The 283,024-nt window shown below is 41.6% G+C and overlaps 2 protein-coding genes across 2 annotated transcripts; one reads left to right on the forward strand and one right to left on the reverse strand.

Annotated features, from left to right (window-relative positions):
- Window positions 1-17,545: 17,545 nt before the first annotated feature.
- On the reverse strand, window positions 17,546-198,426 carry LOC130682145 (transcription initiation factor TFIID subunit 1-like). Its single transcript, XM_057496300.1, is given in 47 exon segments — window positions 17,546-17,854; window positions 99,708-99,972; window positions 102,600-102,777; window positions 103,400-103,556; window positions 103,808-103,906; window positions 104,684-104,809; window positions 107,876-107,992; window positions 108,333-108,400; window positions 124,576-124,660; window positions 124,743-124,835; window positions 125,451-125,573; window positions 126,660-126,727; window positions 130,276-130,453; window positions 130,751-130,849; window positions 137,464-137,572; window positions 140,169-140,380; window positions 141,721-141,883; window positions 142,352-142,565; window positions 156,408-156,585; window positions 157,214-157,393; window positions 157,670-157,795; window positions 157,984-158,133; window positions 168,383-168,463; window positions 169,511-169,543; window positions 169,545-169,642; window positions 170,030-170,099; window positions 170,101-170,172; window positions 170,338-170,353; window positions 170,355-170,395; window positions 170,397-170,537; window positions 172,072-172,176; window positions 172,404-172,480; window positions 172,483-172,576; window positions 173,056-173,262; window positions 173,349-173,392; window positions 173,395-173,452; window positions 173,548-173,675; window positions 174,022-174,198; window positions 175,458-175,502; window positions 175,505-175,664; window positions 176,003-176,221; window positions 176,610-176,825; window positions 177,229-177,470; window positions 186,590-186,709; window positions 196,463-196,579; window positions 196,726-196,840; window positions 198,292-198,426. Coding segments are annotated over 46 exon segments (5,736 nt in total). The 5' UTR covers window positions 198,412-198,426; the 3' UTR covers window positions 17,546-17,854; window positions 99,708-99,755.
- On the forward strand, window positions 80,407-85,856 carry LOC118926208 (carbonic anhydrase 5B, mitochondrial). Its single transcript, XM_057496250.1, is given in 5 exon segments — window positions 80,407-80,554; window positions 82,035-82,153; window positions 83,181-83,276; window positions 83,783-83,845; window positions 85,668-85,856. Coding segments are annotated over 5 exon segments (609 nt in total). The 3' UTR covers window positions 85,851-85,856.
- Window positions 198,427-283,024: the final 84,598 nt, after the last annotated feature.

The following is a 283,024-nucleotide window of genomic DNA, read 5'->3' on the forward strand; positions in this document are numbered from 1 at the left end:
CAGCTGCCGTAAGAATCCAGGGAGGTGGGTAGCACTCCCTTGTCACCCCAGACTCCTGCATGGCTCCGTGGCATCCGGGCCAACCCAACCATTCCCAGCATTTCAGACTTTTCAAGAGGCCGAGGCTCCCACCTGAGCGAGAGCCTAGCTACTGCCCCCTGAATGAAGATCATCTAGCAGACCCGATAGCCTGTCCCCACCCTGTCACGTGACAGCCCTGTTGGGCCTGTCAACACCAGCTGACACGTGAGCCCAGCCGACCCTCGACCACTGACACTCCGTGGAGATGGATGCATTTTTACTTGGGGGAGGAAGGGGGTGAGGATGGTGTGCATCTGCACCCCCACGGACCACAGGCCAGACCTAATGAGCTCTTGGGGCAGGAAGTGAGCAATACAGCTGGAGGTGTGTGTGCACTTCAAAGACGGGATGGTGGCGCCATAGAACTCCGACCTCCTCAGCTCGGTGGGCATTTAGGTAGCAGACCCAGAACACAATACCCAACTCATACAGAGAACGCTTGCGGTCTTCTCTCGCTAGGGTTTGAATAACTCACATGTGCAAGTGAAGGCCAGTTAATGCCCCATGATGACAAGCATACTGTGACTTTAGGAGCTGGCCCAGGCACACTCCAAGCTGAGCACAATGCCCTTGCCCTGCCCTGCCGGTCAGTTTTTGGCTCCACGGATGGATGCCAGCCTCCAGAGGGTCCTGTCTTGTTGCTGGAACACACAGAGCAGAAGCCTGTGCACGGCAGCCCCCCAGGCCCGGCCAGCTTCCCCTCCCTTCCCATGCCTGCGGGAAAGCGGACGCGGGAAGAGGCCTCATCTCCTGCCCTCTCCCCCACCGATTCATAAAATAGGTCAGTGTCGAGTTACAAGTGTACAAAGTCACCTGACCCAATGAGAGGAAAGTCCTCTATGAACACAAAGCCAGGTTTGATGTTTTAAAAACAGTAAAAAGATTCATTACTTAAAAAAAAAACCATCTTTCTCCTAGTCTCTTGTGGGAGAAAAATTACAAACATGGCAGAAATTATTAGTGACATTCTACCTATGAAATTCATCTTCAGGACTGAAAATCTTTCCCCATTCGTTTCTGTCATTGTCAGACCAATGTCAGACCAAACACGACCCTGGAGCCTTTCACGTCAGCTCGGCAAGGACCAGCCAAACTGTGGGGGGCCGAAGGCCACTGGCCCGGTGGCTGCTGTGAGTGGGGTGTCGCTCTCGGCAACCCGGCCATGGGGTCGGCTCAATGGCCTCTCCGATACCACTGGGTTTCGGGAATGCGTCCCCTGGTGAGAGGGCACCGTTATTCGTTTCTCCTGCCGCCTGCATGGGTGAACACACACTGAGAGATGCAATGCTCTTCTTGCAGCCAGAGGAGCAGGAATGTTTCACTCTGGCTGCAGAACAATCCTGCGGGGGACCCACGGGATGGACCTTTTCCACCCAGAGTTCTAAGTGCCTTTAGTGAAGCTAAAGGAGGCAGAGTCCTCAGAACCTGCCTGTGTCTTCCTAAAACTGTTTTAAAATATGAATCACACAAAGCTCTCTATGTCTGATGGCCATTTTAGGATTTTAAAATGGTTTTAACATAAAAATACTTTTTTATTTTTAATAATTATTTTTTATTGAAGGGAAGTTGACGCACAGTATTACATTACATTAGTTTCAAGTGTACAACACAGTGATAAAACATTTATATACATAATTCTAGGTTCCAGCTATCACCCTACCAGGCTGTTACAATATCTTGACTATATTCCTTATGCTATACATTACATCCCGGTTACTAATTTATTTTACCATTGGAAGTCTGTCCTTTTTTTTTTTTTTTTTTTTTGTGAGGGCATCTCTCATATTTATTGATCAAATGGTTGTTAACGACAATAAAATTCTGTATAGGGGAGTCAATGCTCAATGCACAATCATTATTCCACCCCAAGCCTAATTTTTGTCAGTCTCCAATCTTCTGAGGCATAACAAACAAGTTTTTACATGTAGAACAAATTCTTACATAATGAATAAGTTACATAGTGAACAGTACAAGGGCAGTCATCACAGAAACTTTCGGTTTTGCTCATGCATTATGAACTCTAAACAGTTCAAATATGAATACTCATTTGGTTTTTATACTTGATTTATATGTGGATACCACATTTCTCTCTTTATTATTATTATTTTTAATAAAATGCTGAAGTGGTAGGTAGATACAAGATAAAGGTAGAAAACATAGTTTAGTGTTGTAAGAGAGCAAATGTAGATGATCAGGTGTGTGCCTGTAGACTATGTGTTAATCCAAGCTAGACAAGGGCAATAAAACATCCACATATGCAGAAGATTTCTCTCAGAACAGGGGGGGTGAGGTTCTAAGCCTCACCTCTGTTGATCCCCAATTTCTCACCTGATGACCCCCCTGCGACTGTGCCTGTCTTAGGTTGTTCCTCCCTTGAGGAATCTTACCCGTCTCTGGCTAACCAGTCATCTTCCGGGGCCATACAGGGAAATGTAAAGTTGGTAAGTGAGAGAGAAGCCATATTGTTTGAAAAGGTTAGCTTTTTACTTCTTTGCATATTTATGCCCTGTGGCTTCTATGCCCAGCATTTGTCTTGAGGTATCTTTACCACTTGGAAGAATTATGATACTCGGTAAATTTGATATGAGGCACGAATTCTATTTAAGGGTTGTAATTAGGAAGGAAGAAGAAAAACTATAGAAGTAGCAGGCGGAAGAAAACATGGGAAGATTGATTATTTCTTTGACATATCTTCTTGTAGAGTAACTTCACCATGTATAGGTTTTAAGCTACTACTTAAATTGTGCACACACATTAACATAATAGGAGTATAGTTACATAACCAAAGCATATCTGTAATTACCAGCCATCTCCAGTGAAACCAAGAAAACCAGTTAGGCACCTTAGCCATTTGTGAAAACTTATCTATGATATGGTGGATATTGTCCAACTGAACTTGAACAGTCTGAGAGAAATCAGACAAATTAAAACAACCCATTCCTGGGGACTGTTCACATCCCTTATGTTCTTTTAACAGTAAATAGTCTGTAGTTGTAAGATTTTGGAGCGCTACAATTTGCACTTCTCCTAATTCTTGGTTGAGTTCCAACAGTATAGATCCAGTCAAATTTGTTGTTTTACTGTATGCACAGGCCAGCTTAGATATCTCCTTCCTCATTCCCATGGCAAGTCCAGAAGCTGGTGGGATGAGTGCATCTACAGCTGTAGCAGTGCGTGGATCTTTGTTGGGAATTTTTGATGAAAATCTTCTGGCATGAGTCTTCCAGAGAGTGCTGATGTTGGAAGTTCTCTTTCATATCGTATCTTAGTTCATTTTCGGGGTAGACAAATTAGGCTCTGATCTTCTGTATAGACGCAAACACACCCTTTGCCCACACTTTTATATGCCCTTTATACCCTTGTGTAGAACACGTTGGAGGTTACCACACAGGAACTGCCCTTTTTTTTTTTTTGCTTTGTTTTTGTTATCACTAATCTACACTTACATGACGAATATTATGTTTACTAGGCTCTCCCCTATACCAGGTCTCCCCTATAAACCCCTTTACAGTCACTGTCCATCAGCATAGCAAAATGTTGTAGAATCACTACTTGCCTTCTCTGTGTTGTACAGCCCTCCCTTTTCTCCTACCCCCCCATGCATGTTAATCTTAATACCCCCTTACTTCTCCCCCCCTTATCCCTCCCTACCCACCCATCCTCCAAAGTCCCTTTCCCTTTGGTACCTGTTACTCCATTCTTGAGTTCTGTGATTCTGCTGCTGTTTTGTTCCTTCAGTTTTTCCTTTGTTCTTATATTCCACAGATAAGTGAAATCATTTGGTATTTCTCTTTCTCCGCTTGGCTTGTTTCACTGAGCATAATACCCTCCAGCTCCATCCATGTTGCTGCAAATGATTGGATTTGCCCTTTTCTTATGGCCGAGTAGTATTCCATTCTGTATATGTACCACATCTACTTATCCATTCATTTATTGATGGACATTTAGGTAGCTTCCAAATCTTGGCTATTGTAAATAGTGCTGCAATAAACATAGGGGTGCATCTGTCTTTCTCATACTTGATTGCTGCATTCTTAGGGTAAATTCCTAGGAGTGCAATTCCTGGGTCAAATGGTAAGTCTGTTTTGAGCATTTTGATGTACCTCCAAACTGCTTTCCACAATGGTTGAACTAACTTACATTCCCACCAGCAGTGTAGGAGGGTTCCCCTTTCTCCACAGCCTCGCCAACATTTGTTGTTGTTTGTCTTTTGGATGGCAGCCATCCTTACTTGTGTGAGGTGATACCTCATTGTAGTTTTAATTTGCATTTCTCTGATAATTAGCGATGTGGAGCATCTTTTCATGTGTCTGTTGGCCATCTGTATTTCTTTTTTGGAGAACTGTCTGTTCAGTTCCTCTGCCCATTTTTTAATTGGGTTATTTGTTTTTTGTTTGTTGAGGCGTGTGAGCTCTTTATATATTCTTTACGTCAAGCCTTTATTGGATCTGTCATTTTCAAATATATTCTCCCATATTGTAGGGTTCCTTTTTGTTCTATTGATGGTGTCTTTTGCTGTACAGAAGCTTTTCAGCTTAATATAGCCCCACTTGTTCATTTTTGCTGTTGTTTTCCTTGCCCGGGGAGATATGTTCAAAAAGAGGTCACTCATGTTTATGTCTAAGAGGTTTTTGCCTATGTTTTCTTCCAAGAGTTTAATGGTTTCATGGCTTACATTCAGGTCTTTGATCCATTTTGAGTTTACTTTTGTATATGGGGTTAGACAATGGTCCAGTTTCATTCTCCTACATGTAGCTGTCCAATTTTGCCAGCACCATCTGTTGAAGAGACTGTCATTTCACCATTGTATGTCCATGGCTCCTTTATCAAATATTAATTGACCATATATGTCTGGGTTAATGTCTGGATTCTCTAGTCTGTTCCATTGGTCTGTGGCTCTGCTCTTGTGCCAGTACCAAATTGTCTTGATTACTATGGCTTTATAGTAGAGCTTGAAGTTGGGGAGTGAGATCCCCCCTAGTTTATTCTTCTTTCTCAGGATTGCTTTGGCTATTCGGGGTCTTTGGTGTTTCCATATGAATTTTTGAATTATTTGTTCCAGTTCATTGAAGAATGTTGCTGGTAGTTTCATAGGGATTGCATCAAATCTGTATATTGCTTTGGGCAGGATGGCCATTTTGACGATATTAATTCTTCCTAGCCACGAGCATGGGATGAGTTTCCATCCGTTAGTGTCCCCTTTAATTTCTCTTAAGAGTGACTTGCAGTTTTCAGAGTATAAGTCTTTCACTTCTTTGGTTAGGTTTATTCCTAGGTATTTTATATTTTTGATGCAATTGTGAATGGAGTTGTTTTCCTGATTTCTCTCTCTGTTGGTTCATTGTTAGTATAAAGGAAAGCCACAGATTTCTGTGTGTTGATTTTGTATCCTGCAACTTTGCTGTATTCCGATATCATTTCTAGTAGTTTTGGGGTGGAGTCTTTAGGGTTTTTTATGTACAGTATCATGTCATCTGCAAATAGTGACAATTAATTTCTTCTTTACCAATCTAGATTCTTTGTATTTCTCTGTTTTGTCTGATTGCCGTGGCTGGGACCTCCAGTACTATGTTGAATAACAGTGGAGAGAGTGGGCATCCCTGTCTTGTTCCCGATCTCAGAGGAAATGCTTTCAGCTTCTCGCTGTTCAATATAATGTTGGCTGTGGGTTTATCATAGATGGCCTTTGTTATGTTGAAGTACTTGCCCTCTATTCCCATTTTGCTGAGAGTTTTTAACATGAATGGATGTTGAACTTTGTCAAATGCTTTTTCAGCATCTATGGAGATGATCATGTGGTTTTTGTCTTTCTTTTTGTTGATGTGGTGGATGATGTAGTTGAACTTTCGAATGTTGTACCAGCCTTGCATCCCTGGGATGAATCCCACTTGGTCATGGTGTATGTTCCTTTTGATATATTTTTGAATTCGGTTTGCTAATATTTTGTTGAGTATTTTTGCATCAACGTTCATCAGTGATATTGATCTGTAGTTTTCTTTTTTGGTGGGATCTTTGCCTGGTTTTGGTATTAGGGTGATATTAGCTTCATAGAATGAATTTGGGAGTATCCCCTCCTCCTCTATTTTTTGGAAAACTTTAAGGAGAATGGGTATTATGTCTTCCCTGTATGTCTGATAAAATTCCGAGGTAAATCCATCTGGCCCGGGGGTTTTGTTCTTTGGTAGTTTTCTGATTACCGCTTCAATTTCGTTGCTGGTAATTGGTCTGTTTATATTTTCTGTATCTTTCTGGGTCAATCTTGGAAGGTTGTATTGTTCTAGGAAGTTGTCCATTTCTCCTATGTTTCCCAGCTTCTTAGCATATAAGTTTCATAGTATTCTCTAATAATTCTTTGTATTTCTGTGGGGACTGTCGTGATTTTTCCTTTCTATTTTCTGATACTGCTTGTTTGTGTTGACTCTCTTTTCTTCTTAATAAGTCTGGCTAGAGGCTTATCTATTTTGTTTATTTTCTCGAAGAACCAGCTCTTGGTTTCACTGATTTTTGCTATTGTTTTATTCTTCTCAATTTTATTTATTTCTTCTCTGATCTTTATTATGACCCTCCTTCTGCTGACCTTAGGCCTCATCTGTTCCTCTTTTTCCAATTTCGATAATTGTGATATTAGACCATTCATTTGGGATTGCTCTTCCTTTTTTAAATATGCTTGGATTGCTATATACTTTCCTCTTAAGACTGCTTTTGGTGTGTCCCACAGAAGTTGGGGCTTAGTGTTGTTGTTGTCATTTGTTTCCATATATTGCTGGATCTCCATTTTGATTTGGTTATTGATCCATTGATTATTTAGGAGCATGTTGTTAACCCACCACGTGTTTGTGAGCCTCTTTGCTTTCTTTGTACAGTTTATTGCTAGTTTTATGCCTTTGTGGTCTGAAAAGTTCGTTGGTAGGATTTCAGTCTTTTGGAATTTTCTGAGGCTCTTTTTGTGGCCTAGTATGTGGTCTATTCTGGAGAATGTTCCATGTGCACTTGAGAAGAATGTATATCCCGCTGCTTTTGGATGTAGAGTTCTATAGATGTCTATTAGGTCCATCTGCTCTACTGTGTTGTTCAGTGCTTCCGTGTCCTTACTTATTTTCTGCCCAGTGGATCTATCCTTTGGGGTGAGTGGTGTGTTGAAGTCTCCTAGAATGAATGCATTGCAGTCTATATCCCCCTTTAGTTCTGTTCGTATTTGTTTCACATATGCTGGTGCTCCTGTGTTGGGTGCATATATATTTAGAATGGTTATATCCTCTTGTTGGACTGAGCCCTTTATCATTATGTAGTGTCCTTCTTTATCTCTTGTTACTTTCTTTGTTTTGAAGTCTATTTTGTCAGATATTAGTACTGCAACCCCTGCTTTCTTCTCACTGTTGTTTGCTTGAAATATGTTTTTCCATCCCTTGACTTTTAGTCTGTACATGTCTTTGGGTTTGAGGTGAATTTCTTGTAAGCAGCATATAGATGGGTCTTGCTTTTTTATCCATTCTGTTACTCTATGTCTTTTGATTGGTGCCTTCAACCCATTAACATTTAGGGTGACTATTGAAAGATATGTACTTATTGCCATTGCAGGCTTTAAATTCGTGGTTACCAAAGGTTCAAGGTTAGCCTCTTTAGTATCTTACTGCCTAACTTAGCTCGCTTATTGAGCTGTTATATACACTGTCTGGAGATTCTTTTCTTCTCTCCCTTCTTGTTCCTCCTCCTCGATTCTTCATATGTTGGGTGTTTTGTGCTGTGCTCCTTCTAGGAGTGCTCCCATCTAGAGCAGTCCCTGTAAGATGTTCTGTAGAGGTGGTTTGTGGAAAGCAAATTCCCTCAGCTTTTGTTTGTCTGGGAATTGTTTAATCCCACCGTCACATTTGAATGATAGTCGTGCTGGATTCAGTATCATTCGTTCAAGGCCCTTCTGTTTCATTGTATTAAATATATCATGCCCTTCACTTCTGGCCTGTAGGGTTTCTGTCGAGAAGTCTGATGTTAGCCTGTTGGGTTTTCCTTTATGGGTGATCCTTTTCTCTCTAGCTGCCTTTAAAACTCTTTCCTTGTCCTTGATCGTTGCCATTTTAATTATTATGTGTCTTGGTGTTGCCCTTCTTGGATCCTTTCTGTTGGGGGTTCTGTGTATTTCCGTGGTCTGTTCGATTATTCCCCCCCCCCAAAGTTTGGGGAAGTTTTCAGCAATTATTTCTTCTAAGATACTTTCCATCTCTTTTCCTCTCTCTTCTTCTTCTGGGACCCCTATAATATGGATATTGCTCCTTTTGGATTGGTCACACAGGTCTCTTAATATTGTTTCATTCCTGGAGATCCTTTTGTCTCTCTCTATGTCAGCTTCTATGCGTTCCTGTTCTCTGGTTTCAATTCCATCAATGGCCTCTTGCATTCTATCCATTCTGCTTATAAACCCTTCCAGAGTTTGTTTCATTTCTGCGATCTCCTTTCTGGCATCTGTGATCTCTTTCCGGACTTCATCCCATTTTTCTTGCGTATTTCTCTGCATCTCTGTCAGCATGTTTATGATTCTTATTTTGAATTCTTTGTCAGGAAGACTGGTTAGGTCTGTCTCCTTCTCTGGTGTTGTCTCTGTGATCTTTGTCTGCCTGTAGCTTTGCCTTTTCATGGTGATAGGAATAGTCTGCAGAGCTGGGACGAGTGACGGCTGGAAGGACTTCCTTTCTTGTTGGTTTGTGGCCCTCCTCTCCTGGGAGAACAGCGGCCTCTAGTGGCTTGTGCTGCGCAGCTGCGCACAGACAGGGCTTCTGCTTCCTGCCCGGCTGCTATGGAGTTAATCTCCGCTGTTGCTGTGGGCGTGGCCTGGCTCGGGCAGCTACTCCAAAATGGTGGAGTCATGTTGGAGCAGGAGCTGCTGGGAGGCTATTTATCTCCGTAAGGGGCCTCCCTGCTCCCTGCAGCCCAGGGGTTAGGGTGCCCAGAGGTCCCGGATTCCCTACCTCTGGATTAAGTGACCCGCCCTGCCCCTTTAAGACTTCCAAAAAGCACCCGCCAAAACAAAACAATGACCAGAAGTAGAAATTTTTTTTAATTAAAAAAAAATAATAATAAAAAAATGGCTGCTCGTTCATCTTTATTCTCCAGCACCAGCCTCAGGCCTCTGCTCACCGGTCCTGCTGCCCTCTTTCCCTAGTATTGGGGTCCCTGTCCCTTTAAGACTTCCAAGAAGCGCTCGCCAAAACAAAACAGCCAAAAGCAAAAAAAAAAAAAAAAATTGTCGCATACTTTTCTTATGTCCTCTGGCGCCCAGCCTCCAGTGCCCGCTCACTGTTCTTGCTGCCCTGTTTCCCTAGCATCCAGGGCCCCCTGGGCACGTACTATGTCTGTGCTCTGGCCCGGATGGCTGGGGCTGGGTGTTCGGCAGTCCTGGGCTCCGTCTCCCTCCCGCTCTGCCTGCTCTTCTCCCACCGGTAGCTGGGGGGAGGGGCGCTCGGCTCCCGCCGGGCTGGAGCTTGTATCTTACCCCCTTTGCAAGGCGCTGGGTTCTCTCAGGTGCGGATGTGGTCTGGATATTGTCCCGTGTCCTCTGGTCTTTATTCTAGGAAGGGTTGTCTTTGTTATATTTTCATAGATATATCTTGTTTGGGGAGGAGATTTCTGCTGCTCTACTCACGCTGCCATCTTCCGCCCCTCACTCCGATTCAATTGCTTTTTGTGTCTGTTATTGGTTCCTCCTCAATTCTGATAAAGGACGGACATCCGAAATATATAAAGAGCTCACACACCTCAACAAACAAAAAGCGAATAATCCAATTAAAAAGTGGGCAGAGAAGCTGAACCATTCTCTGAAGAAGAAACTCAGATGGCCAGTAGACACATGAAAAGATGCTCCACATTGCTAGTCATCAGAGAAACACAAATTAAAACCACAATGTGATACCATCTCACACCAGTAAGGATTGCCACCATCCAAAAGACAAACAACAACAAATGTTGGTGATGTTGTGGAGAAAGGGGAACCCTCCTACACTGCTCGTATGTATGTAAATTACTTCAACCATTCTGGAAAGCAGTATGGAGGTTCCTCAAAATGCTCATAATAGAAATACCATTTGAACCAGGATTCTCACTTCTAGGAATTTACCCTAAGAATGCAGTAGCCCAGTTTGAAAAAGACAGATGCACCCCTTTGTTTATTGGAGCATTATTTACAATAGCCAAGAAACAGAAGCAACCTTAGTGTCCATCAGTAGATAAATGGATAAAGAAGATGTGGTACATATACACAATGTAATATTATTCAGCCATAAGAAGAAGACAAATCCTACCACTTGCAACAACATGGATGGAGCTAGAGAGTATTATGCTTGGTGAAATAAGCCAGGTGGAGAAAGGTGATTATCACATGATTTCACGCATATGTGGAGTATAGGAACAAAGAAAAACTGAAGGAACAAAACAGCAGCAGAATCACAGAACCCAAGAATGGACTAACAGTTACCAAAGGGAAAGGGATAGGGCTGGATGGTTGTGAAGGGAGGGATAAGGGGAGAAAGTGGCATTACAAGTAGCACACCTAATGTAAGGGGTGGGCACAGGGAAGGCATTATAGCACAGAGAAGACAAGTAGTGACTCTACAACATCTTACTACACTGTTGGACAGTGACAGTAATGGGGTTTGTGCGGGGGACTTGATGGAGTAATCTAGTAACCACAGTGTTGCTCATATAAGTGTATATTAATGATACCAAAATTAAAAAAAGAGCAGAATGCTATGATTAAAAAGTAAGGACAGGGTGTCACGTAATAAGATGGAAGTCAGAATCTTGCTAAAGAGGTGGCAGTTGGGCCCCAGACCTAAAGATATTCGGAGCCAGCCTGAGCCAGTGAGGGGAACTGACTTCTGAGAAGGAGGAGCCAGGGCGGAGGGGCTAAGGTCAGAACAACGCACTTCCCACATTGCAGGGCTGAATGACGCACCCCACCGGGCTGGAGGCAGAGGGCGGCACAAGTGCACAGCCAAAGCTGGGGTTGGTCCTGGGAATGAAAGCTCACAGCGAGCACATCCTCCCTCTGGCTTCCACAGGGGTAGTGCTGCTCATCAGCCAGAGGTCAGCGATGCCCGCATGTTCAGTACACATGGTGTGGGGGGTCACGGGGAGAACAGTATAGCCCAGAGAAGGCACATCGTGTATCTGAGGCATCTTGCATGCATAATACTGTGCATAGACCACACATTAATGTACTCCCAGTGGGATCTGGGGCAGCATCCTACCACCAAACACTCGAATGTGTCTGCATTCAAAAACATGAAGGACAATAAATAAAGAGCATTAAGTAAAATGCAAAAAGATCACAAAAAGCATCATGTCTTTTCAGGTCAGAAATTGCCATCACATGGATTTGAGAGGTTTTCAAATTTGAGAGTTGTAGACGAGGGACTGTGGATATGCACTGCTCCAGTCCTGGTGCTCTCTGCCATGGTGTGGAGCAACTGATCATTGAATATACAATGACTACTTGAACATCTTTTCTCTTTCTTCCCAGGGCTTCTCTGGATAGCAGCAAACATACTGGTCATCAGTAGACAGAACCATTAACCCCAAGTATTTTCTCCACCACCTTCATTATGCACTTCAGGATGCAATTCTCTCTTTCATCACTACTAAGAGAGCTCAACTACACTTTACACAAATCACTCAATTTTGCACCTGCTTATTTCTTTCCCTTTCAACTTCTTCTCTGGCTTCTTTAGGAGTGGTCGGAGAGAGGAAGAGGTGTAAAAGGATAGGGCCATATCACAGGAAAGTCAAGAAGGAACAGTGTGTCAAGAGCAGAGCAGGGTGCCCCACACAGTAAAATGAGTCCAGAGATTTAGGAGGGGAAGTACCAAGAAGCTGTAACCTTGGCAACCAGAAATTCACTAGTGACTGCCCAGGGAGCAGCTTCCTCAGAGTCAGAGGAATGGAAGCCAGATGCAAAGCTGGAAAATGAGGAGAAGGTGGTGAAGCCATGACAGTGAATACAGACCTCACTTATACAGATTCTAATTAGCTAAGATCAATGACCTTTGAAGCTCTTCAGGAGAGCCTATAAATTCTTTTTACTAATTCTATGTACTTCTTTATTCTTCCATTAAAACCTGCTTACCTCAAGTACTGACAACAAAATACAGTCAAAGGTGGTTCTTATTAAATTGTTTATCTTTTTGTTTGTTTTCATTAAATTGCTGGCATTGTAACAGTTTGTCTTCTAATATTTTATATCATGAATATACAATCTTTCAGCTATATTATGGGTTAATGAACTCCTGTGAGCTGGCCTGAAGGCTGTCTTACCATGTATGATGTGTTTCGATGGGGAACATTTTTCCTGAATTCCAAAGAAATCACTGGCAAACTAAAAGCTTGAACCATAGGAAAAAATGGCCATTACTTTAGGTAAAAAATGAATGCATAGCATCAGTTTCATCTGGTCCAACCTCATAAGTTTTCAAATGCAACCTTGGTACAAACTGAATGTTGCCACAATCCTTCCAAGCTCACTAAATATGGTGAGCTATGAACTAATGGTTTAGGATGGCAGATGGAGTCCAGGAGCAATTAAGACCTGAGTCTTAATTGAACTTTTGCTAAATTTGGCACATGAGGGCCACTGGTTCGCTGTAGCAAGGCACATGACCACAGTACCTTCTAGGTTTGCCTGCCCATGGTGGCCAGTGCTCACCTTTGTTCTTTGTCATGCTGGGGGGGCTCTTGCTCCTCACTTTCCAATGGTCTTGGCTATGACCTAGCCCTGTTGTTCAGGGAACTTAATGTCAGGTTAGGTCAAAAAGAAATCAGACACTTGAAAAAAACTAGGATCACTCTTTCTCTGTCTGATTCGAAGTGTCCCCCTTCATCCAACACTCCACACCCATATTATTGTCATATAGTCACTAATTTTCAAAAATGACAAGAGACAGCAAGGAGTAACTTTGGAAAAATTATGCCTAGGTACACGGCTCTCATTTCTTTACTGGCCAAACTGTCTGTGACTGCCCAGTACCACCAACTATTGTACCCCCAGTACCCTACTGTGTCCTCATTAAAAGGAGTCTAATGCTCTACTTTATGAATTAGCTCTGACCCTGTACCCATAACTGATATAAAATGCTTTTTCAAACAATATTGTGAAAATAAAGAGCGAAATGACTCAATGAAGAACCAGAAAATTTTCATTCATTCATTCAAACCAAAATTCCCTCGAAGGGAATGATATTCTTAGTGACCATCTGAATCTTGTCATAAAAATAATGAATACGCCCTTTCTAGGACATTCTTTCTCTGTTTCTATTTCATGAACCTAGCATGATAGCTTACATAGAGTGGACGTTAAATCAATTCTTGAAGCAGATAGGAAGAAAGGAAGGACAGATCTAGGAAGGGTAGTAGGGATGAAGGGGGAAAAAACTGCTGTGCGTTTGCTTATGTAATTGAGGTAACTAGGCATGTGATTGTTAGGAAGGAAAACATTGTTTATGAAATGAAATATTATGTTAAGGGGCTCTGTGAATTTAAAATAACTGGGGATTTGACCTCTGAAGGATTATTTTACTCTTTTTGGTTCTTAGTTTGTGTCCCTCCTATTTATTCCTTATGCAGGAATGGTAAATGTGCACCTTTCGCTTGGTGACATTCACATCTGGAATCTGATCATGGATCATTCTAAATGCAAGAACGCACTGCATTCTTTAATATAGTGATGTTTTTTATCTGCTGGTTCTTGTGGAAAGCGTGGAAGTTGAAACTACACCAAACAACCCAAAGGGTCCCTGCATTTACATTTCCTCTGTGAAACAAGTCCAGATATCACCATCCCAGCTCATTTCTTCTGTCGTGACTGGGTTTTCAGATGCTTCTGTCTTTCCAGTTGCATTGTAGTTTTGCTAAGGACTAGGAGGTGGGAATGACGTCTATATTTCCACTGGCTTTACACCATTTTATTTCCAGTACATATCACCTCACAATGTGTTCCCTTGCAGCACATTATGGGATCATCAAATTAAAAGTGAAAGTCGTGGTTGATGATCAACTCTTCTCTAAGTACCCAGAGTGTTTGTCAAAGGCAGTAGGCAGGAGACATAAGCACCATTTTGCTGTTAGAGTGAATGTCAAGTTTACGGCACATCTCTGCTAGTGTAGACAACTTCCCCAACAAGGATATTCAGTGAAGCAGATTTTTACAAGTGGAATAAATGCCCTCAGCATCTGAATAAACAGACAGTGAAGAAAATGATCTGATGATCAAATTGGTTCACCCCCTGCCTTCAAAATAAGCCAACCTAGGAACAGTGTTTCTCAGCCTTCTTTACCCCAGTACTGAGACTTCTCAGACATGTTTTCCTAATAGCTCACCCAGGAGATTTTAATGTCATGGATATGCTTTCTATCTGCTCAGGTCCTATATAAACCATTTGGGTGGACTATAAGCCATGGTAATACCCTGGCTTTTTCTTCCTACCAAGAACAATGTTCATCCTCTTACGCGTGTGTGCCTTGGATCATGCTTGCTCACACTCAGACATGGCTTCACCGTGCCTACGTGCAAAGCTATTCCAGAGGACACAACTCAGGAGAATGTAAGATAGGAAGTGGTTCTTTAGTAAACCATACGTTGACAACTGAGAAGGCAAATGTCATTCCTCTCCTGCAAATAAAGAAGTCCTAGTAATACTAATAAAGCATCTGGTTCCAAAGTCAAAATGATATCCAAGCAAAAAAAATCTCATACTCACAAAATCAAAGTCCTCCGTGTAAGGGGAAAGATGCAGGCTTTGCTCTCAGAAGGGATAAGACTAGGCATTTGCAACAGCTTCCATGTCATTTGCTTGATTATAGCCCATGTTTATTGAGCACTTATGTAAACTTTCAGCTCTGTGAAGTCAGGGATTGTGTTCAAGTCTGCTCATCAGTGTAGTAAAGGAAAGAAAGAAGGAAGGGAGAAAAGAAGGGAAGAAACTACTCTAAGTGACCTGAACACTGCCTCTAAGAATATTATATGTAGTGTGAAGATACAGACATGTAAACAAATGAAATAGTATAATCACCATCAATGCTAAAAGATGCACAGATAAGGTGAGGTTACAAAGCTGTAGTTGCTTCTATCTGGTTAGAGGTGGGACGCAAGTGAAGTGGGTTCAGAAAATATGTATGGAGACAAGGCTGTCTAAGGACTTCTGTGGGCCCTAGGGTGCCTTGCCTTTGTGGTCTCCTGCCTCCAGAGAAACACACTGAGATGCAATGACAGTGCAATGAGAAATGACATCAGTGTCTGGGCAGTCTAAGAGCACATAGCTGGGAGGTCCATCAAGGACCTCCAGGAGGGCAAGGTGCTTAAGGGAGAGAAACCTTAAGGACAAGCTAGAAGAGTGGCTGAGAGGTTGGGAGCAGTGTGCCAGGTAGAAGGCACAGCGTGTTCAAAGGCCTGGAAGTGAGAGATCTATCATGACTGGCAAACAAGGAGAGAAGGGGAGAACAGCTGAGAGAGGAAGTGACGATCATACTACAGTGAACCCTGTATTAAGGAGTCTGGATTCATCCTAAAAGTAACAGGAAACCATTTAAAAGCTTCTATGTTAGGAACTAACAGGATCAGGTTTGCATTTTGGATGTTTATTCAGGCTGTGTTGCAGCCAATGGGCTAGAGAGGGTGTGGGGAACATTCTGGGGTCCACTGAGCTCCCTCTTCAGGGCCCATGTACCCAACCCCAGCTGCTGGGAATACCGACTTTTGAAGGCTCACAGCTGAGTCCTTCAGTGGGCATTGCCCCCAGCCACAGGGCACTGCCTTTCCTGAGAGCAAAGCCTTCTGCAGAGAGCACCCATGGCCATGACCGACTAATGTGGGGGTACAAAGGCCCAGCTACTTTACTTCAGTCAGGGACAGGCCCAGCTCCTAAGCTCCCTGTAGGATCAGCGAGGCCCTCTGGTCATCCATGTTGCTGCTGACTTCTCCCTCCATCTACACTCTTAGTTTCCTGTTGCTGCATATTATCACACACTTCATGGCTTAACACACACACACACACACACACACACTTACCATGTCTCACAATGTCCATGGGCTAGGAGTCTGGGCACAGCCTCACTTGGTCCTCTGCTCAGGCTGCAGTCAAAGTGTTGGCCAGACTGCATTCTCATCTGGAGACTTGACTGGGCAAAAATCTGATTCCAAGCTCACTCCAATTGTCAACAGAATTCATTTCCTTGTGGTTGTAGGACCGAGGAGCCCGATTTCTTGCTCACCGTTGGTGGGAGGCTGTGTTCAATGGTGAGAACCCACCAGTAATTCCTAGAGGCTGTTCATGGTTTCTTTCTTGTGGGCTTTCCCAGCACAGAGCATCTCTGCAAGTCTGCTGGCAGGAGAGACTCAGACATACCATAAAGTAATTACAGGTGTGACATTTCTCCCCTTTGCATATTCTGTTCATTAGAAGAAGTCACAGGTCCCATCCTCACTCAGTGGAGAGGGGATTACACAAAGACAGGAACATCAGGCGATGGCAGACACCTGAGTGTCTGTCTAACTCAGTTGCCTTCCTCACTGCTTAGAGGTGTATCTCCTGAGAGCCCGCCCCCCCCAGTAAGCCTTCTGCATGCCACATGCCACTACCCATCTTACAGTCTGTGTCCAGGGAGAACGCTGGCAGCAGGGAAATGAGTTAGAGACTGTTGCTACAACATCAACTCTGAGTGACAGCCCTGGGAGATGGGGCAGCAAACTTTCTTTTTATTAATAAATGTATAATAATTAATGCTAGAATTTAGAATGACACATGGTCTATCTGGAAGTAAAACCTAGTCTGAACACTACAAGGTATCTTGAAGCAAGGATACACACACACAAAAATCATTCATTTCTAGAGCTATCGAGCCGAATAAACATAACTAGGAAAAATTAGGTTTACTGTGTTCCACAGCGTGAAAACAAATCTCAGACCACAATCAGTCACATAATCAAAAAAAGATGATTACCACTTTATTAGGTTAGCAGAGGCCGTACTTTTGCAGATTGCAGAAATAGTCAACAAACAGCTGCTCTAGAAAAGAAAGATGGATAAGATACAATAACTGTTGGTAACAACAGGATCAAATTCCACCTTGTGCATCAACATGCCCATTTTCATCCATCCCACTTACAATGATTACTTTTCATTCTTGCTTACTTAGTCATGTACAGAGTGATATAAATGATATTGAAAAGGATTCATTTTCAGTAATTTCTACAACATATTAGAGGTATTTTCCACTAGAAAAATGTTTTTCCTTAGGTCTTCCAAGTATGAAACATATAATATATAATTTATATTATATATATTATCCAGGCCTCCTTATCTCTGGAAATGCTTAAATACTAATGCAACTTTAAATCAATAACTATAAATACCACAGGACTACATTTACACACTCTGTGTTGTCAGAGAAATATTTTAGACTACTTTGAGTGGCTTATGGTTCCAAGGGTCTTCACGGGTGTAAAGGATTGCCTTTAATTGTCATACCCATAAAAATTTCTTAAGAAAGAAGAATGATGAAAAATATATAATCTGCCCTTTATAACATGTGATGTTCAGCAGTTGCAAAGAACAAGTGTTGAGTGTCTTGGGGAAGCAGAACAGCAGCCCTTCAGAGAGGGGTGAGCCACTCATCCTCTGTCATGAAGGCATCATTCCTGTGGCCTCCCTTCATGTCCAGGGAATCGCAAGGCATGTCATTTTCAATTGTGATCATGTTTCCACACTTATTCACTTCAGTTGGTCCTTTGTTCTTCCTAAATGCACACAGAAAGAATTATTGGGATCTAGTGGAGAAAGCATGATCTTGGGTACAAACACGGAGAGCAGAAAAGGGGACAGGAATCTTCCAATGGTAAAATAATTGATGATGATGTGTGTTTTCAAATACATGTCAAAGATCATAAAGAGCTTATGAGTTGAAAAGATGCTCTCGAGATAAGAAATCTGCATGGATGATATATACATATTTATCAGAACAAGTGATCTTATTTGTAATACTAAAATAAATACATATGAATATGTATATGAATGAATATACATGTATATTGATATGAATATGTTTGTCTACACACACATATATTCACACACAAACTGTATGAAAGAATATAAGGAAAATAAATGTAAATTGGCAAATTAAAAAGTTTAGCTCTATTACTTTAAAATGGTAAGAAATTTCTCTCATAGGGTTTGACAACTAGTAGTCTGCCAATTTTTTAAAAATTTGAGAATCAGACTGAAATAAGATATCAAGAAGCAAAGTCTCATCACTTTGCAGAAAGAAGTGACCATTCTAAATTGCAGATATCACTGCTGGGCTCTACTCATTACAAATTAGTGTGTTCATTTATAAGTCAGGTTTTTGGGACTCAGAAAACATCTTACTAATTACAACTCACAGCTATAATTCCAGGTCATTCCAAAAACTCTATATGACAGGATAAATTTTTGTGTTTCTCATTATCAGGCCCTTTGTCAGACCCAAGTGGTAAGCAGAACCTTAATATTTCCTTGGGGTGAGGAAATCTGTAACCTTGAATTCAAAGGTTCTGCCTGCCTTGTGAAAGACCAAGACACTGAGCCAATCATTCCTGACATCACAGAGGGAGGGGGACAAAAGACAGTTGGGTGCCTCTAGGCAACCGGAGGAAGAGTTTCCCTGAGGCTTATCACAAGTTAGATGTTGGGGCACCATGGAAGCAGGATGGTTGGCACTGAGGCTCCCAGACTTGCCCAAGATTCTCTTGTGCCAGGACTCTGTAGAAACTGCAATGAGGCAGGCCTGAACAGATCATGTGCTGAATGGTGGGCATTGGAGTGGTGAACAGGATGGCCCCCCAGTGCTGTGGACGTCCCTTAGAACCTTGCTGAGTCTCTGGCAGGTAAGGAGGCAGGGAAGAGGCCCAGTGATGCCCAAGGTAGTTTCCTACTGGTCCCACATGAGAGTCCATCTAAATGTGCCTTAAAGAATACAGTGGAGAAGGCAGGGAAAGGAGAGAGCTCTTGTCTGCACAAAATGACAACTAACATGGAGGGAGTAACAGAAACAGAAAATCACCATTCCAGCAATAATTGATTTTGATGAGGGTCCTCAATGGATACGAAACCACTGAGTGAGGGAACAGCACAGTCCCATGATCTCAGTGTAGCTCCCCCACAAGCAAAGCAATGTACTAATTTTAAAACTACATTTGTATTTTGTCAAGGGAGAATTTGGTGAACATCACCAACAATTAGAAAAACTGTCAAGTGCCTCTGGATGTGATACACTGATATTGTGTGTGGGGGGTATTTAATTCATTTATTTATAAAATGCTGTGATCCTGCCCTGTCACATTTTTACCTGAATCTCTCAGGAGCAACTAATGAGAAAAATCCAAATTTAAAGACATTTTGTAAAATAGTTGATCAGGACTCAGCACAGGGTAGACGACACTCAACTAATGTGCATAGCTGGATGGACAGACACATGGGTGACTGACTAGCTGGTTGACAGAAAGATGTACATATGGATGGACAGATCAATGAATGCACATAAGCGGCTGCCTGGCTGGATGATAAATTTGTGGACTAGTGGACAGATGGTAGTTAGGTGACTGGACAAACAATTGGGTGGATGGACTGATGCTGTAGGCAAAGTTCCTCAGATAGTAGTCCAAGGTAGACCTTGAATGAGACCCACCACAAGAAAAGGAAGGAAAGATATATATATATATATATACATACACACACACACGATACTTCTTCTCTCCTATAATGTTATTTATTCAAATGGATGGAAGGGAGTACTCGTTTTCCTACCTTAGGAATTAGGAGTTAGTATAGATTTTGCCAGGCTTCACTGACAGGTGATTAGATAATTTCTAATGGTTAGAGTTCCTAAAGAAAGGCCAAGAAGTGTTACAATACTGGAGACCCCACTGTCATCACTTGAAAGTATTTTGCCATTGTATATGCCAGTCTCAAATGTCACAGTGTGTCACTACAGACCCAATGCTGGGTTGGAAGTTGGGGAAGATAGTCCCAGAGACCTAGGGAAAGATAGGCTTCTGTGTTTTTCCAACCTCAGGGTGAAGACACTGCACTGGCCATTCCAAGCACTGGCCATCAGCCAGCAGCACAGGTTGGGGTGGGCACTGGAGTCTCACGGGGTGAGGATTAGAGTACTTTGGCCCCTCCTCCTGGGGACAGGGCTAGCGTTCCTTTCCATGTCCTCCAGAAAGCAAAAGCAGTTGACAGTCTATAACCAGCAGTCACATCACTTCCATTCTTAGTAGCCAACATTCATTCAATAACTGTGTTTTGAGTGCCTACAATAGTTTAGAAGAGATAGTTCTTGTCCTAAAGTGAAAAGAAATGGTTCAATAAAAGGGAAAAACTCCAAATTCCCCTCATCCTTCCTCCCCTATTTATATAGATTATAAAAGGGGAGAGATGTTTCAGTGGGGATAAAGCCCTAGTAACAAATGTATATTTATTATTATCATCAAAAAGTGTCTAGCTCATGCAATTTCCCCCCAGTCATGCTTCACTGGGCTTGGAGTGGATAAGAATTCTCCTTAACAGTAAGAAGATTTTATAAACAGTCAAATCTTACCCTGAAATTAGTGTATATGAGTATGAAACCCATATTAGAAAAATCTCAGTGAATGAAGCATTCTGAAGGGGGCACTGAAACAGTGGTCTTCTGAGTAATGATAGCCAGTGCGTATTTGCCAGTGTCTGCAGTTAAACAAAAACGTTTTTACAGAGTTAGTCAGAAGAAAAGCTGCAGAGTGCTGGCCACATACAGATCACCCCAAGGGATCCTGCCTGCCCCGCGCCCACCACAAAGGAAAAGCAACCCGTTGGGCAGCACAAGGGATGGTGGAAGAACTAAACGGGAAGGTGCCCATGGCTGAGGACAGGTCTCTCTTCTCTAGGAGGGTTCCTCAACCAACAAGATTCTGAACAAGACGGCTTGGAAACTTAGCAAACCGAATGGTGTCAGTGGCAAATCAGGGGCATAGTGTTCTTTTGTGACCTTGCATCCAGTCGTTCACAGTAGTGGCATTGCTGGGCTCCCCAAACTGCAGCGTCAGGAACTCGCTGGCCGATGGACACGATATGCAGATCACAGGTTACCTGATGGAAGTACAGCACTTTGGCACATTTCTCAGTGTGTCATAAACTGCAATCAACTGAGTCACTGCCTGCACATGGCTATCACTAAGAATAATAAAACCTAACTATCTTTCTGGATCATTCTGACTTGATATTCTGCTCCAAACAGACATTAATTTCCCTGAAAAATAAAAATGAGTATTAATGACTTCTGCTGTTTCTGCGACGTCAGGTGATTCGCTTCAGGTAAACAATTTTTAAAAGTGGCTGGAGTGTTGAGGGTGGATATCTCTCATCAATCCAGAGAAAAGAATGGCAGAAGAAGGAAGAAAAGGGGTAGCAGGAGGCCCTCGGAGTGAGAGGCTGTGGGGGACAAAGGTCTGCGCAAGAAAAGGTAGTGGCGGCTGAAAGCAGAAAGAGCATTGCTCTCTCCCTTCTAACTAGATAGGGCTGAAGAGCCAAGGCCCAAGAATAAACCAAACAGCAACAGAGGACAGGCAAATGTGATTTTAAAACAGGACAGAATCAATTATCGGGGATTGGCTCTGTCCTCCTCCTCAGTACGGACTCCTGGGGAAAACGTCAACATTGCTGGAATGATCTCAGGGACAGTGGCAGCACACTGAGACAGGTGGGCTTTGGAATCAAGACTATCTGGTTTTAAACACTGGGATCACTACCTTCTGATCATGAGATTACAGGCACATCACTTTTTATCTGCTATGTAGCAGCAATAATAATCAGTATGTATTACATGGCAGAAATCAGATGAAGTGCTTTGTATAGATCATCTCATTTAATTGCCACTGCAGTATTATGTATATTATATTATTATCCCTGCTTTTCAAATGAAGGAGCTGAGATATAAATTATATAGAGCAACTTGTCTTTCAGAATGGAACGAGAATAATGGAAAGGAGTGGACCTAGAACTCTATTTAATCACCCCAGGCTTCATTCAAAACATGTGTTTGATTCCTATTGAGCATGTACATTAAAGAACAGCAAAGAAAAACAGCTTTTGGAGTAACATTTCTGATGTCATTTACCGTGCTATTTTGAGACAATTCATTTAATTAAGATTTTATAAGAATGCAAAGTTTCAGGGGGAGGGGCGGAAGATGGCGGCGTGAGTAGAGCAGTGGAAATCTCCTCCCAAAACAACATATATCTATGAAAATATAACAAAGACAACCCTTCCTAGAATAAAGAACAGAGGACACAGGACAATATCCAGACCACATCCGCACCTGAGAGAACCCAGCGCCTCGCGAAGGGGGTAAGATACAAGCCCCGGCCCCGCGGGAGCCGAGCGCCCCTCCCCCCAGCTCCCGGCGGGAGAAGAGCAGGCACAGCGGGAGGGAGACGGAGCCCAGGGCTGCCGAACACCCAGCCCCCGCCATCCGGGCCAGAGTGCAGGGCCCTCGATACTGGGAAAACAGGGCAGCAAGGACAGTGAGCAGGCACTGGAGGCTGGGCGACAGAGGACATAAGAAAAGCGCGCGACCATTTTTTTTTTTTTTTGCTTTTTTGCTGCTTTGTTTTGGCGAGTGCTTTTTGGAAGTCTTAAAGGGACAGGGACCCCAATAATAGGGAAACAGGGCAGCAAGACCGGTGAGCAGAGACCTGAGGCTGGTGCTGGAGAATAAAGACGAACGAGCAGCCATTTTTTTTTTATTATTTATTTTTTTTAATTAAAAAAAATTTCTACTTCTCGTCATTGTTTTGTTTTGGCGGATGCTTTTTGGAATTCTTAAAGGGGCAGGCGGGTCAATTAATCCAGAGGTAGGGAATCGGGATCTCTGGGCACCCTAACCCCTGGGCTGCAGGGAGCAGGGAGGCCCCTTACGGAGATAAATAGCCTCCCAGCAGCTCCTGCTCCAACGCGACTCCACCATTTTGGAGCAGCTGCCCGAGCCAGGCCACGCCCACAGCAACAGCGGAGATTAACTCCATAGCAGCCGGGCAGGAAGCAGAAACCCTGTCTGCCCGCAGCTGCGCAGCACAAGCCACTAGAGGCCGCTGTTCTCCCAGGAGAGGAGGGCCACAAACCAACAAGAAGGGAAGTCCTTCCAGCCGTCACTCGTCCCAGCTCTGCAAACTATTCCTATCACCATGAAAAGGCAAAGCTACAGGCAGACAAAGATCACAGAGACAACACCAGAGAAGGAGACAGACCTAACCAGTCTTCCTGACAAAGAATTCAAAATAAGAATCATAAACATGCTGACAGAGATGCAGAGAAATACGCAAGAGAAATGGGATGAAGTCAGGAAGGAGATCACAGATGCCAGAAAGGAGATCACAGAAATGAAACAAACTCTGGAAGGGTTTATAAGCAGAATGGATAGAATGCAAGAGGCCATTGATGGAATTGAAACCAGAGAACAGGAACGCATAGAAGCTGACATAGAGAGAGAGAAAAGGATCTCCAGGAATGAAACAATATTAAGAGAACTGTGTGACCAATCCAAAAGGAACAATATCCGTATTATAGGGGTCCCAGAAGAAGAAGAGAGAGGAAAAGAGATGGAAGTATCTTAGAAGAAATAATTGCTGAAAACTTCCCCACACTGGGGGAGGAAGTAATCGAACAGACCATGGAAATACACAGAACCCCCAACAGAAAGGATCCAAGAAGGGCAACACCAAGACACATAATAATTAAAATGGCAAAGATCAAGGACAAGGAAAGAGTGTTAAAGGCAGCTAGAGAGAAAAAGGTCACCTATAAAGGGAAACCCATCAGGCTAACGTCAGATTTCTCAACAGAAACCCTACAGGCCAGAAGTGAATGGCATGATATATTTAATACAATGAAACAGAAGGGCCTTGAACCAAGGATACTGTATCCAGCACGACTATCATTCAAATATGAGGGTGGGATTAAACAATTCCCAGACAAACAAAAGCTGAGGGAATTTGCTTTCCACAAACCACCTCTACAGAACATCTTACAGGGACTGCTCTAGATGGGAGCACTCCTAGAAAGAGCACAGCACAAAACACCCAACATATGAAGAATCGAGGAGGAGGAACAAGAAGGGAGAGAAGAAAAGAATCACCAGACAGTGTATATAACAGCTCAATAAGCGAGCTAAGTTAGGCAGTAAGATACTAAAGAGGCTAACCTTGAACCTTTGGTAACCACGAATTTAAAGCCTGCAATGGCAATAAGTACATATCTTTCAATAGTCACCCTAAATGTTAATGGGTTGAAGGCACCAATCAAAAGACACAGAGTAACAGAATGGATAAAAAAGCAAGACCCATCTATATGCTGCTTACAAGAAACTCACCTCAAACCCAAAGACATGTACAGACTAAAAGTCAAGGGATGGAAAAACATATTTCAAGCAAACAACAGTGAGAAGAAAGCAGGGGTTGCAGTACTAATATCTGACAAAATAGACTTCAAAACAAAGAAAGTAACAAGAGATAAAGAAGGACACTACATAATGATAAAGGGCTCAGTCAAACAAGAGGCTATAACCATTCTAAATATATATGCACCCAACACAGGAGCACCAGCATATGTGAAACAAATACTAACAGAACTAAAGGGGGATATAGACTGCAATGCATTCATTCTAGGAGACTTCAACACACCACTCACCCCAAAGGATAGATCCACCGGGCAGAAAATAAGTAAGGACACGGAAGCACTGAACAACACAGTAGAGCAGATGGACCTAATAGACATCTATAGAACTCTACATCCAAAAGCAGCGGGATATACATTCTTCTCAAGTGCACATGGAACATTCTCCAGAATAGACCACATACTAGGCCACAAAAAGAGCCTCAGAAAATTCCAAAAGATTGAAATCCTACCAACCAACTTTTCAGACCACAAAGGCATAAAACTAGAAATAAACTGTACAAAGAAAGCAAAGAGGCTCACAAACACATGGAGGCTTAACAACACGCTCCTAAATAATCAATGGATCAATGACCAAATCAAAATGGAGATCCAGCAATATATGGAAACAAATGACAACAACAACACTAAGCCCCAACTTCTGTGGGACACAGCAAAAAAAGCAGTCTTAAGAGGAAAGTATATAGCAATCCAAGCATATTTTAAAAAGGAAGAGCAATCCCAAATGAATGGTCTAATGTCACAATTATCGAAATTGGAAAAAGAAGAACAGATGAGGCCTAAGGTCAGCAGAAGGAGGGACATAATAAAGATCAGAGAAGAAATAAATAAAATTGAGAAGAATAAAACAATAGCAAAAATCAATGAAACCAAGAGCTGGTTCTTTGAGAAAATAAACAAAATAGATAAGCCTCTAGCCAGACTTATTAAGAAGAAAAGAGAGTCAACACAAATCAACAGTATCAGAAACGAGAAAGGAAAAATCACGACGGACCCCACGGAAATGCAAAGAATTATTGGAGAATACTATGAAAACCTATATGATAACAAGCTGGGAAACCTAGGAGAAATGGACAACTTCCTAGAAAAATATAACCTTCCAAGACTGACCCAGGAAGAAACAGAAAATCTTAACAGACCAATTGCCAGCAACGAAATTGAAGCGGTAATCAAAAAACTACCAAAGAACAAAACCCCCGGGCCAGATGGATTTACCTCGGAATTTTATCAGACGTACAGGGAAGACATAATATCCATTCTCCTTAAAGTTTTCCAAAAAATAGAGGAGGAGGGGATACTCCCAAACTCATTCTATGAAGCTAACATCACCCTAATACCAAAACCAGGCAAAGACCCCACCAAAAAAGAAAACTACAGACCAATATCCCTGATGAACGTAGATGCAAAAATACTCAACAAAATATTAGCAAACCAAATTCAAAAATACATCAAAAGGATCATACAGCATAACCAAGTGGGATTCATCCCAGGGATGCAAGGATGGTACAACATTCGAAAGCCCATCAACATCATCCACCACATCAACAAAAAGAAAGACAGAAACCACATGATCATTTCTATAGATGCTGAAAAAGCATTTGACAGTGTTCAACATCCATAAATGATAAAACTCTCAGCAAAATGGGAATAGAGGGCAAGTACCTCAACATAATAAAGGCCATCTGTGATAAACACACAGCCAACATTATATTGAACAGTGAGAAACTGAAAGCATTTCCTCTGAGATCGGGAACTAGACAGGGATGCCCACTCTCTCCACTGTTATTTAACATAGTACTGGAGGTCCTAGCCACGGCAATCAGACAAAATAAAGAAATACAAGGAATCCAGATTGGTAAAGAAGAAGTTAAACTGTCACTATTTGCAGATGACATGATACTGTACATAAAAAACCCTAAAGACTCCACAACAAAACAACTAGAACTGATATCGGAATACAGCAAAGTTGCAGGATACAAAATCAACACACAGAAATCTGTGGCTTTCCTGTATATGAACAATGAACCAACAGAAAGAGAAATCAGGAAAACAACTCCATTCACAATTGCATCAAAAAAATAAAATACCTAGGAATAAACCTAACCAAAGAAGTGAAAGACTTATACTCTGAAAACTACAAGTCACTCTTAAGAGAAATTAAAGGGGACACTAACAGATGGAAACTCATCCCATGCTCGTGGCTAGGAAGAATTAATAGCGTCAAAATGGCCATCCTGCCCAAAGCAATATACAGATTTGATGCAATCCCTATGAAACTACCAGCAACATTCTTCAATGAACTGGAACAAATAATTCAAAAATTCATATGGAAACGCCAAAGACCCCGAATAGCCAAAGCAATCCTGAGAAAGAAGAATAAAGTAGGGAGGATCTCACTCCCCAACTTCAAGCTCTACTATAAAGCCATAGTAATCAAGACAATTTGGTACTGGCACGAGAGCAGAGCCACAGACCAATGGAACAGACTAGAGAATCCAGACATTAACCCAGACATATATGGTCAATTAATATTTGATAAAGGAGCCATGGGCATACAATGGCGAAATGACAGTCTCTTCAACAGATGGTGCTGGCAAAACTGGACAGCTACATGTAGGAGAACGAAACTGGACCATTGTCTAACCCCATATACAAAAGTAAACTCAAAATGGATCAAAGACCTGAATGTAAGTCATGAAACCATTAAACTCTTGGAAGAAAACATAGGCAAAAACCTCTTAGACATAAACATGAGTGACCTCTTCTTGAACATATCTCCCTGGGCAAGGAAAACAACAGCAAAAATGAGTAAGTGGGACTATATTAAGCTGAAAAGCTTCTGTACAGCAAAAGACACCATCAATAGAACAAGAAGGATCCCTACAGTATGGGAGAATATATTTGAAAATGACACATCCGATAAAGGCTTGACGTCCAGAATATATAAGGAGCTCACACGCCTCAACAAACAAAAAACAAATAACCCAATTAAAAAATGGGCAGAGGAACTAAACAGACAGTTCTCCAAAAAAGAAATACAGATGGCCAACAGACATATGAAAAGATGCTCCACATCGCTAATTATCAGAGAAATGCAAATTAAAACTACAATGAGGTATCACCTCACACCAGTAAGGATGGCTGCCATCCAAAAGACAAACAACAACAAATGTTGGCGAGGCTGTGGAGAAAGGGGAACCCTCCTACACTGCTGGTGGGAATGTAAGTTAGTTCAACCATTGTGGAAAGCAGTTTGGAGGTACATCAAAATGCTCAAAACAGACTTACCATTTGACCCAGGAATTGCACTCCTAGGAATTTACCCTAAGAATGCAGCAATCAAGTTTGAGAAAGACAGATGCACCCCTATGTTTATTGCAGCACTATTTACAATAGCCAAGAATTGGAAGCAACCTGAATGTCCATCAATAGATGAATGGATAAAGAAGATGTGGTACATATACACAGTGGAATACTACTCAGCCATAAGAAAAGGGCAAATCCAATCATTTGCAGCAACATGGATGGAGCTGGAGGGTATTATGCTCAGTGAAACAAGCCAAGCGGAGAAAGAGAAATACCAAATGATTTCACTTATCTGTGGAATATAAGAACAAAGGAAAAACTGAAGGAACAAAACAGCACCAGAATCACAGAACTCAAGAATGGACTAACAGGTACCAAAGGGAAAGGGACTGGGGAGGATGGGTGGGTAGGGAGGGATAAGGGGGGGAGAAGTAGGGGGGTGTTAAGATTAACATGCATGGGGGGGTAGGAGAAAAGGGAGGGCTGTACAACACAGAGAAGGCAAGTAGTGATTCTACAACATTTTGCTATGCTGATGGACAGTGACTGTAAAGGGGTTTATAGGGGAGACCTGGTATAGGGGAGAGCCTAGTAAACATAATATTCGTCATGTAAGTGTAGATTAGTGATAGCAAAAAAAAAAAAAAAAAAAGGGCAGTTCCTGTGTGGTAACCTCCAACGAGTTCTACACAAGGGTAAAAAGGGCATATAAAAGGGTAGGCAAAGGGTCTGTTTGTGTTTATACAGAGGATCAAAGCCTAATTGGGCTACCCCGAAAATGAACTAAGATACGATATGAAAAAGAACTTCCAACATCTGCACTCTCTGGAAGACTCATGCCAGAAGATGATCATCAAAAAACCCCAACAAAGATCCACGCACTGCTACAGCTGTAGATGCACTCATCCCACCAGTTCCTGGACTTGCCATGGGAAAGAGGAAGGAGATATCTAACCTGGCCTGTGCATACAGTAAAACAACAAAATTGGACTGGATCTATACTGTTGGAACTCAACCAAGAATTTGGAGAAGTGCAAATTGTAGCGCTCCAAACTCTTACAACTACAGACTATTTACTGTTAAAAGAACATATGGCACGTGAACAGTCCCAGGAATGGGTTGTTTTAATGTGTCTGATTTCTGTCAGACTGTTCAAGTTCAGTTGGACAATATCCACCATATCATAGATAAGTTTTCACAAATGCCTAAGGTGCCTTAATGGTTTTCCTGGTTTCACTGGAGATGGCTGGTAATTACAGATATGCTTTGGTTATGTAACTATACTCCTATTATGTTAATGTGTGTGCGCAATTTAAGTAGAGGCTTCAAACGTATATATGCTGAAGTTACTCTACAAGAAGATATGTCAAAGAAATAATCAATCTTCCCATGTTTTCTTCCGTCTGCTACTTCTATAGCTTTTCTTCTTCCTTCCTAATTACAACCCTTAAATAGAATTCGTGCCTCATATCAAATTTACCGAGTATCATAATTCTTCCAAGTGGTAAAGATACCTCAAGACAAATGCTGGGCATAGAAGCCACAGGGCATAAATATGCAAAGAAGTAAAAAGCTAACCTTTTCAAACAATAAGGCTTCTCTCTCACTTACCAACTTTACATTTCCCTGTATGGCCCCGGAAGATGACTGGTTAGCCAGAGACGGGTAAGATTCCTCAAGGGAGGAACAACCTAAGACAGGCACAGTCGCAGGGGGGCCATCAGGTGAGAAATTGGGGATCAACAGAGGTGAGGCTTAGAACCTCACCCCCCCTGTTCTGAGGGAAATCTTCTGCATACGTGGATGTTTTATTGCCCTTGTCTAGCTTGGATTAACACATAGTCTGCAGGCACACACCTGATCATCTACATTTGCTCTCTTACAACACTAAACTATGTTTTCTACCTTTATCTTGTATCTGCCTACCACTTCAGCATTTTATTAAAAATAATAATAATAAAGAGAGAAATGTGGTATCCACATATAAATCAAGTATAAAAACCAAATGAGTATTCATATTTGAACTGACTGTTTAGAGTTCATAATGCATGAGCAAAACCGAAAGTTTCTGTGATGACTGCCCTTGTACTGTTCACTATGTAACTTATTCATTATGTAAGAATTTGTTCTCCATGTAAGAACTTGTTTGTTATGCCTCAGAAGATTGGAGACTGACGAAAATTGGGCTTGGGGTGGACTAATGATTGTGCATTGAGCATTGACTCCCCTACACAGAATTTTATTGTCGTTAACAACCATTTGATCAATAAATATGAGAGATGCCCTCACAAAAAAAAAAAAAAAGAAAGAAAGGACAGACTTCCAATGGTAAAATAAATAAGTAACCGGGATGTAATGTATAGCATAAGGAATATAGTCAAGATATTGTAACAGCCTGATAGGGTGATAGCTGGAACCTAGAATTATGTATATAAATGTTTTACCACTGTGTTGTGCACTTGAAACTAATGTAATGTAATACTGTGCGTCAACTACCCTTCAATAAAAAATAATTATTAAAAAAAAAAAAAAGAATGCAAAGTTTCAGTATATGAAAATATTGGCTGAGCCCCATCCCCTTGTATGAAAAGCAAGATCTGTAGAAATCTAGTGCATTTCTACTTACTACTGACCTTTTAGGAATAGAATATAACCAGGGTTCTGTGTCCTGAGTCCCTGACCTGTCTTTGATTACTACAAGATCACAATCTCCTTGCAGGGAGGACCAATCATGTTATCCCCGTATGTGTCCTCCATGGTACACACTACAACTCCTACCACAGAGTGGATGGTCAATAAAGGAATAAGATATTTTTACCTCTCGGAGTCTTGGCTTCTGGGAAGATGGATTTAGGTCATTGTTAAGGTTCCTTCCTAAGACCCTGATAATATAACAGTCTCTTTATATGCAGTATTCATAAATCAATTCTATGTACATGCAGGTCTGAAATGGTGCTGTGTCTGTGACTCCTTTTATAGCACAAAGTGCCACGTGACACAGAATTAGCACTTTGTAACTCCTTTCTAAAGGTAGTGCTAGTAGCTCGTATTGATAAAGCACTTTCCAGTGTAGAAAGCACTTGTGTATATTCTCTCCTTTGTCTTCTCATCATCATAACTATATAAGAAAATATAATCTTCATTTGCCACACACGACCTGCTCAAGATCCCTCAGCTGATAAATGCCAGGGCCTGGAACTAGACCCCAAAACCAAGAGTATTAATTCTACTAAAACACACATCACGTCAAAAACATCACCGTCGTGACCATCACGACCGCTATCGTGCACCATCACCAGCATCATCAAGCTGACCAAAGGGCTAGAACATCCACTTCCAGGCTGGGGCTGGACACAGACCTGACACAGACATCGCCGCGAACGATACACAGCTCACCATGGTGGCCTTCCCATCCACTCAGCACCCTAACTGTTGCTCAAAAGTTCAAAAAAACAGCACTTTCCCAACTTTTTCCCTTCAGCAAATCTCTCATTTCCCCAAACTGCTATTCTCAACTAGATGGTGATAGAGAAGCAATCGTCTCAAATTATTACACAAGGAGGGGGCAGTTATAAAGGTGTATTGAAGCTGGCCGGCACTAGCTTTCAAGTGACCGTTCAGTACTCAGAAATTTCATACTTGAGAGGAAATTGGCAAATGCTACAATTGGGGTATATACATTTTTTATTTTTTAGACAGCTGGTTAACCTGTTCACCACTATTATAGTAAACAGTAGACCTAGTAAGATAATATACCTTAAAAAATGGGTGCTTGTTAACTAATAAAATCCCAAGCAATGAGACACTGAACTGGAAAATTTTCTACAGTATGATAGCAACATCTGGATGGAAAAGAGACCCTTTCTCAGCATCCATTAATCACAGAAATGACTTAAGCTGATCTTGGATCTTATTATTATTATTATAATTACTGTTTCTTTAGTGCATATTATATTCCAGGTACTTTATACACATTTATCTCATTCAATCTTCATGGAAGCCCTGTGAGATATTATCTCCCTATTACAGATGGAGAAACAGAACCATGAAAATTAGACGACTCAATGAAGGTCATTGAGCTAAAGGGGTTATAGGTGGTCTTTGAGTTCACCTAGTTTGGGATCCAATGACTTCATGCTTGAACCTAGTGACTCTGAATAATCAATGCAATGCTGCTCTTGACACAGCTAACAGAACTGTTAAAGCTTTAAGAAATCTCCTCAATAGTAGGTTTAACTATGGATATGTCTTAGATGACATTGGCACTCTTCACCATAGAAGCAGAATGCTTACTTAGATGACCCCATGTTCCCTCCTGGTCTTCTAAGTTTAAGATTTCATATCACACAACACTATGTCCATTATTATCTAATGTATGGATCAGACTGCTGAACAAATCTTTGTCTTCCTCAAGACTAAGGCCTTTAGAGGCAACACCTCTCTCTCCCATGATTAGAAAAGCCTTTGCCACAGTGATCAGGCTACCTCCAGTTCAAACTGCACCCTCTCCTCCCCTTTGAATATTTTGCCCAAGAGAAACCCAACACAGGCTGTATCAAAGTTAAAACACAACAAATCAATTTGTCTTCAGAAGGTTGTCATAACTGTCCTGATTATATTTGCTAATTATTGATGCTCTTACGGTTTACACAAAAGATTTGTCCATCTGTCTTCCTAGTGTGAACATGAAATGAATGTGTGAAAGCAAGATTGTGACAATAGCCTTATTTCTCCCAGGCAACAGAGATGCCACACAACCAGTTATTATATTACTGTAGAATCTCCTCAGCAGGAGGAAGATAGCTGATCCCAGCACAGGCTTGCTCAAAGACCAGAAAGTGGCAGGATAATAAAATAACAGTAACAGCTAACACTTACTGAGTGCTCACTGTGGACCAGGCCCACTCTGAGTACTCCATGAATTACCTCTTTTTATCCCACCACGTTCATTATTTCCAGTATACCGAGTTGTCACTCCAGCAAAGTTATCTATGCCCAGACAGCAAAGACTTAACCAACTTGCCTCTAGAACCACAAACCATATTTTCCTGAGCTTGGCTTCCTGACTCATGACATGTGCTTCCTGATGTGCACACAGTTGATGGGTTATATACAAGAGCAGAATCTAGGAGAAAAAGACATTGAATCTAAGCAGTCTATCTTGAGAGTCCACTCTCCTAACTCCTACTCCATCTATATCATACTAGTGAGAAAACTGGGAAGCACGGAGATGAAGTGTATTTATAAAGGTTACCATCATTAGAAGCCACAGAGTCAGAGCACTTTTGGAGTGATACAAAACTAAAAAGTCTAAGGAGGTGAAAGACCTGCACTCTGAAAACTATAAGACACTCATGAGAGAAATTAAGGAAGACACAGAAATGGAAATCTAAAGAACAACCTTAAAAATTTTAAATGTGGGGATTCAAATATTACAGGAGAATATTTTTTAATATTCAAAAAACAAAACAAATTATAAACTGGTATGAACACTCTTTACATTAAATGTCATGCCAAGATGAAGAAAATCAAGCAAGTATGACTTGAACTTGATCTTAACCTTAGTGTTTAATTTATAAGCAAATAAATAATATGTACCCATAGCATTTCACTTATCATCTGTGACAAAAATTACAAAGCCCCCATATTTTAAATGATTACCTTCTGCTAGTAACTAGGATGAAGCATAGGGAAAGCAGTAAACCTCAGGAGAAACATTGAGTTGAACACACACTTCACCAAACACGTCCGCCATGTCCTGTGTGAGCACCAACCCTTTGGAAAACCAGTGCAGGTGCCCTGGTTTCTCACTCACCAGAATTCCTCTTCTTCACTGTCAGAAGTGAAAGTTTACGATGCAATGAAGTATCTAGGGAAGAGCTGACTCACTCCACTTCCCTCTGGATCAGAGGTACTGGTAAACCAAATTGTGTCCTCCTTTCATCACGCTGAGAAATCCTGTCTCCTCTCCTGCCCCCACCTTAGTGTCTCCCCACCTGCTCTGTAATTCGCTCTTGAAGTAACATTGGTAACTCAGGTGGCAAGTGAACAAGAGCCTAAGAATCTGGGCAGATGAACTGGAAAAGTGGGAATCTATATAGAAGCAGTTACACTGGAAGCTCTCACACTAAGTGAAGTAGAATAAACTGGATAGTCATTAACATGCATCCCCTTCAGAGATTCTAGTTTAGAGGGCCTGTGGGAGGGCAAAGGAATCTACACTGTAAACAAGTGTTTCAGGTGATTCTGGTGCAGGGAGTGGATCTGAAGTCCACTTTGAGGAACACAGTTCTACGTAGTGTCATAGACACTAGAGAGACAAGCATCCATCAAAGCACGGGAAGTATAAACAGAGCAAAAGTATGTGGCACAAGATGGTGGCTGCAGGCACGGGACCAAGAGGCAGGCCAAGGAAGGAGGCATGGAAGGAATGTGGGACTGCCGGCATTTGGAGGTAGATGACTGCGGAAGATTCACTCTGCCTGCCCAGCAAGTCTGCTTAGCTCTGCAGCTTATGAGGTCCTAACAAAGATGTTGAAATCAACTCTGGATATGAAACATTCATATGGTGTAGAATAGAGAGAAAGAAAGTAGTGGAAGGAGCTAGCTAAAGGACATTGGACTCTAAAAAGTCTCAAAAAAACAAGAACATAAGTGATATTTTGAAAAATCAGTTTTTTCAAAGTTTCAGATTTAGGGCATTATCTTCAAATTTCAGGCAAAATTCTCTCCTTATTTTTCTGAATTATGAACAAATAAGATGATGCTCTTTAAATTACTCCCTTTCAATATCTTACCTTCTACGTTGTCAGATTCCTGATAAAACCAGTAGCGTGAATGCAACAATGACGATGCAGAATATCACCCCAAATACAGTAATCCAGATGGGCACAGATGGGTCAGTGGGTGGTACAAGAGTGGAAGGAGTTTTTGAAAACTCCAGAGTCTGGTCATTCAAAAAGAAGACACTGTTGATCCAGTTCCTATTCATTCTGAAATACAGTGATTAAAAACAAAACAAGACAGAAAAAAAAAAAAAGAAACAGAAGGTACAGACCTCTCTCTCCATAATTCCCCCTATCTCTGTAAACAGAGCGTCCCCATAGCAAGAGACTTTAGGCTGACTAGACAGTTCGGGAAGGGCAATTGTGCTGTGGTATTCTTTGCATAAGCTGCAGTGCCGGCTGCCGGAGAGATGCTTGTCTATGCATTACTGCCCCCCATTGGCGCTGATGTCCCAGAAGTAACCAGAAGTCCTGAGCTTCAGGCTCTTTCCACCAGGTTTTATTTCCTGAGCAGTAGCACCTACATTAAAATGACAGAACTCTGTGTGCGGTGGCTTGCATAAATACCGATGGCCCGAAAAGTGTATAAAAAGTGAGTGATAAACATGAGAAGAAAAGAAAAACAGAAACGAAAACATGAAGCCAGGAGCAGCTGCAAGTTCATCAATGTGATCTCTCTTTTTTTCTTTTTTCCATTAATTCAAGAAATATTTGCTGAAAACTTACCAAGTAAGATACTGTGTTAGGTGCTGCAGATAACAGTGAATTGAAAATACCAAGGAGCTTTACAGTCTGGAAGGATGGCAGATCAGCCCCTCCACAGCCAGAGTGTGGTGCAAAATGTTCGGTGTGAATGATGCAAATATGGGCACAGTGGGAGAGCAGCCAAGGGGGAAGGACATCATAGCATGAAGTCAGGGCTGCTGAATGAGAAGGCAACTTTTCAGCTGTGTTTTTAGGGGCAAGTAGGGGTTCTTTAGACCAAAATGTGTAGTGAGCACAGGAACAGAGACATGGTATTGTTAATTGTTCAGTAAACTGCAAGTAGTTCCATATGATTAAAGGAAATGGTGTTTTAGGAGTCTGAAAGTCTAGAAAAAATACAAAGGTAAATGTATGACTTCTCCTGGGGAAAACCTGCGTTTGGGTGATGGTGGCAACTGGGGAGGGATTGGTGGCAGAGACTTATTTGACTGAAACCAAATAAGTGAATTTCTAACCAGAATTTACAAACTAGGTGAGGTGATTTCGTGCAGATATTATATGGCCTTTACTGAATTCCCACTGGACTGGCTGACTTCATCTACCTCCAGAGCAGCACTGGAAAATAGAAATATCATATGAGCCTCATACGTGACTTAAACATTTCTAGGAGCTGCGTTTTTTAAAAAAAGAACAAAGAAAGAGTTGAAATTGATTTAAACAATATTTCTGCCCAATATATCTGAGAAAATATAATTTTAACATGTTATCAATATTGAGCTGGTTCACAGTTTATTTTGTACTAAGTTTTTGAAACTCAGTGTGTACTTTACACTTAGAGCATATCTAATCTTGGACGAGCTATATTTGAAGTGCTTGCTAACCACATGTGGCTGGTGACTACTGGGTTGGATAGCCCAGGTCATGAACCTGACAGTAATGGCTTGAGAATCTCTGCAGACCAGCATCAAGCTATCAAGAAAGACTTCCTTGAGCAAATAAAAATCTGTGCTGAGGCATGATTATTCATGAATGTGAAGGACAGTTGCAGACAGATCATCTACAGTAGGGGATAATTTCAACATACCTTTAATCAATAATGGAATATTTTCTTTTTTTTTTTTAAATAATTATTTTTTATTGAAGGGTAGTTGACACACAGTATTACATTACATGAGTTTCAAGTGTACAACACAGTGGTAGAACATTTATATACATAATTCTAGGTTCCAGCTATCACCCTACCAGGCTGTTACAATATCTTGACTATATTCCTTATGCTATACATTACATCCCGGTTACTTATTTATTTTACCATTGGAAGTCTGTCCTTTTTTTTTTTTTTTTTTTTTTTGTGAGGGCATCTCTCATATTTATTGATCAAATGGTTGTTAACGACAATAAAATTCTGTATAGGGGAGTCAATGCTCAATGCACAATCATTAATCCACCCCAAGCCTAATTTTCGTCAGTCTCCAATCTTCTGAGGCATAACAAACAAGTTCTTACATGTAGAACAAATTCTTACATAGTGAATAAGTTACATAGTGAACAGTACAAGGGCAGTCATCACAGAAACTTTTGGTTTTGCTCATGCATTATGAACTCTAAACAGTCAGTTCAAATATGAATACTCATTTGGTTTTTATACTTGATTTATATGTGGATACCACATTTCTCTCTTTATTATTATTATTTTTAATAAAATGCTGAAGTGGTAGGTAGATACAAGATAAAGGTAGAAAACATAGTTTAGTGTTGTAAGGGGGCAAATGTAGATGATCAGGTGTGTGCCTGTAGACTATGTGTTAATCCAAGCTAGACAAGGGCAATAAAACATCCACGTATGCAGAAGATTTCTCTCAGAACGGGGGGGTGAGGTTCTAAGCCTCACCTCTGTTGATCCCCAATTTCTCACCTGATGGCCCCCCTGCGACTGTGCCTGTCTTAGGTTGTTCCTCCCTTGAGGTATCTTACCCGTCTCTGGCTAACCAGTCATCTTCCGGGGCCATACAGGGAAATGTGAAGTTGGTAAGTGAGAGAGAAGCCTTATTGTTTGAAAAAGTTAGCTTTTTACTTCTTTGCATATTTATGCCCTGTGGCTTCTATGCCCAGCATTTGTCTTGAGGTATCTTTAACACTTGGAAGAATTATGATACTCGGTAAATTTGATATGAGGCACGAATTCTATTTAAGGGTTGTAATTAGGAAGGAAGAAGAAAAGCTATAGAAGTAGCAGGCGGAAGAAAACATGGGAAGATTGATTATTTCTTTGACATATCTTCTTGTAGAGTAACTTCAGCATGTATAGGTTTTAAGCTACTACTTATATTGCGCACACACATTAACATAATAGGAGTACAGTTACATAACCAAAGCATATCTGTAATTACCAGCCATCTGCAGTGAAACCAAGAAAACCAGTTAGGCACCTTAGGCATTTGTGAAAACTTATCTATGATATGGTGGATATTGTCCAACTGAACTTGAACAGTCTGAGAGAAATCAGACAAATTAAAACAACCCATTCCTGGGGACTGTTCACATGCCATATGTTCTTTTAACAGTAAATAGTTTGTAGTTGTAAGACTTTTGAGCGCTACAATTTGCACTTCTCCAAATTCTTGGTTGAGTTCCAACAGTATAGATCCAGTCCAATTTTGTTGTTTTACTGTATGCACAGGCCAGCTTAGATATCTCCTTCCTCTTTCCCATGGCAAGTCCAGGAACTGGTGGGATGAGTGCATCTACAGCTGTAGCAGTGCGTGGATCTTTGTTGGGGCTTTTTGATGATCATCTTCTGGCATGAGTCTTCCCGAGAGTGCTGATGTTGGAAGTTCTCTTTCATATCGTATCTTAGTTCATTTTCGGGGTAGCCCAATTAGGCTTTGATCCTCTGTATAAACACAAACAGACCCTTTGCCTACCCTTTTATATGCCCTTTTTACCCTTGTGTAGAACTCGTTGGAGGTTACCACACAGGAACTGCCCTTTTTTTTTTTTTTTTTTTGCTATCACTAATCTACACTTACATGACGAATATTATGTTTACTAGGCTCTCCCCTATACCAGCTCTCCCCTATAAACCCCTTTACAGTCACTGTCCATCAGCATAGCAAAATGTTGTAGAATCACTACTTGCCTTCTCTGTGTTGTACAGCCCTCCCTTTTCTCCTACCCCCCCATGCATGTTAATCTTAACACCCCCCTACTTCTCCCCTCCTTATCCCTCCCTACCCACCCATCCTCCCCAGTCCCTTTCCCTTTGGTACCTGTTAGTCCATTCTTGAGTTCTGTGATTCTGGTGCTGTTTTGTTCCTTCAGTTTTTCCTTTGTTCTTATATTCCACAGATAAGTGAAATCATTTGGTATTTCTCTTTCTCCGCTTGGCTTGTTTCACTGAGCATAATACCCTCCAGCTCCATCCATGTTGCTGCAAATGATTGGATTTGCCCTTTTCTTATGGCTGAGTAGTATTCCATTGTGTATATGTACCACATCTTCTTTATCCATTCATCTATTGATGGACATTTAGGTTGCTTACAATTCTTGGCTATTGTAAATAGTGCTGCAATAAACATAGGGGTGCATCTGTCTTTCTCAAACTTGATTGCTGCGTTCTTAGGGTAAATTCCTAGGAGTGCAATTCCTGGGTCAAATGGTAAGTCTGTTTTGAGCATTTTGATGTACCTCCAAACTGCTTTCCACAATGGTTGAACTAACTTACATTCCCACCAGCAGTGTAGGAGGGTTCCCCTTTCTCCACAGCCTCACCAACATTTGTTGTTGTTTGTCTTTTGGATGGCAGCCATCCTTACTTGTGTGAGGTGATACCTCATTGTAGTTTTAATTTGCATTTCTCTGATAATTAGCGATGTGGAGCATCTTTTCATGTGTCTGTTGGCCATCTGTATTTCTTTTTTGGAGAACTGTCTGTTCAGTTCCTCTGCCCATTTTTTAATTGGGTTATTTGTTTTTTGTTTGTTGAGGCGTGTGTGCTCTTTATATATTCTGGACGTCAAGCCTTTATCGGATGTGTCATTTTCAAATATATTCTCCCATACTGTAGGGATCCTTCTTGTTCTATTGATGGTGTCTTTTGCTGTACAGAAGCTTTTCAGCTTAATATATTCCCACTTACTCATTTTTGCTGTTGTTTTCCTTGCCCAGGGAGATATGTTCAAGAAGAGGTCACTCATGTTTATGTCTAAGAGGTTTTTGCCTATGTTTTCTTCCAAGAGTTTAATGGTTTCATGGCTTACATTCAGGTCTTTGATCCATTTTGAGTTTACTTTTGTATATGGGGTTAGACAATGGTCCAGTTTCATTCTCCTACATGTAGCTGTCCAGTTTTGCCAGCACCACCTGTTGAAGAGACTGTCATTTCGCCATTGTATGTCCATGGCTCCTTTATCATATATTAATTGACCATATATGTCTGGGTTAATGTCTGGATTCTCTAGTCTGTTCCATTGGTCTGTGGCTCTGCTCTTGTGCCAGTACCAAATTGTCTTGATTACTATGGCTTTATAGTAGAGCTTGAAGTTGGGGAGTGAGATCCCCCCTAGTTTATTCTTCTTTCTCAGGATTGCTTTGGCTATTCGGGGTCTTTGGTGTTTCCATATGAATTTTTGAATTATTTGTTCCAGTTCATTGAAGAATGTTGCTGGTAGTTTCATAGGGATTGCATCAAATCTGTATATTGCTTTGGGCAGGATGGCCATTTTGACGATATTAATTCTTCCTAGCCACGAGCATGGGATGAGTTTCCATCTGTTAGTGTCCCCTTTAATTTCTCTTAAGAGTGACTTGTAGTTTTCAGAGTATAAGTCTTTCACTTCTTTGGTTAGGTTTATTCCTAGGTATTTTATTTTTTTTGATGCAATTGTGAATGGAGTTGTTTTCCTGATTTCTCTTTCTGTTGGTTCATTGTTCGTATACAGGAAAGCCACAGATTTCTGTGTGTTGATTTTGTATCCTGCAACTTTGCTGTATTCCGATATCAGTTCTAGTTGTTTTGTTGTGGAGTCTTCAGGGTTTTTTTATGTACAGTATCATGTCATCTGCAAATAGTGACAGTTTAACTTCTTCTTTACCAATCTGGATTCCTTGTATTTCTTTATTTTGTCTGATTGCCGTGGCTAGGACCTCCAGTACTATGTTAAATAACAGTGGAGAGAGTGGGCATCCCTGTCTAGTTCCCGATCTCAGAGGAAATGCTTTCAGCTCCTCGCTGTTCAATATAATGTTGGCTGTGGGTTTATCATAGATGGCCTTTATTATGTTGAGGTACTTGCCCTCTATTCCCATTTTGCTGAGAGTTTTATCATGAATGGATGTTGAACACTGTCAAATGCTTTTTCAGCATCTATAGAGATGATCATGTGGTTTTTGTCTTTCTTTTTGTTGATGTGGTGGATGATGTTCGTGGGCTTTCGAATGTTGTACCATCCTTGCATCCCTGGGATGAATCCCACTTGGTTATGCTGTATGATCCTTTTGATGTATTTTTGAATTCGGTTTGCTAATATTTTGTTGAGTATTTTTGCATCTACGTTCATCAGGGATATTGGTCTGTAGTTTTCTTTTTTGGTGGGGTCTTTGCCTGGTTTTGGTATTAGGGTGATGTTAGTTTCATAGAATGAGTTTGGGAGTATCCCCTCCTCCTCTATTTTTTGGAAAACTTTAAGGAGAATGGGTATTATGTCTTCCCTGTACGTCTGATAAAATTCCGAGGTAAATCCATCTGGCCCGGGGGTTTTGTTCTTTGGTAGTTTTTTGATTACCTCTTCAATTTCGTTGCTGGTAATTGGTCTGTTAAGATTTTCTGTTTCTTCCTGGGTCAATCTTGGAAGGTTATATTTTTCTAGGAAGTTGTCCATTTCTCCTAGGTTTCCCAGCTTGTTAGCATATAGGTTTTCATAGTATTCTCCAATAATTCTTTGCATTTCCGTGGGGTCCGTCGTGATTTTCCTTTCTCGTTTCTGATACTGTTGATTTGTGTTGACTCTCTTTTCTTCTTAATAAGTCTGGCTAGAGGCTTATCTATTTTGTTTATTTTCTCGAAGAACCAGCTCTTGGTTTCATTGATTTTTGCTATTGTTTTATTCTTCTCAATTTTATTTATTTCTTCTCTGATCTTTATTATGTCCCTCCTTCTGCTGACCTTAGGCCTCATCTGTTCTTCTTTTTCCAATTTCGATAATTGTGACATTAGACCATTCATTTGGGATTGCTCTTCCTTTTTTAAATATGCTTGGATTGCTATATACTTTCCTCTTAAGACTGCTTTTTTTGCTGTGTCCCACAGAAGTTGGGGCTTAGTGTTGTTGTTGTCATTTGTTTCCATATATTGCTGGATCTCCATTTTGATTTGGTCATTGATCCATTGATTATTTAGGAGCGTGTTGTTAAGCCTCCATGTGTTTGTGAGCCTCTTTGCTTTCTTTGTACAGTTTATTTCTAGTTTTATGCTTTTGTGGTCTGAAAAGTTGGTTGGTAGGATTTCAATCTTTTGGAATTTTCTGAGGCTCTTTTTGTGGCCTAGTATGTGGTCTATTCTGGAGAATGTTCCATGTGCACTTGAGAAGAATGTATATCCCGCTGCTTTTGGATGTAGAGTTCTATAGATGTCTATTAGGTCCATCTGCTCTACTGTGTTGTTCAGTGCTTCCGTGTCCTTACTTATTTTCTGCCCAGTGGATCTATCCTTTGGGGTGAGTGGTGTGTTGAAGTCTCCTAGAATGAATGCATTGCAGTCTATATCCCCCTTTAGTTCTGTTAGTATTTGTTTCACATATGCTGGTGCTCCTGTGTTGGGTGCATATAGATTCAGAATGGTTATATCCTCTTGTTGGACTGAGCCCTTTATCATTATGTAGTGTCCTTCTTTATCTCTTGTTACTTTCTTTGTTTTGAAGTCTATTTTGTCAGATATTAGTACTGCAACCCCTGCTTTCTTCTCACTGTTGTTTGCTTGAAATATGTTTTTCCATCCCTTGACTTTTAGTCTGTACATGTCTTTGGGTTTGAGGTGAGTTTCTTTTAAGCAGCATATAGATGGGTCTTGCTTTTTTATCCATTCTGTTACTCTGTGTCTTTTGATTGGTGCATTCAACCCATTAACATTTAGGGTGACTATTGAAAGATATGTACTTATTGCCATTGCAGGCTTTAAATTCGTGGTTACCAAAGGTTCAAGGTTAGCCTCTTTCGTATCTTACTGCCTAACTTAGCTCGCTTATTGAGCTGTTATATACACTGTCTGGAGATTCTTTTCTTCTCTCCCTTCTTGTTCCTCCTCCTCAATTCTTCATATGTTGGGTGTTTTGTGCTGTGCTCTTTCTAGGAGTGCTCCCATCTAGAGCAGTCCCTGTAAGATGTTCTGTAGAGGTGGTTTGTGGAAAGCAAATTCCCTCAGCTTTTGTTTGTCTGGGAATTATTTAATCCCACCGTCATATTTGAATGATAGTCGTGCTGGATACAGTATCCTTGGTTCAAGGCCCTTCTGTTTCATTGTATTAAATATATCATGCCATTCACTTCTGGCCTGTAGGGTTTCTGTTGAGAAATCTGACGTTAGCCTGATGGGTTTCCCTTTATAGGTGACCTTTTTCTCTCTAGCTGCCTTTAACACTCTTTCCTTGTCCTTGATCTTTGCCATTTTAATTATTATGTGTCTTGGTGTTGCCCTTCTTGGATCCTTTCTGTTGGGGGTTCTGTGTATTTCCGTGGTCTGTTCGATTACTTCCTCCCCCAGTGTGGGGAAGTTTTCAGCAATTATGTCTTCTAAGATACTTTCCATCTCTTTTCCTCTCTCTTCTACTTCTGGGACCCCTATAATACGGATATTGTTCCTTTTGGATTGGTCACACAGTTCTCTTAATATTGTTTCATTCCTGGAGATCCTTTTGTCTCTCTCTATGTCAGCTTCTATGCGTTCCTGTTCTCTGGTTTCAATTCCATCAATGGCCTCTTGCATTCTATCCATTCTGCTTATAAACCCTTCCAGAGTTTGTTTCATTTCTGCGATCTCCTTTCTGGCATCTGTGATCTCCCTCCGGACTTCATCCCATTTCTCTTGCGTATTTCTCTGCATCTCTGTCAGCATGTTTATGATTCTTATTTTGAATTCTTTTTCAGGAAGACTGGTTAGGTCTGTCTCCTTCTCTGGTGTTGTCTCTGTGATCTTTGTCTGCCTGTAGCTTTGCCTTTTCATGGTGATAGGAATAGTCTGCAGAACTGGGACGAGTGACGGCTGGCAGGACTTCCCTTCTTGTTGGTTTATGGCCCTCCTCTCCTGGGAGAACAGCGACCTCTAGTGGCTTGTGCTGCGCAGCTGCGCGCAGACAGGGCTTCTGCTTCCTGCCCGGCTGCTATGGAGTTAATCTCCGCTGTTGCTGTGGGCGTGGCCTGGCTCGGGCAGCTACTCCAAAATGGTGGAGTCGCGTTGGAGCAGGAGCTGCTGGGAGGCTATTTATCTCCGTAAGGGGCCTCCCTGCTCCCTGCAGCCCAGGGGTTAGGGTGCCCAGAGATCCCAGATTCCCTTCCTGTGGATTAAGTGGCCCGCCCTGCCCCTTTAAGACTTCCAAAAAGCACCCGCCAAAACAAAACAACGACCACAAAAAAAAACAAGAAAAAAAATTTTTTTTATTAAAAAAAAAAAAAATTTTTAATAAAAAAAAAAAGGTGGTCGTTCGTTTTTCTTTATTCTGCGGTGCCAGCCTCAGGCCTCTGCTCACCGGTCTTTCTGCCCTGTTTCCCTAGTATTGGGGTCCCTATCCCTTTAAAACTCCCAAAAAGCGCTCACCAAAACAAAACAGCAAAAAAGCAAAAAAAAAATATGGTCACGCGCTTTTCTTATATCCTCCGGCGCCAGGCCACCGGTGCCTGCTCACTGTTCTTGCTGCCCTGTTTTCCTAGTATCGAGGGCCCTGCACTCTGGCCCGGATGGCTGGGGCTGGGTGCTCGGCAGTCCTGGGCTCCGTCTCCCTCCCGCTCTGCCTGCTCTTCTCCCGCCGGGAGCTGGGGGGAGGGGCGCTCGGCTCCCGCGGGGCCGGGGCTTGTATCTTACCCCCTTCGCGAGGCACTGGGTTCTCTCAGGTGCGGATGTGGTCTGGATATTGTCCTGTGTCCTCTGGTCTTTATTCTAGGAAGGGTTGTCTTTGTTATATTTTCATAGATATATGTTGTTTTGGGAGGAGATTTCCGCTGCTCTACTCACGCCGCCATCTTCCGCCCCTCTCCTCCAGACCGGAATATTTTCTTTTCTCATACCTAATATTGATAATCTGGGAACACAAACCCTTCTGCAAAACAGTAAACCAGTACTGAAGTACAACCCAGAGTAGAAGGAGAAGTTCCTCTGTTCTCTGTCTACCTACCCGGTTGGTTAATGCTTTCCTGTTCTATCACCTCTCAGGATGACTAGAAATTGTGGCTCAGTACATACTAAACCCACCACTGAAATCTCCAGTAAGTGTCAATCACCAAGGATGTCTTCCAACCAAATTGGCCTTGAATAAGGCCAGGCCCTCATGACAGAGCTAAAACAGACATCTTCAGACTGGTCAGTCAGTCTTTCACCTAATCCCACTGGTGGGGACACTTTGGTAGAGAAGGGGAAAAAAACCACTGGATGTAGTAACAGTAAGCCTGAGGTCCTCAGTTTTTATTTTTCTAGCATGGTGACCTCAGCAAATCAGTTAAATCTCCCTGAGCCTTGATTTCCTCATTTATAAATCAGGGATGATAGCAACTACTCAAAAATGACTGGTGTTGATATTAAATGCCTCAGATGCATAAGAACATGACTTGTGAACCAGAAAGTGTTATACAAATACTAGGTAGAATTAGTATTTTTGCCCAACCACATAGATTCTTCAGCCTTGAAATTCCTATAACCTGCTTTCTAGGGACCATCTCTTTTCTTCTTGCTCTATCCTTCCCCTATTGTTTCCTGTATTTTCTTACTATCCTGCTGAGCCCTGTCCATTCCCTGACAAACCCTCGTTCTACTGGCCATCCTCACTCCCCAAATAGCTTCTCCTGCTGGGAACTCCAAAACAGACACTTTCCTGTGAACATATTCATCTACATCCTGGACCTTCACCCGGAGCACTGACTCTCCCTCCTCACAGTCACTGAAGGCTGGTTTAACCACAGTACCTTCATTTTCCTTGTAGTCCTCCCAGATCACAGGGATTGAATAAACCCCTTGTCACAGGAAATACAATCTTCCTGATTCTTCCCAAGTAGTGGGTCTTAACAGCATCCTTAGGGGCAGAGTGCTGAAACAATTCTGTTCAAACCTTCTTGTTCATTAGGCTAAATCACTACCCGCTGGTACAGATGCTCAATGTCTTTGCTTCAGCTAACTAAAGAGACGCCTGCTCACACAAAAACCTTTGGCATTTGATTATATACTCGTTATCTTGAATGTTAATATTTTACAGAGAGCAAATGAGTTCCCTCACTAGATATTTCCCTTGGTAAAGAGAACAATATGCATTTCAGTAACTTGGGAGGAGTCCTTTGTGAGGAGAGTTCTGTGGTTTCAGTCTTTCTTTCTCAGTAAATAGTTTCTTTCCTGCCTCCTTCCTCCAATATACCTTTGCCACCAACATCAATCATGTGTGGGATGTGGAGTTCTAAAACACATAACGTGCCCACTAATTGAAATAATCACACATTGCCTCCTTCCACTTCTGTAAAGAATACATTTCACTTTTGAAAGGTTGTTATGATCAAGAGAGAAGAGGAGTGGAACTGTCAGTTAAAACTATGTAAAACTTGAAATGGGTTAAAAACTATTAGAGGATCTGGGAAGTGCACTTTTCTGGACAATTTCCACCTTTTATTGTCTTTGAGTTATTTTGCAAATCTACAAATTGTGGAAAATGGATGAAATGTAAATGATTCTTGGGCATAGAAGACCAAGGGAACTGTGTCTGGTGGAACATGGTAGAGTACTGCCCAGTGCGAAGCCTGGGTGGGGCATCTCTTTGTAAATGAACATCACCATTCCTCAATCACTGTATATGCATAGTGCCTTGAAGTCTCCTTTGAAATGATTTTATCATTTTGTTAGTTCACCCATTAATTAATAATAAAAGCCTTGATAGCATAATTTTTAATTTGTATGACAGTCATGATATTGCCTTTTTCCTTTAATACATATCTTTTAAAAGTAAAGACTGTATATTGACTAAAGAAGGTAAGTCCCTAGGGACCCAAGAAATATGAATATTTTTCTTGGCTTCTAAATAAAAGTCAAAGGTATGATGTGTCCCTCAAAATGCCTTATACTTTTAAACTCATTTAATCTCTCAACAACTCTGAGAGAGGGGTACCATCATGATTACCATCTTATAGGTGATAAGAAGAAAGCAAAATGAGGGGAAGTAACTTGTCTATATTCAAATAGTTAGCAAGAGACAAGACCAGAATGAAAAACCTAAGCATTCAGGCTCCAAAATCTGTGTGATGAACCATCACACAATAGGGCCACACAAAGTGCTCTTACCAAAAGATGACACTACTGAATGTTCTTAGCAAACATCAAAACCAGGGCTTCTCAAGCACAACATGATTGACATTTGGGGTCAAATAATTCTTTGCTGTGAGGGTTGTCCTGTGTATAGTAGGATAGTTAGCAGCACCCCTAATTTCTGCCTACTCGATGTTGGTTGGCATCCATCCCCCGCCAATTGTGATATTGCCAAATGTCTCCTTGGAGGGAACACTGCCCCAGGAGGAAACACACAGAGCTACACTGACCTCTAATACAAACTAACAAAGTGAAATCTTGACATATCAATAAATGAGTCATTGTGAAGCAGAGTGAATTCTTCAAAATCTATGAAAACAGTTGAATTAGTCAACAAGTTGATTTACCAGCACAAGACATAACTAGTGGTGATTAGCTTATGGCTGACTGTATCTCAACAGCAGGAAGGGTGTGGTTTTTTTGAAGGATCTGTAACCACAAACCAGAATGACACCCTCTGGGTTATGTTACAAAGTAGAACATGGGGAATGCTGCAGATGACGGAAAGAAAAAATACATTTAAGGAAATAGTGTCAGATTGCATTAGAACATCCAATCTGGTGTTAGTACATCTAAAGATGCATCTTACCTAGAAATGAAAAGTCATGTCTACCATTATGAAGCTATGTCTTATTTAAAAGAATACAAAATAGGAAATTTCCTTTGTTTCAAAATAATATAATTAGGGATTATTCCTTAACTAAGAATCTACCAAATTAAAAAAGAATTTCCCAGTAGAGACCTTTAGGGATCTCATTCTCCATCAGCATTAGCTAACAGCATGCCTACTTCCCCAGCACGTGGCTTCTCTCTGAACTACAGAAGCCTTTTGTGTTTTGGTTCAAGCGTTCCACCTCTCAGACACAGAAGAAAAATCTGTTGCCCACTCTTGATCCCATCCTTGCTTGCTCTGTTGGCCACTATTTCTGCCCCTTCCCACCTCTAGTATTAGGGCCAGCCCAATAACAGACCTCCAAACTGATATGCTATCAACAGTTTACCAGCAGCCTTTGAAAACTCTATTTGTTTCCAACTGCAAATTGGAACTGTGTCTCATTCTGCTCTGTATACAGGTTTACCAGTAGAAATGACAAGAAATGGCATTAGAGTTCAGACTGGAGATGATCTACATATGAATGTATGAAATATATGAAGGTTCAATTTTAGCGAGTTCACATTAAATCAATGCTTTTGGAGATAAAACAGAAATGCTGAATGGCTTTCACCATTTCCTTACGAACAAAGCTGCAAAAATTGGCAACCATGCCAGAAAAAAGGAAACACATCCCTTTAAAGACCAGTAAATTGAACTGATTAGCCTTCCTTAAAGAGCATCCTAGAAGAGTACTATGTTCATTTTACAATGGTGCGAGAGGGTGCCTGCCCGCCAATTTCCTGTACTTTTCGCGACCTGGTAGGAATGATTCCATTTTCCCCCTTACATGTCAGGTACAAAAGGCAACGGCTCCTCGGCTCCTCTGGCCAGAGGCAACCCCCTGGGCCCAGCAGTGCCAAGCTTGTTCAGGGGGTGCGCGCGCCCCAGGACGGTCGCGAGTCCGGCGGGCGCTGACCTGGCGTGGGAAGGGCCACTTGCCCGGGCGCCCCCACGTGCTGTCCTTGCGCCGCGAAGCCAACGGTCAGCTGAGCCCTGCGGGCCTCCGTCCGTGGTACGTCAGAACATCGGACCTTCGGAACGTCTGGAAGATGAACAGGGCGCCTACCTCACCGTCGCCACGGGACAGTACCTGGGCAGAGCCTGGGCCCTACCATCACCCGCGGCCGGGCCCAGCCGCAGCTCTGGATCTGCTCGCAACCAATCCCCACCATCCCGCCCGGCTGGACCCGCACCAGAGCCCGGAGGGGTGAGGCCCCCGACGCCCGGAGGCGCTAGCTCAGCAGGCCGCCGGGCCCCCGCCCCGCCAGAGCGCCGCGGGGCCAGCCCTTCCCGGCCGGCGCAGGGCTCTGGTTGGGAGCTGGCGCTGCTCCGCCTGCGCCCTGGCGCACTTGGAGCCACGACGCCCTGCGGGTCCCCCAGCCTGGGGACAGACGCGGCCTCTCCAGCGACCCAACGGCCGAGCGGTGCCCGCGCCAGGCCAAGGACACCGAGCTGAGGGCCCGCACCCCGCGCCAGGGCAGGAAAAGGAGCCTCAGCGGAACTCCCCGCATCGAAGGCCAAGACACCAAGGGGCGGCGCCTGAGCCCGGAGCCTTCAGGCCCACGCGGACAGATGTAGGGGTCCCTGCCTGCACGTCCAGCCCCCGCCTCTGGGAAGCCTCTGCTCCGGGCGCTGAGGAGCCGCAGCTGACACCACGACCACCGCCTGCCCCCTGCCCACCCTCCCCTCCCTCCCCACTCCCCTTTACCCGCCTTACCCTTATCTGAAATAACAACAGGAGGCAGTTTTCTGTTATACAGTTTGTCCGTGTCTTTTTTGGATAGAGTCACAGAGCGGGATCTCATCCACGCCACGGTCTCTCCCCATGGAGCAGCCTACAAGTCCACCAGTAGCGGACTGGATAAAGTAGATGTGTTCCCCTGGGAACGCCTGGGGTCGGAAAAGTGCGGTTGGCTGGCTGCCATCCTCTGCACTGTAGGGGTGTAGCAGAATCCCTGGCCTGCCTGCTCTAGGTACTGGTAGCATACCCCCACTGTGAAAAAAACATATCTCCAATCACTGACACATATTTCTGGGGTGCCAGGTGGGGGGAGTACCTGTCAAAAAAAAATAATCACCCCGGTGGAGAACCACTGAGGGACAGTGCCCTCTACTGGCAGAAACAGTCAGACTCAGGCTCCGAAAATGGGGTGGGGGTGGATTTAGCGCCCAGCAAGATACAAAGGTGAGCACTGTGAAGTGCTGTGTGCTTGACAAAAATAATACCCCCTATTGAGCAGAATGTTCTGGGTGTGAATTATTCATGGTTTTGTGTTATCGATAACCAACCAGATCATGTAAATATAAAAAAAAATGATATGCGTATTTACCCTCTTCAGGCTGGGAAACATTAAAAAGTTAAACAATATCAAATGCTGTAAAGACTGAGAACGGGAGTCCCAGGCAGTGCGGCGGTGTCGGGGGGCAGTCATCCGGGAGCAGCACTGGGGAGTGTTCCCTGGAACAAAGCACGGCTTCCAGAAACTCACTGCGCGTGCACGCACACACACACACACACACACACACACAGATCGGTGAGGCTGCAGGCAGCACTCTGTCAGAGCAACGAGTTGGAGCAGCCTGAACACCCACCAGCAGTGGACTGGATGAAGTAGATGCAGTACGTGCTGTCAAGGGAATACTAGTCCACAGATTAAAGGGAAGAAATAGGCCAATGGGCTCCTGGGCTACGGGGCCAGAGAATTCTATGTGGGGGGTGGATGCCCTGTGCACCGGGGACTTGGAGCATCGAACCTGGCCTCTCTCGGGCACATGCATTAGGACCACCTCCGGCAGTGACAATCAGGAGTGTCTGCAGTACTCCCAAATATCCCCTTGAAGGACCCAATGAACTGCTGTGGCAAACTACTGAACTACAGCTACACGTGTGTTACAGAACGATATATCTCAACACACACTGTCAAAGGGAAAAGACAGAGTATTACGTGCAGCACATGCCATATGCACAATTTAGACAAGTACAAAGCCATATTGCTAGCATACTAGAGGAGGCCAGAAACCAGGTAAGAAGTCGTTTGGCCACTTTGCCGGTGTTGTTCTTTCCAGCTCAAGCTTCTTTAAATACTGTTCAAGCATGGATTTGATGGTATTTCCCTTTAGAAAGTCAGAGAATACACTACAAACAAAGCAAAGTCCCTCTTCCCAGAGAACTTGCTTTCTAAGGGGTGGAGACAGAAGATACAAGTAAATAGATGTGCACAATTGCAGGTGGGGAGAAGGGCTATAAAGAAAAGCAGCAGGAGGGATGCACACACCTCCCTCAACTCAGCTGAGTCCCCAAATGCTTTCCTGGCCCCCTTGCCAAGGAATTACCCTATGAATTCTAGTTCTTTTTGCGGTGCTTCCATTGGGCTGCAACTCATGCTTTGCTGGAATACCTCAGCAAATGAAATGAAAACATTTTGTCTAGTTAGAAATAAAGATTTCCCAAAAAATTCAAATTGTTACTAAAAACATTAAAGCAAAGACTTTCAGTAGAGACACTTACTGTTAGATACAAAAACTCCTGGACTGAAACTATTAAAAAATCAAGCTTTTACTTTGAAGTTGACTACCTGCCTTTTGCTAGACTTGCAGCAAGGCATTTCAGTCTACATGAGTTACTAGAAAGGACTTGAGAGCTCTGTGCCACAGGGAGGGCACTGTGGTTGCCAATTTGCTTAGGAAATGCCTTGTTATACGGGACTGTCTTGAGCTTGCAACCACTACGATTACCAGTCATCCCTACCCTCTAAGTGCCATGACACTTGCAGTCACGGATGAAACCCCAAAGCACACATTTACATACTGCCTGTGCTATGTGGATGGATGGGGTTGGTATCACAGGCAGGTGAGAAACACTTACAAATCTCTTCAAAATTATCAAGCTCAAAAACACAAAGGCAGGCCAAGGTCACGAAAATCAAAGATGGAGAAACTGTCACAGATGGGATCAGACTAAAGAGGAGTAAACTCGGGACCAAAGGGTATTAGTTTTAACAAATGGAAATATGAAAAATTCCATAGCTTAATGATATTGAACCAAGGTTAATTTCTTACTTTTGATATATGTGTCATGGTAATTTAACATGATAACACTAGGGAAACTGGTCAAGTGTCTAGAGCAGAGTTTCTCAACTGAAGCACTATTTATACTATAGGTTGGTTAACCTTGCACTCAAAAAATGCCAGCCATCCAAATGTAATTGCTGAGAAAAATTTTGTTCAGAGACAGGCAGTTGGACTAGTAAAGAGAGAACCACTTCCTAAAGCAGACAGGTTGTGGGGAGAGCTCCCCCTGCTTCAGGAGACAGCTGAAAGGCAAAGGCTGTAGATGGAGACACGCACATGGGCCTGGGCTTTCTCTGTGTTTGGATGATACTTTGACAAATGAACTGATGTCCTGATTCCACCAAGAGTGAGAAACCGAGTCTCAACACAAGGTTTATCCCAGGCAGTGGGGAGCTACTTCGGTGGCCATTCGCACCATACCCCCCCATGGGTGTATCTCCCCATGGGACTAAGGTAGAACAAGTGCAGAGACAGGTGTGGGGTCACTGTTTTCTTCTGTGCACTGTAGTCCAATAGAAAGGTCCCTGGTTCAACAGCCAGGACATTAACAGTGCTTCATTTACCAAGAAACAAGGTTTCCTGAGACCTAACACTGATTAGCCAATATGGTTAGGAAGAGAGTTCCTACTACAGGGACATTTAGTTCCATGACCTTGCCCATAAATGCCACTGCTAAGTGAACCCTTAAAGACCAAGGTCACAGTGTCTTGAGCCCACCAGAAGATTACAAACCAAAGTAGAAGCAGGTAATTCCTCAGATGCCAGAATGTCAAAATCTTTTTAAGATCAAAACCCTGCACTTTTAAAACTAGCATCTCAGTTTTATTTAATATCACTCACTAATTTTGTAGAATTCGTACATTTTTAATGAAACGTGATCCTTCACGGTTAAATTGTAATGCACTTGGCATATCTAAGTAATAAACAATTTCAAGAGGTTTATAATAATTACCCCAATATCTTCAGATTTATAAGAGAGGTAACAAACTGATTTTACTCTCTTGTATGCTATCATTAGGTAAAGATATGTATGGGGATAAAAGATTTTTGCCTCTGTGCAAGATTATTGTATGTAACCCAGTGGTTTACAATCAGGGCAATTTTGCCCCCCAGAGAACATTTGGAAATAATCTGGAGGGCATTTTATTACAACTGTAGGGGGCAGGCATAGGGGTCTCATGGCATGGAATAGATTGATAGGCGGAGATGAGGGAGGCAGCTAAACATCTTGCAACACACAGGACAGCCCCTTACAACAAAGAGTTATCCAACCCCAAATGTCAGTAGGGCTGAGGCTGAAGACCCCTGCTCTAACCTAATGGTGCCACTTCCCGTGTGCAGGTGCTTTAAGGCAATGGACCGTACATACATTTCTTCCCAGTTTCCCAATACCCAAAACAGCAACATTGGATCTAGTACATTGGAGACGATTATTTGGTACTGACACCTTGATAAATTGGCATCAGCACTTACTTGTAAAAATAAGTCAGATGTCATATTCTGAGGCAAACCTCCTAGCTGTATGTGTAGTGGTTTTCTCCTTAAATGTTGAGGTACTGACGATCAGGTTCATTCTCAACTGCTGCGCAGAAGCTTCTTCTTAGATGTGCACAGTGGACTGTGAGGAGTTCTCCACTTGGACACATCAGACTTAGACTGAAAAGAACAGTTTGCTTTTATCTTTTTACAGTACTGGTGCAAATGAGATTTTATTTTGACTTGAGCCTTTCCTCTTTTAAAACTGTTTTCTGTTTTGGTGACTGTAGCATTTTTATATACTCTAATGAAAGATTCCCCCCCACCCTTGCCTTCTTATCATCAATGCCTAACTTGTCAATTTTGTTCTCTTTCCTCTGTTTTCCTTTATTACCCTGTTTCTTCTTATTTGGTGTTGTTTCCATTAACACAAATGATAAGTAAGAAGAAAGGACCAGTTAAGGCCGTAAAATATGTTTCTCTAAAGAATACCATTTCATAAACTTGTGGGATATTGGTGAAATGATAGATCAGTCTGTTGCAGAAAACTGGTCCTTGTCACCATTGTCAAATCACAAAACACAATGACAAGGTCTTGAGGAAAGGAAAGGAATAGTTTATTATTCAGCCAGCAAATGAGGGAGTGGCAAGCTCGTGCCTTAAAAGCCTTAAAACCACTGTCCCCCTGAAGCACAAGCAGTTGGGGCTTTTAGAGGGAAGTCGAGGGAGAGAGGCTGTGCTGGTCACAGACACAGAAAGTAGTAAATAGTAAGGATGTAAACTGACAGTCTTGAACTGGTTCAATTGCTTTTTGCATCTCTTATCAGTTACTCATCAGTACGCTGGGACAGGATGGCTTGGGTTCTGCAAAATCCGTATTCCGCATTCTCTCTGGTCCTGACACTCAAAAAACAGGTAGAACAAAGAGAAACTGCCACCTGTTAATAATTACAAAGTTCTGGGGGAGAGTGGAGTTAATATTAGAATTAGATTTTAAATCCCAGAGATTTAATTCAGTTTTACTCTGTTACAAGTCTAATATATATTATATGTAATTTTTAATGAAGATTCTGTAAGTTTATAGTCTATCATTAGCTCTATATTCTGAATTTACCATTACAGTAAGTTCATTTATCTTCTTAAGATGACTAAGAGAAAGTAGAATAACCAAACCTATGATCCTTATTTCTAATTAAGTCCAAATTAGTATCATTGTTGCTGTAACTAATTGATTTATCCTACATCTACTTTATCTGACTTGCCTAATCAAAATTTCATTTTCTTTTTCTATTTAAGGCTTGTGAAAAAATATCTCACTTCAATTTTTAATATAAATTTTGTACTTGAATTTTATAGAAATACCATATAACCATATAATTCCACTTCTGGGAATTAACCCAAAGAAAACAAAATCACTAATTTGAAAAGATACTGGCACCTGTATGTTTGTTGCTGCATTATTTATGATAGCCAGGTTATGGAAACAACAAGTGTCCATCAGTGGATCAGTGGCTAAAGAAAACAGGGTGCATATATGTGGCGGAATATTACTTAGACACAAAAATAGAATGAAATCTTGCCACCTGCAACAATATGGATGAACCTAGAGGGTATTATGCTAAATGAAATAAATGAAAGCAAGAGAAATACAATATATGATTTCACGTATGTGTGGAATCAAAAACAAAACAAATGAACAAACAAAACAGAAATAGACTTATAAACACAGAGAATAGACTGGTGGTTGCCACAGGGGATGGATTCGGGGCAATGGGTTAAATACATGAAGGGATAAATAGGTATAAACATCCAATTACAAAATAAATTAGTCATAGGAATGAAAGTACAGCATAGGAAATATAGTTAATAACACTGTCATATGTTTGAATGTTTGATAGATGGTGAACACACTTATTGTGGTGAATATTTGGTAATGTATATAATTGTTGAATCACTATGTTTTACACCTGAAACCAATGTAGTTTTGTATATCAATGATATTTCAAAATTTTGAAAAACCTTGCTATGAAAAAACATGTCATTCTAACTAAACCCCATGCTTAGTGAGAAGAATTTACATTCCAGTTCAAGCTTCTTATCTCAGCTTGGACAGGTAACTAGTTGTTCAAGGCCTGGCACTGAATGCTACTGCCTTTTCTCATTTTTAGTCTAGTTCCTGGTGTACAAATGGGCAGTCACTGAAGCAGTCCATAAGTGGGATCCAAAGAGGTAAAGGAATCAATGAATGGTGAACATCATTCACTTAGCAATATTTACAGAGCACCTACAGATGTGCCAAGCACTATGTTAAGTGCTGGGCATATAAAGTTGAACAACCTGGTCAAAGTCCCTGCTCTTATGGAAGTTATAGTCTAGTAAACAGCCAATGAATAACACCCCCATATATAGATACATGAATAATTTCACACCATGATACACACTATAAGGTAAATGAAACAGTTAGTGTGATATGATGGAGCAGTGGGGCTGCTACTCAAAGTGTCTTTCATGGAATATTAGGTTTGCATCCCCTGAGAGCTTGCTGAAATGCAGACTCTCAGGTCACACCCCAGAACCACTGAGTCAGAGTCTGCACTGTAACACCATTTCCAGCAGACACCTATGCCCTGTACAGACTGACAGGCTGTGAATACAACATCCTATGTGGTTGTCAGGAAAGACATCTCTAAAGAGATAACATTTTAGCTGAGAACTGAAAGATGAGAAAACCCAGCCTTGACTAGGCAGTGGCCCAAACAAAGGAACAGAAAAGGAAAATGTTCTGAGAGGAATGGGTAAGAGAAGACCAGTGTGGATGGGACAGAGTAAGAGAGGAAACTTGAACTCTCTACTGTCAAATATTTGTCAAAAGCCCTATACTGAGAGGTACTGGTTTGGAGTGACTACACAAAAACCCTGTGTGCCATACCTGGAGTTCCACAAATCAGAGACACAAATGCGGCCACTCACCCATCCTGCACCCATGACAGTCACTGTTAATCACAGAACCTTTTCCTTCTGGCCTAGACAAAGCTATAAAACTCAACATGGTTTTCCAGGCAGCCACTACAAATAGCTCAAAGTTGTCATGTGAGTTAAAACCTATTGGCCATCCTAGGGATAGACTGCGAACATGCTACCCTGGATTAATCCAGACCATTGAGGGCTTGTGTAACTGAATGAACAGAGGACTTGATGGTTCATAGGATTGATTTAATGAACTGTGCTTTGTGATTGTGCCAACAGTTTCCATTGAGGGGACCTCTATTTAACTACTTTTGACACTGATTTCCCACTTATCTCACTATATCATCTATATGTGGAAACAAGATTTCTCTCAGGATGAAAATTCAAGAAAACTATTCTGGAAAAAAACATGACGGAAGGTTCTTATGAACACTGGAGAACTTTAAAATGATTGATGTTTCCTCTTTTCCATTGTCACTTAAAAGATTTAGGGGCAAATCTTTGGCCTGCCTTGAATAGCTGTTTTGGATCTGATTGGCCTGCATACTTATGTAATAATCTCATCATTGGCTGCATCATTCTTAGGAAGCTCCTCTTTCTCTGGCTCCTTCAACTAATTTCTTAATTAAAGTGTCATTGATATACAGTCTTATGTTGGTTTGAATCATGCAACACAGTGGTTCAACAGTTACCGATATTATTAAATCCTCACCTCCTCTAGTGTGGCACTATATATCTCACCTAATTCTTTTATCCCAGTAATGTCTACATTTCAGTAAGCTGCCTCAAATCATTTGTGGAAGAAGGTGAGGTAGAACTAACTGTATAAAAAATCAACTTGGTAATTTATAGAAGCTGTAATTGTACCAATTGCTGTGAGTTCATTTCTCAGGCAAAAATGACTGACAGTTGAGACATTTTATAAATGATGTAGGGTTTCCAGGGTCAGGGTGAGCTTTAATGCAAGTGTGTTAAAACTTGTTCTTTTTTCTGTCTTCCTTCTAGTGCAGCATTTTGAATATTCCCGCTATCTTCAAGCCAGAAATGGAATGGAGGGTAGAAAGAAAAGCAAAAGTGACTAAGTATGCTATCATAAACTCTTTATTGTTGGTATATGAAGAAATAAAACAGACAATCTCACTGCTGCAAAGGGGGAAATGTTTCCTTTGTACACATGTGGAAAGGGTAAGTATTCAGTGAAGATTTATTGAGAATTTATTGTGTAAATAAGTGCTCCAAGTCCTGTAAAAGTGACTTCCTTAGACGGCTGGTTAGCCGGAGAAGATAAGATTCCTCAAGGGAGGAACAACCTAAGACAGGCACAGTCGCAGGGGGGCCATCAGGTGAGAAATTAGGGATCAACAGAGGTGAGGCTTAGAACCTCAGCCCCCCTCTTTTGAGAGAAATCATCTGCATCCGTGGATGTTTTATTGCCCTTGTCTAGCTTGGATTAACACATAGTCTACAGGCACACACCTGATCATCTACATTTGCCCTCCTACAGCACTAAATTATGTTTTCTACCTTTATCTTGCATCTACCTACCACTTCAGCATTTCATTTAAAAATAAATAAATAAGGGAGAAATGTGGGATTGATGTATAAATCAAGTATAAAAATCGAATGAATAATAAAAAAAGTGGCTGCCTTATGTTTGCTACCCCAAAATATTCCTATTAGTCAAATCAAGACCTGTGCTTACTAAATCCTTTTCCACCTATCAACAACCCCTTGCCACATCTTCTCTAAATTTCTCATTATTTCTTATCACAGCCAATACCAAGTCGGGACAACTTCAGGCTGTAAGTTCCTTGAGACCTGTCTTATTTGTCAGGGAGCACTAAATAAATATGACTTGATTGAATGAATCAAGGTTTCTGTACAGAGGTGGAAGAAATGCTTATAACCCCTTGGCATTTTTCTTGCGGACCCAGCAGAGTGATCTCAGAGCACACGCAGCACTGCAACGCACAGATCACAGAGTTAAGTGTGAGCCCTCTGGGTGCCTAGGAAAGTCATCGGGGGAAGACAGGAACCAGGAAGTACAAGACTGCGGTTTACTCCACTCATCTATCTGCCCAGCATTTAAGGTCGGTTGAGGGACTGGAAGGAACAAAGATCCACAGTTCTGGTTTAGAGGACATGAAAACTGGCTGTAAGGAGCAGTTCCACAGTTCGAGTGCAGAGGACATGAAAACTGGAACTTGGGTACGGAGGACATGAAAACTAGCGGGAAGAAAACACGGTTGGACGACCCCATCCAGCGTTTCCGTTTCCCTACGGAGCCACCTGCTCTCAGAATATCGTCTTGATGTCTAGAAGCGGGTGAAAACCTGAGAAAAGTAACTTTTTAGACAAGGCTCTTAAGCCTGCGGTCTGATTTCACCAGATAACATGTCGCGAGCCCTCGTCTCCGGCCTAGGAGGTTTTCTCTGGAGACTAGTGGGGAAGCCGCCCACACGACCTCGAATTCCAGCCGCCAAGTCCCCTCAGGGAGGTGGGAGCAGGAAGCCGGGAGGGAGGGGCGGGGCCAAAGCGGAGCCCAGGGACGTACCTGCGGAGAGGCGGGGCTGGGCGGAGCCTCGGGCGGGACCTGACCAAGAGAGGTGGGGATAGGACGGAGGGCAGAGGCAGAGAAGTCCTGGAAGGGCGTGGTCAGCATTGCGAGTAAGGGCTCTGGGGTCGTGGCCGGGAGGCATGGGCGTGGACTTGCTGGAAGGGGCGATCTTTAGCTGCGGGGTGTGGAGGGTCGTGGTTACGATGGCTTGGTGCACAAGCAGAGGTTTCGGGCCCTAGCGCCAACCGCAAGGTTAGTTCTGCGAGGAACAGCAGGGTAAGGGCGGCGGTTAAGGGGAGTCGGGGCAACAGTGGGGGCAGAGCAACTCGGGGAGGGGTGGGACCCTCCTCAGAGCCCCCCGTCACGCCACGCTGGGTCTTGGAACCGGGACAGCTGTCAGTCCTGCGTGTGTTGCCGGGGTCTCCACGGGGCGCCCCAAGGGAGTGAGTAAGGCAGGAGTGCATCGACCTCCCCCACCGAAGCCCTCTCCTGCTATGGGGATTACCAGCCAGATGGCCGCATCTCCTTTAGGGTTATTTACATTTAACAGGAAAACAGGAAAATGGGAACAGCTGTCCCAGGGATTTTGTCTCCGCTGTGAGGGTAGTTCCTTAGGAGGCAAGTGTTGCCAGGGGTGGTTGGATGTGGATAACTCAAGTCCAGCCTGCTGTGAAATACCTGAGACAGAAGGGCTACAAATTCAAGACTACAGTTCCAGAAAGAGGAGTGGCAAATTGGGCCTGCCTAGCGTCTGCCTTGTGGACCACTTTCCCGACCCCCTCACCCGACAATGCCAGGGTCAGTGGGACGGCGTTACAGCCACCTGCAAGACACAACATCAGCAACACACGTCACGTGGACAAATCTGAGCCTTCTCCACTCCGCAACCCCTTCTGGCCTTGTTTTGTGCCTTGCCCTAGAACTGGAGAACAACCTCCTAAGTACAAACATTGCTGAGGGCTGTGAGTTTTGTGGCCTTCAGTGCTAACCTTTACTGCCTTGAGGCTGACGGCAACTCATTAAGTACCTCCCTCCCATTTATTTTCACTGGGAGAGTGAGAATTACAGGGAGTTAATGTGTACACCTTAATTTGGGCAGACGTTGTTCTCTCCCTGCCACTGAAAAGCACATTGCTTTCCGCTTCCCCTTCTTTCTTTACTGACACCCTGGTCATCTCCACCCTGCTGTTAAAAGCCTTGGTGGAATAAAGAAAGAGTACCCAGATTTCTCTGGTGAGGGAAGCTCACCTGCACTCAGAACAGTGTTTTCAGATATATTGGGTGTGGAAAACCTTTCAGCTGCTTGGGGCCATCCTCCTTTACTCAGATACTATTTACATCAGGACTAGGACTGAAATTCACCAAGAGGCCAAGAGCAACCCGGGCACCATTTCCATGCTTGAACATACCTGCCTTGTTCTCCCTAGAGCCAGACACAAGGCTGACACCACTCGGAGTTGGAACACAATAAAGACTGAATTGTGAGTGATTGAGCACGAATATTTTGGAAATCTGATGGAATGAGGAAAATGTATGTCATCTCATTGACGGCACATGGGCAGTTAGTTGCAGCATCCCAAAACAGTTACCAGAAATGTAGTTTCAAGCCTTTGGCAACCCGGGACTGGGTCATGTTCACAGAGAAGTGGGTGTGATGAAGAAGCAGTTTCTTCAGTCAAGACGAGGCAATCTAACCTTTACATTTCAGAGAAACTGCAAAAGCCTTGCTTCCTTTGGAAATCAGGAGGTGAGAAAAAGAAGCATCACTCTGATGAGAATCAAGGAATTTTTTTTTCAGCATAATTGTAACCTTTAGTCAATACTTTTTTGGGGGGCAGCTGTCGGTTTTGCATACATATAAATGGTCCAGTCAGGCAGAGTTCAAAAGTACTGGTCATTCACTAAGTATACAGTTTATGAATGAGTCTTTAAAGGCTTGCAGAATCTTTTCCTTTTCTCGCACATTTCTAAGTCTACAAAACAGATGAAGGAGGGGTTACATACATACCTAAAGATAGCAAAGGCGTACAGTACAGGAAACTCAGCTTTCCTTCGGCCGGTCCAGTCTATGTTTCTATATGAAGGGCGGATTTAAGGGCAGATTTTCTGTGAAATTCAGAAGTGTTTGCTAGTAGTCCATCATTTATATGTTCTGTTTGATAATTAAACATTTGTGGTTTCACAAGCTTGGGTTTTATGAGATCCCATAAAGTACATTTAAAGTAACTATGTATAAAATCCCACACAGCCTGTTTAAATAACCACCTTTTAATAAATTAAAAGTTTTACTGTAACAGAGGACATTGGCCTTAGCTTTAGCATAAATAACCTCATGTATTATTAGAGTTGTTGTGGTCTAGCTTTAGCTATATTGAGTTCCTGTTTGTTTGGTTTTCCTGGAACCCACCTCACCCCAGACCTTCCACGTTTCATTCCTTCCTTGATTGCCTTTGACAGTTTCTTCTCTGCCTCTGCCTCCTTAATCCCTCCATGTGTCTGCCAGTCTCCCTCTGTACACCTGCTACTGCTGGGGTATGGTGGGGTTCCTTCTCTCTCTAGCTCCATAACCTCTCCTGAGCACCAGAGCTGCACTGCTGCCTCTCTCCTAGGCCTTTCCTCTTGGCTGTCCCCTTGGACCTAAACTCCAGTATATAATTACCAGGAAGAATGACATCTTCCTTTCCCACCCATGCTTCTTCTGGGTCGTTTCTCTGTTCAGAGATTCATCCTCATTCTACCACCAGCATTGGCCAGCCATAAAAATCATACAGCCTTCTTTTGCTCCTTCCCTTTACTCCTTCAGTTGAGTGCCCAGCCCTGTGTGTGTGTGTGTGTGTGTGTTTTCCAAACTGGGATTCTCTTGAATACAAAGTACCTTGTGCATCTCCACTATCACAGTCTGGTTCAGTGCTTCATACTTTCTCACTTGGATTACTGGAATTTCATTTCAAATTGCACATGCCAAAACCTTTTCCATATACTCTTTTCCCCATCTCAGTTCATGACAACTCTTTTCTTCTAGTTGCTAATGCTAAAAATCTTCCAGTCATCCTTGACTCCTTTGTTTCCCATCTTATGGGCCGTTTCTCCAAGATATAGCCAATGCCCAACGACTTCAAACTGCCTCCACTGTCACATCCTCAGTTCTAGCCCTTGGGTTCTCCTGAACGGTCCCTGTACTTCCTTCCTGCCTCCCAACCCAGTCATTTCCAACAGGGCACCCTGAGTGATCTTTTAAAAATATAATTCACATTATGTCCCTCCTCTGCACAAAAACTCCGTTGTGTCCCCATTTTCTTTAGAGAAACGGTTCCCAGTGAGAGGTGATCCTCTTCTCCAAGGAACAACTGTAATGTCTGGACACATTTTCAGTTGTCACAATTGGAGGGAGGGAACCACTGGCATCTACTGGGCAGAGACCAGGGGTGTCTCTAAACATCCTACAGTGCACAGGATGGCCCCCAAAACAAAGTTACCTGCTCGGAACTGCCAGCCGTGCCAAGGTGGAGAAACCCTGAGTTAGAGGTACATCCTTTACAGTGGCCTACTTTATCTGGCATCCATTACCTCTTCATTGTTTGTTTGCTTGTTTGTTTGTTTATTTTGTTTTGTTATCATTAATCTACAATTACATGAAGAACATTACGTTTACTAGGCTCCCCCCTTCACCAAGTCCCCCCTCAAACCTCATCACAGTCACTGTCCATCAGCGTAGTAACACGATGTAGAATCACTACTTGTCTTCTCTGGGTTGCACAGCCCTCCCCGTGCCCCCGCCACATTATACATGCTAATCATAAGGCCCCCTTTCTTCCACCCCCCCTCTTGTCCCTCCCTTCCCACCCATCCTCCCCAGTCCCTTTCCCTTTGGTAACTGTTAGTCTATTCTTGGGTTCTGTGATTCTGCTGCTGTTTTGTTTCTTAAGTTTTTCTTTGTTCTTATGCTCCACAGATAAGTGAAATCATTTGGTACTTGTCTTTCTCCACCTGGCTTATTTCATTGAGCATAATACCCTCCAGCTCCATCTATGCTGTTGCAAATGGTAGGATTTGTTTTCTCCTTATGGGCTGAGTAATATTCCATTGTGTATATGCACCACATCTTCTTTATCCATTCATCTACTGATGGACACTTAGGTTGCTTCCATTTCTTGGCTATTGTAAATAGTGCTGCAATAAACATAGGGGTACATCTGTCTTTTTGAACCTGGGCTGCTGCATTCTTAGGGTAAATTCCTATAAGTGGAATTCCTGGGTCAAATGGTATTTCTATTCTGAGCACTTTGATGAACCTCCATACTGCTTTCCACAATGGTTGAACTAACTTACATTCCCACCAGCAGTGTAGGAGGGTTCCCCTTTCTCCACAGCCTCGCCAACATTTGTTGTTGTCTATCTTTTGGATGGCAGCCATCCTTACTGGTGTGAGGTGGTATCTCCTTGTGGTTTTAATTTGTATTTCTCTGATGACTAGTGATGTGGAGCATCTTTTCATTGTCTGTTGGCCATCTGAATTTCTTCTTTGGAGAACTGTCTGTTCAGCTACTTTGCTCATTTTTAATTGGATTATTTCCTTGTAGTTTGCTGAGGTTTCTGAGTTCTTTATATATTTTGGATGTCAAGCCTTTATCAGATCTGTCATTTATGAATATATTCCCCCATACTGTAGGATACCTTTTTGTTCTGTTGGTGTCCTTTGCTGTACAGAAGCTTTTCAACTTGATGTAGTCCCACTTGTTCATTTCTACTTTTGTTTTTATTGTCCGGGGAGATATGTTTATGAAGAAGTTGCATATGTTTATGTCCAAGAGATTTTTGCCTATGTTTTTTTCTAAGACTTTTATGGTTTCAAGACTTACATTCAGGTCTTTGATCTATTTCAAATTTACTTTTGTGTATTGAGTTAAACAGTGATCCAGTTTCATTCTCTTACATGTAGCTGTCCAGTTTTGCCAACACCAGCTGTTGAAGAGGCTGTCATTTCCCCATTGTATGTCCATGGCCCCTTTATCATGTATTACTTGGCCATATATGTCTGGGTTAATGTCTGGAATCTCTAATCTGTTCCACTGGTCTGTGGCTCTGCTCTTGTGCCAGTACCAAATTGTCTTGATTACTATGGCTTTATAGTAGAGCTTGAAGTTGGGGAGTGACATTCCCCCCCCCCACTTTATTCTTCCTTCTCAGCATTGCTTTGGCTATTTGGGGTTTTGGTGTTTCCATATGAATTGTTGAACTCTTTGTTCCAGCTCGTTGAACAATGTTTGGTAATTTGATAGGGATTGGATCAAATCTGTATATTGCTCTGGGTAGGATGGCCATTTTGACGATGTAGATTCTTCCTAGCCAAGAGCATGGGATGAGTTTCCATCTGTTAGTGTCCTCTTTAATTTCTCTTAAGAGTGTCTTATAATTTTCAGGGTATAGGTCTTTCACTTCCTTGGTTAGGTTTATTCCTAGGTATTTTATACTGTTTGATGCTTGAATGGAATTATTTTCCTAATTTCTCTTTCTATTGGTTCATTGCTACTGTATAGGAAAGCCACAGATTTCTGTGTGTTAATTTTGTATCCTACAGCTTTGCTGAATTCCGATATCAGTTCTAGTAGTTTTGGAGTGAAGTCTTTAGGTTTTTTTATGTACAATATCATGTCATCTGCAAATAGTGACAGTTTGACTTCCTCTTTACCAATCTGGATTCTTTGTATTTCTTTTTTTTTTTTGCCATGGCTAGAACCTCCAGCACTATGTTAAACAACAATGTGGAGAGTGCGCATCCCTCTCGTTCCTGATCTCAGAGGAAAGGCTTTCAGCTTTTTGCTGTTCAGTATGATGTTAGCTGTGGGTTTATCATATATGGCCTTTATTATGTTGAGGTACTTGCCCTCTATACCCATTTTGCTGAGAGTTTTTATGATGAATGGATGTTGAATTTTGTCAAATGCTTTTTCAGTATCTATGGAGATGATCATGTGGTTTTTGTCCTTCTTTTTGTTTATGTGGTGGAAGATGTTGATGGATTTTTGAATGTTGTACCATCCTTGGATCCCTGGGATGAATCCCACTTGGTCATGGTGTATGATCCTTTTGTTGTATTTTTGAATTCTGTTTGCTAATATTTTATTGAGTATTTTTGCATCTATATTCATCATGGATATTGGTCTGTAACTTTCTTTTTTGGTGGGGTCTTTACCTGGTTTTGGTACTAGGGTGATGTAGGCTTCATAGAATGAGTTTGGGAGTATTCCCTCCTCTTCTTTATTTTGGAAAACTTTAAGGAGAATGGGTATTATGTCTTCTCTGTATGTCTGATAAAATTCTGAGGTAAATCCATCTGGCCCTGGTGGTTTTGTTCTTGGGGAGGTTTTTTATTACCACTTCCATTTTTTGCTTGTAATTGTTTTTTTTAACTTTCGTGTTTCTTCCTTGGTCAGTCTTGGAAGGTTGTATTTTTCTAGGAAGTTGTCCATTTCTCCTAGATTTTACAGCTTGTTAGGATATAGGTTTTCATAGTAGTCTCTAATAATTCTTTTTATTTCTGTGGGGTATGTCATGATTTTTCCATTCTCATTTATGATTCTGTTGATGTGTGTTGGTTCTCTTTTTCTCTTAATAAGTTTAGCTAGAGACTTATTTATTTTGTTTATTTTCTCAAAGAACCAGCTCTGGTTTCACTGATTTTTTCTATTGTTTTATTCTTCTCAATTTTGTTTATTTCTTCTCTGATCTTCATTATGTCCCTCCTTCTGCTGACTTTAGGCCTCATTTGTTCTTCTTTTTCCAGTTTCTATAATTGTGATGTTAGACTATGCATTTGGGACTGTTATTCCTTCTTTATGTATGTGTGGATTGCTATAGACTTTTCTCTTAAGACTGCTTTTGCTGCGTCCCACAGAAGTTGGGGCTTTGTGTTGTTGTTATTTGTTTCCATATATTCCTTGATCTCTATTTTAATTTGGTCATTGATCCATTGGTTATTTAGGGGCATGTTGTTAAGCCTCCATGTGTTTGTGAGCCTTTTTGTTTTCTTTGTAGAATTTATTACTAGTTTTATACCTTTGTGGTCTGAAAAGTTGGTTGGTAGAATTTCAATCTTTTTGAGTTTACTGAGGCTCTTTTTGTGGCCTAGTGTGTGGTCTACTGTGGAGAATGTTCCATGTGCACTTGAGAAGAATGTGTATCCTGATGCTTTTGGATGTAGAGTTCTGTAGATGTCTATTAGGTCCATCTGCTCTAGTGTGTTGTTCAGTGCCTCCGTGTCCTTACTCATTTTCTGTCTGGTGAATCTATCCATTGTGGTTAGTGGCATGTTGAAGTCTCCTAAAATGAATGCATTGCAGTCTATTTCCTCCTTTAGTTCTGTTAGTTGTTTCACATATGCTTGTGCTCCTGTGTTGGGTGCATATATATTTATAATGGTTATATCTTCTTGTTGGACTGACCCCTTTATCATTATGTAATGTCCTTTATCTCTTGTTACCTTTGTTTTGAAGTCTATTTTGTCTGATACTAGTACTGCAACACCTGCTTTTTTCTCCCTGTTCTTTGCATGAAATATCATTTTCCATCCCTTGACTTTTAGTTTTTGCATGTCTTTGGGTTTGAGGTGAGTTTCTTGTAAGCAGCATATAGATGAGTCTTGTTTTATTCATTCTATTACTATGTCTTTTGATTGGTGCATTCAGTCCATTAACATTTAGGGTGATTATTGAAAAATATGTACTTATTGCCACTGCAGGCTTTAGATTCATGGTTACCAAAGGTTCAAAGTTAGCTTCTTTAGTATCTTACTGTCTATCTTAACTTGCTTATTGAGCTGTTATAAACACTGTCTGGTGATTCTTTATCTCTCTCCCTTGTTATTCCTCCTACTTCATTCTTTATATGTTGGTTGTCTTACTCAGTGCACTTTTGTGTTTCCTTTAACTGCTTTTGTGGGTAGTTGATTTTTATATTTTGTCTTTAATTAGTATTTGGTTGGTCTGCTTTCTTTAGTGTGATTTTATTTTCTCTGGTGACATCTGTTTAGTCTTAGGAGTGCTCCCGTCTAGAGCATTACCTTAAGATACCCTGTAGAGGTGGTTTGTGGGAGAGAAATTCCCTCAACTTTTGCTTGTCTGGGAATTGTTTAAACCGTCCTTCATATTTAAATGATAATCGTGCTGGATACAGTATTCTTGACTCTAGGTCATTCTGTTTCATTGCATTAAATATATCATGCCATTCTCCTCTGGCCTGTAAGGTTTCTGTTGAGAAGTCTGATGATAGCCTGATGGGTTTCCCTTTATAGGTGACCTTTTTCTCTCTGGCTGCCTTTAAAACTCTGTCCTTGTCCTTGATCTTTGCCATTTTAATAATGTGTCTTGGTGTTGTCCTCCTTGGCTTCCTTCTGTTGGGAGTTCTGTGTACTTCCGTAGTCTGATTATTTCCTACCCCAGTTTGTGGAAGTTTTCAGTCATTATTTCTTCAAAGAGACTTTCTATCCCTTTTTCTCTGTCTTCTTCTTCTGGTACCCCTCTAATGGGGATATTGTTCCTTTTGGATTGGCCACATAGTTCTCTTAATATTGTTTCATTCCTGGAGATCCTTTTGTCTCTCTCTATGTCAGCTTCTATGCGTTCCTGTTCTCTGATTTCAATTCCATCAATGGCCTCTTGCATCCCATCCATTCTGCTTATAAATCCTTCCAGAGATTGTTTCATTTCTGTAATCTCCCTCCGGACGTCATCCCTTAGCTCATGTATATTTCTCTGCAGCTACGTCAGCATGGTTATGACCTTCATTTTGAATTATTTTTCTGGAAGACTAGTTAGGTCTATCTCCTTCTCAGGGGTTGACTCTGTGATTTTGGTCTGTATCTGATTCTTCTGCCTTTTCATGGCCATAGAAATAGTTTGCGTAGCTCGTGCATGTGACAGCTGGGAGAACGTCCCTTCTTGCTGGTTTGTGGCCCTCCTCTCCTGGGAGAACAGCGGCCTCTAGCGGCTTGTGCTGGGCAGCTGCATGCAGAGGGGGCCTCTGATTCTTGCCTGGCTGCTATGGAGTTTAGCTCCGCATTTGCTCTGGGCGTGGCCTGGCTCGGGCTGCTGATCCAATTTGGCGGAGCTGTGTCAGAGGAGGAACAGCCAGGAGGCTGATTATCTCCATGAGGGGCCTCGGAGCTGTGCTGCTGCCCAGGGGGTTAGGGCACCTGGAGTTCCCAGGGATTCCCAGCTGCTGGGATGTTTCCCAGGACACTTCTGTCCAGCTGTGGGGTCACTGCCCCTTTAAGAGTTTCAAAAAGCACTATATTTTCTTTGTCCCAGGGGCGCCAGCTGTGGGGACCCAGTCACAGGACTTAGTGTCCTGTTTCCCTAGTTTCCAGCACCGCACGCACACACTGTGTGTCTGTGCTCCCGTGTGGATGGCTATGGCCAGCTATTTAGCAGTCCTGGGCTCCCTCTCTCCCCGCTCTGACTCCTCTCCTCCTGCTGGGGATCTGGGGTGAGGGGTGCTCGGGTCCTGCTGCGCTGCAGCTTTTATCTTACCTCCTTCACGAGGCGCTGGGTTCTTGCAGGTGTGGATGTAGTCTGGCTGATGTCCTGTGTCTTCTGGTATCTCTTTTAGGAAGAGTTGTATTTGTAGTTTCAAAAATATACATGGTTTTGGGAGGAGATTTCCACTGCTCTACTCACACAGCCATCTTGGCTCCACCATCCTCCATTACTTCTTGATCTCATCTCCTACTACCCTCCTCAGGGTTTATATTGGCTTCCATACCATCCTTTATATGTGCCAGACACACTCCCACCTCAGAGTCTTTGCACATGCAGTTCCCTGCCTGGAATACACTTCCTTCTGAAAGACATATAATTGATACCTTCAAATCCTTCATCCCTTTGCTCAGATTCCATTTTCTCAATAAGGTCTTCCTTCAACAACTTATTTAAAAATTTAATGCCAGCTTCCCAGTGGCACTCCAAATTCACATTATCCTGCTCTACTTTTCACTGAACTTATTCCAGTTTTTAATATAATTTACTCACTTACATGCTTGCTTTTTATTGTCTCTCTCCCCTAACTTGAGCATAGCTTCCACAAGGATAAGGGCTTTATTTTACTCCCCTGATAACCCCAGAACAGTTCCTGACATGACTACATGTTTGATTGATGTCCTGAAGGGTGAAATAATTAAAGAGTGATGGATCTGATGAAGGGTGGTTGGAGGAAATCACCTTGTCAATGACCTTCCCAGCTTCCCCTCTGCCCACTCCAATCCATCCTGCACTGTGCTTACAGCATCATGAGAAACCTTCGGTGCTTCCTCCTATATATACAGAACAGTGTCTGAAAGCCTTCCAGTCTCTTGGAAATGCATTTTCTTCAAATTAATCTCAAATTATCATCCAGGCCCCCTGGGCATCTTCTTAGCCAACAAATATGCACAGCAGACTTGGGATGATATGGAATTCAGAAACACTTGTTTTCATGAAAAACAAAAAACAGGATTTTGCTTCTGTTTTGTTTCTTACTATTTACAAACAAAAGGTAGCCTTTGGTGTCCCCTGCAGTGAGATCAGCAGTATTCTTAGGAGACAGACAGAGGTTCTGTCTTCCAGACAACTATGTGAAACACACCATATAGTGGGTTTTGTGGAGGAAGAAGTGTGAGGGTGATGGCAGGTCCTCTGGAGCTCATGTCCTGTCCCCCATAGCTCCTGACCAAGAGAAGGGTAGAGATACCAAGAGAGAAGTGAAGCATTTATGTGGAGGAATACATACGCACTGAGACAGTGTCAGGTTACTGGACTTCTTGGCTTTGCTTCTAATTTTGAAAAATTGATAGTTTTCATATTCTGTCAATAAGCTATTGCCCAAGGCTATTTCATATAGTTAATTATTATAGAGAAGAAACTATGAATTTAGAGGCTATTTTCTTATGTAAAATACAATCATGGATCAGTTTCTAAGATATCTAGGATTTGCTTAAAATACTCCAGGGAGGAATATAAATAAAACATGGTGGGGAGCTAACAGATAGGTGTTGAAATGAAGTATTGGGTGCCTAGGTGATGGTATGACAGTATTTTCAGTGTTTGTGTAAGTTTGAAGTTTGCCAAAATAAAAAAATGAAGGAAAACAGAAATAGATTCTCAATTAGGTGGCCAGTGGGCAATTATTCTTTAAGCCTGCTCACTTAATTCAATTAATGAAGGTACTTGAAAACAAGGTTCTCTTACTTGGCTTAAGGCGCTATCAAGATAATATCTTGAGAATTTATTATGAGTCTGTATTTGAAATCCAGAGTCAGACTTTTACAGGTCTTAAATAAGGTACATTTTGATACACCCACACCCTCCAAAAATGTATGTATACAAACACCCACATAAAACTGTAAAGAAAATAGATTATAACTTGGTTTGAGAATTTCAAACATCTTCAGATATACTAGAGGTATCACTGGTCTAAAGATCCACGTAGAAAATTAGGCCTGCAGGTGAGGAGCCCCCATGGGACTCATGAACATCCTGCCAGTCCTGTCATACAGTGACTGTGCAACTCTGCTACCTGAGTTCAGTGTGTTCACGGGCTAAGCAGTGCCTACAATGCAGGGTATGCCACCATGCTGAAAGGCTGGCTATCTGACACACTTCATTTTAGAATACTTGTCTGACCACATGGCTTGTCAATAGCTAGTTATAAGGGGTTCTGCCTGGAGCCCTCAGTTGATCCTTACAGGCTAGTCATAGAAGGAATTGCTTCCTGCATTCACTTGACACTCCCCAGGTGTAATTTTTCTCTCCTTTCCCTTAGGTCTAGCCTTCTGCCCTCTAGCTCAGATCTAGCAGGGTCAAGGGCATAAGTAGAGGGGAGAAAAGCTACCCCACAGTCTGGTAAGAGCCATGAAGTACCTGAAGAGAGGAGATGATGAATCAATATGTGTGCCTCCTGGTTCAGTGTGGCTGGGGGTCAAAGATTTCTGTTGGAATCCACACTTTCTTGGAAAGATGGTATAAATGAGTATAAATGAGTGAAGTTCCAGTTGGTAGTGACTTGTGTCCTTGATGCCCCCTAAGTTTCTCTTTCTGTGCCTTTTGGTACCTGTCCTCTCCCCACCTTTGCCAAACTGTTGAGAGGCCTCCAGTAGGTCAAAGACAGACTCTGAGGAGGCACTATGGCCTGCAGAGAACTGGACTGTTATTCCCTTCCCATATGGTGTTGTTTCAAGCAGCTCTGGGGAGGAGAAACTGCACACCCAGAAGGTGGAGTTCATGCCTTATTCAGCTTTGCATCCCAGCACCCAGCACAGTGTCTGGAGCAAAGGAAGTGACCCTAAATGTTGCAATGGAAATGTCAACTGGCAGAATTCCCATGCCTGTGAGCCTAGGTTAGGATCATATTCAGGTAGGTGCATCTTTGAAATCAGGCAGGACTTTGGGGGTCCTTCAGCTCTTTTAGGTAGGGCATAGTAGGAAACACTCCTGTTAAAAGACAAGCATTTAAATGTATTTCCAAAGTATAAATGACCCTACAAATGGGTGATGGTGGTATCTAGGATAAGGAAAATCCTTCACATGTCTGAGAAATGGGTGATGGAGACATTTAGGAAAAGGAAAAACCCTTCACATGCTGGAAGTCACTTGAAATAAGAATGAACTTCTCCATCACAAGGAAACCTACTGAGGGTGTCAAGCAGCCATGTGCCAGGTACTGTGTCCCTAAGGGATGTAACTGTGGGACAGACACGGTCCCTACGCTCATGGAGCTTAGATGTTGGGGAGTTGGATTCCTACAGTACATTCCTGATCAGGTATTTCACTCAACAATGACAAGCACCATGACCAAGAAGAGGGAGCTGGGCTCACCTGCCGAGTGCATGGTTAGGGGAGGCTTCAGGGAAGTGCAGTTGGATGTCATCATTACAGAGAGGAGAGGACTTACCCTGCACAGATGGAGGGGTGTCAGGGAAAGGTGGAGCATCTGCATGAGCCCTGAGGCTAGACGGAGCATCAGGAGGCAGTAGAACCAAGTCCATGTGGCTAGTGTGCAGACAGGATGGTGAAGTGGGTGTGTAAGACCCAATGACCTTATTCCGGTCTGCGCTTCCCCCCCAGTGAGTAGACGAAGGCCACGGCAGATCGATGCAACAAGCAAGAGGTTTATTATTCCAGCTAGCTGGGGTCCAAGTGTCTGCCCGACACAGTGGGTTTCAACAAGGACCCCGAGCACTCAGAACTAAGGGTTTATATAGCCATTTTCAAAGCACTTAACCCACAGCTATACATTATTCCTGCAAGACATACATCTTGGGGTTAGGCAGGATAAGACCATTCTTCAATTGTCAGAGCGGACATACATCCTGGGGTTAGGCAAGAGCAGGATAAGACCATTCCTCAATTGTCAGGGCGGTCCCACATGATAAGCTTGGTATGTAGGATTTACTGACCAAGGCTAACTGACCAAGGGTCACCGCTGCCTGATTCCAGTGCTCATGATTGATTAACTTGTTTTTCAAAGCCTTACCCAGTTTCAGTTTTTCTTTTTAAGTTACACACACACTCAGAAAATAGCTTCTAGGCCCTTAAGATGGTTACTCTTATGCTAACCTATTTCTATTCTTACAGATGTGAGGCTGAGAGGTCAGCAGGTCCAGGGCTCATGGCTCTGCCACTGAACCACGCTCATGGTTGCTCAAATGGCATCCCAATCAGCTGTCTGAATGCAGCTCCTGTAATCATGACAAACACTTCAAAATCTACAGTGGAATGAAAGTACAATCAAGGGAAAACCTATTCTCAATTCTGGCCTTGATTGCTCACTAGGTTAGGGATAGGAGTTTTGGGGAGAAGTGTATCAAGCCACATGGGGGCAGGGTGTCAGCAAAGAAGCAGTCAGAGTCAATATTACCATAATTTGGGAACACTATGGTGAATACCTTGGAAAGTGTGGTCTTCTGAGACTTTCACTGAGAGTTAGAGATCATTGTGTAGTCACAAATGCATATTCAAATTGAATCTACCTATAGATTAGCTCAGGATTAACCTCCATTTTCCCCATGATCAAGGGACATAGTGTTAACTCATAACTGGCAGTCAGATTATATGTATGGTTAGATTTCAAAACTGCCCAGGACTGTTTTGGCAGGATGTGTCCTGATTGGGGGAAGGAGGCTGAGAATTGGGGGTGCTAAGCAATCCAAGTGCAGATTGAATTTTCTGATCCAGGCTGCTTGGAAGGAGCATTAATCTTTGGTTACTCTTTTTGTGTAAATACCATGCTGGAAAATTAATTACATAGTGTTTTAATTCTTGTGGGCACAGAGAGTCATTTCTTGGGACCTCTAATATTTGCCAACCCTAAGGGAAAGACAAGGTGCCTTAGTCAGGCATCCCATCCTTCCAGGGAGGAGACCTGTGAATGTGAGGAATGAGTGGGTGAACTGTTGCCTCTCACTTGGGCCCCCACCACATCCTGTGCACTGACAGTCTGCATGTTATCCTACTGAGAGGTTTCCACACAGTCCATAGTCTCTGCTGTTCACAGCTTTTCTTCCTCTGTCATCCTGACTCTAGGTTATTAGGTCCCTGCAAGTTATCTGGGAACTGATCCAGGTTTCAAGCTGAATATGGTGCTGATGAATAGCCTGCAGGTCATTCTTCAAGCCTCTGCATGCAAATCACAGAGGAGAAAGTTCCAGATTTCAAGGTCTGTGCCAGTGAGGACCTGCAGCCTCTACACCTGCACTTACAGAACCCGGAAGCAAATCAGTGATTACAGTTCACAGCTGGCTACCTTAAACACAGTGACAGGTTTGTTGTGTAACAATCACTGCGTTGTGTAGCTGTGATATCAGTGGTATTCCAGAGTGCAGTTATGTGCCTTAAGATCTGTGAGAATAAGTCTGTTTCTCTGTCTTGTAAAAGACATGTGGAGAGTGCTTTCTCCCCCAGCTTCACTGAGATATAACTGACATCTAGGATAGTGTACGTCTAAGGCATATATACAATGTGGTGATTTGATACAGGTATATATTGCAAAACGACTTCCACAATAAGCTTTGAAAAGTTGTTTATTGACCAATTTTAACCTGTTAAAATGATATCATGCAAAAATAGGACAAGGGGGGCGACCCAGTTTCGAATACTTTGGAACCTTTTGTTTTTCTTTCTTGTTAGTGATAGCCTTTTTACTAAGGTTGATCCACACACTGCAAATTATTTCTGTGTCTCTTAACATTCTGGGAGTTGCCTATGAATGATTATAAGCAGGTTGGTGGTGTCACACTCTGGAGTACTCTTTCCCAAGTTACTAGTTGCAGTGTTATTTCTAGCTGACCAGCTTGCCAATGTGTGTTCTGCTGTAAACAGAACACACAGGTGCAGCAATGTTTAGCAGCATTTCTATCCTCTAGCCAGTAGGAATCATTATTGCCCAACCATCCTTCTCCATCCCCCTGACCCCACCCACCAAGGCTACAACAACCAAAAGTGATCTCTTCAGGACAAAATTGCTCCCAGTTAGGAACCATTTATATGATGGGATAGGAAATGTATCTATTTCTGGAGAAATGTTTGAGTTTGTGGAGAGATGAAATAGATGAGTACACGCTGGTCTGGGTGGAGGGGGTTCCCCACTGAGCAAGTTCCCTGTGAAATTGGTGAGACTGAATTAAGGCAAGGGCAAGAAACTGGGGGCTCAAGGGTGTTTTACTCCCACAGCAGTAGGTCTCAGTCTCCCCTCCAGTCTGGGCTCCATCCTAGTTCTCCCGTCAGGCTTCCCTCCTCTGCTATCCAAGCTCCCTGCTCCCATGCTTGGGCTTCATTCTCTGGAAGCACAGAGGCTCCATGGCTCTAACCGACCTCTCCCTGCTCCCTCTGTGGTCCTCTACTTCTCTGCCCCTAGCTCCAGAAGGAACTCTTTGGGGGTCCCTGGTGCCTGGTGGATGCCTGACCAATTCTGTACCAGAACTCAGAAAAGGAGACTGTGGGTGTTTCCTCTCCCCACCCCTCCCCGGAACTGGTGCTCCTGTGACTGGCCAGCTGCTCTGTCCCCAGTAAGTGGCCCATAGATGGGCAGTCTCTTATATAGATACACAATGGGCACTATTAAGCCCAGGCGGGAATCCTGGTCAGAAATCCCCATCGCTCCACAGTTCATCATTAAAGTGGAAGTTTTTTATATTTTCTGTTATTTTAAAGGAATTGACACAGAGTCTTCAAATGCTGGCTTCCTTCTAGGTGTAGGTTTCTCCACTTCTTCTCTGTGGGGTTATTCTCTCTTGACCCCATAAGCACATAATAAAAATACGTAACAAAGGAATGTTTGTCCATGAGTAATACTGAGCTAAATCCAAGGAATTAAAACTTCCCCATAAATATACTTTCTATTGTAAGTTTACTTTATTGCCTCCAACATTAACGTGTTCTCATTAAGATGAGCTGGCTGGAGTCTTAATAAATTTCTGGTTGCTGGGTGTGGCTTCTTTCAGCAGACCCACCTCCTACTCAGACTGGTTTATTCTCAACACTGGCACTTTGTGGTCTAGGCTTAAAATGGAAAAAAAAGTTCCTACTCGTCTAGTACTTAACTTTTACTTTCTTTTAACAGAAAGTTGAAAATTCAACATCTAAAATCCAATATGCTTATGTTTTTAGGATAGTTTGCTCCTTTTAATGATGACTAAAACAAAAAGTAGTGGGTACTTTCAGTGTGGGGGCTTCCCTGAATAATTTTGCACATCAGATGTACTTGCTTGTAAGTTACTAAGAAAAACAGGTGACAGTAATCGTTTGATTTTGCTTTGGGCATATTATACCATCCTTTCCTGTTTTCACAGAGGAGAATATTCTGGTCTCTGCTGCCCTGGGCCACTGAGCATGTCTTGTTCAGAGACCTGGTTCCTCCTCTGATTGGTTGTAAAGACAATGTTCATTGTGTCTGGAAGATCAGTACCTGAGCAGGATGCCCAGTGTACATTTGTGACTGAGAATGACCCAAGATTGATGAGGGTTGGAAAAGATACTGTGGGAAGGGCTTAGCCAGTGCCCACCAGAGTGATTGTTTAATCAGCACCATGCTTCTCATCACAGTTGCCTCAGTGCCCCCCTGGCATGTTTCAGTCCAACCCTTTTTAAGGTCAGGTGAAACAGAGTAAGGAGTAACTGGAGAAGGATATGGCAAATCCAGAAAGCAGCATTTCATCAGAGCCCTGTGCTCTGTGCTTTTGACTTCTCTCTTCCACCCCCAGGTAATCAATGGCTGTCAACTCAAATTGCTCTTTGCTGTTATCTCAAGCAGCAGACAGTAAATGTTGAGAGTCCTAACCTTGGAGACTTGTAATATGATAAAGACAAAAGCCTACACTTACACCTATTACCCAGGATGAAAATAAAATCAGTTTCACTTAGTGTACTATCAGGTGAAATTTAGGCTGTCATATAAAAAAGTTAGGGTCAGAGTAGATCAGAAAATAAAATCCAGCAGTCATCAATGAGAAAATCCAACTAAAAAATGAATCAAAGACCTTAATAGACACCTCACCAAAGCAGGTAAATACCGATGGCAAGTAAGCATATGAAAAGATTCTACGCATACTTTGTCATCAGAGAAATGCAAATTAAAACAATGAGATACCTCTACAAATCTAGTAGCAGAGCAAAAATCTAGAACACTGACCACACCAAGTGCTGATGAGTTTGTGAAGCAGCAGAAACTCTCAATCATTGCTAATGGAAATGAAAAATGATACAACCACTTTGGAAGACAGTTTGGCAGTTTCTTTCAAAACTAAATATATTCTTACCATACAACTGAGCAATCATACCTTTTTCTATTTACCCAAAGTTGTTCAAAACTTACATCTATATGAAAACCTGCATGTGGAGACTTACAGCAGCTTTATTCATAATTGCAAACCTTAGAAGCAACCAAGATGTCCTTCAGTAGGTGAATGGATGCATAAAGTGTAGCACATCCAGGCAATGGAATGTTGTTCCTCAACTAAAAGAAATAAGTTGATTTGGGGAGCCAAGATGGTGGAGTGAGTAGGGCAGCAGAAATCTCTTCCCAAAACCATATATCTATTTTTAAATACATCAAGTACAACTATTCTTGAAAGAGAGACCAGAATATTCAGGACAACAGCCAGGCTACATCTACATCTGTGAGAACCCAGCACATCACGAAGTGGGTAAGATACAAGCTGCGGCCCAGTGGGACCCGAGTGCCACCCCTACCCCTGCTCCCCGGTGGGAGCAGTGGACTCAGAGCAGGGAGGGAGAGGGAGCCCAGGCCTGCTAAAGACCCAGCCCTAATTATCTGCACCAGGAGCACAGATACACAGTGCGTGGTGTGCTGGATACTAGGGAAAGGGGCCAGTAAAAGCTGTGAGCAGGTAGCCACAGCTGGCACCCCTGGGACAAAAGAAAAGCAAGTGCCCTTTGAAAGTCTTAAAGGGAGCCTCAAGGCCGGACAGAAGCATCCCAGCACACTCAGCCCAGCAGCTGGGAATCCCGGGGAACTCTGGGCCCCCTAACCCCCTGGCCGGCAGTGCAGCTCTGGACACCCCTCTTGGCAATAAACAGCCTCCTGCCCATTCCCTCCCTGGCAGAGCCAAGCAATACCAGAGCAGCAGCTTGAGGACAGCCACACCAACACAGCAGCTGCACAGAGCTTCCTCAACAGCAGAAAACAGGTGTACAATGAGACAAAGTGAGAAAGGGCAAGGAATCCAGAAGTTATGGGCCATACTGGGTCTAAAGAAAGAGGACTCTTTATTGAAGTTTTGACAACGACTTTATTTATACCATTTTGCACAAGGATATGATCATTTTTCATTTGCTCTTTTGATTAATAAGTACAGGCAAGCCTTTTTCTTTGTTTCTTGCTAATCTATACATGGTTAGCCAAGTGTTAGACAGGTGATCTTTTTTGTTCCTTGACCTAAACTTTTCCTAGCAACATGTACTCTTTTGTGTCTCTCATTTTTATGCAATGCAGTTTCTAAGTAATGCATGTGACCACAGAAATGTGCAGTATGTAGCAGTGACTATGGAGTCATCAGCTAAGGGTGAAATACAGTTCACTCCCTACTACAGTTAGCTAGGCAGGTATCACCATCTATATTTCTAATGCAATGGGTACATTTTATCCTCTCATAATATTTTTTCATTGTAGGTACATAGAAGATAAAGATAGAAAGCATGATTTAGTGCTGTAAGATGGCAAGTGTAGATGATCAGGTCTATGCCTATAGACTAGGTATTAATCCAAGTTAGACAAGGGCAACAAAACATCCATGGGTGTAGAGATTTCTCTAAAAACTGGGGGTGGGGGGTCGGGGGGCTGAGGTTCTAAGCCTCACATCTGTTAGTCCCCATTTTCTCAACTGATGGCCCCCCTGCTACTGTGCCTGTCTTAGGTTGTTCCTCCCTTGAGGAATCTTACCCATCTCTGACTAACCAGCCATCTGCTGGGGCCATACAGGGAGATGTAAAGCTGGTAAGTGAGAGAGAGGTAATGTTCCTTGGAAAGGTTAGTTTTTCACTTTGCAGATGTATGCCCTGTGGCTTCCAGGCACAGCACGTGTCTTGAGGTATTTTTAGCACTTGGAAGAATTATGGTACTTGGTAATTTCATGTATGAGGCATGAATTCTAGTAAAGGGCTATAATTAGGAAGGAAGAAGAAAAGCTACAGAAGTGGCAGAAGGAAGAAAATATTAAAAGATTAAGTGTCAGACAGGGTTATTCCACTCAGTATTCCCCTATAACTCTATTTCTCTAATTTTCTTGTAAAACTCTTTAGCACTAATTTCACTAGCATTGTAAAAAAGGGGGACATCCCCACTTGGTGGAGATGGGGCAGTCAATGTTAGACTAACTAACTGCAGGTTTTGGTATTCTATGCCAAGATCGCCATCTGGCCCCTGCAATGTTCCATTCCTCAGGAGCACTGTCCTGAAAAGCTTCTGGGAAACATGTTCTCCTCCTTTCCATGCTGCTTATCAAAGGTTAGCTTAGTCTTTGACAAAAATGCAAGCAAAAGCAAAGCCAATAGTATAATGGAGAATAACAAAATCAAGGTGGGTAATAGGGGGAGACAGCTGCAAAGGCCCTTGCTTTGTAGGGGTCTTCCTTCAGCCTGAGCTTCGCTACACAGCTTGAATAGCAAGGCTCCAGGCAAAGACTCAAGTTAACTAAAATCAGGAGTAAAGGAGGGGACATCACCACCAACCTTACAGAAACAAAATGGATAATAAGGTATGTGAGCATATCATGCCCTGGAGCCCTGGATATTTTTGGCTGTTTGGCTCCCCATAATAGGATGCAGGTCATTGATTTTAATGAGCATGTGAAGGACATAGAATGCTGTAAGGAAGGGCACTGAATTATGCCTGGGCTGAGTCCATGGATGATCCCTGTAAATTATGACCTCCTCTGAATGACTCTCATTGCCACTGTCATGGGGCATTAAAGAGAAAGAGAGAGGAGTCCCATTGTTCTCCTGAGTGGGCTTCCCACCATCTGGCTTCACTTTCTTTCCATATTTACAGGGCATCACCAGTGAACTTAGTTAAGAATGCTTTCACCAACATTGTAAGTTGTCCCTCCCTATTTTTGGTCCTGCACTTACTTTTTTTGAGAGAACAATAATGATTTTAGTAAATTTACAGAGTGTTGCAACCATTATTACAATCTGATTTTGGAACATTTCCATCACCCCACAGAGTTTCATGCCCATTTCCTGCATCTATGTTTATTCATATGGGTCCCATGTATTACCTTTCCCCTCATCATCCTGATCTCTGCTGGCTCTTCCACCTCCACATTAACAGCAAAACAAGGGTGTGAACATTACATTGATAGTTTACTCTAAGCCCAACTCTATGCTACTTGGTTTATATTAATCTAATTTTTGTATATTTAATCCTTTCTCATCTTAGAAAACCAAAAGAACAAAATGTCAATAACCTCATATAAACAAGCATATGCTTATTTGATATATCTTATGACTGCTCTGCTTCCAGATTCATAAGCTCCTGTCTGCTTCCTCTGCCCTGTTCCTTGCCAGCCGTGCTTCCCCCTCAGCCCAGCATCTGCCCCACCCGACCCCACCCTTTTCCTCACTCTTGCTGAGGTTAACAGTAATGTTTCAATAACAAACCCAACTGATACATCAGTCTGTATCTTTAGCTCCTGGTATCATGGAGGGTCTCCTAAGTGCCAAGCACTATGCAGGTGCTCAGAATAGAAAGCAGAGGAAGGGGTGGTCCCTGCCTTTAAGTAGCTTGTAGTGTGGTGGGGAGACAAGCCATTGAAGAGAAGACACTCAGGCAGAATGCTAAGAGCAATGAGGAATGTGTGCACATAGGGTCAGGTGGATGGTGCAAGGCATTGTTATGCTTGTATTAGGTGTTACTGGGTGTAAAGTTCAAGAAGGAGGTGGCAGACAAGCAAGTTCTGAGGTAGGCAAGAGCTGACTCACAGTGAGTTCTGCAGACCGCTGTCAGAGGCAGGGAATCTGCGTGCAGCTCAGCTAGGGACTCTTGCTCTGGGTTTCTTATTGGGCTGGAATCAAGGTGTCCACTGTGGTTGGGGTCTCATCTCAAGGCTCCTCTGGCAGAGGATATTCTTCCAAACTCATTCTCATGGTTTTGGCAGGATTCAGTTTCTCTCAGGGCCTCAGTTCCTTGCTGGCTGTTGGCCAGTGGCCACCCTCACTTCCTTGCCAATGGGCCTTTCCATAGGGCAGTTCTCAATACAGCAACTGCTTGTCAAAATGGAGGTGTATAGCCAGAGAAGTAGTGAGAATGAGCCAGGCTGGGAGATCCTGAGAGAAATGACAGTGGTGGTGACTGTGAAGAAGTGGTGGAACCTTCCAAAGGGGGTGGCATTTCTCCCATCCAGCCTGTTGGTGCCCAGTGGGAGTGTGTGCCCGACATTGCAGGGCGTCTCATTCTCAAGTTCAGCTGGAAGTGTGAATTTTTATGTGAAATCATACAGCTTTAAATGTTGGCAACTAATTACAAAATGTGTTTAGTATTGTGTGGGTGAATCAAAACACACCTGAAGGCCAGTTCTGCTTCCCGCCCTTGCAGCCACCTGTTGGTGACGTTTCCTTTCTGCCTTGCTCATCATCTTTGGAGGAGACAGTAAGTGTCCAGGAAGTGTTGCCAGTGTTTTTCTGGGGACAGAAGATAAAAGCTGGCCTTTTCCTCTGCCCTCACTTAACTTGGGACCAGACCCTCAGTTTCATTCAACAGACCAGACTTAATATTTGTCAAAGTCATGTTCACAATATGGAGCTGGCATAGAAGACAAAGAATCTGGGGGAGGATATTTTATTTTTACTGCAGTACACTTTATTACTGCCCTTTTAATTTAGTGAGTTACATGGTATTATTCTCTGCATCTTCCCTGCTCCTCAAAGAAAAGTGGTCATTGGTGTCTTCACTCGCCTCTTACAGAACTCCTTTTTTAGAAGAGGAAATTCTGAAAGATATTTTTGAAAACCCATAAGGTAGAACATTGCATGCCATATTCAGTGTATTTGGTCCTTGGAATCATTGTACTCAATCATTAACATAAAATTCAACTAACGATGCAATAAATTCTAAAAATCATTAAGATAGATAAGATGGATGTTTTTCATGTTGTTGTATTGGTTTAACCATGGGAAGACATTGCCAAGGTCTCACTGGATGGAAGAAAGGAGGAACTAAATGTGCTTTAGCAAATTAAAGCAAAAAAAAAATCTGAGGAAGGGTGACTTTATAAACTAATTGTGTCTGAATATTTTGCCTAATTTATTGATTTCACTTGTTCCAGAAAACTCTAGTGTGAGCAAAACATATTATCCAACACACTAAGGCCAGTGGTGAAGTGTATGGATGACTCAGACTGTTTACTCTGTCTAGAGGGAGATGGGAGGTCATTTTTGACTTGCAAATTTCCTATTGCATTTCAATGAAGGGGAAAGAAACACTGGTCATCTTCAAAAATGGAAAAGCAAAATATCAGTGCATAAAAAAGAAAAGAATATGTGGAGTTCCTGTATTTCAGTTTTGTGAGATTGGGTTGGCTAAATATGCTGGGAGAAATTTGCATTTTATTGCACATAGAACAACTGGGCACAATAAATGCAGAATATAAAAAGAAGTCGACAATTGGCCTTTAACAATTGTATGTATCTTGGAGTGTAGTTAAATCTCAGTGTCATTTAGAGTGCAGGTCTCCCCTTATACATGTATTGACTGCACGGAAATCAAGTTTACATGCAGTTGTATGCAATGCAGTGTGCACCATTTAAGACAGTTCATAGAGACGGTGTACCTACAGAATTGGTTTTCCCCCAACATCCTTCCATGATGAGAAAAATTGTCCCTGATGTTGCACGTGCCATTTCAGTGATCAAGGGTGGACCCCTGGAACAGAAGTACTGATAGAAGCAGTTCCATTTTCACTGGGGGGCCATCGATGCCTGGGGCTCCGAGCACACTGTGGACAGCAAGTGTTACTCAGGGTAGGTATGTTGAGAAGCTGGGGAACAGTGACAACTGTGCAGAAGTGGGAATAATTCTGCGTTTCCAGTTCTAAGAAAGTATCAGGAGTCAGGTGGTTCCTATAAATGCCAAATAGCTCTCTCAGGGGCATATTTGATTACTCCCAGTTTATATATGTAAAAATGATAACTGCCCTGATCCAGAATAATACAGCAGAAATGAACCTTAAGATCCAGAAATGGCATTCTTCCAGAATTCTAAGCAAGACTCAAATCATAGCCTAAGGTAATAATAACCCAGGCAACAGTGCAGGACCACCTGATGGGGTTAATTCGAGGGAGAGATGGTAGGAGACGACATGAAGGCTGGGGTAATAGAAATAGAAGTAAAGGGCAAGATTTAACAAGGATTTCTGAAAAGCAACAGGTCTTGGAGGCAGGCTTATATTCAGGAGAGGAGTGGATAGGAAGAAGTTAACCATGACCTTGAGGGTCTCATTCAAGAGGTAGGGTGATTGTGCATTCATGAATGACAGACAAGGAATGACTTGTATGGAAAAATAGGGCGCACAGAGGGAAATAAAATTTCTTAACTTTTCCCCTAATTTAGTTTGAAATGTTACCTTAAAAAAGAAACACATTTTAAGTGGTTGTCCCTTAAAGAAATTTGGCTTCACCTCCTGCCTAATTCCCACAGAGAGACTCTAGTTCTCTCATTGTAAACACTGCTCCTTCAGATGCAAATGGATTTTGGCTTTGGTGGTTTCATGCAAATAAGGATGGGAATGGACAAATGTTGCTCCCTCACTGAAATGTTATTGCAGTATAATTTTATTTGTTATCGGAATAAATCTCTCTACTCCAAAGTAACATTAATTGCTGCTCCTACGTACATTTATTCTCTCATTTTGTACCAGATTGTCATATGCATTTTTCAGTGGCTTTATTTCAGGTGAGGAATCACATGAAGGCATCATATGTTGAGAAAGGCTCTGTGTTCTGGAGCAATCCTATACGGTCATGTGTCAAACGATCTTTTAATGGTGTTTCAGCTGCACTTGGTGCATTGGAATGCAGCCAAATTTGAAGACTTTGAGGCTGCAGCACTGGCAGAAAACGGTTTGGCTGTGATAGGAGTACTTTTAAAGGTAAAAATAAATCTGACCAACTTTATGTGCTGTATTCTAGGGTGAGATACAATACTGCAACACTAAGTTGTAAGAATATTGGGATAACAATAAGCAATAGTTAAAATACAGTGCAATATAGGAAAATGCACAGTCCAACAGAGCAGTCTCAAGTCACAGCAGCCATTGAACAATTGACATATGGCTACTTTGTGGAACAATTATTAGTGTTAATTAATTTAAATTTCAATTTAGGAACTTATAGTTAAATGGAGGAGGGGCACCTTTCCCTACAGGGACATTTAGCCTGTCAGCAAACAGCCTGCTCATTTGTTCTATGTCTAATTTAACTCAGTAATATTTGTAACATTCTAAATTACCAGTTTCAGTGTAGTCTAAATACCATAGTTGGTTTGTTTTTTGGAAATCAACAGGTGTCTGATTTTAATTCAAATTCTGTTTCAGTTTCAAAAGTGAGGTGTCAACTGTTTTGACATTTTCTCCTTTTCTCATGGCTTCTTCTTTAGCTTGGCAAACATCATAATGAGCTATAGAAATTGGTGGATACCTTGCCATCAATTAAGCATAAGGTAACATTTTTTTTCCTAAACCACTTGAAATACATTTTATGGTTCAGTCTCAGAGTGCAGACACTAATGAGGCACTCTGAATTGGGAAATGTAATTAAACACACTCTAATTTGGTTTCTTTTTGAAAACTGCCTTAGAAGACAATTGCCATTTACGATGCTTGTGTTGAGAGAGGCCCTGGCCCTGGGACACCTTGCAGGGAATAGAACTGACTCTGTTGGTGGCACTGACCACAGTGGTTTTGCTACTGTGTGACTGAGCACCCAGGCTCTCAGGAATGTAATGCTTTCCCTTCCTCTGTCCCTGACATTTGCTCCTTCGAAGTCCTTGTGGAAACACTGAAAGGAGCCTTTTTGACTCTACCTACCCTCCAGCAGATGGGGAGCAGGGGAAACTTTGACAGCAGCTCGCCTTGTCCAGCTTTGAACTTAACCATATCCTTCAGGACAGATACTTTGTCCAAATGCTGAGCTTAACTGTTCAATATTCAGAATTCCAAGGCATGTGGTAAGATGCTCCACATCACTAATCAACAGGGTAAAGCAAATCAAGGCCACAGTGTGGTATCACCTCACACTAGTCAGAATGGCCACTCTCCAAAAGACAAGAAATAACAAGTGTTGGTGAGGATGTGGAGAAAAGGGAACCCTCCTACACCACTGGTGGGAATGTCATTTGGTGTAGCCACTGTGGAAAGCAGTATGAAGATTTCTCAGAACACTAAAATTAGAAATATTATACAACCCAGTAATTCTACTCCTAGGAATTTACTGGAAGAAAACACAATCTCTGATTTGAAAGGATATATGAACCCCTATGTTTATTGCTGCATGATTTACAATAGCCAAGATACAGAAGCAACCTAAGTGTCCATCAATAGGTGAATGAATAAAGATGTAGTATCTATACACAATGGAATATTATTCAGCCCTAAAAGAAGAAAGAAATCCTGCTACTGTGACAACATGAATGGATGGATATAGAGGGTATTATGCTCAGTGAAATAAGCCAGGAGGAGAAAGACAAATACCATATGATTTCACTACATGTGGAAACTAAAAACAATACAAAACAAAATGAACAAAACAGCTCATAGACGCTGAGAAGTGACTGGTGTTTACCATGGGGGAGGGGTTGAGTAATGGGAATAAAAGGCACAAAATCTCAATCATAACATACATTAGTCACAGGGATGAAAGTACAGTGCAGAGAATAGAGTCAATAATTCTAAAAAAAAATCCCAAAGGGGCTGCTTCCTGGGAGGAATCCCTGTGTTCTTTCTTCCCCTCTCATCCAAATCTGTCTACTGCCACCCCCTTCCACCCCGCCTCTTTCCTTCTCTTTCCCTGTCTCTGTCTTTTTCTGTCACTCTTTCTCTTGTAGGCTAGAATTCTGGCTTCTAATTTGCAGTGTATTTTAGAAAGGAGCATTCTGTCAGCTTCTCTTGAAAAACAGCAGCCTTCCTGTTTAGGCACCAGCTACCACTTCATGCCTCCCAATAGTTCAGAGGAGCCCAGCTGCTCCCTGAATGGATGGGGAAATGAATTGCTGTGTTTCCCCTGAGGACCATCAGAAATATACAGTTGTTAATAATTTCTTGATTTTTTTAAGTGAATTATATCTCGATTTTTAGAAAGAGAAATACACAGTTAATTGCAGAAACAGCATGAGCGTGAGTCTGTCCTCCTCCTCCCAGAGGCACCTGGAGCTCCACTGGAGCACTGCTGGTCCCCAGGCACCCCCAGCACCATTGCCCCATCATCCAGTGCCTGAGTGGTTTTCATCACTAAATGACAGCTCAGTGACCCCTTCTCTTGGCCAGGACACCCTGGTGGAATTTGGGTCTTTTGACCCTGGCTGCCTAATGACCAGCTGCCCAGATTACTGGACCTACTTGGTGTCCTTGACTACCCCACCACTCTATGAGTCCATCACCTGGATCACTAAGAAGCAGCCTGTAGAGGTGGACAATGATCAGGTACATTCTGTCCACATTTCTGTATGAGGCCATTCTGGCCAGCTCTTTACAAGCTTATACTCACAATTTAGGCCTCAGTTTTGTTTGTTTGCTTCTTTTGGTATCATTAATCTACAATTATATAAGGAACATTGTTTACTAGACTCCCCATTCACCAATTTCCCCCTTTAAACCCCATCACAGTCCCTGTCCATCAGCATATTAAGATGCTGTAGAATCATGACTTGTCTTCTTTGTGTGGTACAGCCCTCCCAGTGCACCTACCTACATTATGTCTGCTAATAGTAATGACCCCCTTTTTTCCCCCTTTCCCTCATATCCCACCCATCCTCCCCAGTCTCTTTCCTTTTGGTAACTTTTAGGCCTTTCTTGGGTTCTGAGAGTCTGCTCATGTTTTGTTCCTTGACTTTTTTGGTTTGTTCTTATGCTCCACAGATGAGTGAGATTATTTGGTACTTGTCTTCCTCCACCTAGATTATTTCACTGAGCATAATACCCTCTAGCTGCATACACGTTGTTGCAAATGGTAGGATTTGTTTTCTTTTTATGTCTGAATAATATTCCTTTTTGTATATGTACCACATCTTTATCCATTCATCTACTGATGGACACTTAGCTTGGCAATTGTGAATAGTGCTGTGATAAACATAGGCATGCATATATATTTTTAAACTCAAACAGAGGGGCCCATTGTTCAGAGGGCACACACGTGCCATGAAAGTCGCGGGTCTGGAGGGCGGTAACCTGGCACTCGCAGGACTGCGTGCCTGGGCGACTCCACATTCTGTCCTTGCACCACAAAGCCAATGGTCAGCTGAGCCCTGGGCACCTCCATCTGCAAAATCAAGGAACGTCGGGGAGCTGAACAGTGCACACGCTGCACCGTCGTCACGGACAGTTACTTGGGCAGAGCCTGGGCCCAACAATCACCCATGGCTGGTCCAGCCACAGCTCTCAGTCCACGCACGACCACTTCCGGCCATCCCACCAGGCTGGTCCCTCATCAGAGCTCCCAAGAGGAAGACCCCCGATGCCTGGAGGCACTAGCTCGGCAGGCTGCCTGGCCCCAACCCTGTCAGACGGCCCTTTCCGGCTGGCGCAGGATTCTGATGTAGCACTGACACTGCTCCACCCACTGCCCTGGTGCCCATGGAACCTGGACACCCTGCAGGTCACCCAGCTTGGGGATGGAGGCAGCTTTTTCAGCGGCCCACCTGCTGAGAGGTGCCTGTGCCAGGCTGAGGACACCAAGCCGAGGGCCTGCACCCCAGACCAGGGCAGAAAAAGGAGCCTCAGCAGACCTCCTTGTCTTGAGAGCCATGACACCAAGTGGCGATTGCTTAGCCCGAAACCTTCAGGCTCACTCAGAGAGATGTAGGGGTCCCTGGTGGCGCATACAGCCCCTGGCCTCTACAGAGCTTACGCCATGAGCACCGCCTGCCTCCTGCACACCCTCTCCTCTCTCCCCACCCCAGGATGGCGACTCCCCTTTACCCACCTTGCCCTTATCTGAAATAACAACAGGAGACACTTTTCTGACATACAGTTTGCCCAAGTCTTCTTAGATACAGTCACAGAGCAGGACCTCATCCATGTCACGGTCTCTCCCTGAGGCCCTGGGAATGCCTGGTGTCAGGTAACTGTGGTTGGCTGGCTGCCATCCTCTGCATTGTAGGGGTGTAGCAGAATCCCTGACCTCCCTGCTCTAGGTACCGGTAGCATACCCCCATTGTGAAAATAAGTATCTCCAGTCATTGCCAAACACTCCTGGGGGGCTGGGTATTGGGGAGTAACTGTCAAAAAAAAAAAAATCACCCTGGTGGAGAACCACTAAGGGACAGTGCCCTCTACTGGCAGAAAGTCAGACACGGGCTCCCCAAATGGGTGGGTCTTAGCCCACATCAAGATACAAAGGTGAGCACTTTTAAGTGGTGTGTGCTTGCCAAAAACATTCTCCCATTGAGCAGAATGTTCTGGGTGTGAATTATTCATGGTTTCGCCTTATCAATAAACAAACACATCATGTAAACGTAAAAATTATGATCTGCTTATTTAAACCTTTTCGAGCTGGGAAACATTAAAAAGTTAAACAATATCATACGTTGTAAAGACTGAGAACGGGAGTCCCAGGCAGTGCGGCGGTGTCGGGGGGCAGTCATCCGGGAGCAGCACTGGGGAGTGTTCCCTGGAACAAAGCACGGCTTCCAGAAACTCACTGCGCGTGCACACACACACACACACACACACACACAGATCGGTGAGGCTGCAGGCAGCACTCTGTCAGAGCAACGAGTTGGAGCAGCCTGAACACCCACCAGCAGTGGACTGGATGAAGTAGATGCAGTACGTGCTGTCAAGGGAATACTAGTCCACAGATTAAAGGGAAGAAATAGACCAATGGGCTCCTGGGCTACGGGGCCAGAGAATTCTATGTGGGGGGTGGATGCCCTGTGCACCGGGGACTTGGAGCATCGAACCTGGCCTCTCTCGGGCACATGCATTAGGACCACCTCCGGCAGTGACAATCAGGAGTGTCTGCAGTACTCCCAAATATCCCCTGAAAGACACAATGACCTGCTGTGGCAAACTACTGAACTACAGCTACACATGTGTTACAGAACGATCTCAACATACACTGTTAAAGGGAAAAGATGGAGTATTACGTGCAGCACATGCAATATGCACAATTTAGACAAGTACAAAGCCATATCACTAACATACTAGAGGAGGCCAGAAAATTTGGCCACTTTGCCTGTGTTGTTCTTTCCAGCTAAAGCTTCTTCAAATACTGTTCAAGCATGGATTTGATGGTACTTCCCTTTAGAGAGTCAGAGAATACACTACAAACACAGCAAGTCCCTCCTCCCAGAGAACTTGCTTTCTAAGGGGGCAGAGACAGAAGATACAAGTAAATAAATGTGCACACTGGCAGGTGGGGAGAAGGGCTATAAAGAAAAGCAGCAGGAGGGATGCACACACCTCCCTCAACACAGCTGAGGCCCCAAATGCTTTCCTGGCCCCCTTGCCATAATACGCTATGCATTCTAGTTCTTTTTTCAGTGTTTCCATTGGGCTGCAACTCATGATTTACTGGAATACCTCAGCAAATAAAATAAAAACATTTCATCCAGTTACAAATAAAGATTTCCCAAGAGACTCAAATTGCTTCTAAAAACATTAAAGCAAAGATTTTCAGTAGAGACACTGTTAGATACAAAAACTCCTGGACTGAAACTCTAAAAAAAGTCAAGCTTTTACTTTGAAGTTGACTACCTGCCTTTTGCTTGACTTGCAGCAAGGCATTTCAGTGTACATGAGTTACTAGAAAGGACACGAGAGCTCTGTGTGGCAGGGAGGGCACTGTGGTTGGCATTTTGCTTAGGAAATGCCTTGTTATACAGGACTGTCTTGAGCTTGCAACCACTATGATTACCAGTCATCCCTACCCTCTAAATGCCATGACACTTGCAGTCATGGATGAAACCCCAAAGCACACATTTACATACACTGCCTGTGCTATGTGGATGGGGTCAGTATCACAGCCAGGTGAGAAACACTTAAAATCTCTTCAAAAGTACCAAGCTCAAAAACACAAAGGCTGATGAAGGTCATGAAAATCAAAGGAAGATGGACAAACTGTCACAGATGTGATCAGACTAAAGAGGAGTAAACTCAGGACCAAAGGGTCTTCGTTTTAACAAATGGGAATCTGAAAAATTCCATAGCTTAATGATATTGAACCAAGGATAATTTCTTACTTTTGATATATGTGTCATGGTAATTTAACATGATAACACTAGGGAAACTGGTCAAGTGTCTAGAGCAGAGTTTCTCAACTGCAGCATTATCTACCCTGTAGGCTGGTTAACTCTTGCATGTGAAGCAATATATTCTCCTGTGGTACATAGAGCAGCATCCCTATTCTCCACACTGGATGCCAGTAGCACATCCAACTATGAAAACCAAAAGGCCTCCAGACATTTCCAAACACCCTTGGGAGCAGCGAAGGGACACAATCACCCCAGGGTGAGGACCATCTGTACATACACAGGATCCCTCTGTATTAGCTCTGCAACTACTTGGTCAATATGTTTCCTCCAAATTAAACACACACACACACACACACACACACACACACACATACGAATACAGGAGCAAAGGAGTTGTTTTTGAAGTTGCCTGGGCACAGTAAAATGCTCTACAAGGATGAAACAAGGCAATGGGTTAATAATAGTTCTTACTAACTTCACCGATAGAGAGACAACAGATACAAATTACTTCAAAGATAACAAAAAGCCTTATTCAAATACAAAATACTGCCATTCACCAGAAGAACTGTGGTCGTTATAATTTTGTAAAATTGTAGACATTTTCTTATGCATTCAAAAATACCAAATATCAGGATACTTCCCACTGTTCTAGTGTCTTAGAAGCATCATTTCCATCATTTCTCCAAGACTGATAGAAGCAAAGCAGGTGACTAGTTTCAGCTGCTTAGTCTTCTTCCACAGAAGAATACCAAGTAACCCTGCTACATGAGTGTCTACCGAGAAAAATAAATCTAAGATTTTGGCAAACAAAAAAGGAACTCTGCACTCAAAAATGCCAGCCATACAAATGTAATTGCAGATACACTTATATTCTGTTCAGAGGCAGGCAGTTGGACTAGTAACGAGTGGACCACTTCCTAAAGCAGACAGGTTGTGGGGAGAGCCCCCCCTGCTTCTGGAGACAGCTGAAAGGCAAAGGCTGTAGAGGGAGACACACACGTGGGCCTGGGCTTTCTCTGTGTTGGATGATACTTTGACAAATGAACTGATGTCCTGACTCCACCAAGAGTGAGAAACCGAGTCTCAACACAAGGTAAAACCCAGGCAGTGGGGAGCTACTTCGGTGGTCATTCGCACCATACCCCCCCATGGGTGTATCTCCCCACGGGACTAAGGTGGAACAAGTGGAGATAAAGGTGCGGGGTCACTGTTTTCTTCTGTGCACTGTACCCCAATAGACAGGTCCCTGGTTCAACAGCCAGGACATTAAGTATGCTTCATTCACAGAGAACAAATGTTTCCTGAGATCTAACACTGATTACCCAATAGGGTTGGGAAGAGAGTTTCTACTACAGGGACATTTAGTTCCAGGACCATGCCCATAAATGCCACGTGGTACTAAATGAACCCTAAAGACCAAGGTCACAGTGTCTTGAGCCCACCAGGCTATTAGAAACCAAAGTAGAAGCAGTTAACTCTTGAGATGCCAGAATATTGCACACAGGATTCCATGCACTTTGCGAAAAAAGACCTGGGACAATCGAGAGGGCAAAAGGCTCCTAGATTCCATGTGCCTTGTCCAGTCTGTCTCAGAAGGGTCTCTGATCCCTGCCTTGATTGGAACTTCAGCATCTCCAAGCAAAGAACACCTTTTTAAAATCGGTTCCGCTGAGGGAGGACCACCAGAGACACTATCAAATACTCTGTCCCTCTGCAATACAAGACTTCTGCGGGCCCTGGGATAGGAGGGCAGGGCGCCAGCCTGTGCTGTTGTCAGCCACTGCATTCCTGAACCATGTGGGCATGGGGTAAGTGATGGCCAAATGAATGGGTGGGTGATGAATTAGTAGAATGGAATAGTGAACGCCGTTGTTTCTACTCACCGTTTCTACATTATTCTAAGAGGGACACACTGGGAAATTAAATTGGGCCATGACTATAACAATAGGAAAGGGAGGGAAGAATGGAGGGAGATTACTACCCAAAAACTTTTCTACCCAATCACACATACTCAGACAACACAATAACCTGGAGAACTCTATAGAGTATATATCCTTGAATGTAGCTTAGGTAGGGGAACCTAAGTGCAAGTGTAAATGTCAGGAATTGTAAGGAGAGAAAGTTAATGCTCAAATGGGAGCAACATGAAGACTGATTGTGGGGGCTTCAGCAGTTCATTTACTTAGCAACCAAAGGACACAAATCCCTTCCAATTATAGATGATGTACAAAGAGTGTGACTTCTTCCATGGTCTTTTCTCCAAATGGGACCATGGTGAATGTCCTCTAAGATATGCACAAAATGAAAAATCAACCCATAAGCACTTGAGCTAAACATGTCTTTTAAAGTATGTTCTGATGTGCTAAGTACACTGAAATGCCTAAACCTTAAAAGCTCTCACCACAAGAAGAAAAATTTGGCAACCCTCTATGGTAATGGATGTTACGCAGACTTAGTGTGGTGATCACTTCACAATATATATAGATAATGAATCATTATACTGTACACCTGAAACCAAAATAAATAATGGGGTACATCAATTATACCTCAGTAAAAGAGAGAGAGAGAGAAACTAAAATGCCATTAGCACCACTGAATAGAAAACCTACATTTTCAAGATGGTAGATACCAAAGGGCTGATGGGATTATGTGAACTCACTTCAATAATTACTTAGTCCAACTGTTTCAAAAGTAATAATATTTATCCATATATGAATGGTTTCTTTCAGCAAATCACTAAACATGTAAAAGATGCCCACTCTCTTTCCATAAGTGTGGGGAGCCCATGTCTGATACTAATCTAAGAATTGGCTCCAGTGCAGTTTCTCATCAATGGCACAGGAGAGGGCCAATTGCATCCAAGTGGTGGTAGGAATTGGGATTTTGGTTCTGGAAACCAAAGGACTAAATAGGAGCTGGGCTGCTGTTTTACAAGCACAAGACAGTTAATCCCCTTACTATGGACACAACAGCCCATTGTTCCTTTGTAGATCATGAGACTAATCCTTGAATAATTAAGTAGAAGAAGAAATCCATTGCATGCACTGCACCATTTAACTAGGGAAGAAAATGCCATGGCTGGGTTTAGACTTTTAACACTCTTGTTAAAAATGGTACACAATTGAGGGGTGGAGCTAAGATGGCGGCGTGAGTAGACCAGTGGAAATCTCCTCCCGAAACCATATATATTTTTGAAAATACAGCAAATACAACTATCCCTAAATGAGAGACCAGAAAATACAGGACAACAGCCAGGTTACATCCACACCGGCAAGAACCCAGCGCCTCGCGAAGGGGGTGAGATACAAGCCCAAGCCCGGCGGGACACAAGCGCCCCTCCCCCCAGCTCCTGGCGGGAGGAGAGGAGTCGGAGCGAGGAGGGAGACGGAGCCCAGGACTGCTAAGCACCCAGCCCCCGCCATCCGCATGGTAGCGCAGACACACAATGTGTGCGTGGGTGCTGGAAACTAGGGAAACAGGACAGTGACCAGGTCCCCACAGACGGTGCCCCTGGGACAAACAAAGGTGAGTGCTCTTTGAAAGTCTTAAAGGGTCAGGGACACCACAGCTGGACGGAAACATCCAGGGACACTTAGCCCATCAGCTGGGAATCCCGGGGAACTCCCAGCGCCCTAACCCCCTGGGCAGCAGCATAGCTCACAGGCCCCTCACAGCCTCCTGCCTGTTTCCCCTCCCACAAGGCTCCGCCATAGTGGAGAAGCAGCCTGAGGCAGTTCGGCAGAGCGTCTTTCACAGCGGCCAGGCAAGAATTAGGAACCCTGTCTGCACGCACGTGCAGCTGGACAGCATAAACCACTAGGGGTCGCTGTTCTCCCAGGAGAGGAAGGCCACAAACCAGCAAGAAGGGACGTTCTCGCAGAGAACACACGTGCCACCTCCCCACAACTACCTCTATTGCCATGAAGAGGCAAAAGAATTTGATACAGACCAGACTAACCCAGACATCCTCCTCTGACAAGGAATCTGGGGAGATAGACCTAACCAATCTCCCTGAAAAAGAATTCAAAATAAAGGTCATGACCATGCTGATGGAGCTGCAGAGAAATATGCAGGAGCTAAGGGATGATGTCTGGAAGGAGATTACATAAATGAAACAATCTCTGGAAGGGTTTATAAGCAGAATGGATAGGATGCAAGAGGCCATTGATGGAATAGAAACCAGAGAACAGGAACGCATAGAAGCTGACACACAGAGAGATAAAAGGATCTCCAGGAATGAAACAATATTAAGAGAACTGTGTGACCAATCCAAAAGGAACAATATCCACATCATAGGAGTACCAGCAGAAGAGGAGAGAGTAAAAGGCATAGAAAGTGTCTTTGAAGAAATAATTGCTGAAAACTTCCCCAAACTGGGGGAGGAAATAATCGTTCAGACCACGGAAGTACACAGAACCCCCAACAGAAAGGATCCAAGGAGGACAACACCAAGACACATAATAATTAAAATGGCAAAGATCAAGGACAAGGACAGAGTATTAAAGGCAGCCAGAGAGAGAAAGAAGGTCATCAACAAAGGAAAACCCATCAGGCTATCATCAGACTTCTCAATAGAAACCTTACAGGCCAGAAGAGAATGGCATGATATATTTAATGCAATGAAACAGAAGGGCCTTGAACCAAGGATACTGTATCCAGCACGATTATCATTTAAATATGAAGGAGGGATTAAACAATTCCCAGACAAGCAAAACTTGAGGAAATTTGCCTCCCACAAACCACCTCTAAAGGGTATTTTAGAGGGACTGCTCTAGATGGGAACACTCCTAAGACTAAACAGATGTCACCAGAGAAAATAAAATCACAGTAAAGAAAACAGACCAACCAAATACTAACTAAAGACAAAAAATAAAATCAACTATCCACAAAAGCAGTTAAAGGAAACACAAAAGAGCACAGAATAAAACACCCAACATACAAAGAATGGAGGAGGAGGAATAACAAGGGAGAGAAATAAAGAATCACCAGACAGCGTTATAACAGCTCAATAAGTGAGTTAAGTTAGACAGTAAGATACTAAAGAAGCTAACCTTGAAACTTTGGTAACCACAAATCTAAAGTCTGCAATGGCAATAAGTACATATTTTTCAATAATCACCGTAAATGTAAATGGACTGAATGCACCAATCAAAACACAAAGAGTAATAGAATGAACAAAAAAGCAAGACTCATCTATATGCTGCTTACAAGAAACTCACCTCAAACCGAAAGACATGCACAAACTAAAAGTCAAGGGATGGAAAATGATATTTCATGCAAAGAACAGGAAGAAAAAAGCAGGTGTTGCAGTAGTAGTATCAGACAAAATAGACTTCAAAAACAGAAAGTAACAAGAGATAAAGAAGGACATTACATAATGATAAAGGGGTCAGTCCAACAAGAGCATATAACCATTATAAATATATATGCACCCAATACAGGAGCACAAGCATATGTGAAACAAACACTAACAGAACTAAAGGAGGAAATGGAATGCAATGCATTCATTCAGGAGACTTCAACACACCACTAACTCCAAAGGACAGATCGACCAGACAGAAAATAAGTAAGGACACAGAGGTACTGAACAACACACTAGAAGAGATGGACCTAGTAGATATCTACAGAACTCAACATCGCAAAGCAACAGGACACATTCTTCTCAAGTGCACATGGAACATTTTCCACAATAGACCACATACTAGGCCACAAAAAGAACCTCAGTAAATTCCAAAGGACTGAAATCCTACCAACGAACCTTTCAAACCACAAAGGTATAAAACAAGAAATAAATTGTACAAAGAAAGCAAAAAGGCTCACAAACACATGGAGGCTTAACAACATGCTCCTAAATAATCAATGAATCACCAACCAAATTAAAATGGAGATCCAGCAATATATGGAAACAAATGACAACAACAACACAAAGCCCCAACTTCTGTGGGACACAGCAAAAGCAGTCTTAAGAAGAAAGTATATAGCAATTGAGCATATTTAAAGAAGGAACAACAATGCCAAATGTACAGTCTAACGTCACAATAATCAAAATTGGAAAAAGAAGAACAAATGAGGCCTAAAGTCAGCAGAATGAAGGACATAATAAAGATCAGAGAAGAAATGAATAAAATTGAGAAGAATAAACCAATAGAAAAAAAAATAAATGAAACCAAGAGCTGGTTCTTTGAGAAAATAAACAAAATAGATAAGCCTTTAGCCAGACTTATAAAGAGAAAAAGAGAATCAACACACAACAACAGAATCAGAAACGAGAAAGGAAAAACCATGATGGACCCCATAGAAACACAAATAATTATTAGAGAATACTATGAAAACCTACATGCTAACAAGCTGGAAAACCTAGAAGAAATGGACAACTTCCTAGAAAAATACAACCTTCCAAGACTGACTAAGAAAGAAGCACAAAATCTAAACAGACCAATTACCAGCAAAGAAATTAAAGTGGTAATCTAAAAACCACCCAGGAACAAAACCCCTGAGCCAGATGGATTTACCTCAGAATTTTATCAGACATACAGAGAAGACATAATACCCATTCTCCTTAAAGTTTTCCAAAAATAGAAGAGGAGGGAATACTCCCAAACTCATTCTATGAAGCCAACATTACCTAATACCAAAACAAGGCAAAGACCCCATCAAAAAAGAAAATTACAGACCAATATCCCTGATGAATGTAGATGCAAAAATACTCAGCAAAATATCAGCAAACCGAATTCAAAAATACATTAAAAGGATCAGACACCATGACCAAGTGGGATTCATCCCAGGGATGCAGGATGGTACAACATCCGAAAATCCATCAACATCATCCACCACATCAACAAAAAGGAGAAAAACCACATGATCATCTCCACAGATGCTGAAAAAGCACTCGACAAAATTCAACATCCATTCATGATAAAAACTCTCAACAAAACGGGCATCAAGGGCAAGTACGTCAACATAATAAAGGCTACATGTGATAAACACACAGCTAATATCATACTGAACAGCGAGAGACTGAAAGCTTTTCCTCTGAGATCAGGAACAAGACAGGGATGCCCACTCTCCCCACTGTTATTCAACATAGTACTGGAGGTCCTAGCCATGGCAATCAAACAAAACAAAGAAATACAAGGAATCCAGATTGGTAAAGAGGAAGTCAAACTGTCACTATTTGCAGATGACATGATATTGTACATAAAAAACCTTAAAGATTCCACTCTAAAACTACTAGAACTAGTATCGGAATTCAGCAAAGTTGCAGGATACAAAATTCACACACAGAAATCTGTGGCTTTCCTATACACTAACAATGAACCAGTAGAAAGAGAAATCAGGAAAACAATTCCATTCACGATAGCATCAAAAAGAATAAAATACCTGGGAATAAACTTAACCAAGGAAGTGAAAGATCTATACCCTGAAAACTACAAGACACTCTTAAGACAAAAGAGGACACTAACAAATGGAAACGCATCCTATTTTCCGGGCTAGGAAGAATTAATATCGTCAAAATGGCCATCCTGACCAAACCAATATACAGATTTGATGCAATCCCTATCAAATTACCAACAGCATTTTTCAATGAATTGGAACAAATAGTTCAAAACTTCATATGGAACCACAAAAGATCCCGAATAGCCAAAGCAATTCTGAGAAGGAAAAATAAAATGTGGGGGTGGTGGTTCTCATTCCTCAACTTCAAACTCTACTACAAAGACACAGTAATCTAGACAATTTGGTACTGGCACAAGAACAGAGCCACAGACCAGTGGAACAGAATAGAGACCCCGGACATTAACCCAAACATATATGGTCAATTAATATACGAAAAAGGAGGCAAGCACATACAATGGGGAAATGACAGTCTCTTCAACAGACGGTGCTGGCAAAACTGGACAGCTACATGTAAGAATGATCTAGATCATTGTCTGATCCCATATACAAAAGTAAATTCAAAATGGATCAAAGGCCTGAATGTAAGTCATTAAACCATAAAACTATTAGAAAAAAACATAGGCAAAAATTTCGTGGACATAAACATGAGTGACTTCTTCATGAACACAACTCCCTGTGCAAGGGAAACAAAAGCAAAAATGAACAAGTGGGACTATATCAAGCTGAAAAACTTCTGTACAGCAAAGGACACCATCAATTGAACAAAAAGGTATCCTATAGTATGGGAGAATATATTCATAAATGACAGATCTGATAAACGGTTGACATCCAAAATATATAAAGAGCTCATGCACCTCAACAAACAAAAAGCAAATAACCCAAATAAAAAATGGTCAGAGGAGCTGAATAGATAGTTCTCCAAGAAATTCAGATGGCCAATAGACACATGAAAAGGTGCTCCACATCACTAGTCATCAGAGAAATGCACATTAAAACCACAATGAGATATCACCTCATACCAGTAAGGATGGCCACCATCCAACAGACAAACAACAACAAATGTTGGCGAGGTTGTGGAGAAAGGGGAACCCTCCTACACTGCTGGTGGGAATGTAAATTAGTTCAACCATTGTGGAAAGCAGTATGGAGGTTCTTCAAAAAGCTCAAAATGGAAATACCATTTGACCCAGGATCTCCCCTTCTAGGAATTTACCCTAAGAATGCAGCAGCCCAGTTTGAAAAAGACAGATGCACCCCTGTGTTTATCCCTGCACTATTTACAATAGCCAAGAAATGGAAGCAACCTAAATGTCCATCAGCAGATGAATGGATGAAGAAAATGTGGTACATATACACAATGGAATATTACTCAGCCATAAGAAGAAAACAAACCTATCATTTGCAACAACATGGGTGGAGCTAGAGGGTATTATGCTCAGTGAAATAAGCCAGGTAGAGAAAGACAAGTACCAAATGATTTCACTCATGTGTGGAGTATAAGAACAGAAAAACTGAAGGAACAAAACAGCAGCAGAATCACAGAACCCAAGAATGGACTAACAGTTACCAAAGGGAAAGGGACTGTGGAGGATGGGAGGGAAGGGAGGGATAAGGGTGGGGAAAAAGAAAGGGGACATTACAATTAGCTTGTATAATGTAGGGGTGCGTACGGGGCGGGCTCTACAACACAGAGAAGACAAGTAGTGATTTTACAGTATCATACTATGCTGTGAAGGAGTATATGGGGGGGACTTGGTGAAGGGGAGAGCCTAGTAAACATAATATTCTTCATGTAACTGTTGATTAATGATACCTAAATAAAAAAAAAATAAATAAAAATAAATAAATTACCTCCAGGAAGACTTCCCTGACTTCTTCAAACATGACCACTCCTCTATTTTCCCCTACCCTTTGTTCTTAACTCATCTCACATTATTGTAATAATTTATTAACACATTTTAAATCCCACTCCCCTTCCTCCAACTTCATGGTGAGCTCTTTGGGTAAAAGAAATGCATTGTATTTACCTTTGTATCCCAAGGACCTGGTAGAGTGCTTATTCTGGAGCAGATGCTCTATAACAAATCTGTTGAGGGCTTTATGTCTCTAGGACCGTTTACTGAATACTTACTATGCACAGAACTATATCCTAAGTATGAGAAGAAACAGAAGACAATCTTTGCCCTAAGGAACTCATCATTTTCCTACTGTTTCCCCTGGGGGTAGGGGGGCAGAACACACTTACATGGCAACTTTTTATTTCTGACATACAGGCTGTTGCGAAGATTTATGGTCACTTGAGCCTCAAATCCACTTAGGAACAAGGCACTGCATAATCAAATAAAACAACAGGCAATTTGTCCAACAGACATGTTTTTAGTGTGATACAGAGTCCACCAGAATCCAATTCTCTGTCCCAGCAAGGGGGCTGTCACCTGTTCCAGCCTACAAATTAGAAAATTGAGATGATACCATGCTTGGAAAATTTCTAATACATCAAGAGGACATAAAGTTATTAGTCCTTTCATAATTTCTCCTCCCTCCCCAGGGAAAAATGATACCAAGAGCAATTAAATGGAATTAAAGATGGCTCTAGAGATGGAGGAGATTGCTCTCGTTTATTTACTACTCTTAAAAGGCTAAGGTGTTAGTTAACCTGGTGATTTCAGGATCAGACACTGTACGTATATAAATAAATTGGGGAAAGGTGAACCACCTAGGCTGGAGAACAGGGAAGGCTGACCAAGGAGGCCCAAAGGAAGCCTCATTCATCAGAGTCCAAGTCACTGTCCTCAGCAATGGAGTGGAAATCCTCACTGTCCTCCTCGTCCTCTGACAGTTGAACCTGGCTTAGTATGCTCGGCCCAGAGCGCTGCTCTTCCTCCTCATCTTCTTCCTCTGATACCTCATACCCAACGATGCTGCTGAAGCTTGTGTCTTGGGTGTTCGACTTGGGATCAGGCTCCTCATAGCTCCCGTAACTGAGAAGAGAAACATGTCATCTCTCAAGCTCAGGCACCGTCCTCTAGCTGACCAGTCCCATTCTTGGTGCCACCAAGGGATCATCCCATCTCACCTCCCCGGACACTAAAATGACTGATTCTGGACTATTCTACAGACCCAAGAGAAAAATGATCCAGTTCAAAAACATCAACTAGACAGCTTCATATACACAAGCACCTGAATGACACTCCCCTAACTCAACAACACACTTTCTGCTGACATGACCATAAATGCTGGCAATCTGTTTCACCTACCACTTACAGCGTCACTGATCTACGAATCCAGTTAGTCAACAGTACTGAAGATTCTACCTCTTCAATGTATCTTGTATCTACGCCCTCCTTTCCATCCCTACTCTGCCTCACTTAGCTTAGTCCTTTGTTTTCTCTGGCCTGCACCACTGAAATCCAATTAATTCTTCATACTTCTACCAGAAAGCTCTTTATTTTTTGTTTATTCTTAATTTTACCTAAAAAAAATCAAACAAGTAAAGCAAGTTCACTAGTCAAAAAAAGTAGAATATACACCAGAAAAAAAGAAAAAAAATCACCAACAACTCCACTACCCAGAGATAAAACTCTTGGTATACGACCTTTCAATTTTTTTTTCTAGCACTTTGCTTAGATACTTAAACATTTTTTTTTTACAAAATTAGAGTACTCTACATACTCCTCAGGAGTCTGCTTTTTTTTTTTACTAATAATTATGATGAACAGCTTTCCATGTCAATAAATATACATCTATAGCATCATTTTAATAGCTGCATGGTATTCCGTGTATGGCTGTAATATGATTTAACAGTCTTTCACTGGGACACTTAAGCTGTCTCCAATTTCCTTACTATCAGAAACAATGCTGTGATGAACATCCTTGTACAAACATCTTTATGAAAGTGTTTTACTATTTGCATAGAATAATTTCCTAAACATGGAATTTTGGGGCCTAAGGGGATGCACATTTTTAAGTTTTTGATTTATAATGATAAATTGTTATACCTCTCTTCCACCCACCCCATTTTATCAATTTACATTTCCACCAGTCATTTGCAAATGTCTTTTCCAACACCGGGCATAGGCATTATCATTCATTTTAATCGTCAATCTCATAGGTAAAAAATACATTTCATGGTTTTACTGCCTTTCTTTAATTCTTATGGAAGTTGTTTTTTCATATATTTATTGGCCATTTGCATTTCTTTTGTGAATTATTAACTCAAGTTATTTTGAACATTTGTCTTTTGGGGCACAGAGCAATCTTTCCAAAATGGAGACCTGATCATACTATACCCTCACAATCAGTGTCTACCCAAAATGTTCAGGCCCTCATGACTTAGTCCTTACCAACCTCTTTAAATGATCTCTATCCCATGAATAATGGATCAAAAGCTGCAGTCACATGAGCTACTTGCATTCCCTACAAGTGCTTCATGCCCCTGTATCTTCCAACGAGCTGTTCTTGTTCTCCAGAGTGCCTTTTGCTTTCTTCTTCGTCTAGCTAATTCCTACCCTGATTCAGCTCAGCTTCTTTCTCCACCCAGCTCCCCTTCCCTGCTCCTACCCATGTCCCAGAAAATCTTATGGCTACCTATCATAGCACATTTCATGCTGCACTGTGACTATCTGTTTACCTGTTTCAGGTTTCCCACTAGACTGCATTCTTTGAAGGAAGGGACCACATCTTAGTTGCTTTTGTACTCGTGATAAGTATTTGATAAATGAATAAATATTTTAGCTGTTTGCCAGACACCTCTGCCTACATACGTCATATGGACCTTAAATCCAACATGTCCAAAAACAAATTATTTTTTTCTTCCTTTCCTACCTCATCTAATACTTGTTCCTACTCTGTCCTCTCTCAGTGAAATTTCCATTCATTATATACCTGATCTCCTTACCTCCTAAATCCAATTGATCTACTCTCCAAATAGCTCTTGAACACATCCCTTCCTTTTACCCCTGCTTCTAACAGATCCCAGTTGAGATCCTCATCATTGTCCTGGAATTACTTATTTAATACACAAATTTTATGTTGCTTCCTTTTTCTCAAAGTGATGATTCTATTACCCAAAACTGAAATTTCTGAGCATGCCATTTAAGATCCTCTTCAATCCAGTCCCTTGCTACTTCTGGGGCCACAGCTCCCAACACCGCTTCTCTGGAACAAACTTTGTTATATTTCTGTGCCTTGAATCTTTTCTATCTCTAAGAGTCCCCTCACCTGCTGCCACTTACAGTAGACTCCTATGCATCCTATAAGGCGCAGTTCAAATGATCTCTTGTCTGTGAAACTTTCCCTGATTACCCCAAGCAGAGTGAGAGACTCCCTTCTCAGTGATGCCTTCGCACTTTGTACTTAAGTTAAGCTATAGCACTTATTATATTGCATTTGTAATGATTTTGTTTTTATCAGTCTCTTCCACTAGACTGTGAGCTCCTCAAGGGCAGGATAGTCTTGCTACCTGTATCCCCAAGGGCCTAGCAGAGTTCCTGGCCCTAGTAGGTGGCTCAGGAAATGTTTGATGGATGAAAGAAATCTGATGCTGGGCGCTTTGACATCAGAGCTGGGCAGTGATGCCACAGCCCTGTAGCATGCTGTGGTCAATTACCTGATGTTGCTATCCTCCAGACCAGGAGAAGCCTCCCCACCATCTCCCTCATAGGACATCATGTTTTCTTCATTTTCCAGGCTCATGCTTGTGTTCTCTTGAAGCATGCAGGGCTGTTTGGGTCTTATCCCACCAGATCCCACATCGGAGTCACTTCCACTTTCACTCAGCTGGATAGCTGTGAAGAGACAGACCCTGCGATGAGCTTGACAGAAGTACCATCTTTGTCTTGGTCTTCCAAAACTAGTTACTTGCGTACATCTATATAGGCAGCATCTTGCCCGGATGCCTCACATCCGAGGAATGAATACAGTCAACAGTGGCAAGATCTGTGGTATGGAAACTGAGTTCAAACAATTATTCCTTCTTCCATCTCAGTCCAATCTACCTGTTTTTTCTCTATCATCTTTTCCTATACTTTTTCCCTGCCATTGTCATTAATCCACAAAACATCCCAAAGCAGGGTCTTTTCCTCCTAATTTTCCTTCCCTACTATCCCATATAAGACATTTCTTCTTGTCTTTATCAAATATTCAAACCAAAGCTGCTACTTAGGCATTGCATTGCCTTTTCCCCTGTCTCTTTTATACCTTCTTCTCCTGTTTTATTTCCTCACTTCCTCTAAGGCTAAAGAATCTGATCAACCTATGAGTGAGTCTTCAGGCCTCTAAGGCCTATAAATGGAACTTCAACAGAAGAGCACCTTCTGGCAACAGCATATGAGGCCAAGAGCTTCTTATCCAGTCCTGAGGGTACTATGGTGAGCTACATAGGAACACAAGCAAAGGAACCAGCTTTACCAGAGAAAGGATTACGTCCTTCTTCTTCACTCCCAGCATCTTCCTCATTGTCTTCTCCTTCAGACATAAGCAAATCCTCATACAGGACACTAGCTTCAGGTTGTTGCACAGTTCCTTCCTCTTCATCTGCAAGATCACCGTCTGCATCTTCACTTTCCTGAATTCAGACCAGTTGCATGTCAAAGTCCCATCAACAGACCAAGTAAGAGACCAGAAGATGCCATCAGTCACCCTTGCTAGCAGTTTCATAGGAAGTTAAGTAATTGTGGTGGACAGACTTCCTGAGCTAGTTCCAAGGATTAAAGTCAGATTGGACCTCATTATGGAGACCCTCTGATACCTTGGGATTTGGTCTGCCTACCATGTAAGAGAGTAATGTAACCATAAACTTTCTATAAGCATACTCACTGGGGCTGGAGTCTTAGGTTTCCCATCGTCCTCCTCCTCCTACCCTTCAATATCCACATCAGAGACTTCCTCACACAGACTACCTCGGCCCTGGTGCATCTGAGTAAGGAACACAAATAGCACATCACTGAGGGACATGCCTGTGGGATTTAACCAAGGGCTCTCACCCGGAACGATGCTCCTCACTGATATCCCAGTCAACTTCACAGTTAGTGGGGGCAGTTTACACAGCTTAAGGCATGTGTACTTTCCTCCATTTGTTCTTTGGAAGTCATGGGTAGGGTAAGAACCCAAAGAACAGGAAGGTCCTTTGTCTCCTCTTACTGTATGACTATAAAAAGACTCTTCCTTTCTAACCCAAGCTTTCCTTAGCTTGTGTTGGACTCTGGGACAGAAAAACTCTCCAGTGTTTTTTCACTCGCCAGTGGAACCCTGACTGAGAAAAACTGATAGAGGATTTCTGGCTTCAGATCAGGAATATCTTCTGGTACATCTAGAAAAGACCAATATTAAAATTTTAATTTTATTTTATACATATTTTTCATTTAGATTACAGCACACATAAGGTAAAGTTGCAGGGCGATTATTTTGAACTGTCTCTGAGGGCAGCTGGTCTCTCTAGTCACCTGTCAGGTTGCTCTGATGCCTCTTACACTTCCCTGAAGTTCTGCTGTGCCTGACTCTGCCCGTGGGGAGAGATAGAAGATGCCAGTCACATGATCTGCTACCATCCCACCTTGAAATTACATTTCTAAGCCTTCGTTCCCAGGGCCAAGCGGCACAATCATCCTTGACACTGGTCATATATCATCACTGCCATTGCTCCCCACCTCATAGCATACTACCAATCACAGAAAGATAAAAAGAAAATCCTACCTCTGTTACCTGCTTTTCTGGTGTGGCAGTAGGAATATCCAGGACAGACATATTGCTCTCATCTTGAAATACAGAGGCATCTCGAGACATACTGAGGGATGTGCTGTTATCATACAAATCAGGAGGCTGTGGCATAAATCATACAACTTGGCTTCTACTTAGGAAAGGGAGAAATACAGAGAACTCCCCTTTAAAATGTTCACTGCAGAAAAAGGTCATGCAGAATTATCTGATTTAAAGAGAAAACCTAGTTTGGCACAGGTTTATGTAGACAGGTTTTTAGGAACCTTACAAATGTTGCTCATTCTAGCAGAGAGATGTCTGATGCACATGATCAGAAGCCTGAAGCAGAAAACCATCAAAGCTATGGGACCATTCTATATCCTAACAGCCTTTCTGGTCAATAACCTAGTTTCTTCTAAGCCTTGCCTTATTATTGTTTTTAGGTCCAGGGCTTCAATCAGTGCTATTTTGATTGTTTGGTTTGGAGATCTAATAGGAAATGGGATAAAGGAATTTTAACTCCAACAAGAGCATGGAATGGGTTAATAGCTTATGAGCTCTTCAGAGGATGCTATGAGGCAAAATGGTGTGGTGTAAAGCCATGGGCTTTGGAATAAACTGCTCTGGGTTCGAGTCCTGGCTCCATCACTTGCAAGCTGAGTAACCTTATCTAATTACTTACTCTAAACCTTGGTTTCCTCAATTGTAAAACCTATCTCACAAGGTCGTTGGGAGAACTAGGAGAGAGAAGTGTTAAGCCCCTTACCCAATGCCTGGTATTCAATAAATTATAGACCTCTCCTCTCTTCCCTCTCCTGAAGAGAACAGGGATTTAGCAAAAGGACTACTCAGTGACAGGAGGGCAAGCAGATCAATAAAGTACAGGCTGAGAAGTAGAGTTCTCTAAAAAGCTGGCTGAGGGCAGAAATATTATACAGCTATTTAAAAATCATGTTTTTAAAGACTACTCAATGAAATAAAGTGTTTGTAACGTGAAAACAAGATAGAAAGCCGTACTGACCATTCCACTTTAAAAATGTGTCTATTAAAGCATGCACATTTATATATACTCACACACACTCACATCACGGACTTGAAGGACACACATCAAAATGTTCACAGTGGTTGGTTCTGAGTGGCAGACTTGACTTTAGGTAATTTATTTATTCTTTATATTTCCCAATTTTTCCCAACGAACACGTAATTTTGATCAACCAAAAATTCACATACATGATACTTTCTTTCATTTAAAAAGGAAACAAGTGAGGCTCATTGAGAAGAAGGTTTTGGAGAAAGAGAGGCAAGACAATTTAAATCATTACAGAGCAGATAAACTAGCTCTGGAACATAAGAGAAAATCAGGAATGAAAGGCTTTGCAGGGAACTGCAAAGTGAGCAGTTTTAGGTAAGGGGTTAAGTTGAATGTATGACACAATGACAAGCTAGGTGGAAACAGTTGAGTGAAAAATGCATTACTGACTACCACCATTTAGAGAGCTGTTGGTAAAGTATTACTCTTATGTTTCTATACAACTAGACTTGTATAATGCCTGGTCAAACTTCTGCAAACACTCTTTGATTAAACATTTGGGTCAGAAGAGTAGTAATGAGTAAGGACCATCACTCATGTGCATCTTCCTCAGGTTAAAAGGTAATGAATTAGGTTTACTATTTACTATTTTAAAATGTATATATAAGAGTGAAGGCAACAATGAGAGGGTAAGCTAGACTGATGCAGCAGCAATCTACACCGCACCCTTCCCAGGAGATCCTCTAACTGCACTAAGCAATAGCTACTGCTCAAGCAGGATTAACAGTTTCCAGATTTTCCTCAGCTCTTTCAGGTAGTGTGGGAAGGGTAGGGAAGAAAAGGGAGATGGCTTTTAGGTTTAAGGCTTTGACTCACCCAACGACTAGGTTTACACTGTTATAGACTACAGCAAACCATGCGCCATGGAGTGGCTCGTCTCTCCTGGGAAATGGTGGCTAAACCCAGGCTTTAACTTACCAGAAAGGGCCTTGTGGAAGCTGTGGGCCTATTAGACCCCTCAGTAACCTAGGTTTGGGGTGAAAGAGAAAGTAAAAGATAGATAGGGAGAGTGCATAAATAAGATACAGACAGCAATAATCCAACAAAGATCACATAGGTCACATTATTAGTTCAGAATAAAACCTCAGTAGAATGAAAAAAAATTTTCCAGTGGAAATTAGGAGAATTTTGCATTCAAAGATTTGGTTGAGTCTGAAGGGGCCTCTGAGGACTTTGTAGACAACTTTCATACAGGTAAGGAAACATTTACTGAATAACTACTATGTGCAAGGCAAACAGGCCTATTTAATATTTACAACCATTTTGAGAAATATACTTTAGAGAAAAAGGAAACTGGATTAGAGAGGTTAACTTAGCGTCTCAGGCTCACAAAGCTAGGTAATAGCAGAGCTAAGATCTAAACCCAGGCCTGTTTTACCCAAACTTCATGTGCTTCCCACTTTACCATAGTGCCTCCAATCGAGAAACCAAGCACCAGTTGTATTCTGGTAAGTCCATTCCTTCAAATACGCCAGCCCTCTAAGAGTATAGTATAGATGAAATATACTTAGTATATATTCAAGAGTCAGAACAGAAAGACTAAACATTTCTTATTAATCCTGCTTTCTAAATATTTTGACATGGAAATTAAGGAATATTATAAATGTTACCTTTTTGAGGAGAGGGAGCCAATCCAGGAAAATGGGTGACATCTGAGCTACACTAAGATGGGGATGAGTAATCAGGCATCTGTAAGGAGCAGAAACAAAGTGGCCCACATCTATAACTAAGTCTATACTTAGTTATATAGGCTCTAGGATGTCCTAGAGCCCCAGTTCATGGGCAAGAGGGCTCCAGAGACTCAAAAGGATGCCTCTGGCCATAATGGTCAGGAATCTGGTATTCCTAAATACTGCCTAAACAACAAACACCCCACCCCACTCATTCATTCCATATCTGCCTCTCTTGGATTCACCAAGGCCACCAAGACCGATGGCCCTCACTCACCTTAGCCTTTGAGAAGACAAGAAAGCACACAAAAGGCATATGAAGAGGAAGGACAGAGAAGAAGGGTATCTCAGTCAATACATCTGTTATGCTCCCAACTTCCCAAACCAATAAGAAAACTCTAAGAGGAAGTTGCTAGTCCTCAGACTCACCTGGGATGTGTAAGGGCCTGGAGTCATGGGGTCCAAGCTTTCTAAATCTGCTTCCTCCAAAGCTGCTTCTTTAGCTGTACAAATATCCTTGTCAAGTTGAGTCAAATGCTCATCATACTGAGAAATAAAGAAAATTGGTGATTTCATTCAACGTGTGCTTTAGACCCTGGAGATACAAAAGTAAACAGAGCAGACAAAATTCCCTGTCTTTATGGAGCTGCTATTCTAGTGGCAGAACACATATGAAAATTAAAATAAGTAATTGTATAGTTTGATAAAACATTTAATGCTAAGGAGGAAAATAAAGCATGGAAGGAAACACGGGATGTGGGGTGAGGGTGGGGGTGGGACATTACATTTTAAAATTCGACAGGCAGGGAAGGCAGACCTCCTCAGACAAGGCAACAAAGGGATTCCAGAAAGCTGGATTCCAAGGGGACCTCCTCTTAGCACCTACCTCAGTCAGTGTCTGGTAACAGATGTTCACATTCTCCTGAGCAGTCTTAGTGTACTGACTCTCAGGCCCTACAGATGAAAAAAGGAAATGTTATTAATTTTGTAGACTTCAGTTCCAGAAATTGAGATTCTACAACCTACAGTAGTTGTCCCATTATCCCAGACCCCAAAAAGTCATGCTTCAGCTTAACTTGAACTTCTGCTCTGCTTTTGAAGGTGAAAATTTTCAAACATATACAAAAACAGAGACACTTATATAATGAACTCTCATGTACCCATTACCTGGCTTCAATGATTACCAATACATGGTCAAGTTTGTTTCATTTATAACTAAACTTTCATACTGTTCCAAAATTATTTTGCAACAAATTCCAGTATTATTTCACTTCATTCATAAATCAATGTCTTTATAGACTCTTAAAAAAATAACTATGATATTATAATGGCAGATACATGTCATTATACATGTCAAAACCCTAAAAATGTGCAACATCAAGAGTGAACCCTAATGTGAACTATGGGCTTTGGGTGATAATGATGTGTCAGTTCAGGTTCATCAACTATAACAAATGTATCACTTTGGTGGGGGATGTTTATAATGAGGGAGGCTACATGTGGAGGGGTCACAGGGTATATGGGAACTCTGCAGCTTCTGTTCAAGTTTGCTCTAAAAAATAAAGTCTATATAAAAAAAGAAAAACCAAGCCAACTATGTAACATCTAAAATAATTAACAGTAATTCTTCAATATTATTAAACAGCTAGTCAACATTCAAATTTCTCCAACTGTTTCATAAATGCTTTTCTACATCTCATTTATTCGCATCAAAATCCAAGTAAGATCCACACACTGCATTTGGCTGATGTGCCACTTTAAAGCACACGTACCTATCAGGTAATTCTTAACAAAACCATGTAGCTAGCTCCCATATGGCCTTTGTCACAAGTTGCAAACTGGTGGCCTGCAGGTCAATCCAGTTTTGTTTGGTCCACATAAAAAAATCAGTTCAGTTTGTGAAAATGGACTGAGGTGTATACCCCTAATATACACGGTTTTTTGGCCTATAAATTACACCTCAATAAAAGGGTTTAAGAAACTTGGCTGCCAATCATAAGGTTTCATATAAATATCCAAAGTCTGGCTTCTCTTAAATAATTTAAAGGTGTGGCAACAGAGTCAGCATTCCCACAAGGCACCAATGGGCTGGAGTAGAGTAGCAGCTGCCCCTTTTAGGTAACGCAGGGGTTCTCCAAGTTACCACAGCAGAGCCCACCAGTCTGCTTAACTCATTTATGCCTGGACCCTGAAGGCATGTGAGGTTTTGATCCCTTCCTTAAGGGATTCCTAATATTCTTTAATATACTGTTCATTCACCCATTCATTCATTCATGGATTGAATTCATTTGGATTGAATTCCTTCCTTCCTTCCTTCATAACACATTACTGAGAACCTCCTACGTGCCTGGCTTTATACCCTGAAATGAGTAAGACATACACTATGCCCTCTAGAAGCTTAGAGTCTAGTATAGTGAGAGAGACTATAAACAAACAGGGTGATACAATGCAGTAGAAAAGCATACACAGGGTTAGGCACAGAGGAGGAAGTGGCCAATTCTGGGAGGTAAGAGAGAAAAAGGAATTAAGGAAAGGCTCCACAGAGGAGCTAATCCCTGAATTAAACCTACTGTTTATCAGAATGTAAAGGATAAAAAATATACACATGTGGCTGTGAAGTTTTCATGCCATACCTACTTGATTATTACAAGTGATTATACAATTAAGTCTCTTTCAGTTAAAAGCTCTCCCAAGTACAGACCATCTAATCTTTAAAAGATATAAAATAACGCTGTGTCCTCACACAGGCTGACTGACTGTAACAAACACAAATACAACAGAAAGAAAACTAAGTCAACTATTCAGGTATTTAGGACATAAATAAAGCTGGCTTATAATCAAGAATATTTTGAGTGATGGAAGACTGCAACTCAAGTTTTCTAGAGTTCTAATCTCCCAGGGTTATCAGTAGGTTGGTCCCCAAAATACTGATGGTGACAGACTGACAAAGTTATCAGAGAAGCTTTCATCTTAACAGTGATGCATGATGCTAGAGAAAACAGACTGCGTACCAGTCACGGGCTGCCTTCACCGGGCCAGTACAACATCAGCTTCGGACAGTGTACTGGCTGTTTTACCTATAGGGATCTGCCCCATGGCTAAAATTTCAGCCTATTGATTAATAATTCCGCCCTTAGTATACTTCAGTTTTGAACCTTAAACATGAACTAACCCTTCAGTATCTCAACACTCTCATTTATAATACGGGGAAAAATCACTTTCATACATTTGCAAAATTTTCTCTTACTTTAAACCATTCTGAAGATGGGACCTGTTCTCTCCCTATTTTCTTTGTGACACTCAACTCTGAAGAAATACCTAATAATACCAGCAGAATATGAAAAAATACACTGTTTACATAGCTGATACACTTGTCTTGGGTTCTGATTACTAGCTGTTTGTGTATCATCTCAGTTTTTGACAATCCATGCTCTCAAGGGTTACAAGGTTTAAACTATTTACCTCTATGACTCTACTATATATGCAAAGTAGCATTTAAGTTATATTTGATTAAATATGGTGGTGGAGTTGGCAAATGACTGTTAACACCACTGAAAAAGGATAAAAATACCCAGATGTTTTCTTACCTCTACCTCTACCAGGAATTCTTGAATGGGGGGGTAATGAAAGAGCAATACATGAACCTCCTGAAACTGTAAACAAAATTATATATGTAGTATACATTTTTCTGGATAGAAGACCTGTGGTTTTCCATGAGACTCTCAAAGGAGTCCATAACCCCTCCCCCAACCCCACCCCATATAAAGCTAAATATATCACTCTATATATTCTCCAGCAATCAGAAGCTTCCTAAAATTAGAACAATCAACTTTAGGTGTCACAGCTTATGAAGAAAAGGAGTCCAGTGAAGAGACACACAAAGCTAACAGGGCCTCTGTGGGAATAATAAAGGTACTGGGGTAAATAGCGTGTGGGGAAAAAGATTAAGTAGAAACCGAATCCCAAGTTCCCAGTCCGTAAAGGGCTACTACATGGAAAATGAGAACTCACAGAGTAGTTTCCAGAATGACATGAAAATGAGTATGAAAAATAAGGTCAACTATGAATTATCACTGGTCCTACAGGAGAATAAGCTACCCATTTACAAAAAGAAATGTTTTCTGAATATATTTTGCTTCTCCCTCTCTTCTTATTAAATCATGGCAAAGCAACTGTAAATGTCTTGTCAAAGAAATACATTTGTTTATATTTTGCCTCACTTCAAACAAGGATTGTCAGCAGCCTACATATTATTCAAATCTCAATGTTCTTAAATAGTGTAATTCCAATGACAGCTTGGGAAAGCTGATGTTCTACCAAAATCAAGAAAACTCCTTCTGTCATTTCTAAGCTAATTTACCTATTCAGTGAGGTAAGGAGAAGACAGGAAAGTTTTAAGATTTGTGGTTCTATTTAGAGAAACCACGTATTATTGCTATCTGAAAGGTTTTAGAGAAAAAGCCCAGTCAAGTTGGTGAGCAATGCTGTACAACAAGGAGAGGTTTGTGATCACTTCTAAGCTCACATTTCCTTTGGGAGCTTTTATACCAATATTAAAAGTAATCTTCCTTCATAAGAAAATGAGTAGTCTGCCAAAACAAGCATAAATTATTAAGTGAGGGAGATTATGCATGTGTTCCAATGTGAATCATTAAAACTGAAAAGTAAAATCTCAGCATGACAGAAAGCTTTTTGAGAAAAAAATAAGTGCCAGATTTAAAAAGAAAAGAAGAAAAAAAATCTGCACAGCTAATTTCTAAAAAACTAGAATTACCAAATTTAACTACGCACAATCCACAGATCCAAGAGATGAGCTTGGCCTCTCCCAATTCATAGACACATTATCTCAAAGTAGGTCCAGAAAAAGTAAAAAGAAAAGTGAATCTAATCTTCCAGACTTCAGCTAGGCTCTTTACTATTATGCAGAAGGTGGACCAAATGCAAGTTAAGATTCTTAGTTTCTGACATAAGAGGTCTGATCTCTCAAACTTGAGAACGAACCTCAGTCAGAATCTGGACTAGAAACTCAAGAGGCTAGAAACTATCCAGAGGGGAACTGGGGTAATAAATCTCACTTGGCAAGGCTAGGATTTACATTCAGGACCTACCCAAAGAAAAGCCCCAGCTGCCTGAAAATGCTTTTTTTCCCCAAATGAACTACCATTCCACTTAGCAACTTTAACAATATATATACAGCTTTGTCTAAACATACCCATTCACATCTCTACAACAATTAGAAAAATAATACAGACATGTCAAAACACCTTTTCCTGTAGAATACAATTTATAATAGGGCTTGACTCTTCATTTTTCAGCACTTACTATAAGCCAGGTACAGTGCCAAGCTCTGGTGACACAAAGATAAGAACATTTAAGAAAAAACAGAACAACAACAACAACAACAAAAACAAGAGACAGGTCCTTATCCTTGATGCCCTTCACGGCCTCATGAAGAACATGTACAGAAACTCCTAATCTCAGTAACGCACAAAGTACTATGGAATGATAGAGAAAGGAGCACCCGTGTCAGAGAATGAGACAGTGTTAAACAACACTTCATTAAAGTTGTTCTCAGCAAGTCAACGATACACTAACTATCAAATCCAATGAACATTTTTCAAACTTGAACTTAGAAGCCCTGTGTTACATATGCAACTGAGAATCACTTCTTCCTCGAAACTCTCTAATCCTGTGTTTTCTATAATACCATTTTCCACTCTTTCCTGGTACTACGCCTCTATCTTTGGCCATTACTTCATTCAGTAGCTATTTACTCAGCGTCTACTATATGCCAAGCATTATCCTAAGCTCTAGGGGTATTAGGCAGACACATCCGGCTTTCACAGAGCTTACAGCAATCACTTAATAGATTTAGATCACCAAGTCTAGCTGTGCCCATTTTTCTTTCTACACTCTTCACACAACTCCACACGATGCCAAACTATAATAGCTTATATAGAATAAACATGGGGTAAGTTAACATTGATTGATATCCCTCATGGTAAGGTTTTGTTTTGTTTCTCCTAGCACTACATAATTGCTCTGAAAATACATTACAGAAACTTCAAGGCTGAAGGAAAGCATGTTTTTCTGTATCTCCTTTTCCTAAAAAACAACCTTTATTGTCCCAAATGGTAATTTAAAAAAAACATGGACTTGATTATGGGATTAAAGATGCCACCGTGAGAGGTGACACAGAGACCTCCTTCCAAAACCACATAAAATACAAAAATATAGTTAATACAGATAATCCTAAAAGAGCAATAGGAAAGAAGGCGGTGCCAGACTGCACACACCTGGGGAAAAGACAAGACCTCACAGAACAGGATAACATACCAAAGCCATGATCTGGAGGGACCCAAGCCCTTCCTCCACCCAAGCTCACTGGCGGCAGGAAGAGAAACAGAGCAGGGAGAGGGCAGAGGCCTGGGACTGCTGAACAGCCAGCCCTGGATATCTGCTTTGGGAGCACAAACCTACATTGCATGGTGCTCTGGAGATTGGTGGGGTTGGAAAGCTAAGACAGGTGGAATACGTGGAGAGACTGAGATTCCAGCTGTTTGTGGAAAATAGGGATCCACATCTCGCTGCTCTGGAACAAAAGAAAGGCAGGCAGTCTGAGAGACTTCCTAACAGTGAGAGAGAGGGCTGCTAAAGGGGCAAGGATTGCACGCAGCTTGCTGCTCAGGAGAAACGACAGATGGACAAAACTGTACAGGCACACTCTTCCCAGCAGGCTGGAAACTTTCAGGAGCTTCAGGCGCTCCATCCCCCTGCCTGGCTTCTTAGCTGCCAGGACCCCGACCGTGATATGCAGCCTGCTGCACCTTCCTCCTGGCCTGCTGGCACCGGCTCACAAACAGGCAAACGCTATGGAGGCATCAGACCAGCCAGAGGGAGGCCCCGCTTACGGCAGCTACAAACCCAAAGCACAGAGGCTTACACTTGTGTGCTCGGCCCACTGGTTCAACAGTGGAGACAGGCACAGCAGATGGGAATGAGGAAATAGCGCTTTCCTACCCCCAGGCACCAGGGCCACTCCCCTGCAACCCCCAACATCATTCCAGGGACTGAGGAGCTCCAGAAATCAGAGCTTCTGTGCACTAGAGGGCGCCACATACAAATATGAAACACCAAAGGAACCTGGTTCAGACCAATATATCACAAGCACCAAAAAAAGGCCTAAGTGAAACTGAACTCACTGATCTTCCTGAAAGAGAATTCAAAATAAAAATCATAACCATGCTCATGGAGGTACAGAAAAATATTCAAGACCTCACAGATGAATTTAGATGGAGATTCAATCCTTGAGAAATCCCATATCTGAAGTGAAACATACGATGAAGGAATTTAAAAGCAGGTTAGATGTAGTAGAAGAGACAGTAAATGCAACAGAAACTAAAGAGAACAACATAAAAGCTGAGGCACAGAGAGAAAAAAGGAACCCTAGGAATGAAAGAATATTGAGAGAACTGTGTGAACAATCTTTGCATTATAGGGGTACCAGAAGAAGAAGAGAGAGAAAATAGGATAGACAGTGTCATTAGGAGGTAATTGTTGAAAACTTCCCCAATCTGGGGTAGAAGATAGTCTCTCAGGCCATGGAGGTGCATAGATCTCCCAACATAAGGCACCCAAGCAGGACAACACCAAGAAATAAAATAATTAAAATGGCAGTGGTCAAGGATAAGGACAGACCATTACAAGCAACCAGAGAGAGAAAAAAGATCATATACAAAGGACAACCCAGCAGGCTATCATCAGACTTCTCCACAGATACGTTACAGGCTAGAAGGGAGTGGCATGATATATTTAATGCAATTAAGCAGAAGGGCCTCGAACCAAGAATACTCTACCAGCAAGATTATCATTTAAATTTGAAGGCGGGATTAAACAATTTCCAGACAAACAAAAGCTGAGAGAATTTACCTCCCACAAACCATCTCTACAGTGTATTTTGGAGGGACTGCTACAGAAGGAAGTGTTCCTAAGCCTAAACAGCTGTCATCAGAGGTAAGAAAATAAAAGTAGAGAAAGAAGAAGAGATAATTACTATGCAAATACAAAATTAAGTCAACTACCCCCAAAGTCAGTCAATGAATAGACAAAAAGCACAGAATATGATACCTAATATATAAAGAATGGAGAAGGAAGAAAAAGGAATTAAAAAATAAGAACCTTTGGATTGTTTTTGTAACAGCATACCAAGTGAGTTAAGTTATTAGACCCTTAGATAGTAAGGAAGCTAACCTTGAACCTTTGGTAACCAAGAATCTAAAGCCTGCAATGGCTATAAGTACATACCTATCGATAATCACCCTAAATGTAAATGGTCTGAATGCACCAATCTAAAGACATAGGGTCCTGAATGGATAAAAAAAACAAGACCCATATATATATCTGCTGCCTACAAGGGATTCACTTCAAACCCAAAGATATACAAAGACTGAAAGTGAAGGGATGGGAAAATATATTTCATGCAACTAATAGGGAGAACAAAGCAGGAGTTGCAGTACTTGCGGTATGGTCGGTGACTCGATAACACGGGTGAATGTAGTAAACCACATTGTTTTTCATGTGAAACTTTTATAAGAGTTTATATCAATAACACCTTAATAAAAAGAATTTAAAGAAAAAAGAAAAATATGGACTTTGTTGTATCCCTAATATATTCTGGTGCATATTTTTTGACTGGCATATTGTATTATTTCACTCACCACAAGTACAAGACTTTAAGTAAAGATGCTGCCTTACACCAAAGATTGTTATATCACTATCTATGAGCTCAATACAGTATGTAAGAGAAGAGGGCTTGCTAGTAAGTTAGACACCACATACCTAGCCTATTCCTAAAGAATTCTTGAACAAAGCAGTATTCTCAGGGAAATGAAATACAAATGACAAAGGGAATGATAAAGGGGTGAATCCAGAAAGAGGATATAACCATTATAAATATATATGAACCCAATACAGGAGCACCAACATTTGTGAAGCAAAAACTAACAGAAATCAATTATCAATGGGCAATCTCCCTCTAATACAGTCACTGTACTCTTAAAAACAAAGATTGATTTTTTTTAGAAACCATCATAATAACATTCATTTAACTCTTGCCCTTTTGAGAGTCACACATGAACTAATTTTTCTTTCTTATTTATTTATGATATAAAATTTTGCCTTAAGTTACATACTTGAATATTACAGATTAGTGAAGACTTTCAACATCACCAGTGTTGGAAAGGTTGTAGGGAAATAGGCATTTTCCCTCACTGTTACTTTTACTATGAACAGGCACAATTTTTAGAACATAACTTCAGAACATCTATTAAAATTTTCAATAGAAATTGTGGTATGAGTGAACAATGATATCAATGAAATGTAAAAATAGTAAAAAGCTACTTGCTAACCAGCATTACAGAAATAAATTAAATGCCAAACAGGTAATAGTTAAACAAATTATGACACATGTATCTATACTGTAGAAGACATTAAAGGATGATAGAGATCTCTAGTACTAACAATAAGACAGGATGAGTAAAGAAGTCAATTCCCCGAAACTAGTATGTAGGTTTAACTCGATTCCTATCAAAGTCCCAGTAACAGTTTTTTGTAGATACAGACAAGATTCTTCTAAAATTTATGTGGAAAGGAAAAAGAATAGGAAAACAATTTGGAAAAATAATAAAGTGAAGGGAATCACTCTATCTGATGGTAACACTTACACAGCTTCAGTAACCACAACAGTGTGCAGAGGATAGATGCACAGACCAGAGAAGCTCAGGATGGCGGCGTGAGTAGACCAGCAGCAATCTCCTCCCAAAACAATATATATCTTTGAAAATACAACAAATGTAACTACGCCTAAAAGAGAGACCAGAAGGTACAGTAAAACAGCCAGGCTACATGTACATCTGCAGTTCAGCATCTCACGAAAAGGGTAAGATTCAAAGCCATGACCTGGCGTGACCAGAGCACTCCTCCCACCACACCCAGCTCACCAGCGGGAGGAAAAGAATTAGAGTGGGGAGGAAGTGGAAGCACAGGGCTGATAAATAACCAGCCCTAGTAATCTGCACTGGGAGCACAGACAGACATTGCATGCTGTACTGGATATTACAGAAATGGAAATGTAAAATCCGAGACAGAGACTGCAAGCGGGTCCCCACAGCCGACTCCCTGGGTCAAAAGAAAAGCAGGTGCTTTTTAAGTCTTAAAGGGACAGGGGCTTCACAGCGGGATGGAATCGTCCTGGCACACTCAGCCCACCAGGCTGGGAATCCTAAGGAAACTGAGGTGCCCAAGCCCCTGGAGGGTAACCCAGCCCTAAAGCCCAACGTGGCAATAAGCAGCCTGACATTCATTCCCCTCTGCCAGCACTGCAAGCAAACATGCAGACCAGCCACAGCCGGGAAGTAGCCAGAGTGACCCCACCCACAGCAACCACACAGAGTCTCCTCCTAGCTTGTAGCTGCCCAGCACAGATAGAGGAAGCCGGATCAAGGCAGGAAGGGGCACTGTTCCCACAGAAGAACACATGCTATGCAACCACCACTCCCTGCAGGGATCTAGGCTAGCCCGAGGGATGCGCCACCCACTGCAGCTCAGGAGATTATCCCAGACACTGCTCCCTACCTGTGAGTAACTGGCACAGGCAGGGGAGAAGGGTAAGGTGACCAGCAAGCAGGAAGGGACTTTGTTCTCCCAGCTATCACATGCACTACCTGCTTATGACCACCTCCATCACCATGAAAAGGCAGAAGAATCTGGTCCAATCAAGAATCACTCAGACAAACCCACAGAGAGGGCCTGGGGAGACAGATATAACCAATCTTCTTCAAAAATAATTAAAAGTAAAGGTCATAACCATGCTGATGGACCTGCAGAGAAATATGCAAGAGCTAATGGATGAAGTCAGGAGGGAAATAAAAGAAATGAAACCATCACTGGAAGGACTTAAGACAAGACTGGATGAGGTAGAAGAGGCCATTAATGGAATAGAAATGAGAGTATAGGAATACAGAGAAGCTGAGGCAGAGAGAGATGAAAGGATCTCCTAGAATATAAAGAGAACTGTGTGACCAATCCAAACGGAACAATATTCACATTATAGGGGTACCAGAAAAAGGAGAGAAAAGGGGATAGAAAGTGTCTTTGAAGAAATAATTGCTGAAAACTTCCCCAAACTGGGGGAGGAAATAGTCTCTCACACCATGGAAGCACACAAAACTCCAAACTAAAGGGACCCAAGGAGGACAACACCAAGACATATAATAATTAAAATGGCAAAGATCAAAGACAAGGACAGAGTATTAAAGGCAGCCAGAGAGAGAAAAAAGGTCATCTACAAAAGAAAACCCATCAGGCTGTCATCAGACTTCTCAACAGAAACCTTACAGGCCAGAAGAGAATGGCAGGATATATTTAATGCAATGAAACAAAGGGCCTTGAACCAAGAATACTGAATCCAGCATGATTATCATTAAAATTTGAAGGAGGGTTTAAATAATTCCCAGACAAGCAAAGTTTGAGGGAATTTCCCTCCCACAAACCACCTCTACAGGATATTTTAAAGGGTATGCTCTAGATGGAAGCACTCATAAGACTAGAATAAAACTCCTAACATACAAAGAATGGAGGAGGAAGAGTAAGAAAGGAGAGAAATAAACAATCATCACACTGTGTTTATAATAGGTTAATGAGAGACTCAAGTTAGACAGTTAGATGCTAAAGAACTACCCTTGAACCTTTGGTAATCATGAATCCAAATCCTGCAATGGCAGTAGGTATGTATCTTTTGTTAATCACCCTAAATGCAAATGGACTAAATGCACCAATGAAAAGACACAGAGTAATCCATCTATATGCTGCTTACAAGAATTCACCTCAAACCCAAAGACATACACAGACTAAATGTCAAGGGATGGAAAAACATATTTTATGCAAACAATAGGGAGAAAAAAGCAGGGACTTTAATAGTTGTATCAGAAAAAAAGACTTCAAAACAAAGAAAGTAACAAGAGATAAAGAAGGACATTACATAATGACAAAGGGAATGATAAAGGGGTAAGTCCAGAAAGAGGATATAACCATTATAAATATATATGCACCCAATACAGGAGCACCAACATTTGTGAAGCAAAAACTAACAGAAATCAAGGAGGAAACAGAATGCAATGCATTCATTCTAGGAGATTTCAATACACCATTCACTCCAAAGGTCAGATCCACCAGACAGAAAATAACTAAGGACACAGAGGCACTGAACAACACACTAGCACAGATGGACCTAACACACATCTATACACCTCTACTCCCAAAAGCAGCAGGATACACATTCTTCTCAAGTGCACACAGAACATTCTCCAGAATACACTACATACTAGGCCACAAAAAGAGCCTCAGTAAATTCAAAAAGATTTGAAATACTACCAACCAACTTCTCAGAACACAAAGGTATAAAACTAGAAATAAATTGTACAAAGAAAACAAAAAGGCTCACAAACAAATGGAGCCTTAACACTATGCTCCTAAATAATCAATGGATCAATGACCAAATTAAAATAGAGATCAAGCAATATATGGAGATAAATGAAAACAACAGAACAAAGCCTCAACTTCTGTGGGATGCAGCAAAAGCAGTCTTAAGAGGAAAGTGTATAGCAATCCAGGCATATTTAAAGAAGGAAGAACAATCCCAAATGAATAGTCTAAAGTCACAATTATGTAAACTGGAAAAAGAAGAACAAAAGAACAAATGAGGCCCAAAGTCAGCAGGAGGGTCATAATAAAGATCAGAGAAGAAATACATAAAATTGAGGAGAATAAAACAACAGAAAAAAATTCATGAAACCAAGAGCTGGTTCTCTGAGAAAATAAACAAAACAGATAAGCCCCTAGCCAGACTTTTTAAGAGAAAAAGAGAATCTACACAGAACAGAAATAGAAATGAGAAAGGAAAAGTCATGACGTACCCCACAGAAATATGAAGAATTACTACAGAATACTATGAAAATCTATATGCTAATAAGCTGGAAAACCTAGAAGAAATGGACAACTTCCTAGAAAAATACAACCTTCCAAGAGTGATCAAGGAAGAAACAGAAAACCTAAACAGACCACTTACCAGCAATTAAAATTGAATCGGTAACCAAAAAACTACCCAAGAACAAAACCACTGGGCCATATGGATACACCACTGAATTTTATCAGACATAAAGAGAAGACATAATACCATTCCCCTTAAAGTTTTCCAAAAAATAGAAGAGGAGGGAATACTCCCAAAGTCATTCTATGAAGCCAGCATCACTCTAATACCAAAACCAGGCAAACACCCCACAAAAAAAGAAACTTACAGACCAATATCCCTGATGAATATAGATGCAAAAATACTCAAAAAAATAATAGCAAACCGAATTCAAAAATAAATCAAGAGGATCATACACCATGATCAAGTGGGATTCACCTCAGAGATGCAAGGATGGTATAACAATCGAAAATCCATCAACATCATCCACCACATCAACAAAAAGGAGGACAAAAACCACATGATCATCTCCACAGATGCTGAAAAAGCATTCAACAAAATTCAACATCCATTCATGGTAAAAACTCTCCAAAAAATGGGTATAGAGGGCAAGTACCTCAACATAATAAAGGCCATATATGACAAACCCATAGCGAATGTCATACATAACAGTGAGAAGCTGAAAGCTTTTCCTCTAAGATCAGGAACAAGACAGAGATGCCCACTCTCCCTACTGTTATTCAAAACAGTACTGGAGGTCCTAGCCAAGGCAATCAGACCAAACAAAGAAATACAAGGCATCCAGGCTGGTAAAGAAGAAGTCAAACTGTCACTATTTGCAGATGACATAATATTGTACATAAAAAACCCTAAAGAATCCACTCCAAAAATACTAGAAAAATACCTGAATTCAGCAAAGTTGCAGGATACAAAATTAATACACAGAAATCCGTGGCTTTCCTATACACTAACGATGAACTAGCCGAAAGAGAAATCAGGAAAACAATTTCTTTCACAATTGCATCAAAAAGAATAAAATACCTAGGAATAAACCTAACCAAGGAAGCAAAAGACCTATACCCTGAAAACTACAAGAGACTCTTAAGACAAATTAAAGAGGACACTACCAAATGGAAACTCATCCCACGCTCTTGGCTATGAAGAATTAATATTGTCAAAATGGCCATCCTGCCTAAAGCAATATACAGTTTCAATGCAATGCCTATCAAAATACCAACAGCGTTCTTCAAAGAACTGAACAAATAGTTTTAAAATTCATATAGAACCATAAAAGACCCAAGATAGTGAAAGTAATACTGAGAAGAAAGAATAAAGCAGGGGGGAATCTCGCTTCCCAACTTCAAGCTCTACTACAGAGCCACAGTAATTAAGACAATTTGGTACTGGCACAAGAACAGACTCAAAGACCAGTGGAACAGAATAGAGAGTCCAGATATTAACCCAAACATATATAGTCAATTAATATATGATAAAGGAGCCATGGACATACGATGGGGAAATGACAGCCTCATCAACAACTGGTGTTGGCAAAACTGGACAGCTACATGTAAGAGAATGAAACTGGATCATTGTCTAACCCCATACACAAAAGTAAATTCAAAATGGATCAAAGACCTGAATGTAAGTCATGAGACCATAAAACTCTTAGAAAAACACATAGGCAAAAATCTCTTGGACATAAACATGAGCGACTTCTTCGTGAACATCTTCCCCTGAGCAAGGGAAACAAAAGCAAAAATGAACAAGTGGGACTGTATCAGACCGAAAAGCTTCTGTACATTAAAGGACACCATCAATAGAATAAAAAGGTATCCTACAATATGGGAGAATATAGTCATAAATGACAGATCCGATAAAGGGTTGACATCCAAAGTAAATAAAGAGCACACCCATCTCAACAAACAAAAAGCAAATAATCCAATTAAAAAATGGTCAGAGGAGCCGAACAGTCAGTTCTCCAAAAAAGAAATTCAGATGGCCAACAGACACATGAAAAGATGCTCTGCATTGCTAGTCATCAGAGAAATGCAAATTAAAACCAAAATGACATATCTCCTCACACCAGTAAGGATTGCCTCTATCCAAAAGACAAACAAATGTTGGCGAGATTGTGGAGAAAGGGGAACCCTCCTACACTGCTGGTGGGAATGTAAATTAGTTCAACCATTGTGGAAAGCAGTATGGAGGTTACTCAAAAAACTCAAAATAGAAATACCATTTGACCCAGAAATCCCACTCCTAGGAATTTACAGTAAGAATGCAGGAGTCCAGTTTGAAAAAGACATATGCTCCCCTATGTTTATCGCAGCACTATTTACAATAGCCAAGAAATGGAAGTAACCTAAGTGTCCATCATCAGATGAATGGATAAAGAAGATGTGGTACATATACACAGTGGAATATTATTCAGCTGTAAGAAGAAAACAAATCCTACCATTTGCAACAACATGGATGGAGCTAGAGGGTATTATGCTCAGTGAACTAAGCCAGACAGAGAAAGAGAAGTACCAAATGATTTCAATCATCTGTGGAGTATGAGAACAAAGAAAAAAACTGAAGGAGCAAAACAGCAGCAGACTCACAGAACCCAAGAATGGACTAACAGTTACCAAAGGGAAAGGGACTGGGGAGGATGGGTGGGAAGGGAGGGATAAGGTGGTGGAAAAAAGAAAGGGGGCATTATAATTAGCATGTATAATTTGGGGGGTGGCAATGGGGAGGGCTGTACAACACAGAGAAGACAAGTAGTGATTCTACAGCATCTTACCACTACTGGCTGATGGACAGTGTCTGTAATGGGGTATGTGGGGGGAGCTTGGTGAATGGGGGAGTCTAGTAAACATAAAGTTCCTCATGTAATTGTAGAGTAATGATACCAAAAAGACAAGTCTTCACTTGGATGCTCTGCCTCAGTACAGCACAACCCAGATTACATCTACCACTTCTCCAAAACCACTCTTCCTATATTAATCAGTGGCACCAATTCTCCAAGTCGAAATCCTGGATGTCATCTGGTATATCCATCCTTCCAAAAACGTAAGTTTCTTTTTAAAAAAATTACAAACATGCTCAATTTTAAAAATCCAAACACTAAGTACACACAAGAACAAAGTGAAAATTATCCTCCAACTATCCCTTTTATAGCTCTCACCTGTGGCCACAACTGAGCTAAAAATAGTGACTAATCCCTTTACATGGAGTTATGTGTTCTCCAGTTCATCAGTCCCTATTGAGCCCAATGTCACTCAATGACGTCCTCCTCTATAGGATCTGAGTCTGCAACCCCCTCTATACATACCGTTGAGTAGTCAGTTTTCAACAATACATGTCGGATATATTTTGATATATGCCTTATTTGTTAACTCATCTACATTTTGATCACTAAACAGTATGTAGTAGGTGCTCAATCAGTATTTAGTTATTGACAAGCAAGTCATTCAAAACTGAACTTCTGTCGGACTGTTTTATCACCTAACCCTTAAGGTGAAAGTGTTCCGTCTGTGTCTGAAGTGTACTTTGTCCTTCTAATATAGCCCTTGTCAAGCTGCATTTTAACTTTTTCTACAAATTAGAGTGTGAATCACATAAAGAGAGTGACTCTGTCTTTCCTATTGGTAGATTAAGTAGCTAGCACATAAGTAAGTAGCTGACTGGCATATATTATTCAATCAGTTCATGTACTGAGCAAAAACTTCCATGGTTTGAAGAAGTTCACCATCATCTACAGTCACATATTTTCCTTAAGTTTCAACTAAGTGCCTGGGGCACTGGTGAGTTTTATATCTCATGGAAAACACTGATGGCTCAAACCTCAAAGTGATATCTATTTGATTTTCATTTTCATCTCATTTTTTGTGCTTTCCAAAGTTAAAAAGTAAGTGTGCATTGCTTTTTCATCATTAAAATTAGCAAACTTTACAGAATATGTACACTAAAGTATGTTTTTTTAAAAAAGGCAAAGTCACTTGACTGATTCTGCTATCAATGCTCAAAGCTATTTCATACACTTAAATTTTAATAATGCTAACTAATATTGGAGGGATAGACTGATGGAAAGAGGGAGGGAAAAAGGAGAAATACCCACTATTGTACTTAACACTGTTGGCCAGAATAAGGTTGACATCATCCAGAAAGCTGCCCCGACCCTGATACTTGTGCTTGGAGATATTCTGTGATTAAAAGAATCCGGGACTCAGATGCGCATACAAAGTTACTTGATTCCAAAAAGACATTTTAGAACAAACCACTCACCTTACATATAGTTTCTAAATCCACTGGACTCACAATCACTTTGTAATAATCTGGAACGAACTTCTTATTAACTGGGTGATGAAATGGCCAAGACTAGTTAAAAGAAAGCATGAGAAATAATTAAATGCAAAATCATTCTTTCTAACAGAAATTCTCAACCTAATCACTAGTATTTCTAAGAGTATGACAAAAGCTATGAACTCTCTCCCCAGAAAGACATAATCACATAAAACTTTGCATATAATTTAAGGGGTTCATGGAATCCTTTAAAGGTTCTTATGCTCTGATAGGGTAAGATCTCCTGCTCTATACTTACAATTAAAATTTCTTATCCCCAGCTCCATCCAGATGTTTTATAGCATTGCACATATATAATATATGCCTACAACTGTCATTTGTCATGAAGCACCTCTAAATTCAAAGCCTCCCACTAGCTGGCATCCTAATCTCTCTACAGAGCTACTCAGGAACATTGAAATACTGAATGGCAACAATAGGCAGAATAAGCCTCTATATCCATAGGGTTCTTGGCCTCTTTGATTTCAATGATAATGCCTCGCACTGCAAAAAAGTTGATTTTTAAAATTACATCACTTTGAATCGATAAATACCACCCTCCAGACTCCCCAACATACATATACGTGCAAATCCTATTGTTTTCCTTCCCCTTGTACTGTCTTCACAACATTTAGCACGAAGACCACTTACATCTGCAACTGCCATCATTTTCTGGGGGACAATGTTGTCTAGAATGAAAGAAAATGCCACTTGGTCATCATCATCCAGCAAGGGGTTGATAGCTTTCTCTAAACGAGTCAATGTGTCTTCTTTCTGACACAAAACAAAGCAAAAGGAAAGACAGCAGTTTTCCCGAGGTGTGATCACCACAGAAAATTAAGGAGAATTTACAGTTTAGTTGTCCATTTCCCTTGAGCCAGAAAGTCTAACTTTGAATTGTCAGCTACTCAGTTTCAGGCAGAAAGTCCAGATAAAAGATACTCCAGTAAAAGATCAAAGAGAGTTATCAACCAATACATCCAAAAGCATCAAAGGGATATACCAACCACTCTATTAGGTATTCTATCTTCTATTTCTATAGATCACCAAAAATATACATTCCTGGGTCTCAATAGCTTAGCTCCCACAACAAAAACACCTTGACCAAGTTAGATTTTAATATCATGTTCTTTCTGCTACAACACTATTGCTGAAAGCACTGAACACTTTATTGGTGATTACTGACTTCTCTATAAGGGAATCTAACCCAATGCACTGATTTCAGACTATACTAGGAAAAAATTGTTTCAATTATTCCTCATCCTCACAAACACTTAGTATTTTCGGGGTTTTGTTTTTTTGTTTTTTTTAAATTTTAGCTTCAGGTATGTATGTTGGTTTAAATTTGCATTTTCCCAGTGATCAAGTTGAGAATCTTCTCATGTTTATTGGTCATTTGGTAATCCTCTTTTATGAGATGTCTACATATTTTTATAAGCTTGTAAGGGCCTTTTCCTTTTTTTTTTCTTTTGGTAAGAAGATGGAATATAGACACATTATCTTTTAAAAACTAAAATTCCTCCCTGCCAGAACTGTCTCTTAGCTCCAGCTGACTTCCTGGGAAGTCATTTTCCTTGGCCCTTTTTGAAGAGTTATGTGGGTTCTAGATTTTAATCCTAGCTCTACTATTTAGTAGTCATGGTGCCCAGGGCAAGTCATTTTCTTCTATGAACCTCAGTTTTTCCATCTACAAAAAGGATTGGACTATATGATTTCTAAGGTCCCTTCCAGATTCTAACATATTGAAGATACGCTACGCCCACACTCCTCTACTCCTCTTTCTGTTAGTGCCCTACTTCCTCAACCCTGCTCCCACCACCTTCAAATTCTACTGCCTTTCTCTCATTTTAAATGTTTTACCTCTTTGAGTTTTTCATCACAGAGATCCAGCATGGATTGAGAGATCTGGATCAGTGAGTGCTTCGGACTTAAATTACAGCAGAACGTTATGAGAGGGGACCATTAAGATTAGGAGACAAGAGCTGCCAATACCTCTTCAGACTCGTAACACATTTCCTCAAGCACCTAATACAACTATGTGCCAGGCACCAGCCTTGCTGCTGAGTCAGACAGGTATACTATTCTTAGCTCCATTTTTCAGGGCTTAACACAGCAGGTCCACACTATGTATGAATAAACTAATTTTAACTCTTCCTTATTTGTGTATCTCCACACACAGTACTACTACTATTAATACTGCTGCCTTTAATACCTTGTAAATGATACTATAGACAGGGAATGACAATCTGCTGAAATATGGCTGAGAAGATCAATGCATGATTTATATCTTTCCATACTTAGCATATAAAATTTGTGATTGCAATTTTCATTTACAGAACTCCTGGTTTATGATGTCCTCCCAAAATATGGCTAATCCAAACAAAGCCTTTACCACACAACAATCCCTGTCCCATCTCAGACTGTTATTTTAGTTTCCCTGAACTCCTTTAGGAAAATCCTTGAATGATCTTCTACACTCCTCCTCCTTACAGTTGCCCTAATTTAAGCAAATTTAGTGTAAGATGGTGATATCAGTGGATACATGGCAGCTGAAGTCATGAGAAAGAAAGAGATAGGAAATGATTAGATAAAGTCCCCCCAGAAGAGGGAGAGGATTGAGGAGGAACAAGTGGTCAACAGTGCTAAATGAACTTTAAAAGTTCAAGAAAGTTACTCTTAGCACATGATAAAATGTTCGACAGCAAAGACAAATACTGTATGATCTCACTTCTATGTAGGATCCAAAAAAATCAACACCACTACTACCAAAAATCCAAACTCACAGAAAAAGAGATCAGACTTATCAGAGGTGGGGTTGGGCAAGGGAGTTATAGGAAGGTGGTCAAAAGGCACAAACTTCCAGTTATAAAATAAAGTAAGGACAAGGGACATAATGTACAACATGATGACTATAATTAACACTGCTGTATGGATATATAGGAAAGTTGTTAAGTATATTTTAAGAGTTCTCATCAAAATCAAGCAAAATTTTTCTCCTTTTATTGCACTTGTGTAAGATGGTGGATGCTAACTAAACTTACTGTGGTAATCATTTGACAGCACATGCAAGTCAAATTACTATGCTATACACTGAAACTTACACAGTGCTGTACGTCAATTCTATTTCAAAGATGGAGGGAAAAAAGGATGCTCGACATCATTAGTCACTAAGGAAATGCAAATGAATACAACAGTAAGATACCACTTCATATCCACAAGGTGGTTAAAATAAAAAAGATGGACAATAAATAACAAGTACTGACAAAAAATGTGGAGAAATTGGAACTCTTACTATACACTGGGATTGTAAAACAGTGTAGTTGCTCTGGAGAAACAGTCTGGCAGTTCAAAAGCTAAACATAGAGTTACCATCTGTTACAAGCAATTCCACTCCTAGATATTTATCCAAGAGAAATTAAAACAAATATCCACATAATAGTTTGTATATAAATGGTCACAGCAGCATATTTGTATTAGCCAAAAAGCACAAACAACCTGATGTCCATAAACTGATGAACAAATTTTTAAAAACAGGGTCTCTGCACAAAGGAATATCATGTGGTCATAAAAAGAGGTAATAAATACCGATACATGCTACAACATGTACAACACACATTAAAACTGACCAGTTTAAGTGGGTGAATTATATAGTGTACAAATGATATCTCAATAAAGCTGTTTAAATAAAAGGTATTTCTGAAATAGGCCATGTGATCCCCCCACAGTTAGGAGGCTGCTAGTACTTCTGCAGAAGGCCACTGCAGAGTTGTGAGGTACACATGGGAAATGAGTAAGTGGAGGAGTATATGGAGCATGGTGGTCAAGAGCATAGGCTTTACATAAGATATACTTGTACTCACATCTCTGCTACTTTTTAGCAGTATGACCACCACCTTGGTCTGAGGAACAAAGAAGATTGAGCGAGAGAGGGATGTAAGGCTGTAAGACAGTCCTAACTTTAAAATTTTCTTCTTTTTTTTTTACTAACATCTCCACCTAAATGACCCACAGATACCTCAAACTCCGTATTTTCAAAGTCAATAAATAGCTTTCCGTTCCCCTTCCAATCTGATTTTTGTTTTAAGTATTTATCCTTGCAACTTGAATGACAGTTGGACCTAACAAAGTTATTCTTCCCTTGTATGTGTCTGGCACTCTGCTAGGTCCTGGGGATACAAAGATGAGTAAGACATGGTCTCTCTAGGAGGACACAAAGTTGTGGGAGAATCAGACATATAAGTAATTATATATAACATAACAAGACCTAAAAACATAGATTTAATTGTGCTGGAGAGCAAAAGGACAGAAAAATGGATACTTTAGGCAATTTGAGTAACTCCTCATGAAGAGATGATATGAACTGGTCTGGAAATATGAATGGAAATTTACCACTGAAAGGGAAGAAAGGGCACTCCAAGAGCAAAGACTGTACAAAGACATGAAGAAATAGCATAGGATATTTAGTGAAGTATGTGTTGAGTGTGGCAGGAGTCTACAGTAGTTGTGTGATCCAGTCACAGGTGATGAGACTAGATAAATGGGTTAGGCCTGCTTGTGAAAGGTCTTCAAATCTAGGTACTACTACTGTCCCAGCTGTACAGATGAGAAAACTGAGGAGATTAAAGAACTTGTCTGAGGTAACTCAGTTAATAAGCGGCAGAGCCATTACTCATACTCTGGCTGTACTCTTAATCCCTACGTTTATACATGAACCTATGGTCAAGGACACAACTAGAAACTAGGAAATTTTATCCTTTGCATGCAGAAGCTATATTTTTACCCTCTTTTAAGACTCAGAAAACAGATTTCCTCCTCCTTGCCTTTCCAGCTTTTGAGCAAAATGGACATATAACTGCCCCTACGTTAAAAGATCTGTAGATCAAATCAAAGATTCACATACAGAAAATATGGTCACAAGCGCAGTTTCTGAACAGGTTCCATCCACAGAGTCTCTCTCCCTTCTGCTTACTTAGGCCCACTTCTTCCCCCACTACTCACCATGAAATTCTTTCATTTCAACAGACACACTCCAAATTATACAGAGGGTGCATTAGAAAGTGGGAATAAGCAGCAACACTATTTGTGACTTCAACGGGGTGTGAGGGAGGACTTGATAACCACATTGTTTTTCATGTGAAACCTTCATAAGAGAGTTTATCAATGACCCCTTAATAAAACAAAAATCTCAGGCTTGTCCTGAGAATTACATTATGTAAGTAAATAGATATAAAGTGCTTAACACAGTGCATGGCACTTAGAAAATGTTAAATAAATGTTAGCTATTTATTAGTCTCTTCTAAAAAAAGTAGTATTTATTAAATGACTAAAACATGTATACATGATTTTCATAACCCCAAAAAGCTTCAATACATTGTGTGTCCTTTCAGTGTCCAAGCTACTCTGAATTTAGAACTATTAAGGGATAAATAAGGATCTGAAAGGTGACCTTTGTAGTCAAGGATCAGGTGATTCTTACCATTGTAGGTTGTACTGTTTTTTACAATTAGTTCCAAATGGTCTCTGAACTCTTTCCGAGATGGGTAAAGGTGTTTACGCACATTTTCACGGAGTGTTTGTAAGTCCATTGGTCGAGTGATAATTTTGTAGTAGTCCTTGACAACCTTTCCATTGACTGGAGTGTGGAAAGGATATGTCTGTGCAAACAAAATCCAGCACCATTAATGAGCAAAGAACACTTGCCAGAGCCAGTTCCTGAAAACTCACATTTTACCTGTCTAAGTGGCTATCAACTCTCAAAGGAATCTTTCTAGATGGAACAGGTCTGACTTCCTCTTTAACTAAACTGTTAAAGAAAAAAACGAAACAACTATATCCAGAAAAATTAGGAGGTCCAGGCAGGTATGACTCTATCTACTGCCCTGTACCTGTAATCATACACACAAGAAAGGGCCTTGCAATCCCTACTGTAGATAGGTATGCAATGAACTCACATTTGGAAGCTCTCTCATGTCACTGATGATACACTCCAAGATGGAGGACAATGTCACCATGGGGTCTGTCTGGCGCCGGTGAATGGACTTAGGAGGTCTCTACAGAGAAACATGAAATACGAATGCTACTTTTTTTATTTTTAATTTTGGTATCATTAATGTACAATTACATGAGCAACATTATGGTTACTACACTACCGCCATCATCAAGTCCCCACCACATACCCCACTACAGTCACTGTCCATCAGAGTATCAAGATGCTATAGAATCACTACTTGTCATCTCTGTGTTGTACTGCCTTCCTCATGATCCCCCCCTACATTATGTGTGCCTATCATAATGCCCCTTTTTTCCTCATATCCCTCCTTTCCCAACCATCCTCCCCAATCCCTTTCTCTTTGGTAACTGTTAACTCCATTCTTCGGTTCTGTGACTCTGATGCTGTTTTGTTCCTTCAGTTTTTTCTTTGTTCTTGTACTCCACAGATGAGGGAAGTCATTTGATATGTCTTTCTCCGCCTGGCTTATTTCACTGAGCATAATACCCTCTAGCTCCAATACCCTCTAGCTCCATCCATGTTATTGCAAACGGTAAGGATTTATTTTCCTCTTAAGGCTCAATAATATTCCATTGTGTATATGTACCATATCTTCTTTATGCACTCATACACTGATGGACACTTAGGTTGCTTCCATATCTTGGCTATTGTAAATAGTGCAGTGATAAACATAGGGGTGCATCTGTCTTTTTCAAACTGTGCTGATGCATTCTTAGGGTAAATTCCTAGGAGTGGAATTCCAGGGTTAAATGGTATTTCTATTTTGAGTTTTTTGAGGAATATCCATACTACTTTCCACAATGGAAACTAATTTATATCCCCACCAGCAGTGTTGGAGGGAGGGTTACCCTTTCTCCATATACTCGCTAACATTTGTTGTTGTTTATCTTTTGGATGGTGGCTATCCTAACTGGTGTGAGGAGAAATGTCATTGTGGTTTTAATTTTCATTTCTCTGATGATTAGCGATGTGGAGCATCTTTTCATGTGCCTGTTGGCCACCTCAATTTCTTTTCTGGGGAACTGATTGTTCGGCTCCTCTGACCATTTTCTAATTGGATTATTTGCTTTTTGTTTGTTGAGGTATGTGAGCTCTTTATATATTTTTTATGTCAATCCTTTAGCGGATATGTCATTTATGAATATATTCTCCTATACTGTAGGGTACCTTTTTGTTCTATTGATGGTTTCCTTTGCTGTACATAACTTTCTCAGCTTGATAAAGTCCCACTTGTTCATTTTTGCTTTTGTTTCCCTTGCCCAGGAGATATGTTCATGAAGAAGTTGCTCATGTTTATGTCCAAGAGATTTTTGCCTATGTTATTTTCTAAGAGTTTTATGATTCCATGACTTACATTCAGGTTTTTGATTCATTTCGAATTTACTTTTGTGTATGGGGTTAGACAATGATCCAGTTTCATTCTCTTACATGTAGCTGTCCAGTTTTGCCAGCACCATCTGTTGAAGAGACTGTCATTTCCCCATTGTATGTCCATGGCTCCTATATTGTATATTAATTGACCATATATTTTTGGGTTAATATCTGGATTCTCTCTTCTGTTCCACTGGTCTGTGGGTCTGTTCTTGGGCCAGTACCAAATTGTCTACATTATTGTGGCTTTGCAGAAGAGATTGAGGTTGGGAAGTGAAATCCCCTCTACTTTATTCTTCCTTCTCAGGACTGCTTTGGCAATTTGGGGTCTTTTGTGGTTCCATGTTAATTTTAAAACTTTTTTCAAGTTCGTTGAAAAGTGCTGTTGGTATTTTGATAGGGAATGCATTGAGTCTGTAGATTGCTTTAGGCAGGATGGCCATTTTGACAATATTAATTCTTCCTAACCAAGAGCATGGGATGAGTTTCCATTTGTTAGTGTCCTCTTTAATTTCTCTTAGGAGTATTTTGTAGTTTTCAGGGTATAGGGCATAGATCTTTCACTCGGTTAGGTTTTTCCTAGCAATTTTATTCTTTTTGATGCAGTTGTGAAAGGAAATGTTTTTCTGATTTCTCTTTTGGCTAGCTCATCATTACTGTATAGGAAAGCAACAGAATGCTGTATATTAATTTTGCACTCCGCAAATTTTCTGAATTCATGTATTACATCTAGTAGTTTTGGAGTGGAGTCCTTAGGGTGTTTGATATACGATATCGTGTCATCTGCAAATAGTGACAGTTTAACTTCTTCCTTAACAATCTGGATGTGCTTTATTTGTTTTGTCTAATTGCTGTGACTAGGACGTCTAGTACTATGTTGACTAATAGTGGGGAGAGTGAGCATCGCTGTCTTGTGGCCAATCTTACATGAAAAGCTTTCAGCTTCTCATGGTTAAGTACAATGTTGGCTGAGTTTTTGTCATATATGGCCTTTATTATGTTGAGGTACTTGCCCTCTATACACATTTTGTTGAGAGCTTTTATAATGAATGGATGTTGAAAATTGTCAAATGCTTTTTCGGCATCTATGCAGATGATTGTGTGCTTTTTGTCCTTCAAAATGGTGTGGTGGATTTTGTCCTTCAAAATCATGTGGTGGATGATGCTGATGGCTTTTTGAATGTTGTACCATCCTTGCATCCCTGAGATGAATCCCGCTTGATCATGGTATATGATCCCCTTGATGTATTTTTGAATTTGGTTTGCTAATATTTTGTTGAGTATTTTTGCATCTATGTTCATCAGGGATATTGGTCTGTAATTTTCTTTTTTTGTGGGGTGTTTGACTGGTTTTGGTATTAGAGTGATGCCGGCTACATAAAATGAGTTTTGCAGTATTACCTCCTTTTCTATTCTTTTGAAAACTTTAAGGAGAATGGGTATTACTTCTTCTCTAAAAGCCTGATAAAATTCAGCAGTGAATCCATCTGGCCTCGGGCTTTTGTTCTTGTGTACTTTTTTTATTACCTATTCAATTTCATTGCTGGTAATTTGTCTGTTTAGATTTTGTTTCTTTCTGGGTCACTCTTGGAAGGTTGTATTTTTCTAGGAAGTTGTCCATTTCTTCTAGGTTTTCCAGCTTTTTGGCATATGGGTTTTCATACAATTCTCTAATAATTCTTTGTATTTCTGTGGGGTACGTCATGATTTTTCCTTCCTCATTTCTGATTCTGTTTATGTGTGTAGATTCTTTTTTTCTCTCAATAAATCTGGCTAGGGGTTTATCTACTTTGTTCATTTTCTCAAAGAACCAGCTCTTGTTTCCACTGATTCTTTCCACTGTTTTATTTTTCTCAATTTTGTTTATTTCTGCTCTACTCTTTATCATATCCCACCTTCTGTTGACTTTGGGCCTCATTTGTTCTTCTTTTTCCAGTTTCAATAATTGTGACTTTAGACTGTTCATTTGGGGTTGTTCTTCCTTCTTTAAACAGGCCTGGGTTGCTATATATTTTCCTCTTAGAACTGCCTTCACAGCATCCCACAGGATTCTGGGCATTGTGCTGTTGTTTTCATTTGTCTCCATATATTGCTTGATGTCTGTTTTAATTTGGTCATTGATCCATTGATTATTAAGGAGCACATTGTTAAGTATCCATTGTTTGTGAGCCTTTTTGTTTTCTTTGTACAATTTACTTCTGGTCTTATACCTTTGTGATCTGAGAAGTTGGTTGCTAGAATTTCAATCTTTCTGAATTTACTGAGGCTCTTTTTATGGCCTTGTATGTGGTCTATTCTGGAAAATGTTCCATGTGCACTTGAGAAGAACATGTACTCCCCTGCTGCTTTTGGGTGTAGAGTTCTGTAGATGTCTGTTAGTTCCATCTGTTCTAGTGTGTTGTTCAGTGCCTCTGTGTCCTTACTTATTTTCTGTCTGGTTGATCTGTCCTTTGGAGCTAGTGGTTTGTTGAAATCTCCTAAAATGAATGCATTGCATTCTATTTCCTTCTTTAAATCTGTTAGTATTTGTTTCATATATGTCAGTGCTCCTGTGTTGGGTGCATATATATTTATATTGGTTACATCCTCCTGTTGAACTGCCCCCTTTATCATCATGTAATGTCCTTCTTTTTTTCTTGTGACTTTCTTTGCTTTGAAGTCTATTTTGTCTGATACAAGTACTGCAACACCTGCTTTTTTCTCCCTATTGTTTGCATGAAATACCTTTTTCCATCCCTTCACTTTTAGTCTGTGTATGTCTTTGGGTTTGAGGTGAGTCTCTTGTAAGCAGCATACAGATGGGTCTTGCTCTTTTATTCCATTCTATTACTCTGTGTCTTTTGATTGGTGCATTCAGTCCATTTACATTTAGGGTGATTATCGATAGATATGTACTTATTGTCATTGCAGGCTTTGGATTCATGCTTACCAAAGGTTCAAGGATAGTTTCTTTACTATCTAACCATCTCAACTTAATTCAATTGCGCTATTATAAACACATTCTGATGATTCTTTATTTCTCACCCTTCTTATTCTTTCTCCTCCACTCCTTATATGTTAGGTGTTTTATTTGGTGCTCCTTTCTGTTTTCCTTGACTGCTTTTGTATATAGCTGATTTATTTTTTGCCTTTTGTTTGTATTTGGTTGGTCTGCTTTCTTTGCTGTGATTTTATTTTCTCTGGTGACATGTATTTAGCCTTAGGAGTACTTCCATCTAGAGCAGTCCCTTTAAAATATCCTGTAGAGGTGGTCTGTGGGAGGCAAATTCCCTCAACTTTGCTTGTCTGGAAATTGTTTAATCCCTCCTTCAAATTTTAATGATAATCATGCTGGATATAGTATTCTTGGTTCAAGTCCCTTCTGTTTTATTCCATTAAATATATCATGCCATTCTCTTCTGGCCTGTAAGGTTTCTGTTGAGAAGTCTGATGATAGCCTGATAGGTTTTCCATTGTAAGTGACCTTTTTTCTCTCTCTGGCTGCCTTTAATACTCTGTCCTTGTCTTTGTTCTTTGCCATTTTAATTATTGTATGTCTTGGTGTTGTCCTCCTTGGGTCCCTTGTGTTGGGAGATCTGTGGGCTTCCATGGTCTGAGAGACTATTTTCTTCACCAGCTTGGGGAATTTTTCAGCAATTACTTCTTCAAAGCCACTTTCTATCCCTTTTTCTCTCTCTTCTTCTCTGGTACCTCTAAAATGTGAATATTATTCCATTTGGATTGGTCACACAGTTCTCTAAACATTCTTTCATTCCTAAAGATCCTTTTATCTTTCTCTGGCTCAGCTTTTCTGTATTCCTGTTCTCTGATTTCTAGTCCATTAACACTCTCTTGCACCTCATCCAGTCTCCTCTTTACATCCTTCTTTTTATTGTTTCATTTGTATTATCTCCCTCCAGACTTCGTCACTTAGCTCTTGCATATTTCTCTGCAGCTCCATCTGCATGGTTATGACTTTTGTTTTTAGTTCTTTTTCAGGAAGATTGGTTATATCTTTCTTGCCAGGCCCTCTCTCTGGTAATGTTTGAGCGATTTTGTACTGGACCAGGTTCTTTTGGCTTTTCATGGCAAGAGAAGTGATCACTGGCAAGTGGCACGTGTGTCAGCTGGGAGAACAAAGTCCCTTCCTGCTTGCTGGTCACCTTGCCCTTCTCCGTTGCCTGTGCCAGTTAACCACACACAGGGAGCCATCTCTGGGTTAATACCCTGAGCTGCCATGCATAGTGCAGCCCTCAGGACAGCCCAGAGCACTGCCAGGGGTTGCAGGTGCATGGCATGTTCTCCTATGAGAATGGCACTCCTTCGTCCCTTCTGTACTTTGCACCAGTTTCCTCTGTCTCTGACGCAAAGCCTCGGTGTCTGGCCTGGTTGGCTGCATGCTGGCAGAAGACTCTGTGTCGTTTCTGTGGGTGGGGCTGCTTCCCAGCTGGTCTGCAGCAATTTCCTTGCAGTGAGCTATTTCCTTGCAGTGATGGTGGAGGGGAATGAACGGCAGCCTGCTTATTGCCATGAGGGGCTTCGGAACCACATTGCCACCCAGTGGATTAGGGTGTCCGACGTTCCTTAAGATTCCCAGTCTGCTTGGATGCATGTGCTGGGACAATTTTGTCTACCTATTAAACCACCACTGTCTCTTTAAGACTTTTAAAGCACCTGCTTTTCTTTTGTCCCAGGAGAGCCGGCTGTGGGGACCCACTCGCAGACTGTCTCGGACCTTACTTTTCCATTTCTCTAATATCCAGCACACCATGCAATGTGTGTCTGTGCTCCTGGTGCAGATTACTAGGGCTGGTTATTTAGCAGCCCTGTGCTTCCACTCCTTCCCCACTCTGACTCCTTTCCTCCTACTGGTGAGCTGGGGTGGGGAGAGTGCTCAGATTCTGCCAGGTCACGGCTTTGAATCTTACCCTTTTCGTGAGATGCTGAGCTCTCGCAGATGTAGATGTAACCTGGCTGTTGTACTGTATCTTCTGGTCTCTCTTTTAGTAATAGTTGTATTTGCTGTATTTTCAAAATATATATGGTTTTGGGAGGATATTTCCACCGCTCTACTCATGCTGCCATCTTGAGCACCTTCGTCCCAGAATGTTTCTTCATATTTGAAAAACCCAATACTTTCTAGCTAGATAAATATAGTTTGGAAATCTTGTAACAAACACTACACATAGTTTTCAGGGCAAAGCCAAAAGGAGAATCTAAGGATGTGCCACAGCCATGGCTTAGAGGGTGGGGGGAATCAATACGAACCCCATCTGGTCCTAAAGAAGCAATACAAATACTCACATTCAAATAGTCACAGTGAACAGTGGTTCCAACTCGCCATTTCTTCTTTGTAGGAAATTGCTGTTTAGGGAACTTGAGAACCAGAGATTTTCTGTGAACTTCATCTGCACTGCAATCAATAACACTTTCATAGTGTGCAGTCCCTATTTCTAGTTGCCAGAAAAAAAGCAACTACAATGAAAATGTCCAAAGTACCAGAGCAAAAGCCTTGGGGGGGAAAAAGCCAAACCAAAAGCTAGACATCTGTATTCTAAGGCTCAGATCAGCCAAGGCCTTATAGGATCTCCAAATTAATAAAGAACTAGGCAAGCTGTAACTTCACCTCACTTTCCTTTTTGGAAGATAAGGGAACTAGCCTAAAGGAATTCCAGGAATCCTTCCAGCTCCAACATTTTTAGGGTTAAAGTCTTAGGAAACTTAAGTTACTCAGAATGGAAACATGAATGATATTAAAAAGTGGTTTGAAAAGAAAAACAAGTTTGTTTTCCCTCAGTCATTAAAAACCCACCTTCTTCCCTTCCATTGTATGGGATCAACATACTACATTCTTCTTTTCTAATGTGCTGCAAAACATGACTATTACAGATACCAAAAACATAAATCAACAAGGATGGAAAAAAGATCCCAAAACTTAATAGAAACAGAAACAAACTGTATGGTGATAGATGGGAATGAGACTTATGGTGGTGATCACGATATAAATATCAAGTTAAAATGTTGTACACCTGCAACTTATATGATGTCATATACCAATTTTACCTCAATAAAAAAACAAATGAATGTAACGATATCAAATTCATAAAGAAATTACACACAAAAAAGAATTCGAATATATTTTGAGTATCATATCCTGACTGCACAACTTCAGTGACATACAGTCCAAGGACAACAAACTACAGAAAACACCATGAATCTACTTCATATATTTGTTGTTAGTAGAGGTATTAGTATTGTAATTCTCCAAGTATATTAAGAACAGAGAAAATGAATAAATATGTTGATGTTGGGAATGACAGGAAGGATACAAATATGGAATGGGGGAAGATGAAGAATAATCCATAGATACAATCTGAATTAGAGGTATCATAATGAAGTTGTGATTTACAGATATATGTACACTTCCTAGTTCTGTCTACTAAAAGCCTAGAAGCAATGATATCTTAGTGGCAATGAGCATACCTAACATCTACATCTTGGCTTTCTAAATACCATTCCCTAATAAAAGGAACCATGGCTCCTTGGAAAACTGGCTGACTCTAGGTCTTGGACAGGGAAATTTCAAGGACAGCCTAGAACATCCTGTGTCAGAAAGACAAGAAGTTCTCAAAGATTTATAGGGTCATTTCAAAAGGACAAAGGACCTAGCTGGAAGAGGTCAACTTTAAGACAATATGAACATCAAAATTAATAATGATGTTAATGAGTTACAAGACATTAAGCTTACAAAGGAAAGAATTTCAGAATCCATAGTAATACTCAAACAAAGGGGAGGGAAAGCTCTTCTTTAGAGCATGCCAGTTAATGCAGGAAGAACGCTACATATAAAAACCACTGTTTTGCAACTCCTAACATAACAATTGAGTTAAGCAATGATCATCAATGCTAAACCTACTAAGAGAAAGATCGTTTGGGAACAGATTACTCATCCTCATTAATTACAAAGGGAAAAACACATTTTATTACAGAGGTATCTGAGGGATCACTTTAACAAGATCAAAAATCATGAGAAAACCTGATGTGCTTCCTGATGTGGTGTAGTAAGTACATAATATCACCTGTGTACTAACCTTGCCAAAGACATGAAATGAAAAACAAAACAGGTGCAGAGGACAGTTCTAGATTGAGAAACTCAAAATGCTTAATGTTTGAACTGGGATTGGATCCTGCAGAGGGGAACAGAAGATATGCAATAGAGCATTGAGACAACCAGGGAAATCTGAATACTGAATATCAGATATGAATTAATCAGTGTTAATTTTCTTAGCTGTAGTAACAGTATCATGGTATGTCCTTATTAGAAGATGTGTGTGAAAGAGTTCATGACTAAAATGTCATGACGCCAGCAACTCACTTCCAAATGGTTCAGGAAAAAAATGGTTTAGATTTAAGATGAAGCAAATGTGACAAGTTTTAACAGTTGGTGAGTTTAGAGGACTAGTATACTGTATTCTTCTTCCAACTTTCTGTAGTTTTCCAATTTCAAACTATAAATTTAGGGGGAAAATCTTTTTTTCATTAAAAACTTCTCCACTTGATTATCAATATCAAATTCTCTGAGGGCAAGAGACAGGTACATACAAGCATTGTTTATGTCTCCTTGATCTATTTGGATGGTTCACTATCAGAATACTGTGGTTAGGGACCGTAAGAATATTACCAGTGCTGGCAAGTAGAATAGGAAGAGCATCTATAATATGTCAGGCACTGTTCTACATGTTCTATATAGTCCCTCTCAGTTTATCTTCATAGGTACCCTGGTATGGGTAGAACTCTTTTGTAAATAAGGAAACTGAGACTCAGGAAAGTTCGGTAGCACATCCAATGGTAATTAGTGGAACTTGAGTGCTTCATGACAAAAGACTAATTTTCATTACTGGCAACAATTACTGAGGAAAATCCATCAATGTTAACTGCAGAAAACACATCACATCCACCCTTGCCACCCATCAGTGTCATCAGCCTCCAGCAGATCTGCTTTCCCTTACCTCTCAATTAGCTGTTTCCCCAAAACAGTCTTGGTCCCTTCAACCTTGATAAGTTCTTCATTATCACTATGAATGACTGTCTTCTCCAACTCCTTCTCCTGCTCCTCAGTCATGGCAACAGGGTTGGAAGGTGGGGCATTTGTTTGATAATAGAGGGGGAAGAATTTGTTTGTCCTCCTGTGCCCAATGGCACCACAAGCCCCACATTTCTGCTGCAAAAGAAAAGTATCAACATGACAGGAGTAAGTAGGCTGCATGCTAGTGTTAAAAAATATGTGCGAGCCAGGAGAGAAACAAAGGCAGGTTCAGAACTTTATTCTAATAGAATTGTTATAGGCCTTTCAACCAGAAAGCACTAGACAAAAGTGCATGTATGGAACTGATACATTAAAAATAAAATGAAATACAGAGACCGATCATTTCTTTAAAAATCAAGTAAGGAAGAAAAGGGAGAGGATTTTCACTCCCAGTTTAAGCTGTAAACATTGATAATGTCAAACGTGCAGGAGAAAGGCTGCTGGAAGCCCAAGGCTGGCCCAAGGCTGCATGTAGCCGCATAAGCAGCTGGCATGGGTATATTCTGAGCCGAAAGGAAAAGGCTCAGTAATACCAAGTCTCCATCTCAGTTTTGAAACTGACCTGTTTCATCTATAAAATGAGGTTGGTACTCAGTGTAGCACAGAGAAGACAAGCAGTGACTCTGTGGCATCTTAATACACTGATGGGCAGTGACTGCAATGGAGTATGGGGGAGACTCAATATGGGCGAATGTAGTAACCAGATTGTTTTTCAAGTGAAACCTTCAGATATCAATAATACCTTAATAAGAAAAAATGAGGTCAGTACTGTGTCACGTTTATATCATATCACCTACAAGAAAGAAACACTAAAATACTAATGACCTCAGTACACATAACAGCAGTTTATATCTGTCAAGAATTTTACAGTTTATAAAGTGCTTCCCATGCATTAGGTCACTTAATACAACAACACTGTGGGACAGGTGTCATTTCATAGAAAATAGGCTTGAGGAGGTTAAGGTCACAGAGCTATCAAATGGTAGAACCAGAACCTGAGTACAGATTTTGTTTCCAAGTCCATGGCTCTTTCCATTGTACCATAGTTGCCTCATTTTATGAGTCATATTACAGCTACATTGTACAGTACCATCTGCATTCCTATCTGGGTTATGCAAAGCAACCCGTATTGTGTTTTTTTCTGTTGCTTCTGTTAATTTGTACAATTTAAAAATAAGATATGTGTGTGTGTAAATATGTACCTAAGTACATGGACGTGCATGTAAAAAAAATCTACCAAACCTACCTCGACTCCTAGAAAATTCTTCCAACAGACAAAGTATAAAATTACCCCCAAGGGCACCAAATTGGTGGCAGTATCAGTCACACCAGTACTGTTAACACCCAAGCAGCCACATCATTTGAAACTAGCTTTCCATGACACTGCCCTCGTTCCCAGTAAGGGAGGATACCAAAAGCTAAAGGGAAAGGTTTGCTTTCTTCTTTATGATCATGCCCACACACATCATACTTACTTTTAGGTCAGGACGTTCCTTCATTTTTGGGGGCTTCTCAGGAGGGCCCTTCAGCTTCTCCTTTTCCTGGTTCCTCTTAAGCCGCCTCAGCTGCTCTTGAATACTGCGCCATTCTTTTCGCATCTCTTCTCCATGCTGCTCATCAAAAAGGGCAAATTTTTGACTAATAACAGAGAAAAATAACACAGAACCACGAGCACTTTAACCAACAAGACAATTCTATTAGCTGAACATCTCAAAACTAAAGTAATCCATCCAGACGGAAAAACAAGGGACTACCTGGCATTCCCATCTCCCTTAATCATTAGCCTTGCACAGGCACAGAGGCCTCTCTCCCAGAATGAGAAGTTGTGAGTAAACCCTAATATTTTTAACAACCAACCAACTAAAATGCGAAGGACCCAGGGGGAACTGAAAGCATGCCTTTTTGGTGGCATATTTGGAGTTCTCCCTGTGATCTTTGGCTTCAAACCCAAAGATGTAAATGAAGACAAGACTGCTCCCAGTTAATAGATTTCTAGGGAAAATGGTACAGAAAACAGTTTCTAAAACTCAAGCACCCACCCTTACCCCAATTCCCCAGCATTCTTCTCATTCTCCTTACCACACCACACTGGTGAATTAAACTCACATGAATTCCTCATCTTTTGTGTTCCGTATGCGCACATAGGCATCGATGACAGCTGGCTTTCTAACTGTCTCACAACGAACATACTCTTTCCCTTCTTCATCTCGAAATGTGCAATAAATCTTAAGACAACAGCCAGTGGCAGAAGAGTTCAGGCTAGTCACAGAAGCTGTGTCATTGTCTCTGTGATTGTTTCCTGCTGCTGCTGAGCCTGCTCCTGCAAGGCAGAAATAGATTTCGACAAACTACCCCTATGACTCAAAGAGCCATTTTCTTGGGATTGGGTAGAGACACTGAAGCTCTACATGCCACAAAACCATGGCTCTACAGAAAGAAACAAAGTCACCACCAGCCCCCCAAATACACTGATTTGTCTTTTCATGACTTCACTTTACCACCGTCAATGTTCCTGTTTTTATAAGTACAAAATCTGAGAAGTTCTCCAAAAACTACATGTTGTTATAGGGGACAGAGCAGCAAGAGGTATATTCTCATTCCTCTGAATAGCACAAGAGAAAAGTCAAAGCAGGAAACAGCTGATGATCATTGTAAGAAAAGTACCCAAATTCAATGAAATCCCTATCAAAATACAGCATTTTTCAATGAACTAGACCAAATAGCTCTAAAATTCATATGGAACCGCAAAAGAAACCAAATATCCAAAGTAATCCTTAGAAGGAAGAATAAAGCAGGGGGGATTACGCTCCCCAACTTCAAGCTCTACTACAAAGCCAAAGTCATCAAGACAATCTGCTACTGGCATAAGAACAGAGCCATAGATCAATAGATGAGAACAGAGAGCCCAGATATAAACCCACACATATATGGCCAATTAATATATGATAAAGGAGCCATGGGCATACAATAGGGAAATGACAGCCTCTTCAACAGATGGTGCTGGCAAAACTGGAGAGCCATATGTAAAAGAATGAAACTGGATTACTGTCTAACTCCATACACAAAAGTAAACCTGAATGGAACAAAGACCTAAATGAAGTCATGAAACCACAAAACTTAGATAAAAACATAAGCAAAACTCTCTTGAATATAAACATGAGTAACTTTTTTATGAACACTTCTCCTCAGGCAAGGGAAACAAAAGCAAAAAAGAAGAAGTAGGAGTACTTCAAACTAAAAAGCTTCTGTACAGCAAAGGGCACCATCAGTAGAACAAAAAGGCATCCTACAGTATGGGAGAATATATTCATAAATGACATATGAGACAAGGAGTTAACATCCAAAATATAGAGAACCCACACACCTTAACACACAAAAAGCAACTAACCCAATTAAAAAATGGGCAAAGGATCTGAACTGACACTTCTCCAAAGAAGAACTTCAGGAAGGAGGATTAAAGATGGCAGCGTGTGAGGTGAGACAGAGGTTTCCTCCTAAAGCCGCATATAATAAATACAAGAAATCCTGAAAGACCAATAGGACACAGGACTACACCAGACTGCATACAACTGGAGAAAAGAGCAGACCTCCCGGAATAGGATAATGTACCAAAACTGTGGTCCAGTGGGACCAAGGCCCTTACAACACCCCCACCTCACCAGCAGGAGGAACAGAAATGGAGCAGAGAGGGAATGGAGGCCTGGGACTGCTGAATACCTAACTCCAGAGACCTGCTCTGGGAGCACAAACCTACATTTATGGTGTTTTCAGGGTACTCCCACAATTAGGAGGTTGGAAAGCTAAGACAGACAGAATTCCTGGAGAAACTGAGATTCCAGCCGCTTGTGGAAAGCAGAGATCCTTACCCAGCTGCTTGGTGACAAAGGAAAGGTGGGCAGTCTGAGAAGCTTCCTAACAAGGAAACCCTTGGCAAGAGGGCTACTAAAGGGGCAAGGATTGCACAGAGCTTACTGCTCAGGAGAAAGGAAAGTAGACAAAATTGTCCGGATACACTCTGCCCAGGTTAGGAGCTTTCAGTCTTTAGGTGCTCCACCTTCCTGGTTGGCTATGCACCACCAAGGATCCCCTCGGTGATACGCATCCAAGTGCGCCTTTCTCCCAGCCAGCCCCACCTGACTTGAAAACTGGCAAACCCAACTCTGGCATTAGGCCAGACAGAGGGAGATCTGTTTACATCAACTACAGACGCAAAGCACAGACACTTTCACCTGTGTGCTCAGCCCACTGGTTCAGGCAGTGGAGACAGGCACAGCAGCTGGGAAGCAGGACACAGCTCTTTCCTCCCCCCAGGCACCAATATCATTCCCCTGCAACCCCTGACATTGCTTCAGGGGCTGAGCAGCTCCAGACACTAGAGCTTCTGGGCACTAGAGAGCGGACATGAAACGCCAAAGGAACCTGGTTCCAAGTAAAATTATAAAGACAACATCTGAGAAAGATTTAAATGACATCGACCTCATGAATCTTCCTGAAACAGAGAGCAAAATAAAAATCATTAACGTGCTCATGGAGGTACAGAACTCAGGAATGAATTCTGGTGGGAGATGCAATCGTTGATGACCACAGTGGAAGCTATTAAAAGCAGTTCAGATACAGTGGAGGAGACGATAAATGAAATAGAAACTAGAAAAGAGGAATACAAAGAAACTGAGGCACAGAGAGAAAAAAGATCCCTAAGAATGAAAGAATATAGAGACAACTGTTTGACCAATCCAAACAGAACAGTATTTGCCTTATAGGGGTAACAGAAGAAGAAGAGAGAGAAAAAGGGATAGAAACTGTCTTGAGGAGATAATTGCTGAAAACTTCCCTAATCTGGGTAAGGACATAGTCTCTCAGGCAATGGAGGTGCACAGATCTCCCAGCACAAGGGACACCCAAGGAAGACAATACCAAGACATAGAGTAATTAAAATGTCAAAGATCAAGGATAAGGACAGACTATTAATAGCAGCCATACAGAGAAATAAGATCACATACAAAGGTATGCCCATCAAGCTATCATCAGACTTCTCAGCAGAAACCTTACAGGCCAGAAGGGAGTGGCATCATGTATTTAATGCCATGAAGCAGAAGGGCCTGGAACCAAGATTACTGTATCCAGCAAAATTATCATTTAAATTTGAAGGAGGGATTAAACAATTTCCAGAAAAACAAACGCTGAGAGAATTTACCTCCCACAAACAATCTCTACAGTGTATTTTGGACAGACTGCTACATATGGCAGTGTTCCTAAGGTTTAATAGTTGTTACCAGAGGTAATAAAACCACAGTAAAGAAAGTAGAACAGTTAAGTACTAAACAAATGCAAAATTAACTGAACTACATCCAAAGTCATTCAATGGATAGCCAAAGAGTACCGAATATGATACCTAATATATAAAGAATGGAGGAGGAAGACATAGGAGGAGGAAAAAAAAAGGACCTTTAGATTGTGTTTCTAATAGCATATTAAGTGAGTTAAGACTCTTAAGGAAGTTATCCTTGAACCTTGGGTAACCATGAATCTAAAGCCTGCAATAGCAATAAGCACATACCTATTGATAATCGCCCTAAATGTCAAAATGGACTGAATGTACCAATCAAAGGACACAGAATCACAGAATGGATTAAAAAACAAGACCCATCTACATGCTGCATAAAAGAGGCTCACTTTAAAGCCAAAGATATACACAGACTAAAAGTGAAGGGATGGAAAAAGATATTTCATGCAATAGGGAGAAAAAAGGAGATGCAGTACTTGTATCAGACAAAATAGACTTCAAAACAAAGAAAGTCACAAGAGAAAAAGGGCATTACATAATGATAAAGGGGTCAATCCAACAAGAAGATAAAGGCATTAAAAATATCTATGCACCAAAAACAGGAGCACATACATATGTTGTTGGGAGCGAGCCTGTGGACTTTGGGCAATGCCAGTTGTGTGGGTCTTGGGACAGCAGCAATCATTTCTGCAGTATCCTGGAGGGAGTGGAGCTGCCCTCCTAGCCAAACAAGTGTAGGTCTTGTGGTCAAGTTGCTAGGCAGTGTTTCCTCCTCTGTTCTTTCCACTGGCCTTCTAACCCTGCTAACACCCTGCTTCTCAAGAACACCCGCTGCCCCAGGGAAAAGCCCCACCCTTAAAACCTCCCTCCCAAGGGCCCCCACCCACAAGATGGCGAACTCCCTGCTTCTCTTCTGGGTCCTCTGCTCCCGCCGGCGCCAGCCAAGGCTCAATCACCCCTCTGCACCTTCCCACCGGTGCCACCTAAGGCCCAATCACCACCTGACCCACCCCTTCCTCGCTACCTGTATAAATTGAGCCTGCAAACAATAAACTGTGTCAGCTTGATCAGACATCCTGTCTTGCTGTCTGTTCTTTGTGTCCCTTGCCCCTTCATTCTCTCCTCCAGGTCGTCGACCCCCGCTGACTGTCCTGTGGGTCGGGACAACTGGCGCCCAATGTGGGGACCGACAGACCGGAGAGGTGAGAACGTCGCCCCCAGGAGGTGTCTGCAGCTAGACCGTCGCCACCCATGAAAGGAGGTGTCTGCAGCTAGACCCTTGCCAGAGTCGCCCCGTTCTGAACCCGGCGTGAGACAGACTTGTGTATACTCAATCAGCGACGCATTTAGGAAGGTAAGTCATGGGGCAAGCATTCTCACAGGAAGATTTGTTCATAGCCGGACTCAGAGTCCCTCAGGACACGAGGAACAAGGGTTAAGAAAAAAGATTTGAAACGTTTTTTGGTCTTTATTGAAGATGTGTGTCCCTGGTTCCCTCAAGAAGGAACCATTAGTGAAAAGAAATGGCAACGGGTAGGCGATTGCCTTCAAGACTATTACAGAGTTTTTGGTCCAGAAAAAGTACGTGTCAGCATTTAGCTATTAGAACCTTATTAATGATATCTTGCGCGTTCATCGCGAGTGGCCTGACTTGCAGAAAGTTGTCACTGAGGGAGAAAAAAACCATGAGATCCCGTTCTCGTCCCCCCTCCGAGGCTTCCCAGCCAGCCTCCCCTTCTCTCAAAGAACATCCTTCAGATTCCGCTGCAAACCCCTCAGATATCAGACTCCCAGCCTTACCGACTGTCCGGTCTCTTTCCCTGTCAGACGGACAAAGTTTCCTCCCCTAATGATTCCGCTGACTCCCGTCCTCTCCGTTATCCCTCCCCCCAAAGCTCCACCGCCTCCCCTCCCCTCAAAAAGCTCCTCTGAATCCCAATTGTTGTAGGAAAAAAGTTACAATCCCATTATACTGCCCACAGACCAAAGAAAATTCCAGTTGATATTTCCAGCCCCCTGGACTGGGGCTGTCTAAACCTTAACCCAGTAATGTAAACTGCTTGCCCTTAGAGTGTATTCTTGAAAACTGAAGTACTTTTAATCAAATAAACTAAGAAGAAGGCAAATGAATATTAGAAACTCAAATCTTTATGTCAGTTTGTCTGTGTATGTTTTTATATGAAAAGTGTTGCTAACTGTAGTCATTATGTCTTGGTCTGTATGTTTGTGTGTCTAAGTGTGTAAATAAAAAATGTTTTCTACCTCCCGATGGTAGTAGTAAAAATTCACTTAAAAACAAGCGCTTGTGAAAATTGGGCATTCTAAAACTTCCAGAAAATCTAATAAAAAAAATATTATGCATTAATGCTAATTTAAGCTTAACTGATACGGACATGTCCTTATAGTTATTAACTGCCCAAGTTTACTTAAAGTCATTTAAGTTCATGTTACCTGTTAAATATTTCAAGAAGATGCTTAAAGAAAAGCTTGACTTTGATGTTTAGTAAAAGTTTTATAAATAATCTGGCATGTTGCTAAAAATAAGTAAACAAGTGTAGCAAATAAACTTTTTAATAATATTACTGTATTAATGTATAAATGTATATATCTGCAAACAGCTTAAGAATTTTTGTGGTAACCGAAATTCTTAAAGTTTGCTAAGCTATATAGACATATTTTGTACTTAATGAGAAATTGTGCTATAAGGTACATTTCCAAAAATGATAAAATATGTTCATATATGTATCAATCTGAAGAATGTTGGTGTAACAGCTTACAGTGGCCTATTTTTCAGTGTTCACTGAAAGTTAAAGTATCAAATAGTTTTAATTTCTAATGAAAACTACTTGATATAATAAGGAAAATATTTTAGTATGTTAAGATGTGTGTTTTAATAAGAGAAAGTATAAAGAATGGAAATTCATTTTGTTGAGAGTAAAAGAAGGTTAATTGTTCTAAAGTACAGCTATTTATTTAAAGGGGGACAGAGAGACAGAGACAGAGAGAGAGAGAGCGGTGTGGTGCAGCAGCGTGGTGCCTTTTGCTGTGGCGGATCCGCTCAGCCTGTTGCCTTGGGGGAGGGTCAGGATGTTTAGAGATAAGGCGGGATAAACCCAGTCAAGCCCCAGGCAAGCCCAGGCATAATTCTCACCGGCTTATGTGCTTGGGACCGTGGGGCAAATGAAGAATAAATTACTGTATCCTTACAGATATAATCATGCTATGTGAAATTAAAGCAAGTGAGTCTTAATATCGAGAACACAGCAAAATTGGAGTTTTGTTTTCAGTTGGAAAGACGAAGTATTCTTTAACTGTTAGTCTGCTCTTGATATTGAAAGATTGCAAAGGGTTCTCTAATTGTTTTATTAAAACAGTTTCTTATGCTTAAAGTCTTAATCAATTGTCTGAGTATTTAAGAAAATAAGATCTTAATATTAAAAAGACTAAGCTAAGTGTTAACAACTATGTAACCTTCTGCATTTGCTTTTAAACTTTCTTATCATTCTAGTTAAATAATAAGTGTTATTTAATAACTATAATTCTATTTAGGCAAGTGCCTTAAAACCTTTTGACAACTTCCCAAGACCGAATTTTAAAAAGTATTTTTACCTCTCAATTAACTCTGATATTTTTCAGAGGGCCCCTGGAACATATCAGTAAAATTTCTTCTCATCAAAGAAAATATTTGACTGATTTGGCTTATTTACCTGATATATACTTACCTAAAAAGTGCTGTCAAAAGGAATAATGCTAAACTTTATTACTGAATGTTTTATGTTACAGAAATGTCACTCTTCCCCCTAAGACGCTTACTCCTGATGCCCAATTACATTTACCTGTTAGTACTACTATAATTACTGATTGTGTATGTATTAATTGTACTTATGTACCCTCTTACTGTAATTGTACAATCAATGTAAAATAGTCTTCTAGATATAGACTTTCAAATGGTTGGGTATTTTTGTGTAATAACAAAACATATCAAGCCCTCTCTCCATACTATCAAGGTGTTTGTGGGGTGAGATGCATTCTTCCTGCTCTAATAGACCATCCTGAATATAAGCACAAGAGACTTCTCCGAGCTCTGCCATCTGACTGTGATGAAAACTTGAAGCTTTGAGGTCCTGCTGCTGTTGCAGTTGCAGCTGCGTTCCTCCTGCCAATTCCTGGACTTGTCGTTGGAATGCTAGAGGAGATATCTAAGCTGGCCTGCGCATATAGCAAAACAACAAAATTGACTGCTTCTGTATTATCTGAACTCCACCAAGAACTGAGAGAATTGCGAGCTGCGGAGCCTCATAATCGTGCTGCTGTGGACTGTCTGCTCTTAAAAGAGCATGTAAGATGTGAACAGTTTCCAAGAATGTGTTGTTTCAATTTGTCTGATTTTTCTCAAACTACCCAAAATCAATTAGATGATATCCCCGATCACCACAGAACCATTTAAATCCTATCTTATTTGCAGCCATAACTGCATCTGATATATTAAATCAGATGAGATATGTGCAAAGAACCCCTGAATAGTCTCTGGCACGCTGTCACACCTCTCTTAACTCTAAGCATTTTATGGCTTTTGTTGCTGTTACTAGGGCCTTGTGTCCTTCGCAGCATGTAGAAACTCATCCAATAAGCCTTAAGAGGCCTGCATCATTTGAAATTGCAGACGGTCCCCAACACTGGTAAATCATAAGATCTAAAGTCAAGTATGGTAGCCAATGACGGGTAAGATACGGTTGAATTGTAAATATCAACCTAAGAAAGGGAGTGGTCGACAGAGGACTATAGCCTCATGACCGGTAAGGATTTACTTCAACCATACAACCTAAGACAGGCACCTACCTTGACCCAATCTGAGTTAGACTGGTTGTTTTATTAAAGAGAAAAAAGAGGCAGGATAGTCAAAGATGGGTAAGCACCCTAGAGCCTCTGGCAACCTAAGACAGGGCTTCCACATTGGAGTGGGAGTACCAATGACGGGTAAGATCAGAGTCGCTGCCTTGGGGCACCTAAGACAGGTACTGTCTTCTTATTATAAAATAAAGGGGGAGATGTTGGGAGCGAGCCTGTAGACTTTGGGCAATGCCAGTTGTGTGGGTCTTGGGACAGTAGCAATCATTTCTGCAGTATCCTGGAGGAAGTGGAGCTGCTCTCCTAGCCAAACAAGTGTAGGTCTTGTGGTCAAGTTGCTAGGCAGTGTTTCCTCCTCTGTTCTTTCCACTGGCCTTCTAACTCTGCTAACACCCTGCTTCTCAAGAACACCCGCTGCCCCTGGGAAAAGCCCCACCCTTAAAACCTTCCTCCCAAGGGCCCCCACCCACAAGATGGCAAACTCCGCTTCTCTTCCGGGTCCTCTGCTCCCGCCGGCGCCAGCCAAGGCTCAATCACCTTCTGACCCACCCCTTCCTCGCTACCTGCATAAATTGAGCCTGCAAACAATAAACTGTGTCAGCTTGATCAGACATCCTGTCTTGCTGTCTGTTCTTTGTGTCCCTTGCCCCTTCATTCTCTCCTCCAGGTCGTCGACCCCCGTTGACTGTCCTGCGGGTCGGGACAATATGTGAAACAAATACTAACAGAATTAGAGGGAAATAGAATGCAATGCAATCATTCTAGGAGACTTAAAGCACTCCACTCACTCTGAAGAGAGATAAACCAGGAAGAAAATAAGTAAGGAGAGAGAGGCACTGAACAACCTATTAGAACAGATGGACCTAACAGACTTTGACAGAACTCTACGCCCAAAAGCAGCAGAATACACTTTCATCTCAACTGCACATGGAACATTTTCCAGAATAGACCACATACTAGGCCACAAAAGAAGCCTCGGTATATTTAAAAAGACTGAAATTGTACAAACCAGTTTCTCAGACCACAAAGGTATAAAAGTAGAAATAAATTGTACAAAGAAAACAAAAAGGCTCACAATCACAAGGAGGCTTAACAACATGCTCTTAAATAATCAATGAATCAATGAGCAAATTAAAACAGAGATCCAGCAATATATGGAGACAAATGACAACAGCACAAAGCCCGAACTTCTGTGGGATGCAAAACAGCATTGAAACTGGAAAAGGAAGAACAAATGAGGCCCAAAGTCAGCAGAAGGAGGGACATAATAAAGATCAGAGAAAAAATAAAATTGAAAGAATTAAACAATAGAAAAGACTCAATGAAACAAAGCGCTGGTTCTCTGAGAGAGTAAACAAAATGGATAAACCCCCAGCCAGACTAACTAAGAGAAAAAGAGAAACTGCACACATCAACAGAATCAGAAATGAGAAAGAAAAAATCATGACGGACCCCACAGAAATACAAAGAACCATGAGAGAATACTATGAAAATCTATATGCTAACAAGTTGGAAAACCTAGAAGAAATGGACAACTTCCTAGAAAAATACAACCTTCCAAGGTTAACCAAGGAAGAAACAGAAAATCTAAACAGACTGATTACCAGCAACAAAATTGAATCAGCCATCAAAAAACTACCCAAGAACAAAACTCCTGGGCCAGATGGATTCACTGTTGAATTAGACATATAGAGAAGATATAATACCCATTCTCCTTAAAGTTTTCCTAAAAACAGAAGGGGAGGGAATACTTCCAAACATTCTATGAAGCCAGCATCACTCTAATACTAAAACCAGGCAAACACCCCACAAAAAAAGAAAACTACAAGCCAGTATCTCTGATGAACATAGATGCAAAAATTCTCAACAAAATATTAGCAAACCAAATTCAAAAATACATCACAAGGATCATACACCATAATCAAGTGGTATTTATCTCTGGGAAGACAGTATAGTACAACTTTCAAAAATCCATCAACATCATCCACCACATCAACAAAAAGAAGGATAAAAACCACATGATCATTTCCATAGACACTGAAAAAGCATTCGACAAAATTCAACGTGCATTCATGATTAAAAGCTCTCCAAAAAATGGGTATAGAGGGCAAGTACCTCAACATAATAAAGGCCATATATGACAAACCCACAGACAACATCATACTTAAAACAGTGAGAAGCTGAAAGCTTTTCCTCTGAGATCGGGAACAAGACAGGGATGCCCACTCTCCCCACTGTTATTCAATATAGTACAGGAGATCCTAGCCATGGTAATCAGACAAAACAAAGAAATACAAGGCATTCAGACAGGCAAAGAAGTCAAACTGTCACTATTTGCAGATGACATGATATTGTACATAAAAAACCCTAAAGACTCCACTCCAAAACTACTAGAACAAATACCTGAATTCAGCAAAGTTGCAGGACACAAAATTAATACACAGAAATCTGTTGCTTTCCTACATGCTAACACTGAACTAGCAGAAAGAGAAATCACGAAAACATTTCCACTCACAATTGCATCAAAAAAAGAATAAAATTCCTAGGAATAAACCTAAACAAGGAAGTGAAATACCTATACCCTGAAAACTACAAGACATTCTTAAGAGAAATTAAAGAGAACACTAATAAATGGGAACTCATCCCATGCCCTTAGCTTGGAATTAATATTGCTAAATTGGCCATCCTGCCTAAAGCAATCTACAGATTCAATACAATCCCTATCAAAATACCAACAGCATTCTTCAAGAACTGGAACAAATAGTTTTAAAATTCATATGGAACCACAGAAGACCCAGTATAGCCAAAGCAATGCTGAGAAGGAAGAATAAAGCAGGGGGAATCTCACTTTCCAACTTCAAGCTCTACTACAAAGCCATAGAAATTAAGACAATTTGGTACTGGTATAAGAACAGACCCACAATCCAATGAAACAGAATACAGAGTCCAGATATCAACCCAAAAATACATGGTCAATTAATATACAATAAAGGAGCCATGGACATACAATGGGGAAATGACAGCCTCTTCAACAGCTGGTGTTGGCAAAACTGGACAGCTACATGTAAGAGAATGAAACTGGATCACTGTCTAACCCCATACACAAAAGTAAATTCACAACGGATCAAAGACCTGAATGTAAGTCATGAGACCATAAAACTCTTAGAAAAAAACATAGGCAAAAATCTCATGGACATAAATATGAGTGACTTCTTCATGAACATATCTCCCAGGTAAGGGAAACAAAAGCAAAAATGAACAAGTGTGACTATATCAAGCTGAAAAGTTTCTGTACAGCAAAGGACACCAGCAATAGAACAAAAAGGCATCCTACAGTATGGGAGAATATATTCATAAATGACAGATCCGATAAAGGGTTGACATCCAAAATATATAAAGGGCTCACGCGCCTCAACAAACAAACAGCTAATAATCCAATTAAAAAATGGGCAGAGGAGCCGAACAGTCAGTTCTCCAAAGAATTTCAGATGGCCAACAGACACATGAAAAGATGCTCCGCATCCCTAGTCATCAGAGAAATACAAATTAAAACCACAATGAGGTATGACCTCACACCAGTAAGGATGGCTACCATCCAAAAGACAAACAACAACAAATGTTGGCAAGGTTTTAGAGAAAGGGGAACCCTCCTACACTGCTGGTGGGAATGTAAATTAGTTCAACCATTGTGGAAAGCAGTATGGAGGTTCCTCAAAAACTCGAAATAGAAATACCATTTGACCCAAGAATTCCATTACTAGGAATTTACCTTAAGAATGCCGCAGCACAGTTTGAAAAATACAGATGCACCCCTATGTTTATCGCAGCACTATTTACAATAGCCAAGAAATGGAAGCAACCTAAGTGTCCATCAGTAGATGAATGGATAAACAAAATGTGATACATATACACAATGGAATATTATTCAGCCATAAGAAAACAAACCTATCATTTTGCAATAACATGGATGGAGCTAGAGAGTATTATGCTCAGTGAAACAAGCCAGGCGGAGAAAGACAAGTATCAGATGATTTCACTCATATGTGGAGTATAAGAACAAAGAAAAAATCTGAAGGAGCAAAACAGCAGCAGAATCACAGAACCCAAAAATGGACTAACAGTTACCAAAAGGAAAGGGACTGGGGAGGATGAGTGCGAAGGGAGGGATAAGGGGTGGAGAAAAGAAAGGGGGCATTATGATTAGCATGTATAATGTGGGAGGGCAGAAATGGGGAGGGCTGTGCAACACAGACAAGACAAGTAGTGATTCTCAGCATCTTACTACGCTGATGGACAGTGTCTGTAATTGGGTATGTGGGGGTACTTGGTGATGGAAGGAGTCTAGTAAACATAAAGTTCCCCATGTAATTATAGATTAATGATACCAAAATAAAAAATAAAAAAGGCCTTTGCTCCCTGATGTATATCACAGCACAATATAACATATAATAGCCAACCTATGAAAGCAACCTAAGTGCTCATCAGTAGATAAATGGATAAAGAAAGTGTGGTACATATACACAATGAAATATTATTTAGCCATAAGAAAACAAATCCTACCATTTGCATCATGGACAGACCTATACGGTATATGCTCAGTGATATAAGCCAGCTGAAGACAAGTACCAAATGGTTTCATTCATCTGTGGAATATAACAACAAGCAAAAAGGAACAAAACAGCAATGGACTAACACTTACCAAAGAGAAAGGGACTGGGGAGTGTCAGTGCGAAGGGAGTACAAGGGGATTAAGGGGCATTATGATTAGTGCACTGAATGTAGTGGGGGGCACGGGGAAGGAAGTATATAGCACAAAGATGGCAAGTAATTACTCTATAGCATCTTACTATGCTGATGGACAGTGACTGTAATGGGACATGTGGTGGGGACTTAATGGGGGGAATGTAGTAGCCACAATGTTGCTCATGTGAAACCTGAGCATAAGATTGTATATCAAGGAGACCTTAATAAAAAAAAAAGTACCCATGCACCACAGAAACAAGTCCAGAGTATGCTTCTCAAACTTTAATTATGAATGAGTAGGAATCACCTGAGGATCTTGTTAAAATACAGAATCTAATCAGTAGGTTTGTGGTGACCCCTGAGATTTCTGCATTTCTAACAAGCTCCCATGTGATGTAGATACAGCTGATCCAGGACCACACAGGTGAAGAGGCTTTATTACATCTTTATAATGTAGTCAAAACAACAAAATTACACAAAGCTTTTACAAAGAGGAGGAAACAAAGGAAAAGACTACTATGAGTGAGAACAGTTACGTAAACCTTCATCTTCAGCCTTTATTCTCTCTCTGTATGTACAGCCAAGTTTTCAGTTGCCTGCTTGCCATCTACACTAGGTAGTGGCATGGGGACCTCAAACTCCACACCTCCCCATGTTAAACCTGCTTCTTTCTTTGAAATTTGCTACTTTAATCAATGGTACCACCATCTTCCTAGCAAGCCCAGAGAGAAATCTTAAAGTCAGCTTGTTTTTTTCCTCTTTTCATTTCCAAAGTCCATACATATCCCACACCACTTCAGGACACTATCACCCTTCACCCTCAACTTCTGCAATTTTTGGCTGGTGGATTTTAGCTCTTTTTAGGGGCTCAGACTCCTCTAAAAATCTTCTGAAAGCCATGGATTATCTCAGAAAAGGCACATTTGCACAGAATTTGACATACTGATTGCAGAGGGTTCAAGAACCAACCCCCAAATTCATTCAGATTCTGTATTAAAAACTCTTACCCTCTACGAAGAATGCCCAGACAGCTCACTTGATGGACAGCACTGAGAGCCCTGGCTTGGCCAGGCCTGATGCAGAGACAGCAGTGGACTGACAGCATCTCTTCCATCTATGCCCCACAACCTAGAGTCCAGTTTGCAGTCATCTTTCTTACCTCATCTACAGGTCATCTTTCTACACTCATCCCTACATCTGCTGCCTCCAGCATTGCCTCAGTGATTACTTTGCAGTTATTTATACATTTTAATCTTTCTCGTCTGTCTGTGAAGCCACTACCCTCACCCAATAACATCCTCTGTAGTTCCTTCCGCTCCTGCTCCTCCCGTTCACGTGATAGCTGAGAACTGGTTTTCTTATTCTGCAACATGTTCTCGATGTTCTTTCCCATTTCTTCAAAGTCACTGTCTTCAGCTGATCTGCTATCTGTGTCAGTTGATAAGACTTCAGTTGATGACAAACCCTAAAAAGAGAAAAAAAACAACCTCAAATTAAGACAAGGGGAAATACAAAAGTTTACAAAGAGCTGAAGAAGCAGTTTGAGGCTACAGTAGGAAATTGGGAAGTCAGCCTTAAAAACAACATTCAAAATCCACTGAGATATGGGGCCCTTAACGGAAAAGCTTTACAAGTTTTCCTAGACATTTAGAGAACAAGGCAAGTTTGAAATACGAAATAGCACAACTCTTTCAGAATTCCCGGAGAGACCCTGAGAAACACATCAATATATTATTGGTCATTCTGAATTAGGGCATTACCATCCTCTCAACAGTAAGCCTTCAGAGAACATACAACTTCCTGTCCCCTATCACCACCGTAATGGCTGCTAGGCCCAAGCAGGCCATAAAAGCTGCCATGGAACCCAGAGCTCAAACCTAGCACCACCTGCCATTCAAAACCTTTGCCAAGTTGTTTTGAATAAAGTAGGTACTCTAGCAGTATATGAACAGATGCCATCCTGAAATCTCCAGACACCTTACTACCTAGTTATATTATTAGGTGTGACTAAAACATAATTAGGTTTCTCCATTATAAAATAGTGTCTTGGACTCCCCCACTTTTCCAGATTGGATTTTCTGCAGCACTAAAACACATTTGTTCTGCAGGTCAAAGATGCTCTGACATTCCTCTTTGTAACGCTCTTGATGTTCAGCCACAGAAAACCTTGATCCATGAGCAAATTTACTCATGGGTCCCTCTCCAGAGCGGGCCTGTTCTGTTAACATTGTGCATACAGCATCAATCACTTCCCAGCAGGAAAACTTTTTAATCTACAAGAGAGACACACACACACACACACACACACACCAATTATTCAGGGATTTCAAAGAGCAAACCAAGACACATGGTTAGAGAGCTAGATCAAAATAACAACACCCAAAATATTTTAAGCAGAAAGCTTTAGAACTAACTCCTGAAAAAGTATCCAAGACCCAGGCCCCCACAACTTACACCACAAAATCCTCCAGACAGTTTCTTACATCTGCCTACTACCTCTTCCCTCCTTGTGCAAAGCCCCTAGGAGCCTCTACGTTTTCCTCTTCCACACTCAGCTTTTCCTCAAGCACACCGAATTTATGAAGAAGTTGCTTGTCATTTTTCAGAGAGAGGTGACAGAGATCTCCATCTGTTCCTGTCACTGTTTTCTTCACTGGCTGAGGCTCCTTATCATCCTACATCAAAAACAAAATACAGAAAAACAGGTTAAGAATCCTAGAGAGCTGAATTCCTTGTAGTAGCCACTTAAATCATCCTGTCAACTTAACTGCTTCCTAGATCATGCATCCTATTCATCACGACTCCTTAACCTTCCTTTCTTTCTTCCTTGATTCTCATCGTACAGAAATTCAGACACTCTCACCTTCTGCCATGTTGGTTTGTTTGGAATCTTCACATACGAGAACCCTTCACCACACCCTGTGGGATCTGCCATCCCAGTCACCTCCAGGAGACACTTGACCTTCATGGCAGCAATGAAGGCCCTTGTGGTGTTCCAAGGAGCTGTGTGAACCTGACACATAGAAAAAGATTCTAAGGGTTATGGAGCACATTTGCTCTATGTCTAGCCATGATAGAAAGTTGGATCAGTTACAGTAACACAGTTTGATGCTTTTGTAAACTATCCACAAAAACCAATTGTTACATAAAGCTGCCCAGGGCTCAGAGCTTGCTGTTCTTCTTTTCTATGGTAATTAAATCATGATATTAAATAGAAGTTAAGATTTCAGCCATTAGAAGAAGGAATATGTGGAACAGTGGTATCCTTCACTCCAATATTTGTTGAGCTTCCCTGAGAGTTCTCAGAGACGGTGTTGCCCCCATCCTCATGATGCACAAAAGTTAGACTGACAACTGCATTTGACTGTCCGATTACTTCTATAGAATGACCCACATATTTTCATAATTAGATGATAAATCATGCTTTACAAAACACTAGCCCCAATCCCAGGAGCATTGAATCAGAGTCCATTTCACCTCTGCCACTGGTTTGCTCAAAACGGTCTGTCCTCTCTCTCCTGGAATCCTGAAAACCTTTTAGAAATCCCACAAAACAGTAAGGAAATTAAGAGTAGGGGAATGTGTTTCTCCATACAGACTAGTTAAGACTACAAATGATTACCTAGAAAGTGATCAAGGAGGAGAGGATTAAAGATGGAGGCATGAGAGGTGAGACGGAGGCTTCCTTCTAAAACCACATAAAATACAAAAATATAATTAATATGAGTAATCCTGAAAGGGCAACAGGAACGAGGGTTGTGCCAAACTGCATAAACCTGGTGAAAGGAATAAACCTCACGGAACAGAGTAAGGTACCAAAGCCGTGGCCCGGCTGGACCCAAGGCCTTTCCCAACCCCAGCTCACTGCCAGGAAGGAAGAGAAACAGAGTGGGAAGGGAGTGGAGGGCTAAGACTACTGAATACCTAACTCCAGAGATCTACTCTGGGAGCACATACACACATTTCATGGTGCTTGCATGGTATTCTTGTGATTAACTAAGACAGGCAGAATTCCTGGAGAGATTGAGATTCCAGCTGCTTGTGGAAAGCAGGGATCCATATCCGGCAGTCCTGGGACAAAAGAAAGGTGGGCGATCTAAGAGGCTTCCTAAGAAGGAAGCCCTTAGCAAGAGGGCTGCTAAAGGGGCAAGGATTGCACAGAGCAGTCATGCTCAGGAGAAAAGAAAGTAGACAAAATTGTCTGAGTGCACTATACCCAGCAGGTTGGGAGCTTTCACAGTCTTTAGGTGCTCCAGTTCCCTGGCCGGCTATGCACCACCAAGGAACCCCTCAGTGATACACACCCAACTGCACATTCCAGCCAGTAAACCCTACCCTGGCTTTAGGACAGCCAGACGGAAGATCTGTTTACAGCAACTACAAATGCAAAGCATAGAGGCTTATACCTATGTGCTTGGCCCACTTGTTCAGACACTGGAGACAGGCACAGCAGCTGGGAAGCAGGAAACAGCTCTTTCCTCCCCCAGGCACCAATACCACTCCCCTGCGGACGTTGCTTCAGGGGTTGAGCAGCTCCACAGAGTAGAGCTTCTGGATACAAGAGGGGCCCATACACAAATACAAAATGCCAAAGGAACCTGGTTGAAATTTAAATTATTAATCAACACAACTCCTCAGGATCATTTAAATGACATTGACCTCATGAATCTTCCTGAAAGAGAGTTCAAAATAAAAATTATTAACATGCTTATGTAGGTACAGAAAAATATTCAAGAACTCAAGAGGGAATTCCAGTTGGAGATACAATCATTGAAGAGCACAGTGGGGGTATTAAAAGCAGATTAGATATGGTGGAGGAGACAATAAATGAAATAGAAACTAGAAAAGAGGAATACAAAGAAGCTGAGGAACAGAGAGAAAAAGGATCCCTAAGAATGAAAGAATGTTGAGAGTACTGTGTGACCAATAGAAACAGAACAATACTCGCATTATAGGGGTACCAGAAAGAGAACAGAAAGAAAAAGGGACAGAAAGTGTCTCTGAGGAGGTAACTGCTGAAAACTTCCCCAATATGGAGAAGGAGATTGTCTTTCAGGCCATGGAGGTGCACAGATCTCCCAGGACAAGGGACTCAAGGAAGACAACACCAAGACATAGAGTAATTAAATGTCAAAGATCAAGGATAAGGACAGGCTGTTCAAAGCACCAGAGAGAGAAATAAGAACACATACAAGGGAAGCCCATCAGGCTATCATCAGATTTCTCAACAGAAACCTTATAGGCAGAAAGGAGTGGCATGACTTATTTAATGCAATGAAGCAGAAAGGCCTTGAACAAAGGGGCCGTTCGAACCAAGATTACTTGACTCAGGAAGATTATCACTTAAATTTGAAGGAGGGATTAAACAATTTCCAGACAACCAAAAGCTGAGAGAATTTACCTCCCACAAACCATCTCTACAGTGTATTTTGGAGGGACTGCTACAGATGAAAGTGTTAAGGTTTAATAGCTGTCACCACAGGTAATAAAACCACAGTAGAGAAAGTAGAACAGCTAATTACAACACAAATGCAAAATTAAATTAACTGTCCCCAAAGTAAATCAAGGGATAGACAAAGAGTACAGAATATGACACCTAATATATAAAGAATGGAGGAGGAATACACAGGAAAAAAAAAAAAAGAACCTTTAGACTGTTTGTAATACCATATTAAGTGAGTTAAGTTAGACTCTTAGATAGTAAGGAAGTTAACCTTGAGCTTTTGATAACCACGAATCTAAAGACTACAAAAGCAATAGGTACATACCTACCGATAATCACCCTAAATGTAAATGGTTTGAATGCACCAATAAAAAGACATAGAGTCACTGAATGGATAAAAAACAAAGCCCATCTATATGCTGCATACAAGAGATTCACTTTAAACCCAAAGATACGTACAGACTAAAAGTGAAGGGATGGAAAAAACATATTTCATGCAATTAATAGGGAGAAAACAGCAGGAGTTGCAGTAATTGTATGAGATGAAATAGACATCAAAACAAAGAAAGTAACAAGAGAAAAAGAAGGACATTACATACTGATAAAGGGCTCAGTCCAACAAGAGAATATAACCATTATAAATATCTATGCACCCAACACAGGAGCACCAACATATGTGATAACAGAATTAAACAAAGAAATAGAATGTAATGCATTCATTTCAGGAGACTTCAACACACCACTCATTCCAAAGGACCAATCAACCAGACAGAAAATGAGTACACAGAGGCACTGAGCAACACATTAGAACAGATGGACCTAAATATGTCAAACAAAAGCCAACATAATTAAAAGGGGAAATAGAATACACCACATTCATTTTAGAGACTTTAACATACCACTCACACCAAAAGATAGATCAATTAGATAGAAAATAAATATAGAAACAGAGACACTGAACAATACACTGGAACAGAAGGACGTGACAGACATCAACAGAACGCTACATCCAAAAGCAGCACAATACACATTCTTCTCAAGTGCACATGGAACATTTTCAAGAATAGATCATATAATAGGCCAGAAAAAGAGCCTCGGTAAATAAAAAAAGATTGAAATTGTACAAACCAGTTTCACAGACCACAAAGGTATGAAACCAGAAATAAATTACGCAAAGAAAATGAAAAAGCTCACAAACACATGGAGGCTTTACAACATGCTCCTAAATAACCAATGGATCAATGACCAAATAAAAACAGAGATCAAGCAATATATGGAGATAAATACCAACAATAATTCAACACCTCAAAGTCTGTGGGATGCAGCAAAGGCCATGCTAAGACAGAAGTATACTGCAATACAGGCATACCTCAGCAAAGAAAATCAATCCCATATGAACAACATAAACTCACAATTGACAAAACTAGAAAAGGAAGAATAAATTAGGCCCAAAGTCAGTTCAAGGAGGGACATAATAAAGATTAGAGTAAAAATAAATAAAATTGAGAAGAATAAAACAACAGAAAGAATCAATGAAAGCAGGAAATGGTTCTTTGAGAAAATAAACAAAATGGATAAACCCCTAGCAAGACTTATCAAGAAAAAAAGAGTCTACGCACATAAACAGAACCAGAAATGACAAAGGAAAGATCAAGACAGACACCACAGAAATACAAAGAATCATTACAGAATACTATAAAAAATTAATGCTAACAAATTGGTAACCTAAAAGAAATGGACAACTTTCTAGAAAAGTACAACCTTCCAAGGCTGACCCAAAAAGAAACAGAAAATCTGAACAGAACAATTACCAGCAACAAAATTGAACTGGTAATCAAAAACCTGCCTAAGAACAAAATCCCTGGACCAGATGAAATCACTGCTGAGTGTTATCAAACATTTAGTTAAGATCTAATACCCATCCTCCTTAAAGTTTTCCAAAGAGTAGAAGAACAGGGAATACTTCTAAACTCATTCTATGAGGATCACTCTAATACCAAAAAGAAGGAAAAACACCACAAAAAAAGAAAATTACAGACCAATATCCCTGATGAACACAGATGCAAAAATACTCAATAAAATATTAGTAAATCGAACTCAAAAATACATCAAAAAGATCATCTATCATGATCAAGTAGATTTATTCCAGAGATGCAAGGATGGTATAACATTAGAAAAACCGTCAACATCATCCACCACATCAACAAAAAGGAGGACAAAACCACATATGCATTTCCAAAGATGCAGAAAAAGCGTTTGACAAAATTCAACATTCATTCATTATAAAATCTCTCAACAAAATGGGTATAGAAGGGCATAATTATGCAAAGAAGTAAAAAGCTAACCTTTTCAAACAATAAGGCTTCTCTCTCACTTACCAACTTCACATTTCCCTGTATGGCCCCAGAAGATGACTGGTTAGCCAGAGACGGGTAAGATTCCTCAAGGGAGGAACAACCTAAGACAGGCACAGTCGCAGGGGGGCCATCAGGTGAGAAATTGGGGATCAACAGAGGTGAGGCTTAGAACCTCACCCCCCCGTTCTGAGAGAAATCTACTCCATACGTGGATGTTTCATTGCCCTTGTCTAGCTTGGATTAACACATAGTCTACAGGCACACACCTGATCATCTACATTTGCTCTCTTACAACACTAAACTGTATTTTCTACCTTTATCTTGTATCTACCTACCACTTCAGCATTTTATTTAAAATAATAATAATAAAGAGAGAAATGTGGTATCCACATATAAATCAAGTATAAAAATCAAATGAGTATTCATATTTGAACTGATTGTTTATAGTTCATAATGCATGAGCAAAACCGAAAGTTTCTGTGATGACTGCCCTTGTAATGTTCACCATGTAACTTATTCACTATGTAAGAATTTGTTCTCCATGTAAGAACTTGTTCGTTATGCTTCAGAAAATTGGAGACTGACGAAAATTAGGCTTGGGGGTGGATTAATGATTGTGCATTGATACCCCTAAACAGAATTTTATTGTTGTTAACAACCATTTGATCAATAAATATGCGAGATCCCCTCTCAAAAAAAAAAAAATACACACTTCCAATTGTAAAATAAGTAAGTAACCGGGATGTAATGCATAGCATAAGGAATATAGTCAAAGTATTGTAACAACTTTGTATGGTGACAGCTGGTAGCTAGAATTATCATGTATATAAATATTGAATCACTGTGTTGTACACCTGAAACTAATGTAATACTGTGTCAACTACCCTTCAATAAAAAATAATAATCTACAAAAAAAAAAAATGGGTATAGAGGGCAAGTACCTCAACATAATAAAGGCCATATATGACAAACCCACAGACAACATCATACTTAATAGTGAGAAGCTGAAAGCTTTTCCTTTAAGACTGGGAACAAGACAAGGACGCCCACTCTCCCCACATCCATTCAACAGTACTGGAGGTTCTAGCCACAGCAATCAGACAACACAAAGAAATAAAAGGCATCCAGATTGGTAAAGAAGTTAAACTGTCCCTGTTTGCAGATGACATGATATTGTACATTAAGAACACTAAAATCCACTACAAAACTACTAGACCTAATATCTGAATTCAGGAAAGTTGCAGGATACAAAATTAATATGCAGAAATCTGTGGCTTTCCTATACACTAACAATGAACTACTAGAGAGACAAATCAGAAAAACAATTCCATTCACAGTTGCATCAAAAACAATGAAACACCTAGGACTAAACCTAACAAAGATAGTGAAAGACCTATACTTTGAAAACTACAAGACAGTCATGAGAGAAGTTAAAGAAGATACCAATAAATGGAAACACATCCCTCATGCTCATGGACAGGAAGAATTAATATTGTCAAAATGGCCATCCTACCTAAAGCAATCTACAGAATCAATGCAATTCCTAACAAAATTCCAACAACTTTCTTCAACGAACTAGAGAAAATCGTTCTAAAATTCATATGGAAACACAGAAGACCCGGAAGAGCCAAAGTAATCCTGAGGAGGAAGAATAAAGCAGGGGGGTCGTACTCTACTACAAAGCCACAGTACTCAAGACTATTTGGTACTGGCACACAGACCAGTGGAACAGAATAGAGTCCAGATATTAACCCAAACATATACAGTCAATTAATACATGATAAAGCTGCCATGCATATACAATGGGGAAACGACAGCCTCTTCAACAGCTGGTGCTGGCAAAACTGGACAGCTACATGTAAGAGAATGAAACTGGATCACTGTCTAACTCCATACACAAAAGTAAATTCAAAATGGATCAAAGACCTGAATGTAAGTCATGAAACCATAAAACTCTTAGGGAAAAAAAGACAAAAATCTCTTGGACATAAACATGAACGACTTCTTAAAGAACTTATCTCCTGGGCAAGGGAAACAAAAGCAAAAATGAACAAGTGGGACTATATCAAGCTGAAAAGTTTCCATACAGCAAAGGACACCACCAGTAGAACAAAAAGGCACCCTCCAGTATGGGAGAATATAGTAATAAATTACTTCAACAAACCAATCCAATAAAGGGTTGACATCCAAAATATATAAAGAGCTCAAGCACCTCAACAAACAAAAAGCAAATAATCCAATTAAAAAATGGGCAGAGGAGTTAAACAGACAGTTCTCCAAGGAAATTCGCATGGCCAACAGACACATGAAAAGATCCTCCACATTGCTAGTTATCAGAGAAATACAAATTAAAACCACAATGAGGTATCACCTCACACCAGTTAGGATCGACAACATAGTAAAGACAAGGAACAACAAATGCTGGTGAGGCTGTGGAGAAAGGGAAACCCTCCTACACTGTTGGTGGGAATGTAAATTAGTTCAACCATTGTGGAAAGCAGTATGGAGGTTCCTCAAAAAGCTCAAAATAGAAATATCATTTGACCCAGGAATTCCACTCCTAGGAATTTACCCTAAGAATGCAGCAGCCCTATTTGAAAAAGACATATGCACCTCTACGTTTATCGCAGCACTGGCTATGTTTACAATAGCCAAGAAATGCATGCAACTTAGGTGTCCATCAGTAGATGAATGGATAAAGATGTGGTACATATACACAAGAGAATATTATTCAGCCATAAGAATCCTACCATTTGCAACAATATGGATGGAGCTAGAGGGTATCATGCTCAGGGAAATAAGCAAGGCAGAAAAAGACAAGTGTCAAATGATTTCACTCATCTGTGGAGTAGAAGAGCAAAGAAAAAAACTGAAGGAACCAAATAGCAGCAGAATCATAGAACCTGAGAGTGGACTAACAGTTACCAAAGGGAAAGGGATAAGGGGATAAAAGAGGGGCATTACTATGAGCAGACATAATGTCGGGGGTTGGGTGGGGAGGGGGTAGGCACAGGGAGGGCTGTACAACACAGAGAAGACAAGTAGTGATTCTATAGCGTCTTACTACACTGATGGACAGTGTTTGTTTGGGGGTATGCGGGGGAATTGGTGATGGGGGAATCTAGTAAACATAATGTTCCTCATGTAATTGTAGATTAATGAAAGTAAAGTAAATAAAATAAAATAATAAAATAACTGAAGGAACAAATAAAAATAAATAAATAAAGATAGAGAAAATCTTTGCAAATCACATACCTCTTTAAGGACTCAGACCTAGTATACATACATAAGTTTCAAAACCCAATAATAAGAAGAGCAACTAATTAAAATAAAAATGGGAAAAAGAGATGAACAGGTGACCAAAAATGTTATGTGTATAAATAAGTAGACACTCAACATCCTTAGCCATTAGGGAAATGCAAATTAAAACCACAAGGCACTAGAAAGGCCATAATTTTAAAAATCAGAAAATAGCCAGTCTTGACAAAGATGTGGAGAAACTGAAACCCTGATACACTGTTGGTAGAAATGTAAAATGGTGCAGCCACTATAGAAGCCTGACAGTTCCTCCAAAGGTTAGACACAGAATTACCACATGACCCAGTAATTCCACTTTTAAGTATTTACTCAAGCAAAAAGGAAACATACATCCACACAGAGATTTATACATGAATATTCACAGTAGTTTATTCCTAACAGCCAAAAACTAGGCACAATGAAAAATCCTTAAAGATAGGTGATTAGTTAAACTAACTGTGGTACATCCATACTATGGAATACTGTTCAGCAATAAAAATGAAACAAACTTTCAATATACACAATAACCTGAATTAATCTCAACATAAGTACAGAGTGAAAGACAAGAAAGAATACATACTGTCAACCAGTGGTACTGGAAAAAAAAGAATATCCACATGCAAATTAATGAAGTTGGACCTTTACCTTACACCACATAAAAATTAACTCAGAATGGATTAAAGGCCTACATCTAAGACCTAAAAACATAAAACTCTTAGAAGCAAACATAGGGGAAAAGCTTTATGACATTTAATTTGGCAATGATTTCTTGGATAAAAACACAATTTACAAAAGTAAAATTAGATAAATTGGAATTCATCAAAATTTAGAACTTCTCTGTATCAAAGGACACAACACAATGTGAAAAGGCAACCTGTGGAATGGGAGAAAATATTTGCATATTTATCTGATGAAAGGTTAATATCCAGAATATATAAAGAACTCCTACAACTCAACAAAAAATAAAGAATCTGAGTCAAAAATCAGCAAAGGAGTTGAATAGCTATTTCTCAAAAGATGACATACAGATGGCCCACGAGCACATGAAAAGATGCTGAACAACACTGACCATTAAGGAAATGCAAATTAAAACGACAATGAGGTACTATCTCACACCCATTAGGATGGCTGGGTATATCAAAGAAACAATAGTAACAAGTGTTGGGAAATGTGGATAAACTGGAACTCTTACACAATTGAGAGCAATATAAAATGGTGCAGCTTCTTTGGAAAACAGTATGGAGGTACCTCAAAAAAAAAAACCCTAAAAACAGAACTACAATATGATCAAGTTATCCCATTTCTAGGTATATATGCAAAAGAAAGGAAGGTTTGGGTAGTTGTTTGCACACCTGTGTTCCTAGCAGCAGTATTCCCAATATTCAAGAGGAGGAAGCAACACAAATGTCCATCAATGGCTGAGTTAACAAAATGTGGTATACACATACAACAGAATTATTTTTACCCTTAAAAAGGGAAATCCTGGCACATGCTACAACATGGCTGAACCTTGAGAATATTACACTAGATTAAATTAATCAGTAACCTAACAACAAATACTTAAAGATTCCACTTGGGTGAAATACTTAAAAGTAGTAAAAGAAAGACAAAGTAGAACGGCGGATGTCAGAGGCTGGGGGAGGAAGGAATGGAGAGTTACTGTTTAATGGGTAACAGTTTCAGTTTTGCATGATGAAGAGAGTTCTGAAGATTGGTTGTACAACAATGTGAATATACTTAAGACTACTGAACTGTGCACTTAAATGTTAAAATGGTATGTTTTATATTATGTATATTTTACCACAATTTTAAAGAAGAATACATACTATATGAATCAATTATCTAAAATTCCAGAAAATGCAAACTAATCTATAGTTACAGAAAGCAGATCAGTGGTTGTCAGGGGACATGGAGGGTGGAGAGAAGGGAAGAGGCATGATAACAGGACTTCAAAGAGGCACGAAGAAACTTTTGGGGGTGACAGAAACACTCGTCGTGATGATTTCACAGGTATCAACATACATCAAAACATATACAACATATATACATATAAAAATTGTACACTTTAAATGGGTTTTCTAAAAAACCTCAATAAACAATAAAGCTGTTTTTTTTTCAAAAAGGATAAATGGTATGTACTAATAACAATTAGTGTACTTCCTTGCCTCATCATCAATCTTCATCTGAAAATCTTCCTCATCTTCTTCTTCTGAAGCAATAAAAGACTTCTCACCATAGCCAGCATCCTGGAAGAGGACCAATTCATGCAATCAATTATCAATCAACTGGAAAGCACAAAGCACAATTTCACTGAACACCTAGTACAGAATATCAAAGCACATTTTGCACAGAAAATGGATTCTGTTAACTATCACCATAGGCTATCAGAGGATATATTACATTTCAAGAAACTTATCAGCTGATATATGGATAGTTAAGGCCCACGAGGGAGCTAAATACAGATGCTCATTAACTCAGACTCATTGATTCAGTGGGACAGAGTTGTGCCATCACACATCAGCTAGATCTTTTCTACTTTGGCCTGATAAGAACACTTCTGTGCTAATAGTTACCAAAGGGAAAGAGACTGGGGAGGACGGGTGGGAGGGGAGGGATAAGGGTGGGAAGAAAGGAAGGGGGGCGTTGCGATTAGCATGTATGGTGTTGGGGGGGCACGGGGAGGGCTGTGCAACACAGAGAAGGCAAGTAGTGATTCTACAGTATCTTACTATGTTGAAGGACAGTGACTCCGAACTTGGTGACAAGTAGTGATTTTACCGCATCTTACTATGTTATGTACAGTGACTGTGAACGGGGATGTGGGGGGGACCTGGTGAAGGGGGGAGCCTAGTAAACATGATGTCCTTCATGTAACTGTAGATTAATGATACCAAAATTAAAAAAAAAAGAATACTTCTGTGCTTCTCTCAAGTACATGTCCAGCACCAACATCATCATCTCTGCCCACTCGTAAGGCTGTGGAAAACAACTGAGAAATACTTCCCTGCAAAATGCTTGTCTTGTAAAGAACAAGATTGAAGTCACCACCCAAATGGATATGCACAGCAAAAAATATGCCCTAGGTCCCTCACCAACCCTTCCCACTGATATGTAGCTAAACTGTAGTTTTCCCCAGAACTGCTACACACAGTGTATCTCATACAACATGAATTTTTAAATAATTGGCAATAATCTAAATCACCATCATTTCTAAGCCAGTGAAAACGGTCTTCATCTTTGTCTCTCTGAAAAAACCCATAGGCATAAGCAGTGCCTAAGAGGAAGGTGTTCACCTTTAGTCACTGCTCAGCAGCTATCATGCCATAAATAAGCACAGCACTGCTCTGGAGACACCATAGCTTTGATCTCCTCCTCAGTTGGTAAATGAAAATCAGATTTCAGCACCCACCAGTTTGGGTCCATCCCTAAAAAAGGTAAGAGAGAATGAAAACATTCTGAATTCCCAAGGCCCTTTCATTGACAGCAACAGGGATAGCAAGCAAAGACCGAACCAGGCAATGTCCTAAAAGGTATGAGGCCTAGCCAAAGACAGCCTGACTGGTCAAGAAAACCCCTGCTAGGTTTTCCTACATCTCAAATAAGACATTCAACAATCACACTGAATTTCCTGGCAGGCAAAATCAAAAAGCAATCAGAGCCTCCAAAATTCAAAGATTTTCTATCTTCTCCTTTAGATGACTAACAATTTCTTTTTCCATTTTGTTAGCTGTACATTTATCCTTTAACAGAAATCCCTAATTCCTTTCTTGGAAAGAGGCAGAGAGGACAAATAATCAATCACAACTGATGACCTGTGCGTTTGAAGTCAGCGCAGAGCTTTAGCCTCTTCCGGATGCTGCTTTCTGAATGGGAAGGAAAGGTTTCTTTTTATATCTTCCATTTGGATCCGCTGTGGCTGATCTTTACTCTTCCAGAAGAGGTGGTAAATAAAAACCTGCCCAATAAACCAAATGTTTTTTATCTAACAAATAATAAAAGCCCTCACCAGGGCCCCTTCCCCTGTTAAGTCCCTGTGTGTTTTGATCCTTCTTGATGTGCCCCCAAATTCATATACCCTTTTATGTGCATCCTGACCTCCTCCTTATCCTCTCATTCTTACCTGCAGAAAGTCTTGAATGTGTATTTGCCCTTTTGGAGTTAGGCCTAGGAACTTCAAAACAAGGGGCACTGCTGGCCAACCACAAAAATATCCACTAATTCCCAAATATAGTAACCTTATCTTGTCCGAATGATAAGAAAGCCAGTTTCTGGCATCTTATGAAGGTAAATAGGGGCACGAAAAAGGTTGTTCTCAAATGCCTAAAACAGAAGGAAAAACACCAAATTATATACAGAGAAGCCCTAAGAAATTTGGTCAACTAATGAGAAAGGATAATCAAGCTTGTCTGCCCTTGTCCCCATTATGCCACCTAAAATCCATCCAGTAATATAAACAAATTATAATATGGAATATCAAGTGGAATTGGACAGGTTAAGTTTTTATCCACTGGCAATCTTTAAGAGTCAGTAGAGGGGAAACTACAGGATTTGGAGTCATGACACTGGCTCTGCTACTCACTATTATGATGTCAGGTAAGTTATATATATCCCTGAGTTTAACTTTCAGCCATCTTTATAACAGATAGTTAGAATGCTTATACCTCACAGGATTGCTATAAAGATTATATATGGAAGTCATCTGATAAGTACTATACTACTACCCTAGCCCCTGACATAATACAGATGAGATCAGAACATTTGTTAAAGAAATTTAAAAATAAAACAACAAAAGCTAATGAGGTAGAATATGTGCTAGAGAAGACAGAATAAACATGGAAGAGAGAAACATTTTGGACTTAAGTAGCAGCCACATGGGAACCAACTGTCACAAGAAACCTGTGCATCTAAGGAAAGACTTCTGAGAAAATCAGAGTTGTGGACAAGAAGAAAGAGGATCTTCAATATACGACTGTGCAAACAAAATTCTAATTGTGAAATAGAGAAAGAAAAAGAATTACAGGAGAAGATAAAACAGGATTTTTCTCAAACTACAAAGGTAGCCACAAAAGAAGGGGATGGATTGATAGAACATCTCAACAGAAAGTTACAGGAAGAAAAATGCCAGTAATAGAATAAAGATAATACTCAAAATCTGTTGGAAAATGGACTACAGATGTAAAGGATAAAGAAAAATAGGCTTTGCAGATGCTTTAAGAGAATAAGCAACAATAATAATGGAACTCACAAGGTACAAGAGCAGGGAAAATGGTTAAGATTGCCAAGAGAAATTAAGGGGAGGAAAAACACGGCAGGCAAGTGCTAGAGATTTCCTCACATCATTTGTGGACCTCTTGATTTCCCTGCAACAAAATGTGTGAAAGCTAGGTTTCCAGAGGACCTTTCTACAGCCATCAAAAAAGGAAGAAAAAACATTTTACTAAGGTTGTGGACTTTAAATAGCACAGTTTAGGTGTGGTTCAATACTCAAAATGACCACAACTAATACAGTCAAAACATACCACTTGGACCCATCCAAATTAAACATTTACAAATTAACTATAATTATTAATCCCAGGTTGACTTCCCTTTGCCACCCAGATGTTTCTGGATTTACCAGTGTGCATTTTCAAAAAACTACTTTAAATTTAGCTTACGAATAACATAATTAGAAGCCAATTTTAATAAAAAGATCAAAAAAATTCTGGATTACAACCACTCTTGGATTATACTGATCTTCCCCACATTTGATGTAAGACTAGTACCTCAATGAACTAAAACTGGTTCTCTCTGGGGGCTGACTAGCTCATCTGTCAATTTCTTTAGCAAAACGTTACAACAGGAAAGAATTCCTCACCTGCAGTAATTGGCCAGGATGGAGAGATCCCAGAAAAGGAGATGTATGGCAGTAAACAGTTTCTCCATATTTACAATCAGGGGCTCCAGGGTCTTTTTCAGGTTTCTATAAGGAACACAGCAGACTCACTTATTATCATGGAATATAATCAATAAACCTACACAAAATATTCCACAAGCATGACTGACACTTTACTAGTATTACTACCTCTAAGATACCATTCCTTTCTTCCAAGAAATCTATAGTATAACAAAGACAAATACACATTTACAGATTATCACTGGACATCTGACTAGCTATATTAACAACAAAGATCTTCTGAGTAGACTCACCCGCTTATAGTAATTTTTTATCTTGGTTGCCATTCCAACCTGCATCATTAATGGTCCATTTTCCTCACTGTATTCTGAAGAATAAGATCTCCATCTTTGCCTGTGAGGTCCTGAGGTGTGCGCATAAAAAACATCTCTCCACCATCTGAAGCTTGCCTCTCCTGTTCTCTCATCTGCCCAGAACAAGGAGAATATAGTCCAGCTCCTGATAGGGTAACTGAAACTACAGACTGATGCTGTTCATTCTGAGACACTGACACCAAACACTACCTCAACTTGCCTTTTCTTTCATTTCATCATAAAAATTTTGAAACTTTATAATAAAGCTAAAACTATGAACACTTATCATCTCATCTCACCACCTAGATGTAACTGTTTATATTTTGCTGTATTTGTTTTATCTATAACAATCTCCTATGGATTCTGCAGAACCATTTCTGAAAATTGCAGTCATCAGAGCACTTCAGCCATGAAGTATTCTTGCTCGCATCTCCTAAAAATAAGGACAGTCTCCTAAATAACCACAGTAACATTCTATGACATCTAGGAAAGTAAATAATTCCCTAATATCACCTAATATCCAGTGCATTTCCCCAATTTGTACTCCAATGTTATTTATGGCTGTTTCTTTCTAACCAGGATTCAATCATACCTTAGCCTTCTTTTTGATGTGCTTTAGCAAGGGCTGGACTGAATGAATTGCTAGCTGAGATAGTGCCCCAAAGGAATACTTCTTCAGAGGTGGGCGATGGAACTGCTGGATTTTGATGGGCCCCATGTGGGTGGGAAAGAAGGGCTGCTGTAACTCCACAGCTGGATTGAGTGCTAAGGCAAGAGATACAAAAGTTCTAATTAAATACTCACTCTAGCTTAGGCAAGATTAACCCCTATTCTCCAGCAGAACAAAGCAGTGATTCCCATCCACCACAGAAAAAATGCTTTTACCTGGATAATATTTCCTCCAAAAGTGCCTCTAAGACCCTGTTGCTGGGGTAGTTATATTCATTGGAGAGATTTCATGGATCTTTCACTTCTGGCTGACACATGTTCTAAATGACAGGTCATCAAACAAGCCTTAGTCAGACTACCCTTCTCCATTACCTTTCTTTGTTCTAAACACTAAGTCCCTTTTCCCTTCACAGACCTGCTGTGGTTCCTCCTTGATGACACCTGTTTTCCCTAAGACAATTCGACTCTTCTTCGGAGATGATTCCTTCTTATTCTCCTTACAGGAGGAGTTAGAGGTGGCTTCTTCCTTCTCATCAGGAATTTCTAAGGATGAAATAAAAATCACTCTGGAGGTGCTATCCCTAAGATTCACCTTTCCTCCCAGTACCTTTGTACTTCCTAACCAGGTATCTCATCGCACTCCAAACCACTTCTAGTCCATGATTCACTCTCACCAAACACACTCAGGACATCTCAAAGGTACTACTTTCCAACTTCCCTACATTACAAGTTTTCCCTAAATGATACACAAATATTAGAAATTAACAGCCACCGTTTGCTCTCTCAAACTGCTACAAGGAAGATTCTAGTCATGACCTACCCATTTCCTCCTGCCTCTTGACATTAACAGCAAGCTGTCAATTATAAAACTGACCTTACAGTACCATACCCAAAATGAGATTCTCATCATTGGAATCAAGTGTCAAAACAGGAGGCTCCAACAGTCGGGGCATGGCCTGGGCATCCCAAATGATACTGTCCACCCAGCGTCCATATACCAGCTCCTCATTGTCAATGGGGAAAATGGAATACCAAGGCTTGTCATCATCCAGGGTGGCTGCAAAACCTAGTCAAAACAGGAAGAAAAACTCAGCAATAGACAAAATACTTATGCTCCTTTCAATTATGATTCTAGCAGAGGGAAAAGGAACAAATGTTAGAAGAATTACTAATGTGGCTACTGAAAAGAAACCTACTAGACATAGTGTATTTCTCACTTAAAAAATGTTGCAGAAAAAAATGCTCCTTGCAATAACTTTAATGAGTCAAAATTTAAACAGCCATATGTTTAATAAGGAATCAGTGAAATTTGGTAATGATATGGCAAAACATGGTAACAATAAATGGTAGTAAAATATATTAAAAATACAATTATTGTTGTAGTTTATAAAATCATCCATGTAAGAATACTGTGCAACCAATAAAGGGTGTGAGGAAGGAAAAAAATAATTTCTTAGATTTAAAAATTAAGACATTTTTGTTTTTCTTCCAAATTATATATGTAATAATCCATGTTAACTGAAAATCTGGAAAATACAGAAAGGTATAAAGAAAACTGAAGCTATCTGTGATCTTACAAACCAGAATAACCACTTTGACACCCATAGTGTATTTGCTTTTAGTCAGCTACCTGTGATCTTACAAACCAGAATAACCACTTTGACACCTATAGTGTATTTGCTTTTAGTCAGCTTTCTGTGTTTATATAGAGTGCTTTTCTTCCCCACTTACACAAGCAGGGTATCAAGTATGCCACTTCATATGTTTTTTGTTTAAAATGAGTTTCCCATGTCATTAAACATTTATGAAGAACTTAGAACATAGAATACTTAGTTAAAAACTGTATCTGTAGAGATGAGCCCAGCTACTACATACACACACACAAGACAGAAAACTGAAAACAAAGTATATAAAAAAGTTAATAGTCAATACTCTTTGGATGGTAGGATGACCAGGGACTTTTGACAACATATTTTCCAAGTTTTCTACACTAAGTATTAATATACCTTTTTTGGCATGTTTAAAGAGAAAGAAGGCAAATTCTGAATGATAAAGATAAAAGTTTCAGAAACAAAGTGAACCATATAAAGGATTATTATAGCTCAGAAAGATCTTTAATTTTAAAATGGTTTTCACATTCTTCTAATGAGAATCCTAGCTCATTAATAACAGTGCAAAAGAAAATTTATTACAGACTAGAATCAGGGCTCAGATCCAAACCATTTCACTGCCCTCACTCAGCAGCAGCAAAGATTACAGCTAAGCCCAATTAGGATGACTGAGATGGAGGGCAGTGGGCTGGACACAGCCAGCATAGAAACAAACCTTGCTGAACGTTATAAGCCATGGCATTCGGCATCATGCTGGAAGAAGCCAGTCTGCCAGGCTTGCACACTGAGGTTTTGTCCCTTTGGGTTTGACATCCTCTCCATCCCAGATGATATCATCCTCCCAATGCAGCTGTGTCACCATCAGGAAGTTTTCATCAGCCAGAAGATCAGTACCACTGCTTTCCTCAAGCTTCCTAAAGTCCTGCATAAGTACGGAAGGGACAACAAATCCCTGAATGGTCACTGGTCAAAGTTTTCACCCCAAATCCCATATTACATACATCACATGTGGTTCTTGACTTGAGAGAACCACCCAAAAATGGAGGACCACTTCTAGTCTGGCAAAGCACTCATTTCACAATTAAAATCCTTACAATGGGACCAAATGCCAGGGTGATACACCTTACCAGACAAAAGGCTTAGACACCCACATCTTTCACCAAAGAAACCCTGCCCATTATCTTCCTAATTGGAAAGTAAAATAAAACTGATAGGGCCCTGGGCACATTGATTCCGTTCTTACATACTAGTGTTGCTTACCTCCATCATTCTATTTTTTATCACAGGTTCATGTTCCATCTTTCTCAGTTTGATGCCATAGTCAAACCCACTGCCATCTTCAGGGACACCCAGCATATCATACCACAGTCGGGCAGGCCCGTAACGCCACTCAGCCACTCTTGGTTTGATATCTGTCACTTTATCTATATCTCCAGTTGACTGGGAAAATTTGGACTCCACAGGAGCCATCATCGTGATCTGTAACAAAACAAAGTAGTGGAAGGGGAAGAGGATTTCCTGATCCCAGATGTCCTAAGAATATAGGCAGGTGAGCAAGTTAAAAGAGCCATAAGGATGATTCTTGAATAGAACTGGAGTTAGAATATAAACAACAGAGGTATATCATGGCACACCGTGCTTATCATTCAAACTCTCCTATTCTCCAGTTTACATATCACTATCTTCCAGCCCCCAGTACTTTTTTATTACAAAAAGGAAGGGATAGCCACTGGGACTGAACTCATGATTACTTGTAATCACCACAGGACTCTGCCTACTAAGGTGTTATTTCTAATTTAGACATATGCTAGGGGGAACTCATTTGTTCCCCTCCTAGGTCTTAATCACAGGTCCCTATTTTGTCTACATCATCAGAGAGACACTGCTTTGGAGGTGGTAGCGGAGCATAGTCATAGTTCCACAAAGACTTCTGATTGGTTTCTGATTCTACTGAGCACTCCACCTCCTGGATCTGCTCTTCTTGTATCAGATCATTGTGCTTCTTTTTCCTCTTTCTCCGAGCACTCTGCCAAACAGATGGGACGTTCTTCCCTGGCCCAAAAAGACATAGCAAGTGTAACACCTAGTACACAGAACACATTACCGTATCAGAAACTCAAATGCCAGATAAAAAAGAGGAACATCTGGGTCTGGAAACTTTGAGGGGTCTACTCAACTGTGGAGATTAAGGAGTGCTAAACTCATATTTATAACCTCTTTCAAAAAAGCAAAGAAAGAAGTATTCCTTAGTAATTTGGACTAATTCTTCTAAGACAACAAGAACGATTTCTAATGAGAACTATATAAATCACATGTGCTATGAATGCATGCAACTTAAAAAAACACTTACTATAATGTCCTTGGATAAGGACACCTTTAGATATTAAGAATAAGGAAGCCATTCTATATTCAGTACCTTAACAACAGATCTCAGTATTTAGAAGGAGTCAGTGGTTTGTAATGTGGGCATTCTCCACAGAAAGTACCTTTCCAGGTTGAAATTCTGGGAAAAGTTCTGTGACACTTGGCAACAGCTTGGTGGCATCATACTGTATAATTCCAGCCAATGGTAGGGTCAGTTTTCTGTTCTCAGATTCTGCCTGTGTTACTTCCTGAGGTCCCACCTCAAATTCTGAGTCAGAGGAACTACTGAAGTCCACTTTCTCTGAGGCCAAAGAGGAAGGGGCAATGATGGAGGGCAAGATGATGCCTTCTCCATCCTCAGACACTGCAACAAGGAAGAGAAACCCCTTTGGCATATAGGTGTGAGCATTATTTCCTCAAATTAAGCCAACAACCCCAAATCTAGGCTTATAGGCATGGCTCAGTGGCAGGGGATATGGTTCCAAGAACCCAAATTACTAGAATGCAACCCAAAACACTCATTCCAATTCATTATCACCCACTATCCCCAACTCAGCTTGTACCTGGTACCCTAGGGTTGTGATGAAAGAGAACAAACACTATTACTACATTTACTACTTCCTGTAAATATATTAGGTGAAATGAATGTGCCCAAAATTATGCATTTTTACATCAGTCAGCCCTTATCATGTCTAGTTCAGAGACCCATAAGGTGAAGAACTTTTCTAAGACCATAGGATAACAATGAAGTTATTTAGCATAAAATAAGATCTATGACATAAAATTACAGCTGCTGTTTAGCCCACAGACTAAAAAGGAAATGGCGTAAAATTCCAATAGAAGTAGCTTAGGATAACATAAGCATCAAAATACAGGAGATCAAAGACACTGCTCTTCCCCAAATTCTAGCATAGGACAGGGTTACTACTATTGCAGACTGAGGAAGAGGTGAGATGATCAATGAGGACTCTGCCATGGTAATCTCTGAATCTGGCTATTGGCTCTATAAGATTTATACACATTCTAGAGTGCCTTCCCGATTTAATTTATTTTAAAGAGAATCATCTAAACAGGTAGTTTCCAAATACCAGTACACAAATGAGTCACATCAGAAATTATTTTGGGGCCAGTGTGGTTGCGGTTGGAGCAGAGAAGAAAGAGACTGGGTCTGCAGTTTCTGAGCAATAAACAGATGAAATAAACAGACCTAAAAAAATACAACAATGGAGGAGGAGCCAAGATGGTGCCGTGAGTAGAGCAGTGGGAATCTCCCAAAAGCACATATATCTATGAAAATATAACAAAGACAACCCTTCCTAGAATAAAGACCAGAGGACACAGGACAATATCCAGACCAAATCCGCACCTGAGAGAACCCAGCGCCTCGCGAAGGGGGTAAGATACAAGCCCCGCCCCGCGGGAGCCGAGCGCCCCTCCCCCCAGCTCCCGGCGGGAGAAGAGCAGGCAGAGCGGGAGGGAGACGGAGCCCAGGACTGCCGAACACCCAGCCCCAGCCATCCGGGCCAGAGTGCAGGGCCCTCGATACTGGGAAAACAGGGCAGCAAGACCTGTGAGCGGGTCCCTGAGGCTGGCACCCAGGAAGAAAGAAAAGCGAGCAGCTTTTTTTTTTTAATTATTTATTTATTTATTTCTGCGAGTGCTTTTTGGAAGTCTTAAAGGGATAGGGACCCCAAAACCAGATGGAAACATCCTGGAACACTTGGTACAGCATCAGAGAAACTGGGGATCTCTGGGCACTCTAACCCCCTGGGCAGCAGGGAGCACGGAGGCCCCTTACGGAGATAAATAGCCTCCCAGCAGCTCCTGCTCCAACGCGACTCCACCATTTTGGAGCAGCTGACCGAGCCAGGCCACGCCCACAGCAACAGCGGATATTAACTCCATAGCAACCGGGCAGGAAGCAGAAGCCCTGTCTGCGCGCAGCTGCCCAGCACAAGCCACTAGAGGTCGCTGTTCTCCCAGGAGAGGAGGGCCACAAACCAACAAGAAGGGAAGTCCTTCCAGCCGTCACTCGTCCCAGCTCTGCAGACTATTCCTATCACCATGAAAAGGCAGAGCTACAGGCAGACAAAGATCACAGAGACAACACCAGAGAAGGAGACAGACCTAACCAGTCTTCCTGACAAAGAATTCAAAATAAGAATCATAAACATGCTGACAGAGATGCAGAGAAATACGCAAGAGAAATGGGATGAAGTCCGGAAGGAGATCACAGATGCCAGAAAGGAGATCGCAGAAATGAAACAAACTCTGGAAGGGTTGATAAGCAGAATGGATAGGATGCAAGAGGCCATTGATGGAATTGAAATCAGAGAACAGGAACGCATAGAAGCTGACATAGAGACAAAAGGATCTCCAGGAATGAAACAATATTAAGAGAACTGTGTGACCAATCCAAAAGGAACAACATCCGTATTATAGGGGTCCCAGAAGAAGAAGAGAGAGGAAAAGAGATGGAAAGTATCTTAGAAGAAATAATTGCTGAAAAATTCCCTAAACCGGGGGAGGAAATAATCGAACAGACCACGGAAATACACAGAACCCCCAACAGAAAGCATCCAAGGAGGACAACAACAAGACACATAATAATTAAAATGACAAAGATCAAGGACAAGGAAAGAGTTTTAAAGGCAGCTAGAGAGAAAAAGGTCACCTATAAAGGGAAACCCATCAGGCTAACATCAGACTTCTCAACAGAAACCCCACAGGCCAGAAGAGAATGGCATGATATATTTAATGCAATGAAACAGAAGGGCCTTGAACCAAGGATACTGTATCCAGCACGACTATCATTCAAATATGACGGTGGGATTAAACAATTCCCAAACAAAAGCTGAGGGAATTTGCTTTCCACAAACCACCTCTACAGAACATCTTACAGGGACTGCTCTAGATGGGAGCACTCCTAGAAAGAGCACAGCACAAAACACCCAACATATGAAGAATCGAGGAGGAGGAACAAGAAGGGAGAGAAGAAAAGAATCTCCAGACAGTGTATATAACAGCTCAATAAGCAAGCTAAGTTAGGCAGTAAGATACTAAAGAGGCTAACCTTGAACCTTTGGTAACCACGAATTTAAAGCCTGCAATGGCAATAAGTACATATCCTTCAATAGTCACCATAAATGTTAATGGGCTGAATGCACCAATAAAAAGACACAGAGTAATACAATGGATAAAAAAGCAACACCCATCTATATGCTGCTTACAAGAAACTCACCTCAAACCCAAAGATATGTACAGACTAAAAATCAAGGGATGGAAAAACATATTTCAGGAAAACAACAGCGAGAAGAAAGCAGGGGTTGCAGTTACTAATATCAGACAAAATAGATTTCAAAAAAAAGAAAGTAACAAGAGATAAAGAAGGACACTACATAATGATAAAGGGCTCAGTCCAACAAGAGGATATAACCATTATAAATATATATGCACCCAACACAGGAGCACCAGCAGATGTGAAACAAATACTAACAGAACTAAAGGGGGAAATAGACTGCAATGCATTCATTCTAGGACACTTCAACACACCACTCACCCCTAAGCACAGATCAACCGGGCAGAAAATAAGTAAGGACACAGAGGCACTGAACAACACAGTAGAGCAGATGGACCTAAGAGACATCTACAGAACTCTACATCCAAAAGCAACAGGAAACACATTCTTCTCGAGGGCACATGGAACATTCTCCAGAATAGACCACATACTAGGCCACAAAAAGAGCCTCAGAAAATTAGAAAAGATTGAAATCCTACCAACCAACTTTTCAGACCAAAAGGCATAAAACTAGAAATAAACTGTACAAAGAAAGCAAAAAGGCTAACAAACACACGGAGGCTTAACAACATGCACCAAATAATCAATGGACCAATGACTAAATCAAAATGGAGATCCAGCAATATATGGAAACAAATGACAACAACAACACTAAGCCCCAACTTCTGTGGGACACAGCAAAAGCAGTCTTAAGAAGAAAGTATATAGCAATCCAAGCATATTTAAAAAAGGAAGAACAATCCCAAATGATCTAATGTCACAATTATTGAAATTGGAAAAAGAAGAACAACTGAGGCCTCAGGTCAGCAGAAGGAGGGACATAATAAAGATCAGAGAAGAAATAAATAAAATTGAGAAGAATAAAACAATAGCAAAAATCAATGAAACCAAGAGCTGGTTCTTCGAGAGCCAGACTTATTAAGAGGAAAAGAGAGTCAACAAAAATCAACAGTATCTGAAACGAGACAGGAAAAATCATGACACACCCCACAGAAATGCAAAGAATTATTAGAAAATACTATGAAAACCTATATGCTAACAAGCTGGAAAACCTAGAAGAAATGGACAGCTTCCTACAAAAATACAACCTTCTAAGACTGACCCAGAAAGAAACAGAAAATCTAAACAGACCAATTACCAGCAACGAAATTGAACCGGTAATCAAAAAACTACCAAAGAACAAAACCCCCGGACCAGAAGGATTTACCTCGGAATTTTATCAGACATACAGGGAAGGCATAATACCCATTCTCCTGAAAGTTTTCCAAAAAATAGAGGAGATGGGGATACTCCCAAACTCATTGTACGAAGCTAACATCACCCTAATAACACAATCAGGCAAAGACCCCACCAAAAAAGAAAACTACAGACCAGTATCACTGATGAACGTAGATGCAAAAATACTCAACAAACTATTAGCAAACCGAATTCAAAAATACAATAACAGGATCATACACTTTGACAAAGTGGGATTCATCCCAGGGATGCAAGGATGGTACAACATTCGAAAGTCCATCAACATCATCCACCCCATCAACAAAAAGAAAGACAAAAACCACATGATCATCTCCATAGATGCTGAAAAATCACATGACAAAGTTCAACATCCATTCATGATAAAAACTCTCAGCAAAACGGGAATAGAGGGCAAGTACCTCAACATAATAAAGGCCATCTATGATGAAACCACAGCCAACATTATATTGAACAGCGAGAAGCTGAAAGCATTTCCTCTGAGATCAGGAACTAGACAGGGATATCCACTCTTCCCACTGTTATTTAACATAGTACTGGAGGTCCTAGCCATGGCAATCAGACAAAACAAAAAAATATAAGTAAATCCAGATTGATAAAGAAGAAGTTAAACTGTCACTATTTGCAGATGACATGATACTGTACATAAAAAACCCTAAAGACTCCACCCCAAAGCTACTATAACTGATATCGGAATACAGCAAAGTTGCAGGATACAAAATCAACACACAGAAATCTGTGCCTTTCCTATACACTAAAAATGAACCAACAGAAAGAGAAATCAGGAAAACAACTCCATTCACAATTGCATCAAAAAAAGTAAAATACCTAGGAATACACCTAACCAAAGAAGTGAAAGACTTATACTCTGAAAACTACAAGTCACTCTTAAGAGAAAGTAAAGGGGACACTAACAGATGGAAACTCATCCCATGCTCGTGGCTTGGAAGAATTAATATCGTCAAAATGGCCATCCTGCCCAAAGCAATATACAGATTTGACGCAATCCCTATGAAACTACCAGCAACATTCTTCAATGAACTGGAACAAATAATTCAAAAATTCATATGGAAACACCAAAGACCCCGAATAGCCAAAGCAATCCTGAGAAAGAAGAATAAAGTAGGGGGGATCTCACTCCCCAACTTCAAGCTCTACTATAAAGCCATAGTAATCAAGACAATTTGGTACTGGCACAAGAGCAGAGCCACAGACCAATGGAACAGACTAGAGAATCCAAACATTAACCCAGACATATATGGTCAATTAAAATTTGATAAAGGAGCCATGGACATACAATGGCGAAATGACAGTCTCTTCAACAGATGGTGCTGGCAAAACTGGACAGCTACATGTAGGAGAATGAAACTGGACCATTGTCTAACCCCATATACAAAAGTAAACTCAAAATGGATCAAAGACCTGAATGTAAGCCATGAAACCATTAAACTCTTGGAAGAAAACATAGGCAAAAACCTCTTAGACATAAACATGAGTGACCTCTTCTTGAACATATCTCCCCAGGCAAGGAAAACAACAGCAAAAATGAACAAGTGGGGCTATATTAAGCTGAAAAGCTTCTGTACAGCAAAAGACACCATCAATAGAACAAAAAGGAACCCTACAATATGGGAGAATATATTTGAAAATGACAGATCCAATAAAGGCTTGACGTACAGAATATATAAAGAGCTCACACGCCTCAACAAACAAAAAACAAATAACCCAATTAAAACATGGGCAGAGGAACTGAACAGACAGTTCTCCAAAAAAGAAATACAGATGGCCAACAGACACATGAAAAGATGCTCCACATCGCTAATTATCAGAGAAATGCAAACTAAAACTACAATGAGGTATCACCTCACACCAGTAAGGATGGCTGCCATCCAAAAGACAAACAACAACAAATGTTGGCGAGGCTGTGAAGAAAGGGGAACCCTCCTACACTGCTGGTAGGAATGTAAATTAGTTCAACCTTTGTGGAAAGCAGTATGGAGGTACATCAAAATGCTCAAAACAGACTTACCATTTGACCCAGGAATTGCACTTCTAGGAATTTACCCTAAGAATGCAGAACTCCAGTTTGAGAAAGACCAATGCACACCTGTGTTTATCGCAGCACTATTTACAATAGCCAAGGATTGGAAGCAACCTAAATGTCCATTGACAGATGAATGGATAAAGAAGATGTGGTACATATACACAATGGAATACTACTCAGCCATAAGAAAAGGGCAAATCCTACCATTTGCAGCAACATGGATGGAGCTGGAGGGTATTATGCTCAGTGAAACAAGCCCAGCGGAGAAAGAGAAATACCAAATGATTTCACTCATCTGTGGAATATATGAACAAAGGAACAACTGGAGGAACAAAACAGCAGCAGAATCACAGAACTCAAGAATGGACTAACAGGTACCAAAGGGAAAGGGACTGGGGAGGATGGGTGGGTAGGGAGGGATAAGGGGGGGGGAAACAGTAGGGGGGTATTAAGATTAACATGAATGGGGGGGTAGGAGAAAAGGGAGGGCTGTACAACACAGAGAAGACAAGTAGTGATTCTACAACATTTTGCTATGTTGATGGACAGTGACTGTAAAGGGGTTTATAGGGGGGACCTGGTATAGAGGAGAGCCTAGTAAACATAATATTCATCATGTAAGTGTAGATTAATGATACCCAAAAAAAAAAAAAAGGCAGTTCCTGTGTGGTAACCTCCAATGAGTGCTACACAAGTGTATAAAGGGCATATAAAAGTGTAGGCAAAAGGTCTGTTTGTGTTTATACAGAGGATCAAAGCCTAATTGGGCTACCCCGAAAATGAACTAAGATACGATATGAAAAAGAACTTCCAACATCAGCACTCTCTGGAAGACTCATGCCAGAAGATGATCATCAAAAAACCGCAACAAAGATCCACGCACTGCTACAGCTGTAGATGCACTCATCCCACCAGCTCCTGGACTTGCCATGGGAATGAGGAAGGAGATATCTAAGCTGGCCTGTGCATACAGTAAAACAACAAATTTGACTGGATCTATACTGTTGGAACTCAACCAAGAATTAGGAGAAGTCCAAATTGTAGCGCTCCAAACTCTTACAACTACAGACTATTTACTGTTAAAGGAACATATGGCATGTGAACAGTCCCCAGAAATGGGTTGTTTTGTCTGATTTCTCTCAGACTGTTCAAGATCAGTTGGACAATATCCACCATATCATAGATAAGTTTTCACAAATGCCTAAGGTGCCTAACTGGTTTTCTTGGTTTCACCGGGGATGGCTGGTAATTACAGGTATGCTTTGGTTACGTAACTATACTCCTATTATGTTAATGTGTGTGTGCAATTTAATTAGTAGTTTAAAATCTATACATGTTGAAGTTACTCTACAAGAAGATATGTCAACGAAATAATCAATCTTCCCATGTTCTCTTCCGCCTGCTACTTCTATAGATTTTCTTCTTCCTTCCTAATTACAACCCTTAAATAGAATTCGTGCGTCATATCAAATTTACCGAGTATCATAATTCTTCCAAGTGGTAAAGATACCTCAAGACAAATGCTGGGCATAGAAGCTACAGGGCATAAATATGCAAAGAAGTAAAAAGCTAACCTTTTCAAACAATAAGGCTTCTCTCTCACTTACCAACTTAACATTTTCCTGTATGGCCCCGGAAGATGACTGGTTAGCCAGAGACGGGTAAGATACCTCAAGGGAGGAACAACCTAAGACAGGCACAGTCGCAGGGGGGCCATCGGGCGAGAAATTGGGGATCAACAGAGGTGAGGCTTAGAACCTCACCCCCCCGTTCTGAGAGAAATCTTCTGCATCCGTGGATGTTTTATTGCCCTGGTCTAGCTGGGATTAACACATAGTCTACAGGCACACCCCTGATCATCTACATTTGCTCTCTTACAACACTAAACTATGTTTTCTGCCTTTATCTTGTATCTACCTACCACTTCAGCATTTTATTTAAAATAATAATAATGAGAGAAATGTGGTATCCACATATAAATTAAATATAAAAATCAAATGAGTATTCATATTTGAACTGTTTATAGTTAAGAATGCATGAGCAAAACCGAAAGTTTCTGTGATGACTGCCCTTGTACTGTTCACCATGTAACTTATTCACTATGTAAGAATTTGTTCTCCATGTGAGAACCTGTTGGTTATGCTTCAGAAGATTGGAGACCGATGAAAATTAGGCTTGGGGTGGATTAATGATTATGCATTGAGCATTGTCTCCCCTATACAGAATTTTATTGTTGTTACCAACCATTTGATCAATAAATATGAGAGATGCCCTCACAAAAACAAAAACAAAAACGAAAACAAAAGTACACATTTCCAATTGTAAAATAAATGAGTAACCGGGATGTAATGTATAACATAAAGAATACAGTCAAAATACGGTAACAACTTGGTATGGTGATAGCTGGTACCTAGAATTATCATGTGTATAAATGTCAAATCACTGTGTTGTACACCTGAAACTAATGTAATGTAATACCTTGTGTCAACTACCCTTCAATAAAAAATAATTATCTACAAAAAAAAAAGAAATTACTTTGGGATACTGTACTTTTTGAAATTCCTGAGCTCTATCCCACATTTTCTGAATTAAGACTCTCCAGGGATGAAGAGTCAGAAATCCATATTTTTTTAAAGACCTAGGGTGATTCTGATGGGCAGCCAGATTTGAGTACCACTGACCAGTTTAAACTACCTCTTCTTGAGTGCATGTTAAGATACTGCTGCCACATATTTTAAAAGTAAAGCTTACCTTTAATACAGAACTCTGTATGAATCATTTTGGGAAGTTGTATCCTGTCCTAGCAGCTTAATAGTTCCCTATGTGCACACCAAAAGTCTGGACTTTTGAATCGAACTTGCTCCGTCTATAAAAACAAACTACCTACCACAGGTAACAGCATCTTGGTCTTTATCCTTCTTCATAGGTCCTGAGGGTGGAGGTGGAGGAGGCATCAACTTGCAATCTAAGTCTTCACAACCAGCATCAAAGTCATCTTCAACATAATCTAATAATACCAAGAAGGTAAGCTCAGTATTCAGAATGTCACACAACAGTCTGTTGCTCCCTCATCACTCAAGAATTTAAAGCACCAAATGAAGCTCTATGCAGATCCCTAAGAACACACAGGGAAGATGCACCTTCCACCTTCAGAAGGAAATGACATCGACAAATGCTGTTCCACTATGTATACATCATACAGGAACTTAGGGAGTTCCCAAAAACTGTTTAAAAACCTTTGATCCTTGTCCTGATCAAATCTTGCTTTATTTGTTATTTTGCCCTGCTTAATCTTATAATTGAATTTAACATTCTTCTGTCACTTTCCTTGAGACTGGACTTTTTCTTTTCTCACCTCCCAAGTCTGACACATTTCTTGTCCACTTCCTCCAGTTGGTTGTGCTTTTTCACTGTCCTTTAGGCACAGGCATCACTCAAAACTTGGTCTTGAACACTCTTTTATTCCTCTATACTCTCCATTTCCTTTCTCAAAAATCACCTTTTTTTCGAGATTAAACCCAAATCTATATGCCTTGCCCTGACTTATTCCCTCTACAATTGTATATTCTACCAAAAGACCTTTTCAGTCTACATGAAGACAAATGAAAACAACAGCTCAAAACCTGTGGGATGCAGCAAAGACAGTTAGTTCTAAGAGGGAAGTACGTAGCAATACAGGCTTACTGCAAGAAACAAGAACAATCCCAAATGAATAGTCTAAACTCACAATTAATGAAACTAGAAAAAGAACAAATGAGGACCAAAGTCAGTAGATGGAGGGACATAATAATAATCAAAGCAGAAATAAATAGAATTGAGAAGAATAAAACAATAGAAAGAATCAATGAAACCAGGAGCTGGTTCTTCGAGAATATTACCAAACAGATAAAACCTTACTCACACTTACCAAGAAAAAAAGAGAGTCTACACACACACATAAACCAAATCAGAAATGAGATATGAAAAATCACTATGGACACCTCAGAAATACAATGAATTATTAGAGAATACTATGAAAAACTATACGCTAACAAACTGGATAACCTAAAAGAAATGGACAACTTTCTAGAAAAATACAACCTTCCAAAGCTGACCCAGAAAGAAACAGAAAATCTGAACAGACCAATTACCAGCAACAAAATTAAACTGGTAATCAAAAACCTACCTAAGAATAAAATCCCTACACCACTGAATTTTATCAAATGTTTAGAGAAGACCTAATACCCATCCTCCTTAAGGTTTTCCAAAAAGTAGAAGAGGAGGGAATACTTCCAAACTCATTCTGTAAGGCCAGCATCACTCTAATACCAATAACAGACAAAGACACCACAAAAAAAGAAAGCTATAGACCAATATCCCTGGTGAACATAAATGCAAAAATACTCCACAAAATATTAGCAAACCAAATTCAAAAATACATCAAAAAGTTCGTCCATCATGAGCAAGTGGGATTTCTTCCAGGGATGCATGGATGGCACAATATTCAAAAATTCATTAACATCATACACATCAACAAAAGAAGGGCAAAATTCACATGATCATTTCAATAGATGCTAAAAAAACACTCAACAAAATTCAACATCCATTCATGATAAAAACTCTCAGCAAAAAGGGAACAGAAAGCAAGTACCTCAACATAATGAAGTCCATATATGACAAACCCACAGCCAACATCATACTTAACAGTGAAGTTTTAAAGGCTGAAAGTCTCTCCTCTAAGATCGAGAACAAGACAAGGATGTCCACTCTTTCCACTTTTATTCAACATAGAACTGGAGGTCCTAGCCACAGCAATCAGACAACAAAGAAATAAAAGGCATCCAGATTGGTACACAGGAAGTTAAACTGTCACGGTATGTAGATGAAATGATACTGCACATAAAATCCTAAAGGCTCCACCAAAAAACTACTATGACCAATAACTGAATGTAGCAAAGTTGCAGAATACAAAATTAATACACAGAAATCTGTGGCATTCTTATCTACTAATGATGAACTAGCAGAAAGAGAAATCAAGAAAACAACTCTACTTACAATTGTATCAAAAGGAATAAAATACCTAGGAATAAACCTAACCAAGGAGATCGAAGACCTATATCCTGAAAAGTACAAGACACTCATTGAGAGAAATTAAAGACACCAATAAATGGAAATATATCCCATGTGCATGGATAGGAAGAATTAATGTTGTCAAAATGGCCATCCTACTAAAGGAATCTACAGATTCAACTCAATCCCTACCAAAATACCAATAGTATTCTTCAAAGAAGAACAAATAGTTCTAAAATTCATATGGAAGCACAAAAGACCCCGAAAAGTCAAAGCAATACTGAGAAAGAAGACCAAAGTAGGGGGGATTATGCTCCCTAACTTCAAGTTCTACTACACAGCCACAATAATCAGGACAATTTGTTACTCGCACAAGAACAAACCCATAGATTAACGGAAAAAAACAGAGAGCCCACGTATAAAGCCACACATATATTGCTAATTAATATACAATAAAGGAGTCGCCTATATACAATAGGGAAAGGACAGCCTCTTCAACAACTGGTGTTGGCAAAACTGGACAGCTACATTTAAGAGAATGAAACTGGATTACTGTCTAACTCCATATACAGAGATAACTCAAAATGGAAGAAACACCTGAATGTAAGTCATGAAACCATAAAACTCAGTAGTAAACATAGACAAAATCTCTTGAACATAAACATGAGCAATTTTTTCCTGAACACATCTCCTTGGGCAAGGGAAACAAAAGCAAAAATGAAAAAGTGGAAGTTCATCAAAACAAAAGCTTCAGTACAGCAATGGACACCAGCAGAACAACAAGACATCCTACAATACAGGAGAATATATTCATAAACGACTTATCCAACAAGGGGTTAACATAAAAAATATATAAAGAACTCACATGCCTCAACCCCCCATAAAACAAATAACCTGATTAAAAAATGGGCAGAGGATCTGAACAGACACATCTCCAAAGAAGACATTCAAATGGCTAACAGGTACTTGAAAAGAAACTCCAGATGGCTAATCATCAGGGAAATGCAAATTAAAACCACAATGAGATATCACCTCACACCAGTTAGCATGGCCAACATCCATAAGACAATAATAAATAATGGCAAGGGTGCACAGGACAAGGACAGAGTTTTAAAGGCAGCTAGAGAGAGGACAAAGGTCACCTACAAAGGAAAACCCATCAGGCTATCATCAGACTTCTCAACAGAAAACCTTACAGGCCAGAGGAGAATGGCATGATATATTCAATACAATGAAACAGAAGGGCCTTGGACCAAGGATACTGTATCCAGCACAATTATCCTTTAAATATGAAGGAGGGTTTAACAATTCCCAAACAAGTAAAAGTTTAGGGAATTTGCCTCCCACAAAACAACTCTACAGGGTATTTTAGAGGGATTGCTCTAGATGGGAGCACTCCTAAGGCTAAACAGATGTCACCAGAGAAAATAAAATCACAGCAAAGAAAGCAGACCAACGAAATACTAACTAAAGGCAAAAAATAAAATCAACTACTCACAAAAGGGTACAGAATAAAACACCCAACATAAAAAGAATGGAGGAGGAGGAATAAGAAGGGAGAGAAAAAAAGAAACATCAGACAGTGTTTATAATAGCTCAATAAGCAAGTTAAGTTAGACAGTAAGACAGTAAAAAAGCTAACCTTGAACATTTGGTAACCATGAATCTAAAGCCTGCAATGGCAATAAATATATATCTTTCAAAAATTACCCTAAATATAAACGGACTGAATGCACCAATCAAAAGACACAGAGTAATTGAATGGATAAAAAAGCAAGACCCATCTATATGCTGTTTACAAGAGACTCACCTCAAACCCAAAGACATGCAAAGACTAAAAGTCAAGGGATGGACAAACATATTTCTTGCAAACAACAGAGAGAAAAGCAGGTGTTGCAGTACTTGTATCAGACAAAGTAAGACTTCAAAACAAAGAAAGTAACAAGAGATAAAGAAGGACATTACATAATGATAAATGGGTCTGTCCAGCATGAGGATATAACCATTATAAATATATATGCACTGAATAGAGGAGCATCAGCATATGTGAAACAAATACTAATAGAATTAAAGGAGGAAATAGAAAGCAATGCATTCATTTTAGGAGACTTCAACACATCACTCATTCCAAAGGATAGATCCACCAGACAGAAAATAAATAAGGAGAAAGAGGTGCTGAACAACACACTAGAACAGATGGAACTAATATACATCTACAGAACTCTACATCCAAAAGCAACAGGATACACATTCTTCTCAAGTGCACATGGAACATTCTCCAAAATAGACCACATACTAGGCCACAAAAAGAGCCTCAGTAAATTACAAAAGGTTGAAATACTACCAACCAACTTTTCAGACCACAAAGGTATAAAACTAGAAATCAATTGTACAAAGAAAACAAAAAGGCTCACAAACACATGGATGCTTAACATGCTCATAAATAATCAATGGATTAATGACCAAATTAAAATAGAGAACAAGCAATATATGGAAATAAATGACCACAACAACAAAGCCCGACCTTCTGTGGGACGCAGTGAAAGCAGTCTTAAAAGGAAAGTATATAGCAATCCAGACAAATTTAAAGAAGGAAGATCAATCCCAAATGAATAGTCTAAAGTCACAATTATCAAAATGGGAAAAAGAACAAATGAGGCCTAAAGTCAGCAGAAGGAGGGACATAATTAAGATCAGAGAAGAAATAAATAAAATTGAGAATAAAACAATAGCAAAAATCAATGAATCCAAGAGCTGGTTCTTTGAGAATATAAACAAAATAGATAATCCTCTAGCCAGACTTATTAAGAGAAAAAGAGAATCAGCACACATCTAAAGCATCAAAAACGAGAAAGGAAAAATCATGGCAGACACCACAGAAATGCAAAGAATTATTAGAGAATACTATGAAAACCTATATGCTAACAAGCTGGAAAACCTAGAAGAAATGAACAACTTCTTAGAAAAACACAACTTTCCAAGACTGAACCAGAAAGAAACAGAAAATCTAAACAGACCAATTACCAGCAACGAAATTGAAGTGGTAATCAGAAAACTACCAAAGAACAAAACCCCTGGGCCAGATGGATTTACCTCAGAATTTTATCAGACATACAGAGAAGACATAATACCCATTCTCCTTAAAGTTTTCCGAAAAATAGAAGAGAGGGAATAGTTCCAAACTCATTCTATGAAGCCAGCATCACTCTAATACCATACCACACAAAGACCCCACCAAAAAAGAAAATTACAGACCAATATCCCTGATGAACATAGATGCAGAAATACTCAACAAAATATTAGCAAACCAAATTCAAAAATAAATCAAGAGGATCATATACCATGACCAAGTGGGATTCATCCCAGGGATGCAGGATGGTACAACATTCAAAAATCCATCATCATCCACCACATAAACAAAAAGAAGGACAAAAACCACACGATCATCTCCATAGATGCTGAAAAAGCATTTGACAAAATTCAATATCCATTCATGATAAAAACTCTCAGCAAAATGGGTATAGAGAGCAAGTACCTCAACATAATAAAGGCCATATATGATAAACCCACAGCTAACACCATAATGAACAGTGAGAAGCTGAAAGCTTTTCCTCTGAGATCGGGAACAAGACAGGGATGCCCACTCTCCCCACTGTCATTCAACATAGTACTGGAGGTCCTAGCCACAGCAATCAGACAAAACAAAGAAATAAAGGGTATCCAGATTGGTAAAGAAGAAGTTAAACTGTCACTATTTGCAAATGACATGATATTGTACAAAAAAACCCTAAAGATTCCACTTCAAAACTACTAGAACTAATACTGGAATTCAGCAAAGCTGCAGGATACAAAATTCACACACAGAAATCTGTGGCTTTCCTATCCACTAACAATGAACTAATAGAAAGAGAAATCAGGAAAATAATTGCATTCACAATGGCATCAAAAAGAATAAAATACCTAGGAATAAACCTAACCAAGGAAGTGAAAGACCTATACCCTGAAAACTACAGGACACTCTTAAGTGAAATTAAAGAAGACACTAACAAATGGAAACTCATCCCATGTTCTTGGATAGGAAGAATTAATATAGTCAAAATGGCCATCCTACCCAAAGCAATATACAGATTTGATGCAATCCCTATCAAATTACCAACAGCATTCTTCAACGAACTGGAACAAATAGTTCCAGAATTCATACGGAACCACAAAAGACCCCGAATAGCCTAAGCAACCATGAGAAGGAAGAACAAAGTGGGGGGAATCTTGCTCCCCAAATTAAACTCTACTACAAAGCCACAGTCATTAGCACACTTTGGTACTGGCACAAGAACAGAGCCACAAACCTGTGGAACAGAATAGAGACTCCAGACATAAACCCAAACATATATGGTTAATTAATATATGATAAAGGAGCCATGAATATACAATGGGGAAACGACAGCCTCTTCAACAGATGGTGCTGGCAAAACTGGACAGCTACATGTAAGAAAATGAAACTGGATCATTGTCTAACTCCATAAACAAAAGTAAATTCAAAATGGATCAAAGACCTGAATGTAAGTCATAAAACCATAAAACTCTTAGAAAAAAACAGGCAAAAATCTCTTGGACATAAACATGAGTGACTTCTTTATGAATATATTTCCCCAGGCAAGGGAAACAAAAGCAAAAATGAACAAGTGGGATTATATCAAGCCGAAAAGCTTCTGTACAGCAAAGGACACCATCAAGAGAACACAAAGGTATCCTACAGTATGGGAGAATATATTCATAAATGACAGATCTGATAAAGGGTTGACATTCAAAATATATAAAGAGCTCGTGCACCTCAAGAAACAAAAGGCAAATAATCCAATTAAATATTGGCACAAGATCTGAACAGACACTTCTCCAAAGAAGAAATTCAGACGGCCAACAGACACATGAAAAGATGCTCCACATTGCTAATCATCAGAGAAATGCAAATTAAAACGACAGTGAAGTATCATTTCACACCAGTAAAGATCGCCACCACCCAAAAGACCAAGAACGACAAATGTTGGCGAGGTTATGGAGAAAGGGGAACAGTCCTACACTGCTGGTGGGAATGTAAATTAGTTCAACCATTGTGGAAAGCAATATGGAGGTTCCCCAAAAAGCTCAAAATACAAATACCATTTGACCCAGGAATTCCACTTCTAGGAATTTACCCTAATACAGTAACCCAGTTTTAAAAGACAGATGCACCCCTATGTTTATGGAAGCACTATTTACAATAGCTAAGAAATTGAAGTAACCTAAGTGTCTATCAGTAGATGAGTGGATAAAGAAGATGTGTTACATATACACAATGGAATATTATAGAAGAAATATTCCATATAGAAGAATATTAAGAAGAAAACAAATCCTACCATTTGTAACAACATGGATGGGGCTAGAGGGTATTATGCTCAGTGAAATTAGCCAGGTGGAGAAACACAAGTACCAAATGATTTCACTCATATTTGGAGTATAAAAACAGAAAAACTGAAGGATCAAAACAGCAGCAGATTCACAGAATTCAAGAATGGACTAACACTTACCAAAGGGAAAGGGACTGGGGAGAATTGGTGGGAAGGGAGGGATAAGGGCTGGGAAAAAGAAAGGGGGCATTACGATTAGCATGTATAATGTGGGGGGATGCAGAGTGAGGACTGTGCAACACAGACAAGACAAGTAGTGATTCTACAGCATCTTAGTATGCTGATGGACAGTGACTGTAATGGGGTTTTGTTGGGGGGACTTGGTGAAGGGGGGAGCCTAGTAAACATAATGTTCTTCATGCAATTGTAGATTAATGATCTCAAAATAAAAAATAATAAAAATAAATAAATAACCTTTTCACTCAGATATTCAATTGCATATCACTGAAATATTCTTTTAAATTACTTTTTCTTACTATCAATATGTCTTCTATCCTCATTTTCCCAACCTATGATTTTAATCTGTCTCCTTCATCAATTTCTTACCCCTCAAACACACTTTTTCTATTTCCAAGAAGATGCTGTCAAATTCTTCTACTCTGGGGTCTTGATATTTGGCAGTATATTTTACACTCCTTTCAAGAAAACCCGCTGGTCAATTCCCCCCACACTATTCTATCTCCAAACATTTTAGACAAGCCATGTCTCCAAACCAAACGCTCTGCTGCCTCTTCTCCATCAAACCTTGTCTTTCAATACTTTGGTCAATACTCACCTCCATGAAGCATTTTCTAATAAGTTCCATGCAATTCCAGTTATTCCAAAGAAGCACCCATATAAATCAGGCAATGGGAAGGGGCCAATGCCAGGGAAGGAGGAAGCTAAGGGCAGAGACAAAGGTACCCTCAGAGGTCAGAAGAATGAGAATTGAGATTTATCAAATTCAACATTCTCCTGTCCTAGATGGTCAGCTCATGAAACACAACAGGAAACCACCACTATGCTCTTCCATATCATCCCTAGAGAAATAAACCTAAACCTGAAATTAAAACATTCCCTAAAAATCAGAGCTACTACGACCTCCCCCTTAGCCTCAGTCAGGGGGCTCAAAACAATCCTTATGCTACTTTTAACTTAGCTATTCTGGCAGGCTCTCAAAACTAAATATAACATTCCATACAGAACTATGAGCTTTTAGCTGATTTCTGTCTTCTTCTTAGGAGTAATTATGCTTTGCATTGTCTACCCCATCTTCCCTCATTTCCCTGTGAAGATAAGACCTGTATCTTCTATTTTTTTGGGTTACTTCTTGTGTATGTGATACAATTCATCTCTTTATATAGGAAGCACTCAAATCCACTAACTGACCCTGAAATGTAATTCAAAAAGGTGGACAACAAATAAACAACTTCATATAAAAGTTTCAGGCAGTGACAGGTAGCAAAGGGCAGTGGAAAGAGTGGACTATGATGGCAGCTCTAGGTTCCAGACCATGGAACTGAGTTCAGGATCAGAAAATGGATTTTATTATCTTTGTTCCATACTATCTATTAGTTACACAGCACATATCAGGTATTCCAAAAATGTCTAATGCACTGAGTTGTTGCATTATTCAAGGTTGCAGCTAGCTGACTGTAGAACTTTTAATAAGTTCCACATTATTAAAGTTCTCTCAAGTTCAAGTTTTCCTTATCTATGATGAGGTGAAAAGAAAATAATCACTAAGACTCCTTCCAGTTCTGACATTCTGATTCTATAATGTAGTACCTTACAGCCAGGAGAAAAACCTATGGTGTGTGCATGCATTAACTGCACCATCAGCATAGAGCTGGTGAGTGATTAACAGAAGATGAGCCAAGAAATGGGTGTGCTTGCTTATATGTGATCATACATATTAATCCTCCTTGAACTACCAATTCCTTGAGGGCAAAGACTGAGTTTAAATAGCATCTACAACAGTGCTATGAACACGGTAGGTACTCAGATACGAGACGATAAGGAAGAAAGCATTATCATCCTTACTTGGCATTCACCACAACTTTGGAAATAATCAGTATGAGGAATAAAAGCCTGAGTATGGTAACACTGCCTCGGAACACGAGAGGAGAGCAGCTATTTGGAACTGAGCTGACAAAGGGAGAGAAGCAGAGCAAAGGCACAGAGAGCAGGAACAATGGCAGAAAGCACACAAAGAAAGAAACAAACAAACTGGACTATACAGTGGGATAATATACTGGTATGCTCTACAGAGGACACCAAACAATCACCTGAGTTGCAAAGGGGCTGCAAGCTCCCCATTGTCTGCTGACACCTTTGGCTTTCGTCTTCCGCTACCTCATTGATGTCTGAAGAGTTCACAGCATCTTCTGTACTCCTGATCCAGCCTATGAATTAAAAAAAGGCAGGGGGGGAGTATATGTCAACAAATAGCAAATAACTCTCACTCCCTTAGGTAACTCCCATTGAAAAGTACATTTACCCTACGTGGCTAGCCTCCTCCCCACCTTACTCCCCATGACCCAGACTTCACCTTCATCATTTACCAGGGCACCGTCAGTCCCAGTCAGTTCTTCATTTGCGGTGAGTTCAGTGATCAGGCTGCCCAGACCCAAAGTCCCCAAGCCTGCCAGGTGCTTCTTACACTCCTGAAAAAGGGACAGCACCAGCGTCAAAGACAACAACTACACCTAAGCTTCCCATACAAGGCGTATTTCCTGGTCCATGACAAAGCTATAAAATCTGCATGAAAAATGACTCTGCAGTGTGCTAAAAGGAGCTTCACATTCAAGAAGTGAAAAGTAAATCTTCCAGTAAACTCTTTATTCATCAGGTCTTTACTGACATATTGTGTCCAATTTCATCATTCTACTTTAAAGTAATAAAAATAAATATTCAAAAAACCACCACTAAGACTAAATGAATATAACAGTAGTTCTCAGAATAAAGGCTAAAGCAACAGAGGTCGTTTGGACCAGACAAGGCAAGAACTTTTCTGCTAGTTTTTGTGTACTTGTGTGTGCTCCACGGGAGAAGGAATATTGATCATTATTTCCTCCTTGAAAAGATGAACCTTAAATGGAAGGTGAGTTTCGCTTGGCCACAGGCAACGATAGCATGAATGAATGCCAGTGAACACTGGGAAAACTACTTAAGGACGCTGGGCCCGGAAGGGGACTGCCTGCCCCAGATAGTTTGAACATTCACTGTTCTAATAACAGGGAGGTGAGCCATATGATTTGTTGCAGCCTCTGTCCAGTCCTCTTGCTCTACAGCCACCTTAGGTCAGCAATGGCAGAAATGCAGTTTCACGAATCTCCAAGAAGGTTCTGTAAGATAAATTCTGGCTGAAATAAGCAGGCAAAGAGAGGTAACAAAGGGCCAGGCAGTTTATTTGAGTGCAGTCCCAGGCGAGGTTCACCAGTCTATGTAAATGGCAGCTGGGGGGAAGTCACACCCGGTCAGGGAGGTGGGGGCTTATAAGGGGTTAGGAGGGGGAGGAGGGGGCAAGCTATCTTAGGGGCCGTGGAGAGGTATATGACTGGCTAAAGGTGACATAATAGACAACTAGAAACTTTTTTCCTTCCAAGAGGGAGAAGGCTGACATCCGGGTCTTAGTTGGCACATCAGAAGGATGGAATTCAGGAAGAGCTGTCCCCTTTCCATATAAGGCACGGACCTTGGGGTCTGGTCTGTTCTCCTTTTAGGGTATCTCTCTGTTCTGTTTGCATGTCCTTGTTTTTCCTTCCTCCAGACTAACAGGTTCCCATTGCAATAGTCTGAAAGCAACCTCCTTAGGTTAAAAGTGCAATAAATATTTCCTACAGTCAGGTGGAACGGTCTGTCCAAAGTCACCCACATCGGCGCCCCTGACCTACGGGGGCTGGTCTACCATCCTGTCTCCTTCTCACACTCATCCACAAAGAAGCCGCCTCTCTCTTACTGCAGAGTCTATGAAGGCAGTATCCACTTCTCATTACTGCACCCTCTCAGAGAGAGGACCACTTCCGCCCTCGAATTCTAAACATCCTCTACACTACACTCCAGCTGTCTCCTTAGCCGCACCACCCCCAGCCCTAACCCCACGCCCACCCCTCACATCGTCCAAGATGCTTTCCCCCTCCAGCTGCCCAGCTTCATTGATGCTGCCAAAGAGGAAAACGATTAAAGAAAATGGGCCACTTCCCGCAGAAACCTCATCACTGTCCATGTCTGACATGATAGCAGCAGCGCCGAGATCAGCGGAAGCCACCAAAAGCAAATCCCAGCCTGATCCCAGAAATAAAAGCATTAGTCTCCCAGAAGTCACTTACGGACCTCCTTGACCCCTCCCTACCAGAGGTGGAATAAAGGAAAAACAAACCGGAAAGACCAGCCCAGCCATCTTACAAGAAAGTAGAATTGCTTTGACTACTTTACAAACGGCTTTTGAGTCAACCATAGGCGAGCAGGAGACTGGATATTTGTAAAGAGGTTGGCCAAAGAAGCGGCTCGGTCCCACCCCCTCCAGCTGATCGGTGCACGAGCGGAAATGCTAGTGCCGGATGAGAGCCACAGCTCTTCCCCCAATCCAAAGGAGCTGGCTGGGACACATGCTCTAGTTCTGTGGGTCGCTGTGCTCCGGCAGACAGAAGTAGTAAAAATGCAAGGTCCTCTCTTTGTGCTTGCTGTTGCTTCGCTCTTTTGTCCCAAACAGAAACTGGCCATACACTGCACTATACCAAAGGTACACTGAGGACCACACAATGTGTTCCTGATCCTACCTATCCCGAGTCTCTTACCAGCTCAGACTTTCTCCCTAAATCAGGACACCTGGGTTTACATCCTGGCTCTACCATTTCTTAGCTAAATAATCTTGCAATCTACTCAGCTTCCTGGATTCAGACTTCTCATGTGTGTCGTAGAGATAACCATTGTCCCAACATGCGCTTTATTTTTAAAATCACATCAATTAACACACTTAAAGTGGCTAGCTCAAGACCTAACACATAACTGGAATTTTAATAAATGATACTTTCATACCTGATGGATATGCCTATGTTAATATGAGTACTTTCTAAAGCACTGCTGTATATTCCTCTTCACGTTTCTCAAACCTTAATGTATGAAAGAACTGATTATGGGATTTCATGTGGTGAGTCTGTACGGAACTCAGGAACCTGCACTTAAACCACCATTCCAGGTCCTTTTGATGTGTGTGGCCATAGTGTGGGGTCAGGAAGGCACACGGGAAATTTTCTGCTTCACCAAGGAATAAGAGGGCCCTAAAAGGCAATAATGACCACAGACATGGGCAGGAGCTTTTTTATGTACACACCATTGCCTGCCTCTGCAGATCAGCAGCTTTCTGCCTGCCTGTTCTCATGCACTGTATGAGGCTCACGTTCTAAACACTGAACCCCAGCTGGCTGGGATGTCCCACTGCTGACTGCATCACCCATGCCCTGTGTTCCCCATGGCCTGCCCCACCCCAGCGCAGGGTCCTGCCTGATGGGCAAGTCCAGCTCCCTCCAGGCTCATCTCCTCACAGAAGCAGGTCCCATGCCCACCAGCCTCGTGCACATTTGCACCACATTAATGGCATCCTTGGTGATGGTGATTAGACCATAATGTGCCTCTGTGAGCACAAAGTAGAGAAAGTAGCTCGTGCCTGTGTTTCCAATATTCTACACAACCTCTGGGACCAATAAGTGGAGGACTTGCCTATCTACCCTTTGCCACAAAAATCAACCTGCTTTATTTATGTGAGTTCCATTTATAGCTCCTCTTCCCTTCTCTTGTCGGTGATGGTGTTTTTAAATGGGTTATTGAACTTTTTACCCATTCCTATGATGCTCTCTCTCATCTCAGCTGCCAGCTCTGGGCACTTCTGTTGGCCAATATCTTGTCCAGAGTCAGACAACCTACATTCCCTTCCCAGTTCTAGTGCTTATTTTTGTGACATTGAAGAAATGATTTACCTTCTCAGAACATGTGTGTTCTTATGTACACGACAGAAATAACATACCACAGACTCATCATAAGGATTGAATAGAGATCTAGAGATCTAAGTTGCTCATGGATACCTGGAATATAGTAAGTGCTTAATAAATGCTCTTCCTCCTTCCTCTGCACTAGATAGAGACCCCGTTTTACACTGCTTTTATTTCCCACCTCTTAGAACTTCCTTTTCCTCTTAGACTATAAGGAAAGACATCTCACCAGTTAAAAGGAGGGCCAGACTCCCTTCACAAAGTACCTCTACTCATCTTAGCCCATCTGTTCACCTACACACCACAGGAAAGAGTATCGCTTCCAAGGGTCTGTGGAAAATCTACTTCTTGCAAAGAGCCCAGCCGAGTGTGAGGTTGCAATAGGTGCTCAATCAATGCTAACTTCATCCCTGATACCCCGAGACCAGGGGCATCCCGCCACTCCCACCCTGGCATCCTACACTTCAGAACTACATGCTCCCACCCCAAAGAAGAACATTAAACTTCCCTTTCTGCAGTAGAGGCTGAAGGAGGCCTGCCAACAACAGTGATCTGGTGAGGAAGACGGTGTCCTGTTATCAGTCACCTTCTTTCACCCTCCCAGTGGTGTTCACATTGTCAGAAAGGAACTTGTTTGCCCAAAGAAAGCCACCACTGGAGATAGAGCCGGTGGCAACAGAGGGGCACTGTGACAGCTTCCTCCAAGGATTCTCCTTCCTCATCTCCTCCTTCCCCCACATAAGTAAGGAGTACTTAATTCTGTTTGGCCTGGGCAGCCCACTCCCCACCCAAGACCAAACTCCATTCTGGGCTTGGGTTCTGGGATCAAGTGAGATTCACGGTTCAACCAACTGAGCTGTTCTTGATTCTTGCTTTCCTGGGCAGCTAATCCTAAGAAAAACAAACAAACAAGAAACAAAAAAGTAGGAAGGTCAATTCCTTGCCTGAGGGTCAAGAGGATTAACCCTTCCATGTCTCTCCATCCTCCAGACTCCTTCCTACCAGGTGAAGTGGCCAGTTTGTTCCAAATGTGCCCCATGTGTGCCACCCTCACCTGCACAGTGGTAGGGCCCACAAATGCATGCCCGGGGAGCTGCTCATGTGGGGCAAGGAGCACGTTCTGAGGCCACAGCACCCAGAGTTCTGGACACTGGCTTCTTGGTCCACCACCAGAGGACCTCAGGCACATTAGTTAATCTCTGTGCATCTCAGGTTCCTTAGCGTTTATAGAAAAGGGGGTGGCAAAAGAATGAACTAGTGGTTACCAAAGGGGAGGGGTGGGGGAGGGGGGGAGGGAGGGAGAAGGGGACTGAGGGGTATTATGTTTAGTACACATGGTGTGGGGGATCACGGGGAAAACAGTGTATCACAGAGAAGGGACATAGTGGATCTCTGGCAACTTGCTGCACTGATGGACAGTGACTGCACTGGGGTATGGGTGGGGAGACTTGACAATATGGGTAAATGCAGTAATCATTGTTTTCTCATGTGAAACCTTCATAAGAGTGTATATCAATCATATCTTAATAAAAAATTAAAAAAAAAAAAGAAAAGGGGGTGGCAAGCTATGGTTTGTGGGGCAAATACAGCCACCCATTCATTTTTGTGAGGTTTGTGAGCTAAAGAAGAATTTCACGTTTTTAAATGGTTAACAAAATCAAAAGAACACAGGACAATTATATGAAATTCCAAAATTCAATGTCAATAAATACGGTCTTCTTACTAGAACACCGTTGTTCTCATTCATTTGAGTGTTATCTAAGGCTGCTTTCACATTAAAGTCAGAGGTGAATAGCAGAACCAGAGACTGAATAGATTGGAGAGTTCAAAATATTTACTCTCTGTTCACTACAGAACAAGTTTACCTGCCCCTGTTTCAAAACATTTATTGCATTCATGCTCCAAAATATGCCCGTAGAACATCCGAAGAGGATTTAAATTCTTTTACTATTTATATACTATATTTTGTTAAGTTTGATTTTCCCACAATCCAAAAAACACGATATATTAAAATGGATCCTTAAATTTCTCACATTCCATCCAGGACTTGGACTACTAAAACATGTTATCTGTTAAACATTACTGCTCCAGATACCTTCCTCTGCAAATGCTGGAAGGATGTTTGTAATTGGCTACATCATGGCGATAATGTGGAAATCTCAAAAGAGAAATCAAATAAGGAACTGGTAAAATAACAATGATTTATACCTATATAAAATAATTAACTGAGTGACTAAGCAATGGCTAGATAATTGGGAAGCACTTTTTATTTCCCAGAAGAAACTAATGTATGCTTAATCTGCATTACCACATAAGATGAGGTATGATGAAAATTGTTCAAAAAATGTAAAATGATAATGTTGACATTTATTGAACATTTATATGTGAGGTACTATTCCTATGATTTTATAATTATTGCCTCAATCTACCACATATGCAATAAGTGGACATATTTTTCCCATTTTAAAAATGAGAGAAACTGAAGTCCCAAGGAGGTTAAAAAACTCCACTAAGCTTATAGCACAAATAAGTGGCAGAACTGGCCTTTGAATTCTGATTCTCTGACTACACAGTAGACCCCAAGGTGCCTTTTTTTTTGTGGGTGTGGTAGGAACATGCCCAGGACATGAACACACTTTACTTGGGTTGGGTGTGGGGCTATAAATAGCTTTTTTACAGAAAACAGTGGGCGTTTGAGGCTGCTTAGCAGGCCTTGAAGATAAATTTCTTTTCTCATTTCAATTAATTATTCTCTTCAGCATAACAGCCATTTCATCAGTGTGTTTTTTCATTCCTATTAGTTTCTTTATAAAACAAATGATGCCTGATATTTTGAGCAAATGAAATACTAAGGTAACCACAGTATTTTGGTCTACAATAAATACACAAATAAATAAATAAATTTAAAAGAGAGAGAGAAATATAATTATAACACTAAAGAAAACTATTAATGACAAGACAAGAACATAACACAGGAAGAAAGGAACAGAGAGGAGATATGAAAAACAGCAGAAAACAATAAAATAGCAATAAGTACGTATCTATCAATAATCATCTTAAATGAAAATGGACTGAATGAATCAATCACGAGACACTGAGTGGAGAACAGATAAAGAAAAAAGACCCATCTATATGCTGCCTACAGGAGATTCATTTCAGATCCAAAACACAGAATAAAAGTGAAGGGATGGAAAAGATATTCCATGTAAATAAAAGGGAGAAAAAAGCAGGCATAGCAGTACTTATATCAGACTTTCCAGAAGAAAAAAGAATATATACAACATAAGCAGAATCAGAAGCAAAGAAGGAATAATCACAATGTATGCACTGAAATACAAAAATTTATTAGAAAATACTATGAAAAAGTATATGGCAATAAATTGGACAACCTAGAAGAAATGGACAAATTCCTAGAAAACTATGACTTTCCAAGACTGACCCAGGAAGAAACAAAAATATGAACAGGAAAATTACCAGCAATGAAATCAAACTGGTAATCAAAAAGGTCCCAAAACTCAAAACAGCAGGTCCAGATGGCTTCACAGCCAATTTCTACCAAACATTTAACAAAGAGTTGATACCTGTCCTCTTAAACTGCTCCAAAAAATGGAAGAGGGAATACTCGCAAACTCACTCTATGCAGCCAGCATCACTCTAATATCAAAACCAGACAAAGCCACCACAAAGAAAGAAAATTATAGACCAATATCCCTGATGAACATATATGCAAAAATCTACAAAAGCAGAATATTAGCAAACTGAATCCAAAAATATATCAAAAAAGTCATCCATCATGACTAAGGGGGATTTATTCCAGGGATGCAAGGATGGTACACTATTCATAAGTCACTCAACATCATACACCACATAAAGAAAAAAAGGATAAAAGCCACATGATTGTCTAAATAGAAGCTGAAACAGCATTTGACAAAATTTAACATACATTCATGAAAAAAACTCTCAATAAAATGAGTAAATACTTCAACGTAATAAAGGCCATATATGACAAACCCACAGCCAACATCATACTTAGTAGCAAAAAGCTGAAAGCTTTTCCTCTAAGATCAAGAACAAGACAAGTATGCCTATTTTCACCAATGTTATATAGCAACAGTCCTGGAGATCCTAGCCACAGCAATCAGACAACACAAAGAAATAAAAGGCATCCAAATGGTAGGGAAGAAGTTAAACTTTCACTATTTACAGATGGCATAACATTCATTGTACATAGAAAACCCTAAAGAATCCATCAAAAAAGTACTAAAACTGATAAGTGAATTCAGAGAAGTTGCAGGATACAGAATTAATATATAGAAAATACATTGCATTACTATATTCTAACAACAAAACAGCAGCAAGACAAATCAGGAAAACAACTCCATTTAAAATTGCATCAAAAATAATAAAATGCTGAATGGATTAAAGATGGCGGTGTGAGAGATGAGACAGTGGCTTCCTCCTAAAACTGCATGTAATACAAAAATATAATTAATACAACCAATCCTGAAAGAGCAACAGGAAAGAGGACTGCACCAGAGTGCTACACCTGGGGAAAAGAGCAGACCTCACGAAACAGGGTAACGTACCGAAGCTGTGGCCTGGTGGGACCCAAGCCCTTCCTCCACCCCAGCTAAGCAGAGGGAGGAAGAGAAACTGACTGGGGAGGGAGTGGAGGTCTGGAACTGCTAAATGCCTAACTCCAGACACATGCTCTGGGAGCACAAACCTACATTTCATGGTGCTTGCATGGTAATCTCGTGATTAGGGGGTTGGAAAGCTAAGACCGGCAGAATTCCTGGAGAGACTAAGATTCCAGCCACTTGTGGAAAGCAGGGCTCCATATCCGGCTGCTCTGGGACAAAAGAAAGGTGGGCAGTCTGAGAGACTTCCTAACAAGGAAACCCTTGGCAAGAGGGTTGCTAAAGGGGCAAGGATTGCACAGAGCTTACTACTCAGAAAAAAGGACAGGTAGAGAAAATTGTCTGGGGGCACTCTGCCCAGCAGGTTGGGAGCTTTCACAACCTTCAGGTGCTCCAGCTCCCAGGCTGGCTACACAGCTCTAAGGACCCCCTCTGTGATATGCAGCGTACTGCGCCTTTCTCCCAGCCAGCTGCCACCTGGATTGCAAACCAGCAAACCCTACCATGGCGTTAGGCCAGCCAGAGGGAAGATCTGTGCACAGCAACTACAGATGCAAAGCATAGAGGTTTATACCTGTGTGCTTGGCCCACCGGTTTAGGCAGTGGAGACAGGCATAGCAGCCAGGAAGAAGGAAACAGCTCTTTCTGCCCCCAGGCACCAATACCACTACCCTGCATCTCCTGACATTACTTCAGGGGCTGAGGAGCTCCAGAGAGTAGAGCTTCTAGGTACTAGTGGGCGCCATATACAAATATGAAAGTTGTAAGATGTTAGGAAAAGTAAGAAATTAGTAAATTTGGAGCCTAGGGTACAGGGAGAGAAGACTTTGGCTAAGAAGTTTGGATTTTACAAGGTATTTATATGCAGTAAGGAACAGTGTAGGGATAAATGAAAAAAGTCTAAGTACATGTTTGCAGTTATTACCTATATACTGGAAGTAAAATAATGGAAAAAGACATATCCATCATTAGCCAAAGTAAAGATCTCGTGTATATCAATTAATATAAAAAGAATAAACTTAGAGACAAACAGCATTACTGTATCTCCAAAGAGTTATTAAATAGTGAGAAAAGATTCATCAACCATGTAGACACCTAAGAAAAATAGCCTTAAAATGATAAATCCACTATCACAGAGAAAAATTTCAACATATCTTTACTGATAATTGATACATTATACAGACAAAAGAAATGATGATCTGGGAAACAGAAGCAATGAATTTATGGACAAGCATATAGTTATGCGACTAACTGTTTGTGGATAAACTTTTCAAGCATCCATGGAATATTTACAAAAATTATGTTCCAGGCCATGACAATGAATGTCAGAGAATAAGTATTACTCATATTACATCTCTTACAACAATACCCATTAACGAGTGACAAAAATTTACAATGCTCCCACCACCATCTGGTAATTTAAAAGAATATATGTTCTAAACAACTCATGAGGTAAAGAAAAAATCATGATGAAAACTTCTAAAAACTTTGTGAAATAAGTGATAATCAAAATAAAATGTACAAAAACTTGTGAGGTACAACAAAATCAGAGTTTTCAGATAAACTTATTGCCTAAAATATATTAGAAAAAATTTAAAGTGCTTTAATGTGCTTAATGCTCATCGTATGAAGTTAGAAAAATAGCAGTATAATAAACCCAAGTTACATGAACAGAAAGAGATAATGAAAATAGGAGCACATATGCAATAGAGATCCACTACAACTTTGTCATTTAAGACTTGAGGTAGGGACCATGGGCTTAGACAGAGTAGGGTGAGGGCCTCTTTTGCAAGGCAAGATATTTACAGTCAAAGCAAAGTAACAACATAAAGTCTGTATTGAAACTGTGTTCAGCATTATGCAAAGTCAAGGTCACACTAATTCTCTAGGGTAAAGATATCAGACTAGGAATATAGACATCTTCACTGAGATCAGTTAAAGGTCAAAAGGTCAGGAGCAACTTGGCTTTCCGCAAGTGTATCTCAGCATAACCCTGTGATTTCACCGCAAACAACCCTAGCAAACAGACAATAACCCAGCCCACCTTGAGCACAGGGCAGGTGGTACAAGTGCACACCCTAAGCCCTCAGTTCTCAAAATTCCTCAACTGCCTATAAATCCCCTAGACAATGCACTACCCTGGGCTCTCTTGTCCCCTCCTGGCGAAAACCAGGAGCTCTGTCTTCTCAGTGTATCTCTCAGTAAAAGTCTCCCTGGCTCTCCTACCTTGACTGTTCGCTAAGTTCATTCTTAGACTCCGCAAATAAGAACCCTGGCATCAGGCTGACATGATAAAAAAAACTTGAAAAAGTAAGAGGGACGTAAATCAAGAAAGTCAACTAGAAGGCCATTGCAAAAATTCAGACATTAAATACTCAATGCCCAAACTTCTCTCTTATCCTCCAGCCCTCACTATGGTCCACCTGGATATTATTTATTTTCCAAAATTTAGCCCAACTTCACCAATCTATGAAGTCATCCTTGACTTCTTCTCCAACATTAATAGTGGCCTGCCTTTGTACTCACATTATTTCTCATACATACTGTACTTTAACTATTGTCTTTCTTTTCCACAGAACTTCCCTCAAGACAGGGACAGGGATTTGATATCTCTGGAATCTGGCACAGTTCCTGCTAGACCTGCACTCGGTAATGTGTCTTGAATTAAGAAATAAAGGAGTGAATGATGTGGTAAGATCCCTGGATGATTATAATAATATATACTGATTACTTAAAATGTGTGATGTATTGAGCAAAGTGCCTCTCTTGCATTATCTAATTTTACCTTCATAGAAATTCTGAAGTAGATACTATTGTTATCTCTACTATACAGAGAGGAAACTGAACAATGGAAGGATTAAGAAACTTTGCCAAGGTCACATAAACAAGTAAGTAAGAGATCTGGTACTCAGATCAAACATGTCTGATGTTAAAATATATGTTCTAAACCCCTATGAAAAACTTTCATTTGGGATTCTAAAATGTATTTCATCTTAGATTTCTAGCTTCCAGAATTATTAGAAAATAAATTTATGTTTTTTAAGTTACCAAGTCTGTGGTGTTTTATTGTGACAGTCCTAGCAAACTAATGCAAACTATATATAAAACCAAATAGGTTAAGGTCACATAACTTTTTGCATGACCTATGAAAATCTGCTGAAAGAAACTCTATTTATTGAATAATAATAAATGAAAATAATTATAGGAGATGTTAAAAAACTATCATTACATATCGCATTAACTGTATCGTAAAAATAAAATTTGAGGGGAGTCAGCATGGTGCAGTCATTAAGAACTTAGGCTTTTTGCTCATATCAATGCTTAATTTCATTCACAACACATAAGCTTCTTAAAAGTCACTTAATAAACTTCCTACTGCTTAACTCCTTCCATCTGTAAAATAGTGCCAACTCCAAATAGATTTTTTTAGATTCAATAGGAAATACTCACTAAAGATTAGATGTCATAATCACCACTAGCAGAAGCAGCCCCACAATCACTGTCAACATCACTGTCATAGTCACAGTGACAGCAACAGGGGCAACAAATAAAAACCAAGGTAGCCTTAGAAGGATACAGAATGAATATAGGCAAGCTTATTAACCTTGAAGTATAGACATGAGCTGGATGAGTGGAAAAAAGTGAGAAAGACATTTAAGGAATGGAGAACAAGGTGAACAAAAGCTTATAAATGTTTTAGCTGCTGTTACCTACCCCAGCTAGATTTCCCTAAAATGTTAGAAGGAACACAGGAATAGCCACGTCAAAAGCAGACTATGAAAAGAGGTTAAACACCAGGGAAAACATAGGCCATTTCCCAAACCTGGTATTTGGAATCAAAATCAAGAAAAGCTAACTATCTTGAGATCAAATGAGCACTCTATTGCTTTCACCAAACATTGCTACAACGCCATTTTATGTGAAACTGCAATAGCAAACAGACTTATGGTTCACCATACGGTGACTTCCTTGTCACTAGGCAACACATCAGGATGGCTCCATCTGCAGCCACTTACATGGTCTCCAGAAAAAGACATTTCTTTAGGAAGCAAATCTAAAAGTCCTGTACATCCATGTTTATTTATAAACTCTCCTGTTGATTCTAATGTGCAACTAGAGTGGAAAACCACTGCCCTAATTAATATATGCCACGCTCTCAACTGGAATTACAAAAATGAGTAAGACACAGGACCTGCCCCTGAAGAACACAGGAAATAAGAACAGGTAAACCTATTAAAATTGGTAAATGTTATAACAAAGGTCATGTACAAACTGCTAAGTGTGCAGATATGAGACAGCATACAAAAGAAGAAGAAAGTCTTTGGATCTGGCTACTGAAAGAGTAATTTATAATGCATACAAGACTGAGGGAAAACTTACACACTTTTTAGTCCCTGGTAATCTGGCTTCTCTCTCTACTCCCTGCTCCAAACTCTAGTAAAACTGCTCTCTTAAAGGCCACCAGTAATATTTAGTCCCCCATTTTAATAGCTAGCCTCATTTGCACCAGTTTTCCCATCTGTAAAATGGGGATGGATAATCAAAAGGTTACTCTGATAATGGTGATGAATATGGTAGATAGTGGCATATAGTGGATACAATTTGTTTCTCATCCCTTTCTCTTTAACCCAAAGGTTTTCTCAATCCTATACTCCTTAATCTCTGTGCAGTACCAGTAGTGCTCCTTTTTTTGTTTTTTTTGGCAACATTAATCTACAATTACATGAGGAACTTTATGTTTACTAGACTCCCCCTATCACCAAGCCCCCCCAAACAAACCCCATTACAGTTATTGTCCATCATAGTAAGATGCTGTAGAATCACTACTTGTCTTCTGTGTTGCACAGCCCTCCCCGTGCCCCCACACACACATTATACACACTAATAGTAATGCCCCCCTTCTTCCCCCGCTCCCCTTTTATCCCTCCCTTCCCACCCATCCTCCCCAGTCCCTTTCCCTTTGGTAACTGTTAGTCCATTCTTGGGTTCGGTGGTTCTGCTGCTGTTTTGTTCCTTCAGTTTTTTCTTTGTTCTTATACTCCACATATGAGTGAAATCATTTGGTACTTGGCTTTCTACGCCTGGCTTATTTCACTGAGCATAATACCCTCTAGTGCTATCCATGTTGTTGCAAATGGTAGGATTTGTTTTCTTCTTATGGCTGAATAATATTCCATTGTGTATATGTACCACACCTTCTTTATCCATTCATCTACTGATGAACACTTAGATTGCTTCCATTTCTTGGCTATTGTAAATAGTGCTGTGATAAACATAGGGATGCATCTGTCTTTTTCAAACTGGGCTGCTGAATCCTTAGGGTAAATTCCTAGGAGTGGAATTCCTGGGTCAAATGGTATTTCTATCTTGAGCATTTTGAGGAACCTCCATACTGCTTTCCACAATGGCTGAACTAATTTACATTCCCATCAGCAGTGTACGAGAGTTGCCCTTTCTCCACAACCTCGCCAACATTTGTTGTTGTTTGTCTTTTGGATGGTGGCGATCCTTACTGGTGTGAGGTGATATCTCTTTGTGGTTTTAATTTGCATTTCTCTGATGACAAGGGATGTGGAGCATCTTTTCATGTGTCTGTTGGAGTACTGCTCCTTTTGGTAATTCTCTTCAAGTTCTGTGACTTGAGCACCTACTTGTACTAGGTATATGCTTCTACTTCAAGTCATTCCTCACCTTTGTATCTCCTCCCTTCAGCCTTAAATGAAAGTATATTCACAAGTTATGCTCCCTGTGCTCTCTTTTTTGCTATGTCCAAACTTGTTCTCCTAAAAGGCTTACCTTATCTCCAGGCTCCAACTGACAATGAGAGGATTTTCAAAACTATATAAAATCTCTGGGCCTGCATGTTACACTTTGTGATTTAGGGTGTACAGGATATCACTTTGATACACTTATATTAATATAACTGCCACTGAAGCAATACATATCACATTATATCATTAAAGTACATTCTGTCTATATTCATTATACTGTGCATTAGATCGCAATGGCTTATTTTGTACTTGTTCAAGTTTGTACCCATAAACACCATCAATCTTATCCCCCCACCTCCCATCCCCTGGTAACCACCACTTCACTGTTTTTGTTTTTTTCCAAACAAATTTGACTTTTTTAGATTCTAAACATAAATGATGTCTAACAGTACTATCATTCTCTAACTGACTTAATCTTTCTTAGTATAATGTGCTAAAGTTCCATCCATATTGTCACAAATGACACGATATCCTTCTTTCTCATGGCTGAATAATGCTCCATTATGCACAGAGCACATCAAAAAGCCCAAGTTTAACTGAAGTCCTCCAACAGCCCTCAACACAATGAGTGAGGAGATGCCATACTAACCACCTCCCACCAAACCCCCTGATGCTAAGAGATTAGGCTGTTACTGCATTATATCCTTGTTGATTTTAATCCACCATCAATGTATGATGCATAATATTATTTACCACTAAAAAAGGAAAAATGCTACCAATTAAATATCATAAGCCTTGTCACAATGAAGCCTGATTTCAGAGATCTTAAACTATGGAAAATTATGAGTTTTTTTATTCATTTAAATAAAATACATTATTTGGCAAATGAATGAATGGGAAGGTAGTTCTAAGACTGTTTACATTCATGTCAATCAACAGAAACATTATGAACAAAAATGTGCAGGAAAAGCTCTCAGCATTAGATTCACAATGGAGTATGTAAATAAATGTCAGAGAAAGAATGTAGACTGTACATCTAACCTTAAAATAAAATTTTTGAAATTCACCTTTTTTGACAAATACAAGTGGTTCTATGGAACATCTATTTTTTCTTTAATATGCATGAATATCTTGCCATAAATTATTACTTCACACAATTAGGCTTCTGGGTCAAAGCAAAGAACCACAGGTCAAGTTTCCCTGTCATTCTTTTCAACTTTAAAAATTACTTTGTACACTCATCTCTAAGTGTTTTTATATTCCAAGTTCTTACACTAAAATGCAAAATTCTACACATCTAACTATCCTTATTTTATATAGATGGCTCCCAAATGTACTGAGAAAATACTACAAGTTTGCTTTAATGTGCAAAGTCTGAAAAATTCCACTAATGGTACAGCATCTATCAAATTTTTGCTTCATGTATTAATTTTTAGATTTTATTGCTGCAACGACAGAGGTCATTCATCTACAGAATGAAATTAGAAATGACTATTTTCTACATTAATAGCTTATTGGTTGAATTTACTTTATGGTTAATAAGAATAATAGGGATTTTACACATGGCAGCTTACCTTGTTTTTACTTGCAAACAAAATTTCTGAAGCCAAATTATGACTGTGTAGTGATGGAGAAATATGTAAACTACTTATAAAGAATAGTTAGCATGTGTAGGTCGTTTGAACCACAGCTAATTTTACCACCTGTACCTCAAAGAACACCAGGGGTTTCATCTGACTGTATCTTTAAAATCTATAGCACTATTTAGAAATGAAAAGTTTAGGCATACTAGATTTTCCTTCAAAAATTTGCCTTCATATGCTACTTCTACTTTTCATAAAACTGTTAAGTTTTCTCTTAATTTTGTGAATTCATGATTCCCTTATTCATTTACTCACTGACCCAATGTACTCATCACATGCAGTCTAGGACAGATGCTAAAGATGACATTACTTCTGTACTTAGGAATTTCAATAAAATAGGGAATAAAGGACAAGTAAGTAAGTAACTATTATGCCAAACTGTACTGAATACTAACGATGTGTTACAATGCTCAGAAGAGATTAAACTATCTTCTGAGCTAAATCTTGAGGGATGAGTTACGTTTTCCCTTTTAAAAATTGGGACCAGGGAGAAGTACCAACACTCGAAGTGGATAGACATGAGCAGAGTTAAGACAGCTATGCTTTATAGTGTGTCTACTACATGTCAGGCAACATTTATGCTTACAGCAATTTAAGTAGATACTTCCTTTATATCCCCACATTTCAAAAGATACTGAGGCTGAGAGAGTAAATAATTTACCTGAGGCACTAGATTTGGACTAGCATGCAGGTCTCTTTGAATTCAGAGCATCTTAAACAACAGTATATATAGGGAAAGTCAGAACTATTTTAGTTAGAATGGAATAACATTTTCAAGAGCTAGCACTGATGGAGGAGCAAACAACTGTAAGTTTAGGAATAGAAAAATGACATATTAAAACATGGCTTAGATACAGGAAATTGGAGGTATTAGTCTAGGAAGTTTGTAATAAAAGCCTAGCATTGGCAAATATAACAGAAGGGAAGGACCTGGTATGATACATTCTTCTAACCCTACTCTTCCTCCTTTGGCTTTATTTTTTCCTTATCTGTGTAGTCACAGAACAGGTACAATCAATTTGTATTCTGTATACATAGTAAAATTTTGTTACTAAACAACAGTAGTTAATAACACAAATAACAACAGTCTGGACAACTAAGAGGTTATAAACTAAATAATATAAATGAATTAACTTCTCAAATAAATTACTTGTGTATGACACATTTTGATGACAGAAGTGACAAGACTTAGAAACTGATTTTAAGGTACAAAGCACAAGGAGAAAAAAAATAAAGCTGAGGTTTAAAACCTCATTGTAGATGACTGGAATAATGGGAAGAGAAATAAAGAGAAAAATGTGCAGGATGAGACAGATTTCTACCCCTTTTGGTGTAGGTGTAAGGGGAGGGGGTTTATGAACTGACTTTCACCAGGTTCCATTTGAACACATCTCTTTGTCTCCTGGGAAAGGACCATCAGATAAAAATGTATGACCAGTGCTCAATAAAGAAGTTAGAGCTGAACTATGTACTCGAGACGTATCTACAAAGATACTAGAATTAAAGCTACAGGAATCACTCTAATCGTTAGGGGAAGCTGGAAGGAGTGACGGGGAAAAACACTCCTTTCCAACCAATAACAAAGAGTCTTTTTCCTGGAGCTTGGGGTGACTTCCTGGATTTTTCACCTAGAGAGGGGTCTGGGAATGGTTTTTCTCATTTGAGCTTTATACCACAAGTTTATATAACTTCAAATTCACAAAAAGGCTTTACTGTATAATGCAGCTGACCCGGGATAGAAAACTTGAACTCTGTTTGGCCTAGAGTTTCTGTAACTATGTAAAAAACTCCGTGGGTGTAAGCTACAGGAAATGAGTAACTTTAAAGAACTTCATTGTGCATCTTCAGATAATTTTGTTTCCTATTAAACCAGTGGCCAAAGGTGAAAAGCTTATTAAATTTCATAGTGGTGTCCTCAAAAAGCAGTTGTACATTCTTGATTTTAAAAAGCAAAGATATCTACATTAATTTCTAAAATGCTTTCTACTTTAGGGCATATATGAAACTATACTAGTTGCATAAAACTTAAATGTGTTAACAGAGAAGGCAAATAGTGAAACTGTGGCATCTTACTATACTGATGGACAGTGACTGCATTGAGGTATGGGTGGGGACTCAATAATATGGGTAAATGTAGTAACCACATTGCTTTTTTTCATGTGAAACCTTTATAAGAGTGCATATCAATAATACCTTAATAAAGAAAAAACTTAAATGTGTTAAACAATAATAAACTTTGGTCTAAAACAAAACACAAACTGAATTTAGAACCCAACACTATTTAATGTTTGGTATTTAAAAATTTTAAAGAACTATTGTTTCTTTTTCAAAATAAGCTATCAACAATGTAAAAACAAGGAGATAAACTCGGAGAGTTCCTATCTTCAACTGTTAAGGTAGTTTATTGTCACAAGAGCATCACATAGGAGTCAAACTCGGGTTTAAATACCACCTTTGCCACTTTCTACTTATATGTCTTTGGGTGAACTAAACCTTTTGAAACCTTATTTTACTTATTCCTCAAATGGTAATAATAAAACCTACCCCAACTTACAACAAATTAACTTATGTATTGTCTAACTGAGCCAGGCATATATGAAGTATATAGTACTACATAATTCTCAAGAGCTTCCCCTTCCTTAGATCTGCAATCAATAGTGAAAATTCCAAAAACTTACAGGTATTAAAAGCTTATTTTTGAAAATTACAAACAAGGTGGGAGAAAGTGTAATATGATTTAAATACTTTATTAATAATGTCACCTTTAAATCCTTTCTAATCCCGTATCTAAAGTCCTCCTCCCAAAAGATGAGAAGAACATTTCGATAACTAAGATGACAATTTAACCCAAAAGTTTGGTCAGTATTTTTCTTAAATTACCAGACATAGCAATGAAATCTCTAGGTAAATGTCTACAGAAAAGTCTTACAAAAACTCGAACTAAAAACAAAAACATCAAATTCCTTCAAAGTAGAATTTTCATTCATCTACCCTTAAAATGTGTTGGGCAAGCTTAGAGAGTTAAGACAGTCTCCTCCCCACTTAGTACCCTGGGAGTGCCAGATAATAAGGAATCTTGTCATCTCATTTTGAAAAAACTTTGGTACTTTAGGCCTTTACAAGACATTACAGGTCTATACTAAGGCAAACACTGAGTACTCACTCAACTTGATTTCTAGTCACTTGAGCTACTTAATCACCACTTCAAAATAGTAAAATAAAAACCTAACATTCTTTTAAAACCTTTTTGGCACTGCTTAATTCTGAATGTGCATGTGAGCCTGTGTACATTTTCAGTTACTAACTCATGGTTATTTATCAATATTACACGTGTGAATACTGCACACCAGCTTTTGTGTTTATGGGATCTGCCTACCAGGTCCGCGAATTAGGGATCATGGAGCAACCTTACTGCTCTCCCAATTGTGTCATTTTATTATCACCTTCACCCAACAGCAGAGAAAAGGATTTCCAAAATTGAAGATGAGACCCACACATTCACATGAGGAAGGTGACAGAGTATTTCGGTACAAAAAGGCAGAATATAAAGACACTTGGAGCAGAATTCCAGCTGAAAATATCCTCAGGCTTACATTAGGATTTCTTAAACACCACGACGTGTTTGTGTTTCACTGTACTGCTTTAGAACTCTTAAAACATGAACATTGTTAAATTAAGTGTGGACACATCAAAAGCTGTGACTATCTTATTCAGAGTATGTCAGTTACTTCTGAGTCTGAGAAACGTCAAGGTTCACTCCAGGAAATACTCAAAATAAGTAGGGTCCCCTCCCCTGTACTGGGGAATGGGGCCTCACACCCAAGTGAAAACTGCGATTAAGAGATAAGTAGTTCAATGATCAGGTTTCTTATTTTAAATGCCTGAGAATTTAAGTCGTTCACTTGGTTCCAATGCTGTCACATCATCTAAGATACAGTGAAAGCAGCCACACAATCTCCCTCGTCCGGAAGAAATCCAAGCAGGACAGCGGGGCGCCACCAAATCGGCCCTCAGGGGGGCTGCTGACAACCTGGGCCGCAAACAAATATGGGGTGGGGGGAGCTTTCTGTGAGCAACTCTGCTACCTCGCACGGAACACGGGAGATGCAAAGCCTACGGCTTAAGCCAAAAAAAAAAAAAGAGAGACTTTCACGGGCAAGGAAAAAAGCGCCAACAGGAAAGGAAGCATTCTGCTTCTGGGAGAAGTGAAGGCCTGCTTTCCAAGCGACTTTTGCCCTCTTAACCCCACCCGGCTACACTCCCCAGCCAGGCCGTGGGGCTGAGCCCTGCCCTTGGGCCGCTCGCAGGCCGACCAGAGGGCTTCACAGTCCCCCCACTCGGCGCAGGGCCCCGCTGCCAGGCGGAGGGACCGGGTCCCTGGCGGCCGCCACCCTCGCCGCCCCCTGCCCCGCCCGCTGCGCCAGGCACCGCTGCCCGGCTTCCACTTCCTATTTTTGGAGCACACACACACGCTACAAGGAGCGGAGCGAGCAGGCCCGGCAGAGCTGCCCCCGCGCGGGGCCTCGGGTGGCTGACAGGGGCAGGCACTAGGGCGCAGCACAGAGGGAGGAAGGGCGGCTGACCGCGCAGACCAGTGCCCTTTGCCGCCCCGCTCCGGGCAGATGCGCCGGGACTCTGCCGGCTCCGGACAGACGGGCTCCGCCACCCCCGCGGCTCTTACCTTCTCCTCATCAGACAACCGCTCCTCCAGATCCGCCATTTTCCTCCTGGCGACAAGCGGCGGCGGCGACCTCCTGACTTCCCCGTTACGGTCCTCTGCGCCACGCGCCCCCGCCGGGGGAGGGGCCCGCAGCCCAGGCCACCACTCCCTGGGAGCCCCGCCTCCCTCCGCCGGGCTCTGGGGGCTGGAGCGCCGCTGTGCGCGTGCGCGGGCGCCTCGTTGCCCCGGGAAGGGGGAGGTGTCGCCTGCTGTCCGCGGCGGGCACGCCAGAATCCTGAGTGTGGGAATCTGCTCTCCTATGACCGTATTGACTCGGTCTGCGACGGAGTACATTCTGAGCCCTCGATTATGTTCCCATCAAGCCTGAACACTACCAGCTAAAATGTGAAAAAGTGTACGAATAGAGGCTCTTTAAACTTTTTTTTAATTACTAGAAAAATATTCAGAATTTCATTAAAATGTAACACAACCAAGTCCCTAAACTGAAAATTGCTCTTGACATATTCATTCTTTCATTTAAGAGACGTTAATTGGCCCTTTATTGTGTGCAGGGTACTGTGTTGGTCTTTGACGATGTACAACGTTAAGCCAAAACCAGAGAAACCTCTTCTCAAAGAGGCCAACTGACTATTCCTTAAACAAACAATACTGAGCAGTTGAGGAAGGCACTCTACTATTGCAGAGGAATTCAAATTTATGTGCGACGTAGATCTTACGCTGTGGAGGATTGCCAGATTAAATCACAGAGTCCAGTAAAATTTGAATTTCAGGTAAACAATATATATTTTAAGTTGAAATATGTCCCCTGAAGCGTTTGAGATAAACTAAAAAATTATTCATTGTTTTCAAGTTTTATTGGACATCCATTACTTTTATTTGCAAAATCTTGGAATCTTACTTTTAAAACTTCAAGTTTAGCTAGAAACTAAAGATGTAATCAAAGCTGTGTATATGAATTGGCTAGCAATCTTGTTATGATGCAGTTGCTCATTTAGTAGGTCTGGGATGGGGCTGGAGAATCTGCTTTTCTAAAAGCTCCTAGGTGGCACCAGTACTATGGGTCTGGAGCCCATACTTTGAGTAGTAAGGCCTTAGGGTTTAGATAGGAGTAAAAACTTTAATCACCTAAACAAATACAATGTTATATATCAATTATATATAGCTCAATTTTAAAAAGTTTTTTAAGTTTTTATTTAGTAGAAAATGAGAAGCTTTTGAAACAGTGACATGATATCAGAAATAGTGAGATGAATTTGACACCTGAATGTGTTACGTGAGAGTCCCTTAAAAAGTTCAAATAACTTTTCATATGCAAAACACTATTACTAACCAATTTACTGGGTGCTCACAGTGTGTGAATCATTGTTTCTTCTGGATGAAAAGCACACAGAATCCGTGCTATTGAACAGCTCATAGTCCAGGAAGGGGAAACTTGCTGACACATGCAGTGAAAAAGTAGGTGTCTGTTGAGGATAAATGCTGCAGAGAGGGCATAATAGAGAATAAACCACACAGTTTGGCCAAGGACCTCACTGGATGCCAATAAATAACATGTTTTCTGTTTTTCAGTTTATAAGTCCTTGCTACACTGATTTCTCACTGCAACTTCAAGAAGTAAGGTATTTATAAAATTTATTCACATTTTACAGAAGAAAACTGAGGCTAAATATTTGTCCAAGACTGCACTTAAGTGACTAAGTTGGGTTCAGACGCCAGGCCATCTTATTCTGTATTCCATATTCTTTGCTCTTCAAATCTCTCTCTAAAGCCTAGGCACTCTCCCTCAAATAAAACCAGTACTTTCTCATCCCATCAGTTTTATTCACCACCACCTGCTGCATCAGCATTATTTCTGGGTTTTTTTTTCTTCTGCTTCTTGTTTTCTGTTTACTTAGCAACACCTAATACCAATAACTCATACACATTGGGTACTAAGTAAATGTTATTGCTTGACTGATTGGCTGCTCTTTTCCTCTAGAAACCTGACCCAAATCTTGTAATGTTTGGCAATAATTTGAATCAGACTGTTTATAATAGTAACCTTGGTGATATTTACATGTGGCTCCCCATAGTGACACAGCCAGCAATTATGCATAATTTCTGATAATCCTTTCAAAAACTTCCCAATACCACCTTCTAGATACAGCTAAAAGGAATTAGAGAATTCATGAAACCTAGGAACTCTGGGAAGATTTCAAGCCAGTGCACAAAATAGGTATAAAAATTGAATGACCATTATATGACTTCAAGTAGAAATGTACTGGTATTCTTGATAATCAGTTATTTTATGATGTAGAGAAAATAAATAAAATATTCCTCCCCCAAAACAATTCCACCTACTGAGTTAGAATTTCTACCCTTTTCTCATTTGACTTCTAAACTCACCTTTCCTCTATTTCTTAGTGGTATAATATTGACCTTCCCAATTAACTACCCAAACTCTGATTTTTAAAAAAATTCTTCCTTCTGTAGGGTTTGTTTTTAAATTACTTGTGGGCTTAGTCTGTTTTCCTGTGGATGTGCTCTATATTCTCAACTAATTTTAAACTTGTCAAAGTCAGAGGTTTCCTTATTTCATAGATCAAAATCTTAGAATCCATCTAGTGTAAGCCTCTCATTTCACAGGTAAGTAAAACCTTAGATAAATTAAATGACAAGAAAAATTACACATCTAGTCAATATTACACATTAAGGGTCCTGATCAGACTCATGTTCTTTCCTTATATGATTATATGTATGTATATATGCATATACACATATGCATGTATATATATATATATATACATCCACACATACTCATATGTAAGATATGTAATATATATCTCAATCATATAATGTATAATAAAATTATAAATATTCACTAAATATTAATGACTGACCACTAAGTAGTTACAGCAGATACAGACTTCTATACCACCATATTATTTAATCTCTGCACTGGAAAACAAATACCTATAGTTTAAAAGTATGGCTTACCTCACTCCTAAGAAAAACTACCAGTATTAGACAACTAATATTTGGTTGGTTGTTACTCTCTCATGATCAATGAACACAACTGGTTTTAAAAAATGTCCTTTAAGTCAACAGCAAAGTGTCAAGCTTCATGTATGTTTTAAAAGTAATTGTCTTTCTAAATCAAATTATTGCCTTAACTTTTGGCTCCTTGTAGTTGAGTGTGTCCTACTAACTCAGCTGTATTTGTAAAGATCCACACAAGTAACCCCCTTGTTGAAGCCTGACATTCTAGAGGTGCCAAGGAATTCTCGAAGAAACTCATTTGTTAGTTCCTCCTCCCTCCTGAATGTGCTGTCTTTCATAATTTGGTTCATATACACCTCACCAAACCCACCTCTGCCATTGCCCTAAATGCACAGGTCACTGAAACACACAAAGCTATTTAGTTACACATCATGCTCTCTCATGCCTCTGTTGAAACCCTTTCTGGAATTTCTTTGCTACCTGTCTTTTAAAATTTGGTCCAATTATCCCCTTTTTTCCCATGAAGCCCACACTGAATTCTGTAGCTAAAGCTAGTAATTTCTTCTTCTAGATTCCCATAGAAAGTTTTCCATTTATTTTTGCCATGTACTTTAATGGTAAGGTATAGATTTTATAATCAGCAAATCCTGGGTTCTGATCTTAGTTAACTGGGCAACTTAGTCTGGAGGCTTTGGTTTCTTCACCTATACTTTGAGGTTAGTAATGGCACCTCCCTCATTGTGATGCCGGGGTTCTTGTTTGTGGAGCTGAAGAATGAGCTTCACAAACAGCCAAGATAGGAGAGCAAGATACAGGCTTTTATTTAGAGATAAAGTGAAAGGACAGAGCTCCCGGCTCATGCCAGGAATGGAAAAGAGAGTCCGTAGTGGTGCGTTGTCTAGAGGGTTTTATAGGCAGTTGAGGATTTTTCGAGAACATGAAGAAACTTAGGGGTGGGGACTTGTTAAGTGGTTCCGGAATATGAAAAATTAACTTAACTGTAAGGAATTTGCTGCCTTGATTTCTCTCTGGGACACTGGAGCCTTGGTCTGAGAGCACATCAAAAGGCTGCCTGCCCAGCCCCCAAGGTGGGCTGAGGTATTGTCTACTTGCTAAAGAATCTTGCCTCTTGAACTTCCTGGGTGTTAAAATGTAATCTTATCTTCAAGATGGAATTCTTTCTGCCTTTTACTATGCCATTTACACCTGGGTCTACATGCTAAGTTAGTTGCTCAGTTTGCAAAATCACCATGTCAGATATGAAGGAGGAAAGACAGTACATAGGCCTGGACCTTTTAGTATGCTAAAGTGAATCTTACACATGGTTACAAATGATTAGCATAATAAAACATGTGCTACTCTTCTTTATCTGGGGAACATTAACTGATGTCACTGAAGAATGATTCTAGAGCTTAATGTTTAACATAGAGTTTTAGTAGGGGGGTTTCCTTGTATGTAGTTACATTGCTCTGACTGCAGATATCCCACTCTGCCCCCGCTGGAGGCCCTCACCCTACTCTGACTACATCTACAGTCCCTGTCTCAATTGGACTTAATGAGATAGTACAGAGTGCTTAGCACCCAGTGCAGGCATTAGCAAAAGCCATTATCATCATATTATAATACCAATCCACTCCTTAAGGACATAGCCTATGTCTTACTGAGTTGTCTGGCAAATACAGAGTTTGATACATGGGTGCTTAAAATCTCTGTTGGAATATATATTAACTGAATGTCTCTTTCATGTCATGCCCCTAAATGGGAGCTGAAAAATTGGGTTAATCCCCCATATGTGTGTGGTTGATAGCATCCCCTGATGTGTGGCTCTGGAACGCCAGAACAGGAGAGCATGTTCTGCCAAAACTCCCAAAGCACACAAATACTCCTATCCTTTACTATGCCATATTCAGTCATCACTTAACTGAGTTGATTCCTGCTTTGAATTTGTCTGTCACAGTAAGTTGAAGCCTTTAGCATCTTCACACAATGTCCCAAATGAAGTACAGGACATGGGGAGTGTCCGAGGTGATCCTTTAGGTTGAGGCAAGGAAATACTAAAGCTTCCGTTTATTTCTATTTACTTATTTGGATTATTATTACAAAAAATATATATAAAAATATATAGTTTACCCCTTCCAAATCCCATTCCCTTTCATTTCTCCCACAGGTAACCACTAACCTGAATCTGATGTTTATCATTCCTATGCATGTTGGTACTTTTTCAACAAAGGACTATTTCCTTTTCATCTTTTTTTTTTACCCACTTAATGTGGTATCCAATTGAAAAAGTGTTTATGGAATGAATTCATGAATATGACTTCTTTGCATAGTCTCGGAAACAATGTGGATAGAAAACATTAGACTAATTTCTCACTTAAAAAAAAAATCTCCCTATATGGCAAACATAAGTGTGAGGAATGAGTGAAAAATTAAGTTGGACTCTTGATCTGGAAAGGTGAAGCAACAAAATGAACAGATTTGCTGATAATAAATGAAAAGATAGATTTTTTTACCCTTAATGTCTGATAATACCTTTAACTCATTTTGGACTAAGTAACAGCAGAAGAGCAGCAGAACAGATCAAGAAATTTGTCATTTGTGTTTCCCCAAGCCGCACCCACCTCGTCAACTGTGTTTTTCTAACTCGAGTCTAATCCAAAGAATTGCAGGAGTACCTGCCCAGATTCCTCCCTCCCAGCTCTGGGGAGGCCCCACAGTAATTCATGCGCATTCAGAAAGGCTTACCCCCACTCTTCCTCTGTCTTTTGGTCCTTGGGAATTATCACCTGGGCTGCTCCCTATCTCATCAGACCTCTCCCAGGGCTGTAGCTCTGATATCTTTCCTCCCTTCGTCATGCTCCCCTCAAGGACATCCAGTTCGGGGCTCATGTCACCACTTATTCTTATGACTTTAGCTGCGTCCATTGCGGGGAGATGCTGGATGATCTCCAGTCACTGTCCCGGCTGTTGGTGGAAGGAACCTCTGTTTTCTCCTGTGAGTTGCCTCTGGTATGGAAAGCCCTGGCAGACACTGTTAAGTGCTCTGACCAGATGTCCTCACATCACTTTGACTATTTCTACGGTGCTGAGCTTCTTGCATCTGCTTCACAGAGTCAGAAATTCTCCTTTGGAGACTCTCTCAGGCCACTGGGGCTGCTTTGCCAGCAAGTAGAGAGCTGGAAGTTTAGGTCTGGTGGAGAAGCTCCTTAGCTAACAGCTGGCAGACGACGGAGCACGAAAACCCAGCTCTGGAGCCTCAGGTCAGAAAAACTCGGAGGTGTAATTTACATTTCCCATTTTCCCCAAGAAAGCCAAGCTCAGTTTGCCTCTTTCCTCTTTCCTGGGAGTTGACTGAAGGATTCTGAAAAATTGTCAGATTGGGAACACAACAACAGCAATAGAAAAGAAGGTAAGGTTTGGCACATGAGGGTGCTCTGGTGCTCCAGATTGGGGGTGGGAGGCCAGCACCTCATCAGGGTTGGTGTAGCCTTGAGGATGAGCTCTAAGATACTGATTTGGAAAGACTTTACTCTTGCCTTGGTAAGATTCTCCCTGGGAACAGAGTAGGGCTAATTTTGCAAATGTGGAGAGAAATAGAGCACCACGAACTCATTTGAATTGGATCTGATACTGCAGAGCAGAAAGGTGAAGTACAGAGAATTTTGAACTACAGGACATGATCCACATCTTAAACTAACATATCCTGGTTGTGAAAGGCTAGAATTTAATATATAAAAAGATCAGCCTACAAAGCCGTATATGACAGCTAAAAAATAAATGGTACAAATGAGACATGTTTTCTTTATATATATGAGATTGGATGCAACACATACTGAAAAAAATGGATGAAAGGATGAAATACAGACTTATAAATTCTACTCCTCTAATGTAGTTCTTTATCTGCTACACTGCCTGTCTCATGACAACAGTGTGAATTTAAAGCACATTACAAAGCTAAATTTTTAATATTTACTTTTACTATAAATCTCAATACTCCCAGAGAAAATCAAGATTCTGAAGATAATGTGGTTGCTTCTATGAGTTTATATACCAACTGCTTCTTAGATGAATTAGCTTAGTTTGGGAAATAGTTTCCTGATTTCACAATATTTGACATAATGAGTCAAAGTAAGAGAATAATAGAGCAGAACATATTAGAATAGACTCTCATGAGTGGTATTGAAGAAAAGGATTCTGCATCTTGGGAAACTAATTTCCTTTATAAGAAAGCCTCATATTTTGAGTCTAACATTTCTATATTTTAATTTATGGGAAAAATAGGTGTATGATTCCACTGATTTCACCAGGCTCAATTTTCTTTTTCTTTCTTTTTTTTTTTTTGAGAGGGCATCTCTCATATTTATTGATCAAATGGTTATTAACAACAATAAAATTCTCTATAGGGGACTCAAATGCACAATCATTAATCAACCCCAAGCCTAATTCTCAATGGTCTCCAATCTTCTGAAGCATAACGAACAAGTTCTTACATGGAGAACAAATTCTTACATAGTGAATAAGTTCTTACATGGTGAACAGTACAAGGGCAGTCATCACAGAAACTTTCGGTTTTGATCACGCATCATGAACTATAAACAATCAGGTCAATTATGATTATTCGTTTGATTTTTATACTTTATTTATATGTGAATCCCACATTTCTTCTTCTTATTATTATTTTTAATAAAATGCTGAAGTGGTAGGTAGATACAAGATAAAGGTAGAAAACATAGTTTAGTGCTCTAAGAGGGCAAATGTAGATGATCAGGTCTGTGCCTGTAGACTAAGTATTAATCCAAGCTAAACAAGGGCCACAAAACATCCATGGATGCAGAATATTTCTCTCAAAACAGGGGGGTGAGGTTCTAAGCCTCACCTCTGTTGATCCCCAATTTCTCACCTGATGGCCCCCCTGCGACTGTGCCTGTCTTAGGTTGTTCCTCCCTTGAGGAATCTTACCCGTCTCTGGCTAACCAGTCATCTTCCGGGGCCATACAGGGAAATGTAAAGTTGGTAAGTGAGAGAGAGGCAATATTGTTTGAAAAGGTTAGCTTTTTACTTCTTTGCAGATTTATGCCCTGTGGCTTCTATGCCCAGCATTTGTCTTGAGGTATCTTTACCACTTGGAAGAATTATGATACTCAGTAATTTTTGATATGAGGCAAAAATTATACTTAAGGGTTATAATTAGGAAGGAAGAAGAAAAACTAAAGAAGTAGCAGACAGAAGAAAACATGGGAAGATTGATTATTTCTTCGACATATCTTCTTGTAGAGTAACATAAGCATGTATAGGTTTTAAACTACTAATTAAATTGCTTACACACATTAACATAATAGGAATACAGCTACATAACCAAAGCATACCTGTAATTACCAGCCATCTCCAGTGAAACCAAAAAAACCAGTTAGGCACCCTAAGCATTTGTGAAAACTTATCAATGATATGATGGATATTGTCTAACTGAATTTGAATAGTTTGAGGAAAATCAACAAATTAACACAACACATTCCTGGGAACTGTTCACATCCCATATGTTCTTTTAACAGTAGATAGTCTATAGTTGCAAGATTTTGGAGCACAGCAACTTGCACTTCTCCTAATTCTTGGTTGAGTTCCGACAGTATAGATCCAGATAAATTTGTTGTTCTACTGTATGCACAGGCCAGCTTAGATATCTCCTTCTTCACTCCAATGGCAAGTCCAGAAACCAGTGGGATGAATGCAGCTACAACTGCAACAGCGCCAGGATCTTTGTTGAAGTTTTTTGATGATCATCTTCTGGAATGACTCTTCCAGAGAATGTTGATGTTGGAAGTTCTTCTTCATATCGTATCTTAACTCTTTTCCTGGGTAGCCAAATTAGGCTTTGATCCTCTGTATAAACACAAACAAAGCCTTTGCCACACTTTGATATTCCCTTTATACCATTGTGAAGAACTTATTGGAGATCACCGCACAGGAACTGCTTTTTTTTTTAAGAGAAAGGAATATTATCAGAAAAATGTATTTCCATAGCTGATCATCTGACACCCTTTATATGATCAAAATTAAGGATATTTAAAGCATGCATTAATCGTTGATTTACAGTTAATTTTATCCTATCAGGGAGTAATCCCCCTTTTCGTTCTTTTTCTCTTTTTTTATCATTAATCTACAATTACATGAAGAATATTATGTTTACTAGGCTCTCCCTATACTAGGTCTACCCACAAACCCCTTTACAGTCACTGTCCATCAGCATAGCAAAACGTTGTAGAATCATTACTTGTCTTCTCTGTGTTGTACAGCCCTCCCCTTTCTCCCACCCCCCCCATTATGCATGCTAATCATAATACCCCCTTTCTTCTCCCCCCCCTTATACCTCCCTACCCACCCATCCTCCCCAGTCCCTTTCCCTTTGGTACCTGTTAGTCCATTGTTGGGTTCTATGATTCTGCTGCTGCTATGTTCCTTCAGTTTTTCCTTTGTTCTTATACTCCACAGATGAGTGAAATCATTTGGTATTTCTCTTTCTCCACTTGGCTTATTTCACTGAGCATAATACCCTCTAGCTCTATCCATGTTGTTGCAAATGGTAGGATTTGTTTTCTTCTTATGGCTAAATAATATTCCATTGTGTCTATGTACCACATCTTCTTTATACATTCATCTACTGATGGACACGTAGGTTGCTTCCAGTTCTTAGCTATTGTAAATAGTGCTGTGATAAACATAGGGGTGCATCTGTCTTTTTCAAACTTGAGTGCTTCATTCTTAGGGTAAATTCCTAGGAGTGGAATTCCTTGGTCAAATGGTAAGTCTATTTTGAGCATTTTGAGGAATCTCCATACTGCTTTCCTCAATGATTGAACTAATTTACATTCCCACTAGCAGTGTAGAAAGGTTCCCTTTCCTCCACAACCTCGCCAACATTTCTTGTTGTTTGTCTTTTGGATGGTGGCAGTCCTTACTGGTGTAAGGTGATATTGTGATTTTAATTTGCAGTTCTCTGATGACAAGCAATGTGGAGCATCTTTTCATGTGTCTGTTGGCCATCTGAATTTCTACTTTAGAGAACTGTCTATTCAGCTCCTCTGCCCATTTTTAATTGGATTATTTGCTTTTTGTTTGTTGAATTGTGTGAGCTCTTTATATATTTTGGATGTCAACCCTTTATTGGATCTGTCATTTATGAATGTATTCTTTCATACTCTAGGATACCTTTTTATTCTACTGATGGTGTCTTTTGCTGTACAGAAGCTTTTGAGCTCGATATAGTCCCCCTTATTCATTTTTGCTTTTGTTTCCCTTGCCCAGGGAGATATGTTCATGAAGAAGTCACTCATATTTATGTCCAAGAGATTTTTGCCTATGTGTTTTTCTAAGTTTTATGGTTTCATGACTTATATTCAGGTCTTTGATCCATTTCAAATTTACTTTTGTGTATGAGGTTAGACAGTGATCCTGTTTCATTCTCTTACACGTAGCTGTCCAGTTTTGCCAGCACCATCTGTTGAAGAGACTATTTTCCCTTTGTATGTCCACAGCTCCTTTGTCATATATTAATTGGCCATATATGTTTGGGTTAATGTGTGGAGTCTCTATTCTGTTCCACTGGTCTGTGGCTCTGTTCTTCTGTCAATACCAAATTGTCTTGATTACTGTGGCTTCGTAGTAGAGCTTGAAGTTGAGGAGCAAGATACCCCCCACACTTTATTCTTCCTTCTCAGGATTGCTTTGGCTATTCAGGGTCTTTTGCAGTCCCATATGAATTTTTGCACTATTTGTTCCAGTTCATTGAAGAATGCTGTTGGTAATTTGATAGGGATTGCATCGAATCTGTATATTGCTTTGGGCAGGATAGCCATTTTGTCGATAGTAATTCTTCCTAGCCAGGAGCATGGGACGAGTTTGCATTTGTTAGAGTCCTCTTTAATTTCTCTTAAGAGTGTCTTGTAGTTTTCCATGTATAGGTCTTTCACTTCCTTTGTTAGGTTTATTCCTGGTATTTTATTCTTTTTATGCTATTGTGAATGGAATTGTTTTCCTGATTTCTCTTTCTATTAGTTCATTGTTAGTGTATAGGAAAGCCACCAATTTCTGTGTGTGAATTTGTATTCTGCAACTTTGCTGAATTCTGATATTAGTTTTAGTAGTTTCAGAGTGGAGTCTTTAGGGTTTATTATGTACAATATCATGTCATCTGCAAATAGCGACAGTTTGACTTCTTCTTTACCAATCTGGATTCCTTGTATTTCTTTGTTTTGTCTAATAGCCATGGCTAGGACCTCCAGTACTATGTTGAATTACAGTGGGAGAGTGGGCATCCCTGTCTTGTTCCCGATCTCAGAGGAAAAGCTTTCAGCCTCTTGCTCTTCAGTATGATGTTAGCTGTGGGTTTATCATATATGGCTTTTATTATGTTGAGGTTCTTGCCCTCTATGCACATTTTATTTAGAGTTTTTATCATGAATGGGTGTTGAATTTTGTTGAATGCCTTTTCAGCATATATGAAGATGATAGTGTGGTTTTTGTCCTTCTTTTTCTTAATGTGGTGGATGATGTTGATGGGTTTCCAAATGTCGTACCATCCTTGCATCCCTGGGATGAATCCCACTTCGTCAAAGTGTATGATCCTGTTATTGTATTTTTGAATTCGGTTTGCTAGTATTTTGTTAAGTATTTTTGCATCTACGTTCATCAGGAATATTTGTCTGCAGTTTTCTTTTTTGGTGGTGTCATTGCCTGGTTTTGGTATTCGGGTGATGTTAGCTTCATAGGATGAATTTGGGAGTATTCCCTTCTCTTCTATTTTTTGGAAAACTTTAAGGAGAATGGGTATTATGTCTTCTCTGTATGTGTGATAAAATTACAATGTAAATCCATCTGGCACAGGGGTTTTGTTCTTGGGTAGTTTTTTGATTACTGCTTTAACTTCATTGCTGTTAATTGGTCTGTTCAGATTTTCTGTTCCTTTCTGGGTCAGTCTTGGAAGGTTGTATTTTTCTAGGAAGTTGTCTATTTCTCCTCAGTTTTCCAGCTTCTCAGAGTATAGGTTTTCATAGTATTCTCTAATAATTCTTTGTATTTCTGTGGGGTCCATTGTGATGTTTCCTTTCTCATTTCTGATTCATTTGATGTGTGTTGACTCTCTTTTTCTCTTAATAAGTCTGGCTAGAGGCTTATCTATATTGTTTATTTTCTCAAAGAACCAGCTCTTGGTTTCATTGATTTTGTCTATTGTTTTATTTTTCTGAATTTTATTTATTTCTTCTCTGATCTTTATTATGTTCCTCCTTCTGCTGACCTTAGGCATCATTTGTTCTTCTTTTTCCACTTTCGATAATTGTGACATTAGACTATTCATTTTGATTGTTCTTCCTTCTTTAAATATGCCTGGATTGCTATATACTTTCCTCTTAAGACTGCTTTTGCTGCATCCCACAGAAGTTGTGGCTTTGTGCTGTTGTTGCCATTTGTTTCCATATATTGCTGGATCTCCATTTTAATTTGGTCATTCATCCATTGACTATTTAGGAGCATGTTGTTAAGCCTCCATATGTTTGTGAGCCTTTTTGCTTTCTTTGTACAATATATTTCTTGTTTTATACTTTGTGATCTGAAAAGTTGGTTGGTAGAATTTCAATCTTTTGAAATTTACCGAGGCTCTTTTTTGGCCTAGTATGTGGTCTATTCTGGAGAATGTTCCATGTGCACTTGATAAGAATGTGTATCCTGTTGCTTTTGGATGTATAGTTCTCTAGATGTCTACTAGATCCATCTGTTCTAGTGTGTTGTTCAGTGCCTCTGTGTCCTTAGTTACTTTCTGTCTGGTGGATCTGTCCTTTGGAGTGAGCATTGCATTCTATTTCGTCCTTTAATAAAGTTAGTATTTGTTTCACATATATTGGTGCTCCTGTATTGGGTGCATATATATTTATAATGGTTAAATCCTATTTTTGGACTGAGCCCGTTATCATTATGTAATGTCCTTCTCTATCTCTTGTTACTTTCTTTATTTTGAAGTCTATTTTGTCTGATACTAGCATTGCAACACCTGCTTTTTTCTCCCTGTTGTTTGCATGAAATATCTTTTTCCATCCCTTGACTTTTAATCTGTGCTTGTCTTTGGGTTTGAGGTGAGTCTCTTGTGAGCAGCATGTAGATGGGTGTTGGTTTTTATCCATTCTATTACTCTGTGTCTTTTGATTGGTGCAATCAGTTCATTTACATTTAGGGTGATTATTGAAAGATATGTACTATTGCCATTGCAGGCTTTACATTTGTGGTTACCAAAGGTTCAAGGTTAGCTTGTTTACTACCTTACTGTCTAACTTAACTTGCTTATTGAGCTATTATAAACACAGTCTGATGATTATTTCTCTCCCTTCTTATTCGTCCTCCTCCTTTCTTCATATGTTGGGTGTTTTGTTCTGTGCTCTTTTTAGGAGTGCTCCCATCTAGAGCAGTCCCTCTAAGATACCCTGTGGAGGTGATTTGTGGGAGGCAAATTCCCTCAACTTTTGCTTGTCTGGGAATTGTTAATCCGTCCTTCATATATCAATGATAATCATGCTGGATACAGTATCCTTGGTTCAAGGCCCTTCTGTTTCATTGCATTAAATATATCATGCCATTCTCTTCTGGCCTGTAAGTTTTCTGTTGAGAAGTCTGATGATAGCCTGATGGGTTTTCCTTTGTAGGTGACCTTTTTTCTCTCTCTGGCTGCCTTTAATACTCTGTCCTTGTCCTTGATCTTTGCCATTTTAATTATGTGTCTTGGTGTTGCCCTCCTTGGGTCCCTCTGTTGGGAGTTCTGTGTGCTTCAATAGTCTGAGCAGCTATTTCCTCCTCCAGTTTGGGGAAGTTCTCAGCAATTATTTCTTCAAAGACACTTTCTCCCCCTTTTTCTCTCTTCTTCTTCTTCTGATACCCCTATAATGTGGATATAGTTCCTTTTGGATTGGTCACACAGTTCTCTTAATCTTGTTTCATTCCTGGAGATCCTTTTATCTCTCTCTGCATCAGCTTCTATGCATGCCTGTTCTCTGGTTTCTATTCCGTCAATGGCCTCTTGCACCTTATCCATTCTGCTTATAAATCCTTCCAGAGATTGTTTCATTTCTGTAATCTCCCTCTGGATGTCATCCCTTAGCTCTTGTATATTTCTCTGCAGCTCTGTCAGCATGTTTATGATTTTTATTTGAATTCTTTTTCAGGGAGACAGACTGGTTATGTCTGTCTCTGCAGATCCCCTCTCCGAGGTTGTCTGAACTATTTTGGAGGGGCCTAAATTTTTTTGCCTTTTTATGGTGATAGTGGTGGCTGTAGGCAAGTTGTGGGTGTGTCATCTGGGAGAAGAAAGTCCTTTCCTACTTGCTGTATGCCTTGCCCTTCTCTGCTGCCTGTGTCAGTTACCTGCACTCCTGGAGCAGCCACTGGGTAACCCCCTAAGGTACTGTGGACGGGGTCTCCATCAGAGCAGGGCAGAGCCTTAAGGGGAGTATCAGGCATGCCAGGTGCGCTCCTCTGCGATAGCGGCACCCTTGCTGGGCAGCTGTGTACCAGCAGCAGCCTTTGGGTCTGGCCCAGGCAGCTGTGCACCAGGATGGGATTCCGGTCGGCTGCTGGGAGCATGCCTGTTCCCTCTAGCTTTGCTGCAGGTGCGTGTGGGCCTCTCCCATGCCTCTCTGGTGCTGTTGCTGCTGGCACGCACAGGCCACTCCCAGGCAGTTTGGCTGCCACTGCAGCAGGCTCGCACAATTTGCTCCTGGTCCTCTCTGGTGCCGCCTGTGCACGCAGGCCACTCCTGGTCCCCTCTGGTGCCAGTGCCTCTGGCGCAAGCTGCCACTCTCCCACTACTGGGCCAGTGTGTCGGGGTTCATGCCAGTTGTGTGAATGACTGGCAGGCTGCTTAGTGCCATGAGGGGCTTCATAGCTGTGCTGCTGCCCAGGGGTTTAGGGCACCTAGAGTTCCCTGGGATTCCCAGCTGCTGGCTAAATGTGCCCAGATGACTTTGCCCAGCTGTGGGGTCCCTGTCTCTTTGAGACTTACAAAAAGCACTCGCTTTTCTTTTGTCTCAGGGGCGCCAGTTGAGGGGACCTGTCTTCAGGTGTTGCTTTTCCATTTCTCTGGTATCCAGCACCCCATGCATCTTCTGTCTGTGCTCCAAATGTGGATTTCTAGAGCTGGTTGTTCAGCAGTCCTGGGCTTTCACTCCCTCCCCATTCCGACTCCTTTCTTTCTGCCAGGTTCTGGGGTTGAGGAGCTTTCAGGTCCCACCTTTCCGCGGCTTGTATGTCACCCCCTTTGTGTGATGTTGAGTTCTCACAGACATAGATGTGTCCTGGCTGTTGTACTGTATCCACTGGTGTCTCTTTTAGAAATAGTTGTATGTATTGTGTTTTCATAAATATATATGTTTTTAGGAGGAGATTTCCACTGAACTACTCACACCACCATCTTCCCATGAACTGTCATGGTTTCTTTATTGGAAACCTAAGGACCTGCTGAGAGGCCTGGCCTGTGTAGCAAGAAATGACCTTAAATGAACTCAGAAAGGAAAGTACTTCACAGAGTGTTCAGCACATAGTAATTGCTCAATAAATACAAAGGTTATTACCTCTGTGGTACAGCCCTTTATTTCAGATGGTAACAGAGCATCTTCTATGATGAGAAGACTCCTTTCTTTTTTCTCTTCAAAGGAAGGTGAAAATGTGGAGATAAGATTTTTAAAAAATACATGTGAAGTATAGGTGTTAATTGGAATGAGAAATCTTCAGAGAATGGCTGCAAGTGGAGCTCTCTAGGCAGGTGAAAGTGCCGGCATTCCACTGTTGGGCGCGTCTTCCAGCATTCAGCCTGGGGTTTCCTGAATGCTGAACTTTGTGCTTGTTTTCTCTTTACGTCTCAAACTCCCTGCCTAACGTTCTTGTTCTCCACGGCTTAGACATCACCGACAATTTACCGCTCTATGTTTTGAAAAGTCTGATTTAATTTACATTAAAACACATAAATAAGCATAATTCTCCATTTAAAGATCAACATAGTTTAGGAAGTTTCCAAAGTCTAATTTATATTGCCAGTATAAGTACAGATGGGAAACATATTGAAGGCTGTCTCTAGAATTAAACTGAACACCACTGACATTTTTGGACCACCTATTCACATGTATGCTTAGTGATAATCATTATGTCTTAATCATGTCTTGTGTGATCCGCCACTTAATGACTTTAATTCAAATATCTCTTGGTTAATTATAATTGTTGCTGAGTGACCTAAAGCCACTTATTTTCAACAGCCAGTTTGTACTTTTCAGAAAAAAAGAGAAAAATATTCCTAATACTTTTGAAGGTTATTTAAAATTTGATTCAAGTAAAAGCCAGCCAGATAACACATGCAGCCTCTCAAGTGGTTCAAAAATAGTATTCTTCATTTGCATTTTTAGAATCACTAATTGAACTATTACAAATTGGCTCTGTAAAGCTGACTATATGATATAGATACTTAACAGAGTTAATCCAAGCAAACAACTGATTTGAATTCTTATACCCCTACCCCTACTCGCTGAGTCGTCTCAGCCAAGGTACACACAATAATCACCGTGACCAATATTTTTTAAAGTACTGAATTGAAAATTTCCCTTTGGTCACATCAGAGACATATTTTTGAGTTCCATGAGCCCAGTGCTAAATTACGTGAGATAAGAAATAAATGATTCTGTAATGGGTTTTTAAAATGCGTACTAGGACAGTAATGTGCACTGTGCTGAAGTGATAGATTATGCCACTTGATCTCTCAGGTTAGAGTATGCTATCTCAGGTGACAGAGAAACAGATGTGGGCCCCGGTTATCAGGGAGGGCTTGATGGCATTTCCAGGGATTTTCAGAGAGTGTACACATTTGTCTAACACACTGGTTCTCAACCAAGGGCCATTTTATCTCCAGTGGCTAGTTAGCAATGTCTGGACACAGCTTTGCTTGTCATAACTGGGAGGGGTGCCACTCATAATAAGCTGCCATGAGCAAGAGCCACAAATAGCAGGGTCAGACCTGTAAGCTCTGCAGGTATTGGAATAATCAAACTAGAAGCCTACTGCATTGAAAAAATGTAAAAAATAGCCAAAAGGGAGTAGATTTAATGTAATGAATATAATTGGCCTTGCAGATAGGAAAAATCACCAAATATATATTCCAGAAATGAAATAAAACAACTTAAAAACATCACATGTAAATTGCAGATGAAACACAGCTGAAGAGAGAATGAATGAGTTGGAAAGCAGAGCTTTAAAAAATCCCTCATGTATAATGAGGGGGGGCACAGGGAATGCTGTACAACACAGAGAAGTATTGACTCTGTAGCATCTTACTATGCTGATGGACAGAGACTGTAATGAGGTATGTGGGGGGGACTTGGTGATGGGGGGAGTCTAGTAAACATGATGTTCCTCATGTAATTCTAGATTAATGATACCAAAATAAAACAAACAAACAAACAAAAATATTAAAAGCTATTTCTTGATACTCTCGGGATTGCAGCACCCTCAGTTTACTGACTAGTTTTCAGGAACTTAACTGAGGTGGTGGGGCCTTGTACTTACATGTGGATGTACTGGATCTTTCTGCTTCTGTGAGCTCCTTTGTGAGTGTTTTCATGCTCTGAATAAGTGTGTCATGGTAATCTCCTAAAAGGATGTCCTCGGTGTGATGTCAGACCTGTACACCCGGAAAAGACTAGATGTGGTTAAAATATTGCCTGCAAAGATATAATACATGAGATGACATCAGCGGGGAGTTGCCCCCTGAGTACCCAGGGAAAGGGGTACTGCAGCTGAGAGGCTGCTGAAATGGACCCAGAATAGGACAGATTAGCCAAGTACTTTGCTATGACTGCAAATTATTTCCCAGTTACTTACTGACTGGAATCAGTAGCTTTGGTAATACAGATGAAGCCCTAGAACAGGAATATTGACACTGAAGCACCACTTACATTTGCCAGGTTTAAGAACAGGTCAAATTTGGCTCTTAAGTGCAGAAGCAGGGGGATACTCACACCTTCCCTAAATAGGTCTCCTGTAATGGTTTTCAACCTAGGAAGGCCCTGTTTTCACTTTGATGGGGTCTTTTTTTTTTTTTACTGGGCCGCAAAGTGCTTTTTAAGTAGGGAGGAAGGTCCAAAAGGTCACTTTTCTTCAAGCTGCCCATAAGTGCCCAGGAGTCCTTCAGCACTCATCGCCTCAGAAGGTCTGTGTGTGCTAGAGGGTATTTTAGGGCAGTGGGTGCTCCGGCTGTGGGGAATTCAGGCAAGGCAGTACTTCCGCTGGTTAAGTTGAGGCCTATCTGTTTTCTTCTATTTTTCATTCAGTAACTCCCTGGCTGTTTTCATCAGCTTGCCCAGATGTGGGCCAGGAGGAGAAGAAATGAGGCTTAAAAGCTGTCCCTATTCAAACATAAAATTGGAGTCAAATTCATTATGCACTGCCACCCCCACATACCACCCCTCCCCTCAACTTAGGCACCACACAAGACACACACAGAAACACCAAGTCTTTTTCTTCCCTGCAAGTGGGATAAAGTGTTAAGGAGGAAATTTGTCCTCACCGTGCTCAGTCCTCCCCTCGTCCTTATTCCCAATGACTGGCTGACTGGGGGCTGGCTGGTCTGGGCCCCAAACTTGCAGGAATCCATCTCTCCCCCTTACCACACACCTGTCCCTTCCCTTCCTTCCCACCCTACTGTCAGGAACAAAGACACAACTCCTTTTGGCAACTACTGGTGTTTTCATCACCACCACGAGTTCTTTATTCTGTCTTCACACAGTGACCATTGGTAAAGTTTTATCATACACTTAAGGGACGGTTTCTCTTTGTAGTTTCAGGCAAGAATGTGGTCTCTGCCGCGGTGCGTAGCAGGTGGGCCTTGTGGCCCGGAGGGCTCTTGAGGCTGGTCTTCATTCTTTGCCTTCTTACTCTCACACTGCTTGTACCAGGCGCTTACTGTGGTGGACTTTCTCACTTGCTCGTACTTAATCTAGGTGATTCATGTGACTTCAGTTTTCCTCGTCACTATCTTTATCAGCTGGTAGGAAAAAATAGCGAGCCCAGAGAGGCATTAGTTTTGGTGCAGAGGATGGAAAATAGATGGGAAAGGGGACTTTCAGAGAATGGGTGTGGGTTGAGGAGGGGTTTTGTGCCAGGCAAGGGCAGGGTAAGAGTCTTTGGTGGGAGACGGATGGGAAAGAAGAGGAGGCACATGAACAGGGTAGACTCACCTCCTCCTCCTCTGCCTCAGGTTGACAAGACGTCCTCCTCCTCGTCCTCCGCTGCTTGCTGGGAGCAGGATGTTCCCGGCTCCCGCCAGTTTCTCCAGCGTATGTGACAAGATCAGCCATCTTCCTGAACAGCCGGTAGGGCTCCCTGACCCCCTCTATTTATACCCTCCCAAGACAATGAGGAGCCACACCCTTCCCCCCGTTTGGTCAGCAGGACAGTCCTCCAGCCAATGGTAGCCTTGGGCTGACTTGACATCACAAAGCCCCACCCTTGGAAATCCCTGGGTGGGGGTGGGGGGGTTGGTGGAGTGCAGGGCAAGGAGCCCAGGAGTCCAGATGTTCTGGTTAGAACTGGGGGAACTTCCTCAGCACCCCCTAAAGGGAGGCTCTCCACCTGACCCCTCACTCCTCCTCCTCGCCTCCAGGTCTGTTCCCACGGTGCTCCCTGCAGGGAAGGAGGGTTTCCTCCCAGCCACTCCCCGTGGCTGCCCCCAGTCAGTGGGCATCCTGTTGTCTCCCATCTCTCGTTACCTACTCTTTTATGTTTCTTAAATAAACTCTTCATTTTAGAACAGTTTTACATTTACAGAAAAATCCTGAAGGTAATACTCCCATATTCCGCACACAATTTCCCTTCTATTAACATGTTAACAGCAGTATGGTCCATTTTTACCCTTAGTGAACCCACATTGACGCAGCATCATTGACTCACGGCCATAACCTAGTTGGATTTCCTGAGTTCTCACTTGACGTCCTTTCTGTGTCCCAGGACCCCGTCCAGGACACACATCAAGGTTAGTCGTCGTGTCGTGTCATGCCTCCTTAGGCTCCTCTTGGCTGTGCCAGGCTGCTCTGAGCCACTGTCATCTTTGTTCTGCAGCCTCCGAGCAATGTTTTGATGCATATCAACTGGAAATAGAGGTGATTTTTTTTTTTGGTGGGCAATAAAAGTTGAAAAGAGAGATAAAGGGATCTGAGAATTGTGAGAAATATTCAGCCTGAAGCAGAACCAACTGGCCTGTTCATCTGTAGGGGAAGGCAGAGGAAAGAGGAAGAAATGCCTTTTGGAGGGGGTAGGTAGTCTTGGTTGGATGGTAAAAATTAGCTTATAGAAAATTCTATGCAGGTTTCTAGGTCGTGGAGCTGTGCTTGACAGAGGCTTGGCCCTGGTGGGGTCTGGTGTCAGGGGCAGCATAGGACATTTGTAGGTGACTTGGAAGTGGCAGGGGAGCCATGTGCAGCCGGGTTTGTGGAGGTGGCTTCTGGAGGACTTGTGGAGGCTTTTTCTTGAAGGCAGAATAACAGCAGTGCAGGGAGAGGGGCTGGCCGACTGCTGCGGGCCAGTGAAGGGGATGCCTGGGGACCGGCCAAGCGCAGAGTCTCATGTGTAGTTTTGGGTGGGGCTGAATCCTGCTTTTCCAAGAAGCTCCCTGGGGATGCTCAGGATCAAGGCCGACCACCTTCTAAACAGCCTGGGCTGTCCTGTCATACCCTTCTCTTTACCCGGTAAAATTTCAAACCCCTCTGCTTCAATCCGCCTGATGGCCCAGCTTTGCATCTCAATCTGTTTCTGTTATTGGATATTGATTAGAGGAACTGCAACTAGTTTTGCCTTTTGGTGGCCACGTCCAGAGGGTAAGAGATTATTTCCTCCCATAGAAGGACTTCTTCGTAGAGTCCTCGGAGGCCTCTTCTAAAAAGGGATACAAAGAGGAGCTTTTACGGGTGTCTTAAACAGGTTTTCCTACAAAAGAAAACATAAACTCTGTTGGAACAAACACCATCCAGATAAGGTAACGAAATCTATTACATATCTTTTAAATCATGCATTTACAAGAAATTGAAGTGAGAGTCACATAAAACAAATCATTTTAAAGTGAACAATTCACTGGCATTTTGTAGGTTTACAGCATTGTGTGACCACCACTTCTGCCTAGTTCCCAAACGCTTTCCTGGCCCCAGAATTAAACCCCGTGCTCGGTAAGCAGCCACTCCCTCCCCTCAGCCCTGGGTGACCACAGGCTACTTTCTGCCTCTATGGATTCGCTGCTTCTGGACATTTCATGTAGTTGAAATCACACAGTACTTGTCCTTCCGCATCTGGCTGCTTTCCTTTAGCCTAATGTTTCCAAGGTTCATCCAGTTATGGTGTGGAACCGTATGCCATTCGCTTCTGTGGCTGGATAACATTCTGCTGCGTGTATACACCACAGCTTGCGTCTCTGTTCATGCAGTGGACATTTGGGTCGCTCCCACCTTTTGGCCTTTGGGAATAGTGCCGCTATGGATTCCTGTACATCCTCCATTTTTGTTTTGTTTAGGGAGTGATTCTGAAAGACATAAGTTGATTTCAAAGTTAGTGATTTGAGGAGAAAATTCATCAGAGGTTTGACATTCTGATACTGGAATTCAAAAATGAAAGAATTCCAGGTATTCTAAACCATTGGTCTCCTGTGAGAGAAACTCTTCAGCTCTTTATTTAGGAACCCTGGGGTCCATAGGCACAGAGAGGCCTGTGAACACAGCTGTGTGTGGTGTCACAGGAGATAAAGAGCGATCTCTTCTCATAATGGTTTCAAAGATGCAAAGGACTTCAGACACACTCACCGCTGTGCCCCACAGTGGAGCTTTCTACCTTCCTGCTGTGGGCAGAGTTTGAAAATCCTCCATATTAACCTAAAGCTGTTAGAATCACATGGAAGGTCAACCACCCTGAGATGAGCATACATGGACATCCATCATATCTGAGACCACAGGGATGTCCACCCTTCTCTGAAAGTTAGTTGGAAAGAGAAATGTATGTGCGTGTGTATGTGTGTGTGTCCTGCTGTCATATTGTCTCTCCCAGACAACAGGGCTTATCTGCTCTAAGATACCATCACAGCCTCCATCAGCTCAAGTCCGAAAGGAAGACCATGCTGGTGTGATCCCTCCAGGCAGAGGGCTGTGATGAGGATCTGTCTTCCTTGCGTACCTGCAGATCCTGTGTTCCCATCTGTCCTGGAACTGGCCCCGGAGGGCAGGGCTGGGCTGGCAGGAGAGCAGTGATAGGTGACTGGGGGACACGTACCAATCTCCTGTCCAGGATGTCATGAGACTGTCCCACATGGCTTGTCAAGCAAATGGCGTGGGAAGTGGCCTTGGGGAGACTGAACGTAGAGCCCGAATGAGTCAGAGAACCCCAGAACTTGCTCCTTGGGGTGCAGGTGGCCGAGCTGGGACACAGAGCTCCTGCCCCCAGAGCCTGCTGCTCTGCACTTTGTCGGTGGGAGGCCCTGGGAAAGAGGCAGGGCTGTGAGCCATCCAGGGCATGGGAAAGCTGTCTCCTCACGGCACACAGCCTTAAGGGGAGGTGTGGCAGATAGGGAGGGTTGACTGTGCATCTGGGGAGAAAGCCGCATAGAGAGATTGAGCATTGCATGGAGGCACTGCGTGTCCCCATCCTAGAGAGGCCTGGGGAAGCCATTTAACACCTAATGCATCGGGGAGGAAGCATTCTTGATACTTGGCTTCACAGAGCTTCTCGAATGGAGCACATTCAAGTCAGGAGTGATGGGTGCGGTAAAACATCAGAAGAGCTGGAGTTCTCGTTGTTGCTGGCAAAGGCTGGTTTGTACGTGGGAAGGGCACATGGCTGTCTCCCCATTTCAAGGTTGTTTTCTTAGCCATAACCGCCTCCTTGCCCAGACACAGCCCCTCCCCTTTGGAGGGTTTCTTCATTTCCTGGACTCTTGATGTATTCACAGCTGCCTTTTGTGCTGTGTGCTGTTCCTTACCCTTTCTAACATTACCTTGTCACACCGAGGAGACCTGGGGCTTCTTCATATAGATGTGAAATTGCCACCCTGAGCATTTTTCATTTATCTAATGGCTCAGCCACTGAATCTGTGGATGGCTTTTCTGGAGGGCTATGAGCCCATGCCACAAGGATAGATAAACCCTGACTGGTGGGTGGGCTTCCATGCTTGTGTTCTATGAGGTGGTGGCTGGATCTAATGGAATGTGAGGAGAGAGACAACTCCCAGTATTAAATAAAACAAGCCCCCAAAATGGTAAAACTGCAGGGGTTAGAGGTTTAACTGTGGAAAGACCAGCCGAAATTTCTCACGGGACTTCTGGCTCAGAATTTTTTTTAAATTAAGGTATCATTGATATACACTCTTATGAAGGTTTCGCATGAAAAACAATGTGGTTACTACATTCACCCATTTTATCGAGCCTTCCCCTCCCCCCCACCCCATTGCAGTCACTGTCCATCGGCACAGTAAGATTCTGGCTCAGAATTTATAGGTGAAGGTAGGAGTGAGGCCACTGCTCAGACTTTAATAATGTAAACAATAAAATTGATCTGAAATAAACAAGCAGAACAGAAGTATACATCTCTGTGTGTGCATACATATACACACACAACGTACATATATATTTTGCATAATACATATTTATATACAAATACATATATGTAAACACGTTACTATCAGTATAATCTTCATATTTGAATGTAGTACATATTGCAATCCATTTTTCAATACATTATAGCAGTGTAGAATGTTTCACAACCCCCTTTTTCCCCAAATATTTTACTGAAAATATCACATTTGCAATTTTTCTTGACTATTTTGAAAAAGTATAAGTTTGTTCAGCCCAGCATTTGCAGTAACAGTTACATGTTGGAATTGAAAATAGGATTTCAAAGTAACGTTGTCATTGGCCAGATTTGCTTTGCTTTAGCGACAGATTTCAGCCCGTATGTTTAATGGTGTTTATCATTTTGTCGTTGCCTGTAGTTCTGTTGTCCTGATTGAGCTCGCTCTCCCGGGCGGTGGAGAGAGACGGCTGTGCTGTCTCAGATTTACAGTTTAATTTGCTCAGCAGTTCTTGAACGGTATGGAGGGAAAGATATTTTGCCTATAGTGAAAGCTCTGGGCTTCTACCTTTTCCTTTCAGCTGCAGTTGTGCACATTTTAGAGGAAAGGTAATGGAACGTGACAGTGACTACAGAGACGGAAGACCCGAGGTAGACCCCCTTTGTTCAAAGACATTGCAATCATCTTGAAGCATTTAAAACAGAAATATGTGAGAAAGATAACTGACGTGTAAGCTGTGAATTAGGGGGCTAGCTCTTAAGCCCTAGAAAAATAGTTTGGGGCAGGGCAGGTGTGCTCCAGGCTGGAAGGCTTAGGAGAGGAGCTGCAGTTTGAAACACTGCATATTTTACAAGACAGAGAAGAGGACATTGACCATTACAGGCAGAGGCCACCAGGAAAAGTGTGGGATCTCTGTCTTCCTCATCCAGCATTTCAAAGATTGGTGATATTTGTAAATTCCAGAACCTGCTAAAGTGTCTTTAGTACCAAAGGATTCTAGACAGATCCTGTTATCTTTTCACTGTTCTTCCCCCAGCAACCGCCTGGCTGTTGTCACACAGCTTGTATTTTCACAGGGACACCTGTCGATCATATGTATTCCAGAATGCGGTTATCACCTGAAAATCATAGCCTCAAAAGCATGGTCACCACAAGTGGAGTGGCCTTGTGCCATTTGGGTGTCAGCCATCTTCTTTTATTCATCTGCTGATTTGTCCTGCTGAATCCTCAGCGCATAGACCAAGAGTGGAGGACAAAAATCATGAATGTTTTTCTTAGAAAGCATTATTTTCAGTGAGCTTGGCAACCACATTGGACTCTTCATAACAGCATTCATCTGGTTTTCTATCAATTAGCCCAGAGATCTTTTCTCAAGGGCTTACTATGAGCTCCGTTTTATGGGGCTGCACAGCCGGAGCCTGGGGGATTTATGATGTGGTCAGGAAAACAGATGTAAAGAGGGAGGTATCATATGAGTGGAGGAATCTAAGGGCTTCATGGGAGGTAAAGAGAGCAGACAGCAGGAAGAGGAGGAATCAGGGAGAGGTGGGTGAGGAGGTGGGGAAGGTTTCCTCCGGGGTCAGTCTTTGCACTGGCTCTTGAAGGGTTTTAATAGGTGAAGAAGAGTTGAGAATTTCAAGTGAAGGGAGTATCTTGAACCAAGGGTTGGAGTGGCACAAATGCAAGGCAGATGCGGGGTACAGAGGGGTGAGGATGGCAGAACCAAGGGAATCAATCTGGGAGAGAAGGGGCTGGCTGAGAGTAGGTCACTGTGCAGGGACCAGGAAAGCTCAGGGGCGTCTGATGTGGCCTGTTGTGCCTTCTATTTTTGTAGAGGTAAATGATTCGAGCGCTTTTATAGACTAAATGTTGTTGAAGGGGTGGGAGAAGAGCTGCTTTTCAACATGGATTTCCAAACAGTACAAGAAGGGGAAAATTCTAGTCACAATAGCCTGACCTACTTTACAAGTGTGTTCAGTGGCAAGTGACGACCTCCATGGATTTTGGCCTTCATAATGCATCCATCCCGTGAGCAGAGCTATTCTTTGATTTTTCTTATCATTAACTTAGTTCAACTTCGAGCATGATATATTTGTCTTACAATATACAGAATAGGGATATGGGATGGCTTTATGGGGTGTGTTGTGTGCCCAAAAAAGGTATGTTGAAGTCCTAACCCCCCAGGACCTCAGAAATGTGGCTTTATTTGGAAAAATGGTCTTTCCAGAGGTAACCAAGCTTCACTGAGGTTGTTAGGGTGAACACTAGCCCAGAGTGACTGGTGTTCCCCAGAAAGGGAGAATGTGATTCCTTTGTAAGAGAACTAAGCATTTTTCCTGATGTGTAATTTTTTTCAACGTGTTATCCATTTTGCTCATTGCTGTATTAGCTGGTAAATATTAACTTTATTTTGTTTTAAATTCCACCTGGAATTTTCTTCTAGAATCGGTTCTCGATGGCTGCACATTTTATAGCCAGGAATGGAGAAGTAAAAGTTAGGGGGCACCTCAAGGTCACCTGAAAAACTGACCAGGCAGGAAGGTTCCTTAGATCACATTCCTGGTACTATTAGGAATGGGTTCTAATTTCCTATATGCATGTAACGTTTGTAAGTGTGCAAATGCACATATCACTCCAGTGTCATCAAAATGGGATTGTGCTCTACGAACGCTAAAAAATCTACAGTTGCACTTCCCTAAATTGCAATGAGTTCATTGTGAGAAAAGTTAGAATTTAGGAATGCCAAGTTCCATTTGGGCTGTCTGTTTCCTTTTAAACACAGTTCTCAAGTCACTATTTTTTTGTCACTAATTATTTCTTCAAAAGAGAGAGTGCTGTGCAACGAGAGGGAAATGGTCTAGGGAACTCAAGTTTGTGTTTGTTTTGCTTGGTGGATTTTGCTCATCCGCGGTTTCTCGGCCCCCTCGGGAGGGCAGGTACCGTGTGTTGAGAAGGATCACGTTCTGAGCTTTCCGCCCCGGCCAGGCCTTTCTGCACCGTGTGGGATGGCCGTCTGATTTGATGCCATGGCCATTTTTCTCTGCTCTTCAGCTGCTCCGTTCACACTCGGAGGGCCGCACTCCGCACAGTCGTTGGACCGCTTCCGCAGTCCCTGCCCCGCTGCACCACCCCCAGCGCCTGGTGGCCTGGGGCCGGGCCGCAGGGAGGCACACAGACTTCCTGCCTGCAGCCTTCGCCTTGCCTCCCAGCTTCAGGTGGTGAGCTGTGTGCTTTTGGATGTGAGTGTCTGAAATCGCATCCTCTGCGTCTGCCTTGTTAGGGAGCCTCTCCGGACAAAACATCATCTAAATGAGATTTGCTGCCACGTATCTGGTGTGCGTGTGGGAGGAGGCTGCAGGTGAAACTGTGGATGTTTCAATCTGTCACGGAAAAGCACTCAGCGTGGCTAAATAACGGGATCCGGGCAGCGCACGGATTAGACGCATCTTGTTATGATAACCGGTGTTAAGGGAGTAAGCATTTCCATTTCGAACTCTCATTTCAGAGGTGGGGTGAGCTATATAAATTTTCATAGCAGTGATTTGTTTATTTTATGATTTTCCTTCCTGACCCTTCTCTCTCCCTCCAGCTCTCCCACAGGCAGGCTATTTGGCTTATTACTGGCTTCCTTGAACTTGTGCAATTCAAACATGATTTTTTTTCAGCGTGCAGTTTGTCATGCATCCAGTCTCATCTGGCAAGGGTCTTGGGTATACAGAACTTATCAAGATTCTAAATATGATGGTCTGAAAAGGAGTATCTGTCCAGAGGCCTTAAAGATGTCATCCCACCTCCTTCCAGACTCCAAATCCAGCTTTCTCTGAAGCTGGTTAGTACATCGGTGCCCCTATCTGATGCACGCTCTGCTCCAGGCAGAGTCAGAGGGTAGGGAGGTCCATCTTAGTGCTCCCCAGCCCCCACCCCCATCTTCATTTTGCCTTCCATGAGGGGCTTCACCTTCCTCAGGCCACGGTGTCCCCTAACGGCTACTGTACCAGCCAGAGAAAAAAAATATGTACATGTTGATAAATGATGGAAAAGATGGATGCACACACATATTTAATAGACTTTATTTTTTAGAGCATTTTAGGTTCACAGCAGAAATGAGCAGAATGTACAGACATTTCCCATGTACCTCCTCTCCCACATGTTTGCAGGCACCCCTTCATCCCTCAGCTATCCACATCCCCACCAGAGGGGACATTACAGCTGGTGACTCTACACTGCCATGTAGGGTCCAGATGACCCAAAGTTTTCATTAGCGTTTGCTCTCGATGGTGTCCATCCTGTGGGTTTGCATAAATGTAAAGTGACATATTTCCATCATTATTATGTCATACAGAGTATGTTCACTGCCCTGAAAATCCTATTTGTCCCTCCCTACTCACCACCCCCTTCCCTTGCAACCACTCATCTTTTTACTGTCTCAAAGTTTTTGCCTTTTCCAAAAAAAAAACACATAGTTGGAATCCTACGATAAGTAGCCTTTTCAGACTGGTTTCTTTGACTTAGTATGTATTCAAGGATCCTCTATGACTTTTCATGGCTTGATAGCTCATTTCTTTTTAGTGCTGAATAATCACTCCATTGTCTGAATGGACCGCAGTTTCTTTACAAAGTCATGTACTGAAGAACACCTTGGGTGTGTCCAAGTTTTGGCAGTTAGGAATGAAGTAGCTCTAAGCATCTGTGGGCACAGTTTTGTATGGACAGAAGTTTGCACTCATTTGAGCAAATGTCAAGGAGCATGGTTGCTGGATCAAATACCTTGATATATTTTTTCACATTCTACAAGACTGAAAGGTTAAGTGTCAGCTCTTTCTGGATTTAAAGATCATCCCTGGAGGAAAGCCTTCTGACAACTAGAATACTGGACTGTATTGGATTATCACAAGAGCAAGAGTAAACTTATGTCGTAAAACACTATCGAGACGTGTAGGCTTGTTATAGCAGCTCCTGTTACTCTAACTCAGGGGTCAACAAATGCCAGCCTGCCAGCCACACCAGGCCAGAACCTGTTTCTGTAAATAAAGCTTTATTGGAACACAGCCATGTTCATTCATTCACTGGCTGCTTTCCCACTGTGACAACAGAACTGTGTAGTTGCGACCAAGATTATATGGCTGTCAAAGCTGAAAATGTTTACTATTTGACCCACTGCAGAAAAAACTTGCCAACTGATTTTCTAGCTAGTATTTGAGCCTCAAATGTCTGCTGAGAAAGCAACACCATGCGCCTCAGTTACCCAAAGGGTTTTTCCAGTGAGTGATTCTCAAACTCGAGTGTGCATTAGAATCATCTGGAGGGCTTGTTAAACACAAACTACAGGGCCCCACCCCCCGGGTCTCTGATAAGGCAGGTGTGGCATGTGGCGTGAGCCTGTCTGTCCCACACACTCCGCAGCGCTGCTGGGACGCTCATCTGGGAAACACTGGCCTGAATTACTGGACAGGACTATGCTTTGCACTGAATGGAACACGAAGGTAATTTTTTGCTTGCCCATCTTGGGGGGGGTCAGAGGCAGACCTTGTCTTGGGAGGACTGTGGGATTGAATGTGGTCTAGAGGTTTACCTGAGGATTTTTGTTGCTAATGGGTCAAGCAGATCTCTTACCAAAGAACGACTGTCTACTTTCCTGCTGTGGTTTTAGTAGGAGCAAGGTTCAGCACCCCCACCAACCCCTCCACTCCCACCAAGGTTGATCAGGGGTTAGTAATCATTTTCTGCACTGCACCAGAAAGTACTATGTGCAGCTTCTCAGTTCGGCCATGGTAGTGTGAAAGCAAGCATGGAGAAATTAATGGCCCTGGCTGTGTCTCAGTAAATCTTTATTTACAAAAGCGGGCTGTGCAGGATTTGGTTTGCACATCTGCAGTTGGCTGCCTGCCAGTTTCATCGGTGCAGAGAAGGTAAATGTTACAATGAAGTTGGTGGCTCTGTAAATCAGACATGGGGGAGCGGTTCTGCATTTCTGATGCACTCCCAGGACAAGTTGCTGCTGCTCGGCCTTAACCACCCTTTGGCTTTTTAGGGTGTCGACAGCATCTGCTTATTTGTGAATAGATTCGGCAACTGTAACAAACTAGGGGAAAGCAGGTGATGGTTCCGGTAAGTTGCACAATTTTACAGAATTTCAGCGAGGGCCCCAAAAGCTGTATCTAACCCCAGAAGAAGACTGTGGGGATGATTCTTTATTAAAGTGTCTTCTTAGCAAACTAGTGAAACTAGGGTATTCCTGCAAATACTTCATTCTTCCTCCCCAGGTTTCCTGGAACCCATTTACTTTAAAAACCATCCCAGAAGAATCCAGGTAGTTAAAAGGGAGCCTCATTTCTGTGTGAGGCTCTATCGCCTGGCCTTCCAGCACCTGGGGGCAACACAAATGGACCTATCAAATTCTGTCAAAACAGGGTCTTACTGGGAAACACATGTGGGGGTCTGAAATTTCCCACATGTGGGAGAGCTGACATTCTGCAGGTAGCTCAGACTCGGCCTATTCATAGTGATGCCTTTTCCAAATACCAGAGCTTGAATACAAAGGACTCATTACTCTCAGATTTGGGAAAGGTTAAAAAAAAAACAAAACGTTCCATATAGAATGACAGCCAGAGCATGGCCCTGAATGTACACAACTCTCTTACAATGAGGAGATGAGCTTTTCCTGAAGCCTCCCTCAAAGCCCAGGAGAGGCCAAGCCGCATGCCTGACCGTTGGGCTCCCAGGACCCTGGGACTGCTCACCAGCCACACACCCCCTCCCATCTCCACCCAGGCCGGGTAATGCCTCCCAGGTGGAAACTGATGTTGCCAAATTTGAGAGACCCCTTCTTTGCAGGATTGCTGGAATCATTTCCATGTGTATAACTTAATCTGGCAGTTTTTGCAACATGTGGCTGAGCAGTCTGGAATTATTGTAAGTTTCAGGTTTTAAAAATAACAGGCAATTTTGACCCTCTCGGAAGATTTGCTACTACTGGACCCTCTCCTGGGACATTCACGTGGGGATCGGGTTTCCCGCCTGTCATTTCAAAGCACCCTCCCAGGGAAAAAGGCTTTATGTTGGCCACTGTTTGTATAAGGTATTTGTTTTGATTGACCTTTCCTTGGCTGTGTTAATGGTGTGTCCTGAATTGGCCCTCCCTGTAAGGAGGTAAGACTGTTCTGGCTGTGGCTGCTTCTAGGCGTGCGTCCCCTGGGAGGCAGCGTGGCTTCAGGGTTAGGCCCCGGACCGGTCTCAGCATAGACTCATGGCCTGCTCTGTTTCTGATCTACTTGCCTCCATGGAGCCATCTCTACCCTTAGTAGGACAGATGTAAGGGCAGTCCATCTGACACGGGTGTTTTGGAGGTAAAAGCATGGCTATGTGATGTAGCATGATGACACCAGAGATGCTTGCCTTTGGGATGCCCCGTAGAGGTGGACAGATTGCCTCCAGCTGGTACTGCTGAGCTAGTGCTCTGAGACCCCTGACAGAGCAGAAACAGCGATTTCAGTTTGACTCTGCATGGAGTTTCTTGTAGGCAGCAGTGGAAGACGTTTTCTTTTAACCCCTAAAGGGGAGAGGCCAATTGTGTTTTTGGTTTTGCCCACGCATTTCGGCTGTGGACAGTGGCCAATGTCAGCCTAGGGGGACTATTCCCAGTAGCTTGGTGTACAAAAATTTATGCCCTTGAAATTAATCTTACAATATTTGTCAAATCTTGGCTCTGCCTCCACCATCTGAAGCTTATTTTCATATTAAAAATATCTACCTTCAGTGGTTCTTTTGAGAAAATACGTACAGGTGGAAACCTGTATTACATAGTTAGGATCTAAGAAATGGTAGCTATTGTTTATAAGATGTAATGAGTTAATGATACATGCAACTCAGAGGATCTCTCTTGGTAATGAGGAGAAAAAACCAGTATGAGAGTTTGCTTCCTCTGAACTTTGACCATGCCAATGGCGTTTCTGGAGTGGATCTTCTCTGCAGTAGCAGGCTATCTGGGCTAGAACATTCTGGGCATGGCTACTTAGAGTCCCAGGTAAGTGTAGGGAATGAAGACCTCATTCTTACATGTCCCGGCATGTTTGCATGATGAGTTTTGAGAGCTTCCGAAGAACTGGGGGAATGTAGGATTATATGCTTTTGGGGGCACAGGTAAAGGATGTGGCCGCTAGGCCATCTCACGAGGACGAAAGCCCTTGGATCTGGTAGGTATGTGTCGATATGTGTGTCTGTACCACAAGGTAATGATCAGGGGAGACAGAACCCTACGTAGTTCCTGCTGGTGTGCAGCCTTCTCAGACTTTTCCAGGATGGCCCCGGAGGACAGCGTTAACAGTTCCAAAGTGTCCATTTTTGTAGGATTTCCTTTTTCTGAAATCAGAGTGCTTCCTGCAGTCAGCTACCTCTCACAGTTATCGGTGTCCTTTTCCCCCTCCGTGGCATTTCTTGAATTACAGGTGTGTCTTAGTGTCGAGACCCTCTTATACTTGGTGCAATGTGGAGGGTTTGGGCTCCTGAAGTTGGAATAAGATGCTGTAAAAGAAAGTACTCCCGTCTCCTGGAATCAGAGGGCCGGAGAGAGGAAAACGTGAAACATTTGTGCACTTCCCACCCTCATTTCTGTCCAAGAAAGAGAAGAAGGGTCAGGATTCTTTTATCTAGAAACAGTAGTTCTCAGAGTGGGGTTCCTCAGCCATGGCACCACCTGGGACCTGGTGAATCAGAGACTGTGGGGGCGGCCCCCAGTCTGGACTCGAACGGGCCCTCCAGGGGATCCCGATGCACGCTCGACTTTGAGAAGCACTGAACTACGGCCCCCGTGGCTCTGGCGGAGAGGTCTAGTCAGAAGCTTCTGGTGGGGTCTTTACCAGTGCTCCCTGATTTCACGTTCTCTCCACCTGAAGCGATTCCCTCCTGTGCAGGTATCTGTCCACCTACACACCCCACCTGTGCAGTGGCTTCCCCTGCAGTCTCCTCTTTCTGTCCAGCCCTTAACAGGTGCTCTCTGCAGGTTGCTCGGTATCACCTCCTCCTTTTACTCTGCACTCTCTCCAGCCTTGATGCCAAGGGTCTTAATCCACTATCACGGCTCCTGAATTTCTATCGATAGTCTGGGTCTTGGGCGCCTCCTCCCACATATCCTTGATAGTTCACAGGCCCCTCTGAGTCCTCGCCCCAGGATGGTACTCCCCATCGGCCTCCTCAAACCAGTGTTTTGTCCCATGATTTCTTTCTTAGTGAATGGTTCCACCATCACCTGCTGCATAAGGTGGACATGTGATATTTCTGTACCTCTCTGTCTCATGACTCACATTTATTACCTACAGTCTGGTCATTTCTACCTCTGATGTCTCTCTGGCATTCCACTCTGTCTGTCCACTGCCGGAGGCCGGAACTCGATCTACTGCTGTCCTTTTTGGAAGATGGCAACGGTGTCCTTCCCTGGTGTTCCCTGCCTCTGGGCTTACGCCCATCCCTTTATATCTGTCCACGCTGGTCCTGTCAGAAGGACATTTCTCATGTGCCAGTCTGATGAGGAAATCCCTTTATCTGAACAGTCTTTTATGTCTTCTCGTTAGCTAGGCTATATTGCCCAATGTGGATCCCTTGTGGGGCTGTTCTTACGAGATTGTGACCTCAGTTGGGGAACTGTTGCTTATTACAGTTATTCTTCTTGGAACCTTACAACCACCTTTGGCATTTTTAATGTTTTGGGAAGTCCTGAAGTTGAGAAACTCATTTAGGTCTGACCTAGCATTTCCCAATGGTCTTGGTTGACCCTGGGCCTCCCCCACATCAGCCTTGTAACATCCCATGACATTTGTGTTCGCAGTGCATTTGGGAAAGGTTGTGCTCTCCATGCAAGACTTGTTGTGAGCTGGCCCCTGCTTGCTCTTCAGCCACATGTCCCACAACTCCCCTGATTACATCCGTACTGACAGTGATTTTGAAATTCAATTTCCTACAAGTGCCATCTGAGCTTGTACCCCTGGACTTCTAGCCTTTGTTTTTAACTCCTTACTCCATGGAAAATTCCCTCTTGTCATTCAGGTCTCAGTTCAACTACCACCTCCTCCAGGAAGCCCTCCTGGATTCCTCTGGACACTTTGGTGTCCCCTTCTGTTGCCTTGGCACCTTGTTAATACTTTCATCATCTACTGTCTCCTAACCGACTGTGACCCCGTTGGGAGCAGTGACATTAGTCCAGTGGAGTGTCTGCATAGCACAGGTACTCAACAAATAGTTGATGTGAAATGAGAACATGAGAAAGTGATTGAATCAAAGTATTTTCTGGCTGTAATACTGTTAAAGCTACTCCTAAAAGCAGTTACTATGAAGTAGCACTGGCTCAGATGCTCTGTGTTAAGTCCTGTGTCCTCGTGACGTCCTGTGAGGTGGGCACTGGCATTATTATCCCCGTTGCTCAAGTGGGGTGGACATGAAGCGCTTTTGGTCAGGCCTGCCTGTTCCGTGCAGGTGAAGGTGAAGGGAGCCCTTATCCCTGCAGAGGGGTGTGGGGGAGAAAGAAACGTAAGCCTTTAGGGGGTATGTCTCTAAAGAAGCAGAATGAATATACCTGGAGTGATCTTGTGCCTTCCCTCTTGTTGCAAAGGAAGACTGTTTCAGCCTGCTTAGGAAAATGAGTCCTTCCTTTTTGCTAAGAACATTTTCTGCTGCCGTGTATTCCTTGCACTTTGCTGGTGAGTGTAACAGTCATATTCTCATTCGTCACAGCAGCCCGAGCTGCTGACCAGGGTCTTGTTTTAAATGGACAGCATCACTGTGAATAGTGGTTCCCAACTGGGGCAGCCACGTCTCCCAGGAGACATTGGACCCTGTCCAGAGACATTTTTACTTGTCACATTAGGTGGAGGTGCTCCTGGCATCCAGTGGATGGAGGCTGGGATGCTTCTCAGTACCCCACAGTCCCCAGGATGGCCCAGCAATAGAAAAGCAGGCAGCCCCAAACGTTAGGAGTGATGGCTTCCCTGCTTTACAGTTATAAGGTCGACCTTACAGCAAAATATCTTCAAACTTGAAACGACAACTTAAAGGTTAAACACAGCAGTGGGAAGTGGCAGATACAGCCCCGGTCGGTCAGGAGCTGAGCGGGGAAGTCCCTGTGTTTTAATGAGCAAAACACAATAAAGGTCATCAAACGAAGTGAGGGGGACACTGCAGCACTGCGCTCAGTGAGAGGAAAGGAAACGGAAGGCGCATGCAGCCCTGGAAGCTGGGCTTATGGACGCCAGTTATGCAGGAGAGGCCTGTAGACTATTTATATTAGATTTATTTATTGTTTCTGGGAACCCATGAAAAACACTGAAGAATTTTCTCTATATTTTGTTTTTAGGGAAGTGCCCTAGAAATGTCTTAGAATGACATTGGCAGGGAAAGAACGATTGCCTTCAATAAATGGAAGGATAAACAGGAAAAGGGTAGTCAGATGCATGACCAATGCATGTCGGATCTGAAGCGTCCAATGAGAGGTGTAAGACTTGGCAGAGACATCAAATCTGTACAGGATGTTTAGGAACTTCCAGGAGAGGAAGCCACCCAGAGGAGAGAAACTCTAGAGCGGGTGATATAATCTCCAAGGGGTGAGGGTTATAACAGTTTGTTGCATGTGGGAAGAAAATACCAAAACGTTTTTTAAGAATAAGAAGTAAATGCCAAGATCAAAGTCTTTAGCATTATTAAGATCTATACAGATCAGTACAGGTGCTCACCTATCCCAAATCATAACCAGGATGAGAGGTAATCTGAGGAGAAATGGGGCAGCCCCACAGTAGCCAAAATACTGGCATATATTGTGCGTTACCCACGTGTGGACAAATCTAGAGATTACATTGTTGAGCTTATGTAAACATAAATGAACATATATTGCAGTTGTAATATAATTGCATATATTGCAAGCTTCCACTTGACCATTTCAGAGCCATCTGGCTTACAACAAGGTACCTCTTTCTTTCTATTGACTGATGGATTATTTTTTATGCTAAGCTTTATTGATGCAAAATTTACATCCAGAAAAGTACAACCATTATAAGGGTACAGTTTGGTGAGTTTTGGCAAATGCATATAACCAAGTAATCCCCATCACAATCATGATAGAGCAATTCTGTTCTCTCCTGTCCCTTAGTAGTCAGCCCTTCTCCCCATCTTAGCTTTTGGCAACCAGTGATCTGATTTCTGCCCATAGTTTTGCATTCTCCAAAATCTCATATAAAATAAATCACGCACTTTGAGGCTTTGGTGTCTGGCTTCTTTCCCTTAGTATAATGCCTCCGAGGTTCATTCAATTTGTTGTGTGCATAAATAGTCCCTTTTTATTGCTGAATAGCATTTTCCTTGTATGAATTTACTTAACAATAGTTTGTTTATCCACCCATCAGCTGAAGGACACTGGATTGTTCCCAGGTTTCAGTGATTGTGAACATTTCCATGTATTTTCGTGACCATGTCTTTGTGTGGACATGCATTTTCATTTCGCTTGTATACGTATTTCAGTGTAACTGCTGCATCATATGGGAAAGCACGCTCAACTTCAAAAACACTGTCAAGCTGGCTTCCAGAGTCACTGGGCTGTTTTACATTCCCACGGGCAATGTAGGACAGTCCCCAGTTGCTCCACATCCTTGCCAGCACTGGGTATTGTCCATTAAAAAAAACTTTACCAGTGTAATAATAGTGGCATTTCACCATGCCTTCAAACTGTGCCTCTCTGCTGAGCTGATTTTTATTATTACTTTTTCCTGTGTCTGCTGGCCAGCCTTATCTATTCTTGTGTGAAGAGCCCTTACATTTACTGAGCAGCCAGTTCCTCCTGTACATATATAGTGTGACATTGATGTTGATGGAGTTTTTAGAATATTAAAATGAAATAATTCAAATGAAAGTTTTTTTTCTCCCCTGCCCTTTTTTTTTTTTAATGCAGTGCCTGGCACACAGGTATTGCTCAGAGTTTTGTTTTGTTTTTTAAAAAACAAATGGTTATTAAGCAAAGGATGAGCTCAGGGGTTGTAAAAATCTGATAAACTGACTGCTGCTTTTGTCTCATTTTTTTTATGAAGGTGGGGATAGAGCCTCAGGTCTAAAGATCTGCGGAGGAAGAAGGTGGGAAGGGGGGAGGTGAGATCTGAGAACTTGGATGTGGAGATGCTGGCAGGAGACGGTTCTGGAGAGCTGCGCATTGGCCACACTAGGGAATCAGCTCGTATCCTGTGCATGGGGGACAAAAAATCACTGAGGACATGAATACGACAGCGGCACCATGAAATCTGAGTTTCAGGAACGTGAACAGGAAAGCCCCCTACCGATTAGCCTCTTTTGCTTGTACGCTCTTGACGGAGCCTACAGAAGGCGCAGCATCCTATCAAGTGAAGAAAGTTATCGCTTCCCCCCGTGTACACTCTGGAAGTGAACAGCGTCTGTAGCCACGTCTGTGCGGTGGATGCGGACTTCCCTGAGCCCAGAGAGCTTCCGCATGGACCTAGCACAGGGCCTAGAGATCCCACTGTTTGTTTTTAAGATGTGGCTTTGATCGTGTTCACATGGTTACCTCCTGCTCTGTTACGTGCATGGAGGATAACATATTATCTTGATCTTACTTGCAGTCCCCTTATTTCTCCTGTGTCTTTTTCGCAATCTTTACTATTGTTAATTCCCTCAGGGGCACAAATATATTCTGAATATAGACAGCTCCTAAGAAATATATACTCTAAAAATGGGAAGTCTCACCACATTTATGGAACAACTATTGCCAGGAATTCCCAGGCACTGTGCTAAGGCTTGTGGTACATAATCAGTGAATAAAACATAGAGGGATCCCCAAGGGTGATGGATGTGCATCCCAGCAGCGGGAGAGAGACAGCGCGTGACAATAACCAATAAGCAAACTACATGCTGCTTTAGAAGATTGTAAACACTTTGTGGAAGAGCTCTTTAGATGTACTGAAGGTACTTCCTGGAGCTTGTGATCCTGTTTCACTTCTGGCGTGCTCTTCCGTGGCCAGGACCATTTCTGCCATGCTTGGGATTTGGTCCTTGTGGGGCAGGCCTAGAGCTGTGAGCTGTCACCATGAGGAGGGAAGGGTTCGGGGATGAGTAGCAGCCAGGGAGCAGGGGAGCCTGTCTGCAGAGGGTGTGGGAGGCGGACCGCACTGCCCACAAACTGAAGAGGAGCCGTTATACCTTTTACCGGGAAAGCCATTTGTGCTCTCCTGTTTCAGGATAATTTCCTACTGAACTTTTTTGGGGCTGGGGCAGGGTTTGGGGAAAATGAAACATAATGTTCAGCCATAAATACTGGCTGTCATGGAAGTCTGACTGCTGTAGCTGCGAGGCCAGATCAATACCTTTTGTAAGAGAACTGAACGGCCCCGGTGAAGCAGACACATAGATTGATCCTCTGTTGTGTTTTGTTTGGAGGTCCGCCTACAAATCAGAGTTCCCTGATCTGTTTGTTACATTGGGATCTTTCACAACTTAATTTTGTTGCACAAAATACTCTCTTATTTTTCTTTCTGGGTACTAAGCCATGCCTGGCTGCTCTTTGACGGCCAGAACTGTCTCTGTCTTCTTCCTACTTACACTTTGAATATCGTCGAAGACAGAGAGCTCCCTAAGCAGGCGTATGTCATGACCAGGGTTGAAAAAAGCTACCCTGCCACCCCTCACATCCCCAACCAAGGAAAAACCCTATTAGTTTCTAGAATGTATGACAGGCTCTGTTGTCTGATAACTGTTTTCATCTGGCACATAAAACGTGGTAACAGAGTTTCTTTTCCTCACAAGCAGACTAGAGTCGTGTAATGCGTAAGCCATTAGATACTTCCATTCAGAGTTTTTAGGTACAATTCCTTTTTCTCTTGAAGCTAATGATTTCATTAGCATGAAGATTTTCTGCATATAATAGATTGCTCCTGTAGAGAGTTTGAGGGGGGGTAAGAGAGCCTTCAGTTCATTAGCTGTGGCTGACAGGCTGTGTGCTGGGAAGAATCAGATGGAGTTCTGTTCCTCCACTGCCACCCCACGGTGTTGTCTGAGCTGGGGTGCACATGGGCAGGAATCTACCGAACTTTGGTGAAGAGGATGAGAAACATCCTCTGACATATAAACATATAAATATAAATGACATACAAAACGTCAGTTAAGAGTCAGAACTCCACAGGCAAACACACCTGGGTTTGTATTATTCCCATCTTTCTCTTTCTCTCTGTGTGATTTTGGGCAGGGAATTAGCCTCTCTGTGTCTCAGTTTGAGTTTGCTTATCTTTTAAGACAGGGATCAATGCTCACTTTGCCATATTTTCTAAGAATCATGATATCAGAAGCATTTATGCCAGCTCCTGGCACATTGTAAATGAGGTCAATGGTAGAAAATGACTGTGTTACATTATTTAGAACTTTAAAATTTAATTATGAAAGATCAAAGCCTACTACCTTACTTTCCAGTATGTTACTGTTTTTTGAACTTGTCTCTGGATCCTCAGACAGACATACAGGCAGACAGGCAAGGAAATAACACACATACACAGCCTGCCCCCACTCATCAGGGTGAGGGGTGCCCTTTGGGTGAGACTGCAAGTGATGTGTATGGCAAGTCAGCTGCTCACGGCAGAAGCAAAGTTGTCTCACGGAACTCGGATACACTGCCATTTGTGGAATCCTTGTTTATCAAGACAAATTTCTGTGATGGTTCTCAGCATCCTTCATTCCTTTTACTGTTGTCCTGTGTGGGTGACGGTACAGTGGACGTACCGTCTGTCCCCCGTGGTCTACTGCATTCTGGAGGGTGGGATGCAGCAAGAGTCTTTAAATTGCCTCTCTTACTTTAAAGTTTCCAAAACAAAGCATGATGCTCAGACAGCTATTCAAGCCCATAGTTAAGTCTGTGTTGTGGGCACAAGATCGCTTTGCTTTCAAACGTATCAAAGGACACGGTGTTGCAGTTTTCTCAAGGTTATATTAGAAAAATGTACTTTGGTATTATCGACAAATAAAAGTATTTTCTCCCAGCTAATGCACAAAATCGGTCCTAATTGTTTTAGGAAAGATAGATGCAAAATCTCCAGCTTTTTCCTCAGACTGTCATTTTTTCCATTGGCGTGCATCTGTAACACTTGTATTCAGACAAAAGCAATTAATTTCAAAGATGTAGATAACAAAACAGTAAGAGCATAAAAGCCATCAAGGAGAAAGAATTAGGAGTTAACTGTTTAAGTGCTGGGCCCCAGTCAGGGCTAGAAATTGCTTTATCTGTTATGAAATATGTGGCCGGACTTCCCATCACAAGTCATTCTGTTTGGTGGCCAACCACATGAAAGTGGTTGTAAGGAATCCTTTATCATCCTGATCTATGTAATATAGGCAGATGTGTTGTTTGGTATCTTACGGGCCAGTGAAGAATTTTGCTTTGGCTTAAAAGGCCAGTGAGTCAGAGATCAGACAAGTATCCAGGTGGGCACCATTGCCCCCTGAGGAGGGCTGTACTCTGGGGCTCCTGGATGGGACTTGCGGGCGTCTCTCCTTATTTCTACGCTGACCCGGAAGTCCCACGCCTCTCCACCCCAAGCTTCCTTCTTGCTTATTGCCACTCTTTTAGGACAGTCCCAACCCAGTGCTTTTCAAACAAAAATTTCAACCCCCTAGATTGTTTGCTGGGGTCGGGGTGGGGTGGGGTGGGGAGGTGAGGGGGCTGTGCTTCTCGTATGGAGGGAAACCCTTCCTGCTCTTGCGGGACATGGCAGGGAGGACAAGCTAGGAGCTCCTTGCTGGCCCAAGGATGGCTTGAGTACCACCTTTCCTGAGAGGTCTGCCTGGCTCCAGCCCAATGTGGCAGCGAGTTTGGGATGCAGGGAGGTGGCAGATTTGCTCATGTTGGTGGACTCGGCAGTGCTGACATGACATGGTTTTCCTTGCCACCGTGCACCCAGCGTCCCCTCCCACTTGTGTGCACGTGTAGAGTTGGCTGCATTGTGTTCTGTCACTGGTGCAGAAGCCCACAGAATGCTTTCTTCTTTCTGCCCTTGGGCTGTGGCTGCCATACATTCAAAGAGAAATTGCCAGAGGTGTAAGTGTGCATGCACTTTCCACTCTCCCTTCAGGACTAGGCTCAGGGCCCTCTGCCTCCAGAAAGCCTGCCTGAGCTTTTCCTCCACGGGCTTTGTTGGGGGGCCCTCCAGGTCACCCCCAGGCTGTGCTTGCTCTTCCTACTATGATGGGATGGTGATTGTGAGTTTTTTTGCATTCAGGTTCTGTGTTTTCTATGTCTGGAATCAAGCAGAAAGTTAATGCTTTTCTAAATGCATCATTGCAGAGCAGTCAAGAATTCTGAGCACTATTAAATCATTAATTATTATTTTAAATGAGATAATTTATGCATAGCAATGTGCCGTGCCGGGCACATAATAAGCTCTTGGCTAGTTGTTACATTACCCAGGATCGTTCTGCGAAGGCAATGGAAAACCCAGCAGTCAGAGGTTTAAACAGAGAGGGAGGTGCTTGCTTTGCCTGTCACGCAGACTGGGGGTGAGACCATGATGGGCACAGTGGGGCCGGGCTGCAGGATGCCGTCAGAGGCCCAGGCATGCTCCATTCTTTTGCTCCACCTGGCACAGGAGGATGCCTTTGTCCACAGGCTTGAGTGGCTACAGATGGCTGCTGCATCTCGAGCTCCTAGCGCTGGGTGGGAAGAAGGAGAGAGGGACAGAGGGCCCAGTGGGCAGCCTCCCTAGAAGCCCCACCTGCCCTGTGACTTTCCTCACCTCTCTCGGCCAGGACTGAGTCAGTTACCAAGCCCAGGCTGCAGGCGGGTCAGGATGGGGCTGCCGCACGCAGCTCACTGTTCTGCTTCTGCCCTGGGCCTGGCAGTGGGCACGGATGCCCCCACCAGCCTCTGCCTGGCCACACGGCGCTCCTGCAGTCCCCTTTCCCTCTCCTTCCCTCCTGTTTTATGCTCTAGTTCTCTCCCTAATGCCCAGAGTTTGGGCTGCTCACATCAGCATCTCCTGGGCGCTTGTTAGAAACACACTCAGGTTCCCCCGCAGACCTCCACAATCAGGAACAGTGGCTGTGGGCCAGCGATCTGGGTGCCCTGCAGGGTGGCTCATGGGGACTGGAGTTTGTCAAGCCCTGCTCTCTACTCACTCTCTCCCTCCTTTCATTTCTGTCCCTTTTTTCCATCTCTTGCCCTTGTTCTTCCAGGTAATTGGCCGCCTGGTGGAATCAAAGCATTCCAAAAATAGTTGCATGCCTGAACAGTCTATATTCTGGTGTTTAGTACAATATTATCGAGCTTCTATTTACGGCCTGATTTTGAAAAATACTAGTGGATTTGAGTGACTTTTGGATTTGATGAGTTTTTCAGTGTGTACGGCTCTTGATTAGGGGTAAACAAGGAATTTCTAGCTCTTGATCAGCATGCAGCAAACAAGTTTGATTATTATTATTTTTCTTCATGAATATTTGATCATGTAGTTGAGCAGAGCGAATGGGAAATTTCCATATCATGAAGACTATGTACACACGTGCACACGTATGCACACATCTTGAGAATTTTGGAAGAAAATATATCTAATTCTTTACTGTAACCTCAGTTAAAACAACAATCTTGAAAAATAACAATCATCAGGAAGAATCTGTTTATGGAATCTAATCAGACAGCTTATTTTTAGAATGAGCACCTTGCACTTCCAACAGGAAAAAAATGACATATGTATTTGAAGTGTGAGATAAAATTAACATGAGGAGCAGAACAATGCAGATTGTGTAGGTAGAATTTATTTTCTTTTCCGGTTCCACAAGTCACTGGTATCAAACTCAAAATTGGCCGTCTTCCAGGGAAGAGGTTTTCATGCCAGATTTGTTTTATTCTTCTTCATGCTATTATTTTTGGCTTGCAGACAGCGGCTTTCTGCAACAGAGATTCACAAATGGTTCTTCTTATTTGACGTAAATGTAAAGTCTGTCAGTTCCTGAGCTTGCATATTTTGCAAAATATCATATACCAGCATGTGCATTCTGGTTTGGAATGAATTCAGGAAAATGTCCTTGGCTCCAAAATAGCTCAACTATGTTTTGGATGCTCTGGGAGGTGAGCTTGGCTCCAGACTCATTTCCCTTTGCCATTTCCAGTTAAGGATGGAGATCTGTGGGCGTGAATGCTTTAAAAGGCCTGGGCCTACAAATAGAGGAAGCTACTTTTTTTTCCCCATGCTACCTGGCCTCCACCCTTTCATACACACAGAGATATATCCTCTGAAACTAACACAGAAAAGCCAAATGTGGAAAGTAAGAAAAACAGGAAAAAATGTCTGCTTCGCCTAGAGAGAGTCTTGTCCAACCTAGGGCTGTTTTCTCTGCCAAGGTTTACAGCCCTGGGCACTTCTGTTTCTGGGCTGCCTGGGCTTCAGGAATCTCTGGACTCCAGAGACAAAGCAGAGTCTGGCTTGCTGTGGGTCCTTGCACAGTCCTGGGCAGCTGTCCCCACAGATTTCATCTGTGTCTTCTAGGGGTGATGCACGTGGCCATCCAGGCATGGTGTATGTGGCAGTGCACTGCCCTCTAGGTGGGCATCTGCCGTGAGCAGGTGGTGTGTCCTTGTCTCTGTGCCTCAGGCCCTACCATACCCAGTCCGGTCCTCTGGCCTTTGCACTCGCAGTGTCCTTGACTGGGAACCCTTCTCTCCAGGTATTTGCACAGCTCCTTATTTTCCCAAGAGGACTTTGCTGAGCTGGGCAGCTCAGGGAGCCCCTCTCCCTTTATTGTGCTTTATTTTTTGTCATAGCACTGATCTTGACTTGCCGTGATATATTTTTAAAATTTGTTTCTCTGTCTTCTCCATGAGAATGTAATCTTGATAACAGGGAAATTGGTGTGTGCCTTGCTTTTGACTCAGTGCCTGGAACCTCATGCACACTGAGTGTTTACAAACGAAGATATGCTGTGTTAGTAAATAAATGCCTGCATGTTCCTAGCGCAGTGGTTTAGATTTGGATGATGTGTTATATTAGTTGGTTATGACTCTACCCAAGAGTTTTATCCTACTCTTCCAGTGATGGTACGTATCCATGCATGCAGTGATCTGTCCAGCTATCCAGACATCCATCTATCCATCTACCATAGACCTACCCACCTACCCACTTATCCATCAAATCATCTATTATCTATCCATCCATCTATCCACCTACTTACCGCTCCATCCATCATCTATCAATCCATTCATTTATCTACCCATCTGTCCACCTATCTGTCCATCCATCTAGCTGTCTGGCTGAATCAGGTTCCAGGTGGGCAGCACTAACCTGGGCAGGGGTGACTCACCCTGGCTTCTGGGCAGCACATTGTGGGAGTAATCAGACTGCAGTTTCTTTTTTGGTTGGGATCTCAGCGTGGTGCAGCTTGACACGCAGGGAAAGAGACTCTATATTCCTGGCCTACGATGTTTTGGCAAGAAAGAGCACAGCAGCAGGATGCGGAAAAGGTATTTCCACTAGTATCTCAGGTTGCTCCAGTGAACGCTTCTGCTAAACACATGAGTGCAGGGCGAATATCCCTACGTAATCATAGATGGATTTATGTTTTTATTCTACACCCCACTGAGCAGAAACAAACCAAAAACCCAGATTCTGCTATTCTAAGCCCTTTGCTCTGATAACTGGAATTACCTGCTGAAGGAAATTCCGTATCTCAGTGGTGATCATCTACTACAGGCAATTTCAACTAATTAGGGGAGAAATGTCCTCATTTATGAGGGAAAAGACAGTTGTCTAGAGAATAATTAATTTCTTCCATGAAAAAATGCATATATTAGTTTGGTTACCTTTGAGAATTAATTACCTCGTCTTTGGCTATTTATTCTGGAACGTTGCTTACTTCAAAATGTAATTAAAATATTTAGCACATCACAAATGGAAAATCACCACAGTGCTTTAAAAGCCAGCATGCAGGAAAGGAAGTCCCGGCTTGTAGATAAACTGCGGTATCCCATCGTCCTTTGTTTGGACAAGGACATTGGACATGTACTCTGAGGTAACAGTACTGTTTTCATGCTAAGTTTTCTAGTGCATCGAGATTGAACCGCCCTGTGCTAATGCTGTAGGTGGGTAGAGGAGTATAACTGATATTGTCCCCGATCTTGATCTGGGGGTCCTGGGGGAGTCCTGGATGACGTTGATCTCTCTTCGGACAGCCCCACATTTGTCTCCCTGCACTCGTGTCTTGGAGGTGCAGCAGATGGTGTCATAGACTACTCTGTGCATTGGCAAGGTGGAGACCGTGCATTCTGGCAAGTTTTCCCACATGCCCTTCTGAAACTCGCCATTTTTTGTCAGGATGTGGAGTCTCTTTCCTCTCCGCTTGAACCCGAGTGGAGACTTAAGATCACCATGAGAAACAGAATGTGGAAGGGATGCTGTGTGACTTCCTGGGCTGGATCACAGAGGTCATCGCACACCCCACCTCTTTCCCTGAACATTCAGTCTTGGAACTCAGCCACCGCATTGTGAGGAAGCCCATGCCACATGAAGCCGCCATGCCTAAGGTAAACCAACAGGCCTAGCTGACATCGTAACCAACATCCCAGAGCAACTGCCAAATCTGGGCAGGTCTTCAGATGATCCCAAGCCCCAGTGTTTCAGCTGCCCCAGGGAAGACCAGGAGGAGAAATGAGCTGTCTCCACTGAGTCCTGTCCAAATTGCATATTTATGAACAAATTTGGGACAATTTGTTGGGTTACTGTAGAAACTGGAACATAAGAGAAGACCTATTTAGTGAAAAGAATACTTTTTGGGGAAAAGCCGTTTGTAGCATTCAGGTAATGTTTGTGGAAGAAACTGTTTTGTAGAATAACAGAATACTTTTAACAGATTATAGTCCATAATGGAATCATTTTAAATGGCTTCCAACACACACACACACAGACACGTGCATGTGCACACGTGGACATACATGCATGCTCACTCATCCTAGCACGTATCTACCTTACCATGCGCCTCCCGTTATCACGCAGTGCTGTTTCTCTGACCTTTGATTGTTCATAGCTCTGCTCTAGACCAGCTGGACCTTAGGGGGGTCTTTATTTCTCTTTTTTTCCTCACACACATTTTCCCTCAAAGGCATAAAGAATATTTCTAACTTTTCCCTTTGCCTCAGTTTCAAGGTCTGCTGGTGCCAGTGTGGAGAGGCTGACAGGCCTGCTCACCCTTCTTCTAGGTATGATGAAACGCTGTCTACATGACCTGAATTCTCACGAACCCAGAGAATGAGGAGATGAGCCTTGGGTGGGAATGCATTCCGCTCTAGCCCCTCTTCCCCTGTAGCCAGAGATGGCACTACAGGAGCTTGGTGGTTTCAAAATGAAACACATGCCAACCTTTTACACCCTCACGTTCTTCACAAATCTGTAAAACAAGGAAAATAACAACTTCCCACCCACCCACCTCACAGTTGCGTGGGATGGAATAATGACCATGCGCCTGGGCGATGTGGAAGGGGCAGGGCTGCGTAGGATGTACTGCTCACCACATCAGATGATTAGGAAATGCCCCCCGAATTTACCATTGAAATTATTGCATCAATCTCGGCATCAGTGCAGAAAAGCTCAGAGGATGGAAAAGCGCCCCTCTCCCCAGGCCCTAAGGATTGCCTTTGGGATGGTGTTTAAGCAGTTGGCAGCGCTGATGGCCTCCATCCTGGCGCTGGCAGAGAAGACAGGCTCCTCTCACTGACGGAACGTATGTTGCTCTGGGGATCCCCCTGTGGCTTTCCGCAGGAAGTTTGCCTGCCAGTTTGAATACAAGCCCTTCCGTTTCTTCATCCGATACAGCCAAGGTGTTTTTCTCAGCTTTGAGAATGATTTGTTTTTCTCAGGTGTTGACTTCTTTTTTCGATCACAAGCCCGCACTGATGGAGGGGATTCTGTAGACAGCAGGGTTGCTGGTCACCTTGTATATGAAACTATTTTCAGAAAAGGGAGCCAGAATCTCGATGGGGTATGAAGACACCATTTTGGCTGCAGCACAGATGTTCTTGAAGCCAACAACATTTATTCAGATTATGCTGTATGGGAGATGGCGTTCTCACACTCAGCCTGCCACAACGGGGCTGTCCTGGCCATCGGTCACCCCACTGCTGGAGTGGGCAGCCTGGGAGAGTGCGGGCAAGTGTGCCCACTGGGCCCTTTCATATGGGCACCCTGGCTTCTCCAGTTTTTGGTTTTGTTTTTAGTGATTTCTGAGATCTGCTGGCCAACATACTTTTGCAGTTTTGAAACCTCAAATTTCTTGTGGTGTCAGACAGTCACATTAATATTTGAAGGCGCTCTGGGTATAAGAAAATTGGAAACCTGGGCCTGGCGGGAACACAAAGTAGCTGTGCACTTCTGCATGTGCACATGTTTTAAAAACACCATGTTAGCCAAACTAAGCAGAACCAGCTATGCACCAAGGGGTTCAGTGCAAACAGAAAGTGTGCAGCCCTGTTTTCAAAAATTATAAAAAATTTAAAGATGGCAATAGCAGAGCATTAAGGAAGTGTGGAGTCCTCTGTGCATAACTTTGCCTTTTCTAAAATGTCACATACATGGAAGGATATAATAGGACATTTCATGTTGCTGCCTTTCATTTAGCGTGATGCTCCGAGGTTCGTCCGTATTGTTTCATGTGCCAGCGTTTGTCCCCTCTAATCCCTGAAGAGCATCCAGGTGTATGGAAGGGTCACAATTTGTTTATCTGCCTTTGAGTAATATTTGGTTCATTTCCAGTTTTTGCTGATTGGGACTGAGGCCACTGTCGTCATTCACATTCCCGTCTTTGCATTAATCGGTTTCTACCTCTTGTAAGTAGACACCTGGGAGTGGAGTAGTGAATGTGTGTTTAACTTTTTGCATTCCTGCCGGTAATGGGGGAGGGTTGCACTCGGTCTGCATCTTCACCAGCTATTCCCAGTCTTTTTAACGTTGAAATTTAACTTTTTAACGTAGGTGTGGAGGAATTTTTAATGTGTCTTTCACTGATGATGAATGACTTTCAGCATCTTCTCATATGCATATTGGTTATTTATATTGTCTCTTTTGAGGTATCTATTCCAATCTGTTGCCCATTTAAAAAATTTGCGTTGTCTTCTCATTACTGAGTGAGAGGTAACCTGTATGTTCTGGATATTAGCCTTTGGTCAGGTATGTTTTGCAAAAATTTTCCCAGTCTGTGATTTCCTTTTCATTTCTTAACTGCGTTTATCAGAAAGCAAAACATTTTAATCTTGGTCCTGATTTTATAACATTTTAAAAATTGTGCCTTTTTGGTCCTGCATTAGAAATCCTCTGCCAATCCAGTTTCCTCTGTTCTCTTCTAGACATGTAATAATTTTAGCTCTTTCTTAGATGATTTTGTATTAACCTGTAGGTTTGGTACAAAGTAAGGGTGAAGATTCTCTTTTTTTTCTCTTCATAGAAATATCCAGTCTTTCAGGCACTATTTGCTTGCAAAGTTTGAATTTGCATTTGGAAAATTTCAAAGTGAGCTCTATGTTGATTTGACCCTGCTGCGATATTATGTTTTCTATAAATTCCTATTGATCGCTCCTCAATTTGAATCACTTGAGAAATGAGCCTTGTGTAGACCCAAGATTGCCCAAATGCTCACCATGAGGGACCGTCATTCACCATTGTCATGGACCAAAGGGAGCTAAATATTTCTTTTCAATTGCATGACGAAGATCCACGTATGTAGTACATTATTTCTTGTTATTTCCCTCTGCTTAGAAGGCGTCTTGCCAGTCTCCCATTGGTGCACTGACCATATCAGTGTCCTCTCCTTCCTGGGAACTCCATTGCCCAGCCTCCCTTACAGTTGGCAGAGATCATGTGACTGATTTCCAGTCATTGGAATGTGAGTGGAAGTCACCTGTGTCACGGAACCGGCCCCACGTATTTGGATCTAGACAAGCATGGCAACTACAGAAGCCACGTGCTGAGATGGCCAAGCCACAGATTGTAGGAAGCCCAAGTCACCTGGAGGAGGGAGGGCCATCCTGGGACATTCCATGAGTGAGGTAAACTGTCATGGTGGTAAACCCCTGAGATTAGCAGGTAGTAGTACTAATTAGTAAGTCTACCTAACGGTAGTTCTTCAGTAAGTGTAGGCGTGGAATGTGTCACTGTCCCTAAAATCTTGCACTGGACCGATTGCAGCATGCTGGGGGCAACCGTGCCCCAGAGCTGGTGCCCCCCTCTTGCTGACAGCAACCGCAGAAACTCAAACTCTTCTGATTTGATATATGCGGACACCTTCTTTGTTATTTGTGGTGACCAGAATAAAGTCCCCCGTCCTCTGTCCTCCAACGACATCCAGGTCCTGGTCCTCAGGACCTGGAACTTTGACGCTGTGATTAAGTTAAGGATTCTGAGATGAGGAAGATCATCCTGGAGAATGTAGGTGGTCCTACTGTAAGTACAGGGGTCTTTGTAAGGAGGAGTCAGAGAAGGAGATGTGGCATGGAAGCAGAGGTCACAGGGAGTGGAGGATGCTAACTGCCCGGCTTGCCGAAAGCAAGGAGCTGTGGGCCCAGGCGGGTAGTTGGCCTTCAGGAGCTGGAGATGGCAAGAAGGGAAGGGATTCTCAGAGCTCCAGTGGGCCCGCCACAGAGGCACTGTGATCGTAGCACGTCTGACCCCTAGAACGTAAGATCATTTGTGCTGCTTCAAGTCACTTGTTTGTGGTAATTTGTTGCAGAAGCAGTAGAAGACTAATACAGTATCATCTGGAATTTTTATTGTAATTTCAAAGTATTTGACAATAATTACATTTTCTCTCTGCCTCTATCTACATCTACTGAAAGAGGGAAAAGAAGCAGAGAATCACTCTTTATGTCTCAGGATAAGCCAGAATGAGAGCTGACAAAATTGTACCTAAAGCTGTGCAAAGAAAGTCTGGGTTAGATTATAAGCGTGGCTCTGAATTTGCCCGCCAGTGGCCTGTGTGAGGTGTTTAGGAGAAATGATGTGTCAGACTTCAGCCTTTAATGGAAAATTCCATTTTCTGCCCACTGGAATGAAAGGCAGGTAACAATAGGAATAGTGTAGGCTCACTGTGGGTTTTTGTTATTATTGATGTTTTTATTCAGGTAAATGAAAACCTGTTCCTCCCATCTGAAAATTAGGGACATTAGGGACCTGCCACCTCAGCCTAGCCTTCTTCCTTCCTTTTTCACATGCATTCCTGACATATTTGAGTATTTTCTGTTTGGGGAAAATAACAATTCAGTCATGCAACCAAAATATGGTCTTTTTTCCTTTCTATGATCATGTGGAGTTAGATTTCCAAATCTGCATGAAGCAGAAATCATTTGTGGCAGAAGGACCTCACATTTGTTACAGTGACACCCCTTCTCCTGGATTTCCTGACCTTTCCTGCAAGAAAATGCTCTGGTAAAGGCTGAGTCCCCTCTGATAGATCAATCACTTTTCAGCAACTGATAAATCATTTGCAATGCACATAGTCACCCACTGAGCCTTTTTTCCCATACCATTTCACGTTTTTCATTGGACTTTTTTACATCGCTATAGAAATATAAGAACAAATTCTTCCAGATTTGCTCCACCCCTAAAGTGTGCAGAGAAACCTGAATCCGGTGCTCCGAGTGTCACCGTCTCTTACTGAGTGGGGTTGCTTCTGACGGGGGAAAGTCCAGCTGTTATGAAACTCACTTTCCTCTTGCAGAGAAGGACAGAATTCCTCAGGGCTTCCCCCCACCCTGCGGCTTGTCTGCTGGTGATGTGTGTATTTGAACTCTCAGCGAAATCCAATTAAATTCCCTGGATTTGGGGATCCAATACATCTCAAAGAGAGCCATATTAAAGCACATGGAGACAAATAACAGCAAGAATCAGCATTAAACATTCACCGAGTCCCCGTGGGGCCGCAGACGCTGTCCTGCTGGTTTATGATGTCCGTCTCCTCTCCTCTCCAAGGGCAGAAGCCCCACTTCACTCCCCTGCTGCAACAGCATTGTACTTGCAGAACCGTCTTGGGAGGCAGCACAGACTTCCTTGGGTAGGAAGCCCGGTGCCCAGAGCCCATGGAAACGTTTTAGTTTCTTCTAAAATCAGAAGAAAAAGCCTGACAGCGCAGCATAGAGTGGATTCATCGTTATGCAAAGGGTCATAAAAACATGTAAAAACCAATATATGTAAATTAATATATATGTTTATGACATGAATTTATATGAATAATTTATCAAAATATGAATAAATACAAACATGCATTTATATTCTTTATTTACATTAACTTGTAATTTATATATTTACTGTGAGGTTATATTAATGATTATACATATACATTTATAATATTTACATACAACATATGTACATAATATACATGAGATATTTACATATAGATAATATGTATATGAAATCCATGATAGACAGTGTGGTTCATAGCAATATTTTATTATATAATTGATTTTATAAAGAATGACTTAAAATAACCATGTTTATACCTAGTTTATAAATATATATGTTCATAGTTTAACATCTATAAATTTATATAACTTTACAGCTAGTTTCTATACACATATATACATTTTTATAAATAAATATATAAAATGCCATAACAAAGTCCCAGCCTTCCCCTTTGGCTTAAGGAAGCTCCCAGAAAGAAAAGGCTCACTTGGATGGTGCCTCCTGCATCTGAGGCAGGGTGAGTCATCGGGGGACCGGGAAGTGTTAGCCTGCTGGGGGCGGGGGCGAGCAGGGTCCAGGAGCTGGGAGGTGCTGGAAGCCCGCAGGGGGAGAACCGTGAGGCCCGGGCTTCTGGCTGGCTCCTGGGCAGCCGTGCGGTGGCCCACGTCCCTGGGCTGGTTGCTGCCTGGGACACTGGCATTCCTTCCTTTACTGTGACTCAGCTCAGATGCAAATCCAGCCACCCTCCAGAGTCAGCATTTTCAGGCTCCTTCTCCTGACTTATCCAGGAGGATGGGGAAAGTTCCAGAAACCAAGTCAGCATGTGGATGCCCTTTCTCGTTAGGGACAGGACACCTGACCTTGGCATGGAAGAGACAGCACAATTCTCTGCCAGGGAAGTTTGCCTTTGTGTGTGTGTGTGTGAAATTTTAACACACCTCTTCAGACCTGAGAGAACAAGCTAGAGAACAATTACACACGTTTAGCACACTTTCTTAATTGACGTGTATATAATGCTGTAGCCCAAACTGCGGAATATACCATTAGTTTCAAAGCGCTCTTAGAAAATAGCTCAAATCAACCACAAAGTGACTCATAAAGTCATTGTCAACAGATTTTAAGAGATTAAAATCTCAGAGTATATTCTTTGACGACAATGGAAGTATGTTAGGAATCAGTAACAGAAAGATAACTAGGAAATTCTCAAACATTTAGAAATTAAGCAGTATGCTTCTAAGCAGTAAGTGAAAAAAAAGTTAACAATGGAAATTAGAACACATTTGGAGCTCAGGGGATGAAAACTTGGCCTATCAGTTTATGAGATTCAGAAGAACTATGAACAGAAGAAAATGTTTACTGTTTTGCGGACATGCGAAAAAGATGAAATAGCAGAAGTCAAGGGTCTAAACATCTCCAGAAGTTGAGAAGAGCAGATGGACTCAAGGTGGAGAAGAAGAATAAAGATGAGACTAGAGATTAACAAAGCAGGAAGCAAAGGTGGAGCAGAGAAAAGCCAAGAAAGGCCAAGTTGAAACACAAAGTTTGCTCTTTGAAGCAGTAACAAAATTTACAAATCCTTGGGATGACTAATCATGAAAAGAAATAGACACACGAGGCCAGTGTCAGGAACATCACAGATGCTGTCACCAGACCCCTGTTAGGCATTGAAAAGATGTAAGTGGAAATAACAACCATCTTTTGCCCATATATTTAAATATTTAAGTGAAAAGGATTTATTTTGAAGAAAATGCAAAAAGAAATAGGGAATTTGAATTATACTATGTGTTTTAAAGAAATTAAATCTACTGAGAACCTTTCTTCAAAAATGAGTCTGGGTCCAGATAACTGCTCTGGTGAATTCTCCCCCACGTTTAAGTAATTAATGCTGATCACACCTGACCTGGAGAGGTATTCCCGTCACCACATGAACCCATATCCCTTCTCTGTAGTGACTGAATAGTGACACCCCAAATGCATGTGTCTCTCAGAATGGGACCTCATTTGGCAAAGGGTCTTTGCAGATGTAGTTAGGGTCTTAGGAAGGGAGCAAGATGAGGTCATACGGGATGAGGGTCCCTCCCCTCTGTGAGAGTGTCCTTGTAAGGGGCAGGAAGGGACCGGCATATACAGAGGAGGCCACGAGGCACAGGTGTCCATGCAGGAGTAGATGGAAAGGCCTGTCGGGGTTGTGGAATCATCAGGTCTCCCTCTATCCAGGTCAGCACGAGTGGGTCAGGGGCCAGCGCCGAGGAGCCCTAGGGGAAACTGAGTCATGCGATTAAACACCTTCTCATTGTCTTCCCCATAGCACCGCTCAAAGGCACTTGACCCCATCCTTGGGAATCGCAGGGGAAGGGACCACCCCACTTGCAGTGACCTCCCATCGTGACTTTCTGTGACCTGTTGAATCCCAGTCACAGCTGTAGAGGTCACTGCCCCTTAACATTTTGACATGTGAGAAAATGAACAGAAGCTCCTTTTTAATTTAAAAATGCTTTAAAATTTTTCTGTGGGGGAATCATTCACTCATCTTCCACAGAAAGGTCTGCAAAGGGAACAACCCCCCAGTTGGAAGTGTTCCCTCCCAAAGATGCATTCCCAGTGTAATTCCTGTGAGAAACTTCTTTCAAGAGGAAAAGCAAAGCCGCATGTTTTCAGGGTGGTGTTTCTGCATCCCGGCTTCTTCCCACACAGGAGCTGGGGGCCGGGTTCTCCGAAGTGTGTTCTGGGGACTGCCTGTTGGGATCGCTGCAGCTGACTGCTCCTAACTGCTCCATTCCGCCCCTCTCCCAACACACAACCCGCTCACGAGCAGGCCGACCCGCCAGGCTGTGCTGCCCAAGACCGAGAAGAACGGGGGCGTATCCGCCTAGGACATTGCCTAGCAGGGCTGTGCTATGAAGGTGGCAGTGGGAAAAATTCCCTAGTGTGTTCTCTGCAGAGGGCTGGGGTGAGTGCGTTTCTCCTCTTCTTTTACCCCTCTTCCTCCCTCTCATTCTCTTCTTACAAAGTAGTCAGCCAGTGTGAAAGGGTTTATTGTGTATCTCAGAGAAGGTACACTCTGCAGTTGCTGTAGGGATGCTCCTGAAGATCCTATAACCTGAGGCTTTCTCTAAACACCACGAGCAATTTCTGCCTGCTCGGGGACTCCCAGGTACATTTTGTGACACCTGGGCCCTATAAATTGTCTATCTCGATCTCGTCTCTAGGCACTGAAACCTGTAAGTCCTCCCTATGAATCCCCAAGGGAGTCGTTAGATATGCGTATTCTCTGGCTCCCGCCCAAGATGCTCATTCAGCTGGCCTGGGATGGCATCCAGGAACGCATGTGCACCACAACGAGCTCCCAGGTGACCCTGCGGCAGGTGCTCCCTCCCCCCGGGGCCACGGAGAAACAGCCTTAGTAGTGTCTTTGGCCACTGCATCCAGGTGACCTGCGATCGCCGTCTTTAGGTGGAAAGAAGGCAGTTCGTTGTCATCAGAAACCCGTTTATTAAGCAAAGAGAAGCAGCACCGTGATAGGAAGGAACTGCCTGTGTTCATTTGTGTCTGACTCCCAGGAACATTTTGCAGCTGACCACTGGGGTGGTCCAGTCCCAGGTAATTCCAGCTGGACAGACAAGGGAGCGCCCCTCAAGGGAGTTTGTTACCTGAACGTTCCTCATTTTCTCCTTGGGGTGCCCAAGTCCTGTTTTTCTCCTTCAGCACCCAAACTTGGCATGTAGCTTTCTGAAGTCTGCAGTCTTCTCCCAGACAAGGAACGGGACAGGCAGTGCCCAAGGGCCTCCAAGATATGACCAGGTCCCTGTTCACCTAGGCTCTCCCTGATTCTGCCTCTGGGGGATGGGTCTTAGTCCTGAAAATCTTTGGAGGGTGGGATGCATCTCTTCCTTTCTAGTTCTGTGCCAGCCGTGGTCCCGGGTGAGCAGCACGGTCTGCACGCCAGGGCCTGGCTCTCTGCTGGTTTCACTGCCGCCGCAAAACACTTGACGCTGCTTGGTAATGACACGGTTTTGTCTTTCAGAAACTAGTTTCAAAGTCACACTGTTCGGGTGACCATCTGTGGGTATTCACAGAGAGCAGGTACTGATGGAGAGTGAGATGGAAAGTGAGAAAAAAAATAAAGGAGATATGGAGCGGGGGTGCCTGGCCAGGAAATCGCTCGCTTCGGGAAATGCTGGGAATGGTCATGCTGGAGCCCCGAGGCAGCGGCTCCTGCTTTAGCTGGCTGAGGGGAAAGAGACCCCCCAGCTTTGAGAGTCAGGAGGGGCAGCGCGTGAGCCCACCCACCCAGCAGAGCCACCGCGCACACTAGGGCTTTTGGTCTCAGCTGGCGCGCACCTCACCCCCCTCTCCGCGATGGAGAGGCAGCTGTGTGCCCATTTCAGGGCATTTTTACACCCAGCCTGTCAGCAGCTTCACAGCTAGAACCACCCATTCCAGGGAAGTCAGGGTGAGCTGGCAGAAAGCGTTGTAATCATTTTAGCGTTTGATTAAGCTGGGATCAGCACACCAAAGGGGAGGGAGACAGAGATCAGGGTGTCCCTGGGTAGTTTTCGAAGGAAGCGCCATCTGAATGTTCTCTCACTTTGAAACATGGCATATTAAATGCGATTATAGGATATTAGTGAGTCATGAATGTGGTGTTTGTGAAGCTTCTAATAATATACAGCAGTAACCCTGCTACTAAGTCAGAGAGAAAGGATACAACTTCTTACATGGTAAGCAACATAAACAAACCTATGCATGGGGAAAAGGTCCAGAATGAAATATATAAAAAGGTCAGTGGCAATTAGGTTTAATGGAAGCGTGGCTTCGTTTTTTGTGTTTCCTCTAGATTTTCTTTAATGAATAAGCCATATTTTAACGCCAAACCGTGACAATTTGGTGCTTTCAGGAAGCTATTTTGATAATTTTATCACACTTTCCAAATATTGTAACTTCAAATACTGGTGCAATTTAACTATATTTTATACTGAATTTAAAGATAGGTGCCTACTTTCCCCAGATAGAGAAACTAACATTATCTCCATCCTCTGAAAAAGAAGCAGAGGTGTGTAAGTCACAACAGATGAGTAATTAGGCACCGGTGTTCACAAATAATTTCCTTCTATGCTTTATCCATTGCAGATGGATCAGCAACCTAACATATGTATGCTCAGAAAAGGCCATTGTATGGACACCACTTTGTCAAGAAGTGGAATTGAGAGTCAGTCTTTCTCTATTCATAGACTTGTCTTCTTGCAGTGACCCCTGCTGTACGTGTGGGCCAGGTGTGGTGTGAGGGGCAGCCCCTGGAAGCTCATTAGCAGTGCAGACACTCGGTACCCACCCCACCACAGCTTTGGAATCTGCGTTTTAGGGCTGCCCTGAGGGGATGGGTATGTCCCTTGAAGAAGGGCTGCTCTGCTCTAAAGAGCTGTGTGTGTCAGTGTTTACATTTAGGAAACGACTTTTGGTCATGTGTCCAGAATTCCTCTGATGATTGTATGCTACCTAGAAGGGTCCCACCTCCCATCCTTTATTTGTAATTGTCTGTTTTCCATGACACTGACTTTTTTGGGAGGTCTGGCCAGTTTTCTTACATGAGTGGTTCTTCCCCAGGAAGCTGTGAGATACGGAGGCGGATGTGCCCCGGCCTCCCCATGCCTAGGGACCTTTGCCAGTATCTGACATTGCTGCCGGCACCTTGTGGGTGGAGGCCATGGATGCTGCTCAGCCCCCTGAAACGATCAGGACGCCCACCCCTCCCAGGAACAGAAGTCAGTAACATTGGCTTTTGCAGATGGGCTCAGTAAATGCCCCTGTACCATCTCGTGTGTGCTGTGGCCCTGCACAGTCTCCAGTCAGAAGGGAAGGACTGGCTCCACCACCGTCCCAGGGATCAGACTGAAGCCTGGTGTTCTGCCCACATTTATTCTTCCTACCTTTATACCACATAGGTGCAGCGCCCCTCCCATCTCACTGTATCAGGGTCGCACCATTAGTGACATTGACCTTGATCACTTGCTAGGAGAGTACTTGCCAGGTGTCTGCGCTGTGAACTTACCGTGTCTTCTCTTTCCATGCTCTCTTCTTTCGAGTCGCTGCGTCCACTGTGACCATTCATTTTAAATGCGTCTTTTGGCCCCAAAGGCAGCCCGGAGATAGCATCTATAAATTATAATCCTTGTTCAGTGTTCTTGGAGTTCATTGCCACCACTTTATGAAACAGAGCTTATGATAGAAAAGAACCACTTAAGATAGTAAAATAAAATTGTCTTTAATAATTACTGATTTGCTTTGAGCTGGAATTAAATTCTTATATGCGCTTGCTGAGTTATGACACAATGGAGGGAAATGTGGGTGAGTTTTTCTCGTCTGTGTAGCATTCGAGGCAGTCCACTGTGATTTATTGCTTAATCCATATAGTGTGGGGTATTGCTCCCACTTTCCATATAAGAAAGCGGAAGCTTGCAGCAGTTAAGTAGTTTGTATCATACAGATGGTGAGCAGTGACAAATGGAAGATGTCACAATTCTGGCGCTGGGAAGCCACTCAGGAGATCTGAAGCTCCGTCTCTCTCCTTCCCCAAATGATTGTCTTCAGGGGTCCTGGCAAAGGGCTACCAGTGCTGATCCCTGGGGGAGGGGCCTTCAGACATGCCGCACGTCACCCCATCCAGGTGCACCTGGAATAGCTTTTGAAACTCCAGTCATTTTATCTATGCAAAGGTTTCATTTTAGCCTGACCTTCCAGCACCTGAGCGAGAGAAAAAATCTTCCCCCTCTACAGACCTGGCTAATTGCATCTCTGTACCACAGAAATCGGTGATATTTTAAGATGTAAAACTGTACTCACTCAGAAGCAGAGTGAGTATTCCGTTAGCTTTTGTAGCAGTTGCCACAGCCATGCTAGTTGAAGTGCTTCCCCCACTTCCTAGCCTTCCCTAAAATCTGCTTCAACAAATTGTCCTAGAAAAATACTGAGCTGGGAAATGGTATCTTTTGCTCGCGAAGAATGTCATTATCTTTGATCAGTGTGAGTGGCTCCCAAAATGACATGCAAAGAGCATTGCTTTTAAGAAACTGCATTACAGAAAGAATAAAAATGATGAAAGTGGAGTTCTCATCCAGCCAAATAGGATTCTGAAACCAAAAATAACCGCACCTACACTCCTTGCTTTTATGGGAGGAAATGAAGCGGAGCCTTGGCTGGCCCTGGGAATGCATTTCCTAGAGGCCATGGTACCCCAGCCAAGAATCGTGGGAGTGCCATGCTTGTTTCTGACTGACTTGGGCCCTGATGTGGAAAAACAAGGTAGTAAAACCAATCAATTGTTACAATTTCCTCATTCCAGTCTTTGCAGAGCTTCTACATCTCATCAAGCAAGACTATTTCCAGAGAATGTGAAACAGGTCATATAGTATGCTTGGATCAACACACAGCCGAATACCCAAGGAGCGGTCAGTGAGTCACCTCATTACACTGGGGCCCTGACAAGTGGAATTCTGGTGCTGGGAAGCCACGTGAGAAACCCAAAGTTCCATCTGTCTGTTCTCAGAGAGATGCGCTCAACATTGGCCCGGTATTCAGTGAGTTGAGTTGGATTTTGATCCCGTCTTAACCTCATCAGTCCCATGCAGATGGAGGTGTAGTCTATGAGGTAAAGAGCTATGAGATCCTAGAATCTCAAAACTGGAGAGAACCTTAAAATTTATCTTGCCCGAGACCTTTATTCTACTTACAAGTAAAATGAGCTGATGAGAAGTTGAGCATTTGAGAAGATCGTAGAGCATATTGGCCGTGAAGGCTAGTGACCTCTAGGCTGCTAGGTTTTGCATGACATTATGCTTCAGAAGGAGATGCTTTGGCTGCCTGCAAACAGTGTTTCTGGATTTATTGACTTCAGGTTCAGGACATTGTTCTGAAATTTTTCACATGGTGCCTCAAGTTCACTAGCTTTTGTGTCCGCATTGGAGACCAGTAGCGCAAGGTGTCATAAACTGTCCTTTAGAACCTTCCTCTTCTTGATTCCAAGTAACAGTGAATGGATCAAAACAGTGGTTGCCACCAACTTATCAACAGCGTGTTCCCCCTTTACCAGGAATCATAGCTGAGCTTGGCGTGTTGGCCCATGAGAGCACATTCCTGGCTGCCAATGAAGAGCTTCCAGGTTGTTTTGTATTTTTTCTGGTTGAGGTGTATGGATGCCTGTACCTGTAGGAATGTGACTCCTGGAGAATGACAGATACTTGACCTTCCTTTTCTGCCCTTGGCCCTGTGGACAGAGCTAATTTGCACGCCTGATTTAGCTTTTACTGCCATCTGGTGGAGTCCCATGAAGTGCACCTCTGACACATCTCAGCCCTTCCTTAGGGCTGTTCTTCAGTGAGCATCTGTTCCGCCTGCCATTCTGTCTCCTTGTGTGGCCAGTCAGAAGGTAAGGAGCGGTGTGGTGGGACACACACAGCTGGGCCTCGGCACCTGGACGAAGCTGCCCACTTCTCCCAGTCCCCGGTGCCTCCCGATCGCAGTCATGTATCTCAGCATCTTTTCACAACACTTGCCATGCTTCAGGTGCTTTTGACTCATGAGTTCATTTTGGAGTGGAGATTTTTGTCCTTTGTGGCTGTTGATTTAGAAACTAACCTCAGAGATCCACAGAGTAGGCCCGTTGTGTGTCACTCCATGGCCAAAGGGCATTGAGACCATTGGGAAGGGGTGCCTTGCCTCCAGTGAACAAGAGTGTCATCTTGTGTTTACACACTGGGGTCATGGCCGAGACTCGGCTCTGCGTTGCTGAGTCACGATGGCTGCCGAATTCTGCAGCCACTTGCTCTGAGCAAAACCACAGTGGGGTAAGGAACTGAACACCCAAAATGGTTTTTACAGGAAGGGGGACCATGTAAAATCAGCTTCTGATTTTTATTTTGCATAAATTAATGCGTAGCATGTTGTACAGAATGGGTATTTTAGGTGATAAGGTTATTATTATTTTAATTGTTAACTGTTCGATAAAGAACATTTAGAAAATAAAGACAAAAGAAAATGAAAACTACGTGAGATAACATTCACTGATAGCATCATGCTAATAATTTTGAACACGATATATCTGTATATATTTATATAATTATAAATACTAGTTGGTTCCTCGATCACTATGTCCTCATCATTTTCCTGTGTCGTTATATAGTTTTCAAATACACGATAATTAATGGGGATGTACTGTTCCCACTGTAAGGGTATACTGTGTTTTAACTAACTACTGTTCCATTCTCTGCCATTTAGTCAATTTCTAATTTTAGTAATAAGTACATCTTAAGAACTTTGAAAGAGCAGTTAATTTGCTAAATGACTTCAAGCAAAACTTGGGGATGTGGTTCTTTTTTTAAACATTGGACACAATTCCAATTTCAGAAATCATTGAGAGAGACTGACAGTCTGCCACATGATTGACATGGGCATTCGGCCTTGGTGGCACAGTTCTCTGCCAGGAGAGGTAGGTTGAGCAGGTTTACAGCCTCCATGACTGTTGGTTTACCTGTGCATGGAACAGCCAAGAAAACAAATTGGGCTGTAGTTCTGTGCACTTGAATCCTTTCAACAAACATGTCTGCAGGGGCTTGGAAGTCCCTGATGATCTAAGGCTGTGGAGCTCACTGTGGACGGTGGGTCACATGATTTTGCCTATTCCCTCATCCCCCTATGAAAGGACATGCAGCAATGTCTAGGGGACATTTTTGGATGTCAAAATGAGGAGGGGGTGCTATTGGCATCGAGTGGGTAGAGGGCAGGGATGCTGGCAAACATCCTAACAGTGCACACACAACAGTTCTCACAACCAAGAAGAGTCAGTAGTACCAAGGTAAGAAATGCTGATCTTAGCTACAGAGAAAGTCTGAGAAAGGCTGCACTAACTTAGACAGAACACCTCTGATTTTGAGAAGTCAGTGCGCCTTGCTTCCTGCCGTTTATATACAACTCTCCACTTGGCACCTGAAGAGGAGCAGTCAGTACGCCTCTCTGCAGGGAGCTGCTTTTTGTTTCCCCTTCTTTTCGGAGCCCAGATGCATACCTTGGTCATTAGAGACCCTGAACTTCCAGAACCCTTGCAGGGAGATGTGGCACAGGACCTCTTCTTACAAACTGGCTTGCAAGCTGAAGGCAAACGTTCTTACAAATAGGCTCGCTTGTTGAATGTGACTATTTTGAGGGAGTGCCTTCTCCATTCACCGGTTAAGCCTTGATTTTCTTTTTTCCTTTTCATCATTTTCTTCATTAGAGCACCAGGAAAACAATGCCTGTTCTGTGGACAAGGGAGGTTGTAATTATCATATGAAATCAATAGTCCCCAACTTTCATATATTTGATATTTCTAAACATCATGTAAAGTCTGCAGATTCTACATCGACACTCTGTAACTGCTCATAGGTACTGCCTTTCGTGTATGTCAGCTGAGGACTGGGTGTTTCTAGTTGTAATGTAGGGCACCCCTTGCCATTGCTAGTTGCTTTTCTGCGGATTGACTGTCTCAGTACAGAAGTGTGTTTTCGTGTGTTTGTTTTACTACTATGTCATATTCTTCTCTAAATATGAGTAAAAAAGAAAAAAAAGGAAGCTCTCCTGCTATGATAAGAAACATGAAGTTTCATAAATATGATACAGTTGCAACCAAAATGGAATTAGGCATATCAGAAGTAGCACATCTTTAAACTCTGCAAGGTTCATCAGCTACAGGCTGGTAGAAATACAACCAATGATCAAAGAAGATAGTTTCATGAACTTGTACAATCGAAAAGATATTGCTGAAGACTGTGTTTTAAGGATCAAGTTTAACAGTGTTTCATATATTCACCTCTAAAGACTATGTCATCTGGGGTGGTAGAGATCATTCTTGCTTTTAGGATTCTCGTTCAGTTGCTCACTTCTGGGTATTGACATTCAGTATACATCTCAGGACCATGCTGTATATAATACAGAGGCCAGCTTCCTGTGGAAAGGCTTCATTACCCTCCCTGCGTAAAGACCACCTACAAAATGTGAAGCAAACAAGAAAGGTTAAGAAATGCACTGTTTCTCCTTTGGTTCCCAAAGCTAATTGCCTTTTTTTTTTTTTTTTAAGGGCAGCTGCCCTTTAGAATAGTTCAAATATTTTCAAATATTAATGGCCATTAAATGCAACTCTGTGTGTTCGTATCTGACCAGTGGAAATGAATTGCATGCATTTCGTTTCACAGCACACGAGGTCCTTCCATCTTGCCAGTTATTTGAAGTCTAGACATTTAACCAAGTGCCTTGAGAATAAAATTGTTGAGATCTCAAATGCAGGAGTGTGGCTTCCCTGCCCTGGGTGTGCACACACACTCAATGATGAGGACTTCTCGTGTTTGCTTGTTTTGAAGAAAACAGTGCTTCTTTGAAGAGCTGCCTTAAATCCTTTAGGGCATAATGGTAAGAGCAGGGCGGGAAGCGGAGGCTGGCTGTTGCCCCTGGTAGTTAAGGCTGTGGATTGTGGAGCCAGAGGAAATTCAGGGTTCCTTGGGATTCACAGTTTACTGGCAGTCTGTGTGGCCTCGGACCCATGGCTTCATTTCTTTGTCATGAATTTACGCGACTGAAACATGGAAATAGTGGTAGGATGTGAGTTACACGGTCGTTAACGGGAGGAATGAGGCAGTTCTTGGGATGTGCTTAGCCTGCTCCCCGGCTTGATAAATGCTCACGTCACAATTCTCAGCCTTACCCTCCCCAGATGGACTGATTCTAAGTGGCCCCTCTGCACGGGATGTTGATTACTTCCCGTTCTCTGGTGAGAAGGTGGGCCCCAGTGGGTGCTCACTGACTTCTCACATGGTCCCTGGGAACACTCTGCCCGCTTTGCCAGAGGAAGTTCCTGGGCACTTGCTATATAATGTCCCAGAAGAATCTCAGCGGTGTTCACTCCCGGCCCTGTCCTGGAGAAAACAGGAAAAAATATGCAAAGGGGAAGGTGCCGATCGCCTGCTGGGTCATTTGTTCCATGTCTGCAGGAACTGCGAACGTGCTTCCACTGCTGCTTTTCCCTCGTCACAAACAGATTTGTCAGCGGCTGATTGCTGGCGGTTTTGATGGCGACGTTTCACCAAACATCCAGATGGATATGCTCCTTAGAGATTATGACGCCCGTAAATTAGTCCTAAGGACTTATATTACGTGATTAAAGGGCGCTTTGCATCCCTCAGTCCTTCATATTACTAGCTGTGAAGTAAAAAAGTGCCTCCTTAGCCTCCCAGCCCCCAGACTCGGCTCTGCAGGGTGAGCATCAGGAAGACCTCTGCACCGGGACGCTGAGGACCAGTGTTTCCTAGGCTATGTTTGTCCTAGAAACGTCCTTGTGTATGGTTAAATGGAACGATATAGATACTGATAAAATGCCCGCACAATTCAATTAGAAAGCCAGGCGACTCTCCTTCCTACATTTTGTAGATCTTTTACAGTCTTCCCCCTTTCCCCTCAGAAAAGTCAATGCCATTTTAAAGACTTGTTTCAGAGTTAGGCACCACAAGCTGCCGTACCACTGAGATCAGCTGAAGTTCAATTCTGATATTTTTACTGAAGAAGAGGCAGCCCTTTGAGGATCCAATAGATGAAGTCATTGCACGTTGCATGCGTGACTATAAACTGCTGAGGATCAAAGGATCCCTTTCCCGCATCCCTGCGCTTTTTAAGAATAGGAATTACTTCCATCTTGTTCTCACCTGTGGAGAGTATCTTCGGAGTAGACTGGATACCTTCTTTGCACTTTAAAAGAATCTATGCATTGAATTAAGGCAGGAGCTCTGCTCGGTTTTCTCAGTTGTTGTATCCGGGTGGCAGTGAGATAACTGAATTATAGGGTGACATGTTCAAGTTTAAGTGAAGTAAGACACCCGTCAGCAGCGGTAACCCATTCATCCACCTCCGTGTGTGCCACCGTCTGCTACAGGCCCCCTCCAGCTTGGGCTGGACTCGTACCTTTGCATTGGTGGACATTCTCATGGTTTTATGTTGGCAGTTGCTACCAGCGCTCTTTTGGAGGGCTGAGTTCAGAAGAAACGGAAAGGCAGGTGAGTTCTGGCATGTAGAGTGGCAGTGAACCAGCTCACTGGCTCAAAACCTGCATCTGGGATCTGCGTGATTTCTGAGGGGGTGGAGGACATATTCCATTCAGGCTGCTGTAACGGAATACGATCGACCGGGCGGCTTATGAACAACAGACGTGTATGTCTCACAGTTCTGGAGGCTGGAACTAAGATCAAGGTACTGGTAGATTCTGTGTCTGGGGAGGATCTGCTTCCTGGGCCCTTGATGACCATCATTTCCCTGTGTCCTCCCATGGCAAGGAGGGGTGAGGGGGCTCTCTGGGGTGTCTGTTATCAGGGCCCTAACCCCATTCCTAAGGGCCCCACCCTCATGACCAAATCACCTTTAAACGCCCCACCTCCTAATGCCCTCACTCTGGGACTAAGCTTCATTCAACAGAAGAAACTTTGAGGGGACACATTTGGACTCTAGCAGGGAGTGTCACCTCACCACTTTATGCCCCAGTTTGCTCACATATGCAGTGAGAGACAGGGAAGGTCATAGGACCTCTTTCAGCTGTAACTTTGGGTATTCTGGAAGGCTGGAAGGGACCCCAGGGATTCCCTGGGGGAATGTGTTGTCAGGGTCTTCCTCTCAGCAGTGCTCAGTGTGTGCCTTGTGGAAAGGCAGCATCGGTAACACCTGGGGACTTGTTAGAAAGCCCGTTCTGGGGCACCTCCCCAGGCCTGTTGACTCAGAAACTCTGCTCAGCAATCTGGGTTCCAGCAGGCCCTCCAGGTGCTTCTGATGTATGCTCCGTTTGAGCACCACTTCTCTCGAGAAGCAGTTCTCTCACTGGGCTGTATCTGGAGAGCCTCAAAGAATGCCCTGGGTTTGGCTGGGTTTTGCCCACAGATGTTCTTGTTTTGTTGGTCTGGGGTGTGGCCTGGACATTGGGAAGATGAACAGTTTTCCGTGGCGATCCCATTTGCGACCGGAGCTGAGAAATGCAGCCACGGAGAGCTGAGCAGGTAAGTCAGAGCCTTGACAAGTGTGTAGGGCCAAGGCCCAGGACTCTCAATTTTAAGAAGCTCCTGTGTTAGTGCAGGTCCTCAGAGAAACAGCTGCCAAATGAGGCTTAGATGCGCAAGACGTTATTGGAGGACGTGTGTGTCCATGTCCAAGGGCTACTGTAACGACAACTGCAAACATGGTGGCTTAAACCACATAAATTATTCTCTCTCTGTTCTAAAGACCAGAAGTCTGAAATCAAGCTGCCAGAAGGGTTGCAGGCATGCTTCCTCACCTCTTCCAGCTTCAGGCGGGTCCAGCCTGTGGGAGCATCCCTCCAGTTCTGCCCCATCTCTGCAGATCTTCTCCTCTGTGACTCTCCATGTTCTGCTGCTCCCGTGAGGACACCAGGCATCAGCTCAGGGAGCTCATGATTCTTAATAACATCTACAAAGATGCTTTTTTCCCAAAGAAAGTCACATTCTCTGGTTGTGGGTGGGCACATCTTTTGGGACCCATGATACCTGTGAAGGAGAAAGGATTGGGTGGGGCAGAAGGCTGAGAGGGACTTTAGATACTTGGTTTTGCAACTTGTGAAATGACAGACAGAAGAAGGGTGTGGGAAAATGGAAGTTCCTATGGCCAGGATCCTCCCCCGACCCTAAACTTGATGATGTCATTGTCCTGCTGCTAGGCTAATGCTCCCACACCCGTAGGCAATACGCTGTTATTGACTGAGTCACTATATAAAGAGCTCTGCCCGGTGCTGTGGGTGGAGGCAGAGATGGAGGTGGATTGCAGACCTGCAGCCTGCTGGGTGCAGACAGGATCCTAGTCGACCTACCACTGTAAGAATAAAGCCGGGTATAAACCGTTTTACCCCAAGAACATTCCATTGTTATTTCTCAGTCTCACTGACTTGCCTGGGGCTGAAACCCTCAGGCAAGACAGGGCTGTATAGGAAGAGCTTCAGTCTACCCTGTACATCTAAGGAAACAGCCAGGCTCTTGGGCAGTCGCTCAGAAGTCCTGTGCTGAAGCTAATTCCCAGTGTGGTGTTAGGAGGTGGGGCTTTTGAGAGGTGATTGGGTCATGGGGGTAGGGCCCTCAGGAAGGGGATTAGTGCCTTGATAACAGACCCCAGAGGGTTCCCTTCTATGATGTGAGGATGCAGGGAGAATTGGGAAATGGGCCCCAACCAGGCATCGAAACTGCTAGCACCTTGATCCTGGGCTTCTTAACCTCCAGAACTGGGAGAAATAAATGTCCCTTATTTATAAGCCACTCAGTCTGTGGCATTTCATTTTGTGGTACTTTGTTGAAACAAGATCAGTATTTGGATGATACCATTCAGCTGAGCTCCCTGCAGCAGGGCCTCTTGCTGGC

Source organism: Manis pentadactyla, chromosome Y, assembly GCF_030020395.1.
Source record: "Manis pentadactyla isolate mManPen7 chromosome Y, mManPen7.hap1, whole genome shotgun sequence".
NCBI classification, from domain to species: domain Eukaryota; kingdom Metazoa; phylum Chordata; class Mammalia; order Pholidota; family Manidae; genus Manis; species Manis pentadactyla.